Here is a 288,358-nt window from a genome sequence, read left to right on the forward strand (position 1 = left end):
TACAAGACAGAATGTGATAAACAGAATCAAAACCAGAATATGCCATGATCCAAGACGTGGATCATGACATAAGCCCCCCCTCTAAGGACAGATACCAGATGTCCCAAAAGTTTAACATGAACCCCCCCACACAAAAAAGTCCAAACATGAAGGGAGGGCGGAGGGAGGACACGGTGGAGGGTCGCCAGGTTGCATGTCCTCGAATCTACCGAGGACAAGCCATGTGGCGGCGGAGTATGGAACGCCGCTGCCGTGAAAGTCTTGGGGGGTGCCCTTGTAGAGGCCACACCCGTGGCCGACGTGGAGGAGGAAGCGCCCGGCGAGGAGGACGACCCGTTCGAGGCCACACCCGTGGCCGACATGGAGGAGGGCGCTTCAGCGCCGTCGTCATGGCAGGCTTAGAAACTGCAGACGAGGGTGCGGGGACTACAGCCAAAGCAGGCCCGAAAACAGCAGGCGAATACGGGGCGGTTGCTGCAGCCGAATCAGTTGTCGTCGTGGAGACAGGCGGCGTCGTCGTGGAGACAAGCGTGGACGCCGCAGCAGACGAGTCAGGCGCGGAAGCCGGCAGAGGAGCCGGCACTGATCTCAGCCGAGGAGCCGGCACTGGTCTCAGCCGAGGAGCCGGCACTGGTCTCAGCCGAAGAACAGGTGCTGGAGTGGGATCCAGCATGACGTCCCGTGCTGGAGTGGGATCCAGCATGACGTCCCGTGCTGGAGTGGGATCCAGCATGACGTCCCGTGCTGGAGTGGGATCCAGCATGACGTCCCGTGCTGTAGTGGGATCCAGCATGACGTCCCGTGCTGGAGTGGGATCCAGCATGACGTCCCGTGCTGGAGTGGGATCCAGCATGACGTCCCGTGCTGGAGTGGGATCCAGCATGACGTCCCGTGCTGTAGTGGGATCCAGCATGAAGTCCCGTGCTGGAGTGGGATCCAGCATGAAGTCCCGTGCTGGAGTGGTATCCAGCATGAAGTCCCGTGCTGGAGTGGGATCCAGCATGAAGTCCTGTGCTGGAGTGGGATCCAGCATGAAGTCCTGTACTGGAGTGGGATCCAGACCTCGACTACAAGTATGACATGGACTTGGACTAAGACTTGGACTCGAACTATGACGAGGACTACGACTGTGACTAGGACTAAGACTATGACTAAGACTGGGACTATGACTATGACAAGGACAGGGACCATGACTCGAACTATGGCTAGGACTAGGACAAGGACTAAGACTTTGAACAAGACTATGACTAGGACTAGAAAAAGGACTAAGAACAAGACTATGACTAGGACAAGGGCTAGAACATGGGCTAGGATCTGGGCAAGGACTAGGACTAACAGTCATACTAGGGCCTGGACAAGAACTTGGGCAAGGACTAGGACTAACAGTCATACTAAGGCTTGGGCAAGGACTAGGACTAAAAGTCATACTAGGGCTTGGGCAAGGACTAGGGCCAGGGCTGATTACAGCCAGCCGTGGTGCCGGTGGAGGCGGCCTAGGAGGAGCTAACCGGAATACCGGTGAAGGAGGACATACAGGAGGTTGCGGTCTGGCGGGACGAAAGACCGGTGGAGGAGGTCTTTTTGGGGGAAGAGGCTTGGCTGAGCGCCGCTGTGCTACCTCCGTAGCACAGCTACCAGCACGATCCCCCCCCTTCCACAAGCGGATGCCAGACGCGCTCTCTATGGTCTAAAACTACCTCTAGGGGTGGGTAGGGGGAGGAACAAAAAGAGGTAGACAGGGAGGAAGGAACAGTCATTGGGGAAGGGGGCCAAGTCACAGGTGGTGGGGTTCCAGAAAATAAAGATTTATATTGGGACTCAAAACAAATGTCCTTAAGAAGTGTGATGGCTTCATTTACATCCCCTGTGGACGACCGAAGGAGTGCATGTTTCAAAAAAGATTCCTCAACTCCACTATCCTCAGGATACTGTATAGGAGGAGTGACGTCACGGCTGGAGTAACTGTGACTGACAGGCCAGCCGGAGGATTGAAAGGAAGGAAAAAAAAAAAGGATTACCAGACATGTAGGGTGAGTCCTGGACGGGTTGGAACTGGCTGTGTCCATGAGGTAGTGATGGCGAGGTTAGCGCGTCTCTGTCGCTAGGCGGAGCATTTCCTCATGACTTCCGCCCTTGCTGACGCGTGCGAGCCGGGCGAGGCGGGACCACATCGAGTCGAGAGGCATCCGGGCTTCCAGATCCACTCTGGCGTGTGGCGAAAAGTCCCCGCCTCCATTGCTTGGGCTATCTGCCCTGTGAACTCATCAAAAGCCTCTATTTCGGCTGCGAGAGAACGTTTACATGCTTGGACTCTTCTGTGACGTCTCGGTGGCATTGTGGTAATAAGTTGTTCTCTCGTGGGTGCAGCGGAAGATGGAACACAGTGTGAGGGTAAGGATAATGATTTATTTACACACTAAATAACACTATAAAACAGACTAGGAAACAAAACACTTTGCATGAAGGCACTAACAAACAAAACAACAGAACTAGCGTGGAAGCTAGGAAGAACAGAAAGCGCTAGCGTGATAACTACGGAAAAGAACAAACAAAATAGCGTGGAAGCTAATCGAGCGCTAATAGTTACCACAATGCTGGAATGTGACGTCATTTGTTGCGTGGGAGCAAACAAGAGTCCAAGACTGAATGTCAAACAGAGGCGGGCATATATAGGGAGATAAATAATCAAGGGCAGGTGCGCGTGATCAAAGCAGAGACAGGTGACACTAAGTGGGTAACTATGACAACGGAAACAAAACCAGGAAGTGCCACAAATAACTGAGGAAGACAAATACAAGACAGAATGTGATAAACAGAACCAAAACCAGAATATGCCATGATCCAAGACGTGGATCATGACACAAAGGACCAAGCACTATAGATAAAGGAGAGGGAAGGGAAAGCGTCCGCCTACTATGCGAGTCAGAGAGAATATATTGGAATATTTAATTGGAAGTATTGCAAAACAGAGGAATATATTCTGCTTTTCCTAATAATGTTCCACTTCATATTTACAAGTAAGATCATGACGACTTCTGTCTTTGTGGGACATCATGTGGATTGTCTATAGCGTGTTTCAGAGAATGTATGTCCAACTACATCCTCATCAAGTGACTTTGTAAAACTGATTGCTACTAACATTTGTATTTAAGAGATAAAAAAAACAACTAAGTAATCAACACATAATGAAGCCTCCATAAACAATGTCATAACTATAACATTGGAATATAAGTTTTGAAATGCTTACACATGCCTTATAAAGAATATCATGTGTCAGGTTCAAACACCGAACTATCTATTAAACAGGACAAGAAGCAAGGAATCAAACACAGACAGAATTCAATTTAGCTCATGAGGAGAGTGCGTGGACCTGCACCCTTGTAGAGTGTCACCCCACGCTGTAAGGAAAAACTTCCAGCGCCTCCCCATTTATTTGGGCATTCCCTCATTACATAGCTGAAGCTGTTTCTAAGGGAGGGGTCACATTATACAGCATCCCAGCACTGGGTCATAAACAGTTAAAACGAAATGTGCTTTCAGCGGCGTCGAGTTCACCCCCTCTCTGCTCGTCCGCCTTATCTTCTTGGAGACTTTGGGTCCTAATATGGCCCCTCCCGTGGCTCTCCAGACCTGAAAAACAGACACTTCTATGGCAAACTCATTCCATGGCATACAGTGGAGATTTACAAGCTGTCTGCCTTTGCATATTAAGAACAAACTTTGTGAGCACAAGTAGATAGTAACCAGACCAACCTGAACTGCAAGCAAACAAGTTTTCCATCCATCCATCCATCCATCTTCAACCGATTATCCGAAATCAAGTCGCGGGGACAATAGACCCCCCGACCTTTCCTCTCCAGAGCAACATTGGCAACTTCCTCCTGGGGGATCCCGAAGCGTTCCCAGGCCAGAGAGGAGATGTAATCCCCCCATTTGGTCCTTGGCCTGCTGCGGGGTCTCCTCCCAGTGGGACGTGCAATGAGGACCTCCCTAGGGAGACACTCGTTAGGCATCCACACGAGATGCCTGAACCACCTAAGCTCGCTCCTTTCCAAGCGAAGGAGCAAACAGGTTGTGTGATAACTCATATACAGTAATTCTGACATGATGTTCCCTACAGTTAAGAAAAATAATAAAACATTGCATAATGATACATTACAAATTTAATAAACAATGTGTAGCTGTGTGGAGTTTGCATGTTCTCCCCGTGAATGCGTGGGTTCCCTCCGGGTACTCCGGCTTCCTCCCACTTCCAAAGACATGCACCTGGGGATAGGTTGATTGGCAACACTAAATTGGCCCTAGTGTGTGAATGTGAGTGTGAATGTTGTCTGTCTATCTGTGTTGGCCCTGCGATGAGGTGGCGACTTGTCCAGGGTGTACACCGCCTTCCGCCCGATTGTAGCTGAGATAGGCGCCAGCGCCCCCCGCGACCCCGGAAGGGAATAAGCGGTAGAAAATGGATGGATGAATGTGTAGATATCCTAAGCAGTTAAATATACAGCACATATAAGCCCATTTTGAAAATGAAGTGAAGCCAAAGTGCTTTACAAATTGGGTCTGTAGTTAAAGGCCCACTGAAATTAGATTTTCTTATTCAAACGGGGATAGCAGGTCCATTCTATGTGTCATACTTGATCATTTCGCGATATTGCCATATTTTTGCTGAAAGGATTTCGTAGAGAACATCGACGATAAAGTTCGCAACTTTTGGTCGCTAATAAAAAAGCCTTGCCTGTACCGGAAGTAGCAGACGATGTGGGCGTGACGTCACGGGTTGTGGAGCTCCTCACATCCGCACATTGTTTACAATCATGGACACCAGCAGCGAGAGAGATTCAGACCGAGAAAGCGACGATTTCCCCATTAATTTGAGCGAGGATGAAATATTCGTTGATGAGGAAAGTGAGAGTGAAGGACTAAAAAAAAAAAAAAAAAAAAAAAACAAACTAGACGGCAGAGCGATTCAGATGTTGTTTGACACATTTACCAGGATAATTCTGGAAAATCCCTTATCTGCTTATTGTGTTACTAGTGGTTTAGTGAGATTATATGGTCGTACCTGTACAACCTGAAAGTTGGAGGGGTGTGGCCACGGGTGTGGTGACCGCCAGTGTCTCCGAGGGAAGCCACGTTTCTCGACGAGGCGAAGGCAGCCGATGCTTCCTCCATGGTGGAAGCATCCAACGGTCGGGGGCGGCCAGTGGGAGGAGGCAAGAGAGTCCGCAGCTGCCTCTTTGACAGGTGCAGGAGGAACGACGCAAGCTCTCCGCTCATGTCAACGGTAAGAGCAGACTTATTACCACAATTTTATCACCGAAACTTGCTGGTTCACATGTGGTAGGGAACCATGTTCGCTTGACCGCTCTGTTCTATAGTAAAGCTTCACCGTCATCTTTCGGGAATGTCAACATGGAAACAAGGAAACACCGGCTGTGTTTGTGTTGCTAAAGGCGGCCGCAATACAACGCTTCCCACCTACATCTTTCTTCTTTGACGTCTCCATTTTTAATTGAACAAATTGCAAAAGATACAGCAACACAGATGTACATAATACTGTGCAATGAAAAGAGACGACTTATAGCTGTGAACGGTGCTGGACCAAAATGTTCTCTACAATGCGTGACATCTTGCGCACGCGTCATCATACCGCGACGTTTTAGCATGATACTTCCGCGCGAAATTTAAAATTGCAATTTAGTAAACTAAACCGGCCGTATTGGCATGTGTTGCAATGTTAAGATTTCATCATTTATGTATAAACTATCAGACTGTGTGGTCGGTAGTAGTGGGTTTCAGTAGGCCTTTAAAAGTAATAAATTATATGTTTAAAATTACAAGGTTCCTCTCTGAGCTGGAGAAATATCTGCCGATATCATATCCAAGATAAATCTATATATAAAACAATTTTTACTTCATTATTTCATATTTTGTTCAGTCTTTCCAGCTGTTATGTCATTAAAGTTCATTCTAAAGCTTCTTACAGTTAGGGGCTCAGCTGTAGGAGTATATTGGCAGCCACACTACCAACGTAGCTTACCACTATCAACGTGTGAATGTGGAATGAATTATGGCTTCTCAGTTCTCTGTGAAGTGCTTTTAGTGTTTAGAAATGCGCTGTATGAATGTAATCCGTTATTATTACATATAAGTAACATTTCACACATCTTTGACATGAATTGGTAATATATCAAAAATAGACATTGATATAAAAAAGTACATCCCGACTTCAAAAGACTGAAGACACTATAATTAAGTGTACAGTATATTCTATATAATTAGTTGAGAAATGAGGCCAGCTCCGATATCTTCATAGATTTTACATTTGAATTAATTATAATTTCAAAGATGGAATGAAATGAAAGCTTGATGACAGAAACATGAACACATATCATTAATCATGACCTACACAGGCTCTCAGCACCATCTGAGGTTACTTGAAGTGTCTGTTCTTACATGGACATACATTGATGGAGTTGTGTGAAAAAAAACATACTTGTATTTGTAGTATTCTTTCTAAACAATTTGAATCTAAGTAAAACAAAACTAATGCCATTCAGGTCAGCAACAGTACAAGAGACAGTCAAACACAAATACAAATAGACATTGACTCTGTAAAATAAATAACTATTTTAAGTTTAATAATAGATTATAAAATTAACCAAATATCTCATACACTGTAAAACATACAAAACAAGGTGGCAATAAATACATCAATAATTAAAAAAGCAAAGTATGCTCCAGACCAAAAATCACTCCAAATTCTACCCTCGCTAGTGTTACCATATCTGAGTTATTGTTTAGAAATATAGGGACATAACTTCAAAGGTACACTTTATTCACAAATTAAGTTACAAAAAAGGTAAATTAGGATAAAACATAATGTTGGTCATCAAGAACACTTAAACCTTTTATTAATTAAATCAAAAAATATTGCAACTCGTCGATTTGGTGCATTTGTAAACAGCTAAAATGATGCACAAAGCAAACTATAACCCCAAGGTTTACATTTATTCAACAAAGGAGGAGCCATATAACCTTAGGGAAAAATTTACTTTAAACATGTATATGCATGTACAACACTTAATACCTTTAGTATATCGTATGTGAAATGAAAATATGGAATGGATTAGGCAGAGAAGTCAAACAACATACTAATATGATCCACTTTAAGAAACTGTTCAAACTGAAAGTGTTTACAAAATACAAGGAAGACGAATATTGCTGAACCTTATTGAAAAAGTAGATGTGTGACATTTAGCTGGCATCCTGGTGTGTGTTTGCGTTCTTGTGGGGCAGCGGAGAGGGAACACAGCGTTAAGGTAGGAATGATGTTTTATTCCTAACTAAAAAAAAAACTAATAACAGAAATACTGGCACATAGGTACTACAGACAAAACAAACAGAACTAGCGTTGAAGTTAGAATGAACAGAAAGCGCTAGTATGCAAACTAGACAAGTAAACAAACAAAATAGCATGGAAGCTAATGGGTGAAACAAGGTAGTTACCACAATGCGGGAAGAGCGATGTCACTTGTTGACTTGTTGCGTGTAGCAAACTATAGTCCGAGACCGAATGTAAAACATGGGCGGTCTTAAATAAGGAGATAACTAATCAAGTCAGGTTCGTGACGACAAACCAGAATCAGGTGACACTGAATGAGTTACCCTGACAACAGAAAACCAAACAGGAATTGCCACCGGGAACCAAAGACGTCGAATGCAACACAGGATAATAATAAAACAGAAACAATACCAGAATATGACATGGTCCAAGATCTGGACCATGACAAGATGATCTAATTCATCTCAGTATGTGAATCATAACTTACTTAACTGTTAATTCATGATTTATTGTTTATCCAATGTGTTACAGATTAAGCACGGGTGAACCATCACAGAAATTGCTATGAAATGGAAATTGAGTAAAATTAAATAAGACCTATTTCTTTCTACTCCTTTTCGGACATTTTGTAATGAGAAACTTGGAATATGTGACATACCATATTGTAACTATTAGCATGTTCAAAATAAACTAAAATCATTAACAGATGTTTACAAGTTGTATATGTACTTGATTATGATTGTTAAATAAAAGTAAAATACATTTACGTTATTTATTCGTGGAAAATATAAAATTGTAAAAATGTTTGTAATAACAAATAATATGAATAATAAAAAAATATAAAAAACAGTTTTCCATTGTAGAGTTTTCCTAAAGGTACATTTTAAAAGTAAACCCTAAAATGCCTTGTCTTTAATATGTAATGATTTTTTCGCTGAAAGACTGGCTTCATCCACATTTTTACTTCTCCAGTACTTTCAACACCACATGGCCTGGGCTACTGGGTGTGAAGTTGGAGAAGATGCAGGTGGAGGCCCCCTTGGTGTCCTGGGTTGTAGATTACCTGACTGACAGACCACAGTATGTGCGACTGCAGGACTGTGTGTCTGACAGGCTGGTCAGCAACACCGGGGCCCTGTAGGGTACAGTCCTCTCCCTCTTCCTCTTCACCATTTACACCACCGATTTCCACTAATAATCAGAGTCCTGCCACCTTCAGAAGTTTTCTGATGACTCTGCGATAGTAGGGTGTTTTGAGGATGGTGATGACGAGGAATACAGGACACTGGTGGAGGACTTTTTCACATGGTGTGGAAAGAACCACCTCCAGCTTAATGTGACGAAGACCAAGGATCTGGTTGTGGACCTGGGAAGAAGGAGGAGTACTTCAACGACCCCTGTTTCCATCAGGGGGGTCGATGTGGACATGGTAGAGGATTATAAATACCTCGGTGTACACATGGACAACAAGCTGAAGGGTCAAAACACGCTGAGGCCCTCTACAAGAAGGGGACATTACCGCCTCTACTTCCTCAGGAGGCTAGGATCCTTCAACGTCTGTACAAAGATGTTGAAGATGTTTTACGAGTCGGTGGTGGCGGGCGCCTTCTTGTACGCCGCGGCTTGCTGGGGCAGCGGGCTGAGAGTGAGGGATGCAAACAGACTGGACAAGTTGGTAGAGAAGGCCAGTAACGTGGTGGGAGTGGAGCTGGACTCTCTGGCGGTGGTGTCAGAGAGGAGAAGTCTAGCAAAACTCCTAGTTATATGGACAACACCTCCCACCCACTACACTCAGACCTTGCGGAGAGAATGAGCACGTTCAGTGGAAGGCTCAGACTCCCTAAATGCAACACGGAACGAAATGGAGGTCCTTTATACCGACAGCCATCAGACTGTATAATGCATATGTTCCTTCTTGACTGGACTTAAATTTAGAGTATATGTAGAATATATTTATACTATTCATATATTATATATTTTATATATAATATATGTTATAAATTATTTATTATTATTATTGTCCATTGTGAGCGAACTGAGGTGCTGAATTTCCCCCAGGAATCAATAAAGTACTTTCTATTCTATTCTATTTAAAGTGTACACTTCTGAGCAACCTTTTCATGGTTGTTATTGCTCACTGATTCCCACACAAGTGGATGGTGCCAGACTGAACAAAAGGACAGGGCCATGTGATTTAAATCTATTGGCTTTCTTTTTTGTTTGTTTGCTCCTCTGGGGCACATACAGTAAAGGAGTTACATGACAAATACACAATTTATTATACAATATTTCCGGTATAGCCCAGAATAATGAACACACATCCATCAGTGTTCTTCTGTTCTACTCTGGTGGCAACAGACCTGAGTGAGGTAATCTTAAAACTCTTTAACTTCTCTTCTTCAGCTCCTCCTTGCCAGGCCAGACACAGAAAAACGTTGACATACATGGTCGACCGCTTTTCTTCCACGTGCTTAAGAAAAAAATGTCCGCAACTGCCGGATTCTGCCTGTACAGCATTCTTCCACTTGACTTCCATTTGTCATATCTGTCATCTAAAATGTGCACTATGAATGGTGCAACCTTTAATGTTGGGCATTTCCTGTCAAATCTGGCCTTCTGCATTTTGTTTTGTAGACTAAAATACTTTTATTCTTAAAACGTTAGATTGCACTTAAACTTTGAATGCAGTCTACACCACACATAATAAAATGATAAAAGAAGCTCCCAGAAAACTATCAAATCTTTTTTGATTGCTTCAATTGAGGAACCTGGGAACATCCATATATGTCAATCTGAATTAAATATCAAAAATCAAAATGCACATAAAATTCTTGTGAGTGTGAACACAGCGGAAGATGATCTATATCTGATCTTTGATTAATGTGACTATCTAATAGAAAATACATTTATAATGTAGTGTCAATGAAATGATTTAATTGATTTATTTAAAGTTAATATCAAAGTGTCTCGCACCAAGGGAGGAAATCGACATCAACAAAATGTTGATGTTGATTGTCACATATTGATATTGTCACCAATTTTCTTTACAGTATATTTTTGGAGAAGGTTGCAAATGAATGTGCAAGCAAAAGCTATTTTTGGTTAGGTTGACAATTGCTTATGTCAACGTGAGTCAGGCAAGTCTAAGGGAGGTCGACTGTGATGGGAAAATTTATAATTTGCAGATATAACTTTTTGGTAAAATGTCATTTAAATTAATACATGTCAGTGGGCTTTAATCATTGCATTTCAATCAGAATCTGAATTTTTTGCTGTGTGTTGCCACACTAAGAATTTCATTACCGACTGCAGCACTCGCTTGTAACTAAACCTCCCAGAAGGCCTTATTTGCCTGTTGTAATGGCTACAATGTCCTTCCCGCGGAGGAGCTGATGCGACCTGTGGGGCAGAACAAATATCGGGGGCCGTTGGAGTTGAAGGTCATTCAACCCTAACAGACTTTGGAAGGCGACCTCGGCGGGGAACTTGGCACTGCAGTAGTTCCTCACCTGCAACACAATGTCCAGAGAAACGCATACCCTATCAAGCACAAAGCTTTTAGGGCCGTGTTCCAGCACCCTAAATGGGCCAATGTAAAGGAGTTGGACTGGTGAATTGTGGGCACCGTGACGTACAAAGACGAAATAGGTAGACTTAAGCTCTGACGACACAATCAACTTAGGGAAACAGTGATGGACCAAGGCCCCCCTCGACGAAAAGGGAAAAGGTCAATGGCAAAACCCAGGGGCCAAAACTTCCCCGGAACATGAAGTGGCTGACCGAAAACCAACTCAGCGGGTGCTGCAGCAAGATCTTCTTTAGGGGCTGGGCGCAACCCGAGCATGACCAAAGGTAAACGGTCAATCCAATTGCTATCAGAAAGTGCTGCACACAAAGCTGCTTTAAGCGAATGGTGAAAATGTTCACATAAGCCGCTACCTTGGGGATGGTAGGCCGTAGTGCGGTGCACCTGCACGCCCAAGGACTGCGCCAACGCTGTCCAGATCTCCGACACAAACTAGGATCCCTTTTCTGTGGTTATATGTGACGGCATGCCAAAACGCTTAACCCAGGCTGACAGAATTGCACGGGCAACATCTACAGAGGCAGTGCAGGAAAGAAGAACCACTTCTGGCCATCTGGTGGTGCAATCTACCATAGTGAGCAAGTGTGTATAACCCTGCGACAGAGGGAGGGGGCCAGCTAAGTCCATGTGTACGTGGTCAAACCGCCTGACTTGAATCGGAAATGGTTCGAGGGCAGCCTTGGAGTGCTGGTGGACCTTGGTGTACTGACATGCCACACATGTGGCTGCTCACTGCCCAACATCCTTCCTCAGGCCAGGCCAAACAAACTTGGCACCAACCAACTTGACAGAAACCCAAACGCCAGGATGCGAGATTGTGTTAAAAACCTGGTGGTGCCAGTCTACTTGGACTACTGGCCAGGGGCGGCCAATGGAAACATCGCAGAGGAGAGCAGGACTGTCATCTTGAACCACCACTTCCTCGAGCATAACTGCAGTACCCTCAGTCTTGAGTGCGTGGATGTTAGGGTCGCCGGGCTGGTCAGCGGCATTACCAAAAAATCCAAACCGAGCTGCACAGGACACAAAAGTACATGTGAGAGACTGTCAGTCACAGTGTTGGCTGTACCGGCCACATGCTGAATGTGCGTAGTCTACTAAGAGACGCTGCTGACGGGCCGACTAAGCCTCTGTGACCTTTGGCATGGCAAACGTCAGAGGTTTGTGGTCAACAAAAGCCGTGAAGGACCGACCCTTCAACAGAAAACAAAAACTGAATGTGGCAAGATGCAGTGCCATCAATTCTCGGTCAAATACACAGTACTTCCGCTTGTTATTTCGCTTGTTATTTTACATCATTAGTCCATTGGGATGTTGAATTATGCAAGTTGTCAAATCTGTCTGCTGTACTTGATTTCAGTTTAATTAAGGGTGTGATTTGAGTTATATTAATGTAGAATAAAATACGTAAAATGATCTTGGTTAAGATATAAGGTAAAAAGCAGGTTAATTTATGGGTAGATGGTTCTAAACTCCGGCTTCCTCCCACCACCAAAAACGTGCACCTGGGGATAAGTTGATTGGCAACACTAAATTGGCCCTGGTGTGTGAATGTGAGCGTGAATGTTGTCTGTCTCTCTGTGTTGGTCCTGCGATGAGATGGCGATTTGTCCAGGGTGTACCGAGCCTTCCACTCGAATGCAGCTGAGATAGGCTCGAGCACGCCCCACATCCTCAAAAGGGACAAGTGGTACAAAATGGATGGATGGATGGGTTCCAAATATAGAACTGGGCTTCTGTTTCTCTAATGCTTATATTTTACACTATTTGCTTTTGCCCACCTGCCTTGGTTGACTCAACGAGCAATGGTTAATATAGGCCCTGTTTAATATATTATTTTTTGCCTAATACATGTGCTTTGTTGTGTTTGTGTAAATACTGATTTGAATTTAATATGTTGGTTTTCGTATGTTTAAAGGTTTTTCACCTTCTTGTTTCTTCTGGTCAATAAATCTGCAAACCGAGTGAAATCCAGAGTCTGGTCAAATCCTTCCCTTTTCAAGTGTGGGGAACCCATGTAGTTTAAGTTACACTTGCCAACTATAGTGGCCATTAACAGGTAGCATCTACAGCTTGGGTGGCCAAAGTGCGGCATCTGTGGCTCGTGACTCCTTTGTCATTGGCTCTAGGCACATTAAAATAACACCAGCAAAACTTGGGAAAACAGTAAGCATATATATATATATATACATATATATATATATATATATATATATATATATATATATGTATATATATATGTATATATATATATATGTAGTGAGTCTTATTCTGCGTTGTGTAGTTTTTTTTTAAAGTAGGAGACGCTCCACCATTCCGTCGTTTCATCCTTTATTGGCCACCTTTGTTGGAAACATGAAACACATACACAGGTCTCTACTTTTCTGGCGGAGTGATACCTCATCAGCAAAAGTCCGATAGAAGAGGAAGTAAACATTAGAAAAAAACGCAGAGTCACTTCCTGCACCGGACATCCGGTTCTTCAAAATAAAACCAATACTTCAAAATAAAACATAACACCCTGTCTCGTTCATAATATAGCGCAACAACATCACACTATTACATTCACCCCCACTGTTTTGCGCTATAAGATGGACAAGACTCACAGCTTTAATTAGACAATACAGCAAAAAAAAAAAAATGTTGTACATATAGTATCTGCAGGTACCACTATGGAATTCTCTCATTACAAACTCATAAACCAGCCTACCCAGTTAATAAAACTATCCAACTCAGGATTAGGATGAGCACGAGGTGATCAATCTCTTAGTCAACCATAGGGAAAAGTGCCATATACACATTTTAAGGCTTTAGAAATACATAGTGCAGCAATATGTACCCAATACTATAAACATCTGGAAAAAAAATTTGATAAAAAAAATAAGAAATTCTGTCAGCATTTCAAAAACTCCTCATTATAAAAACAAGAGGAGAGAAGAAGACACAGGGGGAAAAAAACTCACCCTTAAAGATGGAAGTCTCTAACCCTTAACATCAACTTTCTGTGTGGACATAACTTGGATAAGTCTTATTTACCGGCCTAACTAATCTACCTAATCTTGTGCGGAGTCCACTTCTCAGCGAACTCACAGAACCCCCCTCCTGCACAGTAACTACAGTTTGGGACTCGCTCCCAGCAACAGAATCCACACACGAAGTCACAACTGAGGTTGCGAAATCTCTTACCTCAGACCCAGCACGAGCGTCGATTGAATGGTCAAGCGAATGAACATTACCTGAACTAGCCTCGACTGTTTCAGGAGAACCACTGGCATCCCCCCTATCGAAAAGCTGTCCTTCTCTTAATTCACCGTGACCCTCAAGTAAATCTGACAAAACAGAAAAATCAGCCTCCCCCTCTACTGGCGACTCAGAAAGACCAGATACCCGACGTGCAGTTCTGGCATCACTCTGCTCTTCCTGGCCCAACGAACCCCCAGACTGCAGACTCTGACCATCACTGAGGACGGAAAATTCAACTTCCTCATCTGATTCCTCCCATGAAGGAAGCGGCAAAAACTTAACTGGCATGATCAAATTTCTGTGAACTGTCTTGATCCGGCCAGTGACCGGGTGTCGAATGCTGTATATGTGAAGTTCGTCGTTCTTGCTTACAACCACATATACTGCACTTTCCCAACGATCTGATCATTTCTTTTTCCCTTTCTCTCCTTTGTTCGCTAGCAAAACGCTATCACCTTCTTCTACCGAGAATCCTTTTGTCTTTCGATTATACACTTCAGCTTGCTCGGCCTGTCGTTTGCTGATATGTTTTTGAGCTAGTGTCATTGCTTCCCTCAGATCTTGTCCCGGAGACTGAACATACTTGTCCACATCCACAGTCTCTCCATCTAAGAGAACGCTCTCAAACATCACATCGACAGGCAATCGAGGAGTGCGACCGAACATCAAGAAAAATGGTGGAAACCCTGTGGTTTCATGAACTGTACAGTTATATGCAAAAGTCAGTGAAGTCAACATCTGAGGCCATTTTGCTTTTAAACGTGGCGGTAGAGCTCGAATCATCGAACCCAGGGTGCGGTTAAATCGCTCAGCCTGGCCGTTCCCCATACGGTGGTACGGCGTGGTATGCGACTTTTCAACACCGGCCATTAGTAAAAGCTCAGCTATTAACGAACTTTCAAAATTAGCCCCTTGGTCCGAATGGAGACGTGCTGGGAATCCATACACAGAAAAAAAATTATTCCACAGCACCTGAGCAACAGTCTTAGCAGTTTGGTTAGGGCAGGGATACGCACAAGCTACTCTAGTGAAATGATCGGTGACTACTAGTACATCAACAGACCTCTTATTAACATTCTCTGCTGACCAAAAATCAACACATACCAACTCCATCGGTGCAGTAGTTACAATAGAGAATAGTGGAGCTCTGGCTTCAGGTTCTGGAGCTTTGCTCAACACACATCTCTTACACTGTGTGACATACAGCTTGACATCAGCAGCCATTGTGTCCCAATAGAAGCGTTGTCTTGCGAGCCACAAAGTGCGTTGCTGACCCTGATGGCCAGCGTCATCAAGCAAGCCCTTCAACACTCGACTCCTCAGAACAACTGGGACGACATACTGAAAAATTGTCTTTTTGCTCACCAGATGCTTGGAAACACGATAAATCACACCCAGCCGGGTTGTGAGTTTTCCCCACTGCCTCAGTGTCCTGTTAGTCTCCTCAGACTCCTTAACTCTTTCCCTACGAGAAGGACGGTGACCTCGGTCCATAAAGAACCGTACTCTACTCAACACAGGGTCCTGGGACTGCATTTTATGCAGCTCTTCATGAGTAAAAACGGGCAACGGGGTCTGACCCATCGCTGCCAACTGTTGTAATTGCTGCACCTGAGAGACGGCCCTCACCGAAACACCATCCTCCCAGTGACAATGTGCATCCAATGCTGCGGACACTTCCCGTCTCGTAATCTTACCGGCAACACAAGCCTCACCCCCATGGACTATAGAGGAACTGGAGTTAGCTGGAGGCTGCTCACTCCTTCCTGGGCGCTCACAGATGAAACATATCCTGCACTTGGGGTCCTAAAACGCCACTTGCCTCTCTTAACAAAACAACATAAGGAGTTCTCGTCAATCTATGCATCACCTTACACCTCACAAAAGGCTCTCTGCTCAGAGCATCGGCCACTGTATTCTTGGGTCCAGGAAGATACTGGATGTCGAAATCAAATGGAGCCAGTTTAGACACCCACCTGTGCTCGCATGCATCCAATTTTGGTTTCGACAGTATATATTTGAGCGGATTTTTATCCGTCCACACAGTAAATTTTTGTCCCTGCAACCAATGACTGAACTTATCATGAATGGCCCACTTCATCACAAGGAACTCAAGTCTATGAGCTGGGTACTTGGATTGAGCGTGATTCAATGACTTGCTAGCAAAGGCAACAGGCCTCACTATATCATAACTGTCCTGAACTTGTGAAAGTACAGCCCCTAGTCCGCTGGTGGATGCATCGACAGACAGAATAAAAGGCTTAGAAAAATCAGGATGGGCTAGCAAAACCTGGTCAACAAGAGCCTGCTTCAGAGCTTCGAAAGCCTGCTTACACTCATCATTCCAATCGGCAGGAGTAAGTCTGCGTACAGCTTTTCGACGCAGTTTACCAGGAGCTCCATGTGGGTGTTTACCCCCTGAGAGAAGTTGAAAAAGCGGCTTAGCTATCATAGAGCAATTCTCAATGAAATGTTGATAATATATTACCATACCAAGGAACGAGCGCAACTTATCAACTGACGGCGTGACCCCATCACTGTCCATCATGTCAGACTCACTCACACTCACAATGGCCTGTACCTTGTCTGAATCAGTGGATATACCCTCCTGAGAAACCACATGCCCCAAAAACTTTACAGATCTCCGCAATAATTTACATTTAGCCGGAGAGAGCTTCAGGTTGTGCTGCTGCAAAGGCTTGAAAACTAGCTCCAGCCTTTCGAGACTCTGCTGCTCCGTCCTGCCAAAGACCAACACGTCGTCAAGGTAGCAAAGCAGAGACATGAAGTTCTGATCACCAAAGATGGTGAGCATCATTCTCATAAAAGTTGCTGGACTATTACAGAGGCCCTGAGGCATGCGATTGTACTCATGCAATCCCAGAGGTGACGAAAAAGAAGTATATTTCTTATCATCCTCATGGAGTGGCACATTGTAATAGCCCGACGTTAGATCAAGCGTGCTGAAAAAGGCATTACCTCCCAACGCTGCTAGCACGTCCGCCTGATGAGGCAGAGGGTGACCGTCTTTGACTGTGTGGGCGTTTAACCAGCGAAAATCTGTGCAAACTCTGAGGTTACCATTTTTCTTCCAACACAACACCAAAGGTGAAGCGTACTCGCTACTTGACTTTCTGATTATATCCCGTTCCTCCATCTCATCCAGAGTCTCTCTCAACTTCTGGTAGTGTGCTGGAGAGAGCCTACGATAAGGCAACCTAAAGGGGTGGTCATCTGTCAAACGAATATGGTGACAAAAACCACTAGCCTCTCCACAATCCAAAGTGTGTCTGGAGAACACGCTTTCATATTTCACAATCAAATCAGTCAATTGTTCTTTCCAAGCTGGAGATATGTCACATTCATTCACTGACAACTCTCGGAGACCCAGACCCTCGAGCCTAGAATCCCCTCTTATCACACTGCCGTTCACCGAACTCTGCGCTGTCAAACTACCACGACAGTCATCACTGTTAACTCTCACCACATTTTGGTTAACAGTCTGTTCGATACCATCATCAAAATCCTCCAATGTGATGCACGGGGAACCATCTGCAACTTTTGCTTTTCTTCGCAAAGTCAATGTAGATGTAGTCGGATTGATTATTTTCACGGGGACCCAACGATCTCCCCACAGAGGAGTCACTACTCTACCGACTAGTATGTTACGGGGCACACAACGTGATGAACTTGGCTCCACGATAACAGTGCTGCCAACTGAGAGTTTAGTCTCTTTGGGAAGGCGGCCCCACACAACATGTTCACTCATAGGCTCCAATGTTACTGCCTGTTTAAGCTTGACTGTCCCCACTCTGTCCGGAATGTTGTCCCCCCTCCACCTTTCCAGATTGGCTAGAAACCGAATGAACTCACTGGCCTCTTGCTGCTGCGGCGGATCAGATTTGCCCACTATACGCCAATAAGCCTCATCAGACTTAAATCTTTTGATGATCGGTTTCAGAAGATTAGTGCCCACAATCATTTCATCCACCTGTCCGTCAATAATCAGCACTGGAACAAGATATTCAGAGTCAAACAGTCCGAGTTTCATCTCACAAATCCCCACTGGCTCTGTCTGCTTCCCACCACACCCAATGAGAACAATGTCTGTAGAGGATATTAAATCGCCACCCACTACTCCCACCTCCCTCAACTGAGGTACAAGATCTGCACGCAGAGAAGTGGCCATGGACCCACTATCTAACATCCCCTGAACCTTGACTTTGTCCCCTGCTACCACAGTGGTGAAAACAAACTGTCACTTTCGCCTGTTCTTATTGTGTTCTGAAAAATCACTGTTTGGTCTGATGACACTAATTCACAGGCAGCAGAAAATACTGATTGAATATCATCATCAATAGAGGGAAAACAACTTACCCCACATTGCCCTCCGCCAAAGAGGAGCTGTCTAGTTTTCCGAACTCTGAGGGACCCGATTGGGTGGTGACTGAGTCGGACTACAATTAACACCGATATGGCCTGGTAAGTAACACCTAAAGCATAACTTGTTCATCCGGCAGTGCACACTGGTGTTATGGTCAGAACTGCCACACACTCTACAGTCGCGAGTATATCTGGGTGCCCTGTTCTGCGATGAATTGTGTGCCGTATTATGAGGTGAGTTGTGTGCTAGTTGAGCATTACTAGACAATGTACACTCAAGTAACTGCAAAACTCTGTCCATTGTGGATTTTTCCTCAGCAGAGGGTAGCTGGTTCGGCACGATTTTGGGAGCAGTGGATAAAATCCCCCCCATCTGAATATCACTGACTATCCCCTCCTGAATCGCTCCCACTGTCACATCCTTCTGTACTGACAGTTGACCCCCACAAAATGTCTGCACCTTCCTATGGTTATCAAGGTGTTCTTGTACCTCCTGGGCAGACCATTCACGAGGTGGTTTTGTTTTAAATATCAGTGCAAGTTCTTTATCAGGGCAGTTACGGACAAACAAAATAACTGCATGACGACTCAAATCGGTAACAGGCTCACCTTTACTGACTAAGCATTGCTCTGTCATTTCAGCTGATTTGTTGAGTCTAACCCAGTAGTTTAGAGGGCTTTCCCCAGCAACAGGCTGTACCACATAGAAGTCAGCTAGAGGTAGGTCGGAGTGCACAATGTCACCAAAATGGCGCCTTAACACACTATAGACTACATTAACATCCATCGTGTCAGGATTGCTGCGCAGTCATACCTTGGTGACATCCCTGGCCTTGCCCAAGAGTCTGTTTAGAACCTCCCCAATACTCTCTGTCCCACTGTACCCCTGTTTGGAAGTGTAGCTCCTCATTAACTCCTCCCACTCCAAGATGGAGTATTTATCTGTGCTATCCCCTCTAAAGTACGGTGGAATATTGACTTCAGAACGTAGTACTAAATTCAGCTTTGAAGCATCAATGACAGTGGTGCCACACTGGTCAGGGCGGGAGACATGCTGCGGTCGGTCAGGGCTTACAGTGGATGTATGATCAGGCATAACATTTTGGCACAAACTGGCTTTGATAGATTCTCCAATCTCTGCCCCTATTGACCTACCTAATTCAACTAGCTGACTGGAAGATAACTCCAAACCAGTACTGGTTACATTTCCAGGTGCGGAACCTACTGGTGATACCCCTGCAGTGAATGGTAGGGTAGAATGGACTGGTTGTGACACAGGTCGACCTGGCGTGGACATTGACAGGGGAGTGTACATCAAAACACCCCGGCCCCTCCCCACACTCTTAATTGGGCCACTAGGGCTTTCCGACCCATGTACATTAAATACCTCCATACTGACAACCGACCCTAACTTACAGCAAAATATGCTAACTCAGCCCAGCAACACGAAAAACACCACAATGAACCAGCATATACCCTTGTACCGCACCCAAACACTGATAACACAATTTGAGCAAAATAGTCCTTTTTTTTTTTTTTTTTTTCGTCTTTCTCGCTCTTTTCGAAAAAGAAGCGGCAAAAAAATATCAAGTCTCTGGAATCAACCAGCCCACAGAGGAGAATACCGTATTGTAGCAACAGTTCCGGATGGTTCAGCACACGGCGATATTCTGCTCCTCACAGTCGATCTGTAGCGCCCGCGTGTCGTCCTCAAAAGCAGGAACTGTAGAAATCAGCCCCATCTGCTCTGTCTCAGGTACTGCAGCAACGGCGGTGGTCAGCTCCAGCCGAACAGTCGACGGGTCACGGCACCAATTTTGTAGTGAGTCTTATTCTGCGTTGTGTAGTTTTTTTTATAAGTAGGAGATGCTCCACCATTCCGTCGTTTCATCCTTTATTGGCCACCTTTGTTGGAAACATGAAACACATACACAGGTCTCTACTTTTCTGGCGGAGTGATACCTCATCAGCAAAAGTCCGATAGAAGAGGAAGTAAATATTCGAAAAAAACGCAGAGTCACTTCCTGCACCGGACATCCGGTTCTTCAAAATAAAACCAATACTTCAAAATTAAACGTAACACCCTGTCTCGTTCATAATATAGCGCAACAACATCACACTATTATATATATATATATATATATATATATATATATATATATATATATATATATACATATATATATATATATATATATATATATATATATATGTATATATATATATATATATATATATATATATATATATATATATATATATATATATATATATATATAGCCCCCCCAGCGACCCCAAAGGGAATAAGCGGTTGAAAATAGATGGATGGATGGATGGATATATAGTTGACACAGATGTAGATCTTGCTTTGGTTTATGGCTGAGACCAGGGATCTTTGGCTCGAAAAGGGATGGTGACCACTGCTTTAGACAGACCAAAACACAATGGAGTCATGTCGGTGGGAAGTGCTTGGGAATCATAAGGCAAATAGACTTAAATGTCTTTAGCAAGGCGTGAAACAAACATGAACCAAGCATAAATCAGTCTTTAAGTCAACGCAAAAGGTTACTATAATGAAAGCGATAATCCAGCCCTGACTGGTTGGTGAGACTATTATAAAAGCCCTCTGATTAGTGATCAGAGACAGATAAATGTCCTGATCAGCAATCAGAGGCAGGTGGCTCAATCAGCGCTCCTAGCAACGAAAGGTGAAGTGAAGTGAAGTGAATTATATTTATATAGCGCTTTTCTCTAGTGACTCAAAGCGCTTTACATAGTGAAACCCAATATCTAATTACATTTAAACCAGTGTGGGTGGCACTGGGAGCAGGTGGGTAAAGTGCCTTGCCCAAGGACACAACGGCAGTGACTAGGATGGCGGAAGCGGGAATCGAACCTGCAACCCTCAAGTTGCTGGCACGGCCACTCTACCAACCGAGCTATACCGCCCCAAGGTAACCAAGGGAGGAAGGAGCGCTAAAAACAGAATTAAACACTAAACAACAAAACCAAAACACGACATGGCCTACAGGTCATAATACCTAAAACATCAAAGTAACCTTTACCAAATGAAAACAATGATCTACTTGGGCGTACTTGTGTTGTTACTCTTAGCATAAGGAATTTATCTAGTGAATTTAAGTACAATGGAATGTAGAGAAAAAGTCCATGTATTCTAAAATGTTCTAACAATGCTCTACAGTACAGACAGAAGAAACTCACCCAGTAGGGATGGAACGGTCTATGAGAAAAATCAAAGCCGTTCGGTCGTCCTGAAACGATTTGTTTGTTTTATTCATCATTTTGGAGCGTAGGGAACTGTGGTTTCCGCATTAATGTAATGGCGCACAGAATCACGGAAGTGACCAATAAAAACAGAATCTACTATTAAGCGAAGAAGTTGACGTAATTGATAAATAATCAATTATTCCACAGCAACTCTGTGAATAATATGAATAACAATTGTAATGTTTTGACAGCACTAATTTCAAGTTCGAAAATTATTGACTGCGTGCTACTGACTCATCCTGACGTTTTTCCATAATTCATATTTAGGTGCAGCACAGTCCTGCGCAAATGTTTTTTTCCCTTCCATGTCCATACAAGAATGGAAGAAATAAAACTGCATCAAAATGATTTTGCTAAAGCTAAGAAAGTCTATGCATACAAATCCAGAATACATGACGGTAGTGAAGTGTTTTTTTTTCAAAGTAACATAATTACTGCCACCCGGACTTACTTGGGTATACCAATGGAGACATAAGTGTCCTTCCTAAATCAAGTTTGGTCACCTGACATTTGGAGTTAGAAAATTAAAATGTCATCTCTTTATGTTTAATGACTTAAGGTTCACGACAGAGGAATAATGTTTCCTGTTTACCAATCCAGCATGTCAATATGGAACTTCCTTATGTTTATAGCTTTGCCAGTGCCCCCCTGGTTATTTGTCTAGAGCAGGAGTCACCAACCTTTTTGAAACCAAGAGGTACTTCTTAGATACTGATTAATGCGGAGGGCTACCAGTTTGATACACACTTAAATAATTTGCCAGAACGAGCCAATTTGCTCAATTTACCTTTAATATATATATATATATATATATATATATATATATATATATATATATATATATATATATATATATACATATATATATATATATATATATATATATATATATATATATACATATATATATATATATATATATATATATATATATATATATATATATATATATATATATATATATAAATGGGTATTTCTGTCTGTCATTCCGTCGTACATTTTTTTTCCTTTGACGGAAGGTTTTTTCTAGAGAATAAATGATGAAAAAAACACTTAATTGAACGGTTTAAAAGAGGAGAAAACAGGAAAAAAATTTAAAATAAATTTTGAAACATAGTTTATCTTCAATTTTGGCTCTTTAAAATTCAAAATTAAACCGAAAAAATGAAGAGAAAAACTAGCTAATTCGAATCTTTTGGAAAAAATTGAAAAATAATTTATGGAACATCATTAGTCATTTTTCCTGATTAAGATTAATTTTACAATTTTGATTAAATGTTTTAAATAGGTTAAAATTCACTTTGAAATAAGATTTAAATTTGATTCTACAGATTTTCTAGATTTGCCAGGATATTTTTTTTGAATAATTTTAATCATAAGTTTGAAGAAATACTCCACAAATATTATTCGTCGAAAAAACAGAAGCTAAAATAAAGAATTAAATTAAAATGTATTAATTATTCTTTAAAAATAAAAATAAAAATTACTTGAACATTGATTTAAATTGTCAGGAAAGAAGAGGAAGGAATTTGCAAGGTAAAAAGGTATATGTGTTTAAAAATCCTAAAATCATTTTTAAGGTGGTAGTTTTTCTCTAAAATTGTCTTTCTGAAAGTTTTAAGAAGCAAAGTAAAAAAATACATGAATTTATTTAGACAACTGAAGACCAAGTTTTTAAAATATTTTCTTGGATTTTCAAATTCTATTTGAGTTTTGTCTCTCTTAGAATTAAAAATGTCGAGCAAAGCGAGACCAGCTTGCTAGTAAATAAATACAATTTAAAAAATAGAGGCAGCTCACTGGCAAGTGCTGCTATTTGAGCTATTTTTAGAACAGGCCAGCGGGCAACTCATCTGGTCCTTCTGGGCGACCTGGTGCCCGCGAGCACCGCGTTGGTGACCCCTGGTCTAGAGAATATTTTACATATTGACAGAAGTCTGAATCTGTGCACAGCATAAGTAGTAAACATAAGTAGAAATATGTAATGATTAGTAAATTAAATTAAATTAAATAAAAAAAATGAACATGTGTGATTATATGGGTATTGTAACTGACATATGATGATTTTATTGTAAGCCATATATCTTTTTTGTGACTACGAGATTATTCACAAGTCATACTTTCCTCTTTTCAAAGTCACCACTTCAGATTTGCAGCAACCGGTTGCAGTTGAGGATTAGCAATCATTAGGCAGAGGTGTGGACTCATGAATTTGATGACTTTAGACTCGACTTGACAAAATGTAAAAAGACTTGCAACTCGACTTAGACTTTAACATCAACGATTTGTGACTTCACTTGGACTTGAGCCTTTTGACTTGACATGACCTGCTACTTTCCCTAAAACCCAAAGATTAAAAAGTTATTCAGGAGCGCTCCGCATCTTCCATTGTGTACGCGTGTCTGTCAGCGTGTGTGTGATGACAGCGTGTGCGCTACCTGTAAGTACAACAGCCAATCAAATTCCATCGACGTTATTTTCGTACCACAATATTCATCCAATCAAATTGCAGGAAAACTAACGTAGAAGAGCTGTCAAACAACGCGCCAGTGAGGAAAAATTATGCCAAAAATGTTTTTGTTCGGGTATTAAAACTACAACTTGATCAACAAAAAACGGATTCCAGTATGCAAAACATGCAGTCCAAAAATTACAGATGGAGACGCAACAACTTCCAACTTTTTTCGACATTTGAGGAGGCCCAAAGAAGGGTAAATTTTGAATGTAAGCTAACGTTTATTGGCTGAGTAACGTAACTTTTATTTGCTGTGTAGTTAAATCAGTGAGGCTGTAAACTCACTGCTATGGTTATAACCATAGACATCTTACATGGGTACGCAGCATCGACCGCTACTGTCTACTGACGCGGGGCCGCCATCTTGGAGTGGTGATCCGCTCCACTCAGTGCAATTCATTTGGCAGGTGCAATGAACTGTCAGCGCATTTAATTCCTTTTACCTCACTGAATACGACAGATATTCACACACTTTTTTTTGTCATACCTGTAACTACGGTAAAGGACACATGTTATGGCGTGTTTATAGTTTGCTTAACAGTAATAGAATATTCTTATATGCTATAAGTGACCAGACGTCCAAAATCAAAACTGGGAATAATAATCCCGGAGAAGGGGGAAAAAAACGGTCAGCTGTTTATAAATTGAATAAACAATATTATTAGGTTATATATACATGCGTATCCTACATAAACAATGGATGAATACATTAGATATCTATATATCTTAGGGACCTATAGACTGTATCTCTGTTGCTGCAGCAGCAGAGAGTTTATTCTGTCTTGACACTTTGTAGTAATATTTTCTATTACATTCTTCCCTTAAATGATCATGTGTACAGTGATTGTTTTATATGTATTTTTGATGTATGTTGCTTTGGATAAAAGTGACTGCCAAATACTTGAACATATATCAACACCTGAAAGTCTTTATATCAGCTAAAACCACCAATCTGTTTCACTGTATTCAGCATAAAACCAAATTATGTCTTCCCCAACAATGTTTGTATTTGAATATTGTTACTTGAAGACTTATTCCTGGTTACAATTATACTGTAAAGAGAATATTGTCTTACAAACTCCGTTTCCATATGAGTTGGGGAATTGGGTTGGATGTAAATATAAAAGGAATACAATGATTAGCAAATCCTTTTCAACCCATATTCAATTGAATGCACTACAAATACAATATATTTGATGTTCAAACTCATAAACTTAATTTTTCTATATATATATATATATATATATATATATATATATATATATATATATATATATATATATATATATATATGTATGTATGGAGGTTTCCTGCGTCTCGCCCGGCTTCTTCTGACCACAGTATCACACAGCTCAGGATACAGGTTTGACACAGTATTTAGTACATCTTTTACTTTACACAATTGTCCGTCTTTCCAGCTTTTCAGCTGTCTCTTGTTCGTCTCTGTGCGTCTCTCCCGCGTCCTCATGCATCTGTCTCGCTTCATGATCTCCAGCGCTGCTAATAAAGGGAACAGGTGATTAGATAACTCGTTCCAGCTGAGGTATCCACTCACCTGTTGGCTGCTTCATGGCCGACCCCTGCACACACCCCGCCCGCAGGGGACGCGTGGAACACGCCCCTCTCCACATGCCTCCACCGCCAGACACAGGCCGGGCACCTGTCCGGTCACGCCCACTCCCCCTCACCCGCCCCCAATAGCTGGGCGTGAGAGGAAGTCGGCCACGGCCGTCTGCACTCCCGGCCTGTGGACCACCCGGAAGTTGTAGGGTTGTAATGCGAGATACCACCAGGTGATCCGCGCATTGGCGTCCTTCATACGGTGGAGCCACTGGAGAGGTTTGTGATCTGAGCGGAGACTGAAGGCCCGTCCCAGCAGGTAGTAGCGGGGGGCCCGACCGCCCACCGGATGGCGAGGCACTCCCTCTCCACCGTACTGTACCCCGCCTCCCGGTCCGACAATTTCCGGCTAATGTAAAGTATGGGTCGATCGACGCCCTCCACCCGCTGGGTCAAAACGGCCCCCAGTTCCCGGCCCGACGCGTCCGCCTGCAGACAGAAAGGAATGTTAAAATTTGGCATGCGCAATACCGGCTCCTCAGAGAGTGATGTCTTTACCTCCTCAAACACCTGCTGGCACTGCTCCATCCACTGGACCAGGTCTGGCGCACCCTTTCGGGTGAGGTCCGTCAGTGGGCTGGTCAGGTCTGCAAACCGGGGAATAAATCGACGGTAGTAGCCCGCCAGTCCCAAAAACTGCCTCACCTCTTTTTTAGTCTTGGGGGGTGGACAGGCCGCAATTGCCGCCGTTTTGTCAACCTGTGCCTGCAGCCTTCCCCCCCCCCAAGTGGTACCCCAGATACTGTACCTCCCTCCGGCCAACCGCGCACTTCGCAGGGTTGGCGGTGAGCCCCGCCCGCCTCAAGAACTCGAGCACCGCCCCCACCCGCCGCAGGTGATCTTCCCAGCAGCTACTCTGGATGATAACATCATCCAGGTAGGCAGCCGCGTATGCAGCGTGGGGTCGCAGCACCCGGTCAATGAGGCGCTGGAACACCGAACAACCCGAACGGGAGCGTCACGAACTGGTATAAACCTTCCGGAGGGGAGAAGGCCGATTTTTCCCGGGACTCTGGTGATAAGGGAATCTGCCAGTAGCCCTTGGTTAAATCCAGTGTCGTGAAAAAACGAGCAGTGCCCAGCCGATCCAGAAGCTCGTCGACCCGAGGCGTTGGTTACGCGTCAAAACGTGACACCTCATTCACCTTGCGGTAATCCACACAGAACCGCACAGACCCATCATTCTTCCCTACAAGAACAATAGGGCTGCACCATGCGCTGTGGGATTCTTCTATTACTCATAACTCCAGCATGGTTTTTAATTCGTCCCACACTATTTTGCGTTTGTGCTCAGGAAGCCTGTATGGCTGGTCTAAATATGATGTTGGATGAGAGCCGTGCGCCCGGGCCGCGAGGAGAACACATCTGCATAGCGCCGCTGTAACTCAGCAACCTCCGCTCTTTGAGCCAATGTGAGCTGGTCATCACAGGGAAGAGGAGAAAAAGAAGCAGAGTGCACCAACTCCTCCTCCTCTCTCACGACCGTCACCATGGAGACAGGCTCGGCCTCCCTCCATGCTTTCAGTAGGTTTACATGGTAAATTTGTTAGCCTCCACCTCGGTCTGAGCGCCGAACCTCGTAATCCACATCATTTACCTGCCGTGTGACCTCAAAAGGTCCTAGCCACTTTGCTAGTAATTTTGAGCTGGAAGTTGGGAGTAGTACAAGTATTTTTTCTCCCGGTGAAAATTTTCTCAGCTGGGTTCCCTTGTTGTACGTACGCTGTTGCCGTTGCTGGGCGCGGAGCAAATTTTCGCGTGACAAGTGCCCCACCTGGTGGGGTTTTGCTCGCAGGTCCGTAACGTATTGTATTTCGTTTTTACTGCGGCTTGAACCTTCTTCCCAGCTTTCTTTAATTAGGTCCAATAGGCCGCGTGGCTTCCTGCCGTATAACAACTCGAACGGTGCAAAACCGGTAGAGGTCTGGGGTGCCTCCCGCATCGCAAACATTAGGGGATCCAGCCATTTATCCCAATTAGGTTTGTCCTCATGCGTGAACTTACGGATCATGGTTTTCAGCGTTTTATTAAACCGTTCCACCAGCCCGTCAGTTTGTGGGTGGTATACACTGGTGCGGATCGCTTTAACCCCCAATATCCCGTACAGTTCCTTTATCGTGCGTGACATAAAGGACGTGCCTTGGTCCGTCAAAATCTCTTTCGGGATTCCGATGAGGGAACTGACCATGAAGAGTGCTTGCGCCACACTCTTAGCAGGGATGGAGCGCAGCGGAACTGCTTCGGGATACTGCGTTGCGTAATCCACCAGAACTAACACAAAGCGATATCCCCGTGTGCTTGGGTTAAATGGTCCGATGAGGTCCATCCCAATTCTTTCGAACAGCACCTCCATGAGTGGTAATGGGCGCAAAGGGGCCTTCGGGACGGCCGCCTGGTTTACCAGCTGGCAATCGGGACAGGCAGCACACCAGCGGCGTATGTCTGCCCAGATGCCTGGCCAATAGAAACAGACCATGACCCGATTGAGTGTTTTCTCGTACCCCAAGTGGCCAGCGAGGGGATTGCAGTGCCCCGCCTGGAAAACCATTTCCCGGCGGGGTTTTGGCACCAACAACTGGGTGGACTCCTCACCTGTTTGAGTGTCACGGCTCACTCTATATAACCTATCCCCAATAATCACAAAGTGGGGGAATACCTGCGTATTCCCCAGGCGCACCAGCTGACCGTCTATGCAAACCACCTGGTCCAAGGCCGCGCGCAAAGTTCCATCGCGGGACTGCTCAAGGGGAAAATCATCCATGGACTGCCAGCGGAGGGCCGGTGGGGCCTCCCGCGAAGCCCCTGCCGGTTCCCGCCTGTCAGTGCCGGATGAATCCGCATCGCCAGCGAGTACTGCGCGGATATTCCCCTGTCCTACAGTCCGTGAACGCATCCCCACACATTGTGTCACTAACTGGTTAAACCCCGGCCAATTTTTTCCTAAAATTATGGGATGCGTAAGGTGCGCGCTTGCCGCAACCTTAACATTATGCTTTTGACCTTCATACCAAATTTCCACTGGCACAATCGGGTACTCGTGCACATCCCCATGAATACACCTAATTCTTCCCAGTGTCGCCCGCCTCAACATCCCAGGTCGAAACAGGTTTTGGTGCATCATGGACTGTTTACAGCCCGAATCCACCATTGCCCTGTATGTACTCCCTTGTATTCTTACTGGGACACAGTACGTCTCCCCCGGATCGGGGGCGGGTGCTGGGATCCTGACAACCCGCATCACATGCCCCACCTCCATTAAGGAGCACTTCCGGCGAACGTGACCGGGTTGACCGCAACCCCAGCACACCAGGGAAGCCCTCTCTGGACAGCGCTGGTACCCTGAAACAGACAAGGACACAGTGGATTATATCCCCGGTTCCCCCCCTTGTTGGATGTGTATGTGTGTGTGACTGGGTGCGTGTGTGTGTGTGCTTGTGTTGATTGTTCAAGGAGGGGACCTGATCCTTGCTTCCCGGTCCTCCGGCCAGGTGAGGGCGCCACTCCAGTGCCAGTCTGTCTGGTGGTGGGAGTCGTCGTCGTGGAGCTGGGATGGGCCTTTCCGCTGCCTTCGGTGTGTTGTCCCTCTGGACCGCTAGGTGGTCCTCAGCCAGTGCCACTGCTGTTTTCACTTCCGTTGGACGGTGGTATCTCACCCATGCTGCGGTCCTGGGCGGGAGGGTGTCGACAAAGTGCTCCAGGAGGATTCTTTCAACAACTTGAGGATCTTGACCATTTGGTTGAAGCCATCTGTTCGCCGCGTCCCTCATTTGCTGCGCCAGGACAAATGGCCGGTCTTCTTGGCCCAATTTCATCGCTCGGAACCTCCTCCGGTGATTCTCCGAGCTCCTGCCAACCTGATCTAGGTTGGCGTGGCGTAAGTTGTCGTACTGCATCCTGGCGGCTGCTGGGAGTGCCAACGCCGCTCGCTGGGCCTCCCCCACCAGAAGCGGCAGCAGCTTCACTCCCCATTCTGCCTCTGGCCATCCGCATGAGGTCGCCGTGGCCTCGAAGACATCCAGGAAGGCGTGGGGATCTTCTGCCTCCCCCATTCGCTGCATGGATGTCGCGGCTCCCCCTCCTACCGTGGATCTGTCCATCAGCTGCTGGATTAGCTGCGTCTGTTGCCGGCTTGCTGCCGATATCTCGGCCAGCACTCACCCGAGCGCCTCCAGGGGTGATGTGGTGGACATCGTCGTGGTTCGCTTAAGTTGGGTGCCAGTTGTGGAGGTTTCCTGCGTCTCGCCCGGCTTCTTCTGACCACAGTATCACACAGCTCAGGATACAGGTTTGACACAGTATTTGGTACATCTTTTACTTTACACAATTGTCAGTCTTTCCAGCTTTTCAGCTGTCTCTTGTTCGTCTCTGTGCGTCTCTCCTGCGTCCTCATGCGTCTGTCTCGCTTCATAGTCTCCAGCGGTGGGAACAGGTAATTAGATAACTCGTTCCAGCTGAGGTATCCACTCACCTGTTGGCTGCTTCATGGCCGGCCCCTGCACACACCCCGCCCGCAGGGGATGCGTGGAACACGCCCCTCTCCACAATATATATATAAATATATATATATATATATGTATATATATATATATATATATATATATATATATATATATATATATATATATATATATATATATATATATATATACAAAACCCCAAAACCAGTGAAGTTGGCACGTTGTGTAAAATGTAAAAAAAAAAAAAAATACAATGATTTGCAAAGCCTTTTTAACCTATATTAAATTGAATGGACTGCAAAGAAAAGATACTTAATATTCGAACTGGAAAATGTTATTTTTTGCAAATATTAGCGCATTTGGAATTTGATGCCTGCAACATGTTTCAAAAAAGCTGGCACAAGCGGCAACAAAGACTGAGAAAGTTTAGGAATACTCATCAAACACTTATTTGGAACATCCCACAGGTGAACAGGCTAATTGGGAACAGGTGGGTGTCTCAGTTGGGTGTAAAAGCAGCTTCTATGAAATTCTCCACATTCACAAACAAGGATGGGGCTAGGGTCAACACTTTGTGAACAAATGCGTAAGCAAGTTGTCAAACGGTTTAATAACAACATTTTTCAACCAGCTACTGCAAGGATTTGAGGGATTTCACTCTCCAAGGTCTGCAATAACATCAAAATGTTCAGAGAATCTGGAGAAATCACTGCACGTAAGCAAAGATATTACGGACCTTCGATCTCTCAGGCGGTATTGCATCAAAAAGCGACATCAGTGTGTAAAGGATATCACCACATGGGCTCAGGACACTTAAGAAAACAACTGTCAGTAACTACAGTTTGTCGCTATATCTGTAACTGCAAGTTAAAACTCTAATATGCAAAGCAAGAGCCATTTATCAACAACACTCACAAATGCTGCCGGCTTCGCTTGGCCTGAGCTCATGTAGGATGGACTGAGGCAAAGTGGAAATATTTTTTTTTGGGTGTCCACATATAAAATTGTTTTTGGAAACTGTGGACGTTGTGTCCTCTGGACAAAAGAGGAAAAGAACCTTCTGGATTGTTAAATTCAAAAGCCAGCATCTGCGATGGTGTGGGGGTGTATTAGTGCCGAAGGCATGGGTAACTTACACTGTAAAGATACCATTAATGCTGAAAAGTACATACAGGTTTTTGGGCAACATATGTTGCCATCAAATCAACGTTATCATGGACGCTCCTGTTTATTTCAGCAAGACAATGCCAAGCCACGTGTTACAACAGTGTGGTTTTATAGTAAAAGAGTGCGGGTACTAGTCTGGCCTGCCTGTAGTCCAGACCTGTCTCCCATTGACAATGTGTGGTGCATTATGAAGCCTAAAATACGACAATGGAGACCCCGGACTGTTGAACAACTTAAACTGTACATCAAGCAAGTTAATGATTATTTGCAAAAACAAAAAAAAAAGTTTCTCAGTTAAAACATTAAATATCTTGTCTTTGAAGTCTATTCAATTGAATATATGTTGAAAAAGGATTTGCAAATCATTGTATTCTGTTTTTATTCCCAAAATACACAACGTGCCATTTTTATTGGTTTTGGGTTTTGCACACACACACACACACACACACACACACACACACACACACACACACACACACACACACACACACACACACACACACACACACACACACACACACACACACACACGCACACACACACACACACGCACACGCACACGCATATGTGTGTGTATTATATATATTGATATATATATATATATATACATATATATATATATATATATATATATATATATATATATATATATATATATATATACATAAACAGTATATATATATTTTTTTTTACACATATATACATATAAATTAGAAATAAATACATATATATTTTTATTTATTCATGAAAGAGGCGTTGTTTAACATATTAAAAGTGTTTAATAAAAATAAAATCATGTTTAATACATATGGTGTCATGGTTTATTAGTGATGAACCCCAAGATGCAGAGATGGCAGGCGTGTTGCAGGAAAACACGACTTTAATAAGATAACCGGAGACAGGATACCAGGAACTAAGAAACAGCAAACAATCCTTGAGCACTGACTGGAGGGCAAGGCAGGCAAAAATAACAGCCTGCAAGAAGATCGATGATCCCGTGAGTAGATTCTCTTTTTCTAACTCCATCAACATCTTCTGGTACCACTCATCCATCCATTTAGCGCTGTATTTTTTTCATGGGGTCACTCTTAGTTGGTGGAATCATTTTGTTGGGTTCGCTCTTTGCAGTGATAGTTGTGACCCCAAAAAGCGGGAAACAGGAGGCAACGTGCAGGTGAAACATATTTAATGTCAATATTTACGCAAAACAAAAATAGAGTGTGGCAGGGAATTGCACAGAAAAGCACAGGGAAAGCTGTGCATGAAAAATAGAGACTCCGCTTACAACAATAAGTTAAAAAAACTAGAATCTTGCAATACCAATTACCATGTTCGTAATTCCAACAATGATCCCACAACCAACTAACCCGTGAGACTGGCTTTTAAAGCCCTATGGTAATCATAGCAGCGTTCACAATCATTATGAAAGAGATGACAGATGTTTTTGTTTAATGCATTTTAAATATCAAATAAACATAAGTATAGGTGCACTTTACAGCAGAGCCAATGGTAGCTCCACTATTCTGCTCATAAAATTCAAAAATCAACCATTCAAAAAGATCAACGATACCCCAATTTACATTTTGTGACTTGAATATTAACCAAGTATTAGTGATATTGTTATTATATGTGCTAAAGCAGACAAACTATTTATAGCAGCGGCATGATCACTACTGTGTCCCTATGTTTACATCATCGAGTGGTCAGCTGTTTCCTAGCTTCCTTGCTCCCTGTAAGTTTTTGTAGATCATAAATCATGCATCTCACCTGAAAAGTAGATGGCTAAGAATATTATCCGACAAGTTGGGGAACTCTGACATCCATTTTGGACCTGGATCTGGTGAGAAAGACATGACATTCCAACAACCCTTTTCAAGTGAGGATTATGAGACATTTTTCACCTCAACAGGACTATATGAACATCCTAGCAATCGGCATCCTGATGACAGCGGACCTTCTACACTAGGTGATGTTTTATTATGTTTGTTGGCTCTCATAAAGTCTGCAGTGAGCAGAAATCAGTGATGAAGAAAAAAAAAAAGCAAATGTGATCCGTTTTTGAAATGAATGTGCCACATATGCTTAAAATGATCAAAAACACGTAAATATTAAGTGTTATTAATGTGCCTGTTACTACATTACATATATACTTACATCATGTATATAAAACTCTAATGGAGGTGTTTGGAGGTTTTTCAGAGGCTCAATAGACCACCATAGGCTCCATTGTAAGTGGACTTTTAAACAATTTTATTTAATGCATTAAAAAAAAAAATGTACACTTCGTCATAATGATTGTGAACGATAGGCAAAATTCCAACAAAAGTGCAGTTCTCCTTTATGCACCTGGGCTAAAGCGCACTTTGTACCTATTTAACAACTTACGTTTAAATGTGTAATGTATTTAAACAAATTACATTTGTTTAAACATATGCTTCAACCCTTGAAAGACAAAGATGTAACAATATGAATACCAGTGAGTAGACCAAAATAGGGAATGGTAGAGAAAACTGGCGCGCATGCAAGGACACGAGCAAATAAAACCAACCGATGTGCTCTGTGTTTCCGCCCTCCTCGGTGTCATGGCAACCCAGGTGAGAGAGACTGGAGAGCTAGGAAAGGCAGGAAGGCAGAAACAGAAAACCTCACTCCTTAACGCCTCATGAACTGGACACCTCACGAGTTGACAGCTCAAGCTGTGCAATTTATCCTCTTTGATGCAACAACTTAACATCATACCAGGTTATTGTGTGATATTATGATACCTTTCAATTGGAAAGTTGTTTCAATAACGTACAAATTCATACTCATATTCATCTTTTGATGTCAAATTTGCAGTCGACTGTCTGACTATTTCAATAATTTTGCATGGAGTTATAATAAATATACACATAATAAAAATGGTAACTAAAGGGTGTGATCACTTTATGTAGACTTTGTAGCACATAGGTGGATTTAGTTTCAGTAAAAAGGAAACTACAAAATATCAATTTCATCATGCTAGTATCGATCCAATATGGATTCTACCCCTGCTATCCAGCCTCATCGTTATCAATAGCCTACGGTTGTGTTTATTTTAATAAAAGGGAACTAAAACATCAATCTCTAAAATATCAATCTCATCATGCTAGTATCGATCTAATACTGATTCTACTCTTGATATCCAGCCTCATCATTATCAATAGCCTACATTTTTGTTCACTTTAATAAAAGGGAACTAAAAAATATCAATCTCATTATGATCCAATACTGATTCTACCCTTGATATCCAGCCTTATTGTTATTAATAGTACTGTCAAAATATTTTTTATGTGATTAATCAGGAATAACCGCTGTGAATTACTTTTTTGCATAATTTAAATGAACGTCAAAGAAAACACTATTTTGTCACAAATGCAATTTAACTGTCAGAATGCCATAAAAAACATTTTAAAGAGCTTTACATGTATATACAGTACAGGCCAAAAGTTTGGACACACCTTCTCATTCAATGCGTTTTTTTTATTTTCATGGCTATTTAAATTGTAGATTGTCACTGAAGACATCAAAACTATGAATAAACACATTTGGAGTTATGTACTTAATAAAAAAAAGTTGAAATAACTGAAAATATGTTTTGTATTCTAGTTTCTTCAAAATAGCCAAGCCACCCTTTGCTCTGATTACGGCTTTGCACCCTCTTGGCATTCTCTCTTCAAGCACACTTGTGAAGTGAAAACTGTTTCAGGTGACTAGTAGGGATGATGTTCATTAAGAAATTATCGAGTTCGAGCCCATTATCGAATCTTCTTATCGAACTTATTTCTTATCGAATCTCTTATCCAATCCAGATAGGTTGTTGTGTGTGCGCTGAGTTCCAAAAGCCATAGATGTTATATAACTGGGCTGGCACGCTGTTTATATGGAGGAAAATCGGAAGTGACTGAGGACAGCATGCGTCCATTATAGGGTGAAGGTTTCAGGTGAGAGAGGATGCTAAAGGCACGCCCCCAGTGAGTATATCGTGCTGCTATGTGTGTTGTAAATAAAAAATTGCAGATAAACACATCACCAACATGGACGACGTGTCGCTCACTTTTGACATCCCGGTGAAGCCCACTGGAGAAGAGGGAACCAGCACGGTAGCGAATCCATATGCACAACTGAGCTATAGAAGTCGGCTTTTACTGTTGTGCTAGCTGGTTATGCAAATGGTCAACGAGACTGACTTTGAAAATGAGGAGAGGGAATCTGCCGTGTTTGTTGGAGAACATGGCCAGCTGTTCATTTCGGACACAGAAGATAAGGATTTTGATGGATTTATGGATGAGGATTGATCAAAACATAATGTAAGAACAAACGTACATTGATAAATACTTCAGTAAAGTACAACCAAACTCAGCTTATTTCCTGCTGCCTTTTTAAAACAGTGTTCAAGCATGCCAGCGTATGTTTTAAGCAAACATATGTTTTAAGCTAGCGTATGTTTTAAGCTAGCATATGTTTTAAAATAGCGTATGTTTAACCATGCTTGCGGCCAAAAATATGCTGCGCCTTATTTATGGGTTGAATACAGAAATAGCACCTGTAACTGACACGGCGCCTTTTAATACGGTGCGCCCTATGGTCGTGAAAATACGGTATAGTGGCTTCGATAACGGGAACCGGTTCTCAAAAAGGATTCAAATCCATGGAATCAGTTCTTTTCTTATCGAACAATCAGGAGAACCGGTTTCAAACATCATCTAGAGAAAGCCAAGAGTGTACAAAGCAGTAATCTGAGTAAAGAGTGGCTATTTTTAAGAAACTTAAATATAAAACATGTTTTCATTTTTTTCACCTTTTTTTGTTAAGTACATAACTCCACAGTGACAATCTACAATGTAAATAGTCATGAAAATAAAGAAAAGACATTGAATGAAAAGATAAATGGGTTGTACTTGTATAGCGTTTTTCTACCTTCAAGGTACTCAAAGCGCTTTGACACTACTTCCACATTTACCCATTCACACACACATTCACACACTGATGGAGGGAGCTGCCATGCAAGGCGCCAACCAGCACCCATCAGGAGCAAGGGTGAAGTGTCTTGCTCAGGACACAACGGACGTGACGAGGTTCGTACTAGGTGGGATTTGAACCAGGGACCCTCGGGTTGCGCACGGCCACTCTCCCACTGCGCCACGCCGCCCCAAGATGTGTCCAAACTTTTGACCTGTACTGTATGTCATGTTCTTTGCTCTTAACAGGTTTGTCTATTCACTTCTGGGTTAATTTGGAGCACACCTGTCCGCCTTAAAATGACCCATGCATTGATCTTATCACTGACGGTATAACAACTTTCAAGTAACCATCCACATTTCAGGTAAAGATTACGCGGGGTGAAAATATAATGTATGTGATTAATCTGCGTTGATACCTGAATAAAATGCATCAACTCATTACATTTTACATCCCTCGTTTTCATTACGTTTGACAATACATTCGTCAATGGAGAGGTTTTATTTGAATCGCAGCTTTTACTCTGAAGGTTCAATCACATCACTTTTCTTACTGCTGCTGGCTTGATGCATTTCTCCTTCTCTGCTCCCCCTCCCTCTGTCCCTCTCTCTACTGTCATCCAGCACTGTGCTGATGCCTTGCTAAACCCAGAACAACCTCCAGGAGGGATGAGCTGCCGGGTAACTGGAAAGAAGACCACGAAAAAAATCTAAGAGATAAATAGGGACTGCAAGCAGACCAACTCAGGCAGGAGATTGTGGTCACTGTCAGTTTGTGAGTGTGTGCGCCTTGGACTCCCACTCAGTGATGTAAAGGTGGATACTGGCATGTGGAGGAGCAGGCATAAAGGTAAGACACGTGATACTCTTTGGACTTGCTGCTTTTCCAAGATTTGTGTTAATATAAGAATATGAAAATTCTGTCCAGTCTGTGAACCCACCCGAAGACTTAGCAGTACTAAAAGGCGTAGTCTTTCTCTGGTCACTCACTAAAAAACAAATACATGCAAAATAAAAGGGCCATGGCAAGGTCCTCTGAGTTCTGTGGTGATGGAAAAAATGCTTAGTTCTGGAGGTGGTGACGACTCATTTCTTTCCCAAGCATCAATCAATGAGGTAGCAAATGTGTGTTGATGGGTCAAGGAGATGGGTGTGACAGGTGTTTCCAATGATGGTGGGACAACAAGGTGTTCCCTGACACCTATGAAGTTGGCAGTGTGTTGGGAGTCAAAGTAGCCCTGCAGCAGAGTAGCACTGTCCTTTTTTTTGTAGCCCCCCAAGAGTGGGCTAGGATCCAAACTCCTTGTTTTGACACACCTCTATGCTGACTATAAGTAGGAAAAATAGGACTGAATTATAAATGAGTGATGTCCCAGCTGAGGGACTGTCTTACTTCAATTGAGAATGGCATGGCTGTAGTAAATCAATTATGCAAAGTAAAGTTTATTCTACAAAAATAACACAGCGATGCGTGTTTCCTTGGATGGTGGACATTTGTGACAAATTATGCGGGGTGGGACTTTGTGGCATGTAAGGGCTTTGACAACCCCGCTGTCGCCAAGCGAGAGGGATGTTAATGGAGGAGAGTGAGGAAGCAGGCATTACCGCTGCAAGATAGAGGGAGAGGGAGCGTCACATGAGAGCGTGTGTGAGGCGTTTCCATGGCAACCTGACAGGGGTGTGTTTGGTCTCTGGAGATGGTGTGAAACCAGAGGGGAGTGAGGAAGAGATGAGAGAAGAAGGGAAAACTCTCCCTTGTTAAGAGAAGGGAGGGGGAGGGTGAGGAGGGAAGGAGCAGGTAGGAGAGTCTTCCTCATCCTATTGTTTGTTTTCCTCACCCTCTGCACGCAACCTCTTTGTTCCCCCTCACACATTTCAAGCAACTTGTAGGGCTCGCCATGATTGTATTTAAGTCAAGATAGTATCTTTATTTGGTGGACATTAAACAAGTTTATGACTGAACTAATGAGCACAGATCCCTGCCAAGATTCAACAGACGTAGCAGCTGGTCTCCTCTTGGCGGTTGAAAAATAATCAATGTCACTGTCTGTTATTAATATAATGTCTGAAATTAAATGGCATTAAACAATGCATCTGTCAGCGCTATGTTCATGTTGTCGGATAAGATGATCTTGTCAATTTCTGATATTTCACAGTTTCAGGAGGCCAGAATGCCTTGTGCAGCAACAAGTACGATTACATAATATCTCACTCGGACACATACCTCCCCTTTTCAAAAACGTTCCGTTTTAAAAAGTAATTTTCTCATACCGTGTGAATCAGGCCCGTGCAAAATTTGGAATTTCTATTCAGTTACCTTGAAAAATTTGTAATTGATTTGGCGACACCACGTCGAATTGGAATAACAGAGAGTCGAATTAGATTGACTGCAATTTCAGTGAAAATAGCAACAGGAAGAATTTGCTAAATATTTCACAAACACTGAATGTCTGGATCATATGTAAAGCTGTCAGCCACCTTGGGGCAGTCAGTTGTCAAGACTTCAGCTGCAATACCCTTGTATGCTGTATAACTCATCTAAGTAAATACTTTTTCATATTGTGTAATTGCTCCAAAGACATGCTAGTATAGTAATTATTAAATAAAAAAATAAAAAAAACCTGCGAGATCTAATGTGAATTGCAGGGCACATTGATCATCGACACTTCGAACGCACATTGCGGCCCCGAGCGGGGTTGCGATTCGATTATATATCAATTTTTTCGATTCAAAGCCGTTCTCGATTCAAAAACGATATTTTTCCGATTCAAAACGATTCTGTATTCATTCAATACATAGAATTTCAGCTGGATCCACCCCAGTCTGCTGACATGCAAACAGAGTAGTACTTTTTTTTTATAATTGTAAAGGACAATGTTTTATCAACTGATTGCAATAATATAAATGTATTTTAACTATTAAACGAACCAAAAATATGACTTATTTTATCTTTGTGAAAACATTGGACACAGTGTGTTGTCAAGCTTATGAGATGTGATGCAAGTGTAAGCCACTGTGACACTATTGTTCTTTTTTTTTCAATTTTTATAAATGTCTAATGACAATGTCAATGAGGGATTTTTAATCACTGCTATGCTGAAATTATAACTAATATTGATACTGTTGTTGATAATCATTTTTGTTTCACTACTTTTGGTTTGTTCTGTGTCGTGTTTGTGTCTCCTCTGATTTGCTGTATTTATTGCAGTTCTGAGTGTTGCTGGGTCAGGTTTGGTTTTGGAATTGGATTGCATTGTTATGGTATTGCTGTGTAGTGGTTTGTTGGATTGATTAATAAAAAAATAAAAACAATTAAAAAAAGAGAATCGATTCTGAATCGCACAACGTGAGAATCACAATTTGTATTTGAATCGATTTTTCCCCACACCCCTAATATATATATATATATATGTATATTTCCATAAATGATCAATTGGAATTTCAATTATACTTCCTTCATTTTGAATTTAAATTCATTCAAGTTCATTTTAGGATATATATATATATATATATACTTTTCCATGAATGATCAATTGGAATTTCAATTCTACTTCCTTCATTTTGAATTTAAATGAATTCAAGTTCATTTTAGGAGACATTCTCAATTTAGTTTGGAGGTTTTGGAATGCAGCAGGCAGCATGGTGGCACAGGGGCTTGCTCCTCACAACAAGAAGGCCCTGGGTTCAATTCCCGGGCTTGGGGTCGTTCCCTGTGATTGCGTAGGTTTCTTCCCGGTACTACGGCTTCGTCCCACCTTTAAAGACATGCACCTGGGGATAGGTTGATTGGCAACATTAAATTGGCCCTAGTGTGTGAATGTGAGTGTGAATGTTGTTTGTCTATCTGTGTTGACCCTGCGATTAGTTGGTGACTTGTCCAGGGTGTACCCGCCTTCCGCCCCTACCGCAGCCCCGTAAGGGACAAGCGGTAGAAATGGATGGATGGATGGATGGAAGGTTTTGAATGCTGGAAAAAGCAATGTTTCCAATCCATTTTTCATACCGCTTGTCTTAAATATAGGGTTACATGTAAGCAGAAGCCAATACCATCTGAGAAAAGGTCCCAAAAAACATGACAATTCATACCTATGGACAATTTTGAGTTTTCATCGAACGTAGCATTCATGTTTTTTGGAATTTGGCACCCAGAGAAAACATCAAAACCATAGAGAGAACATGCAAAACTGTAAATAGAACATTACACACGACGCTCAAAAATCAATACACATTTTTTAGTACGACTTTAGTAAGCTCTGCAACATTTTGACCAAAGAACCACCATTTCATGTTATGTCGACCACAATTCAGTTTGTAAAAATTAAACGTATAAAAACTTTAGGTGCAGAAATATTTTGCGCAAAAAATATTTTTTACTTCGAAACCCAAGATCCATTTCCCTCAAATTAAGACAGAAGCAATCAATGGTGTCTTAGAACAAGTGTCAAGTTTGCAGTCAAGTGACACGGCTCTTGTGATGCAACTTCAAACAGGCAGTTTATGCAGCACTGCACACTAACAGCCGTGAGCACAATGAGACGGGTGATGTTTCAGTGATGTTCGGCGGGCCAAATAAAAAGCTTTGACGTGCCGGGTGTGGCCCGCAGGCCGGCAGTTAAATTGGCTGTCTTAGCGGTACATCTAATTTATCACATTTGTATGCACGTACAGCACTTACGACCTGTAATATATCAGTATGTGGAATTAAATTATGGAATGGATAATCAAAGAAATCAAACAAAGCACCAATATGATTCCGTTTAGGAAATGTTCAAACTACAAATTTCCACAAAGTACAAACAAAAAGATTTAATGATAAACATCTTCAACCTTTTTGTAAACAAAAATAATAATCTCTTTCATCTCCTAAGTGAATTATAAATTACCTAACTATCTATTTATGAGAACCCTAATTATTGTGTATATGTTTATATGGCTAATATTTATGTATTTAACTTTTGTTTACTGTCTTGTATATTCATTTATTTCATTTATTTATGAACTGTTCTGTTGCACAAAGAGAACACAAAAATGTGATACAACTGCAATGAAATGAAAAAGGGGTAGGACCATTGCTTAAATACACAAATTAACATACATACTTCCTGGCAATCATTCATTTGTGATCGCATTAATTATTTAACTTATCTTTTCACTTGTCTTTTTTGAGCGCATGAAAGTATTGTTGAGTACTATCGACTTGATGGATTCATTTCATGAAGAATGTTTTCTGTCAACAGCTTCTTGAAAGCAGAACAAGACAATGACAAGTCTTATAATAATGATAATAATAATAAAAGATCTGCGATGAGGTGGCGACCTGTCCAGGGTGTACCCCGCCTTCCGCCCGATTGTAGCTGAGATAGGCTCCAGTGTCCCCCGCGACCCCGTAGGGAATAAGCGGTAGAAAATGGATGGATAATAAAAGATGTAATAACAATTGATCCCATAGAATGGCAATATCAAATCTAACAGAAAAAAATTGTAAATGACATATTTTTCCAGAATTGTGCAGCCCGACAATAAAGCAGGTATGTTATTTTTTGTTGAAGGCATTTCCTCTGCAATATATGCATTAAATTGAATAGTGTGATGAATTAATGTGTGATATTACACCTCCGGGTACTCCGGCTTCCTCCCACTTCCAAAGACATGCACCTGGGGATAGGTTGATTGGCAACACTAAATTGGCCCAAGTGTGTGAATGTGAGTGTGAATGTTTTCTGTCTATCACTATTGGCCCTGCGATTGGATGGCGACTTGTCCAGGGTGTACACCGCCTTCCGCCCGGTTGTAGCTGAGATAGGCACCAGCGCCCCCCGCGATCCCAAAGGGAATAAGCGCTAGAAAATGGATGGATATTACACCAGCAGTAATCTTCTCCAATAAAACAACAAAAAAAACAATGCATGGTTTAGTTTATTATGGTCTTCATAGTAAGAACAGTTTATTACAAGAGAAAGACAAGTAGTGGTACAATATGATTTTTTTTTTTAGTGCCGTTCATTACAATTGACAATTTCAATACAAAAATATGTAGTGTGTAAACTAAACTGTTGAACAAGTGTAGTGTGTTTGTCTCTTTTACAAGAGACAAGAAAAAGAAACCAATTGGATGAAAGGAGTTGAGTAACAATAACAATAGTAAACAAGAAAAGAACATGTGGACTGGCAGTAATTGTCTAGACACATTAGGGTCGGACTGATAGGACGAGATAAAATCAATACAAAGCAGAAAGCACAATGCAAAGATAGGAACAACATGATTGATCCAACCAAAATATAACACTGATAAACAGACAAGGAGTAAATAAGCAATCAATAACTCAGACAGCCATGGGCATGCATATTTCCTTTTTGTACTTTACATGGGAAAACTCAAAAAATTTAATATCGAGCAAAGGTTAGTTGATTCCAGCATTTAGATTCACAAGATGAATTTTATCAAATCAAATCAAATTAAATCAAATTATTTATAAAGCACATTTAAAATTTACCACAGGGGTAGCCAAAGTGCTATGGGCAGGTTAAAAGATAATAAGAAGACCGAGCAAACAACACAACACAAACAGAACATGATAAAAAATAAATAAATAAAACAAAAAAACAGGTTCACAGCAGGTGTATAATGGGGCGCCATTGCAGGATGGATATCACTCAGTGTTAAAAGCCAAGGAATAAAAGTATGTTTTTAAGAGAGATTTAAAAACAGGAAGAGAGGAGGCTTGTCTAACACTCAGAGGTAGGTCGTTCCAGAGTTTGGGAGCAGCAGCGGCGAAAGCTCTGTCATCTCTAAGCTTCAGCCTTGTGTCAGGGACCGTCAGTAGCAGCTGATCGGCTGATATTAGGGATCGAGTGGGGCAGTAAGGCTGAAGGAGGTCGGAGAGATATGTTGGCGCGAGGTTGTTTAGACAGTAAAAAGCAAATAGAAGGAGTTTAAAATTGATTCGATAACGCACAGGGAGCCTGTGAAGGGACGCTAATATAGGGGTGATGTGTTCACGTCTGCGGGTCTGTGTTAGCAAATGAGCAGCAGAGTTTTGCACGAGCTGCAGGCGGGCGGGGGAGGCCTGGCTAATGCCTACATACAGTGCACTGCAGTAGTCTAAACAATTCGAGATAAAGGCCTGAATTAATTTCTCGAGATCATGTCCTGGCAGAAGCGGTTTCTCTTTCGCTATTTGGCGTGATTGATAAAAGCTTTTTTGAACGACGCTGCTGATTTGTTTTTTGAATTTAAAATCTGAGTCGAACTTTACCCCCAGGTTTGTAACACAATCGCTGAAATATGGAGTCAGAGTGCCAAGGTCAACGTTGGGGGAGGGAGAGCGACTTGGACCGAACAACATAACTTCTGTTTTTCGGTCTGGGGGGGTAGGCAGGAATCCGGCCAGGTGAGAACGCTGACTTGGACGTCGAAAAACCAACGTCGAAGTTGATCATGTCCGTGTGAGAGGGACACAGATTCAACAGCGTTTGGCGATCATACACAAACAGTGAGCTGACAGGGCCAACAAAAAACGCAAACAGCACAAAAACAAACAGAGCTGACAGCGAGAGACTGGCGCCATCTTGGATTTTCCCATCATCTTTTCCCATCATTACTCTCTTTTATACAAGACATAAGGTCGTAACATGTCATTCAAAATACTGTATTTCCAGGCTGACGATTTACGAAAACCCTGTATAGAAAATCTCAGAAAATGTGGGGTTTTCAAAAACTGGAAGCCTCCAGTTGATCATCATAATGATATGAAATAAAAGTTTGACATATCCATTTTCTACCGCTTGTCCCTTTCAGGGTTGCGGGGGGTGCTGGAACCTATCTCAGGTGCATTACAGTTGGATAAGCATATGAATATATATACCCCCCAGTGTTACCTGATTCTCACCTTTTTTGTAAGGGGCGCCGGAAGTTGGCAGACCCGTCAGCGATCCTGTTCTGTCTCTCTGTGATGTTTGTCTACTCTTGAATGGGATTGTGCTGAAAATCTTAATTTCCCCTCAGGGATTATTAAAGTATTTCTGATTCTGATCCTGATTACCTGTATACACTCCAGAACTATCTAAATATTTTCTCGTATCCTAAACAGTAAAAAAACAGATGAACTTTTCATGAACTCTAACTAAATGAAGTACTTATACTGTGCACATTCAGTTCTTCTCAAATAGTGGGGCGGTGCAAAGCCAGGAAAGTGAATATGATTTTTTTGCCTTACCTAAATTTGATGAAGCATATCTGACACGGTATAGCTCAGTTGGTAGAGCGGCTGTGCCAGCAACTTCAGGGTTGCAGGTTCGATCCCTGCTTCCGCCATCCTAGTCACTGCCGTTGTGTCCTTGGAAAGACACTTACCCGCCTGCTCCCAGTGCCACCAACACTGGTTTAAAAAAAAAATGTAACTTACATATTGGGTTTCACAATGTAAAGCGCTTTGAGTCACTTGAAAAAAGCGCTATATAAATATACTTCACTTCACTTGGCTTCAATGTAACCACGGTGGGAGACGAGGAAAGACGAGTGTGTTTTTCCCTTTAATGTTACTAAACTTACAGAGGTATAGTTATAACAGTTTTATAGACAAAATATACTATTTATCGTCATGGTAGAGAGTGGAAGGGAGGCAGGAAGGAGGCAAAATATTTCCCTCTTCCTAGTGGGGACGTAAGAGAAAGTATTTGAGAAGCACTGTGGTAACTAATGCTACAGTTGAAAAATATGTTGCATTTATTGATAAATATTGTTTGTGTTATGTATTACTGATTAGATATTCAAATTATTAATTTCCTATTGAATGGGAACACACACAAATGTAAATAGCTCATTTTCCTCCTCGACTTAAGTCTATCGATGCTCGCCTCCATTCTACAAAACCCGTCTCCATGTGAGTTTGGAAATTGTGTTTGATGTAAATATAAATGGAATACAATGATTTGCAAATCCTTTTCAACCATAGTCAATTGAATGCACTACAAAGACAAGATATTTGATGTTCAAACTCCATCCATCCATCCATCCATCCATCCATCCATCCATCCATCTTCTTCCGCTTATCCGAAGTCAGATTGCGGGGGCAGCAGCCTAAGCAGGGAAGCGCAGACTTCCCTCTCCCCAGGCACTTCGTCTAGCTCTTCCCGGGGGATCCCGAGGCATTCCCAGGCCAACCGGGAGACATGGTCTTCCCAACGTGTCCTGGGTCTTCCCCGTGGCCTCCTACCGGTTGGACGTGCCGTAAACACCCCCCTAGGGAGGCATTCGGGTGGCATCCTGACCAGATGCCCGAACCACCTCATCTGACTCCTCTCGATGTGGAGGAGCAGCGGCTTTACTTTGAGTTCCTCCAGGATGACAGAGCTTCTCACCCTATCTCTAAGGGAGAGCCCCGCCACACTGCGGAAGAAACTCATTTCGGCCGCTTGTACCCGTGATCTTATCCTTTCGGTCATGACCCAAAGCTCATGACCATAGGTGAGGATGGGAACGTAGATGGACCGGTAAATTGAGAGCTTTGTCTTCCGGCTCAGCTCCTTCTTCACCACAACGGATCGGTACAACGGCTGCATTACTAAAGACGCTGCACCAATCCTCCTGTCGATCTCACGATCCACTCTTCCCCCACTCGTGAACAAGACTCCTAGGTACTTGAACTCCTCCACTTGGGGCAGGGTCTCTTCCCCAACCCGGAAATGGAATGGACTCGGACTTGGAGGTGCTGATTCTCATTCCGGTCGCTTCACACCCGGCTGCGAACCAATCCAGTGAGAGCTGAAGATCCCGGCCAGATGAATCCATCAGGATCACATCATCTGCAAAAAGCAGAGTCCTAATCCCGCGGCCACCAAACCGGAACCCCTCAACGCATTGACTGCGCCTAGAAATTCTGTCCAGAAATGTTATAAACAGAATCGGTGACAAAGGACAGCCTTGGCGGAGTCCAACCCTCACTGGAAATGTGTCCGTCTTACTGCCGGCAAAGTGGACCAAGCTCTGACACTGATCGTACAGGGAGCGGACCGCCACAATAAGACAGTCCGATACCCCATACTCTCTGAGCACTCCCCACAGGACTTCCCAAGGGACATGGTCGAATGCCTTCTCCAAGTCCACAAAGCACATGTAGACTGGTTGGGCAAACTCTCATGCACCCTCAAGAACCCTGACGAGAGTATAGAGCTGGTCCACAGTTCCACGACCTGGACGAAAACCACACTATTCCTCCTGAATCCGAGGTTTGACTATCCGGCGTAGCCTCCTCTACGTACACCTGAATAAACCTTACCGGGAAGTCTGAGGAGTGTGATCCCACAATAGTTGGAACACACCCTCCGGTCCCCCTTCTTAAAAAGTGGGACCACCACCCCGGTCTGCCAATCCAGAGGTACCGCCCCCGATGTCCACGCGATGCTGCAGAGTCTTGTCAACCAAGACAGCCCCACAGCATATATAGCCTTAAGGAACTCCGGGCAGTTCTCATCCACCCCTGGGGCCTTGCCACCGAGGAGCTTTTTAACTACCTCGGCAACCTCAGCCCCAGAAATAGGAGAGCCCACCACAGATTCCCCAGGCACTGCTTCCTCATAGGAAGACGTGTTGGTGGGATTGAGGAGGTCTTCGAAGTATTCCTTCCACCTATCCACAACTTCCACAGTTGAGGTCAGCAGAACACCATCCGCATCATACACGGTGTTGACAGTGCACTGCTTCCCCTTCCTGAGGCGGCAGATGGTGGTCCAGAATCTCTTTGAAGCCGTCCAGAAGTCGTTATCCATGGCTTCCCCGAACTCCTCCCATGTCCGAGTTTTTGCCTACGTGACCGCTGAAGTTGCACACCGCTTGGCCTGTCGGTACCTGTCTACTGCCTCCGGAGTCCTATGGGCCAATATAACCAGATAGGTCTCCTTCTTCAGCTAGACAGCATCCCTCACCGCTGGTGTCCACCAACGGGTTCTGGGATTACCGCCCCGACAGACACCAACTACCTTGCGGCCGCAGCTCTTATCAGCTGCCTCGACAATAGAGGTGCGGAACATGGTCCACTTGGACTCAATGCCCAGCACCTTCCTCGTGACATGTTCAAAGTTCTTCCGGAGGTGGGAATTGAAACTTTCTCTGACAGTAGACTCTGCCAGACGTTCCCAGCAAACCCTCACAATGCGTTTGGGCCTGCCAGGTCTGTCCGGCATCTTACCCCACCATCGCAGCCAACTCACCACCAGGTGGTGATCGGTAGAAAGCTACGCCCCTCGCTTCACCCGAGTGTCCAAAACATGAGGCCACAAATCCGATGACACAACTACTAAGTCGATCATGGAACTGCGGCCTAGGGTGTCCTGGTGACAAGTGCACATATGGACACCCTTATGTTTGAACATGGTGTCTGTTTTGGACAATCTGTAACGAGCACAAACGTCCATTACCAAAACACCACTCGGGTTCAGATCTGGGCGGCCATTCTTCCCAATCACACATCTCCAGGTTTCACTGTCGTTGCCAACATCAGCGTTGAAGTCCCCCAGCAGAACAAGGGAATCACCCGAGGGAGCACTCTCAAGTACTCCCTCGAGTGTACCCAAAAAGGTTGGTACTCAGATCTGGTGCATAAGCACAAACAACAGTCAGGACCCGTCCCCCCATCCGAAGGCGGAGGGAGGCTACCTTTTCGTCCACTGGGTTGAACTCCAACATACAGGCTTTGAGCTGGGGGGCAACGAGAATTGCCACCCCAGCCCGTCGCCTCTCACTGCCGGCAACGCCTGAGTGGAAGAGAGTCCAGGCCCTTTCGAGAGAAGTGGTTCCAGAGACCTTTCTGCGCATCGAAGTGAGTTCGACTATATCCAGCCAGAATTTCTCCTTCCCCCCCAGTGAGGTGACGTTCCACTCCATTCAAACTCATAAACTTTATTTTTTTTTGCAAATAATAATTAACATAGATTTTTATGGCTGCAACATGTGCCAAAGTAGTTGGGAAACGGCATGTTCACCACTGTGCTACATCCCCTTTTCTTATAACAACACTCAATAAACGTTTGGGAACTGAGGAAACTTATTGATGAAGCTTTGAAAGTGGAATTCTTTCCCATTCTTGTTTTTGTAGAGCTTCAGTCATTCAACAGTCCAGGTTCTCCGCTGTCATATTTTATGCTTCATAATGCGCCACACATTTTCAATGGGAGACAAGTCTAGACTGCAGGCGGGCCAAGAAAGTACCCGCACACTTTTTTTTACGAAGCCACGCTGTTGTAACACATGCTGAATGTGGCTTGGCATTGTCTTGCTGAAATAAGCAGGGGCGTCTATGAAAAAGACGGCGCTTAGATGGAAGCATATGTTGTTCCAAAACCTGTATGTACCTTTCAGAATTAATGGTGCCTTCACAGATGTCTAAGTTACCCATGCCTTGGGCACTAATGCACCCCCATACCAGCACAGATGCTGGCTTTTGAACCTTGCGTCGATGACAGTCTAGATGGTTCGCTTCGATTTTTGGTCTAGATGACATGATGTTGAATATTTCTAAAAACTATTTGAAATGTGGACTCGTCAGACCACAGAACACTTTTCCACTTTGCATCAGTCCATCATAGATGATCTCTGGCACAGAGAAGCCGACGGCGTTTCTTGATGTTGTTAATGAATTGCTTTTGCTTTGCATAGTAGAGCTTTAACTTGCACTTACAGATGTAGCGACAAACTGTATTCAGTGACAGTGGTTTTTTGAAGTGTTCCTGGCCCATGTGTTGATATCCTTTAGAGATTGATGTCGGTGTTTGATACAGTGCCGTCTGAGGGATCGAAGGTCACGGTCATTCAATGTTGGTTTACGGCCATGCCGCTTACGTGGAGTGATTTCTCCAGGTTCTCTGAACCTTTTGATGATGTTATGGACCGTAGATGTTGAAATCCCTAAATTTCTTACAATTGCACTTTGAGAAACATTATTCTTAAACTGTTTGACTATTTGCTCACGCAGTTGTGGACAAAGAGGTGTACCTCGCCCCATCCTTTCTTGTGAAAGACTGAGCATTTTTAGGAAGCTGTTTTTATACCCAATCATGGCACCCACCTGTTCCCAATTAGCCTGCACACCTGTGGGATGTTCCAAATAAGTGTGATGAGTATTCCTCAACTTTATCAGTATTTATTGCCACCTTTCCCAACTTCTTTGTCACTTGTTGCTGCCATCAAATTCTAAAGTTAATGATTATTTGCAAAAAAAACAACATTATCAGTTTGAACATCAAATATGTTGTCTTTGTAGCATATTCAACTGAATATGGGTTGAAAATGATTTGCAAATCTGTGTATTCCGTTTATATTTACATCTAACACAGTTTCCCAACTCATATGGAAACAGGGTTTGTAGATGCACACTTGGTTGGAGCAACCCCCCAATATGGGCAATCCTTGTCAAATCTGGGTTTGCGTGCATTCTGCCATCGACTGAAATACTTTTGCTCCTGTGCCCCTCTGAGGATGGTGAAACATTATATTGCACCAGAAGTTTGGAAAAAGTGTACACCACATGTAATACAAAGATACAAGAAACTTCCAGAAATCAATTCTGATCGCTTCAATTGAAACACCGCCAAACATCCATTGAGATGTGTTATGGCTGGGTCGCAAGATGCAGACAGATCTCCAGGGTTAGCGTGCAGGTAGGACAATGATTTATTCTTCATAAATCAATCCAGAATAAAAAAATGCAGGAAAATACAACTAAACAGAAAAGCGTGACGATTGCACGGGAAGCTATGGCAAAGCTAACGGAAACGATTAGCATAGAAAACAAGCAAGAAGTCATCGAATATAACTGTTGCTTGATAAAAACAAGACAGCCAGACTGACTGTGGCAAAAAGCAGTTATAGATAGCTCTGTAATTAGTGCCTGGGAGCAGGTGAGCGTCCAAAACACTAATAAGAGGCAGGTGAAAATAATCAGCACCCATGGCAGCCAAGAAAACACAACCCAGGGGCGCTGAAACAGAACTAAGGGAGTCTTTAACTAATCAAAAAAAAGATTTGGGCAACGGATCATGACAAGATGAGGATAAAAGGACCATAATGCCACTCTGTATTGACTATCAAAAATCTAAATGTTCATTGGTGTTGCATCTGCTTGAGTGAAAAAAAAGAACAGCGCGACCACAGCGGAAGGTGACTGCGCATTTCGGCCGCATTTTGACATCTTGGGACTAACAAATGTTCAATACCACGATGTGAGAAAACACATACATCTTGTAGTGTCTGTCACTTGATTCAATTGATTTTTTTTTTCATAGTTGATATCAAACTGTCAGCTGTCACACACAAAAAAAACACACACTTAGAGACACAAGCAGCTGTATGAGCTCATCCTGACATGTCTTGGCTTCACACACATTTGAACAAAACAGAACTCTTGACATCACAAATTACAGCAGTGATAACACAGTGTCATCTACGGACTTACATTCAACTAGGAGAAGACACAGTTACGCATTCACAAACACTACATCACCATGACACGTACCATGGATTTATATGGCTTTTTCAAATTGAGTTATCTTTTAATGGATGTCAACGACATTTACAAATGTTAGTAAAACTTCATGTTCCACAATTTTGACAAAAAAAGGTGTATGCCTCATTAGTAGCGTAATACTGTTATGATCCGCTGCCCGGATCATGTTCGGTTTGGTTTTTGGATATATTATTGATGATATTATTGAAAATATTGATGTAATCATAGTAGTGTCGACTACATACGCTCTTGTACTTGGTATCAATACAGTGAATGTCAGGTGTAGATCCACCGATGTTCTTGTTTACAATGTGACGCCGATGAGCTACGGCGCGTAGTGAAGCATGTTTAGATATTCCTCGTCCTGCAGGGATGAAACTTGTGAGAAACGTACATTGTTTGTCACCATGGAAGCGAGGATTAGTGATTTAGAAGTAGCTAAAACACGGCCGATTGCGGATGGATATTAGCTAGCTAGCAATGTCTTAAAGCACCTCTTCCTGAGGGCGTTTCAGTGATATGGCTTCACATTTATCGTTAGTTTTTATCTCTTTTCTGTCTACACACTGAGTCTGCCTGTAAGTACACCGTGATTGTGCGCTGCTGAACATGCTCCTCTCCTTGTAAACCAGCAATGTCACGACGTAAGGACAACGCACCTGTAAAATAAAAATATGGCGAACCGGCACCTTTCAAACAGAGTATAGTACCATTTTTGATTCATTAGTACCGATATACTGTACAACCCTACTTAGGTGACAGGGGGAGTGTATCCAGAAGCTGGATAGGAGAATACGAAGAAGAACATAATGTGTAACTTCAAGCATGCAAAAAAAAAACCCCAGTTAAGCGCAAACACGAGAACAAGGTCCCGTATTAGCAAAGGTAGTAGGAAACTGACATATCCACTACTTATTCTCGGCTTCTATAACAAAACACATCTGTGGCCCCCATCTCAATAGTCATATTGACTCATATGTTAAGAACCACAACACAATTCCACTGAAATTCAGATAGCTACACAAAAGCTTCTCTAAATGCGTTTGTCTCTCAAGAAGCTTGCAAGGACCCGAGAGAACTGGCTGTGTTAGACTTTTTTAGAGCAGAGGGAGAAAAAAAAATGTCTGGAGTGGGAGGGCTTGTTGGGTGGTTTTAAAAGCTTTCTGGGAGTATTCTCAAAATAGTCCAAACAAATAGGTTTAGCCTGAGGTTTGTAATGCTCAGCTTGAATAAAAAAAAAAAAACAGCCAAGATGGCTGTCAGTGAAATACAACGGAAGAGCTGAGGTTGAGCACAATCTATTCTGAGACACAACCTCCTAATTGTTACATACTGTTTGATAAAATGTGAAGGTCATATTTACATATTGTGGGGTCATCATTAAAACAAAAGGATTGTACTGACAAGTCCCGGTAAGTGACGTATAAGAAACATTTTCCAGGATATTTTCTTCAACAAAATAGCAGTGAGGTAAGCTAGCTATATTTTGCGACTAAGAGGGTGTAAAATATTAAAATTGAGCTCTTATTATATATTTTGAATGACGTTTATATAAAATTTAGAATACTTCCTTGTAGTTGACACAACATGTAATAATGGTTCGTTGGTCAAAATGTTTACAGACCATCTTCAAGCTGCTTTCAGACCAAGATACACTGTTTTGTGTGTGATCTTATTCACGTGCCTCCGTTTTGACTGTCCGAGCGAGTTCAATGCTAATTTATATTGGGTTTGCTATTGGCATGCTACCGATTAGCACTGGAAAATTTAAAATGGCGATTTTATTACCCTCAAATTTGGTCATCAAAACTACAACTAAGATACATGTTACAATCAAACAGCTGGTGTGTAATAATGGCACTGATTGCAGTATAAAATCTTTAATGGGCTCAACAACAACGAAAAAGACTGGAATATTAAATTAATGGCATTGACTACTTTCTGACTACAGCAACACACCGTTGTCTACTGCCATCTAACGTCTTGGAATTGCAACAGTCTAGCAAGGTCTACTATATAATATAGTACAGTGCTTGCAAATGAGACACAGAAGTGCAAGAACATAAGATAACTAGACAGCACAGCTCAGTGTTCAATGTTAAGTTAACAAAATTAGCTGTTTTTTTATACAATTAATATTTGTCAAGAGATTTGAACACACACAAAAGTACTGAAAATTGGTACCTTTGTGTACCTGTGTTGATTACCAGGTACCAGGAGTTGGTAGCATATAGATTTAAATGTGAAATGTACCCATCACTAATATCCATCCATCCATCCATTTTCTACTGCTTATTCCCTTTGGGGGAGCAGGGGGCGCTGGTGCCTATCTCAGCTACAATCGGCGGGAAGGCCTAGACAAACCGCCACCTCATCGCAGGGCCACCACATCGCAGGGCCACCACAGATAGACGGACAGCATTTACACTCACACCTGACTACTCAGGACCTTCGTATTGTGAGGCAGATGCACTAACCCCTCTGCCACTGTGAAGCCCCATCACTAATATACTGAACATTATTCATATGACAGGAAAGCATAACACCAAAATAAACATAATTTCATTGTTGTTCTTTATTCCACTAGAGTTTTTTTATACTTGTTTGCAAGTAACACAATACAGCACAATAAAAAAATGTATTGGTCTAATTGTGGCCCTACACATTAGTGATGCAGCTTGCAGCAGGAATGTTTAGTTTGTTATTGTAGATGCATTTTTAGTCAGACAGGGAAGACACGGCAAGTCTGCAGGGCCCTTTTGCTGGGGTGTGATTAGCATTGCAGATGTAGGCTTCTGTAGGCGTTAGTTCCAACCAACTCAAGGCTCCCCCATCTCCAGTGCATGATTAAAATGTATCGCTGGTGCGTGGGAATTTCACAAGAGAACAGTGACGCTCTGAGAGACTATTTTTTGCTCAGGTATGCTGCACCTCTTCTTGCCTCGTCTTCTCTTTCTCTCACACACAAGGCCTCGACCCACAGGGGAAGTTCATGTGTTGAATGCTTAAAAATCTGCCAAAACCTTTTCTTTTCTGCAGATATTTATGTGTTCTCATATAACAAAATAAGTGACTAATCCCTTTTGGCTGCAAGGAAACAACTATGTACTTGAAACAGGACCATGATAACGCCTAGCATCATCAATACCTTCATTATCATATGTGCTGTGACGTTTCCTAGCAACAACAATCAATCCCATCATTGTAATGGGATGGGAAACCTTTTAGTGGAAAACTCTACAAGTAAACCAGAGCGATAATGTATTCCAACTTAAATGTTACATATTGCAAACACTATTGATCAGTGTCACTATAAATAGGTGATCAATCAAACTACATCATATCAATTATTGAAGACAACAGTTAGGATCTAATGGCAAATGAAGGTTCAAGCACCATTTATCAGAAAATCAATGTTATATTGGTTTAAACTTACACACACACCCCTTTATAACGGCATCTATCCCATTGGAATAAACACATAAAGACTTTTACACCATGCATGCAGTCATCCTTGAACCAATAATGCCACACCTTTTATTAGTACATAATTAGGTTATTTGTAGCTTTAATAACAGCTGCCAGAGTATCCCCGCTTGGCCTTTTTTAATAGTTCCCTGCCACACTCACCTGCAGGACAGGCTGCCATTATTTTGATTAATAATCTGTCACGTACTGGCTTTATTTATTTTGGGTTTCACAGAGTTTGTGCTTAAATGGCTCACTTTACTTGCCATTGTAATGAAACAACATTTCAGAGGACAGCAGCAATACGGTACTACTAATATGTAATACAAACAAGGCAAACACTTTAAACTAAGGTTGGGTATTGTTTGCATATCTAATAACGGTACCAAATCAGTACTTTTAAAATGCCCAGTGCCTGAACCTGTCCTAAGAATGGAAGAAATGTAGTTTTTTTCCCCCATAAACAATGCCTTTTTGTCCTTATGTAATTTTCTGCCATGACAGTTGAAAAGATTAGTAATAGATAATAAATTCCCCAATATGAGTGCATGTCCGATAATAGGCCAGAAGGAAGGCCATGGGTTTCACAGCCACTGTCTCACAGTCAGTTATTTGAGCAAATTTAGGTTACTTACGAGACAGTAATTGCACAAAATCATCTTCAGGCTCTGTCTAACAACGCATACTTTCCAATCAGGCTTTAGCCCCAAACACAACACTAAGACAGCTCTGATCAAGGTGACAAATTAATCTGCCTGAACATATAACTGGAAAAGTTGACCATGTTTTAGTGCCCAAGGCATGGGTAACTTACACATCTGTGAAGGCACCATTATTGCGAAAAGGTACATACAGGTTTTGGAGCAATATATGTTGTCATCCAAGCAACGTTATCATGGACGCCCCTGTTTATTTCAGCAAGACAATGCCAAGCCACGTGTTACAACAGTGTGGCTTCGTAGTAAAAGAGTGCGGGTACTCTCCTGGCCCGCCTGCAGTCCAGGCCTGTCTCCCATCGAAATTGTGTGGCTCATTATGAAGCGTAAAATACGACAGCGGATACACCGGACTGTTGAACAACTAAAGGTCTTCATAAAACAAAAATGGGAAAGAATTCCACTTTCAAAGCTCCAACGATTAGTTTCCTCAGTTTCCAAACGTTTAGTGAGTGTTGTTAAAAGAAAATGTGATGTAACACAGTGGTGAACATGCCCTTTCCCAACTAATTTGGCACGTGTTGCAGCCATGAAATTCTAAGTTAATTATTATTTGTAAACAAAAAACAACTTTTATGAGTTTGAACATCAAATATCTTGTCTTTGTAGTGCATTCAATTGAATATGGGTTGAAAAGGATTTGCAAATCATTGTATTCCGTTTATATTTACATCTAACACAATTTCCCAACTCATATGGAAACGGGTTTGTATATATATATATATATATATACATATATATATATATATATATATATATATATATATATGTATATATATATATACATATATATATATACGGGTTTGTATATATATATATATATATACAAACCCGTTTCCATATGAGTTGGGAAATTGGGAAATATTCTCCTTTTTGGCACTCCATATGTCCTGAACATTCAAAGTTAAGTTAAAGTACCAATGATTGTCACACACACTAAGTGTGGTGAAATTTGTCCTCTGCATTTGACCCATCCCCTTGATCACCCCCTGGGAAGTGAGGGGCGCAGAAGTAAGTAAGCATTTGAAATCATGTATGTGTATATATATATACATATGTGTATATATATACAAATACATACAATTATATATATATATACATTTATATGTATATATATATATATATATATATATATATATATATATATATATATATATATATATATATATATATATTACTTCTACTTACAGTGTGTTATATATATATATATATATATATATATATATATATATATATATATATATATATATATATATATATTACTTCTACTTACTTCTACTTACAGTGTGTTTTGGCACTCCATATGTCCTGGAAATTTGAAATTAAACCATGAAGGTCTTGCGAAGATATTTATAAAACAGAGTTGCCTCCTTTTATGCTCATTCGGAACAAGCCGTTTGGAATTTGCCCTATTTGTGACGTTTACCCCAAGTGTAACATCAGCGTATATTTCTATATAATCTCAATTTTTTTCTATTCTTTTGTTGTGGGGCAGACTGCCTTGTACATGCAAACTTAAAAGTATATCTGTCAGTAGACTCCATATGGAAGCATCAAACTACAACATGGCTGACGAGGTGAATATGGTCCCTTTAATAAATATTGCAAGTCCAATGAATCTGCTCCAGAAGCTCAAAACTATTAACACAAAACACATTTTATTGGAAACACCCAGAGTTTTATATTCAGAACAACAATGACTAACAGTAACCAACAGTTACCATGTTTACACTTTGTTGGTGAAGTGCTGCTACTTGCAACCTTATTTGGACCTATGGAGAGTTATTTTGCAGTCATACTTGATAAAAAGAAAAGCACACCGACTTGTGGTGTAAATGTGTTAGTTAGCAAATAACGACAGTCAACCAATGAGGAAGTCATAGAAGGGCACGCTTTAGAAATAGGGTGAGAGCTGTTATGGTTTACTAAGGGAGGACGTGACGGCAAACGGACACCAGGTGGCAGTATGTCCAAATATTTATTAATATATATATGTAATAATAAATCAACAGAAAACATACTAAGTAAATGGAGCGTGGCAAAAACTATAGAGTGTATGGTGTTACTCTAAGTGTGTAAATTAACTGAAGTGTGTTTTACCCAAGTGTTGACAAGAGAGAACGCGGAAGTCCGTGGGGCAGGCAGAGGGTTCAGGTCAAACGAGCGAGGAGTCGAGGTACAAAGGAGGCAGTCAGAATCCAGAGGGAGATCCAGGGAAAAGAGTGAGACGCACAGCTCACCTTGCGGGCGACGGAGAATTCTGTGGGGACACGGGAAAAGACACTGAGAACACGTAGAGGTACAGGGCACAGGGAGAGCAGGTTTGCATAACGCAGGGTGATTGCTTACGGTACGCATTTGGAACTAAGTTCCCGCCCGGATCCCTGTGTCCACTGGTCTTTTATGCTGCTCATCGTCAGTCACAGGTGTGTCCTGCAGCCGGCTGCGGCGGAGAGTGGGCGCGGTCAGCTTGATGAATGCGGGGGCGTGTCTGGAGTGCGCTGTCGGCGGGTCCTCTGGTTGGACTCGCAGCGGAGAGAGACGCAGAATGCGCATGTCCCACAACAGTATCCCCCCCCTATGGACAGATTCCAGATGTCCTAGAATCTGAACACCCCCAAAAGCAGGAACAAAAATCAAGGGAGGGTGGAGGGGTGAACTGGTGGTGGGTCGCCAGCCCAAGTGTCTCAGAAGCCATCGGGGACAAGTCTGGTGGCGGCGTCGGGTGGACCGCCGCTGCGGCCGGCGAAGTGGACGACCAAAGAACGGTCGACGTCTTGGCCGTCGGTAAGGCGGGCGCGAATGGTGCCCTGGTGCGGGCCGCCGGACACGAGGAGGTGGACGGCACTGTAGTGAGGACCGCCGGACACAAGGAGGTGGGCGGCGCCGTGCTGCAGCCCGCCGGACACGAGGAGATGGCTGAGGAGCTGAAGCCAGTGCTACTGGCTGAGGGGCGGAGGTCAGGGCCAGCCTAGGTATGGGTGCTAGCTCACAGGCTAGCCTGGGGACAGGTGCTAGCTCAGGGGCTTGCCAAGGGGCTGGTGCTAGCTCGGGGGCTGGCTCGGGGACTGGGGCTAGCTCGGGGGCTGGCTCGGGAACTGACGCTAGCTCTGGGGCTGGCTCGGGGACTGACGCTAGCTCGGGGGCTGGCTCGGGGACTGACGCTAGCTCGGGGGCTGGCTCGGGGACTGACGCTAGCTCGGGGGCTGGCTCGGGGACTGACGCTAGCTCGGGGGCTAGCTCGGGGACTGGCGCTAGCTCGGAGGCTAGCTCGGGGACTGGCGCTAGCTCGGAGACTAGCTGTGGGTCTTGTGCTAGCTCGGGGGCTAGTCGAGGGGCTGGTGCTAGCTCAGGTGCTAGCTTCGGGACAGGTACTAGCTCGGAGGCTAGCCAGGGGACTGGTGGCTGCGGCTGGGAAAAACGGAAGATAGGTGGGATATCTCGGGCAGGGGGAAGTCTGTCTGGTTGCAGCTGTGCTACCACATTAGCACAGCCACCAGTACAAAAATGAAAAACAGATGGTATAGGTATGGCAGGGGTTTGCCTGGCTGGGTGTAGATGCGCCACCATATCAGCACAGTCACCAGCACTATCCCCTCCTTCCGAACGCGGATGCCAAACGCCTCCAGCTGACTGAGGAATTGTCACTAAGGGTGGGAGGTGGGTGGCCAGGCGCCGGGCAAATTCATCCCTCCCCGTATTGAAATTAAACAGTCCCTTGACGGAGTGTTGAGGGCTACAAAAATTGTCCATGGTGGAGGAAAAAGACATCGTGACAGGGGCAAAAAGGAAGGAGGAAAGGCGAGAAAACAAAAAAAAACAAACAAAAAGTCACTGGGACAGAGCTAAAGTCACTGGGGGCTATGAAAACAACAACAACAACAAAAATACCGTGCCGTCAGGTCCTACTATTTAATTTTTCTGGCGGGAACTTACTGTTATGGTTTACTAAGGGAGGACGTGACGGCAAACGGACACCAGGTGGCAGTATGTCCAAATATTTATTAATATATATATGTAATAATAAATCAACAGAAAACATACTAAGTAAATGGAGCGTGGCAAAAACTATAGAGTGTATGGTGTTACTCTAAGTGTGTAAATTAACTGAAGTGTGTTTTACCCAAGTGTTGACAAAAGAGAACGCGGAAGTCCGTGGGGCAGGCAGAGGGTTCAGGTCAAACGAGCGAGGAGTCGAGGTACAAAGGAGGCAGTCAGAATCCAGAGGGAGATCCAGGGAAAAGAGTGAGACGCACAGCTCACCTTGCGGGCGACGGAGAATTCTGTGGGGACACGGGAAAAGACACTGAGAACACGTAGAGGTACAGGGCACAGGGAGAGCAGGTTTGCATAACGCAGGGTGATTGCTTACGGTACGCATTTGGAACTAAGTTCCCGCCCGGATCCCTGTGTCCACTGGTCTTTTATGCTGCTCATCGTCAGTCACAGGTGTGTCCTGCAGCCGGCTGCGGCGGAGAGTGGGCGCGGTCAGCTTGATGAATGCGGGGGCGTGTCTGGAGTGCGCTGTCGGCGGGTCCTCTGGTTGGACTCGCAGCGGAGAGAGACGCAGAATGCGCATGTCCCACAACAAGAGCAAGCTAACTCAGGCAGGTTTTATAATAAAGAAATGTTAGGAACACTGTTGGCAAACATTGAGTTTGTTGGGCTCAATGTTTAAATAAGTTCCTTTTTTTCTCTATCCTCTTGTTGTGGGGCAGACTGTCTCGTACATGCACATGCATGCGAAAATCTTCTCCTTATAAAAGTACAGTATATTCCAGATGTATAACTGTCAGTAGACTCTATGGTATAACATGGCTGACGGGATGGAGACGCCATCGAAGGAGGCTTAGCCTGAAGAACATTCTAAAGAGACCGTCAGAAAGCGGTTTTGTAGATGGTCTGTAAAACATAATCTATGCACAATTTTGACAAAAGAAAGTGTTAATCAAAATATAAGGGAAAAAAACGCAAAAACAAAACTGGTTAGTCTTTGTATAAATAGCTTTTTTAGTGCAACTGTAACAGTTTGAATAGTGTAAATTATTATTTTTTTCATCCATCCATCCATCCATCCATTTTATCCGCTTGTCCCTTTTTGGGTAATAAATGAAATTTCCTTATAGACTGAAGTGCAGTTTTGTGGTTGCAGCTTGTAGCCTCGCTCCTCATTTACTGATTCAAATCAAACTTTATTCATACATCAAATCCATCGTTATTTATTTAGCACTTTTTATGGACAGGCAAGTGGCAAGCACAAAGTGCAGTGCAAAATATATAAAATAACAATCATAGAAGAAGAGAAGAAAACACGCATTCACACACACGCACATTTAAACACACACATACAGCACTATTGACGATAGTAGTCCTGAGGCTCTCTGGAAAGCTGTTCCACAGGTGGGGGCCATAGTGGCTGAATGCCGCTTCACAGTGTGTCTTTGTTCTGGTATTCGGTAAAGCTAGAAAGCCAGTGCCAGAGGACCTCAGGATCCGCAGGTCAGACAGATAAGAAGGCGCGAGGTCATTAAGACATTTAAAAACTAATAATAAAACTTTGAAACCGACCCTGAAGCGGACAGGGAGCCGGTGGGTGTCGTTTGTCCCTCCCTGCATGGACGATGATCGTTTTTATCGTCGGGTGGCATTTTAGGATGTCCGGGATTTTCTCCGTTACAGCAGGAGGGCAAGCTCAGGTACTCTGCCTACCGCAGCCGTTCCCTGGGTGTGGACCATACTCAAGTGAGGGGACCAGGTGTGATGCAAGCGTACTGCGTCCTTAACCAGCCACCTGCGGTGGAGGGAAAAGGAAGAGTGCTGCCGCGGCCGACGGCTCCCTATTGTACGTTCGTCTGCTGAAGGGAGGGAAGGGCCACCGGCTTCCCGCTCACGAACAGAGGCGTGTACTTGTTGGAGAGTGACAAGCTCAGGAGAGGAGGAGCCGCAGCATGAATCCTGCTCGGAGGCTTTCTCTGCCTGCGAACGACCACCTGGGTCCAGGGAACCCCCTTGAGGATGGTTCCCAGAGGACTGTGTCTCCATTTGCAGAGGCAGGCTCAGATGTTTCCTAGCCGGTTGGCCACCGCCGAGAGACGATACCTAAGTTTGGCCAAGGTTGAGTCCTAAAATATACCTAATGTGTATGGTAAAACTGAAAAAAGTGTCGCTGCTTTTGGAGAATCATTTTCAAACAATTACATGATGTCATTATTCGGCACTGAATTTGTTATCTTATTTTATGTTCAACTCTGTATGTAATGTCTCCAAATAACCTATAATACAATCTGTTTTATAATACTTAGTGACTGATTTTAATTGCCTGTATTTACTTTAATAAACAAATGACAGACTGAATGATCGAGCACAGCACAGTGTGCTGCTGTGTTGCACTTCCCCAGGCGGAAGAAAAAATAATTCCAACCAATCGTGTTTCATATAGACTAGAGCTCAATGATTTACACTGTATTCCTGTTATCATTATACTTTAGCCCGAATAATTAAAAGATCAAAAGTATCGATATTTTGATTTAAGGATTGGTGTACGAGCATAAAGATCTGTTATCAGCAGTATCGATTTGTCATTTTGGATCCGCAGATCACTAGTTTTTTGTGTGAATGCTGCTGATAATGAAGCAGTATTAAAGCTCTACTTTCAGTACAGCATATAAAAATGATCCAGTTGCGCTTCTGTTATTCAGTGTTACCGTATTTTTTGGACTGTAAGGCACACTTAAAATCCTTTCATTTTCTCAAAACTCGACAGGGCGGCTTATAACCCGGTGCGCCTAATGTGTGGAATCATTTTGGTTGTGCTTACTGACCTCGAAGCTATTTTATTTGGTGCATGGTGAAATGATAAGTGTGACCAGTAGGTGGCAGTCACACATAAGATGTATGTGTAGACTGCAATATGATGGTTGTCACACATAAGAGATATGTGTGGACGGCAATATGACTCAAGTAAACAACACCAAAATGTTGTATGTTCCATTGAAAATATAGAACATTACACATGGCGCTCAAAAATCTATCAAAATGTTTTAATACGACTTTGATAAGCTATGAAGCCGCACCGCTTGATGGATTGTACTGTGCTTCAACATACACGTATTATTATGGCGTGTGTATAGCTAAGACAAATTATTATGGCATTTAGTTTCACAATATTATGCAAAAGAATGTAGACCACAAGGAAGTGTTTTCAATTTAGAAAAAAAAAATGATTTGAACTCTTTAATACGCACTATAATCCGGTGCGCCTTTTGTATGACAAAAGACCTGACTAGACCCTCACATCGGCAGTGCGTCTTAAAATCTTGTGCGCTCTATGGTCCGGAAAATACGGTAATTTTGGTGTAATCTTTTTGTCGACATCCTATAAAACCATAACATAACACAAATACTTATGGTTGTTCTTTGCGTGATAACTTTTGAATCTGCTTCTTGTTTTCTGTGTCATCTCTGCATAGGAGGCTATTTTATGGACTTAATTTTGCTTGAGAGAGGCTTTCCTTTTAACATCTCAAAGGCCAAACTTGTCATCCATACTCGTGCCCCTCAGAGATGTATGTCTCGAAACATAGGTGAGAGTCAGGGTCCACCCTGGACTGTTGGGTTGTCAGTTCTAGTAAGACTGAGGGAAGCTCACATTTTGGTGTACAGTTTGTTATGTGCCTTTTATTAGTCAAGTCATATTATGCTCAGCTGTCTTTTAAGAATAAATTATTTCATGTGGACATGCTTAACAAGTTACGTTGAGGAACATCACTTGTTTACATTTGCACAATTCTACATGTCGGCAAAGGAAAATGAAGATGCAGGGCTTAGTTAATTCTACCCTAATTACTTATAATTACTCATTTAACTCAATTACTGATTATTGTTTTCATTATGTTTTTAACGCAACTCCTACAATAATTCATGTGTAATCCATTTTGTTCTTAAAAAGTTTTTCTTCCTGAGTTTTTAAGAGAAAATGTGTAGCAATAAAAAAGTGTAGCTTTTCACTTCGAGCATATTTCTTCATCCTTTCCCAGAAAACGGTTTACACCTAGTCAATACACGGGCAAAAAGAATAGGGTGGCACAATATTTTTAAATGATCTCAAAGAATGCTGACGCAGCGGGGGATCATTGTGTCAATTGCAATTTAAGGATTAGTAAGTGTCCCACCAATTAATTTTGTTGGCAACACAATCAAACAAGAGGAGGCACGATACAGTAAAGAATATTGTGAAAATCACACTTAAACAGGCCTTTGTTTCACCGATGGAAGGGAGAAAATCTTGCATAATATTTAGTTTAAATATTTCTTTTCACAAAATAGCAAAACACATTTTTGTATTTTTTTCTGCAATAAATAAAGACGCTCAATTTACTGCAGACATTCTAATACATATATGTCAAACTCAAGACCGAGGGGCCAGATCTAGCCTGCCAAACAATTTCAATTGGCCCGCCACGCAATTTGAAGTGGCCCGCCACAATCTTTCAGGATGGTCGGCCTGATGAAAGGCTACACGGCTTGCAAAAGCTTGGAAATAATATCAATAAAGCGCCTAATCTTAATTGATACATATATGTAATTGATTTTTCAATTTTGACAGACTAAAATGTATTGCAATCTATTTCATATCTCTTAAATTTTATTAAGAGGGTTGCATATGATGTCACATTTGTTTGTCTTCTTCACGGTTTAATTCACACGATGGTCAAGCATTTTGACCATATTTTGGTCAAATATGAAACTACAAAGATTGCAAAAAAACTAACGTCATGTTAAGTCCTAGTAATAAATATTGTTCCAATCCACCATATTTTAGTTGTCGATTATCATAAGAGAAACTAAAAGTTTAGTTGTTGTTGTGCAGGATAGATAAGTGCTTTATTCGACACATATGACCACATTATAGCGTCTTTGGGGATGTGTTAGCATCAAGAAAAAATCCTTAATGATAATAAACTAGACAAATACATCTCTTGTAGGCTCAACAGCATATACTATATCTTGATATCGCTAACAGGGACATATACAGCTAAATAATGAGACAAAATTGACTTCACATTATGAAAAACACTGCAGACATGAATTGCAGATGAGACTAATATTTGTAGCAGGAAATCAACTGCAAACAAACTTATTGTTTTTCTCATTAGCGTCAGGATCACAGCAGCACGGCACTTGTTATGTCAATTAAATATGTTACTTAGCAATGCATAAATAATGTGGTTCTCAATGAAAATGAGTTTGACACCCTCGGTCCATCTTAAAATATAAACATATAAAATAACAACAGATTGGAATATATCCAACACTTTGATACAAGGATGCTTGCAGTCACAACAAGCCTTCAAATGCTTTACAAGAGAAAGCAAAACAATTGACGGTTCTCTCTGGGATTTGTGGTCACATAACCTAAATTCTAACCTTAAAAATAAAAACATGCTGACAGTCCAGCACACTTTGTGGATAACATATCAACATATTGTAATGATATAGTTGTTGTTTGTCTGTTTCCCATTACGGGTCCTATTACCGCAACAATCACATGATGATTTGGCTCAGTTTTTTGTATTGGATGCACTTCTTGACACAATACATAAGGCCCACCCAATTTAAAAAGTATATTTTGTTAAAATTAATTAACTTAACATATTTAATGAATCACAAATAAATCATCACATTAGTTATGTAATCACACAATTATTTTTGACTTTCTTTACCATACCCGGATGGTTACCTGTTGTTAATAGTCGGTGATCAGGGCTTACCCGGGCTTGATAAAACAAATGTACATTTATTGGCAGGGAAATCGAGATGGCTGCAAAATTAAAATGACTGCCATATATATAGTGGCCACCTGTGTAAAGTGCCCACTTTGTTTGACTGTATAGGTGTCTTAGAATAGTCAACTATTCGACAATTCCATTTAGATAACTCTAATTTGACTATCTTTGCGGTCAAATCTGAGTCCTCACCCCACACCTATAGTGGGTGTGTAGGAGGATGTTCCGAGATTGGGCAGATTGTCAGACAGTCATCTTGTCGTGCCACTGCTAGCCTCAGGCAAGCCAAATAATTTGGAGACGCCTCAGCCTGGAGGTGTTGCTTCAACCAGTTTGCTCGAACAGAAAGCCTCCCTCACTACTCCCCTATGGCAACAGTAATGATCCTTCCAGGTTCACCGACGGAAACCTAGTTAGAACTTTTACTTTCTCTATATCAGAGCTGGGCAAATATTTTGACTCAGGGGCCATCCATCCATCCATCCATTTCCTACCGCTTATTCCCTTTGGGGTTGCGGTGGGCGCTCGTGCTTATCTTAGCTACAGTCGGGCGGAAGGCGGGGTACACCCTGGATTAGTCGCCACCTCATCACAGGGCCAACACAGATAGACGGACAACATTCACACTCACATTCACACACTAGGGCCAATTTATCCCCCGGTGCATGTCTCAGGGGCCACATTGAGAGAAATAAATCTGTCTTGGGGGCCAAGTTGTATGTGTGTATAAATGATCAATACACATTTAGCTGTACAAATATGCTGTACAGTATGTGTGTTTGGGTCCCCTTTTTTCAGGAATACTAATACCAAAAGTCAAAATGTCCGATAGTTCTAAAAAAGTTATGACAGACCACCTCAAAAAAGCACAATGGAATTTTACAGATTGTACTGAATAGGACACCCAACATGTACATTAGAATAAAGACAGTGGGATTTACATTATTTACTATGAACAATAAAAGACGGAATATTTACAACATATGGGCGTTGCTGCTTTTTTACTTCTCAGACCAGCTCCTCGATAGTTGTGTATTTTTTACAATCAAGCAAAACACAACAAAACTGTAAAAACAGCAAAATATGAATGCAAAGTGTAATAAACACCTACATTATGATATCACGTAAAAACGTTCTTCCGCATCTGTTTCTGACAAATGCGTTTCGGGCTGGCTGCTCTGAAAACAAAACCCACCCACTCTGGTTTGTTCCTCGTCGAGCTGCTGTGACTTAAATCACTGTAATAAATCGAATAACACTCAAAAGCACCGATTTCAACCATTGAATTACTTTCTAAAGTTCAAGACTTGTGGTAATTTAAAAACGGCACTGCACTGCACACCATAATGGCGGCAACAGTTTTGATGTTAAAGGTCGAAAATAATTATGTAGAACGTCCGGCGGGCCGGATTGAAAATCTTAACATACCGCATGTGGTCCGCAGGCCTTATTTTGCCTAGATCTACTCTATATAGTCAAGTTTGATCGTTTTCTCAGCGCTCTGCCGGAGCAAAATTGGCCATTCCGAGGATCTAACTAAGCCATCCATCCCCTCTGAATGTTTTAGATGTTTTCTTTGAGGTTGAAAAAGTCACAAAGCATATGTGTTTTGTTCACTTCATTGAAAGACTTAATTCCTTCCATATGCTAATTTCACTAACTGAAGGAGAGTCATATCTAATGTTCCCTCAAATTTTTCATGTGTCTGAGCAAACGCACAAACTCACAGAACTTTTAGTGGACCACATATAGGCAACATCAGACACTGTTGCCACACCAGAATCACATCTTTTAAATATCTTGTTATGCAAAATTATTCTCTTCATCAATTATCCTTGATCACCCCCTGGGGGGTGAGGGGAGCAGTGGGCAGCAGCGGTGGTCACGCCCGGGAATAATTTTTGATGATTTAACCCCCAATTCCAATCAAATAACAGCAGTCATGTCTGATATGTAAGTGATTTGGCTTTGACAATGAAAACCAATATAAATCTTGTTTTTTTATGAGCTGTATGCTGGATATCTGAGAGGGGGTCCTACTGTCGAATAATTTGAGACATATACCCTTGTAAGGGATCACATTTTGTTCACCTAAAAGCATTCACATTTTGCACAATGACATGTGTGCTGTAGCAGAAGCATGATATGAAGTGTACAAATTTTGGCCTTTAAATATACTTATCAGTTTTCATTAGCATTAATGTAATATAGGTACTACATTTCATGATTCATATCCATAATGAATATTCTAAATACATGACACATAAAAAATTGTGGAATTAATGTGTACATTGGTAGTGCCTGTTCGTTTTACCAAAATATGTGTTGGCATGCAGCGTTTAACTCTTTTAACTGTTATTGCTGCTATAAGCTAACCTGCAAAAAACAGCAACACATTGTAATGACATTGACTGGCTGTATGTGAACCTGGTAGTTACATTCTATGTGCGGTGTTGGAGTTATCCGACTGTTTTTGTGGCCATGAACGCATCACTGCCCTACTGAGTGTGTGTGTTTTTTTTGTTGCTGCAAATGAAAGGGAAAGCGGTTGCTGTCAAACAGACATATACTTTTTTTTGCTGTGATTATGGCAGAAAGAGTCCATTTTTCAGCACGCACCTTAGAGGGAACATTGGTCACGTCATTATCAAGTTCAGTGTTGATACACTTTTTTTCCTTCCTGTAACGAATATTTCTAAATCGATGTGATGTTACTGACACTTAGTAACCAGTGTTTAGTACTATATATCATTATAATTTGATTATTTGTCAGATCATCATTAGCTGTGTGACAACAAACACAGCTCCAACTTTTGGCCCATATTCTATCAGTAAGTCACCTATCGCTCTTTTTTGTGTACTCCATCCTTCACTGATTCAAAAAAATAAAATGCAAAGAAATAAATTCACAACATTTTCAAGTGAGGTGTTCCATATATGACAATAAATTCTAAAACTTTAATTAATTTAACTGGGTGGCATCTATACAGTATATATTTACAGTACATAAATATAAAAACACAGTATACCAAACCTAAATTAGAACTGCTTCTATATTACGTGCAGATTATGTAATAATTGTGTCTATTTTCATGTTTTCACATCAATCATATATTATGTATACTGTCCTGTGTTTTGCAGCCACATATATTCATGTATTTTTTTTTTAGTTATACTATCTTTATGTCAGTTGTACTTCTCAAACTAATATTTATTCGTCATTCTTTAAATTCTTTATTAAAGGTGTTGTTTGTCATATGGCATATACTGTATACATATATATATATTTACATTGACAAAACCAGTGAAGTTGGCACATTGTGTAATTCGCAAATAAAACACAATGATTTGCGAATCCTTTTCAACATATATTTAATTGAATCAACTGCAAAGACAAGATATTTAATGTTCAAACTGAGAAACAACATTTTTTTTGCAAAAAATCATTAGATGAGCTCGGGCCCAGCGAAGCCGGCGACATTTCTCTGTGTTGTTAAATGGCTTTCGCTTTTCATAGTAAAGTGTCAACATACACTAACAGATGTAGCGACAAACTGTAGTTACTGACAATGGTTTTCTGAAGTGTTGCTGACCCCATGTGGTGATAATCTTTACACACTGATGTATTTTTTTCATGCAGTACCACCTAAGGGATCCTCGGTCCGTAAAATCATCACTTATGTACAGTGATTTCTCGAGATTGTCTAAACCTTTTGATAATATTACGGACCATAGATGATGAAATCCCTAAATTCCTTGCAATAACTTGTTGAGAAATGTTGTTCTTGAACTGTTCGACAATTTGCTGACACATTTATTCACAAAGTGGTGACCCTCGTCCCATGCTTGTTTGTGAATGACTGAGCATTTCATGGAAGCTGCTTTTATACCCTAACTTGGCACCCATCTGTTCCCAATTAGCCCGTTCACCTGTGGGATGTTCCAAATAAGTGTTTGATGAGTATTTCTCAACTTCCTCAGTCTTTTTTTCCACTTGTACCAGCTTTTGTGAAACATGTTGCAGGCATCAAATTCCAAATGAGCTAATATTTGCCAAAAATAACAACGTTTTTCAGTTGGAACATTAAATATCTTGTCTTTGCAGTCTATTAAATTAAAGATAAGTTAAAAAGGATTTACAAATCATTGTATTCTGTTTTCATTTAGCATTTACACAACGTGCCAACTTCACTGGTTTTGGGTTTTGTAGAAATGTTTTGATTCTTCGACATGCAAAGCAGTCTTGAATGAATTAAACCATTCCCATTACACAAAGAACAATTAAACATTACAGTCGGAGTAGTTTAGCAGCTGATTTCCCAAAGAATGGAGGTGAAACACCATTTAAAAACAAATCGCGCTACATAATTTATTTCGGTATACATTAAAACAGTACACTTTAAACTTACGCACCAAACTCTATGTAGAGTAAAGGCAGCACAAGTCAAATGAAGTGGACTTTGTAGCACCTGGGATGGTGTTATTGGGCTATTAAGCACGAAGTGCAGGTACAAACAGGTTGTTTAGGGAGCACCTGCTACACTAAACTAAGCTTGATGCTGATGCCATTGGCCCTCTGAGTTGCAGCCTTTATGCACTCAGCCGGTCCACATTAGGAAGCCTTCCAAAGAACACAATAACAGCACAAGCATAGTGCCTGACCTGTGTGTTTGCTGTTGCGGAGCCACTTAGCCGTCTTATTGTGTGAACACCAAATTCCTGTGTGAAAGCACATTTCTTGCCACGGGGCAACGCAGCTGCTCACGCCGACATCAAAAAAAAAAAAAAGTTATGCTGGTTAGACATTGTGGATGGTCCATAGATGTCCTCTCATTAACTATCGTCCAATTTGTGGCGTTTTGTCATGTCGTTGACATATGTACCACCTTTTCTGGGCGATATTGAAATACACTCTATACAACAGATTCTACTTTTAGCATGCACACCATAAAAAAACACTAGCAGACACAAAAATGAATCAATTTAATTTGTTTTAATCAGCCCCTTAAGTCATTCAGCAGCTATGAAATTATAAAATTTTACTGCTGAATAAACAATATTGAAAATATTATCTATCCATTAGCTATTTTTATTTCCGACACTACAAGGATGTTGACGCGCACACAGACTGAATTTGATCTCCCTTGCAATCCTCTGGCTATGCAGCACGATCGCCTCCATTTTCACAGCAATTTGTGTTTACAGTAACTGCCCGACTTTGTAGACGTATTAAATATAGACATAAAACAGCAGCCACAGGACAGTTTTATCATTGATTAATCACATCATTGCGACTTCTAAATGATCATATTTGCATTGCCTCCTCCCAGTATTGTGGGTGTTCTAATCAGCTGCATATATTCTCAATATACATGAAGACAGACACTTTAGATGGATCGCACTCTTTATTTTTCTCACAAGATTATAAGTTAAGCTTTGCATGCGCGATTAAGTTTTCACTTATTTTATTACACGCAAATCTCTTTTGGATCGGGCCTTAAGTCTGTTGGGATAGGCTCTTGCTCATTCTCTACTGTAATAATAGATAGATAGTACTTTATTGATTCCTTCAGGAGCGTTCCCTAAGGAAAATAAAAAGTAAAAAATAAAAATTTTAAGGACTTAAAATAAGGACTCTGGTGAAGAAAATGGATGGATAGTTTGAATAAGCGAAAGAAAACAGATGGATGAATGGGATTTGGTGGTTAATATGTATATATATATATATTTATATATATATATATATATATATATATATATATATATATACTGTATATATATATATATGTATATATATATATATATATATATATATGTATATATATATATATATATACATATATATATATATATATATATATATATATATACATATATATATATATATATATATATATATGTGCAAATATATACATGTGTATGCACTGTATATATATATATGTACATATGTACACATTTGCATATGTGTATATATACTCGGGTTGTACGGTATACCGGTATTAGTATAGTACCGCGATACTAATTAATCATATTTGGTTCTATACCGCCTCTAAAAAGTATTGGTCCCCCACCCGTCGTCACGTTGTGTCATGAAGAGTGCCCTCAGAATGAGGTGCTTTAAGACATGGCTAGCTAACTAGCGGCTAATGTCTGTCCATAGTCTGCAGCTGTTGTAATTGCTTCTATATCACTAATCCAAGTATGATTATTTGAAGTATCAACCCAATAGGGCGCGTGGTAGTTTTACATGCATTGCTTCACTTGACAGCGCAGCTCATTGAAGCCATAATAATGGATGTGTATAATCTTATTCATAATTGATAAAGTCAACACAAGTTTTCATTATGTCCAATCATTATCCATTAAGGTAGTCTTCTCTACTTTGAACACACTGATCACATGAGAATGAAACGCATACTTAATCAACAGCCATACATGTCAGACTATGGGTGGTCGTATGAATAACACCAACACTGTCATAAACATGTGCCACATAGTGAAACCATACAAAACAACAATGACAAACAATCTAAATTTAGTTTTGCTTCATTATTCAAATACTAACATTGTTGGGTGAGACAGAATTTGTTTTTATTCGAAATTCAGTGAAGCAGATTGATGGTTTTAGCTGATACAAAGACTTTCAGGTGTTTGTATATGTTTATGTTCAAGTATTTGGCAGACGCTTTTATCGAAAGCGACATACATAAAAGATGCATATAAAACAATCACTGTAAACATTGACAAACACATTTTGGGAGAACATTTGCACCGCAAACAACATAAACACTACAGATCAAATTCCCAGAATTCCCTGCAGCACCACATTATAAACAAACGCCATTGGTGGATCTACACCTAACATCCACTGTATTGATACCATGTACAAAAGCATATCTAGTCAATACTACTATGATTACATCGATATTTTTCAGCATCACAAAATCTGTCTTTGTTTATAAAAAAATATATGTTATGTTTATAAACTTAGGAAATATGAGAACTTTGATTATGACCAATGTATGATCTTGTAACTACTTGGTATCGGATTGATACCCAAATTTGTGGTATCATCCAAAACGAATGTAAAGTATCAAACAACAGAAGAATAAGTGATTTAACGGAAGTGTAAATAGAACATGTTAAAAGAGAATATAAGCAGATATTAACAGAAAATGTGTTACGATGTGGACGCATCTTGGATGCGCGAGGAGTGCCACCACTCGATGCCAAAGGACTGGAGCAGGCAGGAATGAAGGTAGGAGCAGATTTTAATACAAATAACCAAAGTAACACTTGACAAAAGAGCAAAACAAAGGTGTGCCTTAGCACGGGAAGCTAAATGCTACTATTAGCAAGAGGCAGAGTTCAGAGTTCGAAGTAGCGCGAGCCGAGCAACAAACGATCCATGAAGTGGATCGTAACAAAATGAACAAGTAGAATAATCATTAATTTTCTACCACTTGTCCTTAATAATGTTGACAAAATAATATAATGAAAAATAAAACAATATGTTAAATATTTAAATGTATTTTTTTTTTTTAAATGTAAAAAATATTAATCCCTAATAATGATCTTTTTTTTTCTATCAAGCCTTGGTTATGTAGGGGCAAAAAATGTCTTGCACCCTCAAATCAAAATGTTAGAAGTTGAGAAAGAACTTTTTAATATACCCACAAAAGTTATGTATATACAAACCCCTTTTCCATATGAGTTGGGAAATTGTGTTAGATGTAAATATAAACGGAATACAATGATTTACAAATCATTTTCAACCCATATTCAGTTGAATGTAATACAAAGACAACATATTTCATGTTCAAACTTATAAACTTTTTTTGTGTGCAAATAATCAATAGTTTTAGAATTTGATGCCAGCAACACGTGACAAAGAAGTTGGGAAAGGTGGCAATAAATACTGATAAAAATGAAGAATGCTCATCAAACTTATTTGGAACATCTCACAGGTGTGCAGGCTAATTGGGAACAGGTGGGTGCCATGATCGGGTATAAAAACAGCTTCCCAAAAAATGCTCAGTCTTTCACAAGAAAGGATGGGCCTTTGTCCACAACTGCATGAGCAAATAGTCAAACAGTTTAAGAACAAAGTTTCTCAAAGTGCAATTGCAAGAAATTTAGGGGTTTCAACATCTACGGTCTATAATGTCATCAAAAGGTTCAGAGAATCTGGAGAAATCACTCCTCGTAAGCGGCATGGCCGGAAATCAACATTGAAAGACCATGACCTTCGATCCCTCAGAGGGCACTGTATCAAAAACCGACATCAATCTCTAAAGGATGTCACCACATGGGCTCAGGAACACTTCAGAAGACCAGTGTCTCTAAATAGAGTTTGTCGCTACATCTGTAAGTGCAAGTTAAAGCTCTACTCTGCAAAGCAAAAGCCTATTTATTAACATCATTTAGAAATGCTGCCGGCTTCTCTGGGCCCGAGATCATCTAAGATGGACCGATGCAAAGTGGAAAAGTGTTTTGTGGTCTGACGAGTCCACATTTCAAATTGTTTTTGGAAATATTCGACATCGTGTCATCCGGACCAAAGGGGAAGTGAACCATCCAGACTGTTATCCACGCAAAATTCAAAAGCCAGCACCTGTGATGGTATGGGGGTGCAATAATGCCCAAGGCAAGGGGAACTTACACATCTGTGAAAGCACCATTAATGCTGAAAGGTACATACAGGTTTTGAAACAAAATATGCTGCCATCTAAGCACTGTTTTTTTCATGGACGGCACTGCTTATTTCAGCAAGACAATGTCAAGCCACATTCAGCACGTGTTACAACAACGTGGCTTCGTTAAAAAAAGAGTGTGGGTACTTTTCTGGCCAGCCTGCCGTCCAGACCTGTCTCCCATCGAAAATGTGTGGCACATTATAAAGCGTAAAATACGACAGCGCAGACCCCGGACTGTTGAACGACTGAAGCGCTACATAAAACAAGAATGGGAAATAATTCTACTTTCAAAGTTTCACCAATTAGTTTCCTCAGTTCCCAAATGTTCATTGAGTGTTGTTAAAAGAAAAGGTGATGTAACACAGTGGTGGACATGCCCTTTTCCAACTACTTTGGCATGTGTTGCAGCCATGAAATACTAAGTTATTTATTATTTATTATTTATAAGTTTGAACATCAAATATATTGCCTTTGTAGTGCATTCAATTGAATATGGTTTGAAAAGGATTTGCAAATCATTGGATTCCGTTTATATTTACATCTAACACAACTTCCCAACTCATATGGAAACAGGGTTTGTATTACAAGTCCACAAAATGATCTGTAATAGCGGAGAAATCTGCTAAGTGACACACTACAGCACACGTATAACACTATTTTCTGTCCATCACCTGTGTAAGGCTCTGCTCGTCCGCGCGCATACACAAACAAACCAGCCCTCAGTAAACAAGTGTTGACAAATTAAAAACTAAACTAATTAACAACTAAAAACAGAAATCAATTCCAATTATATTTAGTTTCATCATGTAAATAGGCGGGACAAGTTCAGAATATATCCAATCAGAGTTCTTTAATTGCGTACAATGCGACAGAGGGGGGATTTAGCAAAGAAGCTGGGCCAATGAGATGTTTTTTTTCTGAGATGAGAAAGTTCAAGCTGAATGTCTCACCGGCAGCATCAAAACAAATGAGCCTGCAAAAGAGTCGAAAATGGAGTTGAGATGGTCTGTGGGTGAGTGATCGATTAGATTTGAGTCGGAGTGAGGAAAGCAGTGACTTTGATGAGGAACAATTTCGCAGGAAGAAGTTTTGGAGTAACTCATCAAGTAGCAGTGAGAAAGATAGAGTTGTGCGAAAGAAGACTGATGGCGAGGAAGAATTCGAAGTAATACTGAAATTCAAGGAAGGGCAGTGTCATGCCCGGCTCTGCCGGTTAGTGTTTGGGGCACTTTGGTCCTCCGACCCCCAGGTGGAGCTGTCATGCCCGGCTCTGCCGGTTAGTGTTTGGGGCACTTTGGTCCTCCGACCCGCAGGTGGAGCTGGTCTGTGAAGACGTGCAACATCTCAGAGGGCTGCTGATTGGGCGGCCTATAAAAGGCCTCCCATCAGCATGCTCTCTTTCTCATGCTCTCTCTCTCTCTCTCTCTCTCGTCCCACAGGCACATTCGTTTGGTGACCGTATGGTCACGGCAACGACGGCCGGGATTAGCACCACACTTGCACCCTTTTGGACAACACTCATTTACTGATACATTCCTTGGTTAATTCACATTACTGATCACTGATACATGTTGTAAATAAAAGATCTGTTGGCTAAAATGTAAAAATCGGTGTGGTCTCCCTTAATGTTACAGCCACTAACAAGCCAGTGGTTGTGACAGGCAGGATATTAAAAAATGTGGACTAAGCCCAATTACCCGGTTCCTGTGTGGAAACATTGGCGTTGTAAAAAGGGCTAAGGTACCTTACAACTAGGGCTGCGAATCTTTGGGTGTCTCACGATTCGATTCAATATCGATTCTTGGGGTCACGATTTGATAATATATCGATTTTTTTGATTCGATTCGATTCTCGATTCAAAAATGATATTTTTCCGATTCAAAACGATTCTGTATTCATTCATTACATAGGATTTCAGCAGGATCTACCCCAGTCTGCTGACATGCAAGCAGAGTAGTAGATTTAAAAAAAAAAAAAGCTTTTATAATTGTAAAGGACAATGTTTTATCAACTGATTTTCAATAATGTAAATTTGTTTTAACTATTAAACAAACCAAAAATATGACCTATTTTATCTTTGTGAAAATATTGGACACAGTGTGTTGTCAAGCTTATGAGATGCAATGCTAGTGTAAGCCACTGTGACACTATTGTCTTTTTTTTAAATATTTTTATAAATGTCTAATGATAATGTCAATGAGGGATTTTTAATCACTGATATGCTGAAATTACAACTAGTATTGATACTGTTGTTGATATAATTTATTTTGTTTCACTGCTTTTGGTTTGTTCTGTGTCGTGTTTTTGTCTTCTCAATTGCACTGTTTATTGCAGTTCTGAATGTTGCTGGGTCAGGTTTGGTTTTGGAATTGGATTGCATTGTTATGGTATTGCTGTGCAGTGGTTTGTTGGATTGAATAAAAAAAATAAAAAATACAAAAAATCGATTTCTTAAAAATGAGAATCGATTCTGAATTGCACAACGTATTCGATTCAATTCGTATTCGAATCGATTTTTTCCCACACCCCTAATTACAACGGTGACCTGTGTAAGAGTGAGGGGAAAAGAGAAAAGGCATAAAACTTAAAAGTCTTTGTAAAAAGGAAGTTGCAGAGGAGGAAAATGTAGAATCTAGGAGACCAACAAAAGGAGCAATACATAGTATTTCAGTGAGTGGGGATTTGGACAAAATTAAGGAGATAATTAAAGGAGGGAAATAATTCAACATGAGGAGATTAAAAGCATGCAGAAGAGGAGTGGATAGCCTGTCAATATCAGTGGAATTTCTAGAGGAACTCCTTTTCTAAATTTGTATATATAGGGTACATGAGGTAAATAGTGAGGTTGTTTGTACCACCACCTCTGCTGTGTTACAAATGCCAGAAGTATGGACATAAAGCGGCTTATTGTAAATGGGAACAAACATGTGGAAGACGCGGGAAAGGGCCATGAATATGGCAAATGTGGTTGTCTGGGTTGCCCCTGCGCTGAGGTGGTGACTTGTCCAAGTCATAAAAATGGGGTGCCACAGTAAATTTTTGGGGTCCCACTTTTTTGTAAGCGTTTTGAAAAAAAAAGTTTAAACGTATGCATTATCCTGTTATATCTCAAACTCTATATTGTGTTTTGGAAAAAAAAGTTGTCATAAACGTTGCTAGATTTATTAAAAAGAAAAAAGAAAACAAATTTGTTTACATATGTAAATGTGTTCAGTTATAAACATTCATTCACTTTCTTCTTTCCTTCATGGATATGAACTTTACCGCTACTAGTAGTTTCTTCTATGTTTTTATTTAATAAGTTGTAGGTGTATTTATTTCAGTATAAATGTGTAAAAAGTGTTTTGCTTCGGTCATAAAATGACGATAATGTTGTGCCAGGGCATATAAACATTTTATATTTAACGCTTAAATCTCTGGAGTCTACATCAACTTCAGATCTATCCCTCATTTCAAAATATTTTAGTTTTTTTATGTAGTTTTTTTGTTTCTTTGTTTTACTCCTTTTTTGTCAAACAAAACTATATTTTTAATGGAAAACACAGAAAATATGCAAAATCTTCCACCGAAAATATTTTTCAAAGTGGAATATTTGATGTGAAGTAATCGGAACCTTGGATAGGTCAATAATTCATAATAACATTGATTTTGATTAATTTTTATGTTTTGAGCAATGACAGTTTGAAAGAAAAAAAAGAGCTTTGTTTTATTAGACAACATTGCAACTTTTTGTAAACTACATTTCACCTTTAAGCTTTTTTATTTCACTATTTTTTTGTTTTTGTGTATTTTAATAGTATTTTTAGAATGTGCCATTGGCCTTTAAAACATTAGCTTTGGGCCGCAAATGGCCTCCGGGGCACACTTTTGACACCCCTGCTATAGATAATAAAAAATGTAATCGAATAAATCTTTCGATAAAAAGCAGAGCCTGCAACGCATGCGCGTTTATCGTAACGCACAGTCACCATCTCTGCTTCAGTGATGCTAACTTTTCAGCCACTTCTCCAAGAGACTCCTTTTGAACACTTCAACAGGCAAACTATTGCCCCGTTTTTTGACCTGAAATAGTATGTTTTTGGGGTGGAGGAGTTTGCTCGGGTGCTGGTTAGCTTGAAGCTAACAGCTAACCAGTCTCCATCCTCGAGCGATGTGGATCCAGCTTGAGATAAAATTGAAGTTCCCATGGACCCACAAAGACTAAAATAACTCATTTACTGGAGTTAAAAATGTTGACTTTAGACTGACCTTAGTGTTTTCCATGAAGTCCTTATTTTGACAGCCCCTCGCGGTAAACTTGTTCGAGTGCAAGCTGAGGCAGTAGTTCCATCCATCCATTCATCCATTTTCTTCCGCTTATCCGAGGTCTGGTCGTGGGGGCAGCAGCCTAAGTAGAGAAGCCCAGACTTCCCTCTCCCCAGCCACTTCATCCAGCTCTTCCCGGGGGATCCCGAGGCGTTCCCAGGCCAGCGGGGAGACATAGTCTTCCCAACGTGTCCTGGGTCTTCCCTGTGGCCTCCTGCCGGTCGGACGTACCCTAAGGAGGGAGGCATAAATAAACTGAACTAACTGTACCTAAAGTAATTTCTGATCAATAGCTTATAACATTTTAAGTTCAGAGGGAGGCGTTCGAGTGGCATCCTGAGCAGATGCCCGTACCACCTCATCTGGCTCCTCTCAATGTGGAGGAGCAGCGGCTTTACTCTAAGTTCCTCCTGGATGACATGGGTTTTCACCATATCTCTAAGGGAGAAGAACAAGGCGAAGATAACTAATTTTGGCCACTTGTACCCGGTATCTTGTCCTTTCGGTCATAACACAAAGCTAATGACCGTTGGAAAGGATGGGAACCTACATCGACCGGTAAATTGAGAGCTTTGCCTTCCGGCTCAGCTCCTTCTTCACCACTAGGAACGATACAGCGTCCGCATTACTGAAGACACCGCACCGATCCGCCTGTCCTTCACGCTGCTGCCACTGCTGAAGACAGCAAGAACACGACTCAGCGAAAGAAACAGTGTGAGTATGGCTCCCCGTTCTTCGTGCACCATTCTCATGGATATAGGCTGGCCCTACTAGAGAACCGTGTACGCCAGTTAGAGCAGAGAAAAGTTTGTAACTTTAGAAGCTGAAGACACGTCTGCTAGCGTTAGCTGTAAAGAGCTGACTCGCCCAGTTTGTAGCAGCCCTAAGCGGCCCACAAGCCACGGTGAACCGGTTGAGATGCAAAATTGATTCAGCACTTTAGCTAATCCTACACCACACCTTAGTCATTGGGGACTTCATCACCCGGAACATACAGCTTAGTAAACCAACCATAATTGAGTGTATTCCGGGCCCACTAGTTTTTATTGATAATTGGACCTCTTTCTGGGGCAAACCGGGCTTGCTGATGAGGGATGGCCTTCAAGGCGCCGTCATTCTCTCCAGAAATATAGACCACTATTTGAGTCAAGCTTGACTAACTACACTAGAGCAAGCTCGGACACAGGCAATTACAGTGTCTGTTAGTCCAGGTGAGGAGTCAGTTAATCTAGCCAGGTTAGAAAATTCCTGCACACAGCATTTCTCGTAGAATAATACATAACTCACATAATTTTTTTTCTGCAGTGACTGTGCCGGAGGTGAACATGTTTTCTACTGAGGTGGCAAATGTTGACGTGTTCAATCTATTGCAACACCAAGCTAATAATTTCAAGATCCCCATCATATCAATTGCTAGATGTGATCGAAATTATTTAAGGTGCAATACACAAAATAAACATAACGTTATTAATATCACTATTACAGATAACATTACCAAAAATTCCCCAGAACAGCCCACTACCTATAATAAGTGCTTTTTCAACAGCAGATCATTGTCTCTAAAAACGCTATTAGTTAATGAGGTAATTAAAGACAACAATTTTAACGTCATTGGTCTCAGCAAAACTTGGCTCAAACCAGATTATTTTTTCTCGCACAACAGGCATAAATAAACTGAACTAACTGTAACTAAAGTAATGTCTGGTCAATACCTCATAAAATTTTAAGTTCAAGCTACTAATAACCACTGTTTTAGCAGCCGCAACAGTAATGCTGCCACAACGATGACTTTTGCTGGCCTACTGCCTTCGGTAATGGCACCATTCCCAAATTATGTGGGCTCTATCGATAACCTCACTAACAACTTTAACATTGCCCTGCGTGACACCATTGATAGTATATCAACGCTAAAGCTAAAAAAATGCCTTTAAAAGGCATACCACTGGTTTACAGAAGAAACCAAAACTCTTAAACTATCATGTAGAAAGCTGGAACGCAAATGGTGTGCGGCTGAACTTGAGCTTTTCCATCAAGCATGGAATAATAGTTTAATTGCTTATAAACGCATGCTAACCTGAGCTAAAGCTAATTACTACGCCAATAAAAAGTCCGCCTCAATAGAAACAATCCTAAATATTTGTTCAGTACAGTAGCATCGCTAACCCAACAAGAGACTACTCCCAGTAGCTCCACCCATTCGGCTGATGAATTTATGAATGTTTTTGATAAGAAAATTTAACTCATTAAAAAGGAGACTACAGACAACGTGTTCTCGCTACAACTGGGTTCTATTAACACAGATACAAATGTATGTACTACCGATATTGCCCTAGCTCCAGCCTATCTTGCTGATTGTATTGTACCATATGTCCTGGCCAGAAATTTGCGTTCAAAGAACTCCAGCTTATTACTGATTCCCAGAGCCCCAAAAAAGTCTTTAGGCTTTAAAGCGTTTTCTATTTGGGCTCCAGTACCCTGGAATGCACTACCTGTAGTTAGGGATGCTACCTGAGTGGAGGCATTTAAGTTCCATCTTAAAACTCATTTGTATACTCTAGCCTTTTACAAACCCCATTTCCATATGAGTTGGGAAATTGCGTTAGATGTAAATATAAACGGAATACAATGATTTGCAAATCCTTTTCAACCCATATTCAATTGAATGCACTACAAAGACAAGATATTTGATGTTCAAACTCATAAACTTTGTTTTTTTTTTTGCAAATAATAACTTAGAATTTCATGGCTGCAACACGTGCCAAAGTAGTTGGGAAAGGGCATGTTCACCACTGTGTTTCATCAACTTTTCTTTTAACAACACTCAATAAATATTTGGGAACTGAGGAGAGACATTTTTGAAGCTTTTCAGGTGGAATTCTTTCCCATTCTGGTTTTATGTACAGCTTAAGTTGTTCAACAGTCTGGGGTCTCCATTGTGGTATTTTAGGCTTCATAATGCGCCACACATTCTCAATGGGAAACACATCTGGACTACAGGCAAGCCAGTCTAGTACCCACACTCTTTTACTATGAAGCCACGCTGTTGTAAAAAGTGACTTGGCATTGTCTTGCTGAAATAAGCAAAGGCGTCCATGATAACGTTGCTTGGAAGGCAGCATATGTTGCTCCAAAACCTGTATGTACCTTTCAGCATTAATGGTGCCTTCACAGATGTGTAAGTTACCCATGCCTTGGGCACTAATGCACCCCCATACCATCACAGATGCTGGCTTTTCAACTTTGCACCTAGACAAGTCCTGATGGTTCTTTTCCTCTTTGGTCCGGAGGACACGGCGTTCACCATTTCCAAAAAACATTTTGAAATGTGGATTCGTCAGACCACAGAACACTTTTCCACTTTGCATCAGTCCATCTTAGATGAGCTCGGGCCCAGCCAAGCCGGCGACGTTTCTGGGTATCGTTGATAAATGGCTTTGGCTTTGCATAGTAGAGTTTTAACTTGCACTTACAGATGTAGAGACAAACAGTAGTTACTGACAGTGGTTTTCTGAAGTGTTCCTGAGCCCATGTGGTGATATCCTTTAGAGCAGTGGTTCTAAACCTTGTTGGAGGTACCGAACCCTACCAGTTTCATATGCGCATTCACCTAACCCTTCTTTAGTGAAAAATAAAAAAAAAATTTTTTCAAATTCAAGACAAAGTTATATGTTTTTTTACTGCTGCACAAAATTAACCGTGCATGAACATCACCTTGTTCAAAAACAAAAACAAAACAGAGTATGAACTCACAAAAAATTACACACCTGCAAATCAGTGTGACTTCTGTGGTTGCCGTATACATAATATGCCGATAGGGAGAAGTTTTTATTTACACAATGAGTCGAGTGTGTTTTGACCTCCTAGGCGGAGGCTCCTTCGAACCCCTGAGACCAACTCACCGACACCCTAGGGTTCGATCGAACCCAGGTTAAGAACCACTGCTTTAGAGATTGATGTCGCTCTTTGATGCAGTACCGCCTGAGGGAACAAAAGTCCCTTATATCATTGCTTACGTGCAGTGATTTCTCCAGATTTTCTCAACCTTTTGATGGTATTACGGACCATACATGGTAAAATTCCTAAATTCCTTGCAATAGCCCGTTGTTTTTAAACTGTTGGACAGTTTGCTCACGCATTTGTTCACAAAGTGGTGACCGTTTCCCAATCCTTGTTTGTGAATGACTGAGCATTTCACGGAAGCTGCTTTTATACCCAATCATGGCACCCACCTGTTCCCAATTGGCCTGCACACCTGTGGGATGTTCTTTTTTTTCTTTTTTTTCTTCTTTCTTTGTCATGAAAAAGGGACGTTTTTGTCATAAAAAAGGGACGTTTTTGTGGTTGGTGTACTAATTGTAAGTGTATATTGTGTATTTTATGTTGATTTTTAAATAAAAATGTATAAAAAATTCTTCTGCGGCCCGGTACCAATCGGGTCACCGCCGGTGGTTGGGGACCACTGCTCTACAACATATCATCGCCCGCCTTTACGCCATGCTATCTGCGTGCCGGCCGGACGCATCCATCTCGCTGTTTCTATTGTCACACGTACGAGATTGCAAGGCATATAGTCAACAGCCATACAGGTTACACTGACGGTTGTGATATAACACCTTTAACACTCTCACTAATATGCGCCACATTGTGAACCCACACCAAACAAGAATGACAAACACATTTCGGGAGAACAACCTCACAGTAACACAACATAAACGTAACATAACAATTACCCAGAATCCCAAGCATCCATGACGATTCGAGGCTATACTATACACCCCCGGGCCCACAACCCCGCCCACCTCAACCGACGCATGGAGGTGGGGGGTGCTTGGGATTCTGGGTAATTGTTATGTTGCATTTATGTTGTGTTACTGTGAGGATGTTCTCCCGAAATGTGTTTCTCATTCTTGTTTTGTGTTTGTTCACAGTGTGGCGCATATTAGTAAGAGTGTTGAAGTTGTTTATATCACAACCGTCAGTGCAAGGAATTTAGGGATTTTATCAACTAATCATCAAAAAGTTCAGAGAATCTGGAGAAATCACTGCACGTAAGCGATGATATTACGGACTTTTGATCCCTCAGGCGGTACTGCATCAAAAACCGACATCAGTGTGTAAAAGATATCACCACATGGGCTCAGAAACACTTCATAAAACCACTGTCAGTAACTACAGTTGGTCGCTACATCTGTAAGTGCAAGTTAAAACTCTACTATGCAAAGCAAAACCCATTTATCAACAATATCCTTAAACGCCGCCGGCTTGGCTGGGCCTGAGCTCACCTAAGATGGACTGATACAAAGTGGAAAGGTGTTCTGTGGTATGACGAGTCCACATTTCAAATTATATTTGGAAACAGAGGACATGGTGTCCTCCAGAACAAAGAGGAAAATAACATAAATAAACGTAAAATACGACAAAGAGACCCCGAACTGTTGAATGACTGAAGCTCTACATAAAAAGAAAATTTGAAAATAATTCCACTTTCAAAGCGTCAACAATTTGTTTCCTCATTTCCCAAACGTTTATTGAGTATTGTTAAAAGAAAAGGTGATGTAACACAGTGGTGAACATGTCCTTTCCCAACTACCTTAGCATCTTTTTCAGCCATGAAATTCTAAGTTAATTATTATTTACAAAAAAAAATAAAGTTTATGAGTTTGAACATCAAATACCTTGTCTTTGTAGTGCATTCAATTGAATATGGGTTGAAAAGGATTTGCAAATCATTGTATTCCGTTTATATTTACATCTCACAACTCATATGGAAACGGGGGTTCGTAATATATATGTAAATATATCTATCCATCAATATATATATATATATATATATATATATATATATATATATATATATATATAGATATATATATATATATATATATATATATATATATATATATATATATATGTAAATATATATATGCATGTACTGTATACATATATATGTACAGTCTATATATATATGTACAGTCTATATATATATATATATATATATACATATATATATATTTATACACATAAACATACATGTATAATAATGATCTATTTCTTTCTTTTGAAATAATGTATAATGGCGTACACATTTAGGTTGGAATGCATTAAGTAAAAGATCATTCACATCTGGAGGATGGCGGGAATGCACTAGCTCAGTCTACAACCACCGTAAAACAACAATGAGGAAGAAGAAGCGCTAAAACAAAAAAGTGTAGATTTAACGTGTTCCACATCATATTATGCAAACAACTGAGATAACATTTGAGTATGTGTGTATTTGCTGCTTAAGGTGTTTTGTCAAAAACAATCAGTTGCTATTTTTGTTTGAACAGTGATTAAAACAAACTTGTACGCTACCAATATTTGCGTTAACGTTAACTTCCTCACGCTGCAAGTGTGTACATGCTCACTGGTCAGAGCACACAATGAAATAAATATAATTTAAACGAACAGGGGAAACTGTTGGCTTCCTGTTTGTTAGTTGGTACAGTAATACACATTCTGAAAAAAATTGTAGTGTGTAGACCAGGGGTCACCAACCTTTTTGAAACCAAGAGCTACTTCTTGGGTACTGATTAATGCGAAGGGCTACCAGTTTGATACACACTTAAATGAATTGCCAGAAATAGCCAATTTGTTCAAATTACCTTTAACTATATTTTATTATTGATAATTAATGATATTTATCTTTATGGAAACACTGATGAACTTAATGATTTATCACAATAAATATATATAGAAACAGATAAATATCTATATGCAACACTTTGTTTTTATATTTTCTCTAAGTGCACATTTTTCAAATTGAATATTTTCAAATGATCAATTCTAAGAAAGTCTTGTGAAATAACAATATTCCATTTTATTTAGCTAGCCACTAATATTTTTTAACAAATCATGAATTACTTTGCACCACGTTTGTACAAATAATAACTCATGTAAAATACAAAAGTCAACACTCAAATTTTTAAATAAATCATGTCACACTTTGAACTGGACACCAAATCTCTTATATGTTTCTTTGTCAGTTAGTGGGAAGCCTGGCATTGCATGCTGTTAACTAGTGTGTTGTACTCTGGTGTGTAACTTGACACTGCAACTCTGAGTGAGTCTTGCAGATGTACATCAGTGAGGTGTGTTCTGTATTTGTTCTTGATGAAGTTCATGTCAGAAAAGGCTGATTCACAAAGATAAGTTGAACCAAACAGGCTTGCAACCTTCACAGCTGCTGCGCATACACCACTGTACTTTTCTGTGTCAACAAGGCACCAAAACTTTAGTGCAGCCTGGTGGGCTTTAAATTTTAAATTGTCAGGAAAGAAGAGGAAGGAATTTAAAAGGTAAAAGGGTATATGTGTTTAAAAATCCTAAAATCATTTTTAAAATTGTATTTTTTCTCTAAAATTGTCTTTCTGAAAGTTATAAGAAGCAAGGTAAAACATAAATGAATTTATTCAAACAAGTGAAGACCAAATCTTTAAAATATTTTTGGGGATTTTCAAATTCATTTTGAGTTTTGTCTCTCTTATAATTAAAAATGTCGAGGAAAGCGAGACCAGCTTGCTAGTAAATTAAAAAAAAGGAAAAAAAAAAGAGACAGCTCACTGGTAAGTGCTGCTATTTGAGCTATTTTTAGAACAGGCCAGCGGGCTACTCATCTGGTCCTTATGGGCTACCTGGTGCCCGCGGGCACCGCGTTGGTGACCCCTTGTGTAGACAGTGCTGTTAAGTTTCTTTGTCTAAACGAGTAGAGAATACAGTCTGAGGCACCATGCAGCTGACCTGGTGATAAACGAGTATATTTTATTCATCAGACTACTGCACTTTTCAGTTTGGTAAATATTGACTATTGTGTGTGAAGTCTTACTGTAGGTAAATGCAGTTTAAGAACTAGGCCATCAAATAAAGATAAATGTGGTTGTTGATAAAATTTAGATGAAGGATACCTTTTAAAATGTATTTTATAAAAAAAAATGTTGTTTCTTTCCTGAGAGATTGACACCTTATTGTGGTTTAAAGCTACAAGCATGAGCTTCTTCAGGTGGGACACCTAAGTTGTACAGGTGTGAAGGTAGGGGCTTGACAAAGTGCAGTGCTCTTCTCCAGGTTGGAGTTGGACACATAAGTACTTATTTACTAAAGGTTTGTGTGTACTAAAACATGTGCAAACCTGATAACAACCAAATTCCATGAAGAAGCCAATGTTACTACTGTTACAGAAAAATAGTGCTGGAGCAGAATAGACCAGTGTGCACACATTGTGCCCCCTTCACGTTTCTGACTGCCCTTGCAAATATACCTCTGCCTAGAACTTGCCCCCGTTACACGTGTGGGAAGACATAACACATACTACTAAAAGAAAGATTTGTAGTGCATGTCATGTGACAATCTTCAAATTTGGCTTCTGCGAAATGGCAGTCTGTCAATTGTAAGTTAGTCAATTTCTAAATGCTTGTTTTTTTGTTACTAAAGTTCATTTAAAACTGATGTAACAAATGTAATACTTTCATAAACTGTCATCTATGGAATTATTTCATACAGGACAAGTTACATAAATATAAGACTTTTTGCCTTAAAACTTCTCTAGAAACTGAAGGCTAATAATAATAATAATAGATAGATAGATAGATAGATAGATGGATAGATAGATAGATAGATAGATAGATAGATAGATAGATAGATAGATAGATAGATAGATAGATAGATAGATAGATAGATAGATAGATAGATAGATAGATAGATAGATAGATAGATAGATAGATAGATAGTACTTTATTGATTCCTTCAGGAGAGTTCCTTCAGGAAAATTAAAATTCCAGCAGCAGTGTACAGAGTTGAGATCAATTTTAAAAAAAAAGTAAAAAGTAAATAATGTGGGTTTAAATGGAAAGAAAAATAGAGAAATATTACAATAAGAATAAAAAATAAAAAGCAACAATGGGAATAAAATTATAACTGTAAAATAAGAATATAACAAGACAAAGTAGGCAGTAGTGACCATGTTATGAAAACTGTTATTGTTTTGCATCCCCTGTCATCCTAGTACCCCCCGCACCCCGCCCCAGAGAGGAGTTGTACAGTCTAATGGCGTGTGGGACAAAGGAGTTTTTGAGTCTATTAGTCCTGCACTTGGGATGAAGCAGTCTAGCACTGAACAGGCTCCTCTGGCTACTGATAACGCTATGCAGAGGGTGACTGGCATCATCCAGGATGCTCACTAGTTTGTCCACAGTCCACAGTAATAATAATAATAATAATAATAAACCACTAAATACATTTCACTTCTTAAATTATTTTGAATATATATAATGTATGTTATTGTGTTTAATTCAGAGTACATTTTGTGGTACCAAGCACGAAAAATTGTCAAGTTTAGTTATTTTTATATAAGGACTACCATAACCGTGAACACCTATTGTAACATATATGTAACATTCATTTTTAGTGTTTAGATCACATTTATTTGCATTTGATAAAATGTCATGACCAACAACTTAATTTTAATTTTCCTGAAGGAACTCTCCTGACGGAATAAATAAAGTACTATCTAATCTAATCTAATCTAATCTAATTTAAGCATGTAGAACAGGAATATTTACTCTGTCAACCAAACACTGTTTCTTTTCAGGTTGGTGTGAGCTTTGGTTACTATGGGAACTGTGCTGAATTCTATTGGTATACTCATTCCTTCATATTATCAACAATTAGATGGAGAAAACTATTCAATGTGAAGCCAACGCCAATGCTAAACGCAGAAGTTGTATGCAAAATTCTCCTTTGTGATGGTAAATCTCATGTGGAGTTATAGAACAACCAATGGAATCTGACAGTATCAACGTTTAGATTTAGAACAAAATATTCAAAAGTGTGACAGATGGTATTTTTATGACGCCAATGTAATCATGTGTACAAAAACAGTGTGTTGCTAGACCAGTGGTTGTCATACTTTTTTCACCAAATACTTCCTCAGAAAAAACTTGTCTCTCCAAGTATCACCTTTAAATCATAGTAGCTTAGCAGGCCTAAGTGTTCGTTAAAAACAAGGCAGAGGTTTTTTTCAATAGTATATTTAATATTTTGGCCACTGTGACATTACACACATTTTAAACAGTAATACTGGGTTTGAATATGGGAGAATAATGGATGTTGTACTTTAATCAAGTGATGGAGCCTGCGTACCAACAATGGTAAACATATCACAGTGTGAGAATCACTGGCTTAGAAGCACACACCCTACTGAAGCCCCCCAAAATAAACACAACTCCCAAGAATATACGGTTGCAAAATTAATTAATCTGTTTTGATGAATCTCAGCATAGCACTCAATGTACTGTTAAACCTTCCTATGTACATACAAAGTAGAAGCAATAACATGAAAGCTGGGGATAGCCAAATACCACCTTTTCATGTCCCATACCAATCAACCTTGTGTATTGGCCGACAAAGATACCGACCTTCTTTTCTCCATTTTTGTTGTAGTAGTACATTTGTATGCATGTCATTTGCTTACTTTCAACGCCATCTTCAAACTGTGCACCAAATATTCTGCCACCTGAAGGAAAATGTTACATTGCACAAGACTTTGCTCAAGTTATGCAAAACTGCTGCCTTTCATTTCTAATAGAATTTTTGCACCAGATGCAGCAACACCCTTCAAAAAAATCACAAAATATAACCATAATAAGAGAACGGTGAAATAGAAAATGAGGTGCATTTTCCTTAAGTTTTCTGCACTCAAATTAGGGATGGTTTATTAAATAAATAAATATTGGCAATGTCCGGCGGGCCTTAATTTGCCCCAGTCTGCATCAGAACATGGCATTGAAAACAGAGAAGAAGATCCCAAATCCTTCTGAAATTGAACTAAAATGACCGACGACCTGTGGCTCTTTCGATAAACGGTATTCAATGACTTGTGTCTCTCTTGTTATGATAATAATAATAATAATAATGGATTAGATTTATATCGTGCTTTTCTATTACTAGATACTCAAAGCGCTCACAGAGAAGTGGGAACCCATAATTCATTCACACCGGGGGGTGGTAAGCTACATCTTTAGCCACAGCTGCCCCGGGGTAGACTGTGATCTTGGCGTCGTGGCTGCCAGTGTGCGCCTCCGACCACCACCTATCATTCATTCATCATTCATTCACCAGTGTGAGCGGCACCCGGGGCAAGGGTGAAGTGTCCTGCCCAAGGACACAACGGCAGCGATTTGGATGTCAATAGGTGGGTAGCGATTGATGAACAATTTTTGCCCTTGTACAAGGTTTGGTAAGTTTGGATGTTAAAGCCCTTAATTAAAGAAAACAAATCAAAGAGTAATAATGAACAACATACCGTGTATCGGTTGGGGACATCTCTGCGCTGCTGATCCGCCTCCGCTTGGGATGGTTTCATGCTGGCTCCACTTTGGACGGGACTCTCGCTACTATATTGGATCCACTTTGGACTGGATTCTCACGGTTATGTTAGATCCACTATGGATTGGACTTTCACTATATCATGTTTGATCCGCTCGACATCCATTGCTTTCGGTCCCCTAAGGTGGGGGGTTGCCCACATTTGCGGTCCACTCCAAGGTTTCTCATAGTCATCATTGTCGACGTCCCACTGGGGTATGTTTGTCCTTGCCCTTATGTGGGCTCTACCGAGGATGTCGTTGGAGTGGCGTAGCCAGTCTCCAGACCTCAACCCCATAGAAAATCTGTGGAGGGAGTTGAAAGTCAGTGTTGCTCGGCGACAGCCCCAAAACATCACTGCTCTCGAGAAGATCAGCATAGAGGAATGGGCCAAAATACCAGCTACTGTGTGTGCAAACCTGGTAAAGACCTATAGTAATCCTTTGAAATCTTTTATTGCCAACAAAGGTTATACTACAAAGTATTGAGTTGAATTTTTGTTATTGACCAAATACTTATTTTCCACCATAATTTACAAATAAATTATTTAAAATTCCTACAATGTGAATTCCTGGATTTTTTTCCACATTCTGTCTCTCACAGTTGAAGTGTACCTATGATGAAAATTACAGACCTCTGTCATCATTTTAAGTGGGAGAACTTGCACAATCGGTGGCTGACTAAATACTTTTTTGCCCCACTGTAAACTGTGCAGGAACTGTATCGCTATCATCTCCATCCTATATTGACAGACTTCTTCACTGCTCTTAATAGGCCCTTTTCCAAGGCAGGAATTTTTACAGGAATTTTCCTATTAAGGCAACTACCGTATTTTCTGGACCGTAGGCACACCGGATTATAAGGCGCACTGCAGATGAGCGGTCTATTCAGGTCTATTTTCATACAAATGGGGCACCGGAATATAAGGTGCATTAGCGGGGTCATATTATGATTTTCTTGTCAAACTTGGACTTGGATATGTCCCAGCATCCACCGAGGCAGAGTTAGGTGGCGGCGACCCGTAGAGGCCCGCTGTACCTGACGAGGTGGGCGACCTGGGAACGGCCATATCTGTGGCCGACGAAAAGGTTGGCGCCCTTGGCGTGGCGGACGACGCCGCAGTGGCCACATCCGTGACCGAAGAGGAGGTCGGTGCCCTTGGCGTGACGGACGACCACGGAGTAGCCACATCCGTGGCCGACATGGAGGAGGATGCGTCGTCATCGTGACAGGCGGTGAAGCTTGACGTGGTGCTGCTACTAGCGGCGCTGGAGCTTGCCGTGGTGCAAGCACTAACGCTTGGCGTGGTGTAGGCACTAGTACCCGATGTGATGCAGGCACTGGAGCTTGGCGTGGTGCAGGCACTGGAGCTTGGGGTCGTGGAGCTGCGACTGGCGGCACTTTGCGTCGTGGAGCTGCGACTGGCGGCACTTGGCGTCGTGGAGCTGCGACTGGCGGAAATTGGCGTCGTGGAGCTGCGACAGGCGGCACTTGGCTTCGTGGAGCTGCGACTGGCGGCACTTGGCCTGGTGCAGGCACTGGTAATAGCCGTGGAATTTGACTTGGACTTGGTCTTGGTCTTTGTTTTGGACTTGAACTTGGTCTTGGTCCTGGTGCTGGACTTTAATTTGGACTTGGTCTTGGTGCTGGACTTAAACTTGGTGCTGGTCTTGAACTCGGACTTGGTCTTGGTGTTAGGCGTGGAGCAGGTCATGGTGCAAGCCGTGGAGCAGGTCGTGGCACTAGCCTCGGACTTAGACTTGGACTTGGCGCTAGCCGTGGAGCAGGTATTGGCGCGAGCCGTGGAGCAGGTCGTGATGCTAGCCGTGGAGCAGGCCGTGGTGCTAGCCTTGGTGCTAGCATTGGACTTGGCGCTCGCATCGGACTTGGACTTGGCGCTAGCCGTGGACTTGGTGCTAGCCATGGACTTGGTGCTAGCTCTGGACTTGGCGGTAGCCATGGACTAGCGACAGGTGCTAGCCGTGGTGCAGCTAGCCGTGGTGCAGGTGGAGGTGGCCTAGCTGGAAGCTGCGGCTTAGCAGGCCGAAAGACTGGTGGTGGTGGCCGTGTTGGCCACTGTGGCTTGGCAGGCTGAAGAATTGGTGGTGGAGGATGAGCTGATGGCTGTGGCTTGGAATCGTACTGGGCAGCACCAACTGAACAACCCCCAGCCCTAGCACCCCCCCAAAGAGCGGCTCCCAGACGCGCTCACCGCGATCTGTAAAAGTCTTTTGGGGTGGGCGAAGGGAGGTCAGGAGGGGGGCAGAATCCTCCCCTTTAAATTGTCCAAATATATATTATAGTTTATCTTCATTTGCTATGGTTTGATTATGTGAGGAAAAAAAAAATATTGTAGCTTGGGCGGGGCTTGAGTCCTGGGGGGCGTGGCATGAAATTTGGATGGCTGTGACTGATGTGATCTGATATTCAAAATCATATCTAGGTAATAATTAATCATTGTTATAGGACTAAAGTCTTCTGTTGGAGATGGGTGATCAAGGGATAAAGATTTGAAAAAGAATTCCAGGTCTGAGGTGTCGTCTGCTGACGGTGGCATGACGTTGTCATGGAGAATCCGTGCAGCCCGTGGCCCACTTCCGCCCGGAGGGGGGGGAGCTTGTGGAGACGACGCGTCCAGTCCGTTCGCGGAAGTCCTCCCTGACGTATTTCGTCGGGAATGATGCTTCCGGGATCTCGACAACATGGCGCCGTCCTCGGGGCAAATGGAATTAAGTGGCACCAGTCTTCCATTTGGCCCCCACATCAAGCCTCGGCGCTCCACCGCGGAATAAAGCTGCGTTTCCTCTTCCATGGCGCGCAGCACCGCCACAGAAGCCTCGTCCAAATTGTCTGCGGAAGAACTTATGCTGGCATCTTTTGTCAAACTTGGACTTGGATTAGGGTTGTTTCTTCGATGCAGAGAATGTTTGAAACGAGCCAGGCGTGGACGTTAGTACATGTTTAATTTATTTTATAAACAAAAGAAAAAAAAGGCAAACCAAGGATGCGCTCGATGGCAGATAATAAACTAGACTTATCAAAACAAAACTAGCACAATGGCAAGACTAAAGACAAGAAAACAAAACTTGCACTGTGGCATAAATACAAAACTTAGTTGGACCGAAACAAGGGGCAAGGATAGCAAGATGTTTGAGGACATGAAGGACGTGCAGCTTGGGTAGGTGAAGATGCCAGGACGAGGACAGAAAAAGAATGGCTTAAATAGCAGCTATGATTATTAGTGACAAAAAGGTGTGAGGCTGAGGACAGGGACGTGACTAGGAGACCAGGTAAAACTAATGGGTTGGCATGGAGACGAAAACAAACCAGGAAGTGCAAAGACAGAACTAAATGTCCAAAAAACTAAACATAACATGACCAAACATGGCAAAAAACAAAACACAATCTGAAGGCGTGACATTTCTTCAAAATTTAAAACACTTCCTTGCGGTTTTCAGGAACAGTAATACAGTAATACAGTAACACTTGTATCTCTGACTACGGTTGCCATAATGGGCCGACAATCCTTCAAGCGGTGCGTCTTCAAAGTCATACTAAAACATTTTGACGTATTTTTTAGTTTTGTGTGTAAAGGATTTTTATTTTCAATGCAACACTCAAAGTTTTGGTGTTGTTTACTGGCGTCATATTGCAATCTACACGTATCTCTTATATGTGACTACCATCTACTGGTCACACTTATAATTTCACTATGTACCAACTAAAATTGCTTTGAGGCCGGTAAGCAATTATATGTGACTACCATCTACTGGTCACACTTATAATTTCACTATGTACCAACTAAAATTGCTTTGAGGTCGGTAAGCACAACCAGAATTATTTTGTACGTTAGGCGCACCGAGTTATAAGGGGCATTGTCGATTTTTGAGAAAACTGAAGGATTTTAAGTGCCAGGGGCGTCACTAGGCCTATTTTAGGGGGGCGCACCCCCTTAAACTATTCTTAAGCCCCTCTAAATAATTTGGCGTTATATTTTATTTTATTTTATTTTCATTTATTTTCTTTTTTTTTAACAAATACATGCCAAAATATTCATTTTAAAGTGGCCCAAATAAGAGTTTAAAATAAACAATTATATAACCTGTCATTATTCACTCAGTTTGCCCTCACTTCATAGCGAGGCAGCGAGCCCCTTCAGTGCGTCGGTATCCAATCCATTCCACTTGTTCATATAGAAAATGCCCACATCACTGAAACCCAGTCCACATTTTCTCTGCGACCTTGCTTGCGGTACTGCAGGTATGCAGCTGTGAAGAATGCAGCGCTGTAGGGCAAACACGTGAACGGATGCAAAGTGGACATAAGAAACTTTTTCAAGAAAGTAATTATTCATCACTACTTGCAGAGGTCTGGACTCGAGTCACGTGACTTCGAGTCACATGACTTCGACTCGAGTCATGAATTTTATGACTTTAGACTAGACTTGACAAAATGTAAAAAGACTTGCAACTCGACTTTGACTTTAACATCAATGACTTGTGATTTAACTTGGACCTGAGCCTTTTGACTTGACATGACTTGCAACTTTCCCCAAAACCCAATGATTAAAAAGTTATTCAGGAGCGCTCCGTATCATCCATTGTGTACGCATTTGTGTGTCAGCGTGTGCGCTACCTGTCAGTACAACAGCCAATCAAATTACATCCACGTTATTTTCGTCACACAGCATTCATCCAACCAAATTGCAGGAAAACCAAAGAAGAAGAGCTCTCAAACAACGCGCCAGTGAGGAAAAATTTTGCTAAAAATTGTTTCATTCGGTTATTAAAACTACGACCTGGTCAACAAAAAACGAATTGCCGTATGCAAAACATGCAGTTCGAAGATTACAGACGGAGACGCAACAAACTCCAACTTTGTTCGACATTTGAAGTTGCATAAAGGGTAAGTTTTGAATGTAAGCTAACGTTTATTGGCTGAGTAACGTAACTTTTATTTGCTGTGTAGTTAAATCACTGAGACTGTAAACTCACTTCTAACGTTAAAACCATAGACATCTTAAAAGTAGACGCAGCATGGAGCACTACTGCCTACTAACGCTGACGAGACGAGTCGCGCGGCCGCCATCTAGGAGTGGTGATCCACTCCACTCAGTGCAATTCATTTGGCAGGAGCAGTGAACTGTCAGCGCATTTTATCTCACTGAATACCACTGATTTTCACGCGTTTTTTTTGTCATACGTGTGACTATGATAAAGGACACATGTTTTGGCGTGTTCATAGTTTACTTAACAGTAATATAATATTCTTATATGCTATAATTGACCAGACGTCCAAGATCAAAACTGGGAATAATAATCCCAGAGAAGGGGGAAAAAACGTTCAGCTATTTTTAAGTTGAAGAAACAATATGATTACGTTATATATACATGTGTATATCCTACGAAAACAATTTATGAATATATTAGATATCTATATATCTTACGGACCAATACACTGTATCTCTGTTGCTGCAACAGCAGAGAGTTTATTCTGTCTTGACACTTTGTATTGATATTTTCTATTATAGTCTTCCCGTAAATGATCATGTTTACAGTGATTTTTTAATATGTATTTCTTATGTATGTTGCTTTGGATAAAAGTGTCTGCCAAATACTTAAACATATATGTCGTAGTGGTTTGTGCAGCCCTTTGAGACACTAGTGATTTAGGGCTATATAAGTAAACATTGATTGATTGATTGATTGATAAACACCTGAAAGTCTTTATATCAGCTAAAACCACCAATCTGTTTCACTGGATTCAGAATAAAACCAAAGTCTGTCTTACCGAACAAAGTTAGTAATTTAATATTGTTACTTGAAGACTTATTCCTGGTTACAGTTGTACTGTTAAAAGAGTATTGTCTTATGTTATGCCTAAAATGAGAATGCATCATAATCAGTGGTGGCTGGTGAATTTTGTTTTAGGTGGGGCTGAAAGTTTGTAAACCAAATACCTGTAGGGGCGTCATCCTCCCCCAGATGATTTATTTGTGATTTTCACATACAAATATTGAAGATCTTTGCTCCTTCTCAACTCTGTGGTAATATTATTTTCACAAAATACAACCAATAGTACGTTAATGTTAAATCTTACTTGTGAAAAGTAATCCCCCGATTCCTATTTTCAACAGCCCGCTCATTTGAGCAGGAAAACGCTAAACACCAGCCCGGCATCTTTGTTTTCTACCTCTCAACTGTTTAGGCTGCTCGCCAGCTCCTCATCACCACTGCAAGATGGCAGCCAAATCGCTCGCATTACAGCAGCCAATGCTGGGTCTACTTATAAGAGGTCTGTGGTTATAACATCATTGCAAACACTACAATCTGTTGTGTCCACTGCAGTTCGCTACCTTATTCATACTTTTTGTCAAGTGATTTTTTTTAAGCAGGGTTGCATGAGGTACTTACACATAATATTACGTTAGTGAATGTATCACACACAGTAACGTAACGTTAGACGGCGGTCAGCAGCACCGTGCATTTTAGGCACCTACAAAGAGACACATATAGTCGAATAAAGGTAATTTAAAATGTATACCATATTAAGAATATGTGTACAAATTCCATAGGGCCCTGACATCTAAAAAGTACAACTATGTTTATTGTTATGTTCATGTATTTATGTGTTTCATGTGTACGCACACATAAACTCATACAGTATGAGATGAGATCAATGAGATAAGGTAAGAACAGAATGGAAACTGCTGTGCAACTAGTTCCAATGCAATATGCCATGGAAATACAATGATAACACTTTTGTGCAAATAAGTACAGTTGCACTTGTTTTTTCAAATGTGTTTATTCTGTGAAGGAATGAGTTGCATGTTTAAAATAACTGGTTAATAGTGCTATTATGAAGTGCAATGTCAGCACTATTTTTTTTTATAATAAATACATACAGCGTTTTAAAAGCATACACAATCTGTGTAAATATATTGGTCTGTGGTTAAAAGGACTTGAAATGCCTCGAAACTCAAAATGCAGGACTTGGCACTTGACTTGAGACTTTTCCGTTATGACTTTGGACTTGACTCGGAACTTGCCTGTCTTAACTCGGGACTTGACTCGAGACTTGAGACTTACTTTTGACTTGCAAAACAATGACTTGGTCCCACCTCTGACTGCTTGTAGTAAAATGTATTAGCTCCACTTTACACCAGTTTTGTGTTTGACAAATTAATACCTGTCCATCACACTCTAGACAACCTCTGTTTTTGTTTTGCAGGCAAAAGTTACATTCCCGCTCTAAAACAATGCTGCTACTTAGTTAGCTAGTTAGCCTGAAAGGCATTATGAAGGTCCTGATTATTTATAAAGTTAAATTTGCACTCTTTTTTACCATTTGCTATCTTTGGGGTTACTTCCTTCTGGAGCATCAGCTGTGTTTCTCACTTTACACATGAAGGTGAAATAAGAGCTGAGCTTATTCACGTATGACTGTCATCAGTAGATAATAATAATAATCACTCCACAACCCCTATTGACCTGTAAAAGTCAGGGCAGAGGAGCACATAAAGTGAGAGGGGAGAAACCTCTACTGGAAAGGTGAGTATAAGAATAATGATACATATAAATAAATATTTTAAAAAATAATTTTAAACGGCTCATCAATAAGCAATTTGTTTTATTTATTTCTGGGTTGATCATGTTGACTATTGGTCCTCCTAATTGTCAGTCATTCTGGGGATGTTACGTAAGGACATATATATATATATATATATATATATATATATATATATATATATATATATATATAAAGAAAAAACCCAGACACCATCTTTGTAGTAATTTTTGTCCTGCGTGGACTTCCGTTTTCCTTTACAATGAGTGAAGCAGCACAAAACCATGTGTCTGCAATAGTAAATAATTTAGTTTGTAAGTTTTGTGTTTCTTGTAGAATCTATGAAAAATGGTATACATTAGCCTATTGTTAAAATAATGAAAAAATATCATTATCAATCAATCAATCAATCAATCAATGTTTACTTATATAGCCCTAAATCACTAGTGTCTCAAAGGAGTGCACAAACCACAACACAAACCACTACTGCATCCTCGGTAGGCCCACATAAGGGCAAGGAAAGCTCACAAACCAGTGGGACGTCGGTGACACTGATGACTATGAGAACCTTGGAGAGGACAAAAGCAATGGATGTTGAGCGGGTCCAACATGATACTGTGAAAGTCAAATCCATATTGGATCCAACACAGTCGCGAGAGTCCAGTCCAAAGCGGATCCAACACATTAGCGAGAGTCCCGTCCACAACGGAGCCAGCAGGAAACCATCCCAAGCGGAGGCGGATCAGCAGCCCAGAGATGTCCCCAGCCGATACACAGGCAAGCAGTACATGGCCACCGGATCGGACCGGACCCCCTCCACAAGGGAGAGTGGGACATAGGAGAAAAAGAAAACAAACGGCAGATCAACTGGTCTAAAAAGGCAGTCTATTTAAAGGCTAGGGTATACAAATGAGTTTTAAGGTGAGACTTAAATGCTTCTACTGAGGTGGCATCTCGAACTGTTACCGGGAGGGCATTTTGGAGTACTGGAGCCCGAAATGAAAACGCTCTATAGCCCGCAGACTTTTTTGGGCTTTGGGAATCACTAATAAGCCGGAGTCCTTTGAACACAGATTTCTTGCCGGGACATATGGTACAATACAATCGGCAAGATAGGATGGAGCTAGACCGTGTAGTATTTTATATGTAAGTAGTAAAACCTTAAAGTCACATCTTAAGTGCACAGGAAGCCAGTGCAGGTGAGCCAGTACAGGCGTAATGTGATCAAACTTTCTTGTTCTTGTCAAAAGTCTAGCAGCCGCATTTTGGACTAACTGTAATCTTTTAAGGCTAGACAAGGGGGGACCCGAAAATAATACGTTACAGAAGTCGAGGCGAGACGTAACAAACGCATGGATAATGATCTCAGCGTCTTTAGTGGACAAAATGGAGCGAATTTTAGCAATATTACGGAGATGAAAGAAGGGCGTTTTAGTAACGCTTTTAATGTGTGACTCAAAGGAGAGAGTTGGGTCGAAGATAATACCCAGATTCTTTACCGTGTCGCCTTGTTTAATTGGTTGATTGTCAAATGTTGGAGTTGTATTATTAAATAGAGGTCAGGACTACTGTCTAGCAGGACAGATAATCAGCATTTCCGTTTATTTGGCGTTGAGTTGCAAAAAGTTAGCGGACATCCATTGTTTAATTTCATTAAGACACGCCTCCAGCTGACTACAATCCGGCGTGTTGGTCAGCTTTAGGGGCATGTAGAGTTGGGTGTCATCAGCATAACAGTGAAAGCTAACACCGTATTTGCGTATGATGTCACCTAGCGGCAGCATGTAGATGCTGAAGAGTGCAGGACCAAGGACCGAACCCTGGGGAACTCCACACGTTACCTTAACGTAGTCCGAGGTAACATTGTTATGGGAGACGCACAGCATCCTATCAGTAAGATAAGAGTTAAACCAAGACAGGGCTAAGTCTGACATACCAATTAGTGTTTTGATACGTTCTAATAAAATATTATGATCGACGGTATCGAAAGCAGCGCTAAGATCGAGGAGCAGCAACATAGATGACGCATCAGAATCCATCGTTAGCAATAGATCATTAGTCATTTTTGCGAGGGCTGTCTCCGTAGAGTGATTTGCCCTGAAACCGGATTGAAAGGTTTCACATAGATTGTTAGACGCTAAGTGTTCATTTAACTGCTCCGCAACAATTTTTTCGAGGATTTTTGAAATAAAGGGAAGGTGAGACACCGGTTGGTAGTTTACCATGAGGTCAGGATCGAGGTTAGGTCTTTTAAGGAGAGTATGAATAACCGCTTTTTTGAATGCCAGGGGAACAGCGCCCGAAAAAAGTGATAAGTTTATAATATTTAGCACTGATGGACCTAATAATACAAAGAGCTCCTTGATAAGTTTCCCAGGAAGAGGGTCAAGTAAACATGTTGTTTGTTTCATTCCATTTACACGTTGTAACAATTCCTCTAATGTTATTTCCTAAAAATGAGAGAAACTATTTTGGAGGGCAGTATCCGCCGTATATACAATCGTATCTGTGTTAATAGAACCCAGTTGTAGCTGGGACGCATTGTCTTTAATCTCCTTTCTAATGACTTCAATTTTATTATTAAAGAATTGCATAAAGTCATCAGCTGAGTGGGTGGAGCTACTGGAAGGGGTCCCTTGTTGGGTTAGCGATGCTACCGTACTAAACAAAAATTTAGGATCGTTTTTATTACGGTGGATGAGATTTGAGTAATATTTAGCTTTAGCTAAGGTAAGCATGTGTTTATAAGTTATTAAACCATCACTCCATGCTTGATGGTGCACCTCAAGTTTAGTCGTGCGCCATTTGGGTTCCAGCTTTCTACATAATAATTTCTGAGCTCTAGTTTCTTCTGTAAACCACGGGGTGCGCTTTTTTGGAGCCTTTTTTAACTTTAGCGGTGCTATGTTATCAATGGTTTCGCGCAGGGCGTCGTTAAAGTTGTTAGTGAGGTTATCAATAGAGCCCACATACTTTGGGAATGGTGCCATTACCGAGGGCAGTAGGTCAGCAAGAGTTGTCGTTGTGGCCGTATTAATGTTGCGGCTGCTATAGCAGTTATTATTATTGATAGTTAGACGAAAATGCGTCTGAACCTCGAATTTTATAAGGTAATGATCGGACAATACTTTAGTGTACGGGAGTATCGTAACTTTGGAAACGGTGATACCCCTGACAAGCACTAGGTCTATCGTATTACCGTTGCGATGCGTGGGTTCATTTATTATTTGTGTGAGACCACAGCTATCAATTATAGTCTGGAGCGCTACGCACGGTGGGTCCGATGGGGTATTCATATGGATATTAGAGTCCCCCATTATGATTATATTATCGGCGTGTGTCACTAGATCAGCAACAAACTCTGAGAATTCATTGATAAAGTCCAAATAGGGCCCTGGGGGGCGGTAGATAACAGCCAGGTGTAGAGGCAGCGGTGTGACAGACCTCATAGTAAGCACCTCAAACGATTTATATTTATTATTTATGTTAGGACTAAGGTTAAAGTTTTCGTTGTATATTAGTGCGACACCCCCACCCCTTTTAAGCGGACGGGCAATATGCGCATGTGTAAAGTTAGGAGGACATGCCTCATTTAGCGCAAAAAAGTTGTTTGGTTTAAGCCAGGTTTCGCTGAGACCGATGATGTTAAGATTGTTGTCTCTGATAATATCATTAACTAATAACGTTTTGGGAGACAATGATCTTATGTTTAAAAAACCTATATTATAGGTAGTGGGCTGTTTTAAGGAATTTTTGATCAAATTATCCGTAGTAGCAATATTAATAATGTTGTGTTTATTATGCCCAGTGCATTTAGTATAGTTACGACCATATCTAGGAATTGATACGACAGGAATTTTCCGATTGTTTGATTGTTGCTTTGATAAACTGCACACATCATGGTTAGCCACCTCAGTAACGGGAATTTTCCGAGTGTTTGTTTGTTGCTTTGATAAACTGCACGCATCATAGTTACCCACCTCGGTAGAACACATGTCCAACTCTGAAACACTCAAAGCAGAAAAAACTTGTTCTAATTTAACTGACTCCTTACCCAGACCAGTAGTCTCGCATTTTCCATTTAAATCCATCTTCAGGATGGAGGGAAGTGGTGTTCTGTGGGGATTAGCCTTCTGCTTTGTTTTTAGCCCCGCTCGGCATCCGCGTTTCCGATCACACCGCTGGCGTCTGCTCCGTAGACGACCCCCGCTGCTACTATACTCCCCTGCTTCACAGGCCGCTGGATGTAGCCGTCGACGTATTCCCATGCTAGTTAGCACGTTTAGCACGCACGCGTCTATCAGTCCAAAACGGCCCGATATGTCCACATCCAGAAGTGTCTGGCGGTCGTACGTGATCACGGAGTGACCACAATGTGAGCCAGCCATAAAGTTTGTAGAATTGTCCGGTATTTCTGCCAAATGTTCCATTTTTAGCAGGAGCTCCTCGAGGCCGCAGCCCGTCCGGGCGCCGCCATCTTGGTTCATTAAAAATATATTTGTTTCATTGTATTGATTTGTTACATTAATAGCTGTTGTATTATTATAGGATGGCTTGTTAAACATTGCATAGGATTTTCAGAGGGAAGAAAATCCAAGACATTTGATATAAAATGTAAAATGAATAAATACGTAAAGAGAAAAGAAAAAAATGGTTAAAAGCCATCGTCCCGTGCATTTTTATTTTATCGTCCCTCGGACGACGGGACATCATTAATGTCAAGCCCTGGAAGTTACATTTTATTGTTTGCATTATTTGTTTCAGCATTGCACTTTGAAGGTGGTCCCTCAGCTCTTTTTCAGATCAGCAGACTTACTAGCAGTGGTGTGGACTCGAGTCACATGACTTGGACTCGAGTCAGACTCGAGTCATGAATTTGATGACTTTAGACTCGACTTGACAAAATGTAAAAAGACTTGCAACTCGACTTAGACTTTAACATCAATGACTTGTGATTTGACTTGAACTCGAGCCTTTTGACTTGACATGAATTGTTACTTTCCCCAAAACCCAACGATTAAAAAGTTATTCAGGAGCGCTCGTATCTTCCCTTGTGTACGCGTGTCTGTCAGCGTGTGTGCGCTACCTGTCAGTACAACAGCCAATCAAATTACATCCACGTTATTTTCGTCACACAGCATTCAGCCAATCAAATTGCAGGAAAACCAACGAAGAAGAGCTCTCAAACAACCCGCCAGTGAGGAAAAATTATGCCAAAAATAGTTTCATTTGGGTATTAAAACTACGAGTAGGGTCAACAAAGATTACAGATTACAGACGGAGACGCAACAACTTCCTACTTCGTTTGACATTTCAAGATGCACAATGAAGGGTAAGTTTTGAATGTAAGCTAACGTTTATTGGCTGAGTAACGTAACTTTTATTTGTTGTGTAATTAAATCAGTGAGGCTGGAAACTCACTGCTAACAATGGACATCTTATAAGTAGACGCAGCGTGGAGCGCTACTGCCTACTCGCCAGAGGTGGGTAGAGTAGCCAGAAATTGTACTCAAGTAAGAGTACTGTTACTTTAAAGATTTATTACTCAAGTAAAAGTAAGGAGTAGTCACCCAAATATTTACTTGAGTAAAAGTAAAAAGTATGTTGTGAAAAAACTACTCAAGTACTGAGTAACTGACGAGTAACCTGATTACGGCAACAAATAATGCACAAAAACATGAAAATAGCAATGAGCAAATTCAGAGCCAGGAATATCTCTTAAGCAACTAAAACAATAATATATATTAAATAATAGTACATTAAAATAAAATAAAAAAAATTGCACATTGAGCCACAATAAATTAACAGCACCATAGCCTCAGTAGGCATTCATTGATTTGATTGATTGATTAAAACTTGTATTAGTAGATTGTACAGTACATATTCCGTACAATTGACCCGTAACACCCCAATAAGTTTTTTCAACGTTTATCAATTACTTAGTAAATGACCAAGTCGAGGTGATCTACCTCATATATACATATACACACATATCATTTATACACACACATATCATACATACACACACAAGTCATATATATATATATATGTATATATATATACATACATTTATATATACAGTATATCATTTATATTTATTTATTTTGCCGTTTTTGTTCACATGTTGAAGGTGTTTTAATGAATATACATGAATGTTTAACACATAGATTCCTATCTTTCATGAAGACAAGAATATAAGTTGGTGTATTACCTGATTCTGATGACTTGCAATGATTGGAATCAGACGTCCACGTTTTCAAATGGAGGAGTCAAAAAGTTCCTCTTTTCTCTCTAATATCACATGAAAGTCGTTGGTTTTTGGCATCTTATCTGTCCAGCTTCCATATTCGTTTTCATACACTTTACAAGAAATACATTAGCGGCAAACTCCGTATCTTGCTAGCTTGTTTGCGCTGGCTTTCGGAGACTCTTATTTTGTTACCGTAGGCGCAATGGAGCGGCACTTTTATTGTGAACACAGGAACTGTGCGATCAGTCTTAAGGCTTTTGACGGGAAGTACGGTTGAGTAAAAAGTGTCTTTTTTCCTTTACACTTTTGATTGATTGATTGAAACTTTTATTAGTAGATTGCACAGTACAGTACATATTCCGTACAATTGACCACTAAATGGTAACACCCCAATACGTTTTTGAACTTGTTTAAGTCGGGTCATGTGACCGCCTGGCTCTGTTTGATTGGTCCAACGTCATCAGTGACTGCATGTGATTGGTGAAACGCAGACATGCGTAGATTCTACTTTGAAGCTCTGTCATAAACCAAAACAAACATTAATAGATCGAGAAATAAAAGTAGCGAGTAGCGAGCTGAATGTAGATAAATGGAATGGAGTAAAAGTAGCGTTTCCTCTCTATAAATATACTCAAGTTAAAGTAAAAGTATGTTGCATAAAAACTACTCGTAGGAGTACAATTTATCCCAAAAGTTACTCAAGTAAATGTAACGGAGTAAATGTAGCGCGTTACTACCCACCTCTGCTACTCGCGCAGACGAGACGCGGGACCGCCATCTTGGAGGGTGATCCACTCCACTCAGTGCAATTTATTTGGCAGGTGCAATGAACTGTCAGCGCATTTCATTCATCTTACCTCACTGAATACCACTTATTTTCACCCGCTTTTTTGTCATACGCGTAGTTATGATAAAGGACGCATGTTTTGGCGTGTTCATAGTTTGCTTAACAGTAATAGAATTTTCTTATATACTATAAGTGACCAGACGTCCGAGATCAAAACTGGGAATAATAATCCCAGAGAAGGGTGAAAAAGCGGTCAGCTATCTTTAAGTTGAAGAAACAATATGATTAGGTTATATATACATCAATCAATCAATCAATGTTTATTTATATAGCCCTAAATCACTAGTGTTTCAAAGGGCTGTACAAACCACAACACAAACCACATACATGTGTATATCCTACATAAACAATGTATGAATACATTAGATATTTATAGATCTTAGGAACCTATAGACTGTATCTATGTATGTATAGTCTATAAAATCCGCTACACCTCCTTGATACCGAAGTACATGTCAAACTACTTCCTTAACGTAAACGACCGCCATAACCACAACACCAGGGGGAGCTCCACAAACCACGTTAAACCCAGATTTCGATCTAACAAAGGTCTTAACTCACTCTCTTTCTATGCCACATCAATGTGGAATGCACTCCCAACAGGTATAAAAGTAAGTGCATCTCTATATTCCTTCAAAACCGCTCTAAAACAACACCTCCAGGCAACTTCAACCCTTTACTAATACCCTCCTCCATTCACATCCGATCTCCCCGGATTATAAGCAACTCAAATGTACTTCTAATGTATATACTTGTTTTTATGCTATGTGAACTCACTATGTTCTCTGCTGGCTGTACATATCCTACTGTAAGACCTACACTGTTTCAATGTCCACATTTCTCTGTCGATGCAATTGTTGATGACCGAAGTTCTGATATCAACCAAAGCTCCTCATCCCACCCCCCGGATTGTAAATAATGTAAATAATTCAATGTACATACTATGATGATTAACTTGTGTGATGACTGTATTATGTTGATAGTATATATTTGTACCATGAATTGATTAACGTGGACCCCGACTTAAACAAGTTGAAAAACTTATTCGGGTGTTACCATTTAGTGGTCAATTGTACGGAATATGTACTGTACTGTGCAATCTACTAATAAAAGTATCAATCAATCAATCTCTGTTTTTGCAGCAAAAGAGAGTTTATTTTGTCTTGACACTTTGTATTGATATTTTCTATGACATTCTTCGCTTAAATAATAATGTTTACAGTGATTGTTTTATATGTATTTTTTATGTATGTTGCTTTGGATAAAAGTGACTGCCAAATACTTAAACATATATAAACACCTGAGAGTCTTTATATGAACTAAAACCACCAATCTCTTTCACTGGATTCAGAATCAAACCAAAGTCTGTCTTACCCAACAATGTTAGTATTTGAATATTGTTATATTAATAATAATAATGGATTAGATTTATATCGCACTTTTCTATTGTTAGATACTCAAAGCGCTCACAGAGAAGTGGGAACCCATCATTCATTCACACCTGGTGGTGGTAAGCTACAGTACATATGTAGCCACAGCTGCCCTGGGGTAGACTGAAGGAAGCGTGGCTGCCAGTTTGCGCCTACGGCCCCTCCGACCACCACCAATCATTCATTCATCATTCATTCACCGGTGTGAGCGGCACCGGGGGCAAAGGGTGAAGTGTCCTGCCCAAGGACACAACGGCAGCGATTTGGATGTCAATTGGTGGGAAGCGTACCTGCAACCCTCAGGTTTCTGGCACGGCCGCCCTACCCACTACGCTTATTGTTACTTGAAGACTTATTCCTGGTTACAATTATACTGTTAAGAGAGTATTGTCTTATATTTTGCCTAAAATGAGAATGCATCATAACCAGTGGTGGCTGGTGAATTTTGTTTTAGGTGGGGCTGAAAGTTTGTGAACCAAATACCTATAAGGGCAGCGTATTTTTTTCCCAGAAGATTTCTTTGTGATTTTCACATACAGATATTGAAGATCTTTGCTCCTTCTCAACTCTGTGGTGATATTCTTTTCACAAAATACAACCAATAGTACGTTAATGTTAAATCTTACCTATGAAAAGTAATCCCCCAAATCCTATTTTCAACAGTTCGCTCATTTGAGCAGGAAAACGCTGAACATCAGCCCGACATCTTTGTTTTCTACCTGTAAGTTTAGGCTGCTCGCGGGCACCTCGTCACCTCTTCAAGATGGCGGCCAAATTGCTCGTGTAATAGCAGCCAATGCTGCGTCTACTTATAAGATGTCTATGGTTATAAAGTCATTGCAAACACGACAATCTGTTGCGTCCACTGCAGTTCACTACTTTATTCATACTTTTTGTCAAATTATTTTTATTAAGCAGGATTGCATGAGGTACCTACACATAACGTTACGTTGGTGAATGGATCACACACGCAACGTTAGACGGCGGTCAGCAGCACTTCGTATTTTAGCCACCTACAAAAAGACAGACGTGGTCAAATAAAGGTCATTTAAAATGTATACTATATTAACAATATGTGTACATATTGCATAGGGCCCTGAGATCTAAAAAGTACGACTCTGTTCATTGTTATGTTCATGTATTTGTTATGTTTCTCATGTGTACGCACACATAAACACACATACAGTATGAGATGAGATCAATGAGATAAGGTAAGAACAGGATAGAAACTGCTGTGGAACTAGTTACAATGCAAAATGCCATGGAAATACAATGTTAACACGTTTGTGCAAATAAGTACAGTTGCACTTGTTTTTTTAAAATGTGTTTATTCTCTAAAGGAATGAGTTAAATGTTTAACTGGTTAATAGTGCTATCATGAAGTGCAATGTCAGCATTTTTTTTTTCTGCAGTTTCAAATGCACTTGTTTTAATAAATGCATACAGCGTTTTAAAAGCATACACAATCTGTGTAAATATATTAGTCTGGGGTTAAAAGGACTTGAAATGACTCGAAACTCAAAATACAGGACTTGGGACTTGACTTGAGAATTTCCAGTCTTGACTTTGGACTTGACTCGGGACTTGAGGGCAAAGACTTGAGACTTACTTGTGACTTGCAAAACAATGACTTGGTCCCACCTCTGCTTACTAGTCTTTCTTATTTACAGTATACATAAACGTTTCTCATCTCTATTCAGACTTCCATATGTATCCAATTTCCTTAACTGACTGAAATAATAATAATTCCATATGGGTTCAGTTGTGAAGTTTTGTACTCGTGTGCTATGTTCGCTCACATCCCGTTATCTCCTGGGGGCTAAGCCCCCCCCTGTCCTTAAAAGCTAGTGACGCCCCTGCTTGTATTACATGTTGTAAAAATAGACCGTGACACTCCATTTGTGTATCAGTTTCATCCAAAGTGATCCGAATTCTAATGCTAAATAGCAATCGCTAACACCATGTGTTTGTGTTGTCACAGTAAGATTAACACTGCCATTTATTATTTCTATATTGTTATTTATAGCTGAAATGGACCATAAGGAATCCTCTGACCCTCAAGAATTCATAAATTGATGAGAGAACGGCTTTTTGACTGTTGGACACTGCAGACAAAGCCTAACTGTTTTTGAACAATTCGGTACACTATACTTTTAAATCATATTGTTGCTTTGTATTACATTCACTTACACTTTAGTAAAATAACTGACCTAATGTCTGTTTATTTGTATAGTATCAATATGGAAATATACCGGACCACTCCTCCATATGTCTTCATACTGATTTGTATATACGACTCTGTACTATAAAATGCAGAGGGAACATAAACCACACAAGTTGCTACATCTGTAAGTGCAAGTTAAGGTCCAGAAACTTAAAGTTGCTGAACTTTTGGTTGAAAATGCCAAAATGGTATATATCTATAAGAGAGAAACATTACAAATTGTAAAATTGATAGTCCATACAAAGCCTTTTAATGCGTATTTGCTCTGGTGTAGTTGTGCAGTGTTGTATCTTCACTGCTTGTCCCTCCCCCAGTTTCTGCAAACATTACGGTACAATCATGGAAACATCAATGTGCGGTTTCCTCTTTTTATGTGAACAATTGGCCCTCAACAGCAAACATCCATTCAACCATCCATTTTCTACCCCTTGTCCCTCTCGGGGGAAAGATAGACAGACAAAAACATTGAATATTTTTTTTTTTCTTACACTTCATCTTCTAATGAAAAAAAAACATCTGCAGGCCCTCTAATGATACAGTTTTAATATGTGGTTTTCTCACTAATTTGGTTGTTTATTGCTGAAAGTGCTTTGTAAAGTAAGACTAATACTAACATGAGTAACCATAAGAGGTTGTAATGTTTCCAGTCATTTATCTCTTTTAATGGAACTCAAGGAGCGGAAACTACAAACCTCGTTTCCATATGAGTTGGGAAATTGTGTTAGATGTAAATATAAACGGAATAAAATGATTTGCAAATCCTTTTCAACCCATATTTAATCGAATGCAATACAAAGACAAGATATTTGATGTTCAAACTCATAAACTTTATTTTTTTTTTGCAAATAATTAACTTAGAATTTCATGTCTGCAACACGTGCCAAAGTAGTTGGGAAAGGGCATGTTCACCATTGTGTTATATCAACTTTTCTTTTAACAACACTTAATAAACGTTTGGGAACTGGGGAAACTATTTGTTGAAGCTTTGAAAGTGGAATTATTCCCATTCTTGTTTTATGTAGAGCTTCAGTCGTTCAACAGTCCGGGATCTCCTCTGTTGTATTTTACGCTTCATAATGTGGCACACATTTTCGATGGGAGACAGGTACCCAAAGTACTTGCACTCTTTTTTTACGAACCCACACTGTTGTAACACGTGCTGAATGTGGCTTGGCATTGTCTTGCTGAAATAAGCAGGGGCGTCCATGAAAAAGACAGCGCTTAAATGGCAGCACATGTTGTTCCAAAACATGTATGTACCTTTCAGCATTAATGGTGCTTTCACAGATGTGTAAGTTACCCATGCCTTAGGCACTAATGCACCCCCATACCATCACAGATGCTGGCTTTTGAACTTTGTGTTGATAACAGTCTGGATGGTTCGCTTCCGCTTTGTTCCGGATGACACGATGTTGAATATTTCCCCAAAAAATTTGAAATGTGGACTCGTCAGACCGCAGAACACTTTTCCACTTTGTATCAGTCCATCTTAGATGATCTGGAGCCCAGAGAAGCCTGCAGCGTTTCTGGATGTTGTTGATAAATGGCTTTCACTTTGCATAGCAAAGCTTTAACTTGCAATTACAGATGTAGCGACAAACTGTATTTAGTGACAGTGGTTTTCTGAAGTATCTTTGAGCCCATGTGGTGATATCCTTTAGAGATTGATGTTGGTATTTGATACAGTGCTGTCGGAGGGATCGAAGGTCACGGTCATTCAAAGTTGGTTTCCGGCCATGCCGCTTACGTGGAGTGATTTCTCCAGATTCTCTTAACCTTTTGATGATATTATGGACTGTTGATGTTGAAATCCCTAAATTTCTTGCAATTGCACTTTGAGAAACGTTGTTCTTAAACTGTTTGACTATTTGCTCACACAGTTGTGGACAAAGGGGTGTACCTCGCCCCATCCTTTCTTGTGAAAGACTGAGCGTTTTTTGGGAAGCTGTTTTTATACCCAATCATGGCACCCGCCTGTTCCTAATTAGTCTGCACACCTGTGGGATGTTCCAAATAAGTGTTTGATGAGCATTCCTCAACTTTATCAGTATTTATTGCCACCTTTCCCAACTTATTTGTCACGTGTTGCTGGCATCAAATTCCAAATTTAATGATTATTTGCAAAAAAAAATGTTTTATCAGTTTGAACATCAAGTATGCTGTCTTTGTAGCATATTCAACTGAATATGGGTTGAAAATGATTTGCAAATCATTGTATTCCGTTTATATTTACATCTAACACAATTTCCCATCTCATATGGAAAGGGGGTTTGTACCATGGTGCTCTCAGGTTGCCATGACATTTTTATCAAGTGCACTCAACAAACCTATGTGTTTAGAGTAAAGCTTTGTCATTTCTGGACGGTAATTTGCAGAGCCACTCATTATTTTTAAGTCAGAATCACTTCATGTATACACATTGTGCTAAATTCAATGATTTCCTATGGAGAATTGCACGACAATAATAATATGACTGTTGCCACTGAAGGTGGTACAACAATAGCAAATATCATGCAGGTGGACTTGGTAAAGTTTTGGACATTTCATCCATCCATCCATCCATTTTCTACCGCTTATTTCCTTTTGGGGTCGCGGGGGGCGCTGGCGCCTATCTCAGCTACAATCGGGCGGAAGGCGGGGTACACCCTGGACAAGTCGCCACCTCATCGCAGGGCCAACACAGATAGACAGACAACATTCACACTCACATTCACACACTAGGGCCAATTTTAGTGTTGCCAATCAACTTATCCCCAGGTGCATGTCTTTGGAAGTGGGAGGAAGCCGGAGTACCCGGAGGGAACCCACGCATTCACGGGGAGAACATGCAAACTCCACACAGAAAGATCCCGAGCCTGGATTTGAACCCAGGACTGCAGGACCTTCGTATTGTGAGGCAGACGCACTAACCCCTCTGCCACCGTGAAGCCTTGGACATTTCAATTATACATTATGTATAGCACAAAGGCTGCACTTTTAAGGCCATTATAATCACAATTATTGAAATTAGGATTTTTAATCATGATTATTTGTTATGTTAGGTAAAACATAGTTTTTCCAGCAGGTCGGCAATCTACTTGGAGTTATGGGGTCATTATGTAATTCAGAATGAACTAGTAAGGCGAATGCAGCTGAGATAGGCTCCAGCACCCCCCGGAACTCTAAAAGGAACAAGCGGTAGAAAATGGATGGATGGATGGAAATAAAAGTTGATAGTTATATTTTTATGTTTTTGGATGCTTTATTCCCTTTTTGTAAAATAAACCCCTTTTTTGTATGGCAAAAACAAAAAAATATTGAATATTTTCCCTCCAAAAAACTCAATAGTGAAATATTTGATGTGAAGTTGTTGGAGCCTTAAATTGGTCAATAATTCACAACAACAGTGATTTTGATTCATAACAACTGTTTGAGCAGTGACTGTTTTTAATAAGTAATATTATAAGATCATTAGATCTTTGAGGGTCCCACTCATAAGTCATAAATTTACTTTGAACGCTTAAATCACGAGATCAACTTTAGATCTATCCGTTGATATTAAGTTGTTGTAAATCCTTTTTGTTTTTGAATGTTGTATGCCGTTTTTACCTACTCTCTTGAATAGTTTCTACCTTAGCGTGTATGGTTTGTTGAGTAAGCACAGGATTAATATGAGGAAATGACAAATGAGGTAGTTGTAACATAGAAATGTTTTTATTTATGCTTTATTTTGTTTTTTGATGGGCTGTGAGTTAAAGTTGAATTGCTTTGTGGATACACTGACATTAAGTCTAAGTTCATTGTGTTCTTTATGGTGTTTTTGAAACCGCACCAATTGTTTCCTCACAATGTTCAACTAACTTGAAGTGTTTTGTCTGGAGAAATATTCGTGGTATGTGAATTTTCAGAATGTGTTTGTTCTATTTTGGGTCAAAGTAAAACAAAGAAAACAACCTGAAGATGTCGTACTTGTATTTTTAAGTTATTATGCCATAGTTTTACCAGTGCGGCCCGAGTGGGAATAGATTTTCCTCCATGCGGCCCCTGAGCTAAAAATGAGTTTGACACCCTTGACCTGTAGTTTCGAAAAAATGTGCCGCCTGTAACCTTTTGTGCCATTCCATATGGGTTCAATGTTTGTGAAAACCACAAAGGCATTGGAACAGGAAATGTCCACCATATGACAAAAAAGGGTATGGGGCCACTTGCATGACCTTGTCATGCAGGAATAGGTGGTAGAACAATAATTTTAGGTAGATTTTTTTAGGTCCAACAAACGTGCAAAAAAAGATTAGATGACAGATTGTATCATATTACATTCTTTTATGAACTTTGACAAACACAAAAACAAACACTTATTTTAAATAATATAATAAGTGACAGCATTTTGGCAATACCAAAATGTAAGTACGAATGACAAATGCGAATTATACCAAAATTGATGCAAAATTGTGCTTAACTGGTCAAAATGTTTTTTTTCCTCAGTGTCTTTAATGTCTGGCAAGTGTTGGTTGCATACGTCTGGCTGCTGTCACGGTAACATGGCTGGCCCAATTGCAAACTTCAAACGTGCATTCAAAATCATACACTCAGCCACACCACCAATAGAAGAAGAGAAGGGCTAAGTAGACTGTCTATTAGTTGCATGGCAAAACATATTTTTGTGAAGCTGCAGCACCGCATCTTTGATCCATAGATCAAACCGCCTGTCTAGACTTGGTTGATTTGATGTAGTTAAAGACACGCATGCACAAAATATGTTTATATTTACATGTTTGCATACGTTTGCAACATTTTTTTTACATAAATAATTGCAAAAACTTGCAGCCTTGTACATACGACGTACTGCAAAAGCCACACGTTTGTATGTGGCTCAAATTTATCAGCGTATGCGTGTCCATGCACGTGCACATGCACATGCCCATGCAATATATTATATCCATCCATCCATCCATTTTCTACCGCTTATTCCCTTTCGGGGTAGCGGGGGGCGCTGGCGCCTATCTCAGAAATTCTCACAATGTCACTACCAACTCACTAACATGTTTTTTATTGCATACAAGTTGTTGGCAGGTCTTTGATTAGCTGAGATAGGCGCCAGCGCCCCCCGCAACCCCAAAAGGGAATAAGCGGTAGGAAATGGATGGATGGATGGATATCTAACATGAACATATGGTACTCTGGTGTCTCTAGTGGTTGAGGGGTCAAATTACACCTCTAATAGGGAAATGCTTGGATTCATTTGGTTTTCATGGAAAAAGTTTTATAAAATAATAAGTTTACAGTATATACAAAATCACCCTTATAAAGGGAGTCAATAGGGGACAAACAAGTCCTTAGGCATTAAATGCCTACTGAAATGCGATGTTCTTATTTAAACGGGGATAGCAGGTCCATTCTATGTGTCATACTTAATCATTTCGCGATATTGCCATATTTTTGCTGAAAGGAGTTAGTAGAGAACATTGACAATAAAGTTTGCAACTTTTGGTCACTGATAAAAAAGCCTTGCCTGTACCGGAAGTAGCAGACGATATGCGCGTGACGTCACGGGTTGTGGAGCTCTTCACCTCCGCACATTGTTTACAATCATGACCGAGAGCGATCCGGACCGAGAAAGCGACGATTCCCCACTTAATTTGAACGAGGATGAAAGATTCATGGATGAGGAACGTGAGAGTGAAGCACTAGAGGGCAGTGGGAGCGATTCAGATAGGGAAGATGCTGTGAGAGGCGCCGTGGCAGCCGTGGGGGTGGCAGGACCACTTGGCCAGGCCCAAACGAAACAAGGGATAGAGCAATACCGCTTTGAACCCGACGCTGATGGTGACGGTCAGGAGGACGCTGCTGATATTGATGCTGGAGTGGCACACGACATAGATTGCCTTCAGAATACAGAATGGTAAAATGTTATTTATGTATAGACTAGTTTTAGCTTGTGGCCTAGTCTTACACTGTTATTGTTAGTGTTACAACTTACACCCCAGGCCCAGGCCTATCTATAGACTAAGTATCCATCATTGACACAATGCCAAACCTAATTAATTACCCATTATTTTTATGGGGCAGAGCTCCATATACCGGAAATACTAAAAATATGCATGTAGATTAATAAGATCCACAACAAGACAATGATAATATTAATTATTGCACATATATGCAGATTGCAGGTGTCAATAATATGAATGAATTTACAAATATTATGAATATTTCTATTTCCAGGTGTACATGTCACAACTGTGTGAACATGGAGACAGTGGCTGAGTGTGCCTTCTGTCATGAGCTAGAGGCAGTGGCCAGAACAATGGAGCAGGAAGGGGTGAAGACGTGCATCATAGACCACTCTGGCTTTCAATCTGTGTGTCTGGATGAAGGGGTGCTGCAGACAGCGTATTACGCCTACAAACAGCAATATGGCGTGCTGCAGCAACAACAAAATGAGTGAGGCACTAATACGTTTAAATAATTCTTTATTCTATCAACTTTTGCCCACATATGAGGTCCTCTCCAAGGTTCTCATAGTCATCATTGTCACTGGCGTCCCACTGGGTGTGAGTTCTCCTTGCCCACTGGGTGTGAGTTTTCCTTGCCCTTATGTGGGTTCTTCCAAAGATGTCGTAGTTGTAGTGGTTTGTACAGTCCTTTGAGACATTTGTGATTTAGGGCAATATGAATACATTTTGATTGATTGATTGATTGATTGATTGATTGATTGATTGATTGATACACAGCATATCGACAGTTTGTCCGCTTCTGCTGGGGATATCTGGGAAAGGAGATAAGGGTGGCACTACCAGCTTGTGTAGTACATAAGATTAGAACAACATTTCCATCTATGGACTACACGGGGTTCCAAGACGTGCAGTGACCGCAACAGAATCCACATGGCCACTGTAGTTAACGCATAGCAAAGCGTCTCCTGTGCTTGGCGATGGCTTCCTCCTTGTCTGGCTTCTCCAGTTCATCGCGGAGGAAGGGAGACACATCCACGGTGACACTGACTGCTGTTCTCTCGTCAGGGGTCTGTCTGCAGCCAGCAACAACCTCCCTGATCAAGTCATCTACGAAGTCTGCAAAATACAATTGTACATGTTCCTGCTCACAACATAATAAACTCATGGAGAGTGAAACCTGACAGTATTATTATCATGATACAAAGTGTCGAGTGTTTACATGTTTTGTGTCCTCTACAGTTACGGTATGTTGGCTCTGTCGCGATTTTCTTGACCACATGGCCCCCTGCTTTATACTTCGGGTAGCGTACTGTATAGCGCTCAGCACCCACTTGTCTAGTGGCTATAAGGCGGCTCGAGTTTTCATTCTAGTGCAGCCCAGCAAGCAGGTTCCTAGGTGGGGTAACAGAATAATGTAATAATTAGACATCGTGTACTTTACTCAGCAGGGAGAACAGATACATTTGAACGTGTGTGTTTAATTATGTCATATAATTATATGCAAAAGTACTAAAGTATGGCATACACTTGTGACACTTAGATTTGTGTGGAAACATACCTGCACAGCATTCCTATGTATGAGAAGACATACATTTTTGGTGCGAACTGTATATGATAAAAGACACTTTATTCAGTAATGCGTCCATACAATGTGTGTGTAAATGTATAAATAGTTTGTAAATCTGAATACAAATCTTTGTGTATTAAACTGTTTATAGTCAGCTATTAAAGATTGATCTCCTGCAATAATGAAGCTGTTTTGTGTTAAATTTTAACACCACGCCAGAATTGTTTGCTATCTTTCTCACCAAGATGCAGCCACTATGTTGGACCTCTAACATTCTCTTGCTTGCATTGACTGTGTCAAGGCTACATTTAGTATGCTGCAGTATTTTGCTCCCTGGCCCCCAAAGTCCTCGTGGCAGGTGGTAACCACCGACGCCACATATAGGCGATCAGCCAAATTCTTACCTGTATGATGTGAAGTGAATTATATTTATATAGTGCTTTTCTCTAGTGACTCAAAGCGCTTTATATAGTGAAACCCAATATTTAAGTTACATTTAAACCAGTGTGGGTGGCACTGGGAGCAGGTGGGTAAAGTGTCTTGCCCAAGGACACAACGGCATTGACTAGAATGGCGGAAGCGGGAATCGAACCTGCAACCCTCAAGTTGATGGCACGGCCGCTCTACCAACCTTCGAAGTCTGGTGTTCACCCGACAGCATGGCGATATCTTTCAGCAGGGACTTGTTGTTGACCACCTCCTCCAGTTTCACTGCTGAGCGTGAAGCTAAACATATATTTAAAATAGAACAATGTTTCTACAAAAATGTTCCAGTCAACTTGAAAACTGGTTATTTATTTACAAGTTTATCTGATTTTTTTTACTTTCAAAAGATGTGCAGGAAAATACTGCTAGTCCCTCACTGCTTTCGGGCAACTTATTTGCCTACTCACTTGGTTTGAGCCATTTCTTTTGCAGCCTTCTACCATGCAGTTGTCCATGAGCGCAAATTGGGAGGAGGTCGCCATGGTCCTTGTGGATGTTCTGAATGTGTCGCTCCACAGACTTCCACTTGGCAACCAGAAGTTCCCCCTCTCCAGGTGGTGAAGACACTGCTGCCCAGTAGAGGTGGTTGATTATACAAACCCCGTCTCCATATGATTTGGGAAATTGTGTTAGATGTAAATATACACGGAATACAATGATTTGCAAATAATTTTCACCCCATATTCAGTTGAATATGCTACGAAAACAACATATTTGATGTTCAAACTGATAAACATTTTTTTTGTTTTGCAAATAATCATTAACTTTAGAATTTCATGCCAGTAACAGGTGACAAATAAGTCGGGAAAGGTGGCAATAAATACTGATAAAGCTGAGGAATGCTCATCATACACTTATTTGGAACATCCCACAAGTGTGCAGGCTAATTGGGAACAGGTGGGTGCCATGATTGGGTATAGAAGCAGCTTCCGTGAAATGCTCAGTCATTCACAAACAAGGACAGGGCAAATGTCCCTACTTTGTGAACAAATGGGTGGGCAAATAGTCAAACAGTTTAAGAACAACATTTCTCAACGGTCTATTGCAAGGAATTTAGGAATTGCACCATCTACGGTCCGTAATACCCTCAACAGGTTCAGAAAATCTGGAAAAATCACTAAACATAAGCGATGATATAACGGGCTTTCATTCCCTTTAGGGGGTACTGCATCAAAAAGCGACATCAGTGTGTAAAGGATATCACCACATGGGCTCAGGAACACTTCAGAAAACCACTGTGAGTAACTACTGTTTGTCGCTACATCTGTAAGTGCAAGTTAAAGCTCTAGTTTGCAAAGCCAAAGCCATTTATCAACGACACCCACGCCGCCGGCTTCTCTGGGCCCGAGCTCAGCTAAGATGGACTGCTGCAAAGTGGAAAAGTGTTCTGTGGTCTGACGAGTCTACATTTCAAATTGTTTTTTGAAAACGATGAACGCCGTGTCCCCCAGAGCAAAGAGGAAAACAACCATCAGGACTGGTCTAGGTGCAACGTTGAAAAGCCAGCATCTGTGATGTTATGGGGGTGTATTAGTGCCCAAGGCATGGGTAACTAACACATCTGTGAAGGCACCATTAATGCTGAAAGGTACATACAGTTTTTTGAGCAACATACGTTGCCATCCAAGCAACGTTATCATGGACGCCCTTGCTTATTTCAGGGAGACAATACCAAGTCACTTGTTACAACAGTGTGGCTTCGTAGTAAAAGAGTGCGGGTACCAGACCGGCCTGCCTGTAGTCCAGACCTGTCTCCCATCGAAAATGTGTGGCGCATTATGAAGCCTAAAATACCACAATGGAGACCCCGGACTGTTGAACAACTTAAGCTGTACATAAAACAAGAATGGGAAAGAATTCCTGCTGAAAAGCTTAAAAAATGTGTCTCCTCAGTTCCCAAAGGTTTATTGAGTGTTCTTATAAGAAAAGGTGATGTAACAGTGGTGAACATGCCCTTTCCCAACTACTTTGGCACGTGTTGCAGCCATGAAATTCTAAATTGATTATTATTTGCAAAAAAAAATAAAGTTTATGAGTTTGAACATCAAATATCTTGTCTTTGTAGCATATTCAACTGATTATGGGTTGAAAAGGATTTGCAAATCATTGTATTCCGTTCATATTTACATCTAACACAATTTCCCAACTCATATGGAAACGGGGTTTGTACTTAGCACCCAGGGCTTCAGGTCTTCACAGTCCTTGAACTTGAAGATGGCCTTTAGTTTCTTCCTGATGGCTACAAATGGAAAAAAGCAGACATTTGTGGATTAAATATAATATCGCATTCATCTGATCATTAATATGTACACACTACTTCACAACTTGTCATGCATACAAATAATCCAACTAACATTTTGCAACATGCCAGATGTCATAGCAGTGCCGTGTATTTGGCAAATCCATTTAGCGATCTGTCTGTGTCTGTCTGTCACCAGCACCCCGACATCCGGGTCCCAGCTGATCAGCAGCTCCACCATCCTTTTCAGTCCTTCCATCTCCATATGGTAGCTGCCATGACATTCCTTGCTCTGAAATATATATATAACAGAAAAGGAATGAGCAAAGAAAAAAAGAAAAAAGGGGCTTAGTATAAACTTAATGCAAGCTTGTGATTCATTGAAATGGTTAATGTTATTAGACAAATTTACTAGGATAATTCTGGAAAATACCTTATCTGCTTATTGTGTTACTAGTGTTTTCAATCAATCACTGTTTACTTATATAGCCCTGAATCACTAGTGTCTCAAAGGGCTGCACAAACCATAACACAAACCACTACGACATCTTCGGTCGGCCCACATAAGGGCAAAGAAAACTCACACCCAGTGGGACGTCGGTTACAATGATGACTATGGGAACCTTGGAGAGGACGAAAGCAAGGATGTCGAGCGGGTCTAACATGATACTGTGAAAGTTAAATCCATAATGGATCCAACACAGTCGCGAGAGTCCAGTCCAAAGCGGATCCAACATAGCATCAGAGTCCCGTTCACAGCGGAGCCAGCAGGAAAACATCCCAAGCGGAGGCGGATCAGCAGCGCAGAGATGTCCCCAGCAGATACACAGGCAAGCAGTACATGGCCACCAGATCGGACCGGACCCCCTCCACAAGGGAGAGTGGGACATAGGAGAAAAAGAAAAGAAATGGCAGATCAACTGGTCTAAAAAGGGAGTCTATTTAAAGGCTAGAGTATACAAATGAGTTTTAAGGTGAGACTTAAATGCTTCTTCTGAGGTGGCATCTCGAACTGTTACCGGGGGGGCATTCCAGAGTACTGGAGCCCGAACGGAAAACGCTCCATAGCCCGCAGACTTTTTTTGGGCTTTGGGAATCACTAATAATCCGGAGTCTTTTGAACGCAGATTTCTTGCCGGGACATATGGTACATACAATCGGCAAGATAGGATGGAGCTAGACCGTGTAGTATTTTATATGTAAGTAGTAAAACCTTAAAGTCACATCTTAAGTGCACAGGAAGCCAGTGCAGGTGAGCCAGTACAGGCGTAATGTGATCAAACTTTCTTGTTCTTGTCAAAAGTCTAGCAGCCGCATTTTGGACTAACTGTAATCTTTTAAGGCTAGACAAGGGGAGACCCGAAAATAATACGTTACAGTAGTCGAAGCGAGACGTAACAAACGCATGGATAATGATCTCAGCGTCTTTAGTGGACAAAATGGAGCGAATTTTAGCGATATTACGGAGATGAAAGAAGGGCGTTTTAGTAACGCTTTTAATGTGTGACTCAAAGGAGAGAGTTGGGTCGAAGATAATACCCAGATTCTTTACCGTGTCGCCTTGTTTAATTGGTTGATTGTCAAATGTTGGAGTTGTATTATTAAATAGAGGTCAGGACTACTGTCTAGCAGGACAGATAATCAGCATTTCCGTTTTTTTGGCGTTGAGTTGCAAAAAGTTAGCGGACATCCATTGTTTAATTTCATTAAGACACGCCTCCAGCCGACTACAATTCGGCGTGTTGGTCAGCTTTAGGGGCATGTAGTGTTGGGTGTCATCAGCATAACAGTGAAAGCTAACACCGTATTTGCGTATGATGTCACCTAGAGGCAGCATGTAGATTCTGAAGAGTGCAGGGCCAAGGACCGAACCCTGGGGAACTCCACACGTTACCTTAACGTAGTCCGAGGTCACACTGTTATGGGAGACGCACTGCATCCTATCAGTAAGATAAGAGTTAAACCAAGACAGGGCTAAGTCTGACATACCAATTAGTGTTTTGATACGTTCTAATAGAAATATTATGATCGACGGTATCGAAAGCAGCGCTAAGATCGAGGAGCAGCAACATAGATGACGCATCAGAATCCATCGTTAGCAATAGATCATTAGTCATTTTTGCGAGGGCTGTCTCCGTAGAGGGATTTGCCCTGAAACCGGATTGAAAGGTTTCACATAGATTGTAGACGCTAAGTGTTCATTTAACTGCTCCGCAACAATTTTTTCGAGGATTTTTGAAATAAAGGGAAGGTGAGACACCGGTCGGTAGTTTACCATGAGGTCAGGATCGAGGTTAGGTCTTTTAAGAAGAGGATGAATAACCGCTTTTTTGAATGCTAGGGGAACAGTGCCCGAGGAAAGTGATAAGTTTATAATATTTAGCACCGATGGACCTAATAATACAAAGAGCTCCTTGATAATTTTCCCAGGAAGAGGGTCAGGTAAACACGTTGTTTGTTTTATTCCATTTACACGTTGTAACAATTCCTCTAATGTTATTTCCTCAAAACGAGAGAAACTATTTTGGAGGGCAGCATCCGCCGTATGTACAATCGTATCGTTTTAGTGAGATTATATGGTCGTACCTGTACAACCTGAAGGTCGAGAACCACATTGGCCTCTAGCTCCATTGTGGTGTAGGTACCGAACTTGGCGCTGTGTCCCAGACTGTCTGCTCGCCCATCACCTCAAGGACGAAGGATCGGCCTTCCACCTGCAGCATGGTGAGGTGCGTCCGTTGCTTTTCCTCCCACACATTTTTGATGGCTGGCTGCAGGATGAGCTCCTGGTGGTTGAAAAATGTTCTCTTCACATACGTGACCACTCTGATGCTGTTCAGCACTTGCAACACTTTGCCAGAAGATGCGCCAGCGAAGAGGATGCCAGCAGATACCAGGATGTTGCCCGTGGCATAAGGGCCAATGTGTGGCTGGCTGCTCCACTTACTCTTCTGGTCACATGATGCACATTGTATTGTCATGATCAGCTGTGTACCGTTCGACTCCCGAGAAGGGTTTATGTCCTTGCTGCCACAGGCTGGACAGTGACACCACTTGACGAGACTCTGGAGGCACGACTCAAAGATGATGTACTTTGGTTCCTTGTGGCAGCCCTCTTCCCGCATCTTGGGAGTACGTGTGGGCTCCTGCGACCCGTCAGATTGACACAGATCCGATGTCGATGACCCACTCGGCACATACAGTAGCTGACATCGGAAGAACCACTGAGGTGGTCGTAGCTTGGCTTGCATTCCAGACGCACCAGGAGTTGCTATGTTGAGCTGCATCTCGGGGCTGTCAGACAGAGCTGCTACACTTGACAATGGGACTTCACTAACCCTGGCTGGCCGAGCTCTAACCCTCTCAAGGATCTCTGGGGTCACCTGGTGTCCTAGTAATAAAATAAAACACCAGTTGTTTTATATAATATGTTAAAATTAAACTAGGATCACATACTAATTATTGTATTTGAATTACCTAATTTATCTTTCTACTTTACTCTGCACAGGCAGCTGTGCAATGTGTACTGTGATGTGCAGAATCATGTTCATCACCAAAATAGACATACCCTTTGATCTATGATGTATTTCCCTGTTTGAGTGCTCTTGCTACTAGTCATTGCCGTTGGTGCTGTCCCAATTGGTACCCAGTCCGTCTGGCATCCTTGTTCTCTTGTATTTCCCTGGAAACGGAGAAACTGCTACATGTAATATGGATACCTCATTTACATAAATTATGAATACTTTTTCTATCGGGCTTGAACTGTAATCAATTTGAACATTGATTTGGAAAACAAATCGAACCTGATCTTGATCGCCCTCCTCAACAGGCAAATCTAGTGCCATTGCCATTGGTTCATCCACCGCATCTGCCACTGATGCTGTAGTCGTGATCTGATCTATTCTCCCGTCCAAAGGCAAAACCTAGTAACTCACTTCTAGCTGATTTTGAGAATACAAATGAAAACCAATCTATCTTGATGCTGTCTTACAAAGATCTACAAAGTCATCAAACGTATAGATGTTTTCTTGAGCTTTCATTTTCTTGCCGATTGAGCCATGGTTGAATCTGCTCTCATGAACATGTGCCCTTTCTCCAGATATTTTATTACAATCTCGGGTGGGCCCCATTCTGCGTCTGTACATTGGGCAAGAGCCGTGTACAGCGTCCAGTTTTTATTTTGACCTCCACAGTTATCTGCCCAAAAGAGTATGCAAGGGGAAGAATCAAGAACAATACATTTAATGAAGGTGCTTGCAACGTCCTGGGCCAATCTTCCAAATATCCCCTCGTGCCATAATATCACATAATCAGGTTGTCGGTCGGCCCCCATTCGTGCAAATGTCTCATTAAAGACAATAAGGCGACTGACAAAGAAGCTCCGATTGGTCCCTTGAGATACTAGGTCTTTCTGTTGTATCTACGCGGTTATGTGGTAGTTGCTAGGTCCTGCCATGCGCGTAACAGCTTACCTACGGAAGAAATTACAATATCGCATACACTTATGTAAAGCATGTCACCTAGGAACTCCAAAATTATTATCAGCTCAGTTTTGACCAAAATTGAGTTACTGGGTTTTGCCTTTGGACGGGAGTATTGTCTGTAAATGTACAAATATACAATACTTTATATTATTATCTATTGCAGTGTTTCTCAGCCTTTTTTCAGTGATGTACCCCTTGTGAACATGTTTTTAATTCAAGTACCCCCTAATCAGAGCAAAGCATTTTTGGTTGAAAAAAAGTGAAAAAAAAGTAAAATACAGCACTATGTCATCAGTTTCTGATTTATTAAATTGTAAAACAGTCCAAAATATTGCTCATTTGTAGTGGTCTTTCTTGAACTATTTGTAAAAAAAGATATAAAAATAACTAAAAACTTATAAACAAGTGATTCAATTATAAATCAAGATATCTACGCATAGAAGTAATCATCAACCTAAAGTGCCCTCTTTGAGGATTGTAATAGAGATCCATCTGGATTCATGAACTTAATTCTAAACATTTCTTTCACAAAAACAGAAATCTTTAACATCAATATTTATGGAACATGTCCACAAAAAATCTAGCTGTCAACACTGAATAGTGCATTGTTGCATTTTTTTTCACAGTTTATGAACTTACATTCATATTTTGTTGAAGTATTATTCAATAAATATATTTATAAAGGATTTTTGAATTGTTGTTATTTTTAGAACATTTAAAAAAGAATCTCACGTACCCCTTGACATACCTACAAGTACCCCTAGGGTTACGCATACCCCCATTTGAGAACCACTTGTCTATTGTAATCTATTGACAGTATTGACACTACTGACAGTAATGTCAGTTAATGTACGATACTTTATACTGCAGAAGAACTTGACTAGAACTTGGAGCAATACTTATACGTAGACTATATTATTGTTAATTTATTTCATTGTTCATGTCCATGAATGTCTGTGAGTATGACCATGGAAACTGGAAATCAAGATCCTTACCCTCTTCCTTTCTCTTTTGGCAAATGCAGACCTCATGTGCACGGTCTGTCCACTTGTGGAGGGGGTGGGATGGTCTGAACTTGTCGAAGCATTGCCACTGATGCCTGGCCGTGGTCTGTTGAAAATAGTTGGCCCCGCACCTTTCTTCAGCACCAGTCGATGGGTGGTGGCGATGCCCATCTCTGCCCTTCGCAAGGGACCCTCTTCGAAACACGATCTTTCGGAATGATCGCTGCATAATACACTGTACTTTTTGTGTGTGGTCCAATCCAACCGTGTTCGCTTGACCTCTCTGTTTCATAGTAAAACTTGACTGTCATCTTTCGGGAATGTAAACAATGAAACACCGGCTGTGTTTGTATTGCTGCAGCCGGCTGCAATACACCGCTTCCAACCTGTAGCTTTCTCCTTTGATGTCTCCATTGTTCAGTGAACAGATTGCAAAAGATTTACCAACACAGATGTCCAGAATACTGTGGAATTTTGGGATGGAAACAGACAACTTAATAGATGGCCACGATGCTACCAAAATGTCCTCTACAATCCGTGACGTCACATGCAGGCGTCATCATACCGAGACATTTTCAGCACGATATTTCAGCGCAAAATTTTAAATTGCACTTTAGTAAGCTAACCCGGCTGTATTGGCATGTGTTGCAATGTAAATATTTCATCATTGTTATATAAACTATCAGACTGCGTGGTCGGTAATAGTGGGTTTCAGTAGGCCTTTAATCATGGTTTAACTCAGTCCTTCTCGAATAGTGGGTAGTCTATATTTTAGGACCCTTGGTTACCCTGGTTTGCTATTTCCGGAAGGAAGAACACAAACAAGCCTGTCCATTGTAGGTTGAACCTGTCATGACCTGTTCCCTGTGTTTTTGTTCTCCTGGTGCTCATTTGTGTCATTGGTTGCACCTGTGTCTTGCCCTGGTTTCCTCCAATCCACTCTCTTCTTCCTCTTGTGTCTAGTCCAGGTGTACTCAGTTTTGTAATTACTCCGTCTATTTAGTTTTCTGTTTGCTGTCTCATCTTTGACGGATCATCATACGTCTTTTGAGAGTTTTTGGAATAAACCTTTTGAGCATCACTTTCTCTGTGCTTCCCTGCAATTGGGTCCACCTCACCTTGCCTACCCAGCTGTGACAGTAGGATCCAATCAAGAAATGGACCCAGCGCAAAGCACACAGCATGCTGTCAGCCTGCCTACCACAATTCCAATAATTAGCCAATAAGGTCCTTACAAGTATCTTCTCTTTTCTTTAGTTCTCCCTCTTCTAGTGTGTCTTGTTCCTCTTATTTGTCAGACTCGGCCTTAGTGCCAAATCACCCTTTTTTTACTCCTAATACTGTTTCTTAGTTTTTATCCTCCACATTTTGGTGCAATTCAGATTCTTCTGACTTTATAATTCTTTAACTTGAACTCTTCAATTTACTTACTGCTAATGATTTTGATTACAGTATGACCCTGCTTAACTTGGTTTAACTTCCAATGTTGTTTTTAATTCTCTGTCCCACACTTTCTATGATGTTTATGACCTTTGTGACCTTGGCGATTGTGGTGAGGAGCTTATTAGCCTCCAGCCCACGTGATTACTACTTACTAAAACAGGGTGCCTGTTGATTATATTAAACACTGGTGCCTCCTAGATGCAGGCTTGTGTATCGTTCTAATATGAATACTGGAGTGTAGACACATAAACAAAAATCTTCTTTGCTGCTCACGACCCCTATGATACATCGCCGCGACCCCCTATTTGATAAACACTGCTAAATGTATATTTGGATTAAGAGTATTTTAGTAATGGTCCATCTTTTGAGCATTACTCTCTGAACTTCGTGGTAAGTTTGACAAAAAGTTAGCTTTCAAAGTTACAGTAGTAGAGTCCATCCTTGTGGGCTCTGCAGTGAAATGTCCAGCACAACTGTAAAGACCCTAACAAGCAGCTGAGGCAGCCCTGTAGTGAGATGATGTTCCCTCTGTGCACATCATATATTCATTGGTATGTAAATCAATTGGTCAGAGTCATTAAACACATATATTTACATTCATAGATACAGGGTTTCCTACATGATTCACATTTTGTCTAAGAATATCAACATGATTAATATGAGGTGGGGTTGTAAAAAGTAGATGTGCCTCGCCAGTTTATTACCTACAGGAGACAACACTGACTCGGCACTAAAAGAGATACACAACTGAGCACTAGGAAGCAACAAAAAACACATACCCAAAGTAATCTCACTTATTGCAGTGTTGTGTTCTACACGCGTCTCTCTGGCTCTGTCCCTCCGATATGCTGCTGCAAAATGGAAGCGTTGTCTTTTACTAATGACAAGGACCTTCTTAGGGATGCAACGATACGGAAATGTCACGGTCACTGTGACCAAAATGATCACGGTTGTCATTAGTGTCACACCATTGTTGAATGTGCTCAAGAATGACTTAGAGAAATCTTTTAACCAAATTATTTAAAATAAATAAATAGACACACAATATATATCGTCACATTTACGAGAGCACAGTCTGTATGTTCAATGTGCATGATTGAATAGCTAATGTGTTTATTCAAATTAGGACTTGGGTATGATGTTTGTAATGGAGAAAGATATATCATGTTCATGTTAGTATTTTTAAACTTAAAAATTTAAAATAGCGATTAGATAAATAGATAGATAGATAGTACTTTATTGATTCCTTCAGGAGAGTTCCTTCAGGAAAATTAAAATTCCAGCAGCAGTGTACAGAGTTGAGATCAATTTAAAGAAAAAAAGTAAAAAGTAAATAACGGGGGTTTAAAAGGAAACAAAATATGAAATTAGTGGTGCCAGCTGCTAACTTGCGATCAGGGAGCTCACTTTCTTCTCCAGGAAAATGAGCATTATTGAGTTTATCGAAAAACGATAATTTCATTTCGAATAGTATTACTAACCCTCTCTACTTCATGCCAGTATTTGTTACATATCTAGACCTTTTACAACAACACCTTAATACAGCGGAAATATTACTTTAACATGTCCACAATTTTTATTCATGACACCCCTGAATTTGAAGTTATAGTTGTGTTGTCACAATTGTGAGCAATTTATTTAAGATGACACACAATTAAACTGAGCAGTTAAATTTGGCTGATCTATAAACATAAACAGAGTGTTGTTACTTGTTTTGCATTACGTTATGGCCATGCAGTAAATGGTGTGGCTCGGATGGTAGTGCGGCAATGCTGGCAAATTGAGGCTTCCTGGTTCTTATTCAGCTTCTGCTTCTCAGTGGCCTAGTGGTTAGAGTGTCCGCCCTGAGATCGGTACGTTGTGAGTTCACACCCCTGCCGAGTCATACCAAAGACTATAAATATGGGACCCATTTGCTCCCGGTTTGGCACTAAGCATCAAGGGTTGGAATTGGGGATTAAATCACCAAAATGTATCCCCGGGCGCGGCCACCGCTGCTGCCCACTGCTCCCCTCAACTTCCAGGGGGTGATCAAGGGGATGGGTCAAATGCAGAGGACAAATTTCACCACATCCAGTGTGTGTGTGACAATCATTCGTACTTTAACTTTAACTTTAACTTCAGTCGTCATGGGCAAGAGACTTTATCCAACATGCTCCTGATGTATCTGATGCGCCTTGCATTGGAGCTTCTGCCAATAGTGTGTGTGTGAACTTGTGAATGGGTGAATGTGACGTATAATGTAAAGGGTGTAGGGCAGGTATGTCAAACTCGTTTTCATTGAGGGCCACATCGCAATTATGGCTGCCATCAGAGGGCCGCATGTAACCGTGAATAATGTATGAAGTTGCCTCTGGATTTCATGATTAATTGTATAAATTGTTTTAAGTAGGCATCGATTTTACAGTAAAGATTAACATTTACAAAATATTTTACTGTAAAATATAGAGTTTTTCATTTTTTTACAACATTTTACGGTAAATGTAAAAACTGTTTCTGGGGAGGTTTTACGAAAAAAGCCGGCAGCTTGGTTACCAAAATGTTTGTGTTAAATTTACATTTCTGGCAACCATTCACAGTGTAGTGTAGTAGTACACCGTTAAAAACAACAACCGTAGATTTTACAGTCAAAAACTGGCAATTTCAACATGAAAAACAGTAATTATTTTTTCTTAATTCACAGCAATATCCTGTAAAGAACAATGTAAAAATATTGTCATTTTTATTCATTTGATGGGTGGTTTGCTGTAAAGTTAAGTATTTTTATTTGGACAATAACATGGTTGGAAAGTATGGTAATAAACTGTAGTATTTGTTGCAATAATGGATACTATTAAAGTTTAAAAGGCATGCAATTTCAAGCGGTACATATCTTTTTTCTGTCAAAATGAAAAAAATTACATTTAGTGAGAAAATATTAAGTACTTTATTGACACATATTTTCAGATGTTTGCGGGCTAGATTTGTCCCCCGGGCCTTGAGTTCGACCCCTGTGGCGTAGGGTATTATTTCAGTTAAAGTAAAAGAGCCATATACTGTAAACACAGACCATTAACTATTTTACAGCAGGTATAGACCTCTATATATTCAACTCGAGACTTGTAGTGAGATGTGGGGATGCCTATTTACCAAATTTTTTTTTTTTTCAAACTATCAGTGTTCGCATATTCAATGATTATTAGTTGGTTGGTCAGGGCTGTCCAAACTTTTTGACGGGGGGCATAATATATATATATATATATATATATATATATATATATATATATATATATATGTATGTATATATACTGTATGTATGTATATATATATATATATATACACATATATGTATATATATATACTGTATGTATATATATATACTGTATATATATGTATATATATATATTATATATATATATATATATATATATATATATATATATATATATATATACATATGCATGTATATGCAAGGGCTACATTATACACCCCCACCTCCCCCACCCCCGCCCACCTCAACCGACGCACGGAGGGGTGGGGGTGGTTGGATTGGTGGTAGCTGGGTGTAAAATGTAGCCCGGAAGAGTCAGGGATACATGGAATTCTGGGTATTTGTTCTGTCGTGTTTATGTTGTGTTAAATTGCGAATGTTCTCCTGAAATGTGTTTGTCATTCTTGTTTGGTGTGGGTTCACAGTGTGGCGCATATTAGTAAGAGTGCTAAAGTTGTTTAAAACGGCCACCCTCAGTGTGACCTGTATTGCTGTTGAATAAGGATGCCTTGCAGTCACTTACGTGCGTCCGCAATAGCCTCATCAAACATTTCTTTGGGCTGACAAACTACTTGTACAAGCTGCAGAGGGCGCTAGCGGTAGTACCATCAATGTACGCCCTTATTATTGTTCATTGGGTGAACACCAGCGTACACTGGAGAGAATAATTACTCTGAAATTATGGAGACCCCCGGCAAAATTGGGAGGGTTGGCAGGTGTGACGCTGTCAAGCGGCATTCATATAAAACTCGCGGGCCGCACTAACATTACATTTTCATATTAAGGTGCGGGCCGTGTCTCTGAGACCCCTGGTTTATGCATAGCACAAAACAAAACAAAAACTCTGTATGCAGTATTATTTCATTATAAATTTTAAAAGAGTTGAGTGGCTCCCATTGTTTTCTTTACTTTGTGAAACGGGTCAAAATGGCTCTTTGAGTGGTAAAGGTTGCCAATCCCTGCGATAGAGCAACGCCTCTCGAGTGCGAGAGACCCCGAACTCCTCGTCCAGGCTACTAAAAGGGAGCTGGAGCTTGTTGGTCTTCCCATACAGCACTGTGCTGCACAGGCTGCGTGGAAAGTCCATCCATCGGCGGAGGTAGCTGATGATCATACTTTCCAGTCTCCACTGTTGACAGAGAAACCTCATACAACAACAGAGGCCAGAGTGTCCTGGGTAAGACGCCGTGCTGGTAAATCCACGCCTTAAGCCGGCCAGGTAAGCCACACTTGTCTACAGCCGATAATCACGTCTCCAGCTCCTTGATGGTTGTTTATATTGCTGCAGTATCCCTGAGACTACAGTCAAAGACCTTGTCCAGGCTCTTGACCGGTTTCTCTGTGATGGATGTGATTGCTGTGCCATCCACAAAGAAGCAGAACTTGTCTGCCAGTTTTCCCTTCTTCAGAACCATCGACCTGGATTTAGTTGGTTTAAAGGTCTACTGAAACCCACTACTACCAACCACGCAGTGTGATAGTTTATATATGTACGCAAACATCAAGGATGTGTATAGCTCTAAAGCACTCCCAGAGCTGGGCCGATATGACCACAACCTTGTTTACCTCAACCCCTGTTATGTGCCTCTGGTCAAAAAAAACTGTGAGAAGGTGGTCAGAAGGGGTCCAAGAGACACTACAAGGCTGTTTTGAGGTAACTGACTGGCAGGTGCTCATACAGTAGATCCACATGGTGAGGACATTGATGGGCTCACTTAGTGGATCAAAGACTATATCAACTTCTGTGTTGACTCAAATGTCCCATCAAAGACGGTTACCTGCTACCCAAACAACAAGCCGTGGGTGACCAAAGACATCAAAGCCATACTGAATGAAAAGAAGAGGGCATTCAATGCTGGTAACAGGGAGGAGGTGAAAAGAGTTCAGGTGCTGCTAAAGACCAAACTCAGGGAGGCCAAGGAGAACTACAGGAGGAAGCTGGAAGGGAAGCTGAAGGATAACAACATGAAGGCGGTCTGGAGAGGTATGCATACCATCACCGGCCTCAAACCATCGGGGGGTCGGGGGGTGGACGAAGACAAAGAAAGGGCCAATGAGCTAAACCAGTTCTTTATCAGGTTTGACACAGTGGCTCCAACAAGCTCCTGCCCCTCCAAAGCATGCCAGCCGGGCCCCTGGTAACCTCAGCAAACCAATCCATCACCCCCCCCCCCGCCTCACAGCCCCCCAACACCAATGACTACCTCCCCCCACTTAACACCTCACCCTCAGGATGATGACTTCCCCCCTCCCCCCAACTACCTGAGACCCCCCCAGTGTGTCTGTCTGCAGAACAGGTGAATGCACAGCTAAATAAGTTACACAAAGGCAAGGCCGCGGGTCCTGACGGTGTGAGCCCCAGGGTGCTCAAAGCCTGCGCCCCACAGCTGTGTGGTGTGCTCCAGCACATCTTCAACATGAGCCCTAGACTGCAGAAAGTCCCCACAGTGTGGAAAACCTCATGCGTGGTCCCCATCCCCAATTGCAGGCGACCCAGCACATCAAAGGACTACAGGCCGGTGGCGCTAACCTCCCATATCATGAAGACCATGGAGAGGTTGGTCCTGGAACAACTCCGCCCTATAGTCAAGCCCCACCTGGACCCACTCTAATTCGCCTACCAGCCACGACTGGGAGTGGAGGACGCAGTCATCTACCTGCTGAACCGAGCCCGAACCCACCTGGACAAGCCTGCAAGCAGTGTGAGGGTCATGTTTTTTGACTTTTCCAGTGCTTTCAATACTATACGGCCTGGGGTACTGGGTATGAATTTGGAGAAGATGCAGGTGGAGGCCCCCTTGATGTCCTGGGTTGTAGATTACCTGACTGACAGACCAAACTCTGTTCGACTGCAGGACTGTGTGTTTGACAGGCTGGTCAGCAACACCGGGGCCCTGCAGGGTACAGTCCTCTCCCCCTTCCTCTTCACCATTTACACTACCGATTTCCACTATCAATCAGAATCCTGCCACCTTCAGAAGTATTCTGATGACTCTGCGATAGTGGGGTGTATTGAGGATGGTGATGATGAGAAATACAGGGCACTGGTGGAGGACTTTGTCACATGATGTGGAAACTACCACCTCAAACTGAATGTGACGAAGACCACGGAGTTGGTTGTGGACCTGGGAAGGAGGAGGAGTACTCTGGCGACGCCTGTTTCCATCGGGGGTGAATGTGGACAAGGTTGAGGATTATAAATACCTCGGAGTACACATCGACAACAAGCTGAATGGGTCAAAACACACTGAGGCCCTCTACAAGAAGGGACAGAGCCGCCTCTACTTCCTCAGGAGGCTAGGATCCTTCAACGTCTGTACAAAGATGTAGAAGATGTTCTACAAGTCGGTGGTGGCGGGCGCCTTCTAGTACGCCGTGGCTTGCTGGGGCAGCGGGCTGAGAGTGAGGGACGCAAACGGACTGGAAAAGTTGGTAGAGAAAGCCAGTAACGCGGTGGGAGTGGAGCTGGACTCTCTGGCGGTGGTGTCAGAGAGGAGAAGTCTAGCAAAACTCCTACCCTTTATGGACAACACCTCCCACCCACTACACTCGGACCTTGCGGAGAGAATGAGCACGTTTTGTGGAAGGCTCAGACTCCCTAAATGCAACACGGAACGAAATGGAGGTCCTTCATACCGACAGCCATCAGACTGTATAATGCATATGTTCCTTCTTGACTGCACTTAAATGTAGAATATATTTATAATATTCATATATTATACATCACATATATAATATATGTCATATATTATTTATTATTATTATTGTTTATTGTGAGCAAACTGTGGTGCTGAATTTCCCCCAGGGATCAATAAAGTACTTTCTATTGTATTTTATTTCATTTTATATATCAATGATGAAATCTTAACATTGCAACACATGCCAATACGGCCTTTTTTGTTTACTAAATTGCAATTTTAAATTTCGCGTGAAGTATCCTGTTGAAAACGTCGGTTTGATGACGCGTATGATGACGCGTGCACGTGATGTCTCGGATTGTAGCGGACATTTTGTTCCAGCCCAGATCCCAGCTATAAGTCGTCTGCTTTAATCGCATAATTACAAAGTATTCTGGACATCTGTGTTGCTGAATCTTTTGCAATTTGTTCAATTAATAATGGAGAAGTCAAAGAAGAAAGATGTAGGTGGAAAGCGGTGTATTGCAGCTGCCTTTAGCAACACAAACACAGCCGGTGTTTCCTTGTTTACGTTAATGAAGGTGAAGCTTTACTATGGAACAGAGCGGTCAAGCGAACATGGTTCTCGACCACATGTCAACCGGCAGGTTTCGGTGAGAAAATTGTGGTAATAGGTCGGCTCTTACCGTAGACATAAGCGGAGCTTGTATCCTCCTGCAGCTGCGGACTCTCTTACCTCCTCCCACCGGAGACACTGGCGGTCACCACACCCGTGGCCACTCCCCTCCGACTTTCAGGTACCATATAATCATACTAAAACACTAGTAACACAATAAACAGATAAAGTATTTTCCAGAATTATCCTAGTAAATGTGTCTAATAACATCTGAATCGCACCCACTGCCCTCGCCTTTTTTCTCTCTTTTTTTTTCCAGTCCTTCACTCTCACTATCCTCATCCATGAATTTATCATCCTCGCTCAAATTAATGGGGAAATCGTCACTTTCTTGGTCCGAATCGCTCTCGCTGCTGGTGGCTATGATTGTAAACAATGTTCAGATGTGAGGAGCTCCACAACCCGTGACATCACGCGCACAACGTCTGCTACTTCCGGTACAGGCAGGGCTTTTTTTTAGCGACCAAAAATTGCGAACTTTCTCGTCAATGTTCTCTATTAAATCCTTTCAGCAAAAATATGGCAATATCGCAAAATGATCAAGTATGACACATAGAATGGACCTGCTATCCTCGTTTAAATAAGAACATCTCACATCAGTAGGCCTTTATAAAGCTCATTCTTGCCCAGGAGATGAGCTTTTCCAGGCCCTGGAGTATCCATCTTGCTTGTGGGGTATGGAGCCGTACGCATTGGCAAGGTCAAGCCAAAGCACAGCAAGATCTTCCTTACCCTCCCGCGCCTCCCTGATCAGCCGGGAAACTACACCGGTGTGTTCCAGTTATCCTGACACACCTGGGATTCCACCTTTCTGGACCGTGTTGTCAATGTAGGCATTCTTGAGGAGGAAGTCAGTCAACCTTCTGGAAAGGATGCTGAAGAAGATCTTTCCCTCAACGCAAAGGAGCGAGATGGTCCTGAACTGCTCCAGCTTGGTGGAATTCTCTTCTTTAGGTATCCAAACACCCTCAGCCTGCCTCTACTGGTTTGCAACAGTTCCTCTGTGCCAAATCCCTCGCAGGATCCTCCAAAGGATTCTAAGGAGTTCCGGGCATCGCTTGTACACCTTGTCGGGTACTCCACTCGGTCCTGGAGCTGAACTGGCTCTGGGTGCAGTAACAACCTCCTGGATTTCTTTCCAGGTGGGTTCGCTGGTGATGAAATTGACAGTGGCAGATGGTATGTCCAATAAGGCAGTGGTTCTCAAATTGGGGTACGCGTACCCCTGGGCGTACTTGAAGGTACGCCAAGGGGTACGTGAGATTTTTTTTAAATATTCTAAAAATAGTAACAATTCAAAAATCCTTTATAAATATATTTATTGAATAATACTTCAACAAAATATGAATGTAAGTTCATAAACTGTGAAAACAAATGCAACAATGCAATACTCAGTGTTGACACCTAGATTTTTTGTGCACATGTTCCATAAATAATGATGTTAAAGATTTTTTTTAAATGAAGAAATGTTTAGAATTAAGTTCATGGATCCAGATGGATCTCTATTACAATCCCCAAAGAGGACACTAAGTTGCTGATTACTTCTATGTGTAGAAATCTTTATTTATAATTGAATCACTTGTTTATTTTTTGACAAGTTTTTTGTTATTTTTATATATTTTTTTCCAAAAAGTTCAAGAAAGACCACTATAAATACAATATTTTGCACTGTTATGCAATTTAATAAATCAGAAACTGATGACATAGTGCTGTATTTTACTTATTCATCTCTTTTTTCAACCAAAAATGCTTTGCTCTGATTAGGTGGTTCTTGAATTTAAAAAATGTCCACAGGGGGTACATCCCTGAAAAAAGGTTGAGAACCACTGCAATAAGGCACTAAGGGGCCCTAGCTCTTTCTCTTTATCAGGGTCGCTCAGGTTGTTTTTCAAGAAATTGTTAACTTCTTCTTTGGAGCAAACTAGACACCCACTGTGCTTCTGCCCCAACAGCTGTTTGATAAAGCCAAATCGATTAGCTATGAATGTAGTTCGCTTCCTGGCTCTCTCTCTCTCCTGCGCTTCCTGTGCCATTCAGCTCTACGTAGGGTCATCAGTTTCGTCCTGCTGATGTTCCGGAGTTCCGCCAATGGCGCTTTCTCCTCCTCAGATGCTGCCTTGTACTGTCTTGCCAGGGACCCGATCTCCTGCTGCAGTTGATGGATCTTTTCTGCCCTTCGGTTCATGGTGTAGTTGGAACTAATAGGCTTGTCCTCTTCCACGCCAAACCTCTCTGCTCCATAAGAAACAATGATGGTGGTCATGGTCTGAAGCCGTCTGTTGACATCCCCTTTGGCTATTGATTGGATGATTCTGGCTGTGTGCTGGTCAAATTGGTGCCACACTTTGTGTTGGGTAGCAGGAGGCCACTTGATACGAGAATGCTTAATTACTTTGCTGGGAGCTGGAGGGTTTATCACATGTCTGGACTGCAGGCGGGCCAGGAAAATACCCGCACTCTTTTACTATGAAACCACACTGTTGTAACACGTGGCTTGGCATTGTTTTGCTGAAATAAGCAAGGGCGTCCATGATAACGTTGCTTGGATGACAACATATGTTGCTCCAAAACCTGTGTGGACCATTCAGTATTAATGGTGCTTTCACAGATGTGTAAGTTACCCATGCCTTGGCCACTAATATACCCCCATACAATCACAGATGCTGGCTTTTGAACTTAGTGCCTACAACAATCTGGATGGTTATTTTCCTCTTTGTTCCGGAGGACACCGCGTCCAGTTTCCAAATATAATTTGAAATGTGGACTCATCAGACCACAGAACACTTTTCCTCTTTGCATCAGTCCATCTTAGATGAGCTCAAGCCCAGCGAAGCCGGTGGCGTTCCTCGGTGTTGTTGATAAATAGCATTCACTTTGCATAGTAGAATTTTAACTTGCACTTACAGATATAACGACCAACTGTAGTTACTGACAGTGGTTTTATGAAGTGTTCCTGAACCCAGGTGGTGATATCCTTTACACACTGATGTCGGTTTTTGATGCAGTACCGCCTGAGGGGGTCAAAGGTTCGTAATATCATGGCTTACGTGCAGTGATTTCTCCAGTTTCTCTGAACTGTTTGATGATTTTACGGACCGTAGATGGTAAAATCCCTAAAATCCTTGCAATAGCTCGTTGAGAAATGTTGTTCTAAAACTGTTCGACAATTTGCTTACAAATTCGTGACCCTCACCCCATCCTTGTTTGTGAATTACTTAGCATTTCATGGAAGCTGCTTTTGTACCCAATCATGGCACCCACCTGTTCCCAATTAGGCTGCATACCTGTGGGATGTTCCACATAGTTGTTTGATGAGCATTCTTCAACTTTATCAGTATTTATTGCCACATATCCCAACTTCTTTGTCATGTGTTGCTGGCATCAAATTCTAAAGTTAATGATTTGTTGTAAAAAAAAATAGTTTATCAGTCTTAACATCAAATACATTGTCTTTGTAGCTTATTCAACTGAATATGGGTTGAAAATGATTTGCAAATCATTGTATTCTGTTTATATTTACATCTAACACAACTTCCCAACTCATATGGAAACGGGGTTTGTATTACATACTTGCCAACCCTCCCGGATTTTCCGGGAGACTCCCGAAATTCATCGCCTCTCCCAAAAACCTCCCGGGACATATTTTCTCCCGAAAATCTCCCGAAATCCACACGGAGTTGGAAGCCACGCCCAGTCCAGCTCCATGAGAACCTGACTCAATGTTGTGACCCTCTTAAACAGGACAATACTGCCATCTACTTTACATTGAATAGAATGTAAATATATTCTACATTTAAGTACAGTCAAGGAACATGCATTAGGGAGTTTGTTCTATAGCCCACAGTAAAGAGACGTAACTTCATCACGTCGCCTGGTTATTGACTCCGACTCAATATATTACACCATCGACGAGCAAAATGAAGAAATACGCTTGCAAGTTCCAGAACAATTGGAAACAAGAATTTCAGTTTATCCAGGAGAGTTCGAAGGGGAATGGGTATGTTGCCTCTAAATTTTGTTGAACAGACTTCTCCATTGAACACGGTAAACGGATATACTGAGCCATGAACGGTCAGTCAGCAAATCACAAATCGTCCACAGCGCAGTATTGTTCACAACCCAGTACTATGGCCCACCTCACAAAATGGAGACCAGATGGTGTATCTTATGCTGAGACAAAGATGGCTATGCTGATAGCTGGAAGCAACATCCCGTTCTCATTTGCGGATGTCTACAGCAAATCCCTGAAGGATGTTCCCAGATTCGGAGATCGCTCGCCATCACGTCAATGGCAGAACAAGATTACTCAAATAGTGAAAGGTAAGTGTTGTTGTTTTTTAGTAACCAGCAAGCACAGTACAGTTAGTAGAACAACTGTGTTTTTATTACTGTGTATTTGATAGGTGCCGTCTGAAATTCAACTATTTATTTTATCTATATATAATAAAATAAATATATATAGCCAGAATTCACTTAAAGTCAAGTATTTCATATATATATATATATATATATATATATATATATATATATATATATATATATATATATATATATATATATATATATATATACATATGAAACACTCGAGTTGGTGAAATATACGCAACCACTCTTAACCACGCCCCCGCCCCAACTACGCCCCCAACCACGCCTCCACAAACATAAACCAAAAGAGAAATATTATTATTTTATTTTATTACTTTGTTTTGGAACATCTCATGGTTAAGCCACCTGGTGGCAGGTGAGGCACTGCCTCACTTGCCTCACCTGACAGCACGTCACTGATATATATATATATATATATATATATATATATATATATATATATATATATATATATATATATATGTATATATATATATATATATATATATATATATATATATATATATATATATATATATATATATATATATATATTTATATATATATATATATATATATAGCGCTTTTCTCTAGTGACTCAAAGCACTTTACATAGAGAAACTCAACATCTAAGTTACATTTAAACCAGTGTGGGTGGCACTGGAAGCATGTGTCTTGCCCAATATATATATATATATATATACAATGTGACCTCGGACTACGTTAAGGTAACGTGTGGAGTTCCTCAGGGTTCGGTCCTTGGCCCTGCACTCTTCAGCATCTACATGCTGCCGCTAGGTGACATCATACGCAAATACGGTATTAGCTTTCACTGTTATGCTGATGACACCCAACTCTACATGCCCCTAAAGCTGACCAACACGCCGGATTGTAGTCAGCTGGAGGCGTGTCTTAATGAAATTAAACAATGGATGTCCGCTAACTTTTTGCAACTCAACGCCAAAAAAACGGAAATGCTGGTTATCGGTCCTGCTAGACACCGACCTCTATTTAATGATACAACTCTAACATTTGACAACCAAACAATTAAACAAGGCGACACGGTAAAGAATCTGGGTGTTATCTTTGACCCAACTCTCTCCTTTGAGTCACACATTAAAAGCGTTACTAAAACGGCCTTCTTTCATCTCCGTAATATCGCTAAAATTCGCTCCATTTTGTCCACTAAAGACGCTGAGATCATTATCCATGCGTTTGTTACGTCTCGCTTCGACTACTGTAACGTATTATTTTCGGGTCTCCCCTTGTCTAGCCTTAAAAGATTACAGTTAGTCCAAAATGCGGCTGCTAGACTTTTGACAAGAACAAGAAAGTTTGATCACATTACGCCTGTACTGGCTCACCTGCACTGGCTTCTTGTGCACTTAAGATGTGACTTTAAGGTTTTACTACTTACATATAAAATACTACACGGTCTAGCTCCATCCTATCTTGCCGATTGTATTGTACCATATGTCCCGGCAAGAAATCTGCGTTCAAAGGACTCTGGCTTATTAGTGATTCCCAAAGCCCAAAAAAAGTCTGTGGGCTATAGAGCGTTTTCATTTCGGGCTCCAGTACTCTGGAATGCCCTCCCGGTAAAAGTTTGAGATGCCACCTCAGTAGAAGCATTTAAGTCTCACCTTAAAACTCATTTGTATACTCTAGCCTTAAATAGACTCCCTTTTTAAACCAGTTGATCTGCCGTTTCTTTTCTTTTTCTCCTATGTCCCACTCTCCCTTGTGGAGGGGGTCCGCTCCGATCCGGTGGCCATGTACTGCTTGCCCGTGTATCGGCTGGGGACATCTCTGCGCTGCTGATCCGCCTCCGCTTGGGATGTTTTCCTGCTGGCTCCGCTGTGAACGGGACTCTTGCTGCTGTGTTGGATCCGCTTTGGACTGGACTCTTGCGACTGTGTTGGATCCATTATGGATTTAACTTTCACAGTATCATGTTAGACCCGCTCGACATCCATTGCTTTCCTCCTCTCCAAGGTTCTCATAGTCATCATTGTCACCGACGTCCCACTGGGTGTGAATTTTTCCTTGCCCTTATGTGGGCCTACCGAGGATGTCGTAGTGGTTTGTGCAGCCCTTTGAGACACTGGTGATTTAGGGCTATATAAGTAAACATTGATTGATTGATTGATATATGTATACATATATATATATATATATATATATATATATATATATATATATATATATAAATGCTTCAGTAGAAGCATTTATATATATATATATAAATGCTTCAGTAGAAGCATTTAAGTCTCCCCTTAAAACTCATCTGTATACTCTAGCCTTTAAATAGACCTCCTTTTTAGACCAGTTGATCTGCCGCTTCTTTTCTTTCTCCTGTGTCCCCCCCTCCCTTGTGGAGGAGGTCCGGTCCGATAACCATGGATGAAGTACTGGCTGTCCAGAGTCGAGACCCAGGATGGACCGCTCGTCGGGACCCAGGATGGACCGCTCGCCTGTATCGATTGGGGACATCTCTACGCTGCTGACCCGCCTCCGCTTGAGATGGTCTCCTGTGGACGGGACTCTCGCTGCTGTCTTGGATCCGCTTTGAACTGAACTCTCGCGGCTGTGTTGGAGCCACTATGGATTGAACTTTCACAGTATCATGTTGGACCCGCTCGACATCCATTGCTTTCGGTCCCCTAGAGGGGGGGGTTGCCCACATCTGAGGTCCACTCCAAGGTTTCTCATAGTCAGTATTGTCACTGGCGTCCCACTGGATGTGAATTCTCCCTGCCCACTGGGTGTGAGTTTTCCTTGCCCTTTTGTGGGTTCTTCCGAGGATGTTGTTGTCGTAATGATTTGTGCAGTCCTTTGAGACATTTGTGATTTGGGGCTATATAAATAAACATTGATTGGGGCTATATAAATAAACATTGATTGATATATATATATATATATATATATATATATATATATATATATATATTTATATATATATATATATATATATATATATAAATAAATATATATATGATGTATATGTGTGTATATATATAATGGTTATGTATGTATATATATATGTATATATATATATATATATATATATATACAGTATATATGTATATATATATATATATATATATATATATATATATATGTATCTATGTATGTATGTGTGTGTTTGTATATGTACGTATGTGTGCGTGTCTGCGAATATTGTTATATAATGGATATAAAATAGGTACTGTCCAGTGTGTATGCCGCTTTCCGCCCAGATTCAGCTAAGATAGACTCCAGCACCCCACGCACCCAGAGTAACAAGCGGTAGAAAATGGATGTATGGATTTACTTGAATATAAACTAAAGAGTATGTGAAAGTTCAACTCCTATTTTGTTTACAACCTCTTTAATGCTCTCTTTAAAAGAACATGGATTAGGGTGGGGAGATTGTTTCCCATCATGCCTTGCAATGGAATGTCTAGATGTAAAAAACATTTATGGTGATGGGACGTTTTTTTTTTTTTTTGCAACATCCGAAATGGTCAGTGAGCAGGTTGTCTTATGTGTGACCATGTGTGGTTACTTTTTTCCAGCACCTGATTGTGACAATTTGCCACCTGAAAGACTTAGACGTAGACAAACTTTAATGAGCCACAAGGGAAATTGTTCCACACATTAGCTCAGTTACAAAGGATGGAAAGTGTATGTATGGAAAGGACATTGCAGGTATAAAATAGACTAATGTACTGTAGTAGCAATATAAAATATAACACGTGTAATATTTACATAATATATGTACAGTATGTATACTGATATATTTTATTATATTATATGTTTATATCATATATACAATATATAACAATTACCATGTACATTATTGCAGTATATGTAACAGCTGCAGCATAAAATAGAGAGTAGATCTAGCAGAATATAGACATTATAAACAAAGAGAGTTAGCTAACATAGAAGGTGACCTTTGGGTATTTTAAATTGAATATGGAAACATGCCAGGTTGTTTATTGAAATTGGACTCGTGCAGTCGTCTCGCGCTGGCCAAATTGAAGATGCCGGCAAACCGCATTTGGACACCCCTCCGCTACATGTATGCTAGGATTGTTTTTGTTTTATTTTAATACGTTTGGCCTCTCTGAGCACACACAAACATGAAACAATATTTGTCAGTTAAATATGGCTAATTTAGCATCTCCTTCAAGTTCAGCTTCAGCACAATTTGGGTTTTTGTTTTCAGCAAGGTCAGCATTGCTGGTTTCTGTTACCCGTTAGTCTTTTTTTTTTTTACTGGGATTCTAGTGCCAGCCGGGTGGTTCATTCACTAAAGAGAACATGATTTTTTTACTCTATATGATAGCAAAGTGCAATTCAAACAAAGCATAGGCTACATAAAATTCCCGGGCGCGGTACCGCTGCTGCCCATTGCTTCCCTCACCTCCCAGGGGGTGATCAAGGGTGATGGGTCAAATGCAGAGAATAATTTCGCCACATCTAGTATGTGTGTGACAATCATCGGGACTAAAAAAAAAAATAAAAAAAATAAAGAAGCGGTTTGTAACATTTCCACAGCTGCCTGGAGGGCGCCAACTTTCAAATGTATTTTACACAGTATTTGCCGCCCTCTCACGGCTTCTCGTACGCAGTGACTTAATAACATAAGGACGTAATCATGCACGTGCATTAGCTTTAAGTGGTGTTAGATAATAATAGCAATTTGGATAGTTAGTGTCAGATGTCATTGAATGCATCATCATATCTGCTCTGGTATGTGTGTACGCCATCACTGCGGGTATGTGTTGACGAGACCAGGTGTGTGACGATCATCAACACCAATACATTTTTTCGTGCCGGTAAAAAATAAATGAATAACCTTTAATTGTTAAAAATACAAACAATTTTCAAACCACTAATGGTAATAACATAAACTAACTGGTGCGGTTTTTGTTATATTTTTTGGTTTGAAAACTGTTAGTGTGAGGAAGTTGCAAACTGCACCTTTTAAGAAAAATCAAGATTAGACAACTTAAAAACTGCTTTAAAAAGAGCATGAAGAACCTACACTGCTATTAAAGAGCACATTTAATTTGTTACATTTTCACCTCTTGCCACCTTGTTGCTGAATTGTAGTTGCCATTTGAAAACAATCATTACTCTGTTCCAGACAAAAAGTGGCCCTCTTAAACTCAGACAATTTATAAAAGTACCTAAAGAAAAATTAAATTACATCCATTTAATCCATTGCAAGACATGATGGGAAATACTCTCCATTTGAGGTATAAGCATTAGCTTATAGCTAGAGATCGACTTACTGTAACTTTGTTTTCAAAGCATTGTAAGGAAGAGAGTGAGTGGATGATAGTCATTGAATTAAAAAAAGGACTCAGCAAAAATAGGACATTACGTGTCACATTTTCTACCGCTTGTCCATATCGAAGTCACGGGGGAGCGGCTGGAACCTCTCCCAGTTGCACTTGGTCACACCCTGGACACCACAGCACAGGGCCAGCACAGACCACATCCATGCTCACATTCACACACTCGGGCCAATTTAGTGTTGCCAATCAACCTATGCCCAGGTGCATGTCTTTGGAGGTGGGAGGAAGCCGGAGTGCCACGCAGTCAAGGGGAGAACATCCACACTCCACACAGAAAGGGGATCGAACCCAGGCCCTTCTTATTGTGAGGCACAGGCAAAGCAATTTGAGCGTATCACTCCTAGTCTGCACCATACTGAAGCAGAATTAATTTTTTGCCAGCATCCATCCATCCACCCATCTTCTTCTGCTTATCCAAAGTTGGGTTGTGGGGGCAGCAGTCTAAGCAGTGACGCCCAGACTTCCCACTTCACAGCTACTTCATCTAGCTCTTCCCGGTGATTACGAGATGATCCCAGGCCTAATCTCTCCACCATGTCCTGGGTCTTTCCCATGTTTTCCTATCGGTCAGAAGCGCCCTAAACACCTCCCTCGGGAGGCGTTCAGGGGGCATTCTGACCAAATGCCCGAACCACCTCATCTGGCTCCTTTCAATGTGGAGGAGCAGCGGTTATAGTCTGAGCTCCTCCCGAATGACAGAGGACGAAACTAGTTTTCGCCGCTTGTACCCATGATCTTGTCCTCTCGATCCCCTCCAAGGTTTCTCTTTGTGCCCATTGGGTTGAGTTTTTTCTTGCCCTGACGTCGGATCTGGATGCTGTTGTGACTTGTGCAGCTCTTTGAGACACCTGTGATTAAGGGCTGTATAAATAAACTTTGATTGATTGATGGATAGCCCAAACCTCATGACAATAGGTGAGTGTGCCTCCCTGACAATAGGTGAGTGTGTATTTTTCTCTCTCACTCTCGCTCCAACTCTCCTCCAGCTCCAACTCCCACTTCACCACGTTTGTCCTTCATGGCTGCTGGCTATAACAGAGCGACAGGTGATTAGATATTAGATAACCAGGCCCAGATGGGCCATCTACGCACCTGTCGCTGATTTCAAGGCCTGTCCTGGCACACCCCGCTTTGCTGCAGGCCCGCAGGCCAGGCCCCCCTCCACATACCTCCACCGCCACACGCAGGCCGGGAAGTCGTCCCGCCGTGCCTACTACCCCTTACCCCCGAGAGGGAGCGGGACAGGAAGCCGGCCACAGCCATCTGCACCTGTGGTCTGTGGATCACTCTAAATTTGTATGGTTGTAAAGTTAGATACCAACGGCTGAGCTGCGCGTTGGCATCCTTCCTGCGGTGGAACCACGAGAGGGATTTGTGGTCCGAACTTTCTGCTGCTGTAAAGGATGGGGCGGTTGATGCCCTCCACCTGCTTGGACAAAACAGTTCCCAGACCTCTGCCCGACGTGTCAGGTTGCAGACAAAACAGGAGAAAAAATCTGGCATGTGCAGGACCGGCTCATCGCAGAGAGCCTTTTTAACCCTCTCAAACGCCTGCTGGCACTGCTCCGTCCACTGTACCAGATTTGGAGCACCCTTTTGGGTGTGGTCAGTAAGTGGGCTGGTCAGGTCCGCAAATTGGGGAACAAACCCCCGGTAGTACCCCGCCAGACCCAAAAACTGCCTCACCTCTTTTTTCGTCTTGGGGGTTGGGCAGGCCGCAATTGCCGCTGTTTTATCTACCTGCAGGCGCACCTGCCTTCCTTTCAAGTGCTACCCCAAATACTGTACTTTCCTCCGACCAACTGCACACTTCCCCGGGTTGGTGGTGAGCCCCGCCTGCCTCAAGGACTCGAGCACTGCAAAGTTTTTGTCCTTGGACTCTGGTGACAAGGGAATCTGCTAGTAGCCCGTGGTCAAATCCAGTGTCGTAAAAAATCGAGCAGTACCCAGACGATCCAGGAGCTCATCGACCCGGGGCGTTGGGTACGCGTCAAAATGTGATACCTCATTTACCTTGCGGTAATCCACACAGAACTGCACAGACCCATCCTTCTTCCCTACCAAAACGATGGTGCTGCACCACGCGCTGCGGGATTCTTCTATTACCCCCAACTCCAGCATGGATTTTAATTCCTCCCGAACTACTTTGCGTTTGTGTTCGGGGAATCTGTAGGGCCGAGATCGCGTCGTAACACCTGGGGTGGTCTCAATATGATGTTGGATGGGGTTCATGCGGCCCGGCTGAGTGGAGAACACATCAGAAAAGCGGTGCGGCAGCTTGGCAACATCTGCTTTGATTATCACAGAGGAGGGGGAAGGGCAGGACAGAGCGCGGGATCACTGGCCCGAAAGCCTCCTCCTCCTTGGCTACCGTCACCATAGAAACAGGTAGACGGTAAATTTGAGGGCCTCTGCCCCGGTCCGAGCATAGGACCTCATAATCTACATCACCCACTTGCCGTGTGACCTCACATGGTCCTTGCCACCTGGCGATTAATTTCGAGCTGGACGTTGGAAGTAACACAAGCACTTTTTCTCCCGGTGAAAAGTTTCGTAGGTGAGTCACCCTGTTATACAAGCGCTGTTGACGGAGCCCGGAGTAAATTCTCGCGTGAAAAGTGCCCACAGTGTGGAGTTTTGCTCGCAGGTCCATGACATATTGAATTTCATTTTTGCTGGGACTTGGACACTCCTCCCAGCTTTCTTTTATTATGTCCAAAACCTCGCGCGGCCTCCTGCCGTATACTAATTCGAAAGGCGCAAATCCTGTGGAGGCCTGGGGTACCTCCCGCATTGCAAACAGTAATGGCTCTAACCCTTTATCTCAATTTGGTTTGTCCTTGTGCGTAATCTTAGGAATCATGGTTTTCAACATCTTATTAGCTGCTCCACCAGCCCGTCAGTTTGCAGGTGGTACACACTGGTGCGGATCGCTTTAATTCCCAATTATTCGTATAGTTCCTTTATCGTGCGTGACATAAAGGACGTGCCATGGTCAGTCAGAATCTCTTTCGGGATTCCAACTCAGGAGATGACCTGAAACAGTCTTTGCACCACACCCTTTGCAGAGATGTAGGGCAGCGGCACTGCTTCGGGATACCTGGTTGCGTAATCCACCAGGACTAGCAAAAAACGATATCCCCATGTGCTTGGGTGGAATGGTCCGATGAGGTCCATGCCAAATCTTTCGAAGGGAACCTCCATGAGTGGTAATGGGCGCAAGGGCGCCTTGGGGTTGGCCGCCGGATTGACCAGCTGGCAGTCCAGGCATGTAACACACCAGCGGCGCACGTCTGCCCAGATGCCCGGCCAATAGAATCGGACCATCAACCGATTGAGTGTCTTATCATACCCCATGTGCCCAGCCATGGGGTTGAAGTGCGCCTGGAAAATCATTTCCCGGTGGCATTTAGGCACCAACAACTGGGTGATTTCCTCTCCTGTGTCACGGTTCACTCGGTATAATCTATCCCTGATAAGTGAAAAATTAGGAAATACCCGCGCTGTTCTCAGGTGCACCAGCTGACCGTCGATGTAAGTCACCTGGTCCCAGGCCGCGCACAGCGTGCCAGTGGGGACCCGGGGGACTTCCCGCGAAGTCCCCGTCGGTTCCCCCTCGGCAGTGTCAGATGAACCCGCGTCGTCACTGAGAACCGCGTGGATATTCCCCTTTCCTACGGGCCATGAACGCACCCCTATATATTGTGTCACTAAATGGTTAAACCCCGGCCAATTTGTACTCAAAAGTACCGGGTGCATATGGTGCATTTACAGCAGCCTTGACACTATGCTTTTGCCCATCATACCAAATTTCCACTGGCACCACAGGGTACTTTTGCACATCCCAATGAACACATCTAATTTTTACCCGTGTTCCCTGCCTCAAAGCCCCAGGTCGAACCAGGTTCTGGTGGATCATAGACTGCTCTCAGCCCGAATCCACCATCGCCCAATATGTACCCCCTTGGAACCTTACCGGCATACAGTATATTTCACCCGGGTCGAGGGAGGGTACTGGAGCGCCGCCCCCCCGGATCGCCTGCCTCACCTCCACCCACGGAGGTCCCTGACATGCGTGACCAGGCCACCCATACCTCTAGCACGCCTGCTCAGGTGTTTGAGGGGCCGGCTGCGCGGGAAATGTCGTACAAGCAGCAGCCAGGACCTGCGGAGAAAGAACGGAGGGAGAGTCACATGGGTAGCGCTACCTGCAATACCTCCTCCTCTCGTTGCGCGCTCAGTCCACGCGGTGTGGGTGCCAGTCCCGCCTTGCCGTGCATTGCCAGTTGGTCCTCGGTGAGGGCCACCGCCGCTGCCAGATACTGGACCCAGTTTGTCGTCTGTGCAGGGATGGCCTCTACGAATTGCTCCACGACGAGCCGCTCCATTAGTTGGCCGACTCCCTCCCCCGGCTGTAGCCAGCGCGTCGCCCCCTCTTGGAGCCGCTGATACAGCACAAACGGGTGGTCCTCCATCCCCAAGAGCATCATCCGGCACCGGCGTCGGTGGTCCTTAGACGTGCCCCCGGTTCGGTCCAGCACCTCCCTCCTCAGGTCTGAAAAGTGTAGGCGGTATGTCATGTTCACAAAACACATACAGCATGGTTGGTCAAACTCCCATTCACCCTCAAGGATTCTGCGGAACGTATACAGTCGGTCCACAGTTTCACGACCAAGACAAAAACCATACTGCTCATCCTGAATCCGAGGTTCAACTATTCTGCGCAGTCCCCCCTCCTGTACACCGGAAAGGCTGAGAAGTGTGATTCCATGATAGTTTGAACACACCCTCTGGTTCCCCTTTTTTAATAGAGGAACCACCAGCTCAGTCTGCTAATCCAGAGGCACCGCCCTCAATGGCCATGCAATGCTGCAGAGTTTTTTCAACCACGACAGCCCAGAAACATCCTGAGAACCTAAGAAACTCTGGGCGAATCTCATCTACATCCGGGGCCCTGCCACAGAGGAGCTTCTTAACTATCTCAGCAACCTCAGCCCCAGAAATAGGAGATCCCACCACAGAATCACCATACATTGTTTTCTCGATAGAAATGTAAGTGTTCCTTCCACCGATCCACTGTATTCCAGTCGACGTCAGCAGCACACCATCTCCACTATACACAATGTTGACAGTGCACTGCATTCACCTCCAGAAGGTGCTGGATGGTGGTCCAGAACCAATAAGCACCAATTAAACTGATTTCAATTAATTTTAATGTGAGACGTTGGTTTTGAGTTAAGAGGTCTGTCACATAACCAATTAAGCTTGTAAGTTGAGGTACTACTGCATACAAATGTATGTCTCTGAAATGACATTTTAACAAGAGCTATTTTGACTTATCACATAAAACTTTCAAAAAGATTGGTGCCCTTTGCTGAAGCTGCGTTTTTTTCACCTCTACCGATATTTCCCCCTACTGTATGTTACAGTGTGGTCAGGTTGTAAAAATGGAAGCAGATGTCCTCCCACAAGCATCATCTTAATGACGAGGAGGAGTCTGAACTTCCTTGTGAGACGGGAAACCATGAGCTGAATTTGTGCATCTGCTTCTATTCAAGAAATATCTAACAGATGGTCGAAAATTCTTCTATTCTCTGGGCTCCTATTAATTTGATCGACTTTAACACCAGGGAACTCAATATTATAGACCAGAGGTCTTCAATGGAGGCCCTGTATGCTGCAAAGATTCTGCAATTACTATAGATTGTGTGATTTTTTTTGTTGATTAGACATTTGTTTATATATTTCCTCCATAATTTTCCTCAGCTTCTTGTGTAGCACTCGATGGACATATTCTGAAATCGTTGTTTTATGATCGGGCCCCCTTAATGAAAAAGAGAGAGCGCAACAATATCTGACTTTTTGACCCAGATAAATATAGATATACAATACAGGCCAACAGTTCGGACACACCTTTTCCTCATTCAATGCGCTTTTTATTTTATTTTCATGACTATTTACATTGTAGATTGTCACTGAAGGCATCAAAACTATGAATGAATACATATGGAGTTAAGTAGTTAACAAAAAAGGTGAAATAACTGAAAACATGTTTTGTATTTCAGTTTCTTCAAAATAGCCACCCTTTGCTCTGATTACTGCTTTGCATACTCTTGGCATTCTCTCGATGAACCGATGAACCACACATAGAGAACAAAAAAAAAAAAAGAAATATGCCGCACCATTAACAACAACGGACTACACATCACTATAGAAGCAAACGAGAAGATAATCTGCTTCTTGGACATCACATATAACCTTAACCAAGACATCTACCAAGCCCTATAAAAAACCTAACAGCACACTACGATACGTTCACCGCGAAAACAACCATCCAGCCACCACAACAAAGTACATACCAGTCGACATCAACAAACGCCTTTCTTCACTATCATCCGACAAAGAATCATTTGACCGCGCTGCACCTCCATACCAAAAAGCACTGAACAAAAGCAAATACAACTACACCCTACAGTACAAACTTACCTCAACCAACGAACGATAAAACCAACAACAGTACAACCCACCCTTCAGCAAGAACATCAGCACTAACATCGGATACCAATTCCTCACTCAAGTAGAAAAACACTTCCCAAAAGATAACAAGCTTCACAAAATATTCAACCGCAACACCATCAAGATTGGCTACAGCTGTATGAACAACACTAAATAAATGATTGATAACAACCGCACACTAACACCTCCACAAGCAAATGATATCACCAGGGCCACTACATTAAAAGAAAACAAGACATGCAACTGCCGACAAAAGAAAGCCTGCACACTCGACAAAAACTGCCTGTCTGCAATCACCAAGCCACAGTTAGCCAAGACAACAACAATAAGGACACGTACATTTGATTTACGGAGAATAACTTCAAAAAAAGATATGGGAACCACACCGCTTCATTCTGCCACACACGACACAGCATGTCTATGTCTACCAAACTCAGCAAACACATGTGGAAACTGAAGGACCACTTTGAACACTATTTCCTGGTTTGTACTATGATACCACTCTTCGTACAGCAGTTGCACTAAAAGATGCAACCTATGTCTCAAAGATAAATGTTTGATTATCTGCCGACTGTAACTTTTCACACTCGACAAACTCAATGAGCTTGTATTTCATGCTGCCACAGGAAGAAAGCCCTCTTGTGCAACACCTGAACTGTTTTTAAGGTCCGTACTGCATTAATTAGCTTAGGCAGATTAGGACATTACCAGTATGTAAACCACTCTCTAGACTCTGTATATAAGCAATGGTAAAGCACATTTTCTTTAAATCCCCTGATGAGTGTGTAACCATGAAAAAAGCATGTTGAGATGTACTCCCTGTGTCTCTTTTGCACATTACAATACACCACGCTCTACACCCATGTATTGAGCAGTGTTTTACAGAAATCAATCCTACGGTAGGTAGGTAGGTAGGTAGGTAGGTAGGTAGGTAGATAGGTAGGTAGGTAGGTAGGTAGGTAGGTAGGTAGGTAGGTAGGTAGGTAGGTAGGTAGGTAGGTATGATTTGCTAAGACCAGGATTCTTTGGCTGCAAAAGGCTGGTGACTACTTAATCAGAGTACCTTACTTGAGGCTAGCAGGTTTCAAAGGGTATAGTTATGTATTATCATGTGAAGATATTGAATTTTCCCTTGATCACAAACACACACGCACAATAATTTGATGCTCCAGTACTCTGGAATGCCCTCCCGGTAACAGTTCGAGATGCTACCTCAGTAGAAGCATTTAAGTCTCACCTTAAAACTCATCTGTATACTCTAGCCTTTAAATAGACCTCCTTTTTAGACCAGTTGATCTGCCGCTTCTTTTCTTTCTCCTATGTCCCCCCCTCCCTTGTGGAGGGGGTCCGGTCCGATGACCGTGGATGAAGTACCGGCTGTCCAGAGTCGAGACCCAGGATGGACCGCTCGTCGGGACCCAGGATGGACCGCTCGCCTGTATCGGTTGGGGACATCTCTACGCTGCTGATCCGCTTGAGATGGTTTCCTGTGGACGGGACTCTCGCTGCTGTCTTGGATCCGCTTAAACTGAACTCTCGCGGCCGTGTTGGAGCCACTATGGATTGAACTTTCACAGTATCATGTTAGACCCGCTCGACATCCATTGCTTTCGGTCCCCTAGAGGGGGGGGGGGGGGGGGGGGGGTTGCCCACATCTGAGGTCCTCTCCAAGGTTTCTCATAGTCAGCATTGTCACTGGCGTCCCACTGGATGTGAATTCTCCCTGCCCACTGGGTGTGAGTTTTCCTTGCCCTTTTGTGGGTTCTTCCGAGGATGTTGTAGTCGTAATGATTTGTGCAGTCCTTTGAGACATTTGTGATTTGGGGCTGTATAAATAAACATTGATTGATTGATTGATGTTAAACAAAGACTTGCTGTCTCTGCCAAAGAAAGGTTTGGACATCTGTCACAGTTAGGGATGGGTACCATACACATTTGAATCGATACTATACCGGTACTCGACAGTAGCTATTTTTGATACTTTTGTGTGTGTTCATGTGGTAATAAATGTAATTTTTGCACAAACCCCGTTTCCATATGAGTTGGAAAATTGTGTTATATGTAAATATAAACAGAATACAATTATTTGCAAATCCTTTTCAACCCATATCCAATTGAATGCATTACAAATACAATATATTTGATGTTCAAACTAATAAACTTTTTTTTTTTGAAAATAATAATTAACTTAGAATTTCATGGCTCCAACACTTGCCAATGTAGTTGGGAAAGGGCATGTTCACCACTGTGTTACATAACCTTTTCTTTTAACAACACTCAATAAACATTTGGGAACTGAGGAAACTAATTGTTGAAGCTTTGAAAGTGGAATTCTTTCCAATTCTTGCTTGATCTAGAGCTTCAGTCGTTCAACAGTCCAGGGTCTTTGCTGTCGTATTTAACGCTTCATAATGCGCCACACATTTTCGATGGGAGAAAGGGCTGGACTGCAGGCGTGCCAGGAAATTACCCGCACTCTTTTTTTACGAAGCCACGCTGTGGTAACACGTGACTTGGCATTGTTTTGCTGAAATAAGCAGGGGCGTCCATGATAACGTTGCTTGGATGACAACATATGTTACTCCAAAACCTGTTTGGACCTTTCCGCATTAATTGTGCCCTCACAAATGTGTAAGTTACCCATGCCTTGGGCACAAATACACCCCCATACCATCACAGATGCTGGCTTTTGAACTTTGCGCCTATAACAATCTGAATGGTTATTTTCCTCTTTGTTCTGGAGGACACCACGTCGTCTGTTTCCAAATATAATTTGAAATGTGGACTCGTCAGACCACCTTTCCACTTTGCATAAGTCCATCTCAGATGAGCTCGGGCCTAGCCAAGCCGGGGGCGTTTCAGGATATTGTTGATAAATGGGTTTGGCTTTGCATAGTAGTTTTAACTTGCACTTAAAGATGTAGCGACCAACTCTAGTTACTGACAGTGGTTTTATGAAGTGTTCCTGAGCCCATGTGGTGATATCCTTTACACACTGATGTCGTTTTTTTGATGCACTACCGGCTGAGGGATCAAAAGTCTGTAATATCATCGCTTACGTGCAGTGATGTATCCAGATTCTCTGAACTTTTTGATGATTTTACGGACCGTACATGGTAAAATCCCTAAATTCTTTGCAATAGCTCGTTGAGAAATGTTTTTCTAAAACTGTTCGACAATTTGCTTACAAAGTAATGACCGTCACCCCATCATTATTTGTGAATTATCGTACTTAGCATTTCATGGAAGCTGCTTTTATAGCCAATCATGGCACCCAAATGGTTTCAATTAGACTGCACACCTGTGGGATGTTCCTTATAAGTGTTTGATGAGCATTCCTCAACTTTATCAGTATGTATTGCCACCTTTCCCAACTTCTTTGTCACGTGTTGCTGGCATCAAATTCCAAAGTTAATGATTATTTGCACACACAAAAAAAAATGTAAATCAGTTAGAACATCAAATATGTTGTCTTTGTAGCATATTCAACTGAATATGGGTTGAAAATGATTTGCAAATCATTGTATTCCATTTATATTTAAATCTGACATAATTTCTCAATCATATGGAAACGGGGTTTGTAATATTGAAATATCAAAATGTTTAAATTGATCATGTGATTAATCAATGCAATAATTTTGCAAATTTCTTCAATGTAAAAACGTACTTAACCACAACAATGCAGTGTTTTTGTTCTTAGTATTGCGCAGAATAAAACATGGCTCTATATACTCATTTCCTTTTCCTACTGGAGAATGTGCAAGGGATCAGTGGAGTGTAATTATGTTGAAAACAAAGGAGAATAAAAAGAATAGAGTAAAAATAAAGACGAATGAAATATTTTTCAAAAATCATTACAAACTACAAATTAAAGTGATGCAAAAAACAATATAGTATCTATTGCAAGCTCAAATTCAGCTAAAGTCTTCTCACACACTAGGCTTATTTACCTTGAGCAGAAAGATAAGCTAATAAAATCTCTACTGGTAAAAATGTTGCCATTGGGGGAAAAAAAATAATGGTATGTAACCCAGAAGGCATGTTTTGCTTTATGAAAATCATATACAGAACTGTAATGGTTTGCAGGGAGGAGATGACGGCAACTGACACCAGGGAACATTCCTCATTCCCCGTATTAAAATTAAACAGTTCTTTACAAGATTGTTGAGGGTTAGAAAAATTCTCCCGGGTGGAATGAAAAGAAAGAGCCATAGAGGGAGGGGCAAAAAACAAACAAAAAAAAAAAGTAAAAGAAATTAAAAGTCACTGGGGGCGGAGCTAAAGTCACTGGGGGCGAGGCTGAGGCACGGTGCCCTAATCAATTGGCCGGAATATACTGTTATGGTTTGCATAGGGGAGATGACAGCAACTGACACCAGGAGGGGTTAATGTCCAAAGATGTATATATATATATATATGTATATATATATATATATATATATATATATATATATATATATATATATATATATATATATATATATATATATATATATATATATATATATATATAGTAAAACAATAATATAAACTAGGGAAATGGAGTGTGAACGAGACCGAAGAGTGTGTATGGTGAAAGGCTTTGTGTAGAATTTAACTGGAGGGGTTTTACCATAAGTGTTGGAGGTGCGTGTTGAGAGGAGCGGGGCTGTCAGGTAAGGGCAAGGCAGGCAGGGTTATCCAGGGGCAGAAGCGTAGTCGAGAGGCAGGAGCGAGTGGTCGTTGTCCGGGGGCGAGCGAAGAGTCGACAAACAGGAAGCACGAGGAAGACAGGGAAGATCCAGGAGCACATGACACACAGCGTGACTCGGGGATGAACACAGGAAACTGCGGGGTGAGGGAGGACATGACAATAAACGCAAGGAAAGCACAGCGATCAGGACAGAGAGAGGGAGAGAGAGCATAAAGCTTCAGTTGGCTTACGGTACGGAAGACTATATTCCGGCGCTGATGGCAAGTTGACCAGGCTTATGAAGGCCGCTCCTTTATACAGGCAGGTGTGCTGATTGCTGGTAGTTGATTGCAGCTGGTGGCTGCTGCAGGGCCGAGACGCGCATGGCGCGTCCCTGGATGTACGTTGCCATGGGTGTGTCCCGAGGCGCGAAGCAGAGCGCAAGGATAGGTAGGTCTTTATTGTCATTGCAACAAGTACAACAAATCTTTGTTTTCAGCACAAACCTGTTCAAGATTAGACAACCAAACAGTGTACAGGGTTACAGAACAAGAACGCTGATGTGTCGCCATAACGCGTTCCGTAAAAGATGGGAAAAAGGTCAACGCTGGGAAAGGATGATTAAAAAATACAATCCAGACTGGGCTCCTAAGGGGGCCCAGTTCGAAGTGAGAAAAACAACTTCATAGCAAAGCACATATACATATTACAACATACATCTCGAGATATCTAGCAACAGAGGAAATGTAGTTCAAGGTCATGGTGGTAGGTCGCAGCTCTCAGGCGCTGACCATCCGTTCATCACCCCTACGGGATTTGCGTCGAGGGCGTTGGATTGGGCGACGGGGGGGTGTATGTGTGACGTATATTTTTTTTGTGAATGTGTGTGTGTGTGTGTATAAGCCCACGGCCTTGATGTATTTGCCGTCGCTAGTCCAAAGTTCACAACAACAGGTGTATGTCCATGAGAGACAAAAAAGGGAGTTTGTTGTGTCTTTGCTTGCAGTGATCTTCGGGAGAATCTCGAAGCCAGGGATGAGGGCGAATGCGCCCTGGCCGTGACAAGTACACTTCCAATCAAGGAGCCGCTTTCTGCAAAAGATTGATTGAGGATACTTTTCTTTTAATCATTGATAAAAAATAAAAGTGTTAACCGAACTGTAACAATTGTTTTTATACTGACTAATTCTGACTAAAACACAGAACTCCATTTGTTCCATCATGGCACACGAAGACCAGATGAGCTACTGAGTTCGTCAGATAAATTCAAATAAAATGGTTCATTCCCTTTGTACACAGTGTCACCTTGACTCCGCAAAAACCTTAAATTTGTTTGGTAACTAGACTAAATTTTCCAGAGTAAAAGTAAAGATTGCTAATCCGTCAAAATGATTCGGTGACGGGTGAAAAGTGCTAATCCCTCCTGTGTTATTCAGTGCTGGGACAGACTGCCTAATCCTCTACTGAGGGTCTAACGTTAACAGATATGAACTGAACGTCTCTTTTGAAAAAGGATGTGAAGCGGCAGGAGAACATTCAAGTTATGGTATTAACATAACATACATTATATTTGGTAGTCATATTATAACTACCTCTATGATTTGCTGGTGTTCATCTGGTAGAAAAATGGTTTTAAGTTTTTTCATTACCGTGAGTTTTGAACTATTGAAATGATTCCTTTGTTCGCATCCCTAGCGACCCCGAAAGAGACAAGCAGTAAAAAATGGATTGATGGATGGGTTTCTGAAACCGGGTATACTCTTTTTCCGTTGATATACTGGTGTTACTGTTATCCTAAGAACATAATCACAGCAGCTCAGCTCAGTGAGAACGAGGCTTTGACACAAAGTAAAGTGAGTCGAAAAAAGATGAAAAAAGGGGGATGAGCACATACTGTACAGAAGACTGTGTCCATACTTCCATTTTTCACCGCTTGTCCCTCTCGGGGTTGTGTTACAGAGCTACATTAGACATAATTCCAGTGTGACTTTAAGAATTGTGTATGATTTTCACTCTGACTTAGACTTAATATCAAATTAAGTTGAATAGTCTAATGGACTATTAAGGCTTAAGGGACTCACATTCAGAAACCATTACAGACAAGACAACTCAAAAAAGGTTTGTATAATTTGTTGACTTTTAAACACGTTCCTACCTTACTTAATACTAATTATTACACTAATGAAATCCGCCAAGAACATATTTACTGTAAAAAACGGGGAAAAAAGATTGTAACCAAGAGTACTACTTTCAAAGCAGTTGCGTCTGCTGGTTTTCCAACGAGCGGAAGCTTATTTTGGCCTAAAATTGTGAATATTTATTCATGCATAAATTCTACCCTCCATACGCCCTCCAGCTGTGTCTATTGCTATGTGACCGCCTGTGTGTGCTTTGGGAAGGTGAAGACTCAGAGCAGCACTCGTTGCTCATTGGGGACACTAATTGCAGTGTCTCCAAACACAAGTACAATCTCTATCAAAAAAGATTCAAAGTGTGTCACTTTTAAAGGGCAACTGTACTTTTTAGGGGGGATTGTGCCTGTCATTCACAATCATTATGAGAGACAAGAACACATTTCTTTTATTAGAAGTAAAAAAGGTAAAAGGTAAGGTACAGGTAAACAAATAAAAAGCTTGCAAGATGCAGCTAATGGGAGTCCGCAATGTTGATTTAACAGCTTCTAAACCAAAGGTGTCAAAGTCGTTTTCACTGAAGGCCACACATGTTTGGCCCCAGAAACCACTATTATTACATTTATTTTAATTGCATTTTATTGGTAGATGTTGTTATTTTTTTTATTAAAATGTAAAAAAAATATTGTGAGTTGCAATAAATTTCACTTCAAAATATAGTGTGTATTACTGTAAATGGGAACACAGTACTGCTGTTTTATGGTAAAAAAAAAAGAAAAAAAGGCAGCTCAGTTGCCAGAATTTTACTCTATAATTAATTTTTTTTTTTTTTGCTGTAAATAAAAGGAACTGCAGTTTTACAGTAACATTTTTGGACCTGAGCTGCCAGTTTGTTTTTTTTTTTTTTTTTTTTTTTTTTACCGTATATCAACAACTGTACATTTTTTGGTGTATTACTGTAAATGCCAAAACGGCACCACAGTTTATAACAGAAAAAAGGTACTGTTTTTTTCATTTAGTGAAAAATGCTGTAAAAAACACAGTAAATTTCAAAATTTTACCATGAAATCTATTGCTGCTTTTACATTGCACAATTTGATGGATACATTGCTTTGAAATCATTATTATTAGTATTTATTTATGTTTAAAAAATTGTTTGAATGTTTTATAATATATTTTTGCATAATTAGACAATATTTAAGTTAAGATAATTTGCAATTACATGGAGTAAAATGTTTTTCTTCTCCTAAGATAGAAAGAAAGAATACGTTTAATAAGAAAAGTTACAGTACCTCATTGATCCATATTATTTCCAGGCTCTCTATGGCCGAATAAAATGAAGTGGTGGGCCACATCTGGCTTGAGTTTGACGTCTGTGTTCTAAATCATCCATCAGTGTTTTACAAACCCCATTTCCATATAAGTTGGGAAATTGTGTTAGATGTAAATATAAACAGAATAAAATGATTTGCAAATCATTTTCAACCCATATTCAGTTGAATATGCTACAAAGAAAACATATTTGATGTTCAAACTGATAAACATTTTTTTTTTTTTTTTGCAATTAATCATTTACTTTATAATTTGATGCCAGCAACACGTGACAAAGAATTTGGGAAAGGTGGCAATAAATACTGATAAAGTTGAGGAATGCTAATCAAACGCTTATTTGGAACATCCCACAGGTGTGCAGGCTAATTGTGAACAAGTGGGTGCCATGATTGGGTATAAAGACAGCTTCCCAAAAAATGCTCAGTCTTTCATAAGGATGGGTCGAGGTACACCCCTTGTCCACAACTGCAGAAGTAAATAGTCAAACAGTTTAAGAACAACGTTTCTGAAAGTGCAATTGCAAGAAATTTAGGGATTTCAACATCTACGTCCATAATATCATCAAGAGGTTAAGAGAATCTAGAAAAAAACACTCCACCTAAGCGGCATGGCCGGAAACCAACATTGAATGACCGGAACTTTCAATCCCTGTATCAAAAACCGACTTCAATTTCTAAAGGATATCACCACACTCAGGAACACTTCAGAAAACCACTGTCACTAAATACAATTGGTAGCTACATTTGTAAGTGCAAGTTAAAGCTCTACTATACAAAGCGAAAGCCATTTAACAACAACATCCAGAAACGCCGCCAGCTTCTCTGGGCCGGAGATCATTTAAGATGGACTGATGTAAAGTGGAAAAGTGTTCTGTGGCCTGAAAAATCCACATTTCTAATTGTTTTTGGAAATATACAACATAGTGTAATGCGGACCAGAGGGGAAGCGAACCATCCAGACTTTTATCGACGCAAAGTTGAAAAGCCAGCATCTGTGATGGTATGGGGTTGCATTAGTGCCCAAGGCATGGGTAACTTACACATCTGTGAAGGCACCATTAATGCTGAAAGGTACATACAGGTTTTGGAACAACATATGCTGCCATCTAAGCCCAACCTTTTCATGGAGGCCCCTGCTTATTTCAGCAAGACAATGCCAAGCCACATTCAGCACGTGTTACAACAGCGTGGCTCCGTAAAAAAAGAGTGCGGGTACTTTCCTGGCATGCCTGCAGTCCAGACCTGTCTCCCATCGAAAATGTGTGGCACATGATGAAGTGTAAAATACGACAGCGGAGACCCCGGAGTGTTGAACGACTGAAGCTCTACATAAAACAAGAATGGGATAGAATTCCACTTTCAAAGCTTCAACAATTATTTTCCTCAGTTCCCAAACGTTTTTTATAGTGTTGTTAAAAGAAAAGGTGATGTAACACAGTGGTGAACATGCCCTTTCCTAACTACTTTGGAATGTGTTGCAGCCATGAAATTCTAAGTTAATTATTATTTGCAAAAAAATTAAAGTTTATGAGTTTGAACATCAAATATGTTGTCTTTGTAGTGCATTAAGTCGAATATGGGTTGAAAAGGATTTGCAAATCATTGTATTCCGTTTATATATACATCTAACACAATTTCCCAACTCATATGGAAACGGGGTTTGTATGATGTGCAGTGACGTTTTTAAATTACCGTAAGTCTCGAACTATACAAAGTATTTAAATGGTTGGAATCTACGCTTTTGCGTGATATACTAGTTACTATGGTAATCTAATTAGTTACTATGGCAATCTAATTAGTTACTATGGCAATATAATTAGTTACTATGGTAATCTAAGACACAGCAGCTCAGATGAGGCACAAAGAAATGTGGGCGTGCCTTGTTTCCATAGAGTGTTTCCAGAGCAGTCAGCCTGAAATGCGGGTGTCAGGGACAGGCGCGGAAGGAGATTATTACAACAAAGTTCTAAAGCTTTTGATATAGCAGATGTATCAGATTTTAGGTGGGGGGTTTTTTACCCTTTGCTTTCACATTTCGCTGTTTTGTTGCATTTTTGTTGCGTTTCGCTTGATTGTAAAATATGTCGATCGAGAGGGGATGTGACGTTCATATATTGTAAATATTCAGTGTTTTATCATCCATAGTTAATATTGTAAACCCCACATGTTTCATTTTCATGTACATTCTGGGTGTCTCATTCAGTAAAACAATTTTAAAGTCCATTCCGTTTTTTTAGGTGGTCTGTCATGTTTTTAACATTCAGACATTATTGTGAGGTTTTGTATTAGAGTTCCGAATAAAAATATATACCAGCCCTCGGACACATTTTTTCTGTAAATTTGGCCCTCCGAGTTAAAATAATTGCCCAGGCTTGTAATAAACGACGAAAATGACTATTTTTGGACAAATCAGGATTATGCAAACATATCTTTTTGAAGCTGAAAATATGGGAAATTATCTGCTGATTATAGAAAGCTGAACGAGCGTGACGATGGGTAAAACGTTAGACCAGATGGAAGCCGAGAGAGTCAAGATTGGCATGACTTGATCACGGTGTAAATGTGGAACATGGGTCCAAACTATGTTGGCATTAATAGAGTGCTTCTGCTGCACTAAGTGGTACATAATGTTATTATTGATAAAAAGGCCTTTGGATTTTGCTCAAATAAACTGCATCATAACGTAAGACGAACTGTTTGTGCTTGTCCTAACAAGCCCTGAAATGGTAGAAACGTTTTCATCTACCCAACATCAAGTGGAAACAACCCCAGCCAGCTTCACCAAACGAACAACTGTCCATCAATAAGTCCATAAAATATAATATTGATCATGATACATGCAGCACATCTTGCTTGTTAGTAAAACTACATACAGTATCGAGCTAGCTATGTAAAAACACAACATGAAATGTGGGCTAATATTTTACAGTTACTGTAATAAGATTTTGCATGTTTTTTAGTCAGTACAGAATGGTGTTCTATCAAATTGCAATACAAACTCAAAAACTATTCAGCTGCTAACGCAGAAGCTTACAACTAATGTTTTAGCATGCCGTCGTCATACAATGTGTTACTACCCTAGATAAATGGTTCCTCAGTGTTCGCTCTTACAATAACAATTTTGATACAGCTTGTTCCTTATACAGATTACGTAACACTATTTTTGGATGCACTTTAAGAGGGATTTAGAAACAGAATGGTTTGTTGCCATTAGCAGCATTGCTGGCCACCAAGAACAAGCCAACTATTATAACTTAAAAAAACCAAAAAACATTTGTTCTTGTCTCTCATAGGGTTTGTAAACAAAAAGGAAAATTCCAAAAAAAAAGTGCAGTAGACATGAAAAAAAGTCACAGAAGTTTGGAAAAGTCTCCAGATCAACTCTGAAAAACAACAGAATGAAACCTAAAAAAGTGCTCAAGTGGTGGTTTTATATTACAAGATTATTTATTTTCTAATTGTGCTTTCAATCAAAAAGGGATTTTGCCTCAGACAGATCATTCAATCAGACAGCATCCAGGCCAGCTGAGGTCAGCCCGATCCTCCATAGAGCGTTCCAGAGACACTGAGCGTCTTATTAGAGGGACAGAACCGAGCATTTATCCAATGACTGTCTAGTTCGGCTGCTGTTGAGCAACCCACTCTATGCTCCCCCTTTAAAGTCAACGGACGCTCAGCTTCAACACTTATGCTACCACACTGAATAAGAACGTTGTGCCAGTGACTTGTAATAAGTAGCTGATTCTGAACAAATGCAGAATGCATCGTAGCGCATATTTGTCAATGAAATGTAAACAACAATAAATTGTAAATGGTTGTACTTGGCAACACTAAATTGGCCCTAGTGTGTGAATGTGAGAGTGAATGTTGTCTGTCTATCTGTGTTGGCCCTGCGATGAGGTGGCGACTTGTCCAGGGTGTACCCCGCCTTCCGCCCGATTGTAGCTGAGATAGGCGCCAGCGCCCCCTACGACCCCGAAAGGGAATAAGCGGTAGAAAATGGATGGATGGATGGATGGATGGGTTGTACTTGTGTAGCGCTTTCTCTACCCCTTTTTAAGGAACCCAAAGCGCTTTGACAGTATTTTCACATCCACCCATTCACACACACATTCACACACTGATGGTGGGAGCTGCCATGCAAGGCGCTAACCAGGAGCCCATCAGGAGCAAGGGTGAAATGTCTTGCTCAAGGACACAACGGACGTGTCTAGGATGGGGATTGAACTAGTAACCCTTACACTGCTGGCACAGCCACTCTCCCAACTTCACCACGCCGTCCCCAATACACTTTGACCACATAGATTTTGACATTTTAGGGCAAGTTGAGCTTCCTTTGCCGTCTTCGAGCAATCTCCACTGTTCCAAAGAGGAACAAGGCATAAAAAAACACAAGGACCCAATGTTCTCTTTAAGCTGTGCATGTGTGCAACTGCAACCCAACCTGAACAGTAAAAAAACACAACACATAAACTGGGTTTGATGGCGTGTGCCACATAACCCATAAGAAGTCCACATGTCTTGGATGGCCGGAATTGCCAGAATGCAACCAGAAGGTTCCGCCCCCAGGAACACCACACATAGCCACTGAAAAAAAGAGCTGTGTGGCAAAAACATGCTCGTGACAAAAATGTCCAGAAACTGAGGACACAAACAAAACACTAGAGCAGGGGTGGGCATTACGTCGATCGCGAGCTACCGGTCGATCGCGGAGGGTGTGTCAGGCATTAAAAAATATAGACATAAAAATGAGCAATCATCAATCTTCGCCAAGACTTCACTTTCTCAGTTGTTTGACATTCTCGGCACCCGAGGATCTTGTGAGATGACGCTGGCTGCTGCGAGCTCATTATTAAGAAAAAAATCACCGACAGGACGGAGAGAAACACTTTTTATTTCAACAGACTCTTGGGTTGTACTTGCTGTCAAAACTCTAAAGACCGACTGCACAGTTCCTGTCTTCACCATAAAAGACCGGCTTCATCCTGCCTGTGCTAACAAAATAAGAGTCTCAGAAAGCTAGCAAGCTACGGAGTTTGATGCCAATGTATTTCTACCCCGCTCTCAGCGACCGCTCCCTCTCCTCTCTCGCCCACACACTCACTGTGTCACTCACCTGCTGCCACACATTAAAGGGTCAAACACACATAAGCTACTCTCATAACAAAGTGTTTAAAACCGAGTGTGCAAGTTGGACAAATGAGATACCAAATCCAACCACTTTCATGTGGTATTAGATAGAAAGGAGGACTTTTTTCTCCTCCGTTTGAAAATGCGGACGTTATCAGCACCACTGTCTGATTCCAATCAATGCTAGTCATCAAAATCAGGTAATACACCAACTTATATTCTTGTCTTCATGAAAGAAAGGAATCTGTATGTGTTAAATATGCTTGTATTATCATTAAACACCATTAACTTGTTAACAAAAATGTATCTTTCATAAATAAATGAATATGAATTATAAATATGAATGAGGTAGATCTCCTCGACTTGGTCAATTGAAAAGTAGCTCGCTTGCAGAAAAAGTGTGAGCACTCCTGCACTAGAGCAAGAACTGACCAGGAACAGCCTCATACATAAAAATGTACATTTACGGTCAACCCTGTGTTAGTGGCTACCTGTGTATGGCGGCCACTTACCTATAGCGGTCACAACAAAATGTCCCCCACGAGAAAAGTAATGTGAAAAACCTTGTCTACATCTGTTAACTGTTTAAGACAAGCAGCGACCACACTTTGGAGCCTTATTTTTATTTATGTTTTACTTAGTATAGCGGACAGCAGCACGGTAGAGAGGGGTTAGTGCGTCTGCCTCACAATACGAAGGTCCTGAGTAGTCCTGGGTTCAATGCCGGGCTCGGGATCTTTCTGTGACTGCATGGGTTCCCTCCGGGTACTCCAGCTTCCTCCCACTTCCAAAGACATGCACCTGGGGATAGGTTGATTGCCAACACTAAATTGGCCCTAGTATGTGAGTGTGAAAGTGAGTGTGAATGTTGTCTGTCTATCTGTGTTGGCCCTGCGACGAGGTTGTGTGGTGGATGGTCCGAAACTTAAACAGCAAACAAAGTGAATTTAGTACAAAAGTTTTATTTACCCATAATCAAAAAGTACAACGTTGGATTGAATTGCCCATGCAAACAGACAACGTCCTTCGGAGGAGTTGGATGAATCGAGAATCATGCGAATGATACATAGTATTGGTCAACTGGCCATTTATATGTTTCCCTCATGTGTCAAGGTCCCGTTGTTTTGGACCTGTTTGTTCTGCAACATCCTTGAATCCCTTAGTCATAATAAACAATCAAAACATTTTGTAGAATGGTCAGACCGACCATACGTTCAACTCCAACCCACATATGCTCTTCCAGTGGTTCAGAATAGAAAAAGAGAACTAGCAGACATTCTTTCACTTTCGTGTCCTCCTTAATGCTTTACGACCTCGCTCTCTTTCCGACTTTTGACAGACATAAAAATGGTACCAAAAGGTCAACTTGTCCAAGGTGTACCGCGCCTTCCGCCCGATTGTAGCTGAGATAGGTACCAGCGCCCCCCGCGACACAAAGGGAATAAGCGGTAGGAAATGGATGGATGGATAGTATAGCGGACACTATCATCATATGGCTATAAGTTTTTTTTTTCCTTGGCCTCAGTCTGGACCCCCTCTCCAAGGGCCCAGGCTTAGACTGAAGTTTTAGTTTTTGTAAACCCATAGGAAATACATTTTGGTACAGGTACCAAAATATTGGTATTGAGGCAACCCTACAGTATGTGGGATGAATTCAACACTAAACAGATTTTTTTTTTCTCTCCCTTTTTTGAGAAATTGCTTTCGCTTTGCTGCAACATTTATTAAAAATAGAAGCCTCGCGTATTTGCAGCTGGATGTGGACACTTTGACTGGAGTGGAAACGGCTCCACAGACTCGATGCAACCTCATTGGGTGGAATTAGGGGTCAGTTGTTGGTTTATTCTTTTTAGGATAAACTTGCAACAATATAAATTGTTTTGTTTTCTACCATAATCAATGTGCAATAAACAATATACTGTCAATGCCACAGTGATGAGATCAATCATTTTTAGTACCACAATACTGTTTGTTTTGGTCGTCTTTGTTGTAAACAAACACAGGAAAAATGTTTATTTTGCATTATTGACTCAATTATACATTTTGTATGTATCAAAAGGGATTACAATTGTGATAAAAAAATGTAAGCATTTCTTGATCCTGAAAATGTTTAGATATAATCATTAGTATCACCAATACTGCCCCTGATCCTACTTGAATTTGATCAATACCCACACTGGTAGTATCATCCAAAACTAATGTAATATTTAAGCAACAGAAGAAAATGTGCTTATCACATTTTAACAGATGTGTAGATGGATTATCATTAGCATTGCAACAGAAAGTAACCAGCTATGAATAGTAAACTAGCAAGTACAATAATAATATATTTGACAAAATAATACGAGAAATAACACAAAATATTACCGCATATTTACAACAAATATTCCCAAAAGGAAACGGTATCTAAATTGGCCACAGTGAAGTCTCATTAGATGTCAAATATTCAAAAGCTAGTTGTTATATGTGGTGGGCGTGGCCTGCGCACCTGCAGAGAAGCGGGATGTGGCAGAGCCGGCTTCGAGGTTGGCGACAGGTGAGTGGATGACACAGCTAAAAGTGTTCATCTAATCACCTGTCGTTCTGTTAAAAGGCCGCAGTCGGGAGACGGCGGCAGTTGAAGCTGGAGCGCACAACACAGACAACTAAAAAGACACTGGCTGAAAAGCACACGGGACTGTGTATTGTCCAAAATAAATACGAGTCAAACCTGATAAAGATGTCATGTTTCCAAGAACCATGGAACCCGCACGAAGAGGGCAGGAAGTCTTCCACAGTGGCACCCGACGTGGAGCGATCATCGGAGGCGTGGGAGGACGATGTCCTCTGGGCGTTGGTCGGCGCATGGTTGGCAACCAACCAAAGGAGTTGTCGACTCATGTGGGCGCTGACGGACAAACTGGGGGAAGGCGGCGAGCGCCCCCACAAAGAAGAAGTCTTGGGCCAAACGTCATGCCTGGAAGCCGGGGCTGGTCAGACGGCGCCCCGCCGTCGTCGCACCCCACGATGGGGGGGGCCGAAAGGGCCGAAAGGACCGGATCCCCCGATCAGAAAGATGATGACGAGGAGGGCGGTGCTGGACCTGGCGGGAGGCACCGCCGAGAAACACGGACGTCGGTACCGATCCTGGCATCCGTGGAAGGAGGACCGGCCATTTGCTTTGTGCCAGCGGCTCCAAAAGGCAGCGACGCTCTGGCTGCAGCCGGGAGAGGGAGATGGCCGGCTGCTGGAACAGATCATCCGGGAGCAGCGCTGGGAAGCGATCCCCGTAGGACGGCCGGCTGGGGCCGGTACCGCCGGCCACTGGATCGGGCAGCTGCGGTGGCCATCGCGGAGGACCACGGGATCATCCACCGCAAATCTACCAACTTGACCTGTTGAAGGCATGGAGGGAGGCCGAGCCAGTCTCCATGGTAACGGTAGTGAGAGAGGAGGAGGAGTTGGGACCAGAGATCCCGTGCTCTGTCCCTCCCTCCCTCTCCTCTCCCCTGTGATAACCAGCTCACGTTAGCGCAGAAGGCGGATGTTGCTAAGCTGCAGCAGCGCTTCTCTGACGCGTTCTCCCCCCAGCCCGGCCGCACGAATCTCATCCAGCATCACATTGAGACAAGCCCGGGGGTTACGGTGCGCTCTCGGCCATACAGGCTCCCCGAACACAAACGCAAAATAGTTCGGGAGGAATTAAAATCCATGCTGCAATTGGGCGTAATAGAAGGATCCCATAGTGCGTGGTGTAGTCCCATAGTTCTTGTAGGGAAGAAAGATGGGTCTGTACGGTTCTGTGTGGCTTACCGCAAGGTGAATGAACTATCATGATTTGATGGGTACCCAATGCCCCGGGTCTACGAGCTCCTGGATCGGCTGGGCACTTCTCGTTTTTTCACGACATTGGATTTGACCAATGGCTAATGGCAGATTCACTTGTCACCAGAGTCCAAGGAATTCTGTTGTTTTTTTGTTTTTTTTACGAATTACTCAACATGCCAACTTCACTGCTTTTGGGTTTTGTAAATGTGTTCATAACTTAATAATAGCCTCGCAGAGTTGATGTTTAAAAAGGGGGAACATTAGGTGCTAGTTTGACATAATGAGTGATGGTTTTCTGAGTGTATCTTCTCAGAAATGGTAATTCCAGACAACTTAGCCATTGGTAACAAATAGCCCCAAAACTTTCATGAAATATCAAATATAATCATTCATACTATATTAAATATGACAACCATCCAGGTGCTGTTCCTTCTTTTATTTTGAACCATCAATTTCATATGCATGGTTAGGTAATTATTTTCATGATGGTGAGTCATACGTTGCTGATGCTGCAGTACACTGTTGACAAGAGTGCAGCAGTGATGAATCATCTTCTATGACTCGCTTTGACCTGGAAGAGTTCAGTTATATCACATGGAGGGGGAAAACATGTGCTTACCATGAAGACAAAGTATGTCTCTTTCCCGTGTACATTTTGTTGAATCTAAAAATAAATACAGGGATGCATTTTGGTGGTAGACTCTAGATTAGTAATACCATTCCTTTATTTTGAAGCAAACTGAACATGAAGTCATTGTGTGCACATTTTAATGTTGTGTAACAGTAGTGATATGGCTATTCGTTCACGCTGCTTTGCAATAATAATGAAGTTGACAACACATAACGTAAACCACAGGTGTCAAACTCAAAGCCTGGGGGCCAGATCTGACCCACTCCATCAATTTGTGTGGCCCTCAAAAGGTTGGAAGAAATGTGTTAATAAAGTCCCTTATCTTTTCTTAATTAATGTATGAAAAAAATAAATGTACTGTGTGCAATTACATAAATTTAAACTTTAATCCTCTATATTAATAAAACAAAACATTATATCATACATTTCAAAAGTATGCTTTTGTTTAAATAAAGATACATACTTAAATATCTGCTGGACTTGTGATTTAAATCTAGCAAATTATTCATGCAAAAATTTTACAGTAAAATTTTTTACGGTAAAACACTTTTTTGTACCGTTATTCAATATGGATTAGTAATACACTAATACACTTTTTTGTGGACATGTTCCATAAATATTGATGTTAAAGATTTATTCTTTTGTGAAGAACTGTTTAGAATGAAGTTCATGAATCCAGATGGATCTCTATTACAATCCCCAAAGAGGACACTTTAAGTTGATGATTACTTCTATATGTAGAAATCTTTATTTATAATTGAATCACTTGTTTATTTTTCAACACGTTTTTAGTTATTTTTATGTCTTTTTTTCCAAATAGTTCAAGAAAGACCGCTAAAAAATTAGCAATATTTTGCATTGTTATACAATTTAATAAATCAGAAACTGATGACATAGTGCTGTATTTTACTTCTTTATCTGTTTTTTTCAACCAAAAATGCTTTGTTCTGATTAGGGGGTACCTGAATGAAAAAAATGTTCACAGGGGGTACATCACTGAAAAAAGGTTGAGAACCACTGACTTAGAATATGTTCCCCATACAAAAATGTTACAAAAAAACATAGAACTTTGTCTTGAATTTGAAAAAAATAATAATTTAAAATTCACTAAAGAAGGGTTCGGTAAATGGACATATGAAACTGGTGGGGTTCGGTACCTCCAGCAAGGTTAAGAACCACTGATCTAAAGATTTAGTTTTGTACAGCGTACATAAAAATACATAATAATCAAATATATAGACAAATATACACATTTTATTAATTCACTGTTAAAAGCGGCCCTCGGGGGCAAACATAACGATGTGGCCCTCAATGAAAATGAGTTTGACATGTCTGACATAAACGAACTGATCCTTCATAGAATGATGTGTTTGTCCATGTTGATTTAAGCGGGCATTTTTCTCCAGTACCCAATGACTTGGCCAATACACACGAACAGTCAACATGCACATATCTCCTTCAAATTAACAGTTTTAACACTGATTTACTTGCTTTGGTCAAACACACTGCTTTAAGTTTCTATGTGAAGGGGCTTGTGTACGCTAGCCCTGAGAAAATGCACTAGCCGTGAAAATTTGCTACCCAATGCAGGAATGCGCATCAACTCTTGAGGGTTCCTTAAACAAAATAACCATAGCAATTAAGGTAAAAAACTTTGACATATTGCGTTGTTGTTTTTTTTGTTTGTCTGTTTTTTATTCAAGTTTTTATTTATTTTATTTCTGCTTGTATTTCTTTTATTTGTGTTATGGTTGCAGGAGGGAGTAGTGACGGCACAGTTCCACAAGGGTGTGATGTTGCTCTATGTTTTATTATACAGTATATATTCACAATACATATGATAATACACAATTCTAAACATACATATACTAAACAAGAATGGAATGTGATTTATCCAAAAGGGTTGTATGTGTGTGTGACACTGTGTGTAATTAATTGTTGTGTAATAACGTGGTGTGTTGGGCGAAAGGAGGCACAAAGCAGAAGAAGGTAGGTCAGTGGGGCCGAGAGAGACGTCAAGAGGTCCTTGTGCAAAGTGGGGGTCGAGGATCGAGGGAGGCAGTCCAAAGTCCAAAGGGGAAGTCGAAGTGCATAGCTCGATTATGGAAGACACGGGAAGAACTGCAGGAAGATCAGACAAGGGAACTAAAAAGACAGGCGAGCAATCAAGCACACGGGAGGGAAGCCGGCACAGGATGCTTACTACGAACAGAATACTAAGTTTCGGCCAGGATCCTTGGGTCCACAGGTCTTTATACAGCTCGCCAAATCAGGTGTGCAGATTGCTGATCGTCCACAGGCTTGCCGGCATGTGGGTGTGGTGCGGCCAGCGCGAGCAGGGGCATGTCTTGGCGCGCTGCCAACGGAGGTGCTTGGCAGACCCAGCTGCCGGAGAAAAAGGGGTTTGAGCCCGCACCTCCTATGGTCAGCTTCCAGATGTCCTATAACCCAAATCAAAAGAACACATGTCAAGGGAGGGTTGAAATGTGAACTGGTGGTGGGTGCCCGTCCACGTGTCCCCGAATCCATCGGGGACGAGTTTTGTGGCCGCGGCGAGTAACGCGGTCAAGGAACGGCCGCCTTCTTGGCCGTCTGGAAGGCGGACGCGAGAGGCGCCAGACCCACAGGATGCAACGAGATCGACGTCCACGTCCTGTGTGTTGCTGCTGTTGGCTCAGAAAGCATCCACGCCCTAGCCACAGAGGGCGCCACGTGCAGGTGCCTGATGGCCGCGTGTGCGGCCGGCCAGCCGGAGGTCGCTGGGGCAACGATGTTACAGACGTGGTGGATGATGTTGTTGGAGCTGGAGACGCAAAAGACGCACGCTGAAGAGCAGAAGCGGGCGCTGGGTGCTGACACGGGGACCAGCCGTGGTGCTAACGCGGGGCCAGCCGTGGAGCAGGTGCTGACGCGGGGGCCAGCCGTGGAGCAGGCACTAACATGGGGGCCAGCCGTGGTGCAGGAGAGGGTGCTAGCCTGGGAGCGGTTGCTAGCTCGGGGGCCAGCCTGGGAGAGAGTGCTAGCTCGGGGGCCAGCCTGGGGGCTGGTGCTGAATCAGCAGCCAACCTGGGAGCTGGTGATGACCTGGGGGACAGCCTGGGAGCTGGCGCTAGCTTGGGGGCCAGCCTGGGAGCGGGTGCTAGCTCATGGGCCAGTCTGGGAGCTGATGCTGACTCGGAGGTCAGCTTTGGAGCTGGTGCTGGTACAGGGATCAGCCTGGGTGCTGAGTCAGGGACCAGTTCTGGAGCATGTGCTGGTAGTTTGGTTGGTGGCTGCGGCCAGGCAATCCGAAAGACCGGTGGAAGCAGTCTTGCTGGCCGCAGCTGTGCTACCCCAACAGCACAGCCGTCAGTGCCATCCCCCCCTGACAGCGGATGCCAGACGCTTTCTGCACACTGAGGAACAGTCACTAAGGGTGGGAAGCAGGCGGTCAGGCGATGGGTAAATTCCGCCATTCCCACACCGGTGCTAAACATTCCCTTAAAAGAATGAGGATGCTATAAATATTATCCAGGGTGGAGTGAAAAGAAAAAGACATGGTGAGTGGGGCAAAAAGAAAAAAAAGTCACTGGGGCGGGACTAAAGTCCCTGTGGAGCGGGGCTAAGCAAAAACTGTGCCGTCAGGTCCTTGTAATTAATTTGGCCGGAACTTACTGTTAAGGTTGCAGGAGGGAGTAGTGACGGTATAGTTCCACAAGGGGGTGACGTTGCTCTATGTTTTATTATATATATGCACAATATATATAATAATACACAATACTAAATATATATATATATATATATATATATATATATATATATATATATATACTAAACAAGAGAATGAAGTGTGACTATTCCAAAAGGGGTGTATGTGTGTGACTATGTGTGTAATTAATTGTTGTGTATTACCGTGATCCGTGATGTGTTGGGCGAGAGGAGGGACAAAGCAGAAGAAGGTCCGTGAGACAAGCGGTAGGTCCGTGGGGCTGAGAGTGACATCAAGAGGTCCGTGTGCAAAGCGGGGGTCAAGGATTGAGGGAGGGAGTCCAAAGTCCAAAGGAGAAGTCGAGGCGTACAGCTCAATTATGGAAGACACCGGAAGAAATACCGGAAGACACAAGGGAGATCAGACAAGGGAACTCAGAAGACAGGAAAGCAAGAAGCCAGACACGGGATGCTTACTACAAACAGAAGACTAAGTTTTGGCCAGGATCCTTGGGTCCACTGGTCTTTATACAGCTCGCCCTCATCAGTCCCAGGTGTGCACATTGCTGATCACCCACATGCCGGCAAAACTGTGGGGAATCTGCAATCGGCACACCTGAGACTGACAATTTGTGTTTCATTGTTGTGAGATAAAATGGGTCTGAAATAAAATTATTATTATTATTATTTTTCTTATTCATCTATTTTCTCAACATCATATTATTGACTAGGAAACAAACCAAAAAAAAAATATGTTATTCTCCTTGATTAACCTTAATTATTTTATAATTATTTGGTATGGTGACAGAATGAATGTGAGCAATATGTTTTTTTTGACAAGTTCATATATGAATAATAAAAACTACAAAATAATTTGGGGGGGATGTTATTACTTAGTTGTTGGATTTGCAGAAATGGTCATGGCACATTTCCAAAAAGTATGTTAAGTTCAGATGTTGTTCAGAAGAAGCTTGTATTGTTGTTTTTCAACGTCACAAAGAACGGGGGGACCGCACAGCTTCTCTCTGAGAAGAGCAATACTTCTTTTTTTTAAATTAGAAATGCTGTGAGTAGCATTTTATAAGAGGGTTTACTTGGGATTACTCGCTAAATTGGCAACACCAATCCCTCTTGCTCTGTCTTCTTATTCCCTTATATGTGTTGTGAGCGCCAGTAAATTATTAGCACCAAATATATCTGTGGTGTCAGGAATTATTTTGTGCCGGGATGACACTAATAAATTAATTCAAACACTATCAAATTACATGTATCTTTACAATTGTGATTGCATTCCTGGCATTGAACTAACTATTGTATTAAAGTTACAGCTCTCATAAGTCAATGCAAGCCACTCCAACTAAAGATTTCTCTTTTGGAAGGGTCCTTTCCTATCAAGTATATTGGGGGCCTGCAATACTGTTTCAAGATCATTGAAGGATTTTTTTTTTTTTTTTTGTCTTATTTGGATATAGGTATAAACACAGGACAATGATTTGAGGGAAACACATATATTTGTGAAGAATTTAGCAACATAGATTAAATAAATTGAGATGTGAAGACGGAAAGCGCAGATGAAATGGTTCCTTTATTAGATACGGCAACAAAAGCACAACTTTTAATTCATGGAAAACACTATGGCATTCAGAAAACAACAAACAGTAGATCCATGGATATCACAGCACAAGTCAAAGTTGCAGGAAATAATTGCAACGAGCCCAGATGAACAGGGTTGGAATAAACAATTTCATTGACAAACAGGAACAGGTTTGGCGTGATTGTGTGGTTGCCAGCCCTAAGTGGTAGGACAGGAAACACAAAAGAAATGGAATCTTGAAATAAGCATGCTGTAATTGAAATAACACCAAAAAACGGGACCACAATAAACCTCAGACTGGGGTTGGCTCAATACCAATATTTTGGTACTGGTAACAAAATGTATTTAGATACTTTTTGATACTTTTCTAAATAAAGGGCACCACAATAAATGGCATTATTGGATTTATTTTAACAAAAATCTACAATACATTAAACATTCTTAATCCAATCAAAGAACAATTGTGTCCTTAAATAAAGACAACTTGTCTTTTAGTAGTAAGTAAACAAACAAAGGATCCTAATTTGTCTGCTGACGTATGCAGTAGCATATTGTGTCATTTATCATTCTATTATTTTGTCAAAATTATGAAGGACAAACTTTGAATATTGATTGATAATCCACTTGTTAATTTACTGTTAATATCTGCTTGTTTTCCGTTTCAACATGTTCTATCTATACTTCTGTTATAATGTAATAATCACTTATTCTTATGTTGTTTGGACACTTTTACATTAGTTTTGGATGATACCAACATATTTAGGTATTGTTCCAATAGCAAGTAGTTACAGGATCATACATTGGTCATAATTTAAATTCTCATAGGCTCTGGCACCCCTCCGAGACCCTGAGAGGGACAAACGGTAGAAAATGGATGGATGGATGTGTCCAGGGACGTATTTCCTGAGTTTATAAACCTAATATAAATTTTAAAACAAAAAAGGTTTCGTGACGATAAAAAATATTGACTTAATCATAGTATTGACTAGATACGCTCTTGTACTGGGTATCATTACAGTGGATGTTAGGTGTAGATCCACCCATGCAAGGCATTTGTTTACCTTGTGACGCCATTGAGCAATCGTATCCTCCTACGGTGTGTAGTGAGGCATGTTTAGCTATTCCTCGTCCTGCAGGGATGGTACTTGTAAAAACCCACTTTATTTGTCCCCATGGAGGCGAGGATTAGTGATTTAGAAGAAGCTAAAACACTGCCTATTGCGAAGGGACACTAACTACCTCGCCATGTTTTAAACCTCTTCCTGAGGGTATTTCAGTGTTACAGCTTCATCTTTGTCGATAGTATTGAAGCCCAGATGCATCCATTTTCCCTTATCTGTCCACACACTGTGTCTGCTTGTAAGTACTCCATGGTTGTGCGCTGCCGAACATGCTCCTCTGCTGGTAAAACCAGCAATGTTATGAGGTGACGACAACGCCATGCCTGTAAAAAAAATTATGAAAATGATGAACCGGTTCTTTTCAAACAGAGTATAGTACCGTTTTTGATTCATTAGTACCTCGATACTATACTAGTATCTACCTCAGACCGATCACGATAATACACTGCAATTTTTTTGCCACTTGCCAAGATATATCATTTTATTTCTAGAAACGTCCATAGTTTTAAGAGCTATTTACTTATGTTTAGTCCTTGACTAATATTTTACCATAAATTTATATATTTGTCTATTCAGATTTAAAAATGTTCAAATTGAGAATATATCTATTCAAAAAAGATAATTTGGTTTTCTCCTACGCAGAAAATATTGATTTAAAATTCTGCAACATCTCCAGGACGCTTTATTTGAAAATTGCAAGTTTAATAATGTTTGTTTTCAGAATACAAAATATATTTCAATCTTAAAAGTACTGCTAATTTCTAGACATACAAATCTTAATTTCGGGTGTCTTATCAAGTAAAATTATCCGTCCATGCAATTTCACTAGTCAATCTAGTCTTTTTATTTAATATTTTTTGCGGTGTAAAGATACAGCAGTATCCATCCATCCATTTTTTATCTTTTGTCAGTATCACGCTGGAAAAACTTTCAATCTCACTAAGTATATGCAAAACCCAAAACCAGTGAAGTTGGCACTTTGTGTAAATCGTAAATAAAAACAGAATACAATGATTTGCAAATCCTTTTTTACTTATATTCAATTGTACAGACTGCAACAACAAGATATTTAATGTTCGAACTGAGAAACTTATTTTTTGTTTGCAAATAATCATTAAGTTAGAATTGAATGCCAGCATCACATGGCAAAAAAGTTGGCACAGTGGCATTTTTACCACTGTGTTATGTGGCCTTTCCTTTTAACCATACTCAGTAAACGTTTGGGAACTGAGGAGAACCAACTTTTGAAGCATTTCAGTTGGAATTCGGCTTAAGTTGTTCAATTGGGTCTTCGTTATCGTATCTTACACAATCATATTGGGCCACACATTTTCAATGGGATACAGGTCTGGACAACAGGCAGGCCAGTCTAGTACCCGCACTCTTTTACTATGAAGCCACGCTGTTATAACACGTGGCTTGGCATTGTCTTGTTGAAATAAGCAGGGGCGTCCATGATAACGTTGCTTGGATGGCAACATATGTTGTTCCAAAACCTTTGTGTACCTTTCAGCATTAATGGTGCCTTCACAGATGTGTAAGTAACTCATGCCTTGGGCACTAATACACCTCCATACCATCACAAATGCTGGCTTTTGAACTTTGCGGCTATAACAATTCGGATGGTTCTTTTCTTCCTAATCCCAGAGGACACAATGTCAACAGTTTCCAAAAAGAATTTGAAATGTGGACTCCATCCATCCATCCATTTTCTACCGCTTATTCCCTTTTGGGGTCGCGGGGGGCGCTGGCGCCTATCTCAGCTACAATCGGACGGAAGGCGGGGTACACCCTGGACAAGTCGTCGAAATGTGGACTCGTCAGACCAAAATCACTTTTCCACTTTGCATTAGTCCATCTTTATGATGCAGTACCGCCTGAGGGATCAAAGGTCTATAATATCATTGCTAAAGTGCAGCGATTTCTTCAGATTTTCTGAACTTTTTGATGATATTACTGACTGTAGATGGTGAAATCCCTAAATTCTTTGCAATAGTTTGTTGAGAAAAGTTCTTAAACTGTTGGACAATTTGCTCTATTTTTATTTACAATTTACACGACGTGCCAACTTCATTGGTTTTGGGTTTTGTATTTCTAATTTTCTAGTTAAATTATCTAAACAAACTTAATACAAGACACAATCCCCTGAATGGTATTTTAATGAGACAAACAAACTTTTCAGGCAACACATCTTCTGAGTAAAAACTACTACTTTGGAGCATCGCAAATTTGTTATAAGACACAAAACTTCACAATACTACTAAATATAGCTGATAAGTTTTGATTTAAGTTCAAGATCACTTTTGGGTTTGTAAAGCCTGTTGTGTACATACATCTACTGATGCCTCTGGACACATCTTCAGTGATGTGCCTGGAATCATCGGGTGTTTCGGGTCTTTCAACATCATACACCCTCCTCCAGGTGACCCAGCCAGGGCTGATCAGACCCCAGCTTGTGTCCAGATGGCTAGCTAGCTACCATGACTCCATGGCTCTCCCCTTTTGAGCCACAGCCATCTTGAGGCCCTCTCTGCCGCATCGGTGGTACTGCGGATGGCTCTCCTCCTTCTCTCTCCCTCGATGCCCAAAGTGCTGAAGGCTCTGGTCAAGGAGCGGGCTGCAAAACCCCTGCATCCAACCTCAACTGGGAGGCACCTCACTCTCCAGCCAGCCTGCTGACAGTCACTGACCAGTCCCGCGTACTTGGAGAGCTTCCTCTCAAAGGCTTCTTCCAGGCGGTCTTCCCATGGGACGGTCAGCTCCAGCAGCACTACCTGCTTGGTGGACTCAGACACGAGGACAATGTCTGGTCGCAGGGTGGTGACTGCAATGTGGCTGGGGAACTTCAGCTGATGTTCAAGGTCCACCAACAGCAGCCAGTCTCTTGCAGAGGTTAGAATGCCCGCAGAAGTTCTTCTGGCAGGGGTTGGCTGCTCCCCAGCTCTGACAAAGGCGATGATTTTCTTGGAGGGTCGGAACTGCTTCGCCCACACAAGTCCTGCGCTGATGGTTTCAGCAATGGTCTTAAGGACTTGGTCATGCCTCCAGCGGTACCGACCATCTCCAAGTGCCCTGGTGCAGCAGCTGAGGATGTTTTCCAGGGTTCCTCGCTTGGAACACAATGGGCATGCTGGTGTCTCTGCTATGCCCCAGGTGTGCAGGTTAGATGGGCTTGGAAGCACATCGTACACTGCCTGGATGAGGAATTTAATGCGGTGAGGCTCGGCTTTCCACAGCTCGGCCCAGGTCACTTTCCTCTCAACCGCATTCTCCCATCTTGTCCAAGCTCCCTGTTGCTTCAATCCCACTGCCTTGCAAGTTCTAATTTCCTCCACTGCAGCTCTCACCTCCTCCTGAACAAGGCAGCGCCCTTCCTTCCCGCTGGTTTTCAATTGGGGAATTGGAAAGGAGCCTAGCCCAGCTCTGCCTCGAGTGACCACTCCCACCAGGCTTCTTTGACGCAGCCTTGGCTCTGCCTCTTGAACTGCATCCTCAGCCCTCCACTTCCTACCAGTCCTCACTTGGATCCCTGCTTTAGCCACCTTCGGATCTCGTGAGTCCCTGAGCTGAAGCACTTCTCTGGCTCTTGCTACCTTGAACTCTTCCTCCAAGGATTTGAAGGGCAGTTGGAGTTTGTTGGTGTTCCCGTAGAGTGCGAAGCTGCTCATGCTCTTTGGTAATCCCAGCCATCTCCGGAGGTGGCTACTGACCCTCCTCTCTAAGGTCTCCACTGTTGAGATGGGGACTGCATAGACAAGGAAGGGTCACAGGATCCTGGGAAGAATGCCATGTTGGCAGACCCAGGCTTTGAACTTTCCAGGTAGGCCTGACTTGTCCACGGATTTCAGCCAGCCATCCAACTCAGTGCAGGTCGACTGGATAGATGTGGTATCTCTCAGAGAGCTGTCAAAAACTTTGCCCAAGCTCTTGACTGGCTTCTCTGTGATGGTTGGAATGGCTGTGCCTGTGATGTTAAACCGGAACTTGTCTTCCACCTTCCCTTTCCTCAGCACCATAGACCTTGATTTGGCTGGCCTGAAACGCATCCGGGCCCACTCCATCACCTTTTCGAGTCCCTTCAGAATCCACCGGCAGCCTGGGACTGATTCTGTCATGACAGTGAGGTCATCCATGAACGCCCTGATGGGTGGTTGCCGTTGTCCGGATTTCGATAGAGGCCCTCTGCACTCTGGCTCAGCAGACTTGGTGAGCATGTTCATGGCCAGGGAGAATAGTGTCACAGAGATAGTGCACCCTGTGATTATACCGATCTCCACCTTGTGCCAACGAGATGTTATTGCTCCCGAGGAGACCCTCATCCTGAAATTGGTGTAGTAATCAGCAATGAGGTCTCTACATCTGCTGGGGACATGATGTTTTGTTAATGTGAGCTGAACCAGCTTGTGTGGAATGGAGCCGAATGCATTTGCCAGGTCAAGCCAAAGCACTGACAGGTCGCCCTTGTTCTCTCTTGCCTCTCGAATGAGCTGTGTCACCACACCGGTATGCTCCAGACAGCCTGGCATTCCTGAAATGCCTTCCTTCTGGACAGATGTGTCGATGTAGGTGTTCTGACCCAGGTAGGTACACAGTCGTTTGGAAACAGTGCTAAAGAAGATCTTTGCCTCGACGCACAGCAGTGAGATGATGCGGAACTGGTCTAGCTGGGTGGAGTTTTCCTCCTTCGGGATCCACACCCCTTCAGCTTCTCTCCATTGTTCTGGGATCCTCCCTCTTCTCCAGAAGACTCGCAGGATTTTCCACAGACGCAGCAGGATTTTGGGACAGTTCTTATACACTTTGTATGAAGTGCCACTTGGTCCTGAAGCAGAGCGTGCCCTTGCAAGTTTACCACTGCGCTTCTGCCCCAACAAATCCTTAGTGAACTTGAAGGGGTTGGAGATAGAGGCAGCACGCTTGCGTGCCCTCTCACGGCGCCGCCTCCGATGCCACTCAGCCCGGCGAAGAACCCTGATCTTATTCCGCAGGATGCACATTAGCTGGGCCAGGCCAATACGTTCCTCATCTCCGGCCTTCTTGTATTGGGACTTCAGTGCTTTCATCTCCTGCCTGATGTTGTGGATCCTCACAGCTCTTTGATTCTTTGAGTACGTTGTTCCGGAGCTTTTCTTCTCCTCCTCACCGAATCGTTCAGCAGCGATACTGACAATGATTGTTGTCATAGCTTGTAGCTTCCCGTCAGCCTCTCCCTTTACCGTTGCCTCCAGAATTTGGTCGACATCGTCATCGAACTGCTTCCACAATGAGGTCATGCTAGCTGCTGGCCATTTGATCCGCCTCCTGTCAGATTTGATGCTCAAGGGATTAGTTTCCAACACTTGGAGGTTCCGGGCACTATGGGGTGACTCCGGGCCTGGCTCCTCCTGCGTCTCACCAGGTTGGACACCTGTGCGATGTGTTGCTTCTTCTCCCAACAGGCACTTCATCCGCACTCGGTGGATCTTTAGGCCGTGGATGTTCTTGCAGACTTTACCGCATGTACACGGCATGCTCATAGTCGTTTGTCCATTGCTTGGGTCTGTTGCCGTTGTGTCCGTCCGACCGGGGTGCTCATCCTCCCCCCCTCTCGGGCACCCCTGGGGGTATTTTTCCATTAAGTTCATCGTAGCTTTGTTGGGAGTCCTCCTCTCAGAGGACACAGATTGGGTTGCCAGCCCGTTCTGCCCCGGTTGCCGTCTCTCCAAGCTGTCACTGACTCTCCAGTAGTCACCACACTCTTCATGGTTGTCATCCAGTCTTTCCTGGCTGTCACTGATAACTCAGGGTATTCGCTGTGTACATACATCTACTGATGCCTCTGGACACATCTTCAGTGATGTCTTATAAAAAAAAATCGTACCAAGACAATTTTGACGTGTTCCATTGGCAGATTATTTTGCTCATTTACATTTTTGCTCTTTTTGAGAGCGAATAATATAACACTATGGACAATAAAACAAAATATAGATATGTGTGAAACAAAACAAAAAAACAGATCTGAACGGTTGCAGTTGGATACTGATACGACATTTAAAGGTTTCACATTACGCCCAATGGGTTGAGTTTTTTTCTTAACTTGATGTGATGTTGTTGTGGCTTTTGCAGCCCTTTGAGACACTTGTGAGTAAGGGCTATATAAATACACTTTGATTGATTGATGGATAGTGTCAAAATGTGTATTGATCAGCCCTCTCCTGACGGAAATGTGTTTAATTTGTGTACTCATTTCTCCTGGAATCCCTAGAAGTTCCTGATAGATGATAAAAATCAAGCACAGACTTGAATCAATACACCCAATCAATATCGGCACCACTTAATTGGAACAGCCCTTACTTGGTCTGTACAAACGATTCCCTTGAGTTTTGTGCCAAACATAAAAATGTCAACAAGATTGCGGGCTCATTTCCACTCTTTTGTTTTTTGTAGTAAAGCACGGATGTCATTTAACTGAGTCTTTGCTTAATTTGAAACGTATGAATGGATTTGGAAGGGAGTCCCATCACATATTGAGAACAAAATTTCAAATAAAACCTTTGCTGACTCTTTTGGATTCTTAATATGCTTGTTAAAATTTCACACAAGCTTAACTGAAGCAAATCCCATTGCCTTTGAAGGAAACTAAACATGTACATCTGAAACACACTTTACTGACAACATTGGTGCATTATTAAAGGAGCGTTATCTCATTTTGGTTCTAGAATGGGCCTATGACTCGGTGCTGGTGGTGAACGTGCTATGAAAAATGGATGGGTGCTGGGACTAAAACGAGACGGAAGCCAAATAATATCCTTCAAGTCACTCATTTATTTTAATGTATACATTTAAAGAAAAAAAAACGAAGTGTAACAATGTTATCGTCAAGTTGAGCTGGAAAACATACTGCAATTCAACACAATATGTTTTGTTCTTTTGTCGGGAATATAAAGGAAAAAGCAAGAGAAATTAAACTGTGCCATCTTTTCAACTACCGTAACCACTTCACAAGTTTTAAAGGCTGTGTGAACGTCCTTCTTTTTTTTGTCATGAAAAAGGGAGTTTTTTTGGGTTGGTGCACTAATTGTAAGTGTATCTTGTGTTTTTTATGTTAATTTAATAAAAATAAAAAAAGTAATAAAAAATAATAAAAAAATATTCTCTGACCCGGTACCAACCAACAGTCCTCAACCCATTGGTTGGGGACCACTGATGTACAGTGTACACCTGTGGTATGAATACAGAAAGCCAGAGAGGTGCTGTGAGGCACTGACTAGAGATTCATGGCTCTTGAGGAGCACTACTTTAAAAGAGCTGTTCAAAACACTGGCTTCTTCATATATATATATATTAGGGGTGGGCAAATTAATGCGTTAACTACGAGTTAACTCATCAATCTATTAACGCCGACAATTATTTTATCGCACATTTGCGTATGTTGTTTACATGCTTTTATTTTGTTCACGCCTTTTCTTATAAAGATGGCGGCGCCCGGACGGACTTCGGCGTGGAGGAGCTCTTGGTAAAGATGGAACATTTGGCAAAAATACCGGACAATTCTGCAAATTTCATGGCTGGCTTAAAGCGTAGTCACTCCGGGATCACTTACGACCGCCAGACAATTCTGGATGTGGATAGATCGGGCCGTTTTGGACTGAATGGGAATACTTTGCCGGCTACATCCAGCGGGCTGTGAAGCAGCGGAGTATTTGTGTTGTCTGTCTATTTATGAATAATGCAGACGAGGAGTGTTGGCTGAGTTCTTAACGTTTGCTTTCAGAGCGTGCATATAACAACATACAAGATGCTGTCATCGCGACACAACCTATACCAGGCTACCGCGCATGCTCGTCACTCTTGTTGCATGCTGGGTAGGGTAGTTCTTTTTTTCCCTGGCTCATAACATCACAATATAGTACCATGTATATGATGCGTTCAGTTTATCAAAGCACCAAGCAAACAATCGGAAAATTCCCATCATATCAATTCCTAGATATGGTCATAATTATTTTAAGTGCACTACGCAGAATAAACACAACATTATTAATATTGCTACTACGGATAATGTGATCAAAAATTCCCTAAAACAGCCTAAAACTACCTATTATATAGGTTTTTTAAACATAAGATCCCTGATAAAAAAAAATGTTTCTGCTGTTACCTCAGAAATTGCCTGTTCAGATGTTATGATTGTGGCTCAGAGATTTCAATGTAGATTATATTTATTTTCCATAACAAACAGGATAACTTAAATACCCTGGCAGTGGCAAATAAGCTTAAATGTTTGTATTTACATTTTTTGAGTTGATTTTCATAAAATATGCTATTTAACAGCTACTGTTTAACAAGGACTGATTTAAATTGTTTTTGCACAAAAAATGTTTTGGCGCTTTTGTTCACGTGGGAGAATATTCCAATAAAGGTGCACTACACACTACTTTTGAATTCATTATTGGGCTTTGCGTGTACAATGCAGTTAAGCGCGATTAATCGGAGAAATAGTGCGATTAACTTTGATTAACATTTTTAATCGTTGCCCAGCCCTAATATATATATATATATATATATATATATATATTACAGTATACACACACATATATATTCACACACACACACATATTGTCACACCTATGGATCATGTTTTGTTTTGTCATGTTTTGAATTTGGACATTTAGTTCTGTCTTGGCACTTCCTGGTTTGTTTTCGTCTCCATGCCAACTCATTAGTTTTTACCTGTCACGTCCCTGTTCTCAGCCTCACACCTGTTTTCACTAATGATCATATCTATTTAAGTCACTCTTTTTCTTGTCTTCGTCCTGGAATCTTCACACACGCTAGCCATGCTGCACCTCCTTCACGCCCTCGTTTATCTGCTTCATGCCTTGCTACGCTGTTTATTTTGTTCAAGTAAGTCTTTGTTTATAGTTCATAGCCAATTGGTTTTGTGCAAAGTCCTTTAGTTTATGTCCATCATTTCATGCCATCGAGCAGATGTTTTTGTTTCACGTTTGTACTGTGTAGCCAAGTTTTGTACCTCCATTGTGAACGCTTTTTTGTTGTTTGTTTGTTTATTAAACAAATGTCATATACTCACGTCCACGCCTTGCTCGTGCTGATCCTCATCTGCATCGAAGAAACAATCCATGTCCAAGCCAAGTTGTGACACATATATATATATATATATATATATATATATATATATATATATATATATATATATATATATATATATATATATATATATATATATATATATATATATATATATATATATATATATATATATAATATATATATATATTAATATACACAGTGGGGCAAAGTTCTATTTTGGTTTCATCTGACCACATGACATTCACCCAATCCTCTGCTGTATCATCCATGTATCCATTTTGGTATAAACTCAACTCGTCGTGTTTGGAGGAAGAAGAATACTGAGTTGCATCCCAAGAACACCAAACCTAGTGTGAAGCATGGGGGTGGAAACATCATGTTTTGGGGCGGTTTTTCTGCTCATATATAAACATTCAGAAACACATCAGCGTCCTCACTTTCCAGTTTATATGTATTTATATATATTGTTTTGAGGGTAAGCCATTTAAGAACAGATTCTCAGTTATAAGTCTGACTGAGTTTCATTTACAGTTAGAACTGTTTAAGTGTGATGATAATCTCTCATTTGCCAACATTTATCGTTATAATCACTCTCATTAGTTTACAAATACTTTTAATTGTAGGGGTAAATGCGTTGGAAAATAAATGAATGTTTAAGATGGACAGCGTATGTAAAACATACACTGAGAATGACTGCAACCTGTGGATAACAGTGCAGACAGCAGCAAATAAGGAAGTATTCGGTGGTGTTCCTTTCTGTAATTATAATTAATAATTTATATTTTCAGTTATAATGAATAGAAACAATACAGTAATTTGACAATGAGCTTTTAGTATGTGCTTTTACTGCTATCAAATGTCTACCTTTACGTCGGAGTGGTGCAAACCAAACCGTCAGTACAGTATTTGTTTTCCAATTGTTGTCAAAATATCGTGTTTTTGAGGTTCGGTGTACAAGGCACACTTAAAACATTGATAACCAATTCAACAAGTTCTATTTTAATTGAGGAAAAAAACCCCTCAAAACATCAAATTTTTTGCTTACACCTTGTAGAAAAACCTGGCGCAAATTCATAAATTCAATCACAAATTAAACCTGCTAACTCCTGGAATGACTGATTAATCAGGTTACTCTTTAAGTACATGACAAGAAAAATAAGCGATCAATACACTTTAATATACATTTTGAAACACCTTTTAATACCTTTTTTAAAAATTTAAAATGATTTTGGTCTTAATTTTTGTGTTTTAAAAAGGTCAAAATGGAGGAGTAAATGTGTTATTTACAAAATGGCTACAAATTCACCCAGTGATGATGTCATTGAGGAGCGACCGAGTTGGCAGGGAATGATGTCTGCACACAGTTTGAGGAGTGTGGTGAAATTACTCACACAGTGTATAATAACACAACAATTTCCTTCTCTCTGAAAATGTATTTTACTTTTCGGTAAGATCCTACTTATTTTCTGTTAATTTAGCTTTTTCTCTCTGACAGCAGCGACACGCACCAGTCACGGGGAGAACAAGCATACTCCACACAGGAAGACCCCCAAGTCCGGAGATTAAACCTAGGACCTTCTAATTGGGAGGCAGACGCACTAACCTGTGTAACACTGTGCTAGCCCCTTGGAGAAATGTTATTTGTTATGATGAAAGGCTATGATTTTCCTCATTTGCTCTCACTGCTGAAAGTTGCGAGATACAGATGTATGAATACAGAAGTATACAATTATAATTGCCCTCCAAGTTTAAACGGTTCTGTGACGTAGGTTGTCCTTGAAAAACGTGCATTGCAAAATATTAATTTAGATACATTTAATCGGCCCCACATAAAAAGCACTATTAACACGTAACATACCTTAAAAAATACCTATTCTATAATGTAAGAACTTTTGTGAACAAAACAATGTAATATGATTTTTTTTTTTTTATATATAAAGTTCATATTAAATACAGCCTTTACTTTGGGGGGGTGGACCTCTATGGTATCTTCTTTGAGCTGCTTTGCCGTCAAACACACCATCACCAGCTTCACCATATTTTCTTTGATACATTTTTACCGTTCAGATATTATTTGACCCCCTTCAGTTTCTGTATGGTCCAGATTAACTAGTTGGCTACACGATTGGCCATGTTTTTTCTTTCTTCAAATCAATGACTCATCCTCTTTTTCTCCTTAGCACTATCCTTCACACTAATTTTATTGGTTCCAATAATTGAAAAAACAAAGTTATGCCAATCTCTTATCTACAGGTCAATGCCAGCGCGATACAATAGATGGATACAATGTTTTGATCAGTCGTCCGTCACTATGCCAGCTCGTGGAGGGGGTTTGTACTTGTAAGATAAGGCAATCGTATCCCGAGGTACCACTGTCGTTGGAAATGGCCACTGAGTATCATAGAGCAAAACACAGATGGTAATTGTAAGGAAAGGACTTTGAAAGGTTGCCTCATCAGTTTCTTTTGCAAAAGGCAAGGAGAATTAAAAACAAATTATAAGTATCTATTATTTGCGCTTTCTTCAGTGTTGAAATCATAGTGAACAAAGCAATGGAACAAAAATACCGGTAAATGCAAATCAGTGACAAAATAGAGCAATACTTCTATGTGTATTTGTTTATTGCTTCCCAGCTGTGGAATTTGACTCCATCTCATTGTGGGATTGAATGTTACAGGGACTTTTTTGAAAGGCCTCTAGCTGTGTCTTGTTGTTTTTATCAATCTGAGCACCAAAACCTCAGGAAATGATAAGTGGATAACAAGTACTTTGAAGGAAGATGATGCCTAGCTCAAAAGTCTTACATCATAATACAGAGAGACATTCATAATACTCAGTCTGACTTCCTGTTTTTGCAGGCTCACTATTTAGGGGTGCAATCACGTTAGCCCTTTATTTGTCATCAAACAGCCTAGTGGGCATGGTTGGTACATGCCAATAAACGATCTACAGCAACTAAATGTTGAGACCAATTGTGTGCCAATTCTGCTGATCCTTGTTGCTGCAGCTGATAAACAGAGATACAGTGCAACCGAAGACTAGTCACAGCGTTTTTCCACATGTTTTTATGTTTCCGCCCTATTGCAAGATTAAATTATTTTTTGTCCTCAAACATCTACAAATACCATATAACAGTGGTTCTCAAATGGGCGTACGTGTACCCCTGGGGGTACTTGAAGGTATGCCAAGGGGTACGTGAGATTTTTAAAAAATATTCAAAAAATAGTAACAATTCAAAAATCCTTTATAAATATATTTATTTACTAGTTCAACAAAATATGAATTTAAGTTCAGAAACTGTGTAAAGAAATGCAACAATGCAATATTCAGTGTTGACAGCTAGAATTTTTGTGGACATGTTCCATAAATATTGATTTTGAAGTTTTCTTTTTTTGTGAAGAATATTTAGAATGAAGTTCATGAATCCAGGGGATCTCTATTACAATCCTCAAAGAGGGCACTTTAAATTGATGATTACTTCTATGTGTAGAAATCTTTATTTATAATTGAATCACTTGTTTATTTTTCAACAAGTTTTTAGTTATTTGTTCAAGAAAGACCACTACAAATGATCAATATTTTGCACTATTATACAATTTAATAATTCAGAAACTAATGACACAGCGCTATTTTTTTACTTCTTTATCTCTTTTTTTCAACCAGAAATGCTTTGCTCTGATTAGGAAGTACTTGAATGAAAAACATGTTCACAGGGGGTACATCACTGAAAAAAGGTTGAGAACCACTGCCCTATAATGACAATGTGAACAATTTTTTTTACTTAATTTTTTTTGCAAATGTATTAAAAGTAAAAAAAACCTAAAAATTACATATACCGTATTTTTCAAACTATAAGGCACACTTAAAATCCTTAATTTTTTTCAAAAATCGACAGTGTGCCGTACAACACATTGCGCCTAATGTACGGAATAGTTCTGGTTGTGCTTACCGATAATAAAGCAATTTTATTTGGTAATGATATGTGTGACCAGTATATGGTAGTCACACATAAGAGATACGTGTAGACTGCAATATGATGCCAGTAAACAACACCAAAACTTTATATGTTCCATTGAAAATAAAGAACATTGCCCACAGCACTCAAAAATCTGTCAAAATGTTTTAGTATGACTTTGAAGCCGCACCGTTTGATGTATTGTTGGCCCACTACGGCAACCGTAGTCCGAGATACAAGTATTACTATGGTGGTCTGATAATGGCACCCATTATCAGACATATTATCTGCCGTTTTGTTTCACAATATTATGCAAAACCAAATTTTCTTACCTTCTGGTACCTGCTGATGTATATTTGATATTTGCATAAGTCCTGATCATTTGCGCATGTCTGCCACTGTAGTCCGTGCTGATAACGTAGTCGATAAGCTTCTTCTTTTTCCCTATCTTCTTGTTATTGGATATTCATCCTCCGCTGTTGCCATTTGTAATATAAAGTAGCCTAAAGTTCTAACTTATATTTCGCTACGGAAGCGCTAAAAACTACCAGTGTAGTGAGTTTACATCATTCACTCACAGAACTTTAGCTATTAGATAGTTCCGTCAGACAGTTTTTCATGGGACACATTTCCAGCGTTGTTGTTGCACTAGTGAGCCCCAGATGAGGGGATGCTGCTCCGTTGTTGATTTAAGTAAAGTCTGAATGTCATTACATCAGTTAGGTCCATCTTTTGAAACTTCTTCCACTACACCGCTGCAACAAAGATGACGGGGAGAAGACACGGTCAAAGGTGAGCCACGTAAATAAAACCGCCCACAAATGCATTCTGAAGCAATTGTCAGAAAGCGACTTAAAGATGATCTGTAAAACATAATAGATGCTACATTTTGACCTAAGAACCATCATTACACGTTATGTAGACCACAAGGAAATGTTTTAATTTAGAAAAAAATCATATGACCCCTTTAACGCGCCTTATAATCCGGTAAAATGTTTTTATAGACTTTACACTTTGTGAATGCGCACCGATATATTTAGAGTTTGGGGTAATTGAAGCATATAATTTATCTTAAACATTGGCTCCAGCACACGCCGTGGCCCCGAAAGGGACAAGCGATAGAAAATGGATGGATGGGATCGATATTCAAATAGTGCAGATCACATAGGGCTTGATATGAACATGATGTTCAAAGTCTTCGTATACACAGCACAGTGACTGACTTGGAGGAGAAAACATTTCCACCTCAAGACGAGGTTGTTTTGCTAAAAGTATCTGTATGAGTAATGAGTAAGTATTTCTGTTTAAATTTAGAGTCCATCAAATAAAGCCACGGACTGTGTGAGCACATTATTGTAAATATACAACAAGCCACATGGTGGAAGGATCCACTGTTGAAGTCTTTATTTCGTAAGAAGCATGTACGAAACACGTCTAATTGGCAGTGTTTGAACTTGACGAGAAGATCCCACTTCTGAATCCCAAGAGGACCTGAAAACTCCACTGACATTTTGCACTCTGCATGGTGGTCAATTAATGTCATTAAGCCCACGTAGAAATGTGGCTTGTTAGTATTTGCGTGTTTTATGTTTACAGTGTTATACGTTTTTTAGATCTTTAAGATGGAAACTGTCGCTGCTATTATGATTTGCAGTGATGTTTTCAAATTACATTAAGTCTTGAACTGTACAAAGTATTTCAATGGTTGGAATCTGCACTATTTTGTGTGATATACAAATACATATTACGGTAATCTAAGTCATAGCAACACAGACGAGGCACCAAGCTATGTGGGCGTGGTTTGTTTCCACAGGGTGTTTCCAGATCGGCCAGCCTGAAATGTGGGTGTCAGGGTCAGACGCGGAAGGAGATTTTCACAACAAAGTTCTGCAAAAAAAGTGATATATCAGATTAAAGGCGTTTTTTTTTTACTCTTCGCATTCATATTTCAACGTGTTTGTTGCATTTTTGTTGTGTTTTGCTTTTTTTTAAATCATTTTGATTCAGAAGGGGTGTGAGAAGTAAAAGAGGATCGACGTTCATATGTTGTGAATATTCAGTGTTTTATTGTTCATAGTTAATATCATAAATTCCACATTATTATCATGTACTTTCTGGGGGTCTCATTCAGTGGAAAATTTAAAATTCCATTCCGTTTTTAAGGCGGTCTGTCATAACATTTTTAGCAGTGAATCAGACATTATATTGAGTTTTTGTATTAGTGTTCATAAAAATAAACACACACATATTGTACAACAGATTGTCACAGCTTGTGTGTGTGTGTGTGTGTGTATGTGTGTGTGTGTGTGTGTGTGTGCGTGTGTGTGTGTGTGTGTGTGTGTGTGTGTGTGTGTGTGTGTGTGTGTGTGTGTGTGTGTGTGTGTGTGTGTGTGTGTGTGTGTGTGTGTGTGTGTGTGTGTGTGTTTTTGCGTGTGCGTGTGTATATTAATATATACATATACACAGGTAGATACCAGCCCCCAGACATATTTTTCCCCCCGAGTCAAAATAATTGCCTAGGTCTGCTCTACATGAATGATCTTGGTATCAATCAATCAATCAATGTTTATTTATATAGCCCCAAATCACAAATGTCTCAAAGGACTGCACAAATCATTACGACTACAACATCCTCGGAAGAACCCACAAAAGGGCAAGGAAAACTCACACCCAGTGGGCAGGGAGAATTCACATTCAATGGGACGCCAGCGACAATGCTGACTATGAGAAACCTTGGAGAGGACCTCAGATGTGGGCAACCCCCCCCCTCTAGGGGACAGAAAGCAATGGATGTCGAGCGGGTCCAACATGATACTGTGAAAGTTCAATCCATAGTGGCTCCAAGACAGCAGCGAGAGTCCCGTCCACAGGAAACCATCTGAAGCGGATCAGCAGCGTAGAGATGTCCCCAACCGATACAGGCGAGCGGTCCATCCTGGGTCCCGACGAGCGGTCCATCCTGGGTCTCGACTCTGGACAGTCAGTACTTCATCCATGGTCATCGGACCGGACCCCCTCCACAAGGGAGGGGGGGACATAGGAGAAAGAAAAGAAGCGGCAGATCAACTGGTCTAAAAAGGAGGTCTATTTAAAGGCTAAAGTATACAAATGAGTTTTAAGATGAGACTTAAATGCTTCTACTGAGGTAGCATCTCGAACTGTTACCGGGAGGGCATTCCAGAGTACTGGAGCCCAAACGGAAAACGCTCTATAGCCCGCAGACTTTTTTTGGGCTTTGGGAATCACTAACAAGCCGGAGTCCTTTGAACGCAGATTTCTTGCCGGGACATATGGTACAATACAATCGGCAAGATAGGATGGAGCTAGACCGTGTAGTATTTTATACGTAAGTAGTAAAACCTTAAAGTCACATCTTAAGTGCACAGGAAGCCAGTGCAGGTGAGCCAGTACAGGCGTAATGTGATCAAACTTTCTTGTTCTTGTCAAAAGTCTAGCAGCCGCATTTTGTACCAACTGTAATCTTTTAATGCTAGACATGGGGAGACCCGAAAATAATACGTTACAGTAGTCGAGGCGAGACGTAACAAACGCATGGATAATGATCTCAGCGTCTTTAGTGGACAGAATGGAGCGAATTTTAGCGATATTACGGAGATGAAAGAAGGCCGTTTTAGTAACGCTTTTAATGTGTGCCTCAAAGGAGAGAGTTGGGTCGAAGATAATACCCAGATTCTTTACCGTGTCGCCTTGTTTAATTGTTTGGTTGTCAAATGTTAGAGTTGTATTATTAAATAGAGTTCGGTGTCTAGCAGGACCGATAATCAGCATTTCCGTTTTTTTGGCGTTGAGTTGCAAAAAGTTAGCGGACATCCATTGTTTAATTTCATTAAGACACGCCTCCAGCTGACTACAATCCGGCGTGTTGGTCAGCTTTAGGGGCATGTAGAGTTGGGTGTCATCAGCATAACAGTGAAAGCTAACACCGTATTTGCGTATGATGTCACCTAGCGGCAGCATGTAGATGCTGAAGAGTGCAGGGCCAAGGACCGAACCCTGGGGAACTCCACACGTTACCTTAACGTAGTCCGAGGTCACATTGTTATGGGAGACACACTGCATCCTATCAGTAAGATAAGAGTTAAACCAAGACAGGGCTAAGTCTGACATACCAATTCGTGTTTTGATACGTTCTAATAAAATATTATGATCGACGGTATCGAAAGCAGCGCTAAGATCGAGGAGCAGCAACATAGATGACGCATCAGAATCCATCGTTAGCAATAGATCATTAGTCATATTTGCGAGGGCTGTCTCCGTGGAGTGATTTGCCCTGAAACCGGATTGAAAGGTTTCACATAGGTTGTTAGACGCTAAGTGTTCATTTAACTGCTCCGCAACAATTTTTTCAAGGATTTTTGAAATAAAGGGAAGGTGAGACACCGGTCAGTAGTTTACCATGAGGTCAGGATCGAGGTTAGGTCTTTTAAGAAGAGGATGAATAACCGCTTTTTTGAATGCTAGGGGAACAGTGCCCGAGGAGAGTGATAAGTTTATAATATTTAGCACTGATGGACCTAATAATACAAAGAGCTCCTTGATCAGTTTCCCAGGAAGAGGGTCAAGTAAGCATGTTGTCTGTTTTATTCCATTTACACGTTGTAACAATTCCTCTAATGTTATTTCCTCAAAACGAGAGAAACTATTTTGGAGGGCGGTATCCGCCGTATATACCATCGTGTCAGTGTTAATAGAACCCCGTTGTAGCTGGGACGCATTGTCTTTAATCTCCTTTCTAATGACTTCAATTTTCTTACTAAAGAATTGCAGAAAGTCATCAGCTGAGTGGGTGGAGCTACTGGAAGGGGTCCCTTGTTGGGTTAGCGATGCTACCGTACTAAACAAAAATTTAGGATCGTTTTTATTATGGTGGATGAGATTTGAGTAATATTTAGCTTTAGCTAAGGTAAGCATGTGTTTTTATAAGTTATTAAACTATCACTCCATGCTTGATGGTGCACCTCAAGTTTAGTCGTGCGCCATTTGCGTTCCAGCTTTCTACATAATAATTTCTGAGCTCTAGTTTCTTCTGTAAACCACGGGGTGCGCTTTTTTGGAGCCTTTTTTAACTTTAGCGGTGCTATGTTATCAATGGTTTCGCGCAGGGTGTCGTTAAAGTTGTTAGTGAGGTTATCAATAGAGCCCACATATTTTGGGAATGGTGCCATTACCGAGGGCAGTAGGTCAGCAAGAGTTGTCGTTGTGGCTGTATTAATGTTGTGGCTGCTATAGCAGTTATTATTATTATTGGTTTGACGAACATGCGTCTGAACCTCGAATTTTATAAGGTAATGATCGGACAATACTTTAGTATACGGGAGTATCGTAACTTTGGAGACGGTGATACCCCTGACAAGCACTAGGTCTATAGTATTACCGTTGCGATGCGCGGGTTCATTTATTATTTGTGTGAGACCACAGCTATCAATTACAGTCTGGAGCGCTATGCACGGTGGGTCCGATGGGGTATTCATATGGATATTAAAGTCCCCCATTATGATTATATTATCGGCGTGTGTCACTAGATCAGCAACGAACTCTGAGAATTCATTGATAAAGTCCGAATAGGGCCCTGGGGGGCGGTAGATAACAGCCAGGTGTAGAGGCAGCGGTGTGGCAGACTTCATAGTAAGCACCTCAAACGATTTATATTTATTATTTATGTTAGGGCTAAGGTTAAAGTTTTCGTTGTATATTAGTGCGACCCCCCCAACCCTTTTAAGCGGACGGGCAATATGCGCATGTGTAAAGTTAGGAGGACATGCCTCATTTAGCGCAAAAAAGTCATTTGGTTTAATCCAGGTTTCGCTGAGACCGATGACGTTAAGATTGTTGTCTCTGATAATATCATTAACTAACAACGTTTTGGGAGACAATGATCTTATGTTTAAAAAACCTATATTATAGGTAGTGGGCTGTTTTAGGGAGTTTTTGATCAAATTATCCGTATTAGCAATATTAATAATGTTGTGTTTATTATGCCCAGTGCATTTAGTATAGTTACGACCATATCTAGGAATTGATACGACAGGAATTTTCCGATTGTTTGATTGTTGCTTTGATAAACTGCACGCATCATGGTTAGCCACCTCAGTATCGGGGATTTTCCGATTGTTTGTTTGTTGCTTTGATAAACTGCACGCATCATGGTTAGCCACCTCAGTAACAGGGATTTTCCGATTGTTTGTTTGTTGCTTTGATAAACTGCACGCATCATAGTTAGCCACCTCGGTAAAACACATGTCCAACTCTGAAACACTCAAAGCAGAAAAAACTTGTTCTAATTTAACTGACTCCTTACCCAGACCAGTAGTCTCGCATTTTCCATTTAAATCCGTCTGCAGGATGGAGGGAAGTGGTGTCCTGTGGGGATTAGCCTTCTGCTTTGTTTTTAGCCCCGCACGACGTCCGCGTTTCCGATCACACCGCTGGCGTCTGCTCCGTAGACGGCCCCCGCTGCTACTAGACTCCCCTGCTTCACGGGCCGCTGGATGTAGGCGCCGACGTATTCCCATGCTAGTTAGCATGTTTAGCACGCACGCGTCTATCAGTACAAAACGGCCCGATACGTCCACATCCAGAAGTGTCTGGCGGTCGTACGTGATCACGGAGTGACCACGATGTGAGCCAGCCATAAAGTTTGTGGAATTGTCCGGTATTTCTGCCAAATGTTCCATCTTTAGCAAGAGCTCCGCCATGTCGCAGCCCGTCCGGGCGCCGCCATCTTGGAATCTTATACAATACATTAAAAGGAAAGTATATATTATAAATATGATTGTTTATTACAATGTGACAATTTGGAATCAAATTCTAAATTCAACTCTGCTAGCATGATGTAAAAGTACAGTAATTTATGCACAAATAGTGTATGCATTCATATGTACTGTAGGGGCATGAGGAATTATTATTTTTACAGCATATAATCTCAGGTCAATTACAATGCACAATATATTATGTGACATGCTCAAACTGTAGTGATAATCTCCTACATTTTAAGTCGTTCATGTGAATAAATTCCATTGATACTGCGTTTGTAAATGAGCAAAGGTGAGTTTTACTATATTAGGAAATCAGGTATAGTTTTTATGACTCCTGTATTCCAGCATGTCTAAGAAAAATAAGTATTTACTTTTATTTACGGGCAAACAAACACTTTGATTTTCTCTAAATGCAAAAGTGGCCAGGGGCATTTATTCCTAGATGTATGTGAAGGTAAACAATAATAGCTTCTTCTCAAGGAGCTTAGGTGAAAAATAATTGCAAACATGCAAATTAATTTAAAGCCTCATGTTAGAAGGGCTGTAGGGAGAGGAGAGAGGATTTATAGCAGCGATTATTATGCACGTTTGTTAAAAAAATGTAACAAGCCTGGAAAGCTACATATCAGGGCAAAACTACGATGGGCACTTTAAGGCAGCTCATCACTATCAATATTCAGCACTGAAATATAAAACATCAAAATGTGGAATTCTAATATTGTAAAGTGTCGGGGAAAAAGGGGCATTTAAAATTTACTACATATTTGTGTTGAAGCACATTACAGTGCTACCACGGTTTTCAAAAGCCCCACTTTTCATATATTTCTGTTTTTCAAACATTGAGTGGTACTAACGAGTCTGTTCAGTCTGGCTCGATACCCAGCACAGAAACGAGTCACCAAACAAAGAACCCCATATGTTGGTGACTCAATCATTTCTTTTATTTTAGTATGACTGCCAAATAAGTCCCAACGGCGCCAAAGAAAGTTGTGAGTGCCAGCCCTTTAACAAATAAGGTGAGAAATGGTTGGGATGTTCATGTTTTAATGGGCAAGATTAAACGCACATCGAGCCCTGTGGACATTGTTCCTACTCCACTGTTCTTAAATGTTTTTGATGCTGTCGGTCATTGGCTGGTAAAATTCAAAAAAACTTTTATTTCAGTCTGGCTCGATCCTCAGCTTTTTTAAACATGCTGTGGTGAACCCCATTCTCAAAAAGCTAATCTTTAACCGGTGAAGCCTATAAATTACCGTCCCATATCAAAACGTCCCTTCATGTCAAAAATAATGGAAAAAGTGGTAGCTCAGCAGCTAACATTATTTTTGGGACAGCGTGATTTTTATGATTAAAAAAAAATGTCAATTACGCTTTCAATCAATCCACTCCACTGAAACTGCTCGTTTAAAAGTTTCCAGTGACCTGACTCTGGTCGTAACACAGTTTTGGTTTTACTCGATTTGACATCTGCCTTTGATACTGTGAATCACAGTATACTGATTAATCAACTCATATCTGGGATTGGGTTTTGTGGTGCTGTTTTCCAGTGGTTTACTTTTTATGTAAAAAGAAAAACTTTTAATTCAGCTTTTAATGATGTCATGTGGCTTCACGGTGGCAGAGGGGTTAGTGCGTCTGCCTCACAATACGAAGGTCCTGCAGTCCTGGGATCAAATCCAGGCTCGGGATCTTTCTGTGTGGAGTTTGCATGTTCTCCCCGTGAATGCGTGGGTTCCCTCCGGGTACTCCGGCTTCCTCCCACTTCCAAAGACATGCACCTGGGGATAGGTTGATTGGCAACACTAAATTGGCCCTAGTGTGTGAATGTTGTCTGTCTATCTGTGTTGGCCCTGCGATGAGGTGGCGACTTGTCCAGGGTGTACCCCGCCTTCCGCCCGATTGTAGCTGAGATAGGCGCCAGCGCCCCCGCGACCCCAAAAGGGAATAAGCGGTAGAAAATGGATGGATGGATGATGTCATGTGAAATGTGTCCAACCCATCATGTGGTGTGGCCCAGGTTTCTATTCTGGGACCTTTTTTATTTTGTTGTACATGATGTCTTTTGGTAGATTGAGCCGTAGTTTTAAAAATGTTTCTTATCATTTCTCTGCAGATTACACTCAACTGTATTGCTTGTTCAATGATTCAGAGTTTCACTTTTTATTGGAGTTATTCCAATCTGTATCCTGTATCAAAAATTGGTTGTCCTCAAATATCCTCCAGGTAAATTCTAACAAAACGGAATATGATAATTGCTCCCGACAAAAAGATCCCCCTGATCAAGAACTCTGTTGGTGCTCTGGATGCATCTGTTAAAACTATCCTTAGAAACCTTGAGGTTGTGTTGGATCAGTCAATGTCTTTGGATGGTCACTGCCGTCCACTGACCAAAAACAGTTTTTATCACTTTAGAAATATCTCTAAAGTGAGAAATTTGCTGTCAAAATTGGATCTCAAAATCATCATTTAGGCGTTCATTTCATCTCGTACTGACTATTGCAATTCTCTTTTCACTTGTTTCAACAAGTCAACGCTAAAAAGACTTCAGACGGTACAAAATGAAGCTGTCAGACTTTTGACCCGTGCACCCAGAACAGCCCACATTAGCCCCATTCTATACAGACTTCATTGGCTTCAAGTCAAATTCCACATAAAGTTTAGATTTTAGTTCTGACTTTCAGTGTGTTGCATGGTGGGGCCCTATAGTACATCACTGATTTGTTGTGACCATACATTTCATGGCGCAGCCTCTGGTCTTTAGGCCAGGGTCTCTTAAAAATATTCCAAACAAACATTTTAAAACGTTTGGAGACCTGGCATTCCAGGCTGTAGCCCCAAGACTCTGGAACAATTTGCACCAGTCCTTCTGTGATCTTGACTGAGTTGACACTTCTAAAAAACGTTTGAAGACTTCTCTTTTTCGTGAAGTTTTTAGTTAATGTACCTTTTAACTATAATTTTTTTAATCCACTTTGTATCCGTTGTTTTTAATTAAATTATTGTTTTATTTCATCCATGTTTTGTGCGCTTTGGGATTTTATCCGTGAAAAGCACTTTATAAATAAAATGTACTTGCAGTATTTACTTATCACTCATGGCAAAAGGTGGTTTTGAGTTAGTGTTATTCCTGTGGGGCGTTGTAGAATCAGTGGTACGCAGAGGTGGGTAGAGTACCCAAACATTGTACTCAAGAGTACTGTTACTTTAGAACAATATGGGGATAGGTTGATTGACAACACTAAATTGTCCCTAGTGTGTGAATGTGAGTGTGAATGTTGTCTGTCGATCTGTGTTGGCCCTGCGATGAGGTGGCGACTTGTCCAGGGTGTATATGCCTTCCGCCAGATTATAGCTGAGATAGGCGCCAGCGCCCCCCGCGACCCTAAAAGGGAATAAGCGGTAGAAATGGATGGATGGACTTTATAAAAGTGAAAGTAGACATCAAAATAATTACTTGAGTAAAACTAAGTAATTATTCCGCAAAAAACTACTCAAGTATTGAGTAACTTGTGAGTAACTCCAGATTTTGGGAGGTTTTTGGACTACACGTGTAGTTGTGTGCACGTGTGTAAAATATAAAAAACATATACAATTTGTTGCATCATGTTTTCTCAAGATAGAAGTCAAATTCTTGTAGGCTGAAATGTAGATGTAAACTTCTACTTACACAGATGACAGCACATGATATGAATGTTCTTTTTACTAGGGTCTCTTTCAAGACAAACGGGTCCTAGGTGAGGGATCTGACAAAGAGAAGCTCGGAGACCTCTATGGAAATGCAACAACTAAGACTCCGATTTCCCTCCCCCGGACGCAGGTGGAGGGGCCCTGAGTTGGGGCACGATGGCACAGCCCAAAGACGTAACGTGGGACCCCCCTCCAATTGGCTCACCAGTCATGGGAGGGGCCATAGAGGTCGGGTGCGTTGTGAGCTGGGCGGTTTGATCCTCGGCTACATAGGTTAGCTCTCTGGACGTAGACTGTCACCTCAGTGGAGAAGTTCTGGCTTAATATAGTCAGACTCACTTCAACGCACAGCAAGGGCTCTGGAACCAGTTCTCTCGAGAGGAGCTGGACTCTCTTCCACACTAGGCGTTGCACGCAGTGAGAAGTGACGGGCTGGGGTAGAAAATCTTGTTGATCCCCGGCTCAAAGCCTGCACGTTAGAGTTCAACCCAGTGGACGAGAGGGTAGATTTCCCTCTGCCTTCGGGTGGGGGACGGGTTCTGACTGTTGCTAGTGCTTACGCACCAAACAGCACTTCAGAGTACCCAACCTTTATGGATACACTCGAGGGAGTACTGGAAAGCGCTCCCCCGGGTGATTCCTTTGTCCTACTGAGGGACTTCAACACTCATGTTGGCAACAACAGTGAAACCTGGAGAGCCGTGATTGGGAAAAATGGCAGCCCGGATCTGAACCGGAGTGGTGTTTTGTTTTTGGACTTTTGTGCTTGTCACAGATTGTCCATAACAAACACCATGTTCAAACATAAGGGTGTCCATATGTGCACTTAGCACCAGGACACCCTAGGCCGCAATTTCATGATCGACTTTGTAGTTGTGTCATCGGATTTGCGGCCTCATGTTTTAGACACTCGGGTGAAGAAAATGGCGAAGCTTTCTACCGATTACCACCTGGTGGTGAGTTGGCTGGGATGGTGAGGGAGGATGCCGGACAGACCTGCCAGGCCCAAACCCATTGTGAGGGTCTGCTGGGAACGTCTAGCAGAGTCCCCTGTCAGACAGAGGTTCAATTCCCACCTCCGGAAGAACTTTGAACATGTCACAAGGGAGGTGCTGGACATTGAGTCCGATTGGACCATGTTCCACACCTCTATTGTGGAGGCGGCTGATTGGAGCTGAGGCCGAAAGGTAGTCGGTGCCTGTCGTGGCGGTAATCCTCGAACCCATTGGTGGACACCGGCGGGGAAGGATTCTGTCAAGGAGTCCTATCGGGCACATTTGGCCCATAGGACTCCGGAGGCAGCGGACAGGTACCGACAGGCCAGCGGTGTACTGGAGAGGAGGTTAGTTAAAACTCGGATTCAGGAGGAACAATGTGGTTTTCATCCTGGTCGTGGAACGGTAGACCAGCTCTATACTCTCGGCAGGGTCCATGGTGCATGGGTGTTTGTCCAACCAGTCTACATGTGTTTTGTGGACTTGGAGAAGGCATTCGACCGTGTCCCTTTGGGAGGTCCTGTGGGGAGTGCACAGAGAGTATGGAGTATCTGACTGTCTGATTGTGGCGTTCCGCTCCCTATACGATCAGTGTTAGCTTGTTCTGCATTGCCGGCAGTAAGTCGGACACGTTTCCAGTGAGGTTTGGACTCCGCTAAAGCTGCACTTTGTCACCGATTCTGTTCATAACTTTTATGGACAGAATATCTAGGCACAGTCAAGGCGTTGAGGGGATTCAGTTTGGTGGCTCAGGATTAGGTCACTACTTTTTGCAGATGATGTGGTCCTGATGGCTTCTTCTGGCCAGGATATTCAGCTCTCACTGGTTCGGTTCGCAGCCGAGTGTGAAGCGACTCGGATGGGGATCAGCACCTCCAAGTCTGAGTCCATGGTTCTCGCCCAGAAATGTGTAGAGGGCCATCTCAGGGTTGGGGAGGAGACCCTGCACCAAGTGGAGGAGTTCAAGTACCTCGGAGTCTTGTTCATGAGTGGGGGAAGAGTGGATCGTGAGATCGACAGGCGGATCGGTGTGGCGTCTTCAGTAATGCGGACGCTATATCGATCCGTTGTGGTGAAGAAGTAGTTGAGCCGGAAGGCAAAGCTCTTAATTTACCGGTCAATCTACGTTCCCCTCCTCACCTATGTTCATGAGCTTTGGGTTATGACCCAAAGGACAAGATCACGGGTACAAGCGGCCGAAATGATTGCCCTTAGAGATAGGGTGAGAAGCTCAGCCATCTGGGAGGAGCTCAAAGTAAAGCCGCTACTCCTCCACATTGAGAGGAGCCAGATGAGGTGGTCTGGCCATCTGGTCAGGATGCCACCCGAACGCCTCCCTAGGGAGGTGTTTAGGGCATGTCCGACCGGCAAGTGGCCACAGGGAAGACCCAGGACATGTCTCCCGGCTGGCTTGGGAACGCCTCGGGATCCACCGGGAAGAGCTGGACGAAGTGGCTGGGGAGAGGAAAGTCTGGGCTTTTCTGCTTATGCTGCTGCCCCCGAGACCCGACCTCGGATAAGCGGAAGAAGATGGATGGATGGATGTTTCTATGCACTAAATTAGTTTGATTCATCAAAAAAATGCAGTTTCATCTATTTCCAGCTGCATGTGAAATTCTAATTTTTATAATATCGAATGTGACTGTTGGGCATTCGCAGTGTGCCTCTTGTACATTTGCGAGTGATTGTAGTCATTATCGTTTGTTTAGCTATGTGGAAATGAAATACAGTAGAAAAAGAGAATGCTACATGCTAATAAGTTAGTGCTCGTAACTTTCAAGCTTTGGATCTAACAGATAACTACAACTTTCCATTGTTTTATAGAGTTGTTGGTAATGTTTTAATGTGATTAATTGACACTTGTGGATATTAGGATCCTTAGATAATTACAAAAAAATTGCTGTTTTAGTCAACTGTTTTAGGAGGTTTCTGCTTACCAGTTGTCTCAAACACCCGGGATGTGCTGACGTCATGTCATATAATTAAATTGTCTTATTTTGGGAACATTCTGACACTTTTTAAACAAGTCGCTTTCTACTTTATCATACTACCGGCCAGTGTTAATTTTGACAGCAGTTTTTTCATTTAGTTTTAGTCACAATCTTTTGTTTTAGTCATATTTTAGTCATGTAAATTAATTATTATTGTGTGATATTACTGTAGCTGAATTTTAACATGTTTTTTTCATAAGTTGAATAATATATGACTAAAATAGTCATATGAAGTATCAAAACTTAGTTTTGTTCTAGATTGGCAGGTCCGATTGCCCATGTGTACTACAAAAGTAGTGGTTGAGTAAGCAGTCTTGCTTCTTCTCTACTGTCTCTACTGTATGATTCATTTGGAAATATTAGTTTAGGCCTACTTACAGTTGCATAGATGTCCTGATAATTAGCCTGCAGAAAACGTTTCAAGATGGTTGTATTTTTACCGTTTAAAATCAAGCCACAGGGTTCACTTGTTGTCTACTGTTGCAAAAGAAAGGTGTGTTCATATGTCTTCTCTGTCTTTCAGGTGTGAAAGACATACTGAATTGATGTGTGGAACAACATAGTAGGAAGGTAACAATAACACAATGGTGTAATATGTGATATAAACTCATTATATGTTTTTTTTTAGTTTAGTTTATTAAGGATCCCAATTAGTCTACACCACAGTGGAGACTATTCTTCCTGGGGTCCAGGCAAAAAACATCACACAATCACAAAACAAAAGATTAAAATGCAGTACAACATGATCCAATAATAAAATGTCATAATAATAAAAAATAGCAACAACAAAGACCCCAAAAAATAATAATAACTTATGTTACATAATAATTTTCATAGCAAAGATAAAAATAGCAATATAAAAATAGTATTTTTGCAAAAAGAAAACAAAGAACCAATGACCTAAAATATACACATTAGTGTACCAAAGACAAACAATAAGTGACGAAAAAGTACTGTCCATCCATTTTCTACTGCTTATCCCATAATCAATAAAATGCTCAATAGTCAATAAGGTAAATGGGTTGTACTTGTACAAGGCTTTTCTACCCCTATTTAAGGAGCCCAAAGCGCTTTGAAAGTATTTTCCACTTTCACCCATTCACACACACATTCACACACTGACTGTTTGTATAATATGTATTATTATTATATAAACAGTGGTATTTTGAAGATAAAGATCAAATTTAGCTTCCTCTACAAGGGTTTGAATATGCCCATAATGTGTTATGATTGCTGTGACTCCACTAGCAACAGTGTGAAGCTATCGTGCAGCAGATCACACATATTTTGTGGAAACTAAGAGCTAGAAAAAAAGTCAGCAAGACGCCTCATTATTAATTCATAACGATTTGTGTTAGATCAATATTGTATCTGAGAGTAGTTTTAAACATGAATTATCTATAGTTGAGTGAAGTTGTCCTTGCTCCAAGATCAATTCCCACCTCTAATGTCAAAATAGGGATGCTGTTTGATAAGAAATTATCGAATTCTCTTTTCGAACCGATTCCTTATCGATTCTCTTCTCGAATCCAGATAGGTTGTTGTATATGGAAAAAAAACACACAATATTTGGTTTAACAAATGCTCACTTTTATTTTATAAGAATTAATAAAATAAATAATTAAATATTGACTGTTGTTACCCCCCTAAAAAAATAAAAAATAAAAATATTGACTGTTGTTACCCAAAGTATATTAAGTGCGATTATTCAGAAAAACAAATATATACAGTAAAACAAAAACAACCTGTCTCTGTGATCACTATGAGTGCATAAATAATAATAATGTTAAATAAAATCAGTCCCTTGGGGACAAAACTGAAAATAATACAGCTCTCCAAAAAAATGCGCTTCTGCTACTATTGGAACATACTAACTACACACACTATGACACTAAGAACGCAACAGTCATCAATCAACAATTTTTCTTCCAAAAAATTAGTATGGCTTCCTTTTCAAGATCAAGTCTGACACTCTCTTTGCTAATCGTGTCGCCAGCGGTGAAAAAAACACGTTCACTTGGCGTGGAACTAGCTTGGACACACAGATAGGTTCGACGACATCCTCCTTCGGTCTGTTTTTAAACCTTCTGGGGTCCATCAGTGTGGCCTCCTCCAGGAATGACTGCACTTCATTGTCCTGTAGGAAAAATGAGGGAGAGACATAGCATAGAAATAGCGGGGAAATTAGCTGAATGTGAAGACTAGGGTGTCTGTTGTTAAATCTTTAGCATATCAGTATGTGGAAATAAATTATGGAATGTATTAAGTAACGAAGTTAAAAATTGTACTGATATGATCCACTTTAAGAGGTTGTTCAGATTATTAGTGCTTGCAAAGTACAAAGAAGAATTATGAGAAATACTTTCAACCTTATGGAAAATAAGATATTTTTCATCTCAGTATATTAATAATGACTGAATTAATTTATTACCTATTACAAAACTGTTGTATATACTAATTCACAGATATTATTTTATTATAAAAAGGTCAGTAAATTATGTATATATTTGTAAACGCTCTGAAGTGGGAAAGGGGTAGGATTAAATAGGCTTCACTTCGTCCTACTCCTTTTCGGACATGATGTAAAGTGAAATGATATGAAACTGTGATGTGTTACGCTTTATATAAACAAATAAACTAAAGAAAGAAAGAAAGCACTAGTTTATAAGACAGACCTGCAAACTCTGGAGTGGTGTAGGCTATAAGACACTGTTAACGTTATCAGACACATACAAAAATGCTAGCGTTAGCCACTGACTATGCTTAGGTAACGTTAGTCTAGCTAACATTACTGCAGTCCTGGTTAACATAAGAGGTAATGTTATATTTAGCCTAAAGGCTGCAAGTGAGCAAATATGGAAATGAAGCGGCAACAGTTGACGTTCGTAACTGACCGGCACTATCACTGGAACTGGGGTTGCACGTTGCAGCAAAGGAAGAGGGGCGTGCTTCGTCATCTCCGTCGCTACTTCTCCTCATGTCAAAGACACGCCACGGTTCTCGAACGTTCAGGTTATTTGCGGCCTGAACATGTTTCAACATGCTTGTTATGCTTCCCCCTTACATGAGAGCGAGAGCCTGGCTATAATTGCATATTGCCCCTTCCTCGTCGTATTTTTTTGTAAAATGAAACCGCGCCTTGACCATCGTTGTGGCTGCTTCTGTATCTGCCGCCTAATGACGGAGCTACGTCATTTCCTGTGGGACGGGATTCATTCCCAGGGATTCGAATAAAGAACCAACTCTTTTTCTTTACTATAGTGTCCTCGATAACGGGAACCGGTTCTCAAAAAGGGATTTGAGTCCATAGAATCGGTTCTTTTCTTATTGAACAACCGAGAGAACCGGTTTTGAACATCATCCCTATGTCAAAAGCCTGAGACTGGGTGAAGTGGTGATAAAGAAGAGGATTTAACAGTGCTCATCTTGACACGTCATTCCATACATTGAAATCAACAATCTCACTGAGCTTTGCCACAAAGGACTTCAATCACTTTGTGTCGTTTTGCTCACATTAGAAATCATGGTTGAGTAAAAGCAAGCCGTGGTCTTATTTCATCTTGTAGGCATGACTTTCCTCATTGCTTTGTGTATTTCCGCATTATTCCGCACTCTTATTTTTCAGCCTGATCTCGCCTTTCCTCTCACCGTGACTCATGCTTTACCCTACAGCTCCTTTGCAGCTGTCACATCCCAAGCAGTTTCACTGTGACTCTAATCCAATTCAGAACCGAATCCCCAAATGCTCAACCCTGTAGGCTGCCCTTCTCAATGATCCTCCTCACCATTATCATTTACCCACAGTTCTAAGGGGTTGTGTTTGCGTTCCATTTTGCCGTTGCCACACTTGGCGTAGAGTATTTTTAAAAATATGTCCCAAGCTTGAATGAAGCTCAGAAATAGCCTGTTAGTGTCTCTACATGTGCCTTTCAGCTCAGCTTGGCAATCGAGAATCTAATTATTCACTCAGAGGATAAACTCATATGTTTAACTTCGACTCCAATTGAATCTTTTTTATATATTGTGTAAATGCAAATAAACACACTGTTGCTGTTCCTTTTTAGATCTTTATTGTAAGACCGCCAATATAAGAATAAACATACAATTCAATTACATCCTAACAGGCGTTCTGCGGCGTAGCCCTTCAGCAGCCATGTAAATCTGGGGTAATACTACGTTGGGTTGCGTTTTGTAGCAATGCATTGCATAGCGTAGCATTGCATCAAAAGCATGGGTATCAGCCCTGCCTTTTTTCCTCCGTGACATACGTGAAAGCACGCCCTTTATAATCACTTCCATACACAAAGTCTCTATACACCAGTGTAGACACACATACAGTACACACATGAATATATCGACCCACTGACATGTTTCATTACAAAGACCTGTTTAATAATTAATAATGTGAGATCCAAGGACATGATTTATAATATTTGGCAATTTATTTTCTTTGATGTGGAAATGTGGAGTAGGGTAATTATGTGATATTCACAGGTATTTACATAAATAAGCTTTTCCTTTGTCTTTTTGTCAATGTTTACCCGGACAAATTGCACGTTTGGTCTAGGAGTTATTATGCTTGATGTCACATATGTACAATAGATGGCAGTATTGCCCTGTTCAAGAGTGTCACAAGATTGCTGTTTACGGCAGACGAACTGCTTTACGGTAGACAAAACGTGACTGTTGTTGTTGTTGTGTGTTGTTACCGCGCTAAGAGCACGTTTATGAAAACGGTCTACAATAAACCCACATATAGAAGCCAGGAACTCGCCCTCGATCATTCCCCATGGTGTCAGAAGCAGTCCGTGAGTCACAAAGTTCAATTTAAGACGGAAATAGACGACATGGCGAAGTTTAATCCTCCAGCGAGTTTTGCCTTTGACCAGCTGACAGAATGGCTCGAGTGGAGACAGCGCTTTGAGCGATACAGACTCGCGACAAAACTCAACAATGAGGATGGAAACGTGCAGGTGAGCTTCCTCATTTATGCAATGGGCAACAAAGAAGAACATATTTATAAATCGCTCACCTTTGCCAAAGACGAACATAGAAACAACTTTGACCACGTGGTGAAAAAGTTTGATGAGTATTTTTTCCCGAGGAGGAATATCATCCACGAGAGGGCATGTTTTCACCAGCGTGTACAGCGGCCTGGGGAGAAGGCAGAGTGTTTTATCAGATCACTGTGAGTTCGGTGCCTGCCGGGATGAAAATATCCGCGACCGCATTGTCGTCGGGATAATTGACAAGGAGCTCTCACGCAGGCTACAGCTAATGGTGGACCTAACGCTCGCACTGTTAAATCAGACCATCAGGCAGTCAGAGGATGTTGCGGCACAAGTAAACCTGCAGGGAGACAAGATGGGATCAGTACAGGAGGTGTGTTACAAACAACAAAATCATTGGAAACAACAACAAGGCAAGACAAAAGACAGAAAATGGGGGAATGAAAATAAATGTGGAAAATGCAGGAAAGCTAAGCATTGCAGAGAAGTAAAATGCCCGGCAAGAAAAGCTACTTGCCACAACTGCCATAAAATTGGACATTGGGTCGGACTGTGTCGCACCAGCAACAAGTCAGTGAATGAAGTCACAGAAATGGGGCATGTTGAACAGACATCCTATTTCTTAGGTTCAGTATGCAGTGGAGATGAGAAAGAACAGTGGACTGTTCAACTACAAGTGGATTCCGTCCCAATGGAATTTAAAATTGACACAGGAGCTGATGTATTTGGTGAGGATGCGTTTCACACACTCACCCCACTGAGAGCACTGGAACCTGCTGACATTCCTCTGGACCGCCCAGGAGGTGAACTGTTGTGTCTGGGCCGATATAAAGCAACAGTTAGCTACAAGGGAAAGGATTACCCCTTCAAAGCATATGTGGTGTGCGGCAGTAGTGTCAACAATCTACTCAGTCGGTCCCTGTCAGTCAGAATGAACTTGGTGCGACGAGTTGACGAAGTGACATACAGCATGGCACACTAAACACTGAACCAGTTAGAATACAGCTGAATGATGGTGCCCAACCATGTGCTGGTTATTCCGCACGACGTGTGCCCTTCCCAATATTACAAAAAGTCAAAGACGAACTACACATGATGGAGTATAACGGCATTATAGAGCCAGTAACACAGCCAACTGAATGGTGTGCACCAATAGTACCTGTTCTGAAGAAGAACACTGGCAAAGCCAGGATATACTGTATGTAGACTTGAAATATAAATAATATTACAATCGCTGTCATGGTGCCAGACATCTTGCTGCTCTACAGCCAGGAGATAATGTGTACGTCAAGCTTGACAACGAAAAATCTTGGAAAATGCCAGCAGTTGTCTCAAAAGAAAGTATTACTCCGAGATCTTATATCGTCAATACAGAGGGAGGAGCAGTGCTGCGGCGGAACCGACTTCATCTTCGGGCACAACCAATCCCCGAGCCGGAAAAGACTACCCTACCTGCACACACCAATGAGAGCGGTGGGATGATTTCTCAATCACTGTGTGCCACCGTTACAGAGGATAGCTGCCCAAATCCAAGTGAGCTGACAACCCCAACAAGAACACCAGGAAACATTTTGATCAGGTCTGGCCGTGTCAGCAAGCCAGCCGCTAAACTGGACTTGTAAAGAAAGTGTTTTGGGTGTTTCACATTGGACAATGGGGTGACATTAAAAAACAAAACAAAAAAAAACACCTATGGCCTTTGGGGGGATAGAAAAACAAGAAGAGAGATGACACAATCATCTGTTCGCTTTAAGAATGTACACTGGGTTATGTTTACGGAACATTTGTGTAACAGTTATGTAGCCTCTGTAAATTTTGATAAAAGTAATTGCTTCCTGTGTTATGGTGACAAAGGAAATACGCTTTGAGTTATTGGCAACTATTGCAACCTATTTTTACAGATTTGAATCTAATTTTACTTAAATGATGTGGCATCGCAATTGTAACATTGTTCATTTCAATTGAGCTTTTATTACCTGTTAAGATACACTTTGCAGTTATTTGATATAAATTGAAAAGGAAGGAGATGTCACATATGTACAGTAGATGGCAGTTTTGCGCTGTTCAAGAGTGTCACAAGATTGCTGTTTACGGCAGACGAACTGCTTTACGGTAGACAAAACGTGACTGTTGTGTGTTGTTACCGCGCTGGGAGCACGTTTATGAAAACTGTCTACAATGAACCCACATAAAGAAGCCAAGAACTTGCCCTCGATCATTCCACACTTGAAGACATTTTTTATTGCTATAATCGCATTATCTGAAGATTCTAAAAACATTACTGTCATATCGAGTAAAAAACAAATGTTTGTGTTTGCAAACCATACAAAAGTAAACGTCTCTAATAAAACTCACAAATATACATTTATATTATTATTTGACATATTGCATGTTTGGTTTAGGTTGTTTGCTTAAAACAACGGTTTATTGCTTCAAACACATTTTCTCAGGATTCTAAGAACATTACTGTCATATTGAGTAAAATACAATTTTTTGTGTTTGCAAACCTTAAAAAAGCACATGTATCTAGTAAAACTCACAACGATACATTAATACAGGCATTATTAGAAATATTGCATGTTTGGTTTAGGAGTTATGCTTGAAACAATGTTTTACTGATGCAGACACAGTATCTCAAGATTCTAAGAACATTACTGTCATATTGAGAAAAAAACTATTTTTTGTGTTTGCAAAAAGCACATGTATCCGGTAAAACTCACAATCGATTAGACATACGCATGTTTGGTTTAAGAGTTATGCTTGAAGAAACGTTTTATTGCTTCAAGGGCAAATCATTTACAGGGCTCTTTTTGTTGTTGTTCATTGAGCAGAGCTATTTTTCATAAATCACCATACCAGTTTCCTACTTCAGCGCCAGACAACTGGCCTGTAATTATTAAACAGAGAACCTAGGCAGAACATGCACTCACAGCCAAAGGCACACTGATAAATACACAGAGACAGGAGCAGGCTTGTGGACGGATAATGAGGTAGACTGACAGAGATAGTTACTGGAGCACAAGATGGATGGGAAACAAGACAGGTGGACAAATAGCGAGGCAGTCAGAAAGACAGCTAGGAAACAGCTCAGACTATAGGCTTGGCTAACACCAGCCAAAATGAATAAAACGAGCTGTATTCAATTTGTTCTGTCAAAGCCGAGGCCAAAGAAATATGAATAAAACAACCCTGCTCTTACTGTATTCATCCTGCTTTTAAGTAATTTGATTGGCAGACTACATGGGGTTTGGGTTGAGAGTAATGTCGTGCAGTTGCTGTAGCAACGGCCTGCTTTTTGTTACATGCCGCATCCCTGGCATCTGATGTATCTTATGCTGCGATCAATAAAACTCCCTGCCTGCAGGGAATGCCGAGTGAACTGATGCTTTTGCCAGGCCAGGACTGTTGAAAGAAGGAGTGTTGGACACAAAATGGGCAGACACAAAGAATGGAGACATATGATGGAGCTACAAAGTTGCAGGCAGTGCAGCTGCTGAGCCGGTGGACTGGAATCAGTGCAAGCTCGATGGCTTCTGTTTCATCAAAGCTTGTTTTTGAATGTCACTCACATCGCTATCAAACTAAAACTGGTGTCTGTGTGGGTGCTCGTATCTGCTTACCTCGGCAGGATTGACACAGCTCAGAATCCAGGTGAAATCTCTTTAAATGCACATTTCACATTTGTGGGATTTTCCTGATTGTAATGCATTAAAATGTCTAGCACCCATGCATGAGTTTTGCACACCTAATTGGCATGTATAGCCACGAGACGAATGCAGATAGTCCTGGTAATGAGGTAATTACGGTCAGACTCTCTGTCTGTGTATAGCCATCCGTCAATTCAACAACTTGTGGCTGTGGGAGGTGTTTTTCTGTCAAGGTCGATGTCTCTCCAAGTGCTGAAGAGGAACATCTCTCTGAAATCATCATGTTTTATTGTTGAACTCTGCATCCTTAGCCTCATTACTCTGTCACAATGTCCTCTCACAATGTATTCCCGGACATGTTTTAAAACCCCGAATGCCAATGGTTCCTTGAAAAATGGCCTTGTCCCATGTTTAGACACAGAATTACACATCCTGTATCGACCTGTTACCGTGAGAATAAAAAATACCATATTTTCCGGACCATCGGATTAAAAGGCGCACTGCCGATGAGCGGGTCTATTCAGGTCTATTTTCATTCAAAAGGCGGACCGGATTGTAAAGCGCATTGAAGGGGTCATATTATGATTTTTTTCTCAATTGAAAACCCTATCTTGTGGTCTACATAACATGTAATGGTGGTTATTTGGTGAAAGTGTTGCATTGATTATTTTTACAGACCATTTTCAAGTAGCTTTCTGAGCATCTCTTCAGGATGCATTGTTTTGTGGGCAGTCATATTTATGTGGCTCACCTTCGACAGCATCTTCTCTCTGTCATATAGTGTATAGCGGGCAAGGATGGTAGTGGAAGAAGGGTCAAAAGATGGAGTTAACTGTTTTAATGACATTCAGACTTTACTTAAATCAATAACGGAGCAGCATCTCCTCATCCGTGGCTCACTAGTGCAATAACAATGTGTCCCGTGAAAAAACGCCCGACCGGAACCTTCTATTAACTGAAGTTCCGTGGGTGCATTATGTAAACCCACTACAGTTTTTAGCTCTTTGATACCTAGTCTTCTGACAGATACGAGGAAGAACTTTAAACTACTTTATGTTAGAAATGGCAACAGCAGAAGATGAATGCCACATACAAAGGTAGAGAAAAAGAAGAAGCTTATCGACTACAGTGCACAGACTACATTGGAAGACACGCTCAAATTTTCAGTACTTATGCAGATCCCAAATACAGATCAGCAGGTACCAGAAGGTAAGAAAAGTTAGTTTTGCATAATATTGCGAAACAAAATGCCAGATAATGTCTACTAATAGGTGCTATTGTGCTGTCCTTATTCATGCACCAAAAAAATACTTGTATGTTTAATGCTTCAACAATCAATCATTTCAATTTTTAAGAAAATGAAAGGATTTTAAGTGCGACTTATCTTCCGAAAAATATGTTAGTTTGTAAAAGGTCAATAATCTGGAAATGGGATTTATGTCACTCTGAGAGGAGCCAGATCTTGAGGAGGCGTTCTGTCAAAGAGCCGTGTGGAGTTTGCATGTTCTCTCCGTGACTGCCTGGTTTCCTCCAGGTACTCCAACTTCCTCCCATCTCCAATGACATGCATCTGGTCATAGGTTGATTGGCAACACTAAATTGACCATAGAGTGTGAATGTTGTCTATCTATGTTGGCTCTGCGATGAGGTGGAAACTTGTCTGCCTTCCGCCAGGGTGCAGCTAGGGCTTTGATACTGAGATCACTTTTTTATTTTCCCTTGCTTAAAAACATTCTGGCACAAAAATGTTCCATCATTTTAACAATACGGAAATAAATGTACAGCATATGTGTTTACAATACTGTACATACGACAACAACTGATATACAAATTTGCACATGATGAAAATGTAAAAAAAATGTACTACCCTCTGCTGAACTACTTTTTTTAGGGTTTTCATTAAAAAATGGCTCCCAAACAAATGACCCATTGGTCAATTCAATGAGCCGCTCAAAAGACTTGGCTTGCTCCTGAGTGTCCCATTGTTACAATGGACAAACATACATCTGAATTAAAATTTGTTTTGAGTCAAATAGTAATTTTCAACACAGATAAAGAAGGCATGCAATAAAATTCACTATGAGGGGTGACAACGATATGGTTGGCCTGCTCTGGCAACAAAATGTACCTAATTAATGTTTCAGGGTTTTGGCAAACCTGTTTAACATCTACTAAGTCATCAATGATCAAATATCGTATGAAAATCTCAAAAACAATTGAACAGGCCTATACAGGCCAAGCTTATGCCATGGATATCTTAAAACAAAAACACAATGCTAACAAAGCAAACACTTAGCTCTCGATGAGCTTCAAGAGGAAGTAAACTGGAATGGTTTTCAATTCACAGGTGTGCTTGAAGCTTATCAAGAGAATGCCAAGAGTGTGCAAAGCAGTAATAAGAGCAAAGGGTGGATATTTTGAAGAAACTATAATATAAAACATGTTTTCAGTTATATCACCTTTTTTGTCAAGTACATGAATAAACTACATGTGTTTATTCATAGTTGTGATGCCTTCAGTGACAATCTACAATGTAAATAGTCCTGAAAATAAACAAAATGCTTTGAATGAGGAGGTGTGTCCAAACTTTTGGCCTGTACTATATATATATATATATATATATATATATATATATATATATATATATATATATATACACTCCTCTCTGAGCTGCCACCTTATCGTGGTAGAGGAGTTTGCGTGTCCCAATGATCTTCGGAGCTATGTTGTCCGGGGGGTTTTCACCCTCCCTGGTAGGGTCACCCGGGCGCAGGTCACTGGAGCCCCCCTCTGGAGCCAGGCCCGGAGTTGGGGCATGATGGCGAGTGCCTGGTGGCTGGGCCTGTCCCCATGGGGCCCGGCCGGGCACAGCCCGAAGAGGCGAAGTGGGTCACTCCTCCAATGAGCTCACCACTCATGGAAGGGGCCATAGAGGTCGGGTGCATTGTGAGCTGGGTGGAAGCCGAAGGCAGGGAACTTGGCGGCCTGATCCTCGGCTACATAAGCTAGCTCTTGGGATGTAGAACATCAACTCACTGGGAGGTGAAGCCTGAGCTAGTGCGCGAGGTGAGGAAGTTCCAGCTGGATACCGTCGGACTCATGTCGACGCACAGCAAGGGCTCTGGAACCAGTTCTCTCGAGAGGGGTTGGACTCTCTTCCACACTGGCAGTGCCGGCAGTGAGAGGCAACGGGCTGGGGTAGCAATTCCTGTTGCCCCTCGGCTCAAAGACTGCACGTTGGAGTTCAACCCAGTGGACGAAAGGCTAGCCTTCCTCCGCCTTCGGGTGGGGGGGACGGGTCCTGACTGTTGTTTGTGCTTACGCACCAAACAGCAGTTCAGAGTACCCACCCTTTTTGGAATACACTCGAGGGAGAACTGGGAAGTGCTCCCCCGGGTGATTCCCTTGTCCTACTGGGGGACTTCAACGCTCATGTTGGCAACAACAGTGAAACCTGGTGAGGCGTGATTGGGAAGAATGGCCGCCCGGATCTGAGGCCGAGTGGTGTTTTGTTATTGGACTTTTGTGCTTGTCACAGATTGTCCATAACAAACACCATGTTCATACATAAGGGTGTCCATTTGTGCACTTGGCACCAGGACACCTGAGGCCGCAGTTCTATGATCTACTTTGTAGTTGTGTCACCGGACTTGCGGCCTCATGTTTTGGACACTCGGGTGAAGAGAGGGGTGGAGCTTTCTACCGATCACCACCTGGTGGTGAGTTGGCTGCTATGGTGGGGGAGGATGCCGGACAGACCTGGAAGAACTTTGAACATGTCACGAGGGAGGTGCTGGACATTGAGTCCGAGTGGACCATGTTCCGCACCTCTATTGTCGAGGCGGCTGATTGGAGATGTGGCCGCAAGGTAGTTGGTCCCTGTCGTGGCGGTGATCCTAGAACCTGTTGGTGGACACCGGCGGTAAGGGATGCTGTCAAGCTGATGAAGGAGTCCTGTTGGGTTCTTTTGGCTCATAGGACTCCGGATGGTGTTCTGCTGACCTCGACAGCAAATGTTGTGGATCCTCAATCCCACCAACGTGTCTTCCAATGAAGAAGCAGTTCCTGGCGATCTGTGGTGGGCTCTCCTATTTCTCGGTGGCAAGGCTCCGGGGGTGGATGAGACACGCCCGGAGTTCCTTAAGGCTCTGGATGCTGTGGGGCTGTCTTGGTTGACAAGACTGCAGCATCCCGTGGACATTGGGGGCGGTACCTCTAGGTCGGCCGACCGGGGTGGTGGTTCCTCTCTTTAAGAAGGGGAACCGGAGGGTTTGTTCCAACTATCGTGGGATCACTATCCTCAGCCTTCCGGTAAGGTTTATTCAGGTGTACTAGAGAGGAGGCTACGTCGGTTAGTCGAACCTCGGATTCAATAGGAACAGTGTGGTAGTGGAACTCTGGACTAGCTCTATACTCTCGGCAGGGTCCTTGAGGGTGCATGGGAGTTTGCCCAACCAGTCTACATGTGCTTTGTGGACTTGGAGAAGGCATTCGACCGTGTCCCTTGGGCAGTCCTGTTGGGAGTACTTAGACAGTATGGGGTATCGGACTGTCTGATTGTAGCGGTCTGCTCCCTGTACGATCAGTGTCAGAGCTTTGTCCGCATTGCCGGCAGTAAGTCGGACTTGTTTCCAGTGAGGGTTGGACTCCGCCAAGGCTGCACTTTGTCACCGATTCTGTTCATAACTTTTATGGACAGAATTTCTTGGCACAGTCAAGGCGTTGAGGGGATTCAGTTTAGTAGCTGCGGGATTAGTTGTCTGCTTTTTGCAAATGATGTGGTCCTGATGGCTTCATCCGGCCAGGATATTCAGCTCTCACTGGGTCGGTTCGCAGCCGAGTGTGAAGCGACTGGGATGGGGATCAGCACCTCCAAGTCCGAGTCCATGGTTGGAGTGCCATCTCCGGGTTGGGGAGGAGACCCTGCCCCAAGTGAAAGAGTTCAAGTACTTAGGAGTCTTGTTCATGAGTGAGGTAAGAGTGGATCGTGTGGTCGACAGGCGGATTGGTGCGTCGTCTTCAGTAATGCGGACGCTGTATCGATCCGTTGTGGTGAAGAAGTAGTTGAGCTGGAAGGCAAAGCTCTTCATTTACCGGTCAATCTACGTTCCCCTCCTCACCTATGGTCATGAGCTTTGGGTTATGACCCAAAGGACAAGATCACGGGTACAAGCGGCCGAAATGATTTTCTTCCGCAGGGTGGCGGGGCTTGCCCTTAGAGATAGGGTGAGAAGCTCGGTCATCCGGGAGGAGCTCAAAGTAAAGCCGCTGCTCCTCCACATCGAGAGGAGCGAGAAGAGGTGGTTCGGCCATCTGGTCAGGATGCCACCCGAACGCCTCCCTAGGGAGGTGTTTAGGGCACGTCCGACCGATAGGAGGCGACGGGGAAAACCAAGGACAGTTGGAAAGACTATGTCTTCCGGCGGGTCTGGGAACGCCTCGGAATCCCCCGGGAAGAGCTGGACGAAGTGGCCGGGGAGAGGAAAGTCTGGGTTTCCCTGCTTAGGCTGCTGCCCCCACGACCCAACCTCTTTAAGAACTGTATTACTTAATTGCAATTATTTATCTAAAGGAATAAAAGTGTACGCATTAACGTTCCTGGTGGTAGATCATTTAATATTTTATTAAGCGACTTGTTGGCAAAAACAAAATAATTTTCATGAATTCATTTAATCCATGTTTTCAACTATGTTGCGGATTTAGGTAAACTTATTCTGTATTTGAATATATACCTCAATTTGTCACTTACTTGTATGTGTTTAGTATCACAAATGTACTATTTAAAAAATCTATTTTATTTTAAAACACTGTAATTGAAGCAGTTATATTCAGTGAAAGGCTTTTACTGTTTTTAAATTAAATATTTAAAAAAATATAGCAAGAAAATGTCTATTATAATATTTGACACTATATCAAAGCATGGGGCTTCACGGTGGAAGAGGGGTTAGTGCGTCTGCCTCACAATACGAAGTTCCTGCAGTCCTGGGTTCAAATCCAGGCTCGGGATCTTCCTGTGTGGAGTTTGCATGTTCTCCCCGTGAACGCGTGGGTTCCCTCCGGGTACTCCGGCTTCCTCCCACTTCCAAAGACATGCACCTGGGGATAGGTTGATTGGCAACACTAAATTGGCCCTAGTGTGTGAATGTGAGTGTGAATGTTGTCTGTCTATCTGTGTTGGCCCTGCGATGAGGTGGCGACTTGTCCAGGGTGTACCCCGCCTTCCGCCCGATTGTAGCTGAGATAGGCGCCAGCGCCCCCCGCAACCCCAAAAGGGAATAAGCGGTAGAAAATGGATGGATATCAAAGCATTATAACTGGTGAATGGCTTTAAAAAGACATGTAATGGAAAAAAGTAAGCCTTGGGAAAAAAATGTTAGCGTACCTAACATTAACACAGCCATTTTGGAGTATCGATGTCCTGGTATAGTCACATGATTGTCAAACTACAACAACACAGTCAATCAGGGACTTAATAAATGCAAGTAAAGCACAGAGCTGTATAGGACACACATTTTAGGACATTTACCGTCAACATGGCTTCTTAATGGGCTTCGATTTAGTTGGTTTACTTTGATGTGTGAGGCCTCCGTTGTACAAGAAATTAAGATTAAGTTAAATCAGATTTGTTGCAGCTGTATTTTAAAAATGTGCTAATCTTAAATGTAGAAAAAGCAAGACAAGGTTTGCCCTTCAAACTTTTCTGGGTGTCTATAGGCTTTCATAATTTTGTCAACGCCATAATGTCTGTAACTTGCAGAGACGGCATAAATTATACATGTACTTAATGCTTTGAAAGATGGGTCAGTGAAGGAATCACTAGTCCATCAGACTATAGCAGGAAGTAAACACAAAATAACCCTGAAAGTCTATATCTGACTTTGCATTTCAATATTTCATCCCGTCGTATCGTGAATCCAGCATGTGAATTCCCAGCAGAGCCAACAACAACAGAAGGAGCTCTGAAAAAAATGTATGCCGTGTAGACCTACAGGATGTGTGCGACGGGGTCATGTGTGCTTAGACATTAGCATTATGGGAGCAAACATTTACTGCCACTTCATTTGTGATTGTGTTTGTGGCAAATATGCACACGCACAAAATATCACCACCCAGGCTTTAAGCCTCACCACGGTGTAATGAGGGTCATTCCTCGCCACTCGACTGAAACATTCTCAGCACAAGAGATCTCCAGTTAGCCTGCAACCTTTTGTGCTACCCTGTGATGAACATTTCTCTGCAGATGATATTTCTTGCACTATGCCTTGCCCTGCTCTAAGTTTAATTCCATTATTTTCACCGAGCCAGAAAAGTGACAGTTCATTAAAGGTGCAAAGAACCTTTGGACTCCTCTAGGGAGATTTAAGGTGTAAAAAGGCAGAGAGCAAACAAATGAAAATAGTCTGAACCGAGAATGGGGGAAACCTCTGTCACGATCCGCTACACCGATCGTTTATTGTTTGCTTTTGTGTATGTTTTGATCATGTTTTGGACTCTGCCGATCCCAGTATTTGAGCACTTCTTTGTTTGTATTCGTCACCATAGCGACTTCATTGGTTCCACCTGCACTGACGTCCGGCGCACACTTGTTTTTGATTAGCGTTTCTGTATTTATAGGTGCCTCCTCCCTTTGTTCTGCCTGAGTTCTTCACTTGCTTTTTGAAAACACTCACGTTCGATTATCTGGTCCTGTTTTTGGCTTGCTAAGTTCCACCTTAGCTTTTGGGCGCACGACACGCGCAGCTTTTGGACTTTACCTCAGTGCAAGTGTTAGCCTAGCTCCCCATGCATTGCATGCGCTTTCTTTTGTCTTTGCATCTGTGTTCTTTTGTCATTTTATAAATTAAATCCAGCTCCTACCTGCTTACTTGCTTGTCTGGTCCCATGCATCTTGAGTTGACACATCCGCGCATCACAATGCGCACCGAACGTGACAGGAAGAACTCAGCATCTCGTCATCTCGCATGGGGCATGGAGCCGTCGCCGCGCATGAAAGTGCCGCTCCCGACGACTTCTTCCGCGGACAGCAACAAGTCCACTCCAGCCCAGTTTTCCCCGTTGAGGTTTGGCAAATCCGTTTCTTTTTGTTTTAAACCAGTTATCTACTTGGCAGTTTGGCAAAAAGCTACCTGCCATTGACATTCCTCCACTTCCGCGTGTCGACGTCGCCCCTCCCACAGGGGATGACGTCATTCTCCAAGAATTTTTTTTTGAAGCAATTTTTTCCCTCTGTAAGCCCCCCACTAAGGATTTTCACTCTAAAAGTAATTTTTATGACATATTTTTTTCCTAATTTAGTTTTCCTCAGTCCTTTGATTTTCTAACCCCACCCTCTGTGACTTTGGCTCCACCCCCAGTAACTTTGTCTCCCACCAAGTCTGCCCCCTTCCTAACCTCCCTCCTCCCTCCCATGGGGTCAGTCTCTGGTCATGAGGAGCCCGTCTGGAATCCGGGTCTTGAGGGGAGGGCTAGTGATAGTAGCTGTGCTACGGAGGTGGCACAGCTACGAACCACTAAGCCGCGACGTCCTCCTAGGCCTCCTCCACCGGCCCCTCGGCTAGCTGTTCCTACTCATAGTCCGTGTTCTAACCCAGGCCCTAGTTCTAGTTCTAGTCCTGACCCGACCTCTGGTCCGACTTGTAGACGACTCCTGGTCCAACTCGTAGACTGACGCGTAGTCCGAGTCCTGGTCCGAGTCCTGGTCCAAGTCCTGGTCCGAGCCCGGGTCCATGTCTTAGTCCTGGCCCTAGATATTGTATTAGTCCTTGTTCTAGTCCCTGTCCAAGTACTTGTTGTAGTCCCAGTCCTCTTCGTAGTCATCTTTGTTCTAGTCCAACTCGTAAACTGATGTGTAGTCAGAGTCCTGTTCTGTTTCTAGTTGTAATTGTAGTCCGAGTCCTGGTCCGAGTTCAGTTTCACCTGGTAGTCATCGTAGTCATAGTCCCACTCGTAGACTGATGTGTAGTCCGAGTCCTGTTCCGAGTTCAGTTTCTTGTCGTGGTCGTAGTCCGAACCCTAGTCCTTGTCCAAGTTCTTGCCCGAGCCCCAGTGTGACTGTAAGTCCTAGTCCTTGCCCAAGTTTTTGCCCGAGCCCCAGTATGACTGTTAGTCCTGGTCCTTGCCCAAGTCCTTGCCCAAGCCCTAGTTTGATTGTTAGTCCTGGTCCTTGCCCAAGTCCTTGCTCAAGCCCTAGCGTTACTGATAGCCTGTGTCGTTGTCTTAGTCTCACTCCTAGTCTTTGTCTTATCCCCGGTTCTAGTCTGACTCGTAGACTGAGTCGTAGTCCGAGTCCTAGCCTCAAGCTGGTTCACGCACCAGCCCCTGACTTTTGGCTGGATCACACTCCAGCACCTGACCTCTGGCTGGATCACACTCCAGTGCTTGCCTCAACGACGACGACTCTGCCTTATCCCTCAATGTCGAGGACGGTGCCTGCTCCGCAGCTGAAGCCAACACCTGCTCCGCGGCTGAAGCCAACACCTGCTCCGCGGCTGAAGCCGGCCTCTGCACCTGATCGTCTGCCGGCCTCTGCACCTGATCGTCTGCCGGCCTCTGCACCTGCTCCTCTGCCGGCCTCTGCACCTGATCATCTGCCGGCCTCTGTACCTGCTCCTCTGCCGGCATCAGCACCTGCTCCTCTGCTGGCATCCACACGAGCATCGGTGCCGGCTTCGGCTGCAGCCCCCGCACCGTCGTCTGCTGCTGCCAAGCCTCCTCCACGTCGGCCACGGGTGTGGGCGTACCCCGGGCGTCCACCTCAGCGGGCGCGAACACCTCCACTCCGGCCACGGCTGTGTCCCTATCCCGGGCGTCCTCCTTGGAGGACGCGCCCTGGTCTTCGTCAGCCACTAAGGTGGCCTCTGCGGTTCCGGCCACCCAGACTGTGTTTGCAGTGACGTTCCACCCGCCGCCGCCACTTGTTGTGTCCACAGTGGATTCGGGGACACTGTACTTGCCGACCCTCCGCCAAGCCCTCCCGCCGCCCTCCCGTCACGTTTGGACTGTCTGGTTTTGGGAAGGGGTTGTCTGTATATTGGGTTTTTTGGGGCATCTGGGATCTGCCCCTTAAGGGGGGGTAATGTCACGATCCGCTACACCGATCGTTTATTGTTTGCTTTTGTGTATGTTTTGATCACGTTTTGGACTCTGCCGATCCCAGTATTTGAGCACTTCCTTGTTTGTATTCGTCACCATAGCGACTTCATTGGTTCCACCTGCACTGACGTCCGGCGCACACTTGTTTTTGATTAGCGTTTCTGTATTTATAGCTGCCTCCTCCCTTTGTTCTGCCTGAGTTCTTCACTTGCTTTTTGAAAACACTCACGTTCGATTATCTGGTCCTGTTTTTGGCTTGCTAAGTTCCACCTTAGCTTTTGGGCGCACGACACGCGCAGCTTTTGGACTTTACCTCAGTGCTAGTGTTAGCCTAGCTCCCCATGCATTGCATGCGCTTTCTTTTGTCTTTGCATCTGTGTTCATTTGTCATTTTATAAATTAAATCCAGCTCCTACCTGCTTACTTGCTTGTCTGGTCCCATGCATCTTGAGTTGACACATCCGCGCATCGCAATGCGCACCGAACGTGACAACCTCTAACATATTTCTTTGTCTGACAGGGCCGGATCGTGATGGTGTTCTGGACCTATAGAACCGTGCGATGACAGTGGGCAACGTGGGTAAAAGAGTCATGCGACACCCGACCCCGCACTACCACCTCTTCCTGGGTGGGGCCATACTTCTACTCTTGGCCAGCTCGACAATGAGCTGTCCCGCCCGATGCGAGTGCTCTGCCCAGACTAAGTCGGTGAGCTGCCACCGCAGGCGTCTGAGCACCATCCCCGAAGGCATTCCAATCGAGACTCGAGTCCTGGATCTCAGCAAGAACAAGTTACGCATAATCACACCAGACAATTTCTCTTCATTCCAGCAGCTAGAGGACCTGGATCTCAGCGACAACCTTATCAGTGTGGTGGAAATCGGATCATTCCGTTGTCAACTCGCTCTCCGCTCATTGAACTTACGCAGTAACATGCTTCAGCTCGTTCCTGCGGGCGTGTTGTCAGGCTTGACCAACCTCACCCGGCTTGACCTCAGCCACAATAGACTGGTGGTTCTACTGGACCACGCCTTTCAAGATTTGCGCAAGTTAGCATCGCTTGAAGTGGGTGACAATGAACTTGTTTTCATCTCTCAGAGGGCCTTCTTGGGATTAACTGGACTTCTGAGTCTGACACTGGAACGTTCCAACCTCACTGTGGTCCCAACTGATGCTCTATCACACTTACACAACCTAGTGGAACTATCTATGCGGCATTTAAGTGTCACTTTTCTGAAGCCTTTCTCCTTCAAGAGGCTATCACACCTCCGCCGACTCGAGATTGATTACTGGCCTTGGCTGGAAACTCTACCCCCTCTCTCGTTGCATGGCCTCAACCTCACAACCTTATTCATAACTAACACTAATCTTTCTGCCTTCCCCGGTGCAGCTTTGCGCCACCTTCCCTACCTCACACATCTCAACTTGTCTTTTTGCCGCATTCAGCATATCCATCAAGGAGAGCTAGGCCACCTCCCGCATTTGATGGAGCTTCGTCTCCAAGGGGCTCAGCTTATTTCTATTGAGCCCTTTGCATTTACTAGCCTGAAATCTTTGAAACTATTGGATGTGTCACAAAACCGCCTGGACTCTCTGGAGAGGGGGGTGTTTGCATCACCAGACAGCCTCCAGAGGCTTTGTCTGGGTGGAAACCCCTTGGTGTGTGATTGCAGATTGCTTTGGTTGCTGAATAGCTACAGGCCCCCTTCCCTGCATATTCTTGACCTCCAGCCTGAGTGCAGCGCCCCTGAGCACCTTTTGGGAAAAACTCTGCGTGAGCTCAACGAACCACTGGTCTCCAGGTACATGACCTGCACCAAGCCTCAAATCGGACCAAACACAACACAGCTGCTGATGGCTGATGAGGGTCAACCAGCCCGCTTGAGCTGCACGGCGGAGGGAGCGCCGCGGCCGTCAGTGGTCTGGATTACGCCTCACAGACGCTATGTCACAAGCAAGAGCAGCGGCAGGGTGGAAGTCCAACCAGATGGCACCCTGGAAATCAAGGCGGCAGAACTGCATGACAGCGGGGTGTACTTGTGTGTAGCGAGTAACCCTGCTGGCAATGCCAGCTTGTCTGCCTCTTTAGCTGTGAAGAGTCTGGGCATTGGGGACAGATCTCACAATAGCAACAGGAGCTCGAATTCTTTGACAGAATCCAACAACACTTGGGGGAACGGCACCGTGTTATACAACATGACACTCCCCTTAGACATTAAGACTATCATTATATCCACAGCCATGGGCTGCCTGTCTTTCCTAGGTGTAGTCATCTTCTGCTTCCTGCTTCTGTTCGCCTGGAGCCGAGGGAAAGGACGGCACAAGAGCAACTTTGACATTGAGTATGTCCCGCGCAAATCAAACGGGGCCTCCAATGAAGTAACAGAAACAAGCGGCCCTCGGCGAGTCAATATGAAAATGATTTGAATGTGACCCACACACGACGACAACACCATGCACACATATCAGCTGAAAAATTGTTTTATATGACGCAGTGGATTTGTGACAAATGAAAGTGATGTATTAATATAGTGGCCGTCAATGAAGGTGATCTTGTGATCATGTGACTATCAAAGTGAAACCGTGAACGTGTTTATGAAATACTGTCCTCATACATCGCATTCAATATAATTCTATAACCAACATATCAATATGGGAGTGATATAGTGCTGCACTCGGCATGTGTATCAGTGGTGATGTGATGAGTAATGATGTTGTCGACTCGCCGTGACATCAAGGTGTAAGACAGAGCTACTGGGGGTAACGGGAGATATTCAGTGAGCGGCGATAGCTATCATCACTGCAATATGTCAGGACTAAATTGTCAACTACCCATCCTAGCTGCAGTGTGAAAGGTGTGTGTTGTGTTTGCGTGCACCAGTGTGCGCATGTTGCATATGTGTCTTTCTTTGTGCATGTGCACGCATTGCCTTTCTTATCATATGAAAATGATGTTCGAAGCATTTTTCCAGGCCTCTGTTCTTGTTGGAAACAGTTTTGTCACAGGTGATCATATACAGCATATTTTTATGCAAAATCACACTTGTTAAATACTAAAGAGTTGGGGTGTAACGGTACGCCATGGTCACGGTTTTATAAGATCACCGCTAAGCTAAAAGAACAAAATGCAAAACATAAAACTTGTGAACAACTTTGAAGATTTTCATAATGAAATGAAAAAAATGTGAACTCCTGGCAGATAAATTATTTTTTTTACCAATATGGTGTGTGTGTTAACTACAAGGACAACAAAGTCCTAAGAAGAACATAGTGAACCAGGATTTCATAAGTTGGTCGACTTACTGGGACCGACAAAGCAAGTTTGACCATACCAAATAATACATGTCGGTAAAAATGACTTAATTCAGTTTTTAGACTCTGCATAGGAGGCAGTATGGTGGTTAGTGCTGGTGCCTCACAATAAGGCAATCCTGGGCTAGGGGTCTTTCTGTGTGGGGTTTGCATGTTCTCCCCGTGACTGCATGGGTTCTCCCCAGGTAGTCCGGCTTCCTCCCACCTCCAAAGACATGCACCTGGAGATAGGTTGATTGACAACACTTAAATGGCCCTTATGTGAGAATATGAGTGTGACTCTTGTGTATCAGTTGGCCCTGCGATGAGATGGCTACTTGTCCAGGGTGTACGCCGCCTTCCGCCCCAATGCAGCTGGGATAGGCTCCAGCTACTCCCGTGACCCCAAGAGGGACAAGCGGTAAAAAAATGGATGAATGGATGAACTATGCATAGGGTCAATGCAAAACAAACTTTGGGCTGAAAATGCCCCCCAGACCATACTTTGAACACATTTGGTTTACATTTTCTATTGACAGTGCAAAAATGCAGACAAGTGTACAGTGTATTTGACCTATGATTATTACACTTTGGAATTTTGATTAATCAAAATGAATCCCAGTAAATTACTCGCTTGCATAGATTAAATTAATATGCAAAAATGCAATGTTATTGTCAGAATGTCATACAGGAACATTTTTAAATGTTTGACTTGAATCCTCTTAAAGAGGCTTTTTGCAATTTGCTAACAGTTACATTTGTCAAACTGAAAAATATAACAAGAACACCATTGGCTAGTTATGTTACCATTACTGGTTAATAAGATAACACATTTGCTTTAATACCGTCTATAATTTTTACAATTACTAAGTTTATGTAATACAAATTTTTGCTGACCTGAAAACAAAAGATTGGTATTTATGGAGGTGACTCGCCCTGTCTTGTCTACACGTACGCACAGGGAGGTAATTTTATTGTTATGATTGAATATACATTTAATAATGTGAAATCAATTTTATTAGGTAAAAACACCCAAAGCTAATCTGCATGCACGTGTTATGTACCAACATGGTTACGTCATGACATCCTCGAAGCCGTAAATGGGTGGGATATAGTATAAGTCTTAAAATGCACTGGAAAGTTAGCGCAATCTATGTAATTTAAGTTTTAAGTTATTTCCTCAAAGCTTTTTAACGGTATTATTTGAAATTCCGTTGGGGTGTATTTTAAAGTGAAATTTGCAATCATTAAGTCTCCTTACTTATTGCACTGCCGTATATGCTCACCGACCGTATAGCAACTGGTGCCGCCTTTCAGGTAACCATACGCGGTTCAGGTAAAGGAGCGTAAGCGGACAAAATGATCTGTGTTAATCGTTAATTAATGCAATCTTTTTTTGTGATTAATCATATAATTTAACACACTAACTTTGACAGCCCAATTTTTTGGTTTATTATTTTGTTTACATTGATAAAATATGTAAATTAAAGCCAGAAAGTGGAAATTTTCACAAACTGCAAGCTTTAACCAAGATAGTTTTCAAACTCTATTTCTCCTTCGCACCATGCCTAGCCATGACTCAAGCTAGCCAAAGGCTGGGCTGCATTGTAATTGTTTACTGAGTGGACATGTAACAGCGAGGCACGTTTCATGTCTCTCATTTTTAATGTTTGACGTGTGGAAAATCGCTTCTGTACCAAACCCGAAGTATCATCCCAAACAATGAAATTACAAACACAAGTACCGTTACACCTCTACTAACGAGAAATGCTGCATACATTGAGAAATAGTTCTCCTCGCAGAATGAGTCTAACATATGTGAAAATAACTAAACTCAAGGGAAGATTGCAGCTTACTTTAATGTGAGGTGTTCGCTTTGTCTTGATCAAAGAGTTACCTTTTCAAGACAGGACAGAGAAATAACAACACTTTTCGGAGGCGTTAGTACAGGAGCAAATCTTGCGGCATGTTAAAGGTGTTTTATAACACAATAAGTCACGGCAGTTTTTGTTGCCAGAGAAAATCCCTTGATATGAAATAAAAGACTCTGCGGTCAGACACAATGTCAAAGATTTACTGGATTTTGCCCTCTTTGGCACAAGACAAAGTTAAGCCTCACAAATTTATAGCTTAAATTTCCCCACATTTTTTTTTTTTTTTTTTTTAACCCACTTCTCCAATTCCTTCCCACGGCACGAACGGGCTCTGGCTATTTAAATAGGTGTCAATTTCAAATTTGTAGTGAGATATCTTGTATTGTTATGTGGATTTGTTTGCAAATATTTCAATGTCTGGGTTGGGGCGGGTGATTTGTATGGCAGGGATGAACGGGTTTCTTTGTGTGATTCTGTTGTGATTAAAAAAAAAGTTCAAGGTTGTGTAATTGTTTTCATAGGACAAATTTATGGGTTATTTTCAAAAGAAAATAAATATTAAACATAAACCCTTGAAACTGGCATTGTATTTGAAATGATGCCTTAAGTAAGGGTAGGCCGAACAATGTGGCTGGGCTATGTTTACATCTGCTACCGGTCTATCACGGAGGGTGTGTTAGTCGATCGCCAGCCAGGCATTAAGAAATAGACCTAAAAATTAGCGATCATCAATCTTCACTATGACTTCACTTTCATCACTTGATTGACATTCACGGCACCCAAGTGTCTTGTGAGATGACACTGGTTGCAGCAAGATCATTATTAAGAATAAATGACCGACTGGAGGGCGAGAAACACTTTTTATTTAAACAGAATTTTGCGCTGCACCTGCTGTAAAAACTCGAAAGACCGACTGCACAGTTCCTGTCTTCACAATAAAAGCGCTGCTTCATCCTGCCTGCGCTAACAAAATAAGAGTCTAGGGAAGCTAGTGCGCACAAGCTAGTAAGCTAAGGAGTTTGTCACCAATGTATTTCTTGTAAAGTGTATAAAAACGAATATGGAAGCTGGACACATAAGATGACAACAACCAACCACTTTCATGTGGTATTGGACAGAAAGAAGGATTTTTTTTTCTCCTCGTTTGAAAATGCGGATGTTATCAATGCAAGTCATCAGAATCAGGTAATACACCAACTTATATTATTGTCTTCTTGAAAGAAAGGAATGTTAAACATGCTTGAATTTTCATTAAACACCTTTAACTTGCTAACAAAAATATCTCTTTCATAAATGCATAAATATAAATTATATATATGAATGAGGTAGATTCCCTCGATTTGGTCAAGTGAGAAGTAACTTCGCATGCATAAAACGTTTGGGCATCCCTGGTTTAGAGCAATGGCTGGCTTAGAACATTCGTCTCTTATGCCGTAGAACCCAGGTTTGAGTCCCTGGTGGAACAGAAGCAGTGACTAAACCAAGTGCTTTAGTATTAGTTCTATGAGTAACATCAATTTCAAGCTGTACTTTGTGTATTGAATTGATTTGCATTAATAGTATATTAGCGAGGAGTGGGCAAATTTTGGTATTACCGATATTGATATATATCTTATTTGCCTACTGTACATACAGTATTACCTCAACTTACGAGGTTAATTGGTTCTGTGACTGAGTGCATCACTCAAAACACTTGTATCTCAAATAAAGTTGTCCATTGAACACGAATGAAATCAATTGGTGCTTGGTCCCACCAAACAACACAATTTGACATGTTACGTGCCTTTACAAAAAACTTTTAGATAGGAAATATTGGAAAAAAACAATACAATAGAATCTACTACTAACAATTACAGTAATTGTATTGCGTAATTAACAATAACGTACAGAGTGTGCCTCTATTCCAGCTGCTTCTTCATCAAACACACCATCAGCTACTTTTCCATATGTTCATCAATATCCTTCTTCACCACTGTCTTCCTCCCACACTTAGAAAAAAAATATGATGTCCATCTTTAGCTGCTGTATACGCTAATGCTAGCAAGTAAGACAAGATGTTTTGGTCGGATCTTACGGGTTTCAATGTGACATTTTCTATGCCAAATAATGGTCATATTTCAAATATTTGCTTGCAACTTAAAGCATAATAACTATCCTCAAATACTCTTAAATTGAGCGCCCTTGTATTATTCAAAATGTAGTTTTTTTAATCAATTAGTGTTTTACCATTGTTGACCCTGATTAGAATCAGAATAAAACACAGCCAAACAAAACAAATGTATAGGTATTTTGAATCCCATTTAGCATATTTTAACCTGCTGAACAATATAACAGGAAATTTATAAAACAATACAGTATACCACGGGTCGGCAACCCAAAATGTTGAAAGACCAAAAATAAACAATCTGTGTGGATCCGCAAAAAATTCAAAGCCTTATATAAGTGTAATAATGAAGGCAACACATAATGTAAGTGCCTATATTAGCTATATTACCCTACTATAAAAGGCTGACGCAAATATTTGTTGACAGAAATGTAATTAAATTTTTATTCTACACATTTTTGCAACATTGGAAATCATTAGTAAAATGGATGCTTCTCACAGGATGAGATAACTTCTGGAAATTACTGGCTCAGAATGGCCAAAGGTATAGATGTGTATATCCAAGTTTAAGGAAATGGCAGGTTGTCTTCTTCTAAAGGATTCATTACAATCTTTGCAAGCTAGGTAATGTTTGCTGTGGTCTGGAACAACATGGCACACAAGCAACAATCAGAAATGCAGCCAAGATTACATACAGATAATGTGTCATGAGACGTGCAAATATAAATTAAATACACAGAGGACATAAGTAGAGGAAATTAAATGAGTTAAAATATACCTACAAATGAGGGATAACAATGCAGTAAGTACATACAGCTAACCTAAATAGTATTTTAGCATTGATTAGCTTGCAGTCATATATTGACCGAATAACATCAACAAAGCTCACCTTTGTGCGTTCACGCACATCATAAAATATTTGGTGGACAAAATGAGACAAAGAAGGAGTGGCACAAAACACATCTATAGTTGTACATGTAAACAAACTACGATGACTTTAAAGATCACTGAAATTAGTAGGACAAAACGGTGCTTGCCAAATAGTCTCTTCAGTGAAGCATGTATAACATAAACAGAGGGATTTCTAACAATTAGGCAGGCGTGTGTCATGTTTATTGTCCTACAGAAAATATATTAAAACAAAAAAATATACAGTATTTTTCTTCATCTTTTTCCATTTTCACACATCTCTGAAAGAGGTCCAGGGAGCCACTAGGGCGGCGCTAAAGAGCCAGTATACTGTAAGACAATGCAAAATAATACAGATATCCCCTTACGCTATATTTTGTTTGAGTAAAATTATATTGACATTGCAAAATAAATAAACAAAAGCAAAAACAAGTATGGGCTCTCAGTCGTTCTGTGTATAAAACCTTACCTGAATTTGCAAACAATTCATGGGATTCAATGATTCTTTGTCGTCAACTATTCCATACATGCATGACACATGGAAGAATTAAAGAGCCGTCTCTTTTTCACCTGTACTCTGGTGTAAATTTCCAGAGTCGAGAGCGAGTGGCCTCTGCATCCAAGCTCGCCGCCAAACACCTTGTTGGATCAAAGACCAGAATAGGAAAAATTACATATCAAAGAGATGCTAAAATATTGTCTTTACAAAAAAAACACAATTCCTCAGAAAAACCACTCAAGTCCAGATAGGGGAAAAAAAAACGCACTGACTGATTTATTTATTTAAATAAAGTCCCAGAGACAAGATCAACAGTACAAAGAAGATATTTGTGAAAATAAGCAGAAGACAATTGAAAAATATCAATCTCATCACACTAATATTGGTATTTGGATCGATCCGTCTACCCTTAATATTATCCTTAAGAATATTTCTGTCTTTTCTCCTAGATCCACCACAGTGCATGAATCCACTTCTCTCCACTACTTCTGAATGTTCTTGGAAAAGGTCTTTTTTTTTTGCATTTGTCTTTGAAATCCTTTGAGAAAAACCAAAGTTGCTGCTGCTGTAAGTAACACATAAAGACACAATAAACATTTTTAATAGGTGTGCTTTTATAAGTTGTATTCACCAAACGTGACGTCCGGCTCGTTAAATATGGGAGACTCGAAGTAGTGGTCAAGTGAGTGTCTGTTGTCTAGGTGTTCCGAATAGCATCTTGCCATTAAAAAAAAAAACCAAAAAAACCCCTATTGTTGTTTTAGGCAGTTAAAACTGTTCAAATGGCGAAAAGGATAAAAGCTTCTTTAGGCTTCCTCAAGAGGAAATTAAGAAGGGCGAAATAGGGCAAGATTTTACAACATGTAATTTGCGTCTTATATGTGACCATAGGATGAACAAATATATTATGGTACTAAGAATATAGTGGTCAAAACAATTAGTTTTATAGCAAATGTGCCCAAAGTGCGGCACAGGGACCATTTGTGGTCTGTGACTCCTCTGTCATTGTTCCTAGGCACTTTACAAAATACAAAAACAACATAAAATGAAAAAAAATTCAACTTCAGCAAAAATGGGAAAAACAGCAAGAAGCACAATGGGGAAAAAACAAAATGTTGACAACAGTCAATATAAATAATATTTTTTGTTATTCCCCCCTCGGAAGAAGAAAATAACCCCCACCATGCCCACTCTCCACCGTGACAATAAACAGTAAAATTTGCCTTTAAAATTGTTGTAAGTATACCTCTGCATAACATTGTAAGCTTATTAACTTTAAAGGAAACAACACACCGGTCTTTTCTTGTTACAGTGACGCCAAGGGCTACATAAACTTCATCATATTGCGGTACGGTGGTGTTTATAGGTATGTTCCCCGAGGTCACAGGCGACCCCCCCGCCATGCCGAGCCCGGCATCGCACTGCGCCCCATTAGGGGGGCCCGTTCCACTAGTCAGGTTTTTTTCATTCAAAAGGCACACCGGATTATAAGGCGCATTATTCATATTATATATTTTTTTTTATAAGTTGAAAACACTTCCTTGTGGTCTACATAACATGTAATCGTGGTTATTTGGTCAAAATGTTGCATGGATTATGTTTTACAGACCATCTTCATGTCACTTTCTGACAGTTGCTTCAGGGTGCGTTGTTTTGTGGGCGGCCTTATGTACGTGGTTCACCTTCGCAGGGGTCTCTTCCCGTAATCTTTGTTGTTGCAGTGTAGCGTGCATGGATGGGAGTGGAAGAAGTGACAAAAGATGGAGCTATCTGTTTTAATGACATTCAAACTTTACTCTAATCCAGTGGTTCGTAACCTTGGTTCGATCGAACCCTAGGGGTTCAGTGAGTCCGCCTCAGGGGTTCGGCGTAACCTCCGCCACGGAGGTAAAGACACATTCGACTTTTCGTGTAAATAAGTTCTCCCTATCAGCGTATTATGGATACCCCGAAACAATTTTCCCTCTAATTTTGCATCTGATTTGCAGGTTGTTTGATTGATCTATTTGAAACTTTTACTAGCAGATTGCAAAGAAAGAGAATACATTATATGAAACAGTACAGTTTACACAGTTCAGTACATATTCCGTACAATTGACCACTAAATGGTAACACCCAAATAAGTTTTTTAACTTGTTTAAATCGGGGTCCACGTTAATCAATTCATGGTAATGTGTTTAAGGTGTGTAATTTGTTGTGAGTTCATGCATTGTGTTGGTTTTGTTCTTTGAACAAGGTGATGTTCATGCATGGTTCATTTTGTGCACCAGTAAAAAAAATATAACTTTTTCTTGAATATGAAAAAAATAAAAAATAATAATTTTTCACTAAAGAAGGGTTCGGTGAATGCGCATATGAAAGTGATGGGGTTGGGTACCTCCAACAAGGTTGAGAACCACTGCTCTAATCAATAACAGAGCACCATCTCCTCAGTTCACTAGTGCAACAATAGTGAAAAACCCGTCTGACCGGAACTTTCTAATTACTAAAGTTACATGAGTGAATTATCTAAACCCCAGTTTTAGCACTTGCATAGTGAGATACAAGTTAGAACATTACGCTACTTCATACTATAAATGGCAACAGCGGAGGATAAGTGCCCGATAACAAAAAGCTCAATCAATCAATCAATGTTTATTTATATAGCCCTAAATCACAAATGTCTCAAAGGACTCTACAAACCACTACGACTACGGCATCCTCGGAAGAACCCACATAAGGGCAAGGAAAACTCACACCCAGTGGGCAAGGAGAATTCACACCCAGTGGGACGCTAGTGACAATGATGACTATGAGAAACCTTGGAGAGGACCTCAAATGTGGGCAACCCCCCCCACTAGGGGACCGAAAGCAATGGATGTCGAGCGGGTCTAACATGATACTGTGAAAGTTCAATCCATAGTGGCTCCAACACAGCCGCGAGAGTTCAGTTCAAAGCGGATCCAAGACAGCAGCGAGAATCTCGTCCACAGGAAACCATCCCGAGCGGGGTCGGATCAGCAGCGTAGAGATGTCCCCAACCGATACACAGGCGAGCGGCCCATCCTGGGTCCCGACGAGCGGTCCATCCTGGGTCCAGACTCTGGACAGCCAGTACTTCATCCATGGTCATCGGACCGGACCTCCTCCACAAGGGAGGGGGGGACATAGGAGAAAAAGAAAAGAAGCGGCAGATCAACTGGTCTAAAAAGGAGGTCTATTTAAAGGCTAGAGTATACAAATGAGTTTTAAGGTGAGACTTAAAAGCTTCTACTGAGGTTGCATCTCGAACTGTTACCGGGAGGGCATTCCAGAGTAATGGAGCCCGAACGGAAAAAGCTCTATAGCCCGCAGACTTTTTTGGGGCTTTAAGAATCACTAATAAGCCGGATTCTTTTGAACGCAGATTTCTTGCCGGGACATATGGTACAATACAATCGGCAAGATAGGATGGAGCTAGACCGTGTAGTATTTTATACGTAAGTAGTAAAACTTTAAAGTCACATCTTAAGTGCACAGGAAGCCAGTGCAGGTGAGCCAGTATAGGCGTAATATGATCAAACTTTCTTTTTCTTGTCAAAAGTCTAGCAGCCGCATTTTGTACCAACTGTAATCTTTTAATGCTAGACACGGGGAGACCCGAAAATAATACATTACAATAATCGAGACGAAAAGTAACAAACGCATGAATAATGATCTCAGCGTCGTTAGTGGACAAAATGGAGCGAATTTTTGCGATATTACGGAAAAGAAAGAAGGCCGTTTTAGTAACGCTTTTAATGTGTGACTCAAAGGACAGAGTTGGGTCGAAGATAATACCCATATTTTTTACCGAATCACCTTGTTTAATTATTTGGTTGTCAAATGTTACAGTTGTATTATTAAATAGAGGTTGGTGTCTAGCAGGACTGTTAATCAGCATTTCCGTTTTTTTGGCGTTAAGTTGTAAAAAATTAGCGGACATCCATTGTTTAATTTCATTAAGACACGCCTCCAGCTGACTACAGTCCGGCGTGTTGATCAGCTTTAGGAGCATGTAGAGTTGGGTGCCATCAGCATAACAGTGAAAGCTAACACCGTATTTGCGTATGACGTCATCCAGCGGCAGCATGTAGATGCTGAAGAGTGCAGGGCCAAGGACCGGACCCTGGGGAACTCCACACGTTACCTTAAAGGGGAACATTATCACCAGACCTATGTAAGCGTCAATATATACCTTGATGGCGCAGAAAAAAGACCATATATATTTTTAACCGATTCCCGAACTTTAAATGGGTGAATTTTGGTGAATTAAACGCCTTCCTGTTTATTGCTCATGTGGTGATGACGTCAGAACGTGAGGTCGCCGAGGTAATACAGCCGCCATTTTCATTTTCAACACATTACAAACACCGGGTCTCAGTTCTGTTATTTTCCGTTTTTTCGACTATTTTTTGGAACCTTGGAGACATCATGCCTCGTCGGTGTGTTGTCGGAGGGTGTAACAACACTAACAGGGAGGGATTCAAGTTGCACCACTGGCCCGAAGATGCGAAAGTGTCTGCCGCCAGACCCCCATTGAATGTGCCAAAGTGACTCCCCATTTTACCGGCGATGACAGACATGGCACAGAGATGTATGGATAACCTGCAGATGCTTTGCAACGATAAAGTCAAAGAAATCCCAAAGGTGAGTTATGTTGTTGTTGACTTATGTGCTAATCAGACATATTTGGTTGCGGCGTGACTGCCAACTAATCGATGCTAACATGCTATGCTAATCAATGCTAACATGCTATGTACCGGCGGTGCTAAGGCAGACATGGAACAGAGATGTATGGATAACCTGCAGATGTATTTGCAACGATAAAGTCAACAAAATCACAAAGGTGAGTTTTGTTGATGTTGACTGCCAGATAGTCGATGCTAACATGCTAGGCTAATCGAAGCTAACATGCTATTTACCGGCGGTGCTAAAGCAGACATGGCACAGAGATGTATGGATAACCTGCAGATGCATTTGCAACTATATTACGTTTCCTTCCACCCACATTTAATGGCAAAAAAACACTTGCCAATCGTCTGATTTAAGTTGCTCCAGTGTCGAGAGATGCGAAAGTCCTGATCGTTTGGTCCGCACATTTTACCGGCGATGCTAACACAGCTATTCGGTCATGCTATGGCTATGAATAGCATCAATAGCTATTCGCTTAAAAGCTTCAGTTTCTTCTTCAATAATTTCATACTCCAACCATCCGTTTCAATACATGCGTAATCAGTTGAATCGCTTAAACCGTTGAAATCCGAGTCTTAATCCGAGCTAATGTCCCTATATCTTGTTGTGCTATCTGCCATTGTTTGTTTACATTGGCAGCACTGTATGACGTCACAGGGAAATGGATGGTCGCATCGCTAATATCGAAAATCAAGCACTATAAAGCTGTTTTTAGGGATATTCAGGGACCGGTAAAATTTTGAAAAAAACTTCAAAAAATACAACAAGCCACTGGGAACTGATTTTTATTGTTTTTAACACGTTTGAAATCGTGATAATGTTCCCCTTTAACATAGTCTGAGGTCACACTGTTATGGGAGACGCACTGCACCCTGTCAGTAAGATAAGAGTTAAACAAAGACAGGCCTAAGTCTGATATACCAATTCGTGTTTCGATACGCTCTAATAAAATATTATGATCAACGGTATCGAAAGCAGCGCTAAGATCGAGGAGCAGCAACATAGATGATGCATCAGAATCCATCGTTAGCAATAGATCATAAGTCAATTTTGCGAGGGCTGTCTCAGTAGAGTGATTTGCCCTGAAACCGGATTGAAAGGTTTCACATAGATTGTTAGACGCTAAGTGTTCATTTAGCTGCCCTGCAACAATGTTTTCGAGGATTTTCGAAATAAAGGGAAGGTGAGACACCAGTCTGTAGTTCACCAAGAGGTTAGGATTGATGTTAGGTCTTTTAAGGAGAGGATGAATAACCGCTTTTTTGAATGCTAGGGGAACAGTGCCCGAGGAAAGTGATAAGTTTATAATATTTAGCACTGATGGACCTAATAATACAAAGAGCTCCTTGATAAGTTTCCCAGGAAGTGGGTTAAGTAAACTTGTTGTTTGTTTTATTCCATTTACACGTTGTAACAATTCTCCTAATGTTATTTAATCAAAACGAGAGAAACCATTTTGGATATTTGCAGTATCCGCCGTATATAGAGTCGTATCTGTGTTAATATAACCCAGTTGTAGCTGAGACGCATTGTCTTTAATCTACTTTCTAATAAGTTCTATTTTTTTATTAAAGAACTTCATAAAGTCATCTGTCGAATGGGTGGAGCTACTGGAAGGAGTCCCTTGTTGGGTTAGCAATGCTACTGTACTAAACAAAAATTTTGGATCGTTTTTATTAAGGCGGATGAGATTTGAGTAATAATTAGTTTTAGCTAAGGTAAGCATGCGTTTATAAGTTATTAAACTATCACTCCATGCTTGATGGTGCACCTCAAGTTTAGTCGTGCGCCATTTGCATTCCAACTTTCTACATAATAATTTCTGAGCTATAGTTTCTTCTGTAAACCATGGCGTACGCATTTTTGGAGCCTTTTTTTAACTTCAGCGGTGCTATACTATCAATGGTTTCGCGCTGGGCGTTGTTAAAGTTGTTAGTGAGGTTATCAATAGAGCCCACATACTTTGGGAAAGGTGCCATTACCGAGGGCGGTAGGTCAGCAAGAGTTGTCGTTGTGGCAGCATTAGTGTTGCGGCTGCTATAGCAGTTATTATTAATAGCTTGCCGAACATGAGTCTGAACTTCGAATTTTATAAGGTAATGATCGGACATTACTTTAGTATACGGGAGTATCATAACATTGGAAACGGTGATACCTTTGACAAGCACTAGGTCTATCGTATTACCGCTGCGATGCGTCGGTTCATTTATTATTTGTGTAAGGCCACAGCTATCAATTATAGTCTGGAGCGCCACGCACGGTGGGTCCGATGGGGTATTCATATGGATATTAAAATCCCCCATTATAATTATATTATCGGCGTGCGTCACTAGATCAGCAACAAACTCTGAGAATTCACTGATAAAGTCCGAATAGGGCCCTGGGGGGCGGTAGATAACAGCCAGGCACAGAGGCAGCGGTGTGGCAGATCGCATAGAAAGCACCTCAAACGATTTATATTTATTATTTAAGTTAGGACTGAAGTTAAAGTTTTCGTCCTATAGTAATGCGACCCCCCCCCCTCCCCCACCCTTTTTAAGGGGGCAATATACGCATTCATATAGTTAGGAGGAGATGCCTCATTTATCGCAAAAAAGTCGTCTGGTTTAAGCCAGGTTTCGCTAAGACCGATGACGTTAAGATTGTTGTCTCTAATGACCTCATTAACTAATACCGTTTTGGGAGACAATGATCTGATGTTTAGAAAGCCCATATTTTAGGTAGTGGGCTGTTTTAAGGAGTTTTTGATCAAATTATCCGAAGTAGCAATATTGATAATGTTGCGTTTATTATGCGCAGTGCACTTAAAATAATTACGACCATATCTAGGAATTGATATGATGGGAATTTTCAGATTGTCTACTTGGTGCTGCGATAAACTGAACGAATCATAATTTGCCACCTCAGTAGAACGCATCTCTAACTCTGACATAGTCATACTCATAGCAGAAAAAAACATTATGTGAGTTGTGTATTGTTCTAAGAAAATTGCTATGTGTACAGGGATTATCCAGCCTGGCGCTGGCTAGTTCTAACTTAACTGACTCCATACCCAGGCTAGCAGGCTCTGTAATTGCCTGTGACCGGGCTTGCTCTAGTGCAGTTAGTCAAATGTGTCTCAATGCGAAATCTATGTTCCGAGACAAGAGGATAGCGCCTTCCTGGTTAGGGTGAAGGCCGTCTCTCCTCAGCAAGACAGGCTTGCCCCAGAAAGAGGGCCAATTATCAATAAACGTAAATCCCTGTTGTCTACAGAAGCTATCCAGCCACTTGTTAAGAGAGACTATTCTGCTATATCTCTCATCATTGTCTCTAGCTATAGAAAAAGAAGACGCTTGTTGACCATGGATGACAATCAAGGACAGGCGGAAATTTTCATGATTTATGTAGATCTCAAATACACATCAGCAAGTACCAGAAGGTAAGAAAAAGTGGTTTTGCATAATATTGTGAAACAAAACATAGATAATATGTCCGCTAATAGGTGCCATTTTGCGGTTCTTATACACACACCATAATAATACTCGTACGTTGACAATCCATCAAAGGGTGCGGCTTCATAGCTTACCAAAGTTGTACTAAAACATTTTGACAGATTTTTGAGCGCCGTGTGTAATATTCTATATACTCAATAGAATACTTAAAGTTGTGGTGTTGTTTATAAGCGTCATCCTGCAGTCTACAAGTTTCTCTTATGTGTGACTATCATATACTGGTCACACTTGCAGTATCATTACATCATGTACCAAATAAAATAACTTCAAAGTCGGTATCCAAAACCAGAATTATTCCGTACATTAAGCGCACCGGGTTATACGGTGCACTGTTAATTTTTGAGAAAATTAAAGGCTTTCAAGTGCGCCTTATAGTCTGAAAAATACGGTATGTCGAAACAAAAAAGGAAAAATAGTCCGGGACAGAGCAATGAAGCACTCAGATGGACGGAGCAAGTGAGAACACGGATCAAGAAGAACTGACTGCACAAATCGGGATGTGGAGGTCTATGGAATCCAGTGGTACAGCAGTATAGCAATGAGCTATCTGCTATAAAGACTTAGGATCGGCTGCCTTATGAATACCATATTGTTCCATCCCATGATGGAAGTTAGGTGATCTGGGTTACACAAAGAACAGCGAGTAAAATCAGAATCAGAATCAGAAATACTTTATTAATCCCCGAGGGGAAATTAAAATTTTCAGCACAATCAGACAGAACAGGATCGCTGAAGGGTCTGCCAACCGCCGGCGCCACTTACAAAAAAGCTGAGATACAGGTAAACAATGGGGGTTAGGGGGTTCGGGAGGTAACAAAAAAAATTAAAATCGGTCTAAGCCTGGGCCCCTGGAGAGGGGGTCCAGACTGAGGCCAAGGGAAAAAACAACTCATAACCATAGCACACATCCCTCTTACATGTGTGTAATAGGGAAACATCAAACATAAAAGACCACAAAGGACATTAAAGATACTACATACAGCTATGAATAACAAGTAAAAGAAACATATACACTGTGTGGCCTCTGCGATGTTCCACGCCGTCATCTGCTGGGGTGGAGGGAGCATGGCCAGAGACAGGAGGACTCCACTCTTGACCGCCCACTAACCCGGCCAGTGTCCAATCCACATGGATTAGCGAGGATGCGTCTAAGGAGATTTAGGTGTCCGATACCTGCTCATTCAGCCAAGACACTGAGAAGCCTGTCCATCCCGGCGCTCAGTGCTAGCTCCGCAGCCCTGTCTCTTCATCTGCATCTTCTCCAGTCCCTACAAATGTACTCTGGTGTGGCAGAGACCCAGCGGCTGGTCTCCATGGCCAAAAGGCTCCTGGGAGGCAGATCCAGAAGTCAACAAAAAAGCACCACAGAAGTCACGAAAGTGCCACCCCTTGTCACACAGTCCCAAAGGGTCCCAAACAAAAAGGCAACAAAAATATAAAAAATAATATATATATATATACACACACATATATATATATATATATATATATATATATATATATATATATATATATATATATATATATATATATATATGTATGTGTGTGTATATATATATATTATTTATATATATATATATATATATATATGTGTATATGTATATGTATGTATATATACATATATTATATATATACATATATATATATATACATATATATATATACATATATATACATATATATACATATATATATACATATATATATACATATACATATATATACATATATATATACATATACATATATATACATATATATATACATATATATATATATATATATATACATATATATACATATATATATATACATATATATATACATATACATATATATATATATATATATATATATATATATATATATATATATATATATATATATACATATATAACAAGAGGGAAACACAAAAGAATGACACAAGAGCACGGAGCTCCTGCCAACAGCAGCCACTACAGCGGCGCCATCTTGGGTGAGTTCTGCACTTTTTGATTTACTTAGCAGCATAAACAAAGATGATATGTTGCTTTTCCACACATCTGTAATGCTTTCCACAGTAAGTATCATTAAAAAAAAACATACATGAGGAATTAATCTTGTAGATGCTCACTGAACATTGAGGTCTCGTCTGTTTTTTATAAAGGTCAGCACAGTATAGATTCTTGATATATGGATCAATCCAAGGGAATACTTAAGTTTGCGTGTCCCAATGATCCTAGGAGCTATGTTGTCCGGGGGCTTTATGCCCCCTGGTAGGGTCTCCCAAGGAAAACAGGTCCTAGGTGAGGGATCAGACAAACAGCAGCTCGAAAACCTTTATGAAGAAGACAAATCATGGACCCAGATTTCCCTCGCCCGGACGCGGGTCACCGGGGCCCCCCTCTGAAGCCAGGTCCAGAGGTGGGGCACGATGGCGAGCGCCTGGTGGCCGGGCCTGTTCCCATGGGGCCCAGCCCGAAGAGGCAACGTGGGTCACCCCTCCAATGGGCTCACCACCCATAGCAGGGGCCATAGAGGTCGGGTGCTATGTGAGCTGGGCGGCAGCCGAAGGCAGGGCACTTGGTGGTCCGATTCTCGGCTACAAAAGCTAGCTCTTGGGACGTGGAACGTCACCTCACTGGGGGAGAAGGAGCTAGTGCGCGAAATGGAGAAGTTGCGGCTGGATATAGTCGGACTCACTTCGACGCACAGCAAGGGCTCTGGAACAACTTCTCTCGAGAGGGCCTGGACTCTCTTCCACTCAGGTGTTTCCGGCAGTGAGAGGCGACGAGCTGAGGTGGCAATTCTTGTTTCCCCCCGGCTCAAAGCCGGCACGTTGGAGTTCAACCCGGTGGACGAAAGGGTAGCCTCCCACCGCCTTCGGGTGAGGGGGACGGGTCCTGACTGTTGTTTGTGCTTACGCACCAAACAGCAGTTAAGTGTACCCACCCTTTTTGGGTACACTGTAGGGAGTACTGGAATGTGCTCCCCCGGGTGATTCCCTTGTCCTACTGGGGGACTTCAACGCTCATGTTGGCAACGACAGTGAAACCTGGAGAGGCGTGATTGGGAAGAATGGCCGCCCGGATCTGAGCGCGAGTGGTGTTTTGTTATTGTACTTTTGTGCTCGTCACAGTTTGTCCATAACAAACACCATGTTCAAACTTAAGGGTGTCCATATGTGCACTTGGCACCAGGACACCCTAAGCCGCAGTTCCATGATCAACTTTGTAGTTGTATCATCGGATTTGCGGCCTTATGTTTTGGACACTCGGGTGAAGAGAGGAGCGAAGCTTTCTACCGATCACCACCTGGTGGTGAGTTGGCTGCGATGGTGGGGGAGGATGCCGGACAGACCTGGGAGGCCCAAACGCATTGTGAGGGTCTGCTGGGAACGTCTGGCAGAGTCTCCTGTCAGACAAAGTTTCAATTCCCACCTCCGGAAGAACTTTGAACATGTCACGAGGTAGGTGCTGGACATTGAGTCCAAGTGGACCATGTTCCGCACCTCTATTGTCGAGCGGCTGATTGGAGCTGTGGCCGCAAGGTAGTCGGTGCCTGTCGGGGCGGCAATCCTAAAACCCGTTGGTGGACACCAGTGGTGAGGGATGCCGTCAAGCTAAAGAAGGAGTCCTATCGGGTTCTTTTGGCTAATAGGACTCCGGAGGCAGTGGACAGGTACCAACAGGCCAAGCGATGTGCAGCTTCAGCGGTCGTGGAGTCAAAAACTCGGACATGGGAGGAGTTCGGGGAAGCCATGGAAAACGACTTCCAGACGGCTTCGAAGCGATTCTGGACCACCATCCGCCGCCTCAGGAAGGGGAAGCAGTGCACTATCAACACCGTGTATGGTGCAGATGGTGTTCTGCTGACCTCAACTGCGGATGTTGTGGGTAGGTGGAAGGAATATTTCAAAGACCTCCTCAGTCCCACCAACACGTCTTCCTATGAGGAGGCAGTGCCAGGGGATTCTGTGGTGGGCTCTCCTATTTCTAGGGCTGAGGTTGCTGAGGTAGTTAAAAAGCTCCTCGGTGGCAAGGCCCCAGGGGTGGATGCGACCCGCCCGGAGTTCCTTAAGGCTCTGGATACTGTGGGGCTGTCTTGGTTTACAAGACTCTGCAGCATTGCGTGGACATCAGGGGCGGTACCTCTGGATTGGCAGACCGGGGTGGTGGTCTCTCTCTTTAAGAAGGGGGACCGGAGGGTGTGTTCCAACTATCGTGGGATCACACTCTTCAGCCTTCCCGGTAAGGTTTATTCAGGTGTACTGCAGAGGAGGCTACACCGGATAGTCGAACCTCGGATTCAGGAGGAACAGTGTTGTTTTTGTCCTGGTCGTGGAACTGTGGACCAGCTCCATACTCTCGGCAGGGTTCTTGAGGGTGCATGAGAGTTTGCCAAACCAGTCTACATGTGCTTTGTGGACTTGGAGAAGGCATTCGATCGTGTCCCTCGGGAAGTCCTGTGGGGAGTGCTCAGAGAGTATGGGGTATCGGACTGTCTTATTGTGGCGGTCCGCTCCCTGTACGATCAGTGCCAGAGCTTGGTCCGCATTGCCAGCAGTAAGTCGAACACATTTCCAGTGAGTGTTGGACTCCGCCAAGGCTGTCCTTTGTCACCGATTCTGTTCATAACTTTTATGGACAGAATTTTTAGATGCAGTCAAGGCGTTGAGGTGTTCCGGTTTGGTGGCCGCGGGATTAGGTCTCTGCTTTTTGCAGATGATGTGGTCCTGATGGCTTCATCTGGCCGGGATCTTCAGCTCTCACTAAATCGGTTCCTAGCAAAGTGTGAAGCGACCGGAATGAGAATCAACACCTCCAAGTCCGAGTCCATGGTTCTCGCCCGGAAAAGGGTGGAATCCCATCCCCGGGTTGGGGAGGAGACCCTGCCCCAAGTTGAGGAGTTCAAGTACCTAGGAGTCTTGTTCATGAGCGGGGTAAGAGTGGATCGTGAGATCAACAGGCGGATCGTTGCGGCGTCTTCAGTAATGCGGACGTTGTACCGATTTGTTGTGGTGAGGAAGGAGCTGAGCCGGAAGGCAAAGCTCTCAATTTACCGGTCGATCTACGTTCCCATCCTCACCAGGTCATGACCAAAAGGATAAGATCACGGGTACAAGCGGCCGAAGTGAGTTTTGTCCGCCGTGTGGCTGGGCTCTCTCTTAGAGATAGGGTGAGAAGCTCTGCCATCCGGGAGGAACACAAAGTAAAGCCGCTGCTCGTCCACATCAAGAGGAGCCAGATGAGGTGGTTCGGGCACCTGGTCAGGATGCCCCCCGAACGCCACCTTAGGGAGGTGTTTAGGGCACGTCCAACCGGTAGGAGGCCACGGGAAAGACCCAGGACACGTTGGGAAAATTATGTCTCCCAGCTGGCCTGGGAACGCCTCGGGATCCCCCGGGAAGAGCTAGACGAAGTGGGTGGGGAGAGGTAAGTCTGGGCTTCCCTGCTTAGGCTGCTGCCCCCGTAACCCGACCTTTGGATAAGTAAGAAGAAAATGGATGGATGGAGGGATGGATCAATCCTAATAGAAACTCAGCTTAGACAGAAAAAGGGTGGTGCAGTGCAAGACTGCGAGCACATTTGGACTTGTGTCACTCAGTCACATTATCCGCTCTACGTCCATTACGCAAACGCTTGTTCTTGCACTTTGTGACCAAATGATCCAGTGAAAAAAGGGTATCAACAGCTGCCTTTATCCTCACGTTACAGGAACAAGTGGCATTAAAGGAAATTCACATTTGGCATCCAGTTTTAACAGATAGCGTCATTTTGATGTTATCTTCCTGATAGCAGAGCAAATGTCAGTCTTCTGTTTCCTAATGCATGCTGGGAATATTAAAGCTGCTGCTGTGGCAAGATGAAAGCTCATCAAATGGGCTTTTATTATTTTCATTGTACGTTACCGTTTTACTGAGTGGGTGCTGTACACAGGAAATGTGATGCAGTGAATACATTGAGTTGTTTGTAGGGTTCCGGCCCAGCTTTTTAATGATCCCAGCTCATGCAAGCATAACAAGGTCCAATTACCTTTGGAATATAACACAGTTTTCATTTTCTGCTCATCTTACAATCTTACAATAGACGGTAACCCCACTTAACATTATTTTTCTTTTCAACCATGATATAATCTTTATCCAACCTGCTGGCCAATGAATCACTAAAACACAAAACTTACTCATCAGTACAAGACGACAATACTCTGACTAATGCTGCTTTCGGGTGCCTGGCAGTAATGTAACAATTACCACGCATACTATTCTACTGAAAAATGTATGTGTGTGTATATATATATATGTGTGTGTGTGTAAGGAGGTGAACTGATGTGGGGAGTCTGCAGAGGTTCTTTCAGAAGTTTGGGACAGTTGTTAGGGAACCCTTCAGGGGGCGCCACTTCATGGTCTGTTTACTGTTGTCTGTGAGAGTTCTTCTTCGTTGGTTGTGGCCATCTTAGGTCACAACTCCATGTCCTTTTCTAAAGGTAAGCAGGAAGGGACCAGGCTCCCCAGATAAAAGATGAAAAAAAGTTATTGTTTTGCACTAAAGACCAAGGAGCTGGTCATTGACTTTGGGACGTCGAGTCCACGGTCACAACCTATTGTGATCGAGGGAGTTGAGGTACAGACCGTGGACTCATTCAAGTACCTCGGGGTTTGGGTGGACAATAAGCTGGACTGGACTGTCAACACGGACCACCAGTACAAGAAAGGACAGAGCAGGCTGTGTTTCCTCAGGAGACTGCACTCCTTCAACATTTGTAAAAAAAACTCCTGTGGATGTACTACCAGTCTGTGGTTGCCAGTGTTCTGTTCTACATGGTAGTGTGCTGGGGGGGGGCAGTACATCTAAGAAGGACAGCTCCAGACTTGAGAAACTGATCAGGCGGGCCGGTTCTACAATCGGAATGAAACTGGACTCACTGGTGACGGTGGCAGAGAAGAGGACTGTTGACAAACTAGTGAGCATCCTGGATGATGCCAATCACCCTCTGCATAGCGTTATCAGTAGCCAGAGGAGCCTGTTCAGTGCTAGACTGCTTCATCCCAAGTGCAGGACTAATAGACTCAAAAACTCCTTTGTCCCACACGCCATTAGACTGTACAACTCCTCTCTGGGGCGGGGGGTACTAGGATGACAGGGGATGCAAAACAATAACAGTGCAATACGTTTTCATGACATGGTCACTACTGCCTACTTTGTCTTGTTATATTCTTATTTTACTGTTATATTTTTATTCCCATTGTTGCTTTTTATTTTTTATTCTTATTGTAATATTTCTCTATTTTGCTTCCATTTAAACCCCCATTATTTACTTTTTACTTTTTTTTTAAATTGATCTCAACTCGGTACACTGCTGCTGGAATTTTTATTTTCCTGAAGGAACTCTCCTGAAGGAATCAATAAAGTACTATCTATATATCCAACTATTAAGCCAATTTATTCAAAATATGATGACTAAGAGTTATATTAAGGTGGGGGTTCTGTAAATTGTGAAGAGACTGTGGATTTTGTTAAGTTTTATGCTAGTGTGTGTGGTAGCCCAGAAGCATGTTCTTTTCATATGATTATCCACTCACTCTGTCATTTATGCCTACACGCACGCACGCACGCATGCACGCACGCACACACACACACACACGTTACCTGCCGAGTATATTACTGGTCACGATGAAAGAAGTTGATTGTGTTAGAAGATATAAAGTGTTATAGTGTGACATATTTTGTATTTTGTTGACAACTCCATGTCCTTTTCTAAAGGTGAAGCTTTGAGATAAAGACAACTACACCCAGATCCTATGCTTCCTTGCCTGGTCTTTCTCTCCGTCTTCCCACGCACACAAAAATACAAAGCAGAGACTTTATAGGGAGACCGAGGACTAGACGGACCCAGGATAGGGGAAGCCAGCTTCAAAGGTTACATATATATATATATATATATATATATATATATATATATATATATATATATATATATATATATATATATATTTATGTGTCCATTCAGAATTCAGCAAGTTTATGTTGTCATCCTGTACCAAATCTGCTAGAGGCCTTCAGAATCAACAATGCGTGTTACATGCAAGTAAAACTTGCATGTAACACATCCATTTTTCTATTTATCTCTTTAAAAACACATCAATCCAAAATAAATCAGTCTTATAACATACAACAGGGTCAACAACAATCCAAAACCGAATAATGTCATGCGTCTTTCTTAATCTCTTAACAGTTATTCGACCTCCATAATCTGATGTTATTGCTAATCCGAGCACAGTTCATGATGTATCGTCCTTGAAAACACTGAACAGACTGCTTATCTTGCAGACATTTATTTCCATTTACTTTTATTCTTTACATGTAATTCTACGTGCTTCAATGTCACATAGAAAATTGCTTTCTTTTTTATTTATTTCAATTATTACTTGTTATATCGAATGTTTATAACACAGAGATCTATAGAGGCAGAAAATAGGTATAAGAAATATTAAAAACAAGCTAATTGGTATACTACGAACATCTAAGAGGGAATACTACAGTCAATTATTAAACAAGAACAGAAACAACATGAGAGCAACATGGGGCATCCCTAACAGCATCATTAAAAATGGTACTACTTTGTAGATGGAAATGCAAAAAATTACAATATTAACCAAATAGTTAAACGTTTTAATGATTGCTTTAATATAGGAAAATATCTGGAGCAAAGAATTCCAAATGCAGATGATGGGTCAATTTCATTACTTCAACAATTCTCCAAAATCATGGAAAAACTATTCTGTAGCCGACTAGATAATTTTATCAACAAAAGTGAGATGCTCGTGGAGAACCAATTTGGATTCAGAGCAAATATCTCAACATCAATAGCATTAATCAAACTAACAGAGGAAAACATTTCAATAATGAATGAAGCAAAACACGTCCTGGGCCAAAAATCACTTTATATTCTCTACTGCTCGCTAGTGTTACCATATCTGAGTTATTGTGCAGAAATATGTGCGCCACATTCGTAAACTGTGTTACAAAAAAGATCAATTAGAATAATACATAATGTTTGATATAGAGAACATACGAACATGTTATTTATTGAGTCAAAGATATTAAAGTTCGCTGATTTGGTAAAATTGCAAATAGCTAAAATGATGTACAAAGGAAATTATAAACTGCTACCAAAGAATGTACAACAATTCTTCTCAACTAAAGAGGAGAAATATAACCTTAACGGAAAATCTAATTTAAAACATTTGTATGCACGTACAACACCCAAAACCTTTAGCATATCAGTATGTGGAATTAAATTATGGAATGGATGAAGTAAAGAAGTTAAACATTGTACTGATATGACCCACTTTAACAGGCCGTTCAAATTAATAGTGCTTCCAAGTACAAAGAAGAAGGATTATGAGAAACACTTTTAACCCTATTGAAAATAAGATATTCTTCATCTCAGTATGTTATTAATGACTAAATTAATTAATTACATATTACAAAACTGCTGTATTACTCATTCACGGATGTAATTCTACTATAATACTATAAAAAGGTCAGTAAATGACTGTATAAATTTGTAAATGCTCTGACCTGGGAAAAGGGTAGGATTAAATAAGCTTTGCTTATTCCTACTCCTTTTCGGACATAATGCAATGTGATATGGTATGAAATTATCTGATGTATTATGTTGTAAGTATGTTCATGACCAAACGTGTGACTCAGACTCCATGATTCACACAGGTGTGATTATAACCATCGACAATATTTTGATTAAACCCGGTACACGGATAAAAGTTAAAAATATTTTAGAATATACATTTAAATTTTCTTTTATTGTGATTACTCTTAAAATAATTAAAATGTCAATATATTTAAATAATCAGTTTACCCTTATCAAATTTAAATTAAATGTTAATAATGTATTTGTTATATAACTATTAACTCAAAGCTACAATCTGTTCTAATCTATGATGTGTGGGTGGGTGGGTGGGGCGGAGGCGTGTTTGGGGGCGCAGTTGGGGCTGGGGGCGTGGTTAAGAGGGGTGGCGTATAAATCACCAACTCAAGTATTTCATATATATATATATATATATATATATATATATATATACATATATATATACATATATATGTATGAAATACTTGACTTTATTTTATTATATATATAAATAAAAGAAATAGTTGAATTTCAGACAGCACCTATCAAATACACAGTAATAAAAACACTGTGATTGCTGGTTACTAAAAAACAACAACAACACTTAACTTTCACTATTTGAATAACCTTTGTTCTGCCATTTGCGTAATGGCGAGCGATTTCTGAATCGGGGAACATCCTTCATGGATTTTTTGTAGACATCCGCAAATGAGAACGGGATGTTGCTTCCAGCTATCAGCATAGCCATCTTTGTCTCAGCATAAGATACACCATCGGGTCTCCATTTTGCGAGGTGGGCCATAATACTGGGTTGTGAACGATACTGCGCTACGGACGCTTTGTTCTTTGCTGACTGACCGTTCATGGCTGTGTATATCCGATCACCGTGTTCAATGGAGAAGTCTGTTCTACAACATTTACAGGCAACACACCGCTTCCCCTTCATACGCTCCTGGATAAACTGAAATTCTTGTTTCCAATCGTTCTGGAACTTGCATGCGTATTTTTTAATTTTGCTCGTCGACGGTGTAATATATTGGGTTGGAGTCAATAACCAGGCGACGTGATGAAGCTACGTCTCTTTACTGTGGGCTTCAGAACAAACTCCCTAATGCATGCTCATTGACTGCACTTAAATGTAGAATATATTTACATTCTATTCTATGTACAGTAGATGGCAGTATTGTCCTGTTTAAGAGGGTCACAACATTGAGTCAGGTTCTCATGGAGCGCGCGTGCAAACCTCTGTCTGCCTGAGAGAGGGACCGGGAGCGAATCGACTTGCAGCGTTCTAGACCATCCTGCCGACAACGCCAATTTTGTGGTGGAATGGCCCGAAGCTTAAACAGCAAACAAAGTGGTTTTAGTACAACATTTTTATTTACCCGTCTTCAAAAGTACAAGTTGGATTGAATTGCCAATGCAAACAGACAGCATCCTCCGAAGGATCCAGAATCAAGCAAAATCATGCAAATCATATCAAATATTGGTCGACTGGCTTTTTATATGTTTCCCTCATGTGTCTCGTTGCTTTGCAACTGCTTGCTCCACAACAACCGTGGATCCCTTAGTCATAACAAACAATCAAAACATATTGTAGAATGGTTAGAGCGACCACAAATTCAACTTTCCCCTAAATATGCCCTTCCAGTGATTCAGAGTCTTTTAGATAGACTTTCTTTTTGGACTAAAACAGACACAAAATATGGTATAAAGGTCAGAAATTCCACTACACAGCCTATTTCCAAAACACAATATATAATGTGAGATGTAACAGGACAATGCACATGTTTGTCATTTGTTTTCAAAACGCTTACAAAAAAGTGGGACCCCAAAAATGTACTGTGGGACCCCATTTTTATGACTTGATGGGTTCCATGAGACCCCGTTTTGAAAATTTCTAGCGCCAACGATACTGTCAACAGAGGAGAAAAAATGCTTTATTTAAATAGATATATTATTTATAAATCAAGTTCAAGTACCTTTGGCAAATTTTCACCTAGTCCCGGCGTTGGCGTGCTGCCCGCCTTGGCACGCATATATGTGTCCTCTTTTTGGGATTTCAGAATATGGTCAGACTAGCATAAAAGAAAAACAAAATGATTAGGTGGCAGATATATATTTGCAAGGCCATTTTCAAGAAGGATAATTAAAGATAAACTACATCTTGTGAGACGCTGTTGTCAGAAAAATTGTGTGTAAATTATCAAATAAAACTTTGTATTACTTTGTATTGGGTTCCGGACGAGAAGACAAAAGGCTGAAACCTTCCAAGAAGAATGCTCATGAAACTCCACTTGGACTTCCAGGCAGACGGATGGCACAATCTGCCCAACTTCCACAGGAACTGTTTTTGAAATATTTTTACAAACTCTTTCTTTGATCTATTTTATGGGACCCTCTTTGAACAATCTTATGGAACTTTATTTGAACTGTTCGGGAACCGAAGGCAACGCTGGTCACGACCCACTTTCCAGAGAAAGCAGCTGTGGGAAGGAGGGGGTGGGGTCAAATGAAGAAGGATGAGAAGGATCTTGGGGCAGAGCTTGGTGCAGACTGTACAAAGATAGTACAGTGGCCATCTCTTCTCGGATCAGAGTCCAAATTTAATTCTGTCTCTGTTTGATTCTTTGCCTTTTTGTCTTGTTTAATAGATGTCATCAGTGTTTGAACCTGTCATCTTTTTGGTCTTTCGAGCCGGATTCCAACACCTCTGATGATTCCAGCAAGAGTGAGTGAAACCAGAAAGACCATGGCATCCAAATCCTGATTGAGGAACTGTATTTTCTTCATTTTGGCTGGAATTGGACAACTGACGGAACACCGAGGACAAAAGAAAGGAACGCAGAGTTCAGTGAGTATGTTTTAAATTACAAAGAAATAGCCTGTAACTAAGAGTTACGACGCATGGAAAAAAAAGTGTAAGACTGAGGGTTACGACACATATACAAACCCTGTAAATCCTAGGCTCTAACAGGTAAAAAGGCCAATAAGATGGGTGACGGAGCGCGCAAAGGGAAAATATATGTATAATAATAATAAATATATATATAATAATAATAATAATTTAACATTGAAAATAAGCTAAAAATTTAAATTCTAAAACTGAAGAGGCCAATATACTGAAGGTAAACGGGACCGCGAACTCTGAAACATCCGTAATAGCCATAAAATACTAGGGGAGGCAGAGCCCACAATGAATTGAAAAATCTGCAAGCAATATCCTGAGGGGCAACGGAGTCCAAAACGCAGACCTAAAATGGTCTCTTCAGAAAACTGAAATTTTTCCGTGAAAAATAATAATCTGAAGGAAGGCGGAGTCCACATGAAAAATTCAAATTTCCGCAGATCAATATACTGAAAGGTGTGAATGTGACAGTGTGTGGGAGTAATCGCCATTAGGCTATCACTCCATATTAAAGTTGTGAGAAGTAAATAGTGGGTTATTGTGGAAGCATCATGCAAGACACCTCCACTGGGGAATAATCTCCAGTAAAAGCGACGTGTACCACAACAATAAATAAACCACTATCTTACAACAAAGACAAAAGTAGTCCTTGTAAGTTCGGCTCTCTAGGGGACGACGGATTACTCCAAATTCTTAAAATGGGAAGATTCAAATGGGAAAAGGACAGAGTAAAAATGAACCTCGAGATGAGCTATAATGTAAAGATTGGAAAGTAATCAAAAACAGGATCCTGATAGAATCAAATATTTAAATAAAGGGATAAAAGATTACAAATTTGAGGGACAATTAAAAACAACCAAATTAGTAGAACTTAGAGGCACCATAAAATCAAAAACAAAAGGCAATCTTAAAAAGATGAAGGAAGAAGGGAGAGAGAGAGAGAGTAAGGGGGGTGAGAAGGTGTTATATTGCAGAAAGGTAGATGATGAGATGGCACACTGTAACAGGCAGAACAGAGAGACAGAGGAAAAAGTAGATATAAGATGGTTAAAAAAGGCACATTAGAAAAATATATAATCCATGCACTCCATGCGGAAAAAGTAGTAAAAAAAGAAAAGAAAATAGAAGACAACAACAAAAACAGCGGTTACACCCTACTGCATGTTGGCGTTGTGGCAGAAAAGGACATTTTGCAAGAGACTGTCCTGGAAAAAAATACAAAATAAAAAAAATTAACTGTTAAAAGATGACACCAATTAGTCATGTTGTCAGCGTATGCCATTGGTGGTAAAATCGCTGCAAACTTGTTTGTTTGTTTGTTTGTTTGTTAATTTGTGTTTAGGTGTGTATCTTTCCAGGTACATATTGTGTAAAAACCCCAAAGGTTCAAATAAAAATAGAAATAGGTTGAAAATAAAAATAGCTTAAAATAAAATTCACATATGAGAAAATCTGAAAGTGCTAAAGTGAGATAAAAGTAAAAATAGATAAAAATGAGAAGAAATCAAGAAGAATTAATGCAAAATGGAATAAACTAATGCGTACGACAGAGATAATGTGGGGGTATTGAAATAAGATATGAAGAAAATGTACACTGAAGATATACATGTATGTTTGTGTATATAAATAGCGCTGTTATACATGCAAATATATATACGTATATTTTTTAAATAATTGAACAAATAAAAACGTAGATTAATAACTATAATAAGAGTTGATATGTTTAACATGGTAAAGTGGGATACAAGTGTATTAGCTGAGGAAAGAAAAAATACAAACAAATAAAAACGCTCTTCAAGTGTTGCTGACCTTTGCCCTTAGGAGTGCACTCAAGCACTCACTCACCACTGTGTGTGTGTGTGTGTGTGTGTGTGTATGTGTGTGTGTAGTGCATTGGGGGAGGTGTGAAAATGAATGTAAATTTAAAGTAAGTTTAACTTCGAAGTGTAGTATAACATTCTTAGGTTAAATTATGTTTTAGACATTTGTAGTACACCATACATCTGGGTGTTGAACTAAGATAAGATAATAACATAACATAGAATAAATAATGAGACATGGCAATTAAAACAATTATCAGTTAGCGATAGACAACTATTTGCTTTGAATATTGTTGAATAATAATTGCAAATAAGAAATGTAAACAATTGGAAGAATGTAAATTCTGAGTGTAAAAGTATAGATTAAGTGGCATATAGAAAGTTAAGTGAGTTTAAAATATCACTTAAAAACGTACATAAAGTAATACGTATAAAATTTGAATAAGGAGAAAAATAACATTAGCAATATTAAATCATCTACATAGTGAAGGACACAAAGTAAGCAAAATAAAAGTCCAATTATGCAAAACAGAAGTAAAGTATGTAGGACATTGTCTAAACACAGATGAACGTACTATTGTGGAAGGTGGAAAAACAAAGTACTACAAGTACCAAAAACCACAAACAAAGAAGCAAATGAAGTAATTTTTAGGATTAAATAATTACTGTAGAAGTTGGACACCAAATTGTGCTGAAATAGTAGCTCCATGAAGTAAATTAATGTAAAACATTTAATCATCTGTAGAGTGGAATTCAGAAGCTGAAGCAGCATTCTGTGAAATAAAAATATAATAGGATGTGTGGTTGTTACAACAACAAACATTTTGAAAGCTATCAAATGACCATCAAATTACTCAATGCAAGCTGCAGAATTAGTAACACTAATAGAAGCATGTAAAGTAATGAAAGATCTAAAGGTCACAATATACACAAATAGCCAAAACACATTTTCAACAGTGCACACATTTGCACAACACTGGAATAATATAGGAATGATAACGTCAACAGGAAAACCTGTAAAACATGGAGAAGTACTGGGGAAAAAAATATTAGTAAAAGCAGTACAGCTACCAGCTAAAATAGCAATATGCAAATGTGCAGCACACACCAAAGGAACAGACACAGTATCACTAGGAAATTTGTTTGCTGACAAAACAGCAAAACAAGCAACAGAAAAAGGAATACAAATTTCCAACTATAAATTAGTGACATGAATAATGATATACTAAAATATATGCAACAACAACAAAGTACTCCATAAAAAAAAGATGAATGAATAAAAAAACCGAGTCACGTTGTAAAAAGAAAACATCTAAGTATGTCCATACAATAAACTAATCTTACCAAAGCATCTGTATAAGTGGATAGCAGTTTTGAGCCATAGGTGAAAGTATGGCTCAACAGGAGGGATATGACTAGCCTCATATAGAAGTACTATACTTCCTATAGTTTAATTCGTATAATAAAAAAAAAAAAAAAATTGTATACAACATCTATGCATGGATTTTATTGAACTAAATAAGAGTGAAGGAAAACATTATTGTCTGGTCATAGTAGATGTATTTTCAAAGTGGGTAGAAATATTTCCTACAGGAAAAGCAGATGTGCTAATAGTAGTAAAAGCATGATGCAAAGAGTTAGTAAAAATGTACAGTAAATTAAGTTTACATGTACAACAGGACTAAAACCATTTGAAATAATATTTGGAAGACCTTATCAGCAAGCAAAATTTTGAAAAATCAATGACAAGAAAACATTGGCATTCTCCAAGGGGGAGAGATGGTTGTAAACAACTAAGACGGCAGTAAAAAATAGTGGAAAGACCAAGATGAGTACTTCAAGCACATTGTAAAAAGGTCATGTAATGGGGAAAAAGTATTTGGGATTGTATTTGTGTTATCAAAGGGAAATGTTAACTAGCACACTGCAAATTCCATTGTCACAGTGGTAAGCATACCATTTGATGGGGTGTCAAAGTTTGATAATAATTGGTTCCTGTTTTGGCAATTAATTTGTTCCTTATGACAGAGCAAGTAGGAGAGACTACAAAAACTGATTGTGTTGTATGTAAAAGCCCAGACAATTACTCAAGATGAGTCAAAAAAGGACAATTACTCAAGATGAGTCAAAAAAGGTTTATTGATCATATTACGCCTGTACTGGCTCACCTGCACTGGCTTCCTGTGCACTTAAGATGTGACTTTAAGGTTTTACTACTTACGTATAAAATACTACACGGTCTAGCTCCATCCTATCTTGCCGATTGTATTGTACCATATGTCCCGGCAAGAAATCTGCGTTCAAAGGACTCCGGCTTATTAGTGATCCCCAAAGCCCAAAAAAAGTCTGCGGGCTGTAGAGCTTTTTCATTTCGGGCTCCAGTACTCTGGAATGCCCTCCGGTAACAGTTCGAGATGCTACCTCAGTAGAAGCATTTAAGTCTCAGCTTAAAACTCATTTGTATGCTCTAGCCTTTAAATAGACTCCCTTTTTAGACCAGTTGATCTGCCGTTTCTTTTCTTTTTCTTCTATGTCCCACTCTCCTTTGTGGAGGGAGTCCGGTCCGATCTGGTGGCCATGTACTGCTCGCCTGTGTATCGGCTGGGGACATCTCTGCGCTGCTGATCAGCCTCCTCTTGGGATGGTTTCCTGCTGGCTCCGCTGTGAACGGGACTCTCGCTGCTGTGTTGGATCCGCTTTGGACTGGACTCTCGCGACTGTGTTGGATCCATTATGGATTGATCTTTCACAGTATCATGTTCTCATAGTCATCATTGTCACCGACGTCCCACTGGGTCATTATTGTCACCGATGTCCCACTGGGTGTGAGTTTTCCTTGCCCTTATGTGGGCAAGGCCTACCGAGGATGTCGTAGTGGTTTGTGCAGCCCTTTGAGACACTAGTGATTTAGGGCTATATAAGTAAACATTGATTGATTGATTGATATTTGAAGTAATGAGCAAAACTAAATTTACCTTGTAGCTAAAGAGACAAAACAGAAACCAACATTTGATAAATATGTAAAAAAAAAAAAAAAAAGGTAATTATACCTGCATTGACATGAACAACAGTTAGGAAACTTATCATATGATAACTGCTTACACATAGCAAATGTATGAATATTTGTACAAGAATTGTTAACACGCCTGAACAGTTTGATATCTGAACATTGGAAAATAACTAGACATGATGTCAACTTGATCGATGCAATGGGTGACCAAAGAAGTGTATCTGACGACTATAAATTGGTAGATCTAGTTGTAGCTGGATTTGAATAATCCGTCTACTGGTGGTGTACGATTAACAAGAATGTTGACAGAATAAACTACGTCCACTACAACGTACAGAGATTACAAAATTACACAGGCCGACTTGAAGCCATCGCTGATCAACTCGCCGCCACCTTCCTTATGGCTTTTCAAAACCGTATGACGCTAGACATGTTGTTAGCGGAAAGAGGGTGCGTGTGCGCAATATTTGGTGAACAGTGTTGCATGTTCATACCAAACTACACTGGTGCAGAAAGTAGCCTGACCTAAGCACTGGAAGGCCTGCACACCCTTAACGGTATTATTAAAAAGCACTCTGGCATAGATACATCTATGTGGGAGGGGTGGTAGGACGTGTTTGGGAAATACAAATCTTTGGTATCTAGCATCTATGGCCGTGTTTGTAGCGATACTGGCGTTGTGTGGATGTTGTTGTATTCCCTGTCTGCGTTCTCTGCTTAACCGTTTGATTACCACAGCGATTAGCCCAGCAGATGATAAAGCTGGTCGGATGCACTTCCTGTTGGATGACAAGGAAGATGAATCTGAAGATGAGACTACCTACCTGGATGGTGTTCCTGATTTAATTCCAGAAATGTCATAATTATGAGGGAAAAATTGATGTTCAATTCTGAGTGTAAACATAACTTGGTTCTAGGAAAATGAAACAATAACTGAAAATCGCAAGAAGAAGTTATTAGGGATACGAAGATTAAGAGGAAATTATTTGATAAACAGGGGGGAAATATCAGAAAAATTGTGTGTAAATTATCAAATAAAACTTTGTATTACATTGGGTTCCAGACGAGAAGACAAAAGGCTGAAACCATCAAAGAAGAATGCTCATAAAACTCCACTTGGACTTCTAGGCGGACAGATGGCAGAATCTGCCCAACTTCCACAGGAACTCTTCTTGAAGTATTTTTACGAACTCTTTCTTTGATCTATTTTATGGGACCTTCTTTAAACAATTTTATGGAACTTTCTTTCAACTGTTCGGGAACCGAAGGCAACGCTGGTCACGACCCACTTCCCTGAGAAAGCAGCTGTGGGAAGGAGGGGAGGGGAATAAATAAAGAAGGATGAGAACGATCTTGGGGCAGAGCTTGGTGCAGACTGTGAAAAGATAGTACAGTGGCCATCTCTCCTCGGATCCGAGTCCAAATTTAATTCTGTCTCTGTTTGATTCTTTGATTTTTTGTCTTGTTTAATAGATGTCATCAGTGTTTGAACCTGACAGCTTTAGGCCAACCTTGGAAGCTAGCTTACCTGTTCTGGCGATGAAATCGGGAAATTCTCGCCATTTCCACTCAACGACAAGGGGTACCACCAGACTTAAACGTATATATATATATATATATATATATATATATATATATATATATATATATATATATATATATATATATATATATACATATACATATATATATATATATATATATATATATATACATATACATATATATATATATATATATATATATATATATATATATATATATATATATACATATATATATATATATATATATATATATATATATATATATATATATATAGATAGATATATAGTTTATCCGTTATACAGTGCTCAATACCAGGGTGGAGCGGAATACTGTATGCATTAGGTCAGGAAAAAACAAAGAGGCTATTTAAATCCCACAAGCCAGTTTTTCGCAGGCTTCTCCGCTCCTCAAGGATTTACACACATATATATATATATATATATATATATATATATATATATATATATATACATATATATATATATATATACATATATATATCTATCTATCTATATATATATATATATATAGATAGATATATATATATATATATATACATATATATATATATATATATATATATATATGTATATATATATATACATATATACATATATATACAGATATATATATATATATATATATATATATATATATATATATATATATATATATATATATATATATATATACACACACTGTATTTTTCGGAGTATAAGTCGTTCCGGAGTATAAGTCGCACCTGCCGAAAATGCATAATAAAGAAGGATAAAAACTTACATAAGTCGCACTGGAGTATAAGTCGCATTTTTTGAGGAAATGTATTTGATAAAACCCAACACCAAGATTAGGCATTTGAAAGGCAATTCAAAATAAAAAAAAGAATAGTGAACAACAGGCTGAATAAGTGTACGTTATATGACGCATAAAAAAACAACTGAGAACGTGCCTGGTATGTTAACGTCACATATTATGGTAAGAGTCATTCAAATAACTATAACATATAGAACATGCTATATGTTACACGTCTGGAAAGATGGACCAACTCTTTCTTTGTGCGACACATTTATTTTTTTCAGGATCAAACTGCAAAACAATTAACACAGCGTTACAACCGGAGCTTGATGCATCTGTTTTTTTCATATCACGTACTGACATACTTATTCTACGGTCTACAATGTCTGGAGTTGAACAATTTTACAAATATATACATATACATACACATGTCATCACCTTATCTATTATACATATACAAACACACAAAAACCCTTTTTACTGTTTTTATCTACCTTGTTTGAATAATGTTATTAATCACTGTTTAATAATATATGGATTTTATTTATATGTATCTATTGTATTTATCTATGTCATTTTATCATTACTTGTACTCAATCTACTGTCCTATATGTGACTGTACATCTACTGCCTTAGCACACGCCAACTGTAGTTCAGCTTTGGCACACATTTCTGGTGTGCTTATGATCAACACAACACTCAAAAGTTCGTTTAGCATGTCCTTGTAACATAAATGGTATTTAAAACCCTATTTTCAAATATCTCTGAGGATTTATGTTGGGAACTTACTCTTAAACTAAAGCTAACTGTATTTTGCTTCGTCACCGTGGTTACCGTCGGACCGACGTCCGCCATTTTAGAAAATAACCCTGTTTGTGACTTGTCTTTAGCTCATAAAATTAACAAAACAAACCTTAACTCAACATTGCTTGCTCTAAAAGGTACAGAATAAATTATACTACTGTTTGTATGTGTTATATGCAAACCAGCTTACCTCCAAAACAATTAACACAGCGTTACAACCGGAGCTTGATGCATCTGTTTTTTTCATATCACGTACTGACAGACTTATTCTATGGTGACAGCTACTGATACCAATCGCACCAAGCGCCCTCTGCTGGTGAAACTAAATATCACAGGCGGCATAGAAATACATAGAAAACCCTGACATCACAAAAAAATTGGTTCATAAACAGTATTTAAATTGAGTTTTCTGACCTTCAAGAGTTTTTAATGGGGGGTAACTATTTTAATCCAAATAAATCACTAAGTGCCACATATACGTTTACCAGACAATCTGTCACTCCTAATCGCTAAATCCCTTGAAATCTTAAACATCTAGTCTTATACGTGAATGAGCTAAATAATATTATTTGATATTTTACGGTAATGTGTTAATAATTTCACACATAGGTCGCTCCTGAGTATCAGTCGCACGCCTGGCCAAACTATGAAAAAAACTGCGACTTGTAGTCCGAAAAATACCGTATGTATGTGTGCGTATATATATATATATATATATATATATATATATATATATATATATATATATATATATATATATATATATATATATATATATATGTTTGTATTCTTGTTTCCCCCCGGCTCAAAGCCTGTACGTTGGAGTTCAATCCGGTGGACGAAACGGTAGCCTCCCTCCGCCTTCGGGTGGGGGGACGGGTCCTGACTGTTGTTTGTGCTTATGCACCAAACAGCAGTTCAGAGTACCCACCCTTTTTGAGAACACTCGAGGGAGTACTGGAAAGTGCTCCCCCGGGTTGTCCTACTGGGAGACTTCAACGCTCACGTTGGCAACGACAGTGAAACCTGGAGAGGCGTGATTGGGAAGAATGGCCGCCCGGATCTGAACCCGAGTGGTGTTTTGTTATTGGACTTTTGTGCTCGTCACAGTTTGTCCATAACAAACACCATGTTCAAACATAAGGGTGTCCATATGTGCACTTGGCACCAGGACGCCCTAGGCCGCAGTTCCATGATCGACTTTGTAGTTGTGTCATCGGGTTTGCGGCCTTATGTTTTTGACACTCGGGTGAAGAGAGGAGCGAATCTTTCTACCGATCACCACCTGGTGGTGAGTTGGCTGCGATGGTGGGGGAGGATGCCGGACAGACCTGGGAGGCCCAAACGCATTGTGAGGGTCTGCTGGGAACGTCTGGCAGAGTCTCCTGTCAGACAAAGTTTCAATTCCCACCTCCGGAAGAACTTTGAACATGTCACGAGGGAGGTGCTGGACATTGAGTCCGAGTGGACCATGTTCCGCACCTCTATTGTCGAGGCGGCAGATCGGAGCTGTGGCCGCAAGGTAGTTTGTGCCTGTCGGGGCGGCAATCCTAAAACCCCTTGGTGGACACCAGCGGTGAGGGATGCCGTCAAGCTGAAGAAGGAGTCCTATCGGGTCCTTTTGGCTCATAGGACTCCGGAGGCAGTGGACAAGTACCGACAGGCCAAGCGGTCGCGGAGGCAAAAACTCGGACATGGGAGGAGTTCGGGGAAGCCATGGAAAACGACTTCCGGACGGCTTCGAAGCGATTCTGGACCACCGTCCGCCGCCTCAGGAAGGGGAAGCGGTGCACTATCAACACCGTGTATGGTGCGGATGGTGTTCTGCTCCCCTCAACTGCGGATGTTGTGGATAGGTGGAAGGAATACTTCGAAGACCTCCTCAATCCCACCAACACGTCTTCCTATGAGGAGGCAGTGCCTGGGGAATCTGTTGTGGACTCTCCTATTTCTGGGGCTGAGGTCGCTGAGGTAGTTAAAAAGCTCCTCGGTGGCAAGGCCCCGGGGGTGGACGAGACCCGCCCGGGGTTCCTTAAGGCTCTGGATGCTGTGGGGCTGTCTTTGTTGACAAGACTTTGCAGCATCGCGTGGACATCGGGGGCGGTACCTCTGAATTGGCAGACCGGGGTGGTGGTTCCTCTCTTTAAGAAGGGGGACCGGAGGGTGTGTTCCAACTATCGTGGGATCACACTCCTCAGCCTTCCCGGTAAGGTTTATTCAGGTGTACTGGAGAGGAGGCTACGCCGGATAGTCGAACCTCGGATTCAGGAGGAACAGTGTGGTTTTCGTCCTGGTCATGGAACTGTGGACCAGCTCTATACTCTCGGCAGGGTTCTTGAGGGTGCATGGGAGTTTGCCCAACCAGTCTACATGTGCTTTGTGGACTTGGAGAAGGCATTCGACCGTGTCCCTCGGGAAGTCCTGTGGGGAGTGCTCAGAGAGTATGGGGTATTGGACTGTCTTATTGTGGCGGTCCGCTCCCTGTGCGATCAGTGCCAGAGCTTGGTCCGCATTACCGGCAGTAAGTCGATCACATTTCCAGTGAGGGTTGGACTCCGCCAAGGCTGTCCTTTGTCACCGATTCTGTTCATAACTTTTATGGACAGAATTTCTAGGCGCAGTCAAGGCGTTGAGGGGTTCCGGTTTGGTAACCGCAGGATTAGGTCTCTGCTTTTTGCAGATGATGTGGTCCTGATGGCTTCATCTGACCGGGATCTTCAGCTCTCGCTGGATCGGTTCGCAGCCGAGTGTGAAGCGACCGGAATGAGAATCAGCACCTCCAAGTCCGAGTCCATGGTTCTCGCCTGGAAAAGGGTGGAGTGCCATCTCCGGGTTGGGGAGGAGACCCTGCCCCAAGTGGAGGAGTTCAAGTACCTAGGAGTCTTGTTCACGAGTGAGGGAAGAGTGGATCGTGAGATCGACAGGCGGATCGGTGCGGCATCTTCAGTAATGCGGACGTTGTACCGATCCGTTGTGGTGAAGAAGGAGCTGAGCCGGAAGGCAAAGCTCTCAATTTACCGGTCGATCTACGTTCCCATCCTCACCTATGGTCATGAGCTTTGGGTCATGACCGAATGGATAAGATCACGGATACAAGCGGCCGAAATTAGTTTCCTCCGCCATGTGGCGGGGCTCTCCCTTAGAGATAGGGTGAGAAGCTCTGCCATCCGGGAGGAACTCAAAGTAAAGCCGCTGCTCCTTCACATCGAGAGGAGCCAGATGAGGTGGTTCGGGCATCTGGTCAGGATGCCACCCGAACGCCTCTCTAGGGAGGTGTTTAGGGCACGTCCAACCGGTAGGAGGCCACGGGGAAGACCCAGGACACGTTGGGAAGAGTATGTCTTCCGGCTGGCCTGGGAACGCCTCGGGATCCCCCGGGAAGAGCTAGACGAAGTGGCTGGGGAGAGGGAAGTCTGGGTTTCCCTGCTTAGGCTGTTGCCCCCGCGACCCGACCTCGGATAAGCGGAAAATGATGGATGGATGGATGTTTGTATTAACTCAGTCAACATTCACCCTGCAGGGTAGGATCTCCAGTTCTGATTGTTTTATTCAAATCCAATCTTTTTATTTAGTCCGTTCACATTAGGAAAATAAATGTGATGTCTAATGTGCTAATGTGAACGCAGTCTGGCCTGCATGCAGACATGACGTCATGATGTCACAATTACTGCAGCGTATTTACGGAAGTAATCATGGCTCCAATTTTAATACAGCAGGGAAAGGATTCATAGGGCCCCTCTCACGTGAGATGAAGTGGTGGGGTTAATCATTTTGCAAAGCATCCATCTATTTTCTACAGCTTCTCCATCTCGGGCTAATGGGGGTTGGAGCCTATCATTGCTGCATTTCGGCGGAAGGCGAAGTACACCCTGGACAAGTTGCTACCTCATCGCAGGGCTAACACAGATCTAATTAAAATGCTCGAAAGGGCAACTCTATCTAGCAACTGATGCTTAGTGGTTGGACTTCTTCCATTGTTTTAGATTTTATCGCCAAAAATCGGCTTTTGCAAAAACACACGAGTGAGAATGAAGACATTTACAAAACAAATACATGCTGAAATAAACACATATTTTAAAGAAATGAACATCTTGCCTCTCAAATTTTGGATGAGCATGACAGTATGTATGTACTGTATGTACGTATGCTTTTTGACTACAAACGCCCGATTATTTTTGTGTCTTATCAAATGAGACATAGTTCCTGAGGTCTGAGGTGTGTTGATTGAATGTGTCTCGATAATTGGCTCCAAAACGGGTCGGGTCCAACAATCGTAAATATTACACTTTTTCTGACCAAAAATCTGTGGGGGAAACCGACAACTCTTTAGTTAATTGTGATGTGACGCAGCATTCCATGCGACTATTCACGCTTCGGTCTTAGCGTTACTAGGACAATAACACCAGCTGTTAGCTTAATTGGAGAACAACCTAACTTTAACTTGCTCAGATTAAAAAATCCACAGTTTTTCCCATCCCTACTGTTTTTAAATCTTGGATTTTTCTGTCAGTGAGGTCCCAAAACCACCATCATCCCCTCTTCTCATATGTCCTTTTCCTTGTTGGTTATATTGTATTCTGGTTTTTGCTATTGTTTTTCATCTTTGTTTTTGTTAGATCATTTTCGATTACGCAATGTTTCGGGCTTCGGTGACTACAGTAGATTCTTGATCGATTGTGGAACACAATCGGTGTGGCGTGCTGTGTCGACATTTTTGTTGCACCACTTGGGATTGATATGTTTCATATTAGAATTGATACAGTACTGATGCGCTCTAGAAGGTAATCAACTGTACCAATTTTTGATACCCCTATGTGTTCTTAAGTGTTATTGTTATATAATAAAATCTGTGTTTTTATTTAACAGTGAGCTGGTAGTGATAACTGTGCTTTGAAGTTGTTGTATCTTGTTTTCTCACACTTCTGAGTCTTATTTGTAAGTACATTAAACTTTGCATGCAATTGCAATTCCAAGACATTGGATGGCAGTAGTGTATATGCTCCAGTGTGTTGCCCAGTCAGGGAGTACCGTAAATTCTGGACAATAAGCTGCAATTTATTTTATTTACGCTTTAAACCCTGCAACTTATAAAATGGTGTGGCTAAGTAATGGATTTTTTTCGCGGCCTAATGCAAATGGTTGAAAAAAAATCCAGCAAAGCCACTGAAAAGAAGTGTTATCATTTATGCTATGGCACCATCTTTTGGATGAGTTCCTGTACCCTTTTCCTGTTTTTCTGGTGTCTTCCTGGACTGTCTTGTTGCTCTGTTTCTTGACTATTGTTTCCTTAAACCAAAAGAAATTGCTCTTTTGGACACTTTTTGTCATGATCAATGACTTGGATCATGTCATGTTCTGTTTTTGTTCTGATTGTATATCACATCCTGTTATTTGACGTACTTAGTTCCTGGTGGCATTTCCTGTTTTGTTTCATTGTCATAGTTACCCATTTAGTGTCACCTGTCTTCTGTTTGTCACACGCACCTGATTTGTGATTATCTCTTTACTTAAGACTGCCTTTGTTTGATATTCGCGCTCTGACTCTTTTTTACTTCAATTTTTGTAATTATTGTCATGAGTTGTTATTCCACTTTTCCATGAATAAATTGTTGCCGTACCACATGCACAACTCTTGTGTCTGTAAGGATCCAGCCAGACTATCAGAAAAAAGTTAAGAATATCAACAGTTTCCCTGTAGAGTTCAACAAGTTCATAAGTTCACCTTGCAACAGACGTTGGGCTTATTTCTAAATGTACAGGAAATTGTAACTTCTGTTATCCATCCATTTTCTGCCGATTGTCCCTTCGGGATCACGGGGGTTCTGGAGACTATCTGAGCTGCATTCGGGCGGAAGGCCACCTCATTACAGGGCCAACACAGATAGACAGACAACATTCACATTCACACACTAGGGCCAATTTAGTGTTGAATGAGTTTAGAAAATAATAACAATACACGTTCAATGCTGTATTATCATCCATACAGCTAAAATGCCCCACATTGTGTTAATGTTGAAGACTACTGCTACATTCCACATACTGCTTCTTCGAGACATGTTTGGTATTGGTTCACATGCTTCATAGAGACAGAAATCAATAAAAAGATATTGGTCTTAGGTACAATGGCAAATCTCGGTATTCTGTGTCTTGCTGGTAATGAAAGGTCAGCTGCTAAGCGAGCATGCCTGCAGAGACAGCAAGTTTTAGTCACAGGACCTCACCAGACCCCTAAAGCAAAATATTTGCACCTGATCGTTTTAGTATTGCGATAATGTCCACACTACTCTTATCTGTAGAAACGGTTTTCCTCGTCCTTGTGACATTACATATCATTACTCTTTTCATGTTTTTGTAATAAATTCCTAGTCGAAAAAAAAAAATGGCTGAATTATCAGTACCAAGTATTCACACATGCTTTAAATATCTCTTAACAATTATAAGGCCACTGTTTAAAAATGATTCCAACTCAACAAGCAACAATGTGCAGCTTGGTCAGGCAGGCTATTACTTTTTCAGCACACAAAGGACCGATTATCAACAGAAAATACATTTCAGTAGAACCTGTCTGTCAAAAAAAGGTCTGGTCCACCATGTTCTTCTTATTACTGTTTTATTACTACTTATTAATCAAAAGTGTTTGCTAAAAGGAGACTGCGCTTTTTTTTATTTTGCCTATTGTTCACAATCATTAGGAGAGAAAAGAAGACAAAAAGTTTTTGGGGTTATTTTTGCATTATAACATGTAAAAATAGGCTCGTTCTTGATAGTTTGCAAATCAGCTAATGAGGACAATCCATTCTACCTAGAAAGCATTTTAAAAATGCATTCAAAATCCTTCAGAAATACTTCATTTACATTCTGAAACCTGTACAATAACAAAGCTGTAGCAAGATTATTTTTGTAAGAGCGAACACTGAAGAACTCTGTCTCGCGTCGTAACACATCGGTATGCTTCGGTATAAGCCGTGAAACCTATCTCCGGCTAGATATAAGCTAGCTTCTACATCAACATGAAACGCATTTGAGTTGAGTTAGGACACCAATCTGTACTGACTGAAAAAAATTTAACAATCCTTTTACAGTATCCGTAAAGTATTAGCCCACATTTCATGTTTTCTTCGTACACAGCTAGCCAGACCGCATATGCTATCTGTCATGATACACACATGACGTGCTGCATGTATCATGATCAATGTAAAGTGTGACCCACACAATAGACAGTTTAGTCCGGCTGGCCATGGACAGGTTTTTTTCTGGTGGTCAAAATAGTATGGCTTCAAATTCACATTTTCAAGCTTTGAGTCACGTTCACCTCACTCTCTCGTCTTCTGTCTGCTCCAACGTCTCCTTCTTTCGTGCTGGCTTTTACAAACCCCGTTTCCATATGAGTTGTGAAATTGTGTTAAATGTAAATATAAACGGAATACATCCATCCATCCATTTTCTACCGCTTATTCCCTTTCGGGGTCGCGGGGGACGCTGGCATCTATCTCATCTACAATCGGGCAGAAGGCAGGGTACACCCTGGACAAGTCGCCACCTCATCGCAGGGCCAACACAGATAGACCGACAACATTCACACTCACATTCACACACTAGGGCCAATTTAGTGTTGCCAATCAACCTATCCCCAGGTGCATGTCTTTGAAAGTGGGAGGAAGCCGGAGTACCCGGAGGGAACCCACGCATTCACGGGGAGAACATGCAAACTCCACACAGAAAGATCCCGAGCCTGGATTTGAACCCAGGACTGCAGGAACTTCGTATTGTGAGGCAGACGCACTAACCCCTCTGCCACCGTGAAGCCCTAAACGGAATACAATGATTTGTAAATAATTTTCAACGCATATTCAGTTAAATATGCTACAAAGACAACATATTTGATGTTCAAACTGGTAAACATTTTAGAATTTGATGCCAGCAACACGTGACAAAGAAGTTGGAAAAGGTGGCAATAAATACTGATAAATTTGAGGAATGCTCATCAAACATTTATTTGGAACATCCCACAGGTGTGCAGGCTGATTGGGAACAGGTGGGTGCCATGATTGGGTATAAAAACAGCTTCCCAAAAAATGCTCAGTCTTTCACAAGAAAGGATGGGGCGAGGTACACCTCTTTGTCCACAACTGTGTGAGCAAATAGTCGTGGTGAAGTTGGGAGAGTGGCCGTGCCAGCAATCTGAGGGTTACTGGTTCAATCCCCACTTTCTAGGATGGTAGAAGGTTGTGTCCTTGGGCAAGACACTTCATCCTAGTTCCTGATGGGTCCTTGTTAGCGCCTTGCATGGCAGCTCCCGCCATCAGTGTGTGAATGTGTGTGTGAATAGGCGAATGTGGAAATGCTGTCAAAGCGCTTTGGGCTTCTTAAAAAGGGGTAGAAAAGCGCTATACAAGTACAGAAGAAGAAGAAGAAGAAGAAAAAAAATAAACAGTTTAAGAACAACGTTTCTCAAAGTGCAATTGCAAGAAATTTAGGGATTTCAACATATATGGTCCATAATATCATCAAAAGGTTCAGAAAATCTGAAAAATCACTCCACGTAACCAACATTGAATGACCGTTGATCCCGTCAGACGGCACTGTATCAAAAACTAAAGAATATCACCACCTGGGCTCAGGAATACTTCAGAAAATCACTGTCACCAAATACAGTTTGTCGCTACATCTGTAAGTGCAAGTTAAAGATCTACTATGAAGAGCAAAATACATTTATTGACAGCATCCAGAAACGCCGTTGTCTTCTCTGAGCCCGAGATCATCGAAGATGGACTGATGCAAAGTGGAAAAGTGTTCTGTGGTCTGACAAGTCTACATTTCAAATTATTTTTGGAAATATTCGACACCGTGTCATCCGTACCAAAGGGGAAGCGAACCATCCAGACTGTTAGACGCAAAGTACAAAAGCCAGCATCTGTGATGGTAAGGGGGTGCATTAGTGCGCAAGGCATGGGTAACTTACACATCTGTGAAGGCACCATTAATGCTGAAAGGTACATACAGGTGTTGGAACAACGAATGCTGCCATCTGAGCGCCGTCTTTTTCATAGATGCCCCTGCTTATTTCAGCAAGACAATGCCAAGCCACATCCAGCACTTGTTACAACATCGTGGCTTTGTAAAAAAAGAGTGCGGGTACTTTCCTGGCCCGCCTGCAGTCAAGACCTGTCTCCCATCGAAAATGTGTGGCACATTATGAAGCGTAAAATACGACAGCGGAGACTCCGGACATTTGAACGGCTGAAGCTCTACATAAAACAAGAATGGGAAATAATTCCACTTTCAAAGCTTCAACAATTAGTTTCCTCAGTTACCAAACGTTTATTGAGTGTTGTTAAAAGAAAAGGTAATGTAACACAGTGGTGGACATGCCCTTTCCAAACTACTTTGCACGTGTTGCAGCCATGAAATTCTACGTAATTATTTGCAAAAAAAAAATAAAGTTTATTAGTTTGAACATCAAATATCTGGTCTTTGTAGTGCATTCAATTGAATATGGGTTGAAAAGGATTTGCAAATCACTGTATTCCGTTTATATTTACATTTAACACAATTTCCCAACTCACATGGACACTGGGTTTGTAGAAGCAGTAGTTTATCATCATATATTGAGCTACAAACAGATAAAGTTGCAAATCCTCATTTGTCCAAAAATAGTCATCTTGATTGTTTGTTACCAAACCTGCCATTATTACAACACACGCATGCCTTTCTTTCCGGAAATAGGAGACACAGTCATTGCCAGAAGTTGGAAAGGGCTGCTATGGAAACGGAGATCAATGTGCTGAAAAAAATCAGTCCCGGCAATAAATAAATAGATCAAAAATACGGTAAATATTGTTATGGATGTGTCTGTTACTATGTTATTTATAGACTTGCAGTGTTTATACAAAACGTTTATGGAGGGTTTTGAAATTGTTTTAGAGGGCATTGAAGGCTACAACGATGACCCATTAGTTGAATCTTCCAAGTGTGTTTTATCATCTTTAAAATAAAACTAAAACAAAAGACAGGCGTGTTTTTGTCTCTCATAATGATTGTAAACAAAAAAAAAAGTGCAGTTCCCCTTTAAGCAGACGGAGACATACATGGTCGACCACTTTTGTCGACACAAAGGTTACTGCTATGAAAAATGGGTCAGTTTATCTTATCAAATGTTGTATTTGTCTTGGTTTTTTCTGTCGTGTGATTTGCATGTTTTATTTTGAAAAGCAACTCCTCTTGTTTCAGATCACGGGCCCTTCCTCTTGTGTCGCCAGTCTGACGTCATCCCTGACCCTTGATTGCTTCCACCTGTTTCCCATTACCCTCATGTTCCATTTAAGCTCATGCCTCCCCTTGTTCTGTGCCAGATCGTCTCGAGCTTTCATGTCGCTCTAGCGTCCAAGTTCATGTTCATGTCCATGTCCATGCCTTGCCTCTTCCCACGTCTACTCCCTTGGAACAAAGAATCCCATGCTGTAATTTAGAATTTAACTTTTTTTCTTCCTCAGAGCCACTTTTGTAATCCAGCCTTTGTTCAACCGAAGTGGTGAGTTTTGATTTTCTCTAATAACCTTTTCTTCCGCCATGTTTTTGAGTGATTTTTTTTTTGTTTACCTTTATTAGAGTAGAATTTTTTATAGTCATTTTTGTGTTCTTCCTCCTGTTGGAGCGTTGTATGTTAATTTTTCATAGCAGATACGACGCTAATTATAGTTAGTCCTTTTGTTGGTATTTTCCTCTATTTTAGGAGTGATTTTTCGGTTGATCCCTTTTTGGAACTTTTTCCGCTGAGAGTTTTGTTTATTCCTAGAATGCCATATTACCCTGGCTCTGGAGGTTTTAAGTGTTTTTCTAAATAAAAGCTTTGCTAAGAACTCATCTCTTCATCTGAGTCCACTCCTTAATCCAAGCCTGACATTACGATCTGGCCATACAGGATCAGGAAACCCACCTCTCACGCCAAGAGGAGTTCCAGACGGCAATGGCCGAGCGTATGGCCCGCAAATTACAGGAGATGGTCTTGCGACTTCCGCAACTCACCGCATTGGCTCCCGTACACTGTAAATTCTAACTAGTTAACTTTACTTAGAAGAATCTAGGAAACCGATTACCTTGAGAAACACAAGTAAAATAACTTAATTGCATCAAGTGGTGTGAAATTATTGTAGCAAAGTTGTGAGCACTTAATACATCTAAGTATAGATTACTTCAAACAAGTTCTTAAAACTTAACTATTTTGAGTCACATGAACATAATATGTTTTACCAACTAAGTAGGCTTTACTTAACATTATAAATACACTATACTATGGATATCCAAGTGTAATCAACTTGATGAACTCAATAAAGATAAGTTATAAGTACTACACGTAATGTGCCAAAATGAGTGAGCAATACTTGATATACTGTTACGTTTATACTGGGGGAAGGAGACGGCACGACATCAGGAGGTCTAGCTCAAAGGTTTTATTTTGGCTTGATGAGTACGTGAGGTGTGTATGCAACTATGTGTGTGGATGCAAGGCTATGTGTGGTAGTTACTCAAATATAAGTTACCTGGGGTTTTTGTAAGTGTGTGTTGATTGCAGTAGCAAACAAGTCCAGAAGGGTGAAGCGAGAAAGGTCCGAAATCCTAGCGAGGTCCGTGGGGGCAAGAGAGAGACGTCCAGAGATCCAGGTGCGAGCGCGGGGGGTCGAGGGTCCAGGGAGGCAGTCAGAGTCCGGGTGAAAGAAATTAGCAGGTGAGACGCACCGCTCACTGCAGAGGTACGGAGGTACTGTGGGAATAGCAGACGACAAGGACAGATAAGGACTAGGCACGAGGAAGACAAAACGAGCAAGAGAGAGAGACACAGGTGAGGAGCCAGAGACGTGAAGCCTACTGAATCAAAAGGTTGTTCCGGCATGGAGCAGTCAGTGGCGTGAGTTTTTATGCCGCTGCCTCTCGTCAAGACCAGCTGCGTTGATAGGTGATTGTCGGCAGCTGTGGAGGCGCATGGCTGTAGTCTGCGCAGCACGTGCGGGGGCGTGTCTTGCCGTGCGAACAGCGGGGCCTCTAGGTGCTACTGCTGGGGAGGGAGAAGCAGATGGCGTGTGCATCATAACAGTGCCCCCCCTCTTATGCGAGGCTCCCGACGAGCGCCGGAGAGCTCCAGGGTTGGCTTGATAGAAGTTCTTCAGAAGGGAGGGATCAGCAAGGTAGGAGTCCGGCACCCAGGATCTATCCTCTGGACCATAACCCTCCCAATCTACCAAAAATACCAGACCCCTACCTTGCCGACGGACCCCAAAGATCTCCTTGACGGTCCAAACTGGGTCACCGTTATCCAGAATTCTAGGAGGGGACGGAATAGGGTCAGGTGAAGAGAGTGGAGAACTACAAACAGGCTTAATTTGGGATACATGGACCCCCGGATGTCGCTTCACTGAGGGGGGAAGAGACAGACGAACAGATGCTGGGTTGATGATGGCCTCCACCGTATATGGTCCTACAAACCGCGGTGCAAGTTTACGGGAAGGTACCTGTAGGTGGAGGTCTTTGGCCCGTAACAGGACTTGTTGTCCAGGAGTGTAGGATGGAGCCGGAATGCGCCGCAGGTTGGCACTGCGGCACATTCTTTCGGAGGCCCTCAACAGGGCAGCACGGGCGGTTTTCCAAATCTGACGGCATTTCTTAATGTGCCTGCGAGAAGAAGGGAGGGCCACTTCGGCCTCTTGTTGGGGTAATATAGGGGGTTGGTAACCGAGGGAGCACTCGAATGGTGAGAAACCTGTGGCCGAGTTCTTCATAGAATTGTAGGCGAACTCGACCCAGGGCAAGAACTTGCTCCAAGAGGCAGGTTGGCGGGCTGCAACACAGCGTAGCATGGTCTCAAAACCGTAGCCCCAATTCCCTTACAAAATGACTGCCACAACCGGGAAGTGGACTGGGGGCCACGGTCAGACACAATGTCCATGGGAATGCCATGCTGCTTAACCACGTGAGTGGTAAGGAGGTCGGCCGTCTCGGAAGAAGAGGGAAGTTTAGGCAGAGGGACAAAATGCGCGGCTTTGGAGAAGCGATCAACGATGGTAAGGATGGTGGTGTCACCTCGGGATGAGGGAAATCCAGTGATGAAATCCAGCGCAATGTGTGACCAGGGACGACCGGGGACAATTAGGGGGCACAGCAGGCCCGGCGGCGGTCTGTGGGAAGACTTGTTACGAGAACAGGTACTGCATGCTGCGATAAACTCACGTGTATCCAAAGCCATCGACGGCCACCAGAACCGCCGGCGAATGAAGTAGAGTGTGCGTTGGAATCCCGGATGGCAGGCGATGATGCTGGAATGCCCCCAGTCCAGAACCTTGGCGCGTAGTTCTCGGGGAACAAAAAGCTTGTTGGGGGGTCCGCCCAAAGCTCCGGGATTGGAGCGCAGGGCACGCTGAACCTGGTTCTCCACTTCCCAGGTGACCATGCCGATAATTCGGCCCGGAGGAATGATGGGTTCTTGAGAGACGGTGCAGGCGGGCTACTCCAAGAATTGCCGGGACAAGGCATCAGCCTTAGTATTGCGGGAGCCCGGCTTGTACGAGAGGACATAGTCAAACCGGCAAAAGAATTGGGACCAGCGGGCCTGACGGTCATTCAGCCTTCTAGCTGACCGGACATGGAGGAGGTTGCGGTGATCTGTGAGGACCTGAAATTGGTGTTTGGCCCCTTCAAGCCAGTGTCTCCACTCTGTCAAAGCGTCATGGACTGCCAGCAACTCCCTGTTACCAGCATCATAGTTACGTTCTGCAGGCGAAAGGCGTCTGGAAAAATAAGCGCAGGGATGGATACAGTTATCTAACTTGGAGCGCTGAGACAACACCACCCCAATCCCTGAATCGGAGGCGTCCACCGCAACAATAAACGGGCAGTCTGGGTAGGATGAACAAGGATAGGGGCAGAGACAAAACTCCTCTTGAGGCTCCAAAAGGCCCTCCTGGCCTCTGGGGTCCACTGAAAGGGAATGTTGGTAGATGTGAGAGCATGGAGTGGTGCGGCCACCTTACTGAAATCCTTAATGAACCGTCGGTAAAATCCCGCAAATCCAGGAAGCGCCTTAGCTCTGTCCGAGTAGAAGGCTTGGGCCACTCCACTACTGCTTCCACCTTCTTGGGGTCAGCCTTGATATGACCGCTTTCAATGATAAAGCCCAGAAAGTCAACAGATGTTGCGAGAAACTCACATTTCTCGGCTTTCACGAAGAGGCAGTTTTCCAGGAGTCGCTGAAGAACGACGCGGACGTGTCGGTGATGCTCCTGTAGATCCTTAGAAAAAATTAGAATGTCATCCAAGTAAACAACAACAAACCGATCGATCATGTCTCTTAAAATGTCGTTCACAAGGGCTTGGAAGACGGCAGGTGCGTTTGTGAGCCCGAACGGCATTACTCGGTACTCAAAATGGCCCAGATGAGTATTGAATGCCGTTTTCCACTCATCACCCTCCTTGATGCGCACCAGGTGGCAGGCATTACGTAAATCCAACTTTGTGAAAATGGTGGCAGGGGCGAGGGGCTCAAAGGATGAGCTCAGGAGGGGTAGTGGGTATTTGTTCTTAACGGTAATGCAATTGAGTTGTCGGTAGTCAATACAGGGTCTTAAAGAACCGTCCTTCTTGTTAACAAAAAAAAAATCCTGCTGCCACCGGTGACTACAGAGATGTAGTCACTCATGGCTTGCTTCTCAGGGAGGGACAGATTATACAGACGGCTGGACGGGAGGACCGCGTTGGGGATCAGGTCAATCGCGCAGTCATAGGGTCTGTGGGGTGGAAGAGAAAGAGCTTGTTCCTTGCTGAAGACAGCCGCCAGGTCATGGTACGCCAAAGGAACACGGGAGAGATCGGGAGGTGGTGAAGTGGGCTTGAGTCTGCAAGGAGGAGCTACTGCAGACCTGAGGCAGTGCGCGTGGCAGGAAGTGTTCCATGCCAGTATTCTGCCAGATGACCAGGATATATGGGGGTCGTGCTGACAAAGCCAGGAGCGGCCGAGGACAAAGGGGGCTAATGGGGCATCCAGTACCCAGAGGCTGATGGTCTCAGTATGGTTGCCTGAGAGGGTCAATGACAGGGGTATAGTGCGGTGTTTGATGGGGCCTAAAGGGTGTCCGTCCAAAGCTTGAGCGGAGAGGAAGGTATCGAGAGGAACCATGGGGATCCCGGTTCTTCGTGCGTATTCAAAGTCGATAAAGCTGTCGTCTGCCCCGGAGTCCAAATAGGCCCCAACCTCTTGGTTGGGGAGCCAGGTCCCTCGGTCGCGAAGGACAGTGGCGGATGATGTGGTCCGCAAGGCCGCAGTAGAGGCAGAGACGTTGCCGGAATCTTCTCTCCCGTTCCTCAGTCGACAATCGAGACCTGCCTATCTGCATCGGCTCCATGATAGTAGCAGGGGACATAGTCGGGGGAATGTCTGTCCTGCAAGACAACGGTCGGCAGGTCGAGGTAGGGGTGTCAATGTGAAGCTGGAGGGGTTTTGGTCTCTTTCTGCGGCACGTTCCAACAGTCTCTGGTCGAAAAGCAGGGCCAACTCGATGAGCTCCCGGCAGGAGGAAAGTCGGTCCCGCAGCAAGCTGTCCTTTATGGGCTCGCTAAGGCCTCTCCTGTAAGCGCTCTGTAGTGCCTTGTCTCCCCATTCGCTGTCAGCTGCCAGAGTGCGGAACTCTAGAGTGTAAGCGGCTACGGAGCGGGAGCCCTGCCGGATTGTGTGCAGCCTCGTGGCGGCGTCCCCAGCATCGACTGGGTGGTTGAAGACTGCGAGGAACTCAGTACGAAAAGCAACGTTACCGGAGCTCAGTCCCAAAGTCTTATGAATAGCAGCTGTGGCCCACTTCAATGCCGGACCGGAAAGCAGTGAAAACATGAATGCTCTCTTAGCACCATCTGTAGCATAACGAGACTGTTGGTGTTGAAATATTAACTCACACTGTACCAGGAAACCTCTGCAAAGTTCAAAGTCCCCCTCGAAAGATTTAGGACTGGCAATCTTGGGTTCCCGAAGTTGAGGCTGACCCCCTGGGGAGGGTGTCGTTGGGGTGCTCGTGTCAGGCATGGAGAGTGTCACCTGGTTTGGACTGAGGGTGTTCACTTTAGCCTGCAGGCGAGAGAAGGAGACATTCAGATGGTCCTCCAATTCGGAAAAACGATTCTGGTGTTGCTGGAGTACTGTCAACATGGCAGACATCTCAGGTGTCGAGGGGGCTCGGGACAGAGGGGTGGCTTGAAATATCTGCGTGCCGTCTGGTTCCATCATGGCCGCAGCAAACTGTTACGTTTATACTGGGGGAAGGAGACGGCACGACATCAGGAGGTCTAGCTCAAAGGTTTTAATTTGGCTTGATGAGTACGTGGGGTGTGTATGCAACTATATGTGTGGATGCAAGGCTATGTGTGGAAGTTACTCAAATATAAGTTACCTGGGGTTTTTGTAAGTGTGTGTTGATTGCAGTAGCAAACAAGTCCAGAAGGGTGAAGCGAGAGAGGTCCGAAATCCTAGCGAGGTCCGTGGGGGCAAGAGAGAGACGTCCAGAGATCCAGGTGCGAGCGCGGGGGGTCGAGGGTCCAGGGAGGCAGTCAGAGTCCGGGTGAAAGAAATTAGCAGGTGAGACGCACCGCTCACTGCAGAGGCACGGAGGTACTGTGGGAATAGCAGACGACAAGGACAGATAAGGACTAGGCACGAGGGAGACAAAACGAGCAAGAGAGAGAGACACAGGTGAGGAGCCAGAGACGTGAAGCTTACTGAATCAAAAGGTTGTTCCGGCATGGAGCAGTCAGTGGCGTGAGTTTTTATGCCGCTGCCTCTCGTCAAGACCAGCTGCGTTGATAGGTGATTGTCGGCAGCTGTGGAGGCGCATGGCTGCAGTCTGCGCAGCACGTGCGGGGGCGTGTCTTGCCGTGCGAACAGCGGGGCCTCTAGGTGCTACTGCTGGGGAGGGAGAAGCAGATGGCGTGTACATCATAACATATACCTTAGTTTAGCATACTTAAGAAGTCACAAAAATGTCATTATGGAAACCATAATTTATTTATCTTTGTAAATAACATCACAGGTTGAAAACGGCAATATGGAACGACAATATGACAATTTTGAGACCCTGTGTCACAAAACCACATGTTTAGCACTAAACATCACATATTGTACTGTACGCTATGTATGCTCATTTTCAAGAGCTTTACCCCAAACAAAACAAACAGTACCTATTGAGAGGGATCAGTATTTGAACCAACAGTTTTCTTTCTTTGAAAATACAAGAGAAGACCTCTGCAGCTCAACAAAAGTATTTCACAGTTTCGTAATTAACACATAAACATTAGTTTAACATTAGTTAAAAAAATAATATTCAATATTCAAAACGGTAAATAAAAGTGCATGGCATATTCAAAGGTATATAATATTCAAGAGTTTGATTGTTGAGCCCAATCATGCTCACACATGTAGCCAGCCAGTATACAGTAGCTATCCCTAGCCACTTCACCTACCTCAAAAGAGCATTTTTTAATGTTTGAATTTTTGGGCTGAGCTTTTTTTGTCCGAGGTTTAACAAGATTTTCTGGATGAACTCAAACTTGTTCTTCATACCTTTGGGGTAATCCAGATGAAGTGCATATATTAGGCCGAACAAAAGACAAAGTGCTTGAGAGGTTGAGGGAAGGTCATCCATGACAATGTATCTTTCAAGGATAATTGCAATGCTGTTAATCTCTGGAGGCTTGTCCTCACTCACGACTCGAAGAACCCCAACAGGCACCTGGGTGAAGTCCCTTTCAGTGTCCGAATCCTGCATTCAAAATAATAAAAACTAATTAACCCTCAGGGATCCCTTCAATAAACTCCCTTTCGTACTCCCTGGGAGATGTAGGTCCTCTGCATTAAAACTGCTGTAAAAATGTGATGCAAATTTGTTTGCATAAGTCCCATTGTTTTTTTACTCAAAAAAATAAAAACGATTATTTAAAAAAAAAAAAAAATTCAAGTAGAATTTGATTCTTATTATTGTTAGGCCCTGAGATGGGTCAAGGATTACTGACATTGATTTTCATGCATTGTTATTTTTTTCGCAGTCAGATTTAGTATTTTTTGTTTGACATCAGACCTAAACAATAATGCTTGTTTCTGAAATCTGAGAACAAAATTCAATTTCTGTACAATCACATGTTCATCATTATGAATGTACTTACAGAGCAGCTGAGGAAGAATTCACTGGAATCATCCCCAAGATAAAGGGGCAGACATTGCAGGACAGCAGTGCGTGCTGTGGTGATGTCATTTGTCTGATTGGAAGATGACAAAAAACAAGGATATTAGGAATTGTGGTATTATTAAAGAATTACTGGTACTGTAGTAGTCACTGCAAAGTAGTAGAAGGAGCTACAGGATGTGTTGAAGGAAGCAACAAGCACACTACCAAAGGTGGTAATGACAAAGAATCTGAAACAGTTGTGAATATATTGGCTGGAGGAAGAGATCAAGTGACTGGCCGACAACTCCTTTCCTGAATTTGAAGAGGTCAAGGAGAGTATTTGTGTGGTGATCCAGAGCTTTGTAGAAATCTTTCTGGAGGTTCTTACTGGCAACTCTGGAGAACTCTGCAAACACCGTTAGAAACAAAGCAGAAAGCAGAAATTGGTGTGTTAGATCTACTAATGATTACTTGAGGTGTGTTTCATTATAGTGCAGCACAGGTGGGCCATACCTGACTTTCTGTGAACAACGCAGGCCAGCGTTGCATCATCCTTTGGAGTGGAGGCTGTTCTTGAACAATTTCTTTGCGGTGCAATCTTTCTGGAGGTTCTTACTGGCAACCCTGGAGAACTCTGCAAACACCTTAAGAAACAAAGCAGAAAGCAGAATTTGGTGTGTTAGATCTACTAATGATTACTTTAGGTGTGTTTCATTATAGTGCAGCACAGGTGGGCCATACCTGACTTTCTGTGAACAACGCAGGCCAGCGTTGCATCATCCTTTGGACTGGAGGCTGTTCTTGAACAATTTCTTTGCGGCGCAAAGAAAAGGTCTGGTCCATCATTTTCTTCACATCAGCTGAGTCTGGGAGCCTTTTGTTTGCTTCACTTTCAAGCCGTCTTCTAACTGACTCAAGACTATCTTCATTTTCACCTTCAGGATAATTTTTTCTGGACACCTGTGAGTGAAATCTAGATAAATGGACCTTTAGGGCATTGAACGATTTGAATGTACAAATACATTGCAGATGAAGACATGGTATTGGGGAGGTTCTTGTGAAGGTACCATGTTTTAATCTGTAATGCTTTAATAGCTGGCCTCGTCTTGGAGAGACAAAAGTCCAATACTTACAAGTCCACTGCATTCCACTTCTAGTAGATACCTGAGAAAATACAAGAGCACAATAAATTAGTATATACATACAAGACTAGAAGAGCATCATTAGTCAATGTGACCAGCATTCTAGAATTTATAATTGAAAAATAACACCACCTTATCCCTTATCTTCTTTGTGTGTTTAAGAGCACACCAGGGTCTGCACAACCTGCATTAAATAAAACAAACTGAGTATGTATAGGGACGGCGTGGCGCAGTGGGAGAGTGGCCGTGCGCAACCCGAGAGTCCCTGGTTCAAATCCCACCTAGTACCAACTTGGTCACGTCCGTTGTGTCCTGAGCAAGACACTTCACCCTTGCTCCTGATGGGTGCTGGTTGGCGCCTTGCATGGCAGCTCCCTCCATCAGTGTGTGAATGTGTGTGTGAATGGGTGAATGTGGAAGTAGTGTCAAAGCACTTTGAGTACCTTGAAGGTAGAAAAGCGCTATACAAGTACAACCCATTTATCATTTATCATTTATTTAAAGTCAACAGTGCCAGTGATGTAGGATTGCTATTTAGCATTATATCGTTCTATAAACCAGGTTGTCTCCAATCTAGCGAGCAGCGCGCGCTAACGTCCAGCAGCTGGTAAAGGTTCTGCTGACGGCTACCAGTGTTAGCACCGGTTAATGGCGACGGTGGGCCCTAGCCATCTGTTACCTGTCCACGGCAGTCACGTGAAATAGCCACGCCAACCGCTAACCGTTTTAGCGGTAGATCACTGAGGTTCCGTCCGGGCCGTTCCGACCGAGCCAACGTATTCGTGTGCGTATTCAATCAGACTGAGCGGCTGCTAACCATTTGGCGTGTGCTCTGTGCTGCAAAATTAAGTTAAAAAGCCCCATTGGCGGCAAAATTGTTTTAGCCGACGGCTAACCGTGTCATTAGCAATGTCCAAATGTCCATCAGTTCAAAACAAGATACAAAAAAATGGTATGGGCAATGTATACGAACGTGAACATGGATGCCTAAGTGTTAAACTCCATCACTGGCTATTAATGATTATTATTATTATTATTATTGTTGTTGTTATTATCATCATCATCCTTATTTATATGTATTATTGTCCTCATTTATTGTTATTGCTATTGCTATTGTTCATATTATTATTACTATTGTTATCATTATTGTTATATTATTGTTGTAGTCATTGTTGATATTATCATTATTATTATTACTTCTATGACATTACCTAACTAGTTAAAATATATGAATTAGTATCAATAAGAGGAATACATTGAATTGTGTGTGTGTGTGTGTGTGTGTGTGTGTGTGTGTGTGTGTGTGTGTGTGTGTGTGTGTGTGTGTGTGTGTGTACAATCCCATACGCAATTTGAGTAATACTAATATTCGGCAAATGTATAAACAAATATGAATTCTGACTAAAGAATTGGTGCCGATGGAAACTAAGAAAGGGATTTGGGTACACTATCTGGAGTACAGGGCAGGCGAGTGGGGGCTCTTTTGCTCGTGGATAACTCCTCTGGCAGGGGGCTCCCCTCGTCTCTTTTAATGCACAGCATAGGACACATAGCAAGAGTGGTCTTCAGGTCCTGTTGATCAGGGGCAGCAGCTCCACAGCCATAGATCCACTAATAACCACTAATAACACAGTCAAAATGAAAGCTTGTTCCCATAGGCATCAAAAACTGTTAATAATGTATAGACAAAAGTGTATATTATATATATTGTTATATTTATAGTATTTATATAGGTGTGTGTGTATGTGTGTATATATGATGGATGTGTGTGTATTTTGGGTATATGCATGTGTTTATGTATGTGTATGTATGTGCTTATGTGTGTATATGTATGTATTGTATGTATGTATATGTATATATATATATATACTTGTGTATATGTGTGTATATATGTGTGTGTATGTGTTTATATGTGTGTCTGCATATGTATATATGTAAGTGTGTGTGCATTTAAATGTATTATATATAGATAATCTATAGCGTCTACGCAGCAACCACTGAATTGAATTATATTATATATATTATTGTATTGTATATTGTATATATATATTATTTATGTATAGGGGTGGGACCTAATAAGTTTACTTCTTCCCACTCCCTTTTGAGCCAATCTGGACATCTACAAAAGATTAGTAAAATGTAATGTTTACAATGTAGGTGTAAATATAATGTATATATATATTTCTTTTGTATATTATGTCATTCTTTTGTTTTGTTTGCATGGCTCAAAATAAACCATTCATTCATTCATTCATTAGAGCAGATATAAAAAGTTAGCAACAGCTCACGAGGCCCCGACAGGCCATTAGGGCCAAGTAAAGGCACTTTTAAACGCTCGTGTTAAGCTGCTGCCAAACTTAAAGCATGTGCTCGGTGGACACAACATGCAACTGCCCAACGGCCTCTTTCCGTCAGCTAACACGGTTAGTCACGGTTCGGCGTGGCTACTTCACCTGAAATGGCCGCTAGCTCCGACAGGTAACCACAACACCAAAACTACCCCCGGGACAAACAGACCAAGCGAGAGCACGAACAACCATCGCTTCGAAAATGTAATCATATCACAAACAAAAAAAGCTTTGCACTTACCGAAATCACCCCCAACCGCGCGTTGAACTGACGCTTTGTACCGCTTGCATCCGCACCGAAATCACCTCCAACCGCACGTTGAACTGACGCTGTGTACAGCTTGCATTCGCGCGCGTTGGGAATGCACATGCGCAATAGGGCGGACAGCCCTGTGACGTGAGTATGATACCACAAATCATACTACACACTCATAAAAACCATGTATATATTACTGAATGGAACAAGTAAACGTGTAAAACGTACAGGCAACTCGGTGTAATTGAGTAAACTTGAAAAACTAGTATGAATCAAGTTAAATCCACAATTTAGACTTAAGTAAGGACAATGTTTTCATTTACAGTGTACCTGCCCACCCACCGCCTACGTCATTCGTCGGAGCCGGAAGTAAACTGGCACCCCCAGCATCCTATTCAGGTGAAACAGGACAATGTAAAACTTTCATCATTGACTGTTCAATCCGTTTTGAATTTAATCCTCACGCCTTCCCCACTGAGTGAGCAAAGATCGCCTTCATGATCTCCTACTTGACGAGCAGAGCCAAGGCCTGGGCTTCCGCCGAGTGGGGCCGAAGTTCAGCTGTCTGCAGCTCCCCCACTGAGTTCCAGAATGCTCTACGTATGACATTTGATCCTGTCACCGACCACCGAGAGAAAGCACAGGAGCTGAGCAGATGGAGGCAAGGACGAGACATTGTTTGTCATTACGCCATCCGATTTCGCATGCTCTCGGCGTAGAGCGGGTGGAACGCCGCCGCCTTTTCTGACATTTTTTTGAAAGGGCTGGCCGCACCTATTTAAGATCTCCTCGTCCCACTAGACTTACCTGCTGGGTTGGACGAACTTTTAGCGCTCGCCATCCGCACCGACAACAGACTCACTCAACTCCGGCAACATCGGAAAGTAAGGGCCACAACTAAAGGAGGCGCGGCACATTTTCAGACTCATCACGGACCGGATTTCTACCCCGCTTCACCCGAGCCGAGTCGTCCCATTTCCCTGACTGAAGGTGAGGATCCCATGCAGCTGGGGAGAGCGGGGCTGACGCAGGAAGAACGTCAGTGGTGACAGCTGGAAGGAAAATGTTTTTATTTCGAGGATCCGGGCCACCTCGTTGCCACCTGTTAAGCTAAACGACCCACAGGAGTGAGTCAACAAACAGTTTCTGTTCCCCTTGCGCGTACCCTCACCAAAATTCAGGTAAAACATCACACAATCACTGACATTGGGGCGCTCATTGTTTCAGGAGCGGACAAAAGTTTAATGGACTGTTCTCTGGCTACTAAATTAAGGATCAAATCTGAACCATTAGCTCGACCCATCAGAGCTAGAGCTTTTGATGGGAAGGAACTTTTTGTGATTACCCACGCCACAGAACCCTTCCGCATATGCATAAAAGACCATGAAGAAAACATCCGCTTATATCTGTTCAAAACCTACTCACTCACTTTGATTTTGGGACTACCATGGCTGTTTCAACACAACCCCCAGATAAACTGGAGGACAGATGAAATTAAAGCATGGGGAAAGGACTGTGTGGAGGGGCGTGGTCGACATTTCCCCTGCGGGCAAGGCATGCGCAGGAGCCGGGTGTGAAGCAATGACAGGTGAGGAGAGTTCTTAGCTGGAACGAGTTGTCTAATCACCTGTCTCTTTATCAGGAGCGCTGTAGACAATGAGGGGGGCCGGAAAACCCCACAGGAGAGACGCTGACCAGAAGGCCTCAAATAAAATATTGCTGAAAAGAAAAAGACTTTGAGAAAAGGAAAATACTTTGAGAGTAAGAAATATACTGTATTTTGTTGGAAAAATAAAAGACTGTGAACTTGGAACCAGCTTGGCTGTGCTCCATCGTGCCAACAACGAACCCCCACGGGTCCAGACCTTCACATTGGCGCCCAAGCAAAAGAAACAGAGGAGGGAAAAAAAGAAGGAAGAAAATGACGCCTCCAACTCCACTGGAGGCCCTTGGGAGAGTGCTGGCGGAGGTATCAGCAACGAGCCAACAGCCAACGCAGCTACTGCAATCACTAATTTACAGAGCAGGTGGGGGGTCACCAAGCGCCGGAGCGAGTGCTTCCATGCAGCGCATGACAGAGGCCGAAGATCCGCAAGCATACGTCGACATCTTCGACGTCTCAGCAACAGCGTGCGGCTGGCCGCAAGAAGTCTGGGGGGTGACTCTCTTCCAGGGTACCGACGCTGCTGATGGCAGGTTTCCCCCGAAGACGGCACTGCGAGCACCAGGGCACGTGTGTGTGAGGTGCGGACAGCCCGGTCAAATGCGGCGGGAGTGCTTGTTTGTGAATCTCATGATGACAGCTGGTGGTGGTGTCTGGTTCCTCATGGGCAGTGGGTGACAAGCTTCGATGTGCTCCAGGTCCATCTCTATCCCCCTGCTCTGGAGATAGATAGCCACCTGCTGCTCCACCGACTGTGTCTCCTGTTCCCTGGGCTCCCCGCTGTCAGCGGCCAACGCACGCGCATAGGAGCGCGGCTTGATCTTGATGCCGGTGATGACCACATCATTCATGCGTGTGTATTGCTCCAGCTCGTCCACTCGCCGCTCCAGGTCCACAATGCGCCGGTCTTTTTCCACGTTCTGGAGGCGTAGCTGTTTCACCTCCTCCAGTAGGCCCAGGAGCTGCTACTGCTGCGTTCTGACCACAGTCACATCGCTGCACAGGAAGTGGAGTGTGAGCTTCATCTCCTCGAACTCCCCCCATGTCGGGCTTTTCCTTGGTGGAGGCATTCTGATGGTTAATTATGCCGAAGCATCCAGCAACAGAAGAGATGCACACCTGTGTATGTCAGGCTGCTAATGCGGTGTGCTAGCCCGCAGCAGCGATCGACACAGACAGCAGGGTCTCACAGCACAGTGACACAGTAAAGACAAAAAAGTACAAAAAAAGCAAAGAAAATGTGCTGGTTTTGCACGATGTGATTGTTAAACTAGACAGTCAGACGCGCATAAACTCCAAACAGGAAGTGACGTGAACAAGTGGAATAGAGCCCCCGTAAAATCGGTCTAACAATGTGGATCAGTCCTAAGTCTTTGGATGTTTCATAGCTCAAAATGTTAAATCCATCACCTTTGATAACAAAGACTGTGCATGTTGCTTTTTTGTTGTATTTTTCCACACAGCATTCAAACTCACCACACACTGGAAGAGATTTTGTTGATCGGTATGGGTAGATCTTAACATCGGTTGGGTGTAGTGTGGGATGTGGCATCAGTTTGTTGTAAGTGGCTTCACTTATGCAGTTGACTGTAGCCCCGGAGTCAAGTTGGACATGTATCTGGGTGTCATTCATTGTGACCTTAGTTTGTGGAAGCTTTGCAGGTTCAGCAGCATTAACTACATAAACATAAACTTCCTCGCTGCTAGATGTGTGTCCTGTTTTCTCACCTGAGGCACTGTCAATTATCTGATGCACACTTTTGCATGCTTGTTGAGTTCTCTTGTGTGGCTGTCTGTAGTTGATCTCCTTAGCTTTTGATCGGCATTGTTGTACAAAATTATTTAGTTTGCCACATGCTCTGCATTGTTTGTTCTTGGCTGGGCATTCATTTTCATGAGGGTAGTTACCTCCACAGTTTCTGCAGCGGTTGTTGGACCGACACCGTGGGTTTCACCCATAGTGACACCTCCCAAACCTAAAGATCCTGACAAAATAATGCTTTGTGTCGACATGAGACAAGCAAACACAGTCATTGAAAGAGAACGTCATATCACTCCGACCATTGATGATGTTATTCATGAGTTAAATGGTGCAACTGTGTTCTCCAAACTGGATCTTAGAGCTGGATACCATCAACTGGAGCTACACCCGGACAGCCGATTCATAACAACGTTCACTACTCATCTTGGCCTGCGACGGTACAAACGCCTCAGTTTTGGCATTTCTTCTGCAGCAGAAGTGTTTTAACATGCAATTCAACAGTCCTTACAAGGACTACAAGGAGTCAAAAATCTCAGTGACGACATCATTGTATTTGGCACAAACCAAACAGAACATGACAACAACCTTAGGGCCCTATTTTTAAGACTCAAAGGGACTGGGCTCACTTTGAATCGTGAAAAATGCGAACTCAATATGACAAGACCGGAATTCTTTGGTTTTATCTTTTCCGCAGACGGTGTTTCACCTGATCCAAAAAAGATCGCAGCTGTTCAACATGCCCTTGACCCTACAACACCTGCTGACATCAAAAGCCTGCTAGGTATGGCCAACTACTGCTCCAGATTCATTAAAGACTTTTCATCCATCTCAGAGCCACTGCGCAACCTGACAAGAAAAGACACACCTTGGACATGGGGACAAGCACAGCGGGATGCATTACTGGCACTCAAAGACAATCTTACCAGTGACACCACTATGTCATACTTCTATCCAAACAGACATACTGAACTGATCGTGGATGCTACTCCAGTGGGATTAGGTGCGATCCTGTGTCAACATGATGGAAAAGGGATGAAGCATATCATAGCGTATGCAAGTCGATCTCTCAGCGATGTGGAAAAGAGGTACTGGCAAACTGAAAAAGAAGGGCTTGCCATTGTGTGAAGCTGTGAGCACTTCCACTTATACATTAATGGACATCCTTTCACACTTGTGACTGATCACAAAGCACTTGAAATCATATGGAACAACCCAAGGTCAAAACCACCTGCCCGAATCGAGAGGTGGGGACTCCGGCTTCAACCTTACAACTTCAAAATTGAATACAGAAAAGGTGCCGACAACCCAGCTGATTTCATGTCTTGTCACCCCCTGCCATCATCAACCAGCGAAAGCACTCGTGCAGGTAAAGTAGCAGAAGAGTATGTGAACTTTTTTGCATATCACTCCACACTGAAAGCCATGACACTGCAAGAGATAAAAACAAATACTTTGAAAGACCCCATTCTACAGGAAGTCTAAGCGATATCAGGAATAACACTTGGCATCAAACTGACAAGTCACAATACGCTGACACATTAAAGCAGTTTAAACGTGTTTGGAATGAACTGTCAACAACGCATACAGCAGACATCCTACTGAGAGACACTAGGATTGTTGTTCCGGCTGTCTCGCAGGACAGCGCAATACAACTTGCCCATGAAGGACACCAGGTTATCGTCAAGACCAAAGCACTACTCAGAACTAAATTATGGTTTCCAGACATTGATCGCAAAGCGGAAGCAGCATTTCGTAACTGTCTGGCCTGTCAAGCTACTACACCAGTCACACACAACAAGCCATTAAAAATGTCACCCCTACCTGAAGCACCATGGCACAGTGTGAGTGCAGACTTTTATGGACCACTTCCCACTGGAGAATATCTCCTCTTTATTGCAGATGATTACTCCAGATACCCGATTGTTGAAAGCGTGAAATCAACCTCAGCTAACACAGACAAAGTGTTCTCTATGTTTGGCATTCTCAGGGTTGTAAAAACTGACAATGGCCCACCATTCAACAGTAACTTTCCTTGGAAACAATAACTTAACATCTTTCTATGTGAATACCGATCTATGCCTCATAGCACTACAGAGTGTTCACCAGCTGAACTTTTGTTTCAACGCAAAATGTACACAAACGTTCCTTCTTTCAGTAACGCTGCTAAACACAGTTCAGATGCTGATGTGAGAACAAGAGACAGCAATGCAAGGTCCAAAATGAAAACCACTGCAGATGCTGAACGTCATGCAAAACCTCATTCACTCATTCCCGGCGACACTGTACTACACCGCCAGCCCAATCACAACAAACTGTGAACACCTTACAACCTCAAACCTTATAAAGTGACCAATGTGAAGGGCTCTACGGTCACAGCCTCCAGGAATGGACAATCTATTGTCAGGAATGCATCCTTCTTCAAAAGGATCACACCTGAACTTGAAAAGGTCTCTACACAGCACCAGGACAGCACTTTTATCTATTGTTGTATCCCGGTACCCATCCAGAAACAATAAACGTCCACCTACCTATTTAAAGGACTACGCTGACTAGAATCTGATCGCTCATTGAGTCGGTGTAATAACTATTGGTCATGTGAGCAATGTTTTTTGATTATGTATTTAACTGTACGAGTGACAATTTTCGTTAAATACTACATGGACCATTTGTTTGATTGAGCCATTCATGATGTTTGAACTGTACTTTATTTCAGGCACTAAATGTTTACTATTCTTTCAAGTAAGCACAATGTTCAGTAACAAATAACTTTAATGTTCACAGATGACACGTTCTTTGAATACAGGCTGTAGTATTTGCATATGACTGCCATTTGATAAAAGCTAAATGCACACTTCTTTTGTTTAAAAAAAAAAAAGAAAAAAAAGGGCAAATGTGATGTTCACCAGAACGTGAGGTATTTTATTTTGAAGTCACGTTGCCAGACAGGAAGTACGTGGAGTGGAGTTCCTACTTGACTAGTGATGTATGCCAGTCATGAGATGCTGCCGATGCGTGGTTATTAAATTTACGAGTTCAAGGAACAAACTCATTATTTCTGCAGTCACCCTGATGCAAGAACATTACACACAGCATTGGTTAAATGCTGGGGAAGAATTTAGGTAACTATAGATTTTATTTTATTTGGTCTTTTTCTGGGTTAACCCAGGTTTGCACTTTAATTTGTCAGTGTACACTTGGGTCACTGAGGCAACCGTCATTTTTTTCAACAAGATTGTCTAAAAAATCCATAAGGTTGTCCATCCATCCATCCATTTTCTACCGCTTATTCCCTTTCGGGGTCGCGGGGGGCGCTGGCGCCTACCTCAGCTACAATCGTTTTAAATACAATTTTTCATACTTTCAAAACATTTGCTTTTCAAACATTTCAGATTCAGAACCAGTTGAAAAATTGGGACACATTGCAATTAATTTCCAATTTAAGTTAATGGCCTAATATTTATTCATCTGAATACAAATGTTTTTCCTCATATATAGTTGCACATGTGACTTTTATGTAAATACATTAATACACAAAGAACAGAGGTTATAGTATTAGGTTGGAGAAGAGATACATTTACTATGGTGAGAATAATCATCAGAAAATCCAAATTTTCAAAATGTACCTGGCAGTCAGCTCCTCTCCCGACTCTCGAAGGAACTCCATTAGGCAACGTATGATGAGATCTCTTCTGTCTTCAACATGTTGCTATAAAACAGAGAAGCAAATTTATTGCAAATAACTTGTATATGCAAACAGATACACAAAGTTCACTATGCCATGTAAAAGGCAATGTAATTAAATTATATCAATTTATTTATTTATTTTTGAGAGAGAGAGAGAGACAGAGAGAGAGCAAGAGAGAGAGAGAGAGAGAAAGCGAGAGATATAGAGAGGTAGTGAGATAGAGAGAGCGTGAGAGATAGATAGATAGAGAAAGAGCAAGAGAGAGAGAGAGAGACAGAGAGAGAGAGAGAGAGAGAGACATGATAATAGCTAGCTCAGTGTGTATGAGCCCAACACAAGATGACTGACAAAAATTACATTAATGTCCCTGTAACTTTACTTGGCCAAGTGAATCCAGCATCGGCCTGATTTTCGTGCCTGCAACCCCGCCCTTTGTCCTAAATATCTCCAGGAGTTTGGGAGTGTGTGTGTCCAGTTTTGACGAAAAGGTTCGCTCTAGATGAACTGTTGTTATCCTTCTGAACTCCTCTTTGATCTGAAACAGAAGATAAAAACACAACTTGATCAAGACACGCACCTTGCTAGAACAATTAATACTGTAGTCTCCCCAGTATAATATAATACTATTGACCATCAACACAAACGTCTGCCTTCAAAATTAGCATACATTTGGTACATGGTTCTTTTAAACAGCAAGACACAAGATTACTGAGTAGCTGCATTATTAAGTCCACCTTAATGAAATAAATTTAGTGTGACACAACCATCACCACAATGTGTATATATAATAGTTTTGCAGAATGTTTCCTAATCTTGCAGCCTACCAAGGATCAGGTAAAGAAACAAGAAATGGATTTACCTGAGTTTCAAAGAAAAGAGCTGGCCATCTCTCCATGAGGTCTTGAACTGCAGGGCATTGCTTGACAACTTCTAATCTTCGAAAGGAGAAAGACTTTTTCATTTTCTCACTAATTATCTTTTCATTGTTTTTCTTCTTTACACCATTCAGCAAATCTACTCTGTCCTTCTCTAAAGTGTCCTCTGTCTCACCAAATGGCAGTGGTGGCAGGTAGTTCACTTCAGCTTTCTTTGGGCTTTTGATGCCTTTGGATAAATCCTCTTCATTGGAGATTCTTCTTTTCAGTGTGTTAACCTTCAGCTCTGGAAAGGCTAGTTGCCGACTTCTTAATGTCGCCCGATAATTGCCCATTTTATACTTCATTCTCTGCTGCCACCCGTATAAGCCATTAAAAGACCCTGGCTCTTTGAGGCATGGGTACTTTTTTACCAAGGCTTCTACCACAGCTAAAATCTGGACACCAGTAGGGTATGCTGTGTAGCTAAATATTGTCTCTGCTAGCCTCTCGAGTATGCTACTTGTCACTCTTGGATTGTTCAGCAGTGTGCCATCAGTTTCATAGGCTTGGTTTCCTGTTTCCAGCACAATGTCTACATCCCAAGAAAAGGTTGGTATTTTAAACTAAGCTGGCCATGGCTGAGACCTGTATGATGTTCCGCTTTCATCTGAAGAAGACAACAGGATTGTGTCCTGAGACCCAGATGCGTAGGAAGAGCTTGTATCAGAAGATCGTTGTGGTACTGGGGATTCAGCATCTGATGCTTCCACAGGACTGAGAGTTATGGTAAGTGGTTGAGTCATCACAAGCTTTAGGGTAGCCTTGTCTTGTATGTCTTCAATTGAGGTCAAAGTGAAAAACTTTGATACATTTCAGTAAATGACCCTGGAATAGGAAATGTCTCTTGAATAACATCAGTAAGGTCCTGAAGTGTAGTGGGGATGCCTGAATGTAGGACCAATTTGCGAATGTCATCTTCCTCCAAAATGATCCGCAGCTTTGCTGGGGTACCCATCTCAACAGGAGGAATCTGCATCAGGAATACAGAAATTAATATTGAAAACACTTAAAATACGTCCTTCACATAAATTAGTGCAAAAAATCATGTCATACCTAAAAGGAGAGGCAAATGTGGTGCTTCAAAGTTGCCAATCGTCTTCCTGCTAGAGTGTATGCAGCCAAAGGGTAAAAATCTGTAAGCTCTCTTTGCTCAAGTAAATACCGTGTGTTTTCTAACTCGTAGCTCCTAAGATGTTCATTGTACCATGTGTTTTGTAGTCTGACAAAAAAGGTCAGTTTGCCACAAATCAGCATTATCTGCAACACCTCTGCAAAGTCAGGCAAACCTGCAGTGGAACCACAACACACCAACATTCCAACTGCATAGCTAGTGCCTAAAAAGCACACATTATTAGCTACATGCACTGCTGTGACAGCTGGGAATCTGCACTTCACCAAGTCATTTAAGTTATCCTTACGTAGATCTAAAGAGACCTCTGTTGTTTTTGTGACTTCGAGTGATTGTTTGCCAGCATGTGACTCATGGTAGGCTATCATAAGCTGGTAAATATCCATAACCCAACTTTGGGAAGTTGACATTGTTTTCTTATTATATTTGTACTATCACTCTATGTTTGTTTGCGTGTAGGCCTATTAACAAGACCTCACATCATATAAATAGCCGAGTGCGGACCGGAACACACGTCACTGAACTTATAACCAATAGGAACCATCCAGCTGTGAAGGGGCATTGGCGAGCCGGTTGCAGTCGCTGTCTCACACTACAAAGGAACCATGGACAAGGAACGCCTCCTGAAAACTTGTTCCCGCGATATTATGGGTCACATGATATGGTGGCGACACTGACGTCGGCTTAGAAGTCGGACACAATGTTTCAACTCTGAACGTATTACGTTAGGTAGCCAGCTGCAGCGCACGAGGCAACGTGAACAAGTCCAATGTTCTGTCTCCCTGTAATGTTTGTCTAAACTTGAATGGGATTGTGCTGAAAATTTTAATTTTCCTGAAGGAACTCTCCTGACGGAATAAATAAAGTACTATCTAATCTAATCTAATTAACTACTCAATTAGAGGCGGAGAGAATCGCAGCCATTGTCAACGCCGTTTACAGTGCCATCGAAAAAAGGAATCAAGAGGGAGTCTCACAGCAAAGTGCATGTTGTCAGAAACGTAGGATTTTAGTTATTATCATTATTCAGATAGTTAACAGGAATGTTTTCACTACCTCGTGTGATTTTGTATTAATTTTTTTCAGTTTTTTTACGGTGTTTGACGGTGTTGAAGATGTGAAGAAACACAATAAAGGAAGTCGACAAACATCAGTTGAAGCGTTACGTTAATCTGAACAAGAAAATAAGTTTGGGAGCAGCTACAGGTATGATGGTTGCTACGATTTTTAAGGCTGCCCCCACTATTGACTTTGAACGTATGTAATATTACTTTGAATTATATACTTACTGAAAAGAAAGGTCTTTGTTGCCATCCTGCTAAAGGCCTTTTTGTTGTTGACACCTTTCCAATTGATTTGATGTGAAACATCATCTGTGAAGATCCTGCCCAGGATGTTCCAGGTCACCCGCTTCACATCCTGGCCTCCAGTGGTGGCCAAAGAAAAAACCTAAAAGGCATAAACATCTCTTTAAACAAACAGGTAAACATTTTTAAGCTTAAGTTGCATTTAAAATGTTTTTGTTCCTGTCGAAAGCATCCAGAAATGTAAAAAAAACAGAACCTGTTATCTTGGCTCATGAACTTATGCTACCTTTACACACGATGTCAAACCAGGCAGATTGTGCCTCACCGACATAATCTTACCACTGGGAAAAGGCGGTTCAGGACAGGCCTGGTTGTCAGGGCTGATTCAATAGAATATTTGCATAATCATGGACAATCAATAAACTTAATGGCACCATTCATATTAAGTAAGACACCTCACCACTCTTTGTCGAGCTGGGCCATTTGATTGTTCATTCAAAAAGGCCTCAAATGCCT

The 288,358-nt window shown here is 41.8% G+C and overlaps 1 protein-coding gene and 1 long non-coding RNA gene across 3 annotated transcripts; one reads left to right on the forward strand and one right to left on the reverse strand.

The window, feature by feature from the left end:
• Positions 1-3,441: 3,441 nt before the first annotated feature.
• Positions 3,442-7,565, reverse strand: LOC133548752 (uncharacterized). The gene is made up of 3 exons (XR_009805939.1): positions 7,510-7,565; positions 3,754-3,990; positions 3,442-3,630 (listed from the first exon to the last, which is right to left on the reverse strand). It is a non-coding gene; the product is annotated as an uncharacterized LOC133548752 (long non-coding RNA).
• A 29,675-nt stretch (positions 7,566-37,240) lies between these two features.
• On the forward strand, positions 37,241-229,430 carry lingo2b (leucine rich repeat and Ig domain containing 2b). Of its 2 annotated transcripts, XM_061895052.1 has the most exons (3): positions 37,241-37,433; positions 199,840-199,886; positions 218,585-229,430. In XM_061895052.1, exon 3 carries the CDS (start codon positions 218,626-218,628, stop codon positions 220,489-220,491), a length of 1,866 nt encoding a protein of 621 aa, XP_061751036.1. In that variant the 5' UTR covers positions 37,241-37,433; positions 199,840-199,886; positions 218,585-218,625; the 3' UTR covers positions 220,492-229,430. The 2 variants fall into 2 exon arrangements, with proteins under 2 accessions (XP_061751036.1, XP_061751037.1); XM_061895053.1 differs by lacking the exon at positions 199,840-199,886.
• Positions 229,431-288,358: the final 58,928 nt, after the last annotated feature.

Source organism: Nerophis ophidion, linkage group LG03, assembly GCF_033978795.1.
Source record: "Nerophis ophidion isolate RoL-2023_Sa linkage group LG03, RoL_Noph_v1.0, whole genome shotgun sequence".
Lineage (NCBI taxonomy): Eukaryota > Metazoa > Chordata > Actinopteri > Syngnathiformes > Syngnathidae > Nerophis > Nerophis ophidion.

Coding starts and splice junctions, on each gene's coding strand:
- lingo2b (XM_061895052.1), top strand. CDS start 218,626: ATGACAGTGGGCAACGTGGGTAAAAGAGTCATGCGACACCCGACCCCG.